General features: G+C 44.8%; 1 protein-coding gene across 1 annotated transcript; it reads left to right on the top strand.

The window, feature by feature from the left end:
- The first annotated feature begins 74,518 nt into the window (after positions 1 to 74,518).
- Positions 74,519 to 208,992, top strand: SLC44A1 (solute carrier family 44 member 1). The gene is made up of 16 exons (XM_073542684.1): positions 74,519 to 75,332; positions 91,950 to 92,039; positions 119,854 to 119,996; positions 121,821 to 121,957; positions 127,085 to 127,178; positions 144,066 to 144,235; positions 164,075 to 164,164; positions 171,790 to 171,929; positions 182,297 to 182,483; positions 184,544 to 184,709; positions 184,865 to 185,021; positions 187,288 to 187,371; positions 188,400 to 188,537; positions 196,759 to 196,995; positions 200,644 to 200,718; positions 207,540 to 208,992. Exons 1-16 carry the CDS (start codon positions 75,309 to 75,311, stop codon positions 207,561 to 207,563), a joined length of 1,956 nt encoding a protein of 651 aa, XP_073398785.1. The 5' UTR covers positions 74,519 to 75,308; the 3' UTR covers positions 207,564 to 208,992.
- The last annotated feature ends 79,366 nt before the right edge of the window (positions 208,993 to 288,358 follow it).

Genomic DNA, 288,358 nt, shown 5'->3' with positions numbered 1-288,358 from the left:
ACTAGTGTGTGCAGAAATTCAAAATCTCCCTTATCCTGTAGTCACTTTTTTCACACCTTTGCCATCGAGCCTGTGACATAGCGCTCTGATATTCAGTGGGCCTCACACAATCCAAAAGTGTCCAGTGTCCACTAGTGTGTGCAGAAATTCAAAATCTCTGTGATCCTGTAGTCACTTTTTTCACACCTGTGCCATCGAGCTTGTGACATAGCGCTCTGATATTCAGTGGGCCTCACACAATCCAAAAGTGTCCAGTGTCCACTAGTGTGTGCAGAAATTCATAATCTCCCTTATCCTGTAGTCACTTTTTTCACACCTGTGCCATCGAGCCTGTGACATAGCGCTCTGATATTCAGTGGGCCTCACACAATCCAAAAGTGTCCAGTGTCCACAAGTGTCTGCAGAAATTCAAAATCTCCCCTGTCCTATAGACACCTTGTACCTTGTTTTACATTACTATATAGTTTGTTGGATTTTGTCTACATTTCTACCAAAAATGAGGAAGGCTGGTGGAAGAGGCCGTGGAATTGGGCTGGGGTTGGCAGCTGGTAATGATGGTGTTGGTGGTGGATCTGATGGTAGTGGCAAAAGCAAAATAGGACCGAATGCAGGAGGTGTTGAGCCTGCATCATCGTCTGGCTCCACAAGGCCTCGAAGGCTTAGTTTTCTAGGAGTTGGCAAACCGCTTTTAAAGCCAGAGCTTCAGGAAAAAGTTTTGTCTTACATTGCTGACTCAGCCTCCAGCTCTATCGCCTCCTCTTCTGAAGTTGTAAAAAATAAAAGCACTGAGTCGTCATTGGAGGCTCATGTTCATGAACCACACCTTTCCTTGTGTCCTTCACCCCAACCAAGATTGAAGGATGACGCAGGCCATACTACTGATTACTCCATGGAGCTGTTTTCACATACCATGCCTGGATTATCAAGTGAAATGGTGAATTACCCAGGCCAAGATGAATCTGACATGGAGTGCACTGATGCACAGCCGCTGATGGATGATTCTGCTGGTACATTCATTCAGAGCACTACATTGTCCTCGCAGTGTACAGAGACAGATTCTGACCCTGATGAGACTCAGGTGCCCCTTCCCGCACACTATACCACCATACACGGTGACACAGAGGAAGGTGCACATGACATTGAAGAGGAGGTGATGGATGACCCAGTTGTTGACCCAGATTGGCATCCATTGGGGGAAGAGGGTGCTGCTTCCAATAGCTCAGATGAGGAGCATCCACAGCAGACATCGACATCGCAACAGCTGTTATCTGGCAGGCCCGGAGCACTCCAAAGACAGGTTCCAAAAATCAAAAGAGTTACTGGACAGCTTGTCCAGAGGGTCAAAATATCACGGCGTGCTAGGCCGCAAAATGTCTGCCAAAGTAGGAAGAGTGCAGTGTGGCACTTTTTTGAACAAAATCCTCATGATCAGGCCAAGGTTATCTGTAAGAAGTGCGCAAAGACCTTTAGCCGAGGGAAAAATCTGAAAAATTTGAATACCAGTTGCATGCTTAGACATTTAACCAGCATGCACTTGCAAGCGTGGACACAACACCAAACCTCAAGTGCCACATGTGCAACTGATCACAAAGAAGGTAGTCAGCAACGCTACACTGTTTTCCCCACTGTAAGCCCACCGGTTAGCACAGCAGCAAATGTTGAGGTGTCATTGCAAGGCCACAGCAGTCAGGGAATCCCACTGTTATATCAACGAAATACTGAATCTAGGCAATCAGAAAGAACACCAACTCCATCACCATCATCAACCCTCTCTCAGTCCGCCCTGTCCACCGCTACTTCCACCATATGCAGCTCTCAAGTCCAGCTCACCCTCCCAGACACTATGAGTAGGTCAAGAAAGTACTCAGTCTCTCATCCGCGTACACTGGGTTTGAACGCCCACATTGCCAAACTAATCTCGTTTGAGATGATGCCCTATCGGTTGGTGGAAAGCGCAGCTTTCCGCGAACTCATGGCCTATGCAGTACCACGCTATGACCTACCCAGTCGCCACTTCTTCTCTCGCAAAGCCATCCCAGCCCTCCACCATCATGTAAAAGACCGCATTGTCCATGCACTAAAGCAGTCAGTGAGTGGAAAGGTGCACCTCACAACTGATGCATGGTCCAGTCGGCATGGCCAGGGCCGTTACGTGTCCATCACTGCGCACCGGGTTAATGTGGTGGATGCAGGGTCCACAGGGGACAGCGGTGGTGGGACAGTGCTGCCTAGCCCACGGTATACGAAACAGTTGGCTGTAGGCGTTCGACCCTCCTCCTCCTCCTCCTCCAGAAGCGAAAGCTCGTCCACAGAGCGCAGTCGTACGAGCACTCCATCTGCAGCTGCCACTGTTACACACGAGGTGTCCCCCTATCGAGCAGCTAGTGGAAAGCGTCAGCAGGCTGTGTTGCAGATGATGTGTTTGGGTGACAGACACACCGCCGAGGTGCTGGCCGAGTACTTGAAGCGACAAACTGAGTCATGGCTGGGCAGTGTACATCTTGAGGCAGGCAAGGTAGTTAGTGATAACGGCCGTAATTTTGTGGCAGCCATAGCCCTTTCAAAACTCAGCCACATACCTTGCTTGGCTCACACCTTGAACCTGGTGGTGCAGTGCTTCCTCAAAAATTATCCGGAGTTAACAGCCCTGCTCCAGAAGGTGCAAAGACTGTGCGCGCACATCCGCCGGTCGCCTGTACACTCCGTTCGTATGCAGAAGCTGCAGCGATTGCTCCACCTTCCCAACCACCGCCTCATTATCGACATTGCAACAAGGTGGAACTCCACCCTGCACATGGTGGAGCGGCTGTGCGAGCAGAGGCAGGCCATAATGCATTTGTGGGAGGATACACGGCCAGGCACTTTGAGAGCAGACATGGAGTTGACAGGTGTGCAGTGGTCGAAGCTGAAAGACCTCTGTAAAGTCCTTCAGTGTTTTGAGGAATGCACACGGCTGGTAAGCGCAGACGACGCCATCCTAAGCATGAGCATCCCACTTATGCGTCTGCTCATGCAAACTTTGACGCACCTTAAGGATCAGGCGTCTGCAGCCAATGTTGATGAGGAGGAAGAGGAGGAGGGAATCCTTGATGACATTCAGCCATTGTCTGCTCAGGGACCTCTCCTGGACGAGGTGGAGGAAGAAGAGGAGGAGGAGGATGATGATGGGGATGATTACTTAGGGGAGGAGGATGCATCTCGTGGGGCAAGTGAAAATGTTGGCGTGGCAAGGTCTGGTACAGGGTTTGTGCGTGACTGGAGGGATGTGGATTTGCCAGAAAGTGCTCCTCCAACCAGCACTCGCAGTGCATCATTGACACCGGGAACATTGGCCCACATGTCAGATTATGCCTTGCAGATCCTAAAAAGGGACCCCCGCATTGCCAAAATGATGAACGATGACGACTACTGGTTGGCCAGCATCCTGGATCCACGCTATAAAGGCAAATTCCAAAACATCATGCCACAGGAGAACCTTGACCTAATATTGGCTAATAAACAAGCAACTCTGGTAAATCGGTTGCTTGAGGCATTCCCAGCACACAGCAGCGGTGATGGTTCTCACACGAGCCGTACGGGCCGGGGGCAGCTTGGCAGAGGTGTTCATGGTGCACACAGCAGAAGTGGCGTTGGAGACAGGGGTTTCATGACAATGTTGTGGACTGATTTTTCAAGTACCGCTCACACAACTGGTAATACTGCATCGATGGAAAGTGACAGGAGACAGCAGTTGTCAACTATGGTTACAAACTACTTTTCCTCCCATATCGATGTTCTCCCACACAGGTCATTCCCCTTTGACTATTGGGCCGTTAAACTGGACACCTGGCCTGAATTGGCCCAATATGCCTTACAGGAGCTCGCTTGCCCAGCTGCAAGTGTGCTATTGGAAAGAGTCTTCAGTGCAGCTGGATCAATCCTGACAGAAAAAAGGACCCGTCTGTCAACCCAAAATGTGGATGATCTAACCTTCATTAAAATGAACCATGCATGGGTTGCCAAGGATTTTGTCCCACCTTCCTCTGATGACACATAGGGTGACAGAAAAATGGCTTGCTTTGGTCCACCTCTTCCTGGGACTTGACCTATATCGCCTTTTGCATCAGCTGAATGTCCAACATCAACATATGCCACTTTCTAAAACTCCCTAACTGTGCTGCCTCCCCCCCCCATGGCCGGGGTCACCACCTAGCGCACGACACCGTGCGAGTGCCGTTGCCCTGGACAGGTCGGTAGGCCGACTCTTGGGCGCGGGCACTGGCACAGGGTCCCTCATAGTGCAATCAAGTGTCTCTGACGGTGGTGGTGCACACCCGCCGTCAGACACACCGCCGTACTTTGAGGGGCCCAGTGCCAGTACCGACGCCCACGAGTGGGCCCCCCTTGCTTGGGCAGGGCCTCAGCATTTGCAATCTTTACCTCTCCCTGCTCCTCCGCTGTGTAGTCTGGGCCATCAAATCCATACTGTGCCTGACACCGTCTGAGCCTGCCTCCTGATGTATAGACATATATTTTGAATGTGTACGCTATCCATACATGTTATCCGGGGATACGGTACCCTTTCTCACCTTTGTGCAATCACGTGCAATCCATACTGGGCCTAACACCGTCTGAGCCTGCCTCCTGATGTATAGACATATATTTTGAATGTGTACACTATCAATACATGTTATCCGGGGATACGGTACCCTTTCTCACCTTTGAGCAATCACGTGCAATCCATACTGGGCCTAACACCGTCTGAGCCTGCCTCCTGATGTATAGACATATATTTTGAATGTGTACGCTATCCATACATGTTATCCGGGGATACGGTACCCTTTCTCACCTTTGTGCAATCACGTGCAAGCCATACTGGGCCTAACACCGTCTGAGCCTGCCTCCTGATGTATAGACATATATTTTGAATGTGTACGCTATCCATACATGTTATCCGGGGATACGGTACCCTTTCTCACCTTTGTGCAATCACGTGCAAGCCATACTGGGCCTAACACCGTCTGAGCCTGCCTCCTGATGTATAGACATATATTTTGAATGTGTACGCTATCCATACATGTTATCCGGGGATACGGTACCCTTTCTCACCTTTGTGCAATCACGTGTAATCCATACTGGGCGTGAGAACGGCTGGCGAGTTGTTAAGCAAGCTACAGCACCTGTGGTTTGCACACGTAAGTTTTTCATTTTTTCAGGAATGACGGTTAGGCCTAATTCCGGAACTGCGTTTGACCTGCACTTACTGGGAAATCATCGTTCGCGTGTAATAATTGTAATCAGTGATCCCCATCACTAACGTTGTTCAGCGGGTTATCTGCACCTGTAAGCGACAAACGCTGGCCTTTTCAGTGTAGCGCACATGCAGCCACGGACATGTAAGGGCATGACACACCAGTTATTGGCCAATCTCATGTGCCAGAGCCTCACGTGTCCCTCTAGTAAGCCGGACTCGGACCGCGGGGCATGACGGAGTCTCGTTCGTTAACGGAATTAAGCTTGCAATGTGTGCATCTGTTCTGTAGCTGGCATGGTTGAGGTTTCCCAGGTGGAGTCGAATTTAACCATAGGCTCCACTCCTGGTGGTGCCCTTCTGGACATTCCTTTAAGGTTCAGCTTTGCAACCATACTGCCCACGTAAAACAAACAATTTGCCTTCATGAACGCTCTTTGGAGGGTCATGACTCATGGGAATAACGCCGCCCAATCAGTTAACCTGCTAGAGAGATCCTTCGTTGCTCCCAAGCATGACATCACACTCCCTAGGAGGAAGGTAATGCCTCTGTGGCGACCGTACTCCTGGGGGCGACACAAGTGCACTGATGCCCAGCCACTGCTCGATGAATCTGCTGGTACATTGACCCAGACCACTACATTCCCCTCGCACGCTACACGGCCTGAATCTGACCCTGATGAAACTCAGGTTACCCTTCCCATATACAGTTCCATCTTACACGGTGACAAAGAGGAAGCTGCAGATGAAAGTGCAGGTTCGGCCCACCCGCCATCAGACACACCACCGTACTATCAGGGGCCCTGTGCCAGTGCCGTCGCCAACGAGTGGGCCCCCCCTGCTTGCCCAGGATCACAGCACTTGCAAGGTTGAAATACTGTGCAGTGAGATGGAAGATGGGGACGACGAGGAGTCCAGACTAGTACAGGGATTCCCTAGCGAGGAGACTTATTTGATTGTTTTCAATGTTGGGACAGCAATTTTTGGGGAGCACTATACTCTGGAGAATGATAAATGGGGCCCACCATACACTGGAACATTCCAAAGGTGGACATCAGACACTGGAGCAGCATTTACAGGGCCCATTATACACTAGAGCATTAGAAATGGGGCCCATTATGTTTGGAGCATTATTTGGGCCATAAGACAGTGGAGCTTCATCCATGGGGACCAACATATACTGTAGCATTATGTGGAGCTCGTCATATACTGTTTCAAACATTATATGGGACCAATGATTCTGTATGGAGAAATAGATGGGCCTCGTCATGAGATGTAAAAAGTGAAGTATTTTTCATTGTACTATACCGCTATTTCTCTGCCGTATCGGAGCATGATGAGTTGTGGTATGTGTTAAAGGGGCGCTCTTTCGCCCAGGGCACATGAAAACCTGGAGACAGCCCTACCCTCCCACAACTTTAGCCAAATAACCCCCATTTTTCAGTGCGTAACTTGTATTATGAAGTTAATTAAGGTTGACAAACTTAAGTAAGAAGAATTGATGCTTTTGGCATTCAAATGGGCACTGTAGGTGTGTTTCCTGTCCTCCTCTCACTGCCGACTTTTATTCCCCATTGACTTACATTGGGTTTCGTGTTTCGGGATGACCCCGACTTTTCCCTATAATTGGCCGATCTTGCTCGACCCGACTTTTGGAAAAGTCGGGTTTCACGAAACGAAACTCGACCCTAAAAAACCAAAAGTCGCTCAACTCTAACAGTGACATTGTTAAAGGCTTCTATCAGAGTTGGGTCCCTATGTTGGGCTGTCCCAAAATTCTCACTAGTCATCCCTAACTCCAAAATGTCAGGCATAGATGACACTTCAATTATATGGGTACTACAGAATCTGATTGCATGGAATAATATGAAACTGAGACCAAAGTTGGTGCAAATAAGTATATTTAACAAGTGTGACAAAACTAACAGAACACTTCCTGCAATAGTAATGAAAACAGCACAATATAGAATGATGCAAGTAAAGCAAAACTAACAGAGAATTTCCTGCAATTGTAACAAAAACACAGCACAATATGAAATGATGCAAGTAAAGTAAAACTAACAGAGCACTTCCTGCACTAGTAACTAGTGATGAGCGAATGTGCTCGCCACTACTCTGTATTCGCCCGAGTATCACTGTACTCGGTGTACTCGGCGAGCACGGAGCATTTCCGGGATTACTCGGTGGGAACTCAGATCTCCACCCAGCATTTTTGGCGGACGTTATAGACCCAATCATGCTGCAGGGATTGTCTGCCAGGCAATGAAACGCCGCAGCCATCTTTGTTGTGGTCGTGCAGTGAGTGGCTGGCCGCACAGCATCATCAGGGGTATGAGACCGGACGCCGCCCTGCTCGACGCATTCAGCTCTGGATTAAGAGAGTGTAGGGAGAGCTGCTGCCGATATAGGGTCAGAATTGGGGATTTATTAGTTAATGTGGGGTCTACCATCCTAAATTTTCACATCCAGCTAAAGCAACAGTCCTTCTAAGGACTAATTCCAGAGTTTATAGGTTCCAGTGTTAGGTAGGCAGGGTAGTGTACATCGCGCTATACACATCAGTGCAAGGCCTGCAGGCACTGTATGTGTGTATATAGATCAATGCATATATCAAGAGGGTCCATTCCCTTCCTGTGTTCTGGTGCTGCTGCTACCTGTAGGATATATTAGCCGTATATAGCTAGCCCCAGGTGTAACTGGAATACAGGCCACACATTTTTTGGTGTGGTATCTCCGTGCCGGCTTATATCTGTGCGTGCTCAAAGTTTGTCCAGTTTACGGCAGTTTTCTTTTTTTGGCCTGGCTGTCACTGTAGTTAAATACAGCAGTATTTAGCTGAAAAAAATACAGGCCACACATTTGTCATAGTGGTATCTCCATGCAGCTCATATCTGTGTGTGCTCAAAGTTTATGGTGGTTTTCTTTTTTTGTCCTGGGTGAAACTGTACTTATGTACAGCACTATTTAGCAAAAAAAAAACACATTTGTCGTAGTGGTATCTCTGTGCCTGCTCATATCTGTGCGTGCTCAAAATTTGGCCAGTTTCCGGCACTTTTCTTTTTTCCCCTGTGTGTCACAGTACTTATATACAGCACTATGTTGCATTATTTCAAAAAACAGGCCACATTTTACAGTGGGGTCTATCTGTGACATGCCTCATACTTCTGTGTGCCAAAAATTGAGGCATTTAGGCCTAACTTCCCTTTTTTGGGCAGTCTGTCACTTTCGTTATATCCAGCAGTCTTTTTTATCCAAAAAATAACAAAAAATTAATACAGTCTGTTATCTCAGGCTGAGGCCTGGTGTATCTGTAGTGGAAAAATCTTTGCTTCCAGGCATACTGATCACATATAATTTTTCTCCAAATAAATCCATTTGTATTGAGCTTTTCAAATATTTCAGTAGTCCATGTAAAAGGGGCAATGGACGGGGAAGTGGACGTGATGCTGATGGTGCATGCAGAGGATGAGGCCGTGGCCAAGCTGAAAGTGGGCTGCAGCAAAGACCCACATCTTCACGCTCAACCTTCCTGTCCCAATTTCTAGGGGACGGCAGCACACCACTGTTGAAGCCAGAGCAGTGTGAAACGGTTGTTGGTTGGATAGCGGAAAATGCTTCCAGTCACTTAGCCACCACGTCTTTGACACGGTCAAGTCTGAGTAGCCATGAGTGTGGACCGGATATTACTCACCTACTTACTCACCTATTACATAAATGCCTGCATTTATGGGTAAGTAGGGACCTGCTATAATTAAAATCACCACCTCCTCTTGGTATGCACAAATTCACATTAGTTTGGATGTGCCAGTCAGTTTTTTTGTCTCTTGTATGTTAGCTTACTGACCGAGCACTCCGCCCTCCACCAGGTGGTGATTTTAATTATAGCAGGTCCCTACTTACCCATAAATGCAGGCATTGCTGGCAGAGGTGTCCACATTCAGACATCAGCCTTAGAGAGGTATTCACAGTGTAGGTACCCATCAGATTTGAGGCCGCCTTGATGTTGGCTGGTGGGCAGATAATATTTGGCCAAATTTTATGCTAAGAGTCTCATATATTTTTTCTATAATTCTAAAGCTGTATTGCAATTCTAATTACATATATTCCACATTGAAATGCCTTAGCATGATGGAGTGCAACCATTCTTTGTATATTGTATATGGGGGTAGCTCCTCTTGGTATGCACCTATTCACATTAGTTTGGATGTGCCAGTCAGTTTTTTTGTCTCTGGTGTGTGATGTCCCCATGCATTGGAACTCTACAATGCATATGTTGGAAAGGATTTGTGAGCAGAAAAGGGCAGTTGTTGACTACCAGCATCAATAAGGCCGTCGATATTCAGTTCACACTCTACACATAAGACCTCAGAAGTGGACATGGAAGTCAGACATATGTACCATCCTCCAGAACTTTGAGGACTGCACCAAGATGGTGAGCGGCGATGACGCCATAATTAGTGTCACCATCCCGCTTATCAGCATTCTGAAAATCTCTCTGCTCACAATTAAAGAGGATGCATTTCAGGCAGAGCACGAGGACATGGAGCAAAGAACCTTACAGGGTGATTACATTCAGCCCAGGCTCAAGTCGTCGCAACGTGGATTGGTAGACAATGAGGAGGAGGAGGAAGAACAGGAGCTGCTTTCATGTGCTATAGACGGTACTACAAGCACAGCTGTCATACATCTGTTCAGCGGGGATGGCCTGAGGACAGGGAGGAGAAGGATGAGGAGGACAGCATGGTCAGTTGTCCTGTTGGTGAGAACACGGAAGTCTTTCCTGTTAGCAGTCTTGCACCCATGGCTGACTGTCATGATCCATGCTGGATCAGGACTGATAAAAAGCACAGGTAACCCTTCTTTTTTCTTAAGCTGTGCTTAAGTTTGGTTTTTGCCCCCAGTGGTGGTGAGCGTCATTGCACTCTGGTTTCTTTAGTTAGTGCACATGATTATAATGCAGGTGTGATTGCTCTGGCTCTGCTATAAAACAGTCACAGGTGTTGCAATCAGTGTTGGTGATAGTGTTCATTTCAACCATCCTTGGTGGAGGAAGGAGCTGGAGAGCGTTCCTTGCAGCACTGTCTTAGCCCTGGTGTGGAAGGATTCAGAGGGGATTTCCTTGTCGCTCTGACAGAGCTTGGTGGCAGCTATTCAGGAGGAGAGCTGCAATCTGATGGTGGACTCTGTTGCCAGGAGCAAGTGCAACAGAGTAAAGCTAAGTGGTGTTTCCTTGTTTGTGTTTTTCCTTAGTGTGTATTAGTACAGCGGTGGGGCCAGTGCCTGCGCCACCCAGCTCCCTAGCAAGGGATAGGTGTAGGGTGTGCTAGGGCGACAGGTTCCTGATCGGCGCCCGGTGCGGAACCGGCATAGGGAACGTTAGGAGCGTTTGGGACACTGACTCAGGGGAGTGCAGGAGGTCTCCACGTCCCCTTTCCCTATCGCAGGGCCCACCATTGTAACTGTTTCCCCTTTTCCCGTGTCTTGTTGTTGTAGTACCAGCCGGCTGTCCATGTCACACAGGAAAGCATCACGTACCGCGTCTTGTAGTTTCAGTTACCGGCCTGCGGGTCGGTCACACAGGATGGGTCATCATGACACTGACTTTATGTTGCGCTGCGTTTCCCGTGACCCTCGCATTATAAAAATTTTCGGTGACACTTCTAGACCCACGTTACAAGGAGAACTTTCAATCTCTTCTTCCAGAGGCAGAGAGGTGTACAAAAATGTTGCTGTACCAGAGTGCCCTTGTAGCGGAATTACTGAAAAAATTCCCATGTGAGAATGCTGGCAGCAGACGTCAGAGTTTGTTGTACAACCAAGGAGTCCAATTCGAGAGACAGAAGTACAATCCAGCTCAGGCAGGGGAACAATGGCAAAGTTCTGGGACAGTTTTCTCACACCCTCCCAGCATGGATCGTGACAGTACCCTCCCTCAATGAGGGGCCTCTGGACCCTCAAGACCGCTCATCAGGGAATCACCTACAGAGGGGACGCCCAGATCCAGAGTTCACCCCAGACAGTACCTGAACTTCAGGTTTATGACAAACGAGTACCGCTGGTATTGGCAATGTATGTTCTGGAGGCACCACACATCTCCAAAGCGCCGACCTGGGGAACGAGTTGAGTATGTGCATGTTTGGGGGTAACTTGAGCTGACAAGACTCCGCAACACACTTCCACTGGATGTTTTTTGGTGGCCACCCATACATGCTCGTTCACACTCAGGTCCGACCTGAACGTTTATTGCCACACATTCGTTTGTCACAATTCGGTGAACTCTTACTGGAACTGACAACAGAGGCGTCCCCCTGTGTCACCACACTCACACTCCCGCAATTCACCAAGGGGTACACCACCCTCCAACCCCTTCCACCACCAGGTCTGCAACTCCCAGGGTTGGCTAAAGGCGAGGGTTGAGACTTGCCGCCACTCTCCTGCAGCACATCTGCTGCTTCCGCAGGAGAGGAAGGGGACGCTTGTAGAGAGAGAAGGCAGAGACAGTAGCCCCTAGGCAGCAGCCCTCACACAACTGCCCCCAGCTGACTACTTCCCTAGCCTGCCAATCTATTACCGGGTTGTGTTTTTTCAGCCAAGGGAGGCCTAAAACGATAGGTACTGGCATTCCCTCCAAGACGTAGCATGACAAGGACTCCTCATGATGTCCTATACGTAGATGGATATTTTCTACGACTTGGGTCAAGCTCCCCTGGCTCAGTGGAACAGAGTTTATGGCCTGGACGATTATAGGTTGGGCTAGCGTCCTACACCTCAGGCCATGAGTCTGGACAAAGCGAGCATCCACCAGACTGACTCCTGCTCCGCTGTCCACAAGCACCGGTATCACCTCCGGTACCCTGCCAGCCAACACCTCTGCTAACATAGTACCTTGGGAGGGCAAAATGGAGGAAATATACACTCCCTGGTCGCCTCCCTCCAAGCGACCAGGGGAATGTGGCTTCTGAGATGGCACAGATAATTTGGCGCGGGTTGGGCAAGCCTTCAGGACATGACCAGTCTGCCCACAGTAAAAACATGCCGACACCACTCCCCGAACCGTAGGCAGCTCCGTACACAAACTAGCTCCTCCTACTTGCATGGGTTCGTCTGGAGACTTGGCATGTACTGGGCAGGCTCCCATGAAATGGCCCGGCTTCCCACAGGAAAAGCATACCCCCCCACCACGGCGAGCCGCAGACACCCCCTATTTTGTACCAACAATACCGGGCGGTCTGGGTTCCTCCGTCCGCACTGGTGGGTCCTCATCCCTAGCGAGGACAAAAGGGGGCACATTTTGTGTTTGTTTTTTTGTTTTTTTCTCTCCCTAAGGCGTCTATCCACCCGGATGGCAAGGGACATGACGGCCTCCAGCGGCCTTGGGGCGGCGTACTGCACCAGAGTATCCTGCAATTTTGGAGACAGACCCTGCACAAATTGACTCCTAAGTGCAGGGTCATTCCACTGAGTGTCAGTGGCCCACCTCCTAAACTCTGAGCAGTACTCCTCAGCAACCCAGGCTCCCTGTTTACACCTACGGAGTCGGGATTCCGCCAGGGCGACGCCATCAGGATCCCCATACACTAGCTCCAAAGCCACAAAAAACTCGTCCATGGACTCTAACGATGCAGAATCGTCCGGTAGGGAGAAGGCCCAGGATTGGGGACCCCCCTTAAGAAGGGACATAATGATTCCCACCCATTGCTCTTCACTCCCTGATGAATGAGGGCGCAGCCTAAAATATAATTTGCAGGCTTGCTGAAATACCAAGAATTGATCTCTCCCTCCAGAAAACCTGTCAGGGAGGGATATCTTGGGTTCTGGCTGAGTCTGAGCCTGAACCAAACCCCCAAAGTCCACCAACAGCTGCAGCTGCTGCACCAACTCACTGCGCAGCACCCCAATTTCATCAGTAAAGATCTGCAGCATTTGGGCAAAGGTCTGCATTGGGTCCATGGCTCAGCAGAAAAAAAGTAGGGTTGGTGATAATGTGATGTCACGTGTGACTGGATACCCCGCCTCCAGCAGGGCGAATTTCTAAGACACTTGTGACCCTGGATACACCGCCTCCAGCAGGACGAATTTCAATAATTACACGCGTAGCTGGATACACCGCCTACAGCAGCAGGGCGAATTTACAGAGTAAAGGGGAACACCGGGGAAAACAGATACAACGTGGAGACCTCCTGCACTCCCTTGAGCCAGTGTTCCTGCACTCCTCACGTTCCCTATACAGGCTCCTCACCTGTCGCCGAGCAGGATACCTTTAAACCCTAGCTCACCCTGCACCTATCCCTTACTAGTGAGCTGGATGGTGCAGAGACTAATCCCACCACTGCACTAATACACACACAAGGAAAAATACACAAACAGTGAAAACACCACTTAGCTTTGCTCTGTTGCTATCGCTCCCAGCAACAGAGTCCAGCACCTGAGTACAGCTTTCCTCCTGAATAGCTGCTACTTCTCCAAGGCTTTGTCAGAGCTGCAAGGAACTCCACTCTGTAGCTCCTTCCACACCAGGACTCTGAGTAAGCTGCAAGGAACTCCTCTCAAGCTCCTTCCTTCACCAAGGATGGTTGGAAATGACCAATATTACCAACAGTGAGTGAGACCAGCTGATATAAAGATAGATAGAGATAGAGAGAGCGGTAGATAGAGAGATAGATATAGAGAGAGATAGATACAGAGATCGATAAATAGATAGAGAGATAGATATAGATATAGATAATAGATAGAGATAGATAGATAAAGATAGATAATAAATATAGAGATAACAGATAGATATAGAGATAGAGTAAGATAGAAAGATATAGAGATAGGTAGATATAGATAATAGAGATAGCTAGATAGATAGACATAATAGATAGATATAGATAGATATAGATAGATAGATATAGAGATAGATGTAGAGATAGAAAGATAGATATAGAGATAGAGCGATAGATAGAGATAATAGAGATAAATAGATAGATAGATAGATAGCTAGATAGAGAAAGATAGATAGATATAGAGATAGATATAGAGATAGATAGATAGATATACAGAGAGATAGATATAGAGATAGAGATAAATAGAAAGATAGATATAGAGAGAGATATAGAGAGAAATAGATATAGATATAGAGATAATAGATATATATATATATAGATAGATATAGATATAGAGAGAGAGATAGATACAGAGAAAAGATATAGAGATAAATAGATAAAGATAGATAGATATATAGATATAGAGATAGAAAGATAGAGATAGAGATAGAGCGATAGATAGATATACAGAGAGATAGATATAGAGATAGATAGAGATATAGAGATAGATATAGAGAGAAATAGAGATAGATATAGAGATAGATAGAGATAGATATATAGATATAGATATAAAGATAGATATAGAGATAGATATAGATATAGAGATAGAGCGATAGATAGGGAGAGATATAGAGATAGATAGATACAGAGAAAAGATATAGAGATAGATAACGGATAGATAAATAGATAGATAGGTATAGAGATAGATAGATATAGATATTAGATAGAGATATATATAGATAAAGATAGATAGATATAGATGGTAGCTAGATAGATAATTAATATAGAGATAATAGATATAGAGATAGATAGAGTAAGATAGATATAGAGATAGATAGACATAATAGATAGATAGATATAGAGATATATATATAGAAAGAGATAGATAGATAGATATAGAGATAGATGTAGAGATAGAAAGATAGATAGAAAGATAGAGCGATAGATAGAGATAGATATAGATAATAGATAGAGATAGATAGAGATAGATAGAGATAGATAGATATAGATAATAGAGATAGAGATAGATAGATATAGATAATAGATAGAGATAGAAAGATAGATAGATATAAGAGAGATAGAGAGAGAGAGATATATAGAGATAGATAGATAGATAGATAGAGACAGATAGAGAGAGCGAGAGAGATATAAAAAACAAACAAACAAACACAATACTCACCTCTCCTCCTCGCTCCCACGCTGATTCCGGCAGCCGGCTTCAGTGTCAGGAGCTGCCCCCTCTGCCAGACACACAGCGGGTGCGCGATGTAGTGACGTCATCGCGCACTGGCTGTGAGCCAGGAGCAGAGGGGACTGAGGGCGGCGCCGGCCCTGATTTACAGCTGTAGTCTGCAAAGCCGCTTACTGGGCTGGGGGCGGGGCCCCTGGGGGTGTGGAGACCTGAAATGATATTCACTGCTTCGCAGTGAATATTCATTTCTCTTTAGCAGCGGGGACAGGGCTCCTGCCTCCTGACACCCGCTGCTGCTCCGCTGGCAGGGGCCCCCATAGCAGCTGCATGGTGTGCGACACACCACTGGCTGGGGGCCCCTGGAGCAGCGGGGGCCCTAGGCAACTGCTGGCCCTGTATGCCTTCAGGTGCCAGGGCCCACCAGATGCCAGGGCCCACCGGAGAATCCACCGGTTCCCCGGTGGGCCAGTCCGACGCTAAGTCTAGGAGACCCGCTCCTTTACATTGGGCCTAGTTTTTAATGAGGCCTTCATCAATGTCTCCTCATTCTCCACCACTAGATCACCAGGGTTCACGTGTTCTGTGCTGCTACAGGCAGTCCAATTTTTGGAAAGGGTGTCTATGATGCCCATAGTATATTTTTTTTATAATGTACCCCCCATGAGGAAATGTTTGTCAGCCCATGCACTGCATGAATGGGCATTACAAGTCTAGGAGACCCGCTCCTTTACATTGGGCCTAGTTTTTAATGAGGCCTTCTTCAATGTCTCCTCCTCCGCCACTAAATCATCAGGGTTAATGTGTTCTGTGCTGCAACAGGCAGTCCAATTTTTGGCAAGGGTGTTTTTTTGATGCCCGTTAATAATTTGAAACCAACACAAATGTTACTCCCCCAGGGGGAAATCTCATAAAAATGAGATGTACGTATATTCTTCCCATTTTTTCTTATATTTTCCATTTTTCTTATCTGTGGAACATCCTCTTATGACCTAGTGTATACCTCTCCAATATAAAAATAGTGAAATACTATTACATTATATTTTTATTTATATCCCTGTCTCTGAGCTGTTGCTAGGGACAAACATATCTCGATGAACACATTCTGGCTTCATATCTATGAACCTGTGTTTGCCCCTCCCTTTTGTTATTTTCTTTCATAGTTGGATTCACATTTATTTGTTTGATTACAGTATGATTTATCATTTTGTCTCCTCATTCTCCACCACTAGATCACCAGGGTTAACATGTTCTGTGCTGCTACAGCCAGTCTAATTTTTGGAGAGCGTGCCTATGATCCTCATAAATTTTTTTTTAAAAATGTACCCCCCATGGGGAAATGTGTGTCAGCCCATACACTGTTATGATTGAGTCACCGTAGGAGGCAAAAACAAAAATGCTAGCTAAGTCCAGAAAACCAGAGAAGTTGGCAGCTATCGGATTGCAGACCCCTGAACCTATCAACACAACTAGCAGTAGCCGTGGGGGGTTCCTACCATGCCCTAGACCCCTCGATCACAGCCGGAGAATTAAATAGGCCTAAAGAAAGAAAGGGGAAATCTAAACTGCCCCAGAGCAGACCCCAAAGCAATAGGCAGCCCCCAACATATAATGACGGTGAAGCAAGATGAAAATACCAACACAGACAAAAAGATAGACTGAGCAAAGAGGGGCCCAAGCTAACTAGACAGAAAAGGACAGGAAGGCTGCTGTCTGCAATCCGTGAAAAACCCTATGAAAATAAGAGCCAACAGACTGACAGTGAAAAAGGCCCTGAAGACGCTAGGCTTCAAAAAAGCTATGTCAGCACTCAGGAATATACTGAAGAAAGAGCTACAGGCAAAAGGAGATTCAGCTCACCCCAGCAGGGAATGGCAGAATACTGAAAAGCAAGGAAAACAAAAAACAAAACAAAAAGCTAACAGGCAAAACAGAAAACTTAGCTTTAGAGGAGCAGGAATCAGACTGGTGTCCTAGAAGTCCACAGAGAAATCACCCGCAGGGCAGAAGGGCATCGGCAGCCTTATATCCAGTCCGTGACTCCACTCAGCCAGTCATCCTCATTAGACTCAGGTGCCTGATAATCAGGCTCATTACCTTTCTTTACCAGAATAGGGAGTTCACCAGACCCCAGTGACGAAGGGGAAAATGAACTCACAACAATACACTTAGTGAATGGGCATTACGAGTCTAGGAGACCCGCTCCTTTGTAATGGGACATTTTTTTTAGGAGGCCCTCCTCCATGTTTCTTCCAAGGGGGGATTGGGGTTCGTGCAAATTTGGGTCAAGGCAGCCCTTGCATTCAATGCATAAGGAAACTGTAAGCAGGACCAACTGAAGACTGTGAGATGGGTTTTCATATGGCCTTCCAGTATCTGGGTTCAAAGGTATATTGCGGTGCATATGGCTTGATAGCAGGGCAGGCCTTGCCTTGGATTCAATGCAATTTTTTCAGGAGGCCCTCTTGTACCTCTCGTGAAAGGGGTATTGGAGTGTGTTGTTATTCTTGGCAGCCCAGCCACTCACTGCATAGGCAATAACAGCATAGGAGACCCACTGTTTAATTATGGACCTTTAATATTAATGCCGCCTGATGCCCCTCTAAAAATAGGCTTTGTGACTTTAAGAGTCCCGTCTTCAGAAATTAAACAAGATGTGTCTCCTTATGTGTCACACACCACATGGCCAGCTAGGGTTATTAAATGTTACAGTATGATTGTGGCCTTGTCCTCTGCCTCCATATTGACCTCCTGAGCCTCCTCTCTGATTTCGCCATTTTCCTCTGAAAAAGTTACCTCCACCTCTCCCCCTGTCTCCACGTTGTGCCCACAAAACCTCTCTCAGTGTCTGATGTCTCTGCTTCAGAAGAAAATAACTCTGATCCTATATCCTTTGGAACCTCAAAGTTATATGCTTTATTGACCTTAAATTCGTTCGAGTTCCTTAAAAACAGTGTGTGCTTTCAATTTTTTTTCTCTGATTCTGATATCTCTCAATTGATACCTGCAGGGTGCTCTCTTTTCTATTAAAGTCAGGATCAGATTTGAATTTCAGAGTCTTTTCAATCAAATCATTGAATTTTTTTTAAATTGATTCAAGATTCTTCTTTTCTTCTTCCAAAATAGTTTTCATATATTGAACAGAAGAGGCAATAGACTCCTCTCTCCACAGCCTGAGGAGGTTAGGGCTACTGACCCTGGGGGAGGGGGAGATGTTAATATGTAACCCCCTTGGCACAATATTGTTTTTTATATAGTTCTCAAGTGCTTTGATCCCCCACCAGGATTTTAAATAGTTCTTGTAGCAAATAGTTAATTCATAGAATCATAGAATCGTAGAGTTGGAAGGGACCTCCTGGGCCATCTGGTCCAACCCCCTGCTCAAAGCAGGATTCGCTAAATCATCCCGGTCAGATGTCTGTCCAGCCTCTGTTTGAAGACTTCCATTGAAGGCAGCCTGTTCCACTCATTGATCACTCTAACTGTCAAAAAGTTTTTTCTAATATCTACTCTGTGTCTCCTCCCATTCAGTTTCATCCCATTGCTTCTAGTCTTTCCTTGTGAATACGGAATATACAGAGGAGGTAAGATCACTTCTCGTATAGTTAGTTTCAACCGAAAATACCAGATTAGCCTCACTAGCCCAGGACTCAACATTAATTGGTCCTGACAGAAAGCCAGCCATAGTATTGTAGATTAATCAAAAAAATATCCAAAAGTAAATTAGTTATGTGACGGCTCCCAAACCAAAAAACTAATTTTTAAAAATGTATATACTTTATTAATTATTATAAAACCATAGAACATCCGAAAAGAGCCAAGCAACTAAATGCTGATCAAACTCCAACCCAATACAACGTGTTGGAGAAAAAAGTCTAGGATAGGGGATAGATAGCCTATATATCCCTGATAAGCCCTATAATGCCCCCTGCCTGACAGCGAGGTTGACACCCTCTTGTGATGCAAATGGCGCCCCCGCTCCACGGTGGCTGTCCCTACTCAACCTGTTGAATACTGTTCTCAGGATGAATACCAACCAGAACCAATCAAAAAAACACTAGATAACTAGGCTACCTGGTCCTTTGAGTAGAAACAGTCCAAAAATATACAATTGTTCCAATGAACATCAATTATCACAGACCACCACAACTTATATAAAAAGGGGTACAACCAGTAACCGAAAAGAAAATTACTTTAGGGAAGAAACAGGCGGGAAATTCTCTAACTGGATTCCCTATTTAAACAGTCCCTGCCTACCAGCGGAGCTTTTTCACCCTGATTTATACTGGTGCCCCTGCTCCGCGTCAGCTGACCCTTAATGACACCCTTTTCAATAACAAAAAACAAAACAAAAAACAAACTCTATACCCACAGGGAGAAAGGACAGGGCCAATATAGTTTGTAGGGATAAATTTAATATGGAGTGTTGACCAGTACCCTCCTGATCTTATCAGGCAACTAAATGATGAAATCAGGGCTATCGTGTATGAAAGCTCTAAAGGGAAAGACACAAATGAAAAATCAATAATGCCAAAATAGAGACTCTCTCATAGAGAAAAAACATATAACACTAAATTTGCTTACGCAATAATATCCCTTAACTTTGATATATATTGATAATAAATAAAGGGATATTATCCAACAAACATTGGAGTATTTTGCAGGCTGATGAGGAATTGTTGAACTTGGTCTGTAGTAAACCAGAAATTACTTTTCGTAAAGGCCGGTCCATTAGAGATAGACTGGTACATAGCCATTATAAAAGAGCTAGACTAGAGGGTACGTGGCTAGATGGAAAGATCTGTGGTACCTTTAGATGTGGAAATTGCTAGAGACTTTGCCAATTGCAAAACTGTTGCAGTGGTATATATGGCAACCTGCTCTTGTCCCAAGAATTATATTGGAAAAACCAAAAGGGAGTTCAGGAGAATAAGTGAGCATTTGGGAAACATAAGAAATGAGAGAGATACTCCTGTGGCCCGTCACGTGTGGGAAGAACATGGGGGTAATGGAGATGTTCTTTCCTTTTGTGTTCTAGAGGTTGTAAAACAGAATGGAAGACAGGGTGATTGGGATAGACTAATCTTACAAAAGGAGACATGTTGGATCTTAAAAAATGGAATCCATGGCTCCTAGGGGCCTGAATGATCGTCTAACATATGGGTGTTTCATTTGAAGATAACCAGACATGATATGTGTATATATAGAGTATTGTGCCTCATCTTTACAAATACAGAGAAGCCTTTGGCCTTTCATAGATCTAGGAGATGATTTGTGGGAATTTATGGGTCCATTTATCTGGTCCCCAATGATTATCTTATATTTCATCTTATACCATTAATAAATCTGTAGGGGTGTGGATGTAACAACTTTTTCAGACATAACTGAAAAAAAGCAGGACACCAAACCATGACCTGTTGAAGCACAATGTAAGCGCGAAACGATCATTGTCTGTATTTGCTCCATGGTTTTATCTACCTGCTGTTGGTAACTTGATGCCACAATAAAGGATATTTTTTGCACGGGATGGATTGTGCCTATCTACTTTCTTCTCTATGGATATACAGAATATTTTCATAAATAGCATAACCCGCGATCAAATTAGTCTCACATGATTAGCTTACATAGATGAAATAAGCCGTGTGTCCTATTCCCCGACGCGCGTTTTGTCCTCTTCCTCAGGGGGCGTGTGCCAAAAACAGGAACACTGTGTCTTTTAAACCATCAAACACCAATCAAATATTAGGCTACAAAAGTCTAGTCAATCACAGATGATCATCCACTCAGCGGCGCACCACGTCATAAAGCCGCTGCCTTTGCAAATTGCTCATCATCCCCGGTCAAAGAAGTGGAAGCTACAAAAGACCCGCTTTTTCCTGTTTTTGACACACGCCCCCTGAGGAAGAGGACGAAACGCGCATCGGGGAATAGGACACGCGGCTTATTTCATCTATGTAAGCTAGTCATGTGAGACTAATTTGATCGCGGGTTATGCTATTTATGATTCACATATGCTTTTTAAGCAGTGTTAATAAATTTTGAATGTAGCTTAGCTCTTTTTTTATTCTTGAGCAATAAGAATAACCTGCGGTCTTCATTATAATGAAGATAGAGAATGAGCAGATGGTTAATTCCAGTTAATTCTTATGGGAGCTTAATTTATTTGGCCATTTTAAGCTATGAGTATTTCAAGCTATATGCCTATAATGAATTATTAGGTGTTTTCCCATAGTATATTAATAATTGTGCATATTTAATATTCATTTTATAAGGCACTAGTTGATCTTTCTTTCTTCATGTCATAATTTATTATAAGCCGTTTAGGTGTCTTTTCACAGAGGTTTCATCAGTTTTTTGTTTTAATGTGTTTTCAATTAATTATATGTTTTATTATGAATTTGTATACTGCTATTTCTGTTCCTGGATAATTCACACTATCAGTGGGACAGACGGGTTGTAGTAGGGGGCATTATAGGGCTTATCAGGTGTATATCTAGGCTATCTATCCCCCTATCCTAGACTTTTTTCTCCAACACGTTGTATTGGGTTGGAGTTTGATCAGCATTTAGTTGCTTGGTTCTTTTCGGATGTTCTATGGTTTTATAATAATTAATAAAGTATATACATTTTTAAAAATTATTTTTTTTGTTTAGGAGCCGTCACATAACTAATTTACTTTTGGATATTTTTTTGATTAATCTGCTCCTGTGAAACACCTGAAGGGTTAATAAACTTCTTGAATGTGGTTTTTATCAGCATGAGCGGTGCAGTTTTTAGAGTTGCGTCACTTTGGGGTATTTTCTGTCATATAGACCCCTCAAAGTGACTTGAAATGTGAGGTGGTCTCTAACAAAAAATGTTTTTGCAAATTTTGCTGTAAAAATGAGAAATCGCTGGTCAACTTTTAACCCTTATAACTTCCTAACCAAAAAAACTTTTGTTTCCAAAATTGTGCTGATGTAAAGTAGACATGTGGGAAATGTTATTTATTAACTATTTTGTGTGACATAATTCTCTGTTTTAAAAGCATAAAAATTCAAAGTTTGAAAATTGCAACATTTTCGCCATATTTCTGTTTTTTTCATAAATAGAAGTCATATCGAAGAAATTTTACCACTAACGTGAAGTACTATATGTAACCAAAAAACAATCTCAGAATCGCCAAGATCCGTTGAAGCGTTCAAGATAGCGATGTGTTGTTCGTGAACGATCCGAGTCAAAGAGCTGGCTTCCTGCTGTGAACGATGGGAGCCAGCACCCCAGTGAGAGCCACTAAATTCTCTGAATGGCTCTCACGGAATGGCTCTCACTGGGTGTAAAGTCCCTGTGTTCTGCAGACATAACTCCGCCCACCAGAACAAAACTCCATCCACTCAATTTAATTGGCTGATAGCGAGTGGGCGGAGATTCTGATGTAGGTGGGCGGGGTTGTGGATGCCTTACATCAGCATAAATATTTGCTCACATATTTACTAGGGATCCATTTAGGATCCAAAAAGAGACGGCTCTTTTTGGTGAGCGGAGCCATGAGAGCCAGATCACCAAAAAGAGTCGGACTGCCCATCGCTAGTTCCACAGTTATTGCCTCATAAAGGGACAGTGGTCAGAATTGTAAAATGTTGCCAGGTCATTAACATGCAAACCACGCTCGGGGGTAAAGGGATTAAACACATCTGCTGTCATTGTTACAGTAACTTTGCCACTTACAAAATATCTTCTAACTGATGTTTGATACCCTCTTTCCTCCTCCTTGCCTGGTGGGAAGTGCTGGGCTCTGTTTTTTTTGGTGCTGCTGTGATCTTTTTCAGTCACAGCTTTGTAAACTTCTGGATGGCAGCACTGTAAATGTCTGTTTAGACTGGAATCTCTTGAAGGAGCATTTTTATCTCTGCCTGTGTATGCAGTGATTTTGGCATTACAGCATTTGTTTTCATCTGGGTCACTTATACACTGACACACACAATGTTTTTTTACCTTGAGTCACTGTGAAATGCTCAAATACAGCTGACTTCATAAGATGCTTCTTAGACATTTTGTAATTATATAAATTTGCTCTCAAAATAATTTTGTTCTGTAAGGTATATTGAAATTCTTGCAAGAATAGGGAATCATGCACTGTATAATTTAGGATAGAAATAACACAATCTTTGCATAAATCAATAGGACCGGCAATAAGTATAAAGTTTGTAAAATATGTTAGATAGCTTTTCTCTGAATCTTCAATGTCAGGCTTGTCTCTGGGTATAGCTCACTAAATTCTTCACAGTATATGAAAAGAGGAGGGAGGGAGCATGTTTGTGTTGAATTATATTCCAGAACAAACACACACAAATATATATGTCCTCATCGATCCTGTTACTGTATTTCCAAATTTGAGATGTAAAGGCCCCGTTACACATACCGATGTCCCAGCGATCCCACCAACGATCCGACATGGATGGGATCGCTGGGACATCGTTAGGCTGATCGCTGGTGAGCTGTCACATGGACATCCCTCCAGCGATCAGGACCAGCGAGCAAGCTGGTATCTAAGGTAAACAGCGGGTTTCTAAGAGCCGCGCAGCTCTTGGATACTTGCTGTGTACCCTGGAAACCAGCGTGCACGCTGGTATCTAAGGTAAACAGCGGGTTTCCAAGAGCTGTTGAAATCCGTTGAAATCTGGTTTACAAGAGCTGTTGATGAATTTTTTCACTATGCCTGTCATTTCCATGCTCCGCCCCCTTTGTAAAAAACTGGATAAAAAGAGTAAATGCCGCAACATTTTGTGCCACTCAGCATTGCGCAAGTAATGTGGCTATTCAGTGTTTTATGCCAGTTTTCCAACACAAACACTTTGTATCGGACCCTGAGGGTTTTTTTTGCAGAGTTTTTGGAAAAGGAATTCCAAAAACCAGGAGTTTAGATTGGAAAGTATTTAATTTTATGGCAGAACAAGATTATTGCTCATATGTTCAGTCTTACGAAGTTTTTTTCTTTTCATGGTTTAAAGCGTTTTCTGGCAAAAAAGTGCCTCCTGAAGGAATCTGTGCCAGATTAAGCTACTCTCTGAAGCACCTCCTGAAGGAATCCGCATGAGACATATGCCTGTTTCACACTTACATTTTTCTTGTCAGTTGTAATCCACCAAAAAGGTGGAGAACGGATCCGTAGACGTCGAAATACCAACCGGAGCCACCGGACCGTTGGTGGGCCGGGATCCGCCGATCTGGGAAAGTTAAAGGAGCCGCGCTTAAAAAAATACCGCCGATGTAGCAGAGGAGAGCCGGGATATCGCGGGACGAGGAGAGCTGGGATATCGCGGGACGAGGAGAGCCGGGATATCGCGGGACGAGGAGAGAGAGAGAGAGAATTCTCCAGCGGCCAGATTGGATTTAGGGTTAAATATGTAGCAAGAGGCAAAAATGCAGATCCGGCTCCCAAAAAAACGTTGCATTGTCCGTTCGGTGATGTCAGCAGATGACAAAATTTTGGCGGATCCGCAGAAATATGGATGCAACGGACGACCATCAGTCAAAATCCACCGCTAATGCAAGTCAATGGGGAAAAAAACGGATCTGCCAAGAAAAATGGCGGATCTGGTTTTTTTTGCAAAACGGCGGATTTTGACTGATGGTGACAAACGGATGTGTGAAACAGGCCTAAGCTCCTTCCTGAGGCGGCTGTGCCGAAGAATCCGCACCAGACTAAGGCCAGATTCACATAGAATTAATGCAGTTCGTTCAACGCATGCGTTAAACAGACTGCGCTAACGCTTCTATACTATTCTGATTGCGTTAGCGCAGATGGATCTGCGCTAGCAGTGACAGACCCTCGAACGCTGCAGACTGTGTCCGAGGGTCCGTCACAGAATGACGGCACATCGCTAACGCATGCCGCTTTTGACATGTATTAACGATGCGCTCGGTAATAGCAGTGTATGGCAGCGTTAACAGATGCTTTATATTGCATTACTGCCACTTTGCAACGCAATCCTTTAAATGGACTGCCTAAACGCTTTGTGGACCTGGTCTAAGTTCCACCCTGAGGCTCCTCCTGAAGGAATCTGTGCCAAACTAAGCTCCTTCCAGAAGTGGGTGTGTCAGGGAATACATGCCAGATTAAGCTCTTCCCTGAGGCGTCTCCTGAAGGAATCCACACCAGACTAAGCTCCTCCCTGAGGCATCTCCTGAAGGAATCCACGCGACTAAGCTGGTCCCTGAGATGTCTCCTGAAGGAATCTGCGCCACACTAAGCTCCTCCCTGAGGCGCCTCCTGAAGGAATCTGCACCAGACTAAGCTCCTCCCTGAGGCGTCTCCTGAAGGAATCCGTGCCAGACTAAGCTCTTCCCTGAGGCGTCTCCTGAAGGAATCCACACCAGACTGAGCTCCTCCCTGAGGTGTCTCCTGAAGGAATCCGTGCCACACTAAGCTCCTCCCTGAGGCGTCTCCTGAAGGAATCCACACCAGACTGAACTCCTCCCTGAGGTGTCTCCTGAAAGAATCCGTGCCACACTAAGCTCCTCCCTGAGGCGCCTCCTGAAGGAATCCGCACCAGACTAAGCTCCTCCCTGAGGCGTCTCCTGAAGGAATCCGTGCCAGACTAAGCTCTTCCCTGAGGCGTCTCCTGAAGGAATCCACGCCAGACTGAGCTCCTCCCTGAGGCGTCCCCTGAAGGAATCCACACCAGACTAAGCTCCTCCCTGAGGTGTCTCCTGAAGGAATCCGCACCAGACTAAGCTCCTCCCTGAGGTGTCTCCTGAAGGAATCCGCGCCAGACTAAGCTCCTCTGTTGTGAATTCCCTGGCTCAGACTTCTGAGCCGAAGCTCCCCCGCTCCCTTCGGTGGTTACTGGAGGTAGTGGAGCTGGCCAGATTGGCAGAGGTCTGCCAACTGATGATGATGACGATTGGAGATCTGGGGTTACTGATTGGAGTATTTAAGTCTGCAGACTTCCTGCAATCCCTGCTTGTGACTGCTTTCCTGTGCATTCAGAGGTCTGATGTCTAATGCCCTGATCCTGCATTGTTCAGCTAAGTGGTTCATTTGATAATCCTTTGCATCTGATCTGGTTTTGTCTCTCTCTGCTTGTTGTGCGGGTTCAGCTTGCTCCTCTGGGGGCTGTGCTGGACCACCGCTCCATATGTTATGTTTGGGTCCCATGGTTTGCTCAGTCTATTTTTCTGCCTGCGTTTGTGTTTCATCTTGTCTCACCGACAGTATATGTTTGGGGGCTATCTATTCCTTTTGGGGTCTGCTCGGGGGCAGTTTAGATTTAATCTTTCTTGCTTTAGGCTTAGTTAGCTCTCCGGCTGTGCCGACGCGTCTAGGGCATCGTAGGTACGCTCCTCGGATACTGCTAGCTGTGTGGACAGGAGGTCTGCAATCCGCTTAGTTACCAACCTCTCTGGGTCTCTGGTGGCTTAGCCTGTTTCTGCCATCCTCCTCGGTGACCCATTCATAAGAGAATCACCAGCCATACTGTAGACTCTAGGGTACTCAAAGAAGGAAAGAATTGTAAAAAAAAAAAAAAAGTGTCAGAATGGTTTTTTTTTTTTTTTGTATATTTTTTCCTCTCTTTCTCTGGGGCCTTAGGAGGATTTTTTGTCTAAATGGAGACTAAGCAATTGTCCGATCGTGTTGAGCAGCTCGCTGCTGAAGTGCAGGGAATTTCTGCCTATCTCACTCAACCATCTGCTGTTGAACCAAAAATCCCTACTCCTGATGTGTTTTCTGGGGATCGGTCTTAATTTTTGAATTTTAAGAATAATTGCATTCTATTTTTTGCTTTGAAACCTAACTCATCGGGGAGCTCTGTGCAGCAGGTTAAAATTGTCATCTCCCTGCTGTGCGGTGATCCCCAGGATTGGGCTTTTTCTTTGGCACCCGGAGATGCTATTCTGGCTAATGTGGATGCGTTTTTTCAAGCCCTGGGGTTGTTGTATGATGAACCTAATGATATTGATCAAGCTGAGAAAACCTTATTGGCATTGAGCCAGGGTCAGGATTCTGCAGAGTTATATTGTCAAAAATTCTGAAAGTGGGCGGTCCTTACTAAATGGAATGATGATGCCCTTGCAGCTCTCTTTCGGAAGGGTCTGGTAGAAACCGTAAAAGATGTTATGGTGGGAATTCCTGTCCCCTCTGGTCTTGACGACTCTGTCATTGGCCATTCAAATTGATCAGCGTTTACGTGAACGTAAAACTACACGAGAGGCGGTGCCGCCTTTTGAACAAACGTCTGAACCCATGCAATGTGATGGGGTTTTGTCTAGGGCACAACGTCAGGAGTTTAGAAGGCTTATTAAGTTGTGTTTTTTTTGTGGGGACGCCTCTCATACTATTTCTGTCTGCCCTAAACGAGAAAAGCGTTTTGCTCATGCATTTGCGGTGGGTAGTGTACAGCCTAAGTTCCTTTTGGCGATTTACCTTGATCTGCTCCTTATCTACATTTTCCGCTAAGGCTTTTGTTGATTCAGGAGCAGCTCTGAATCTGATGGATTTTGACTTTGCCAAACGTTGTGGTTTTCCCATGATACCCCTGCGGACGCCTATCCCTTTGAGGGGTATTGATGCTACTCCTTTGGTGGAGAATAAACCCCAGTTTTGGACCCAGGTGATAATGCGGGTCGCCCCGCACCACCAAGAGAATTGTAAATTTTTGGTGTTGCACGATTTGCATGATACTATTGTTCTGGGTTTTCCTTGGTTGCAAACCCATAATCCTATTTTGGATTGGAAATCTGTGTCTGTGGTGAGTTGGTGTTGTCAATGTGTTCTTAGTGACACTCCTGTTTTCTCCACCTCTCCCCAGTCTCATGATATTCCTGACTATTTAGCTGATTTTTCTGATGTATTTAGTGAGAATAAGTCTGCTTCTTTGCCTCCTCATAGGAGTTATGACTGTGCAATTGAGTTAATGCCCGGGTGTAAATTTCCCAAGGGTCGGCTTTTCAACTTATCGGTACCTGAACATGATGCTATGCGATCTTATATCAAGGAGTCGTTGGAGAAGGATCATATCAGACCATCCTCTTCACCTTTAGGTGCTGTATTTTTTTGTGGCCAAGAAAGATGGCTCATTAAGGCCATGTATTGACTATCGTTCCCTTAACAAAATCACTGTTATTAAATATCAGTACCCGTTACCCCTGATTTCTAATTTATTTATCCAGAGTTAAAAGTGACTGTTGGTTTACCAAACTTGACCTCAGGGGGGCGTATAATCTTATTCGCATCAAGCATGGGGATGAATGGAAGATGGCGTTTTAATACCCTGGAGGGACATTTTGAGTACCTGGTGATGCCTTTTGGGCTCACTAATGCCCCTTCCGTCTTCCAATCTTTTATGAACGATATTTTCCGGGACTTTGTGGATGTTTTTTTTTTTATTTATCTGGATGATATTTTGATCTTTTTCAGTGATTGGGATTCTCATGTGGAACATGTCCGGACTGTGTTCCGGATTTTGAGGGAAAATACTCTGTATGTTAAGGGATGGAAGTGTCTCTTTGGTGTACAGAGGATTTCGTTTTTGGGATTCATATTGTCCCTGTCTGCTATTGAAATGGACCCGGCCAAGGTACAGGCCATTTATGATTGGGTTCAGCCCACTTTTTTGAAGGCTCTCCAGAAGTTTTTGGGTTTTGCTAATTTCTACTGTAAATTTATAAGTAATTTTTCTGGTATTGTTAAACCACTGACTGATTTGACCAAAAAGGGTGCCGATGTGGTGAATTGGTCTCTAGAGGCAGTCTCGGCATTTCAGGAGCTTAAGAGGAGATTCACTTCTGCCCTGGTTCTACGGCAACCTGATGTCTCACTCCCATTTCAGGTGGAGATAGATGCTTCTGAGATTGGTGCAGGAGCCGTTTTGTCCCAAAGAGATCCCGTAACTTCTAAGATGAATCCCTGTGCCTTCTTTTCTCAAAAATTTTCCCCAACTGAACGTAACTATGATGTGGGGAATCGGGAATTGTTGGCCATGAAATGAGCATTTGAAGAGTGGAGACATTGGTTGGAGCAGGGCCGAACATAGACTGTAGTGGGCCCCTGTGCAAGAAATTTTTCGCCCCCCCCGCCCTTCATGGGGCAACAAAATTATTTGTTATTTGCTGTTATCTAATATTGAGGCTAAGCTGGAGCTAGTATGGTGCGCACTCAGGGTCTATAAGGATAGGTGCTGGTGAATTGGACCAACGGGGGCCCTAAATATGCACATACAAAAGTATTTCACCGCACTCAACAAAAAGAGATGCTTTGCAAACAAATTGTGAATTTATTCAAAGAAATGTGCCAACACCAAAAATTTGTAGAAAATACCCGACGTTTCGATCCTCCCGGATCTTATTCATGGGGTACACTACAATAAAAGAAAACAATAAATATATACACAGTAAGGATCGACAATTGAAACTATGTACATAAAGATTCTGATATATGCCAATGTAGAAAAAGACAGAAATATGTAGAATCTGCAGGGTTTCATTACTTCATTTTTTGCCAGCTTAATACTGTACATAATAATGGCTACAGGAGATTCCAAGAAACAGGAGACTTGAATGTTTTACCTTTATACATAGAATAACGAACTTTCAGGCATGTTGGAAAGGATGACAGATCCCCCTACGGTGGTGCCAGGTACTATCGGTGGAAATATAAATGTTAGCTGGTATAGATAACCTCAACTTGTGGCCCAAAAGAAAAAAGTATACCTGGTATGCTTGTTTATAGTTGTATTATTTCTGTTGAATAGAAATACCCATGGATGGTCCTGGTTACAGGGAAATGGGGGTATTTTTATACTGATGTCCCCTTATATAAATTCTGAGATATAAGGATACAATAAAATGATAATGTACCTTATAAGTGGAGCATTTTGGCCACAGGCTGTAATGACTGTTGCATAGTGTAGCCCGCCTGTAAAAAAGATGGCAGGCCATAAAGCTGGTGTCCCTTATTATTCCGTTTAGGTGTTAGGTGTATCACTGTTTTATATATTACCTGTGGGATCCTCCGTATAGAGTATCAGACGTAAAGTTAGGGCGGCAATCGGATATTACTATCCACCTAAAAGTGAATGTTACACCATGAGAGAGGTGACCCACGACCCACACATCCTGGGTATGGTGCCTAAGAAATCAGTGTAACGCAGGTTACCTGTTTTATATATTACCTGTGGGATCCTCCCTATAGGGTATAGGAAGTAAAGTTAGGGTGGCAATCAGATATTGCTATCCACCTAAAAGTGAATATTGTACCATGAGAAAGGTGACCCATATAACGTAGGTATGATGCCCAAGAAATCAGTGTAGCGCAGGTTACCTGGGGGATTTAGAGGAGCCTGGCGATATAGAGGCGGCGCTCCCGCGCCCTGTCCCGGCTAGAGTGAGAGGATGTGCCGGTCTGTGGTGCGGCGGGGCGTTTTATGCGCCGCGCTGTGTACTGCCGGCCCATAAGTGCGTCATCCGGCCCGGAAGTGACACAGCGCCGTGGAGAAAATGAGACCGCGCTTGCGCGGTGGTAGGAGAGCTTGCCCTTCAGTATCTGTGTAGCTGCGCGTGCGCAGTTAGTGCATAGGCAGCAGTGTATAGGCAGAGCTGTCATGGAAGGGAGGGGGTGTTCCTAAAATACAGGCAGCTAGTTCAACTTGGTATATGCAGATGCTAGGGCTGCAATGTAATGGCAGCGTTGTTGCTGAATATGGGGGAGCATGGCTCAAAATCCATATTGCAAGCAAATGTAGAGAACAGAGTTTGATAACAGGGTTATTAAAGCAAAAGAATAAAAATAAATAAAAATAAGATGTTAAAGGGGGGCTCCTGATTAAGCTGAGACCTACTAGTAATAATGTGAAGCGGCAATATGGTAAGAAAAAATAAATAAAAAATAATAGATAATAAAAATAAAATAAAACAATAATAGAAAAATGGAAATAAAAAAATAAATATAAATAAAAACAAAAGGTTAAATGGAGTAAATGAAATGGAATGAATTGATATGAAAAAAAATGGGAAAATAATGAAAATAGAAAAAAATAAAAAAATTGAATAAAAGGAAAAATTATTGAAAAACTACAAAAATTGCAAAAAAACTTACCAATTTTATTTTCAGACACGGCTGTCAGCGTGTCTGAAAATAAAAAGTGAAAAGTTAATCATAGTGTTATGCCGCGCTCACCAGGATGCGGGGCTTCGCTCCCGACATCACTCCCACCGGTACAGCAGTCCCTCGGGGGCTCCCGTCGGGTGCGCACGCACAGCTCTCGTCCCCGGGGCTCCTCCTCCACGTCACGTTTGCACTTGCACGCTCCTGTCAGTGCTGTCTCCGGGTCGGTCTGCTCTATGGTAATGGAGGAACTGACCCGGAAGCTGTAGTGGTCATGTGCTTTCTGGCTAGGATCTGACCCAGAACCTGTCATGGTCATGTGCTATATCAGGCGACCTCCCCCTATGGGAGGTGCCTGATTATTGTTGTGCTTCCTGGCTGGGACATCTGTGTCTCCGCCAGGCTGTTCGCTGTACTCAGGTCCTCTGTTCCGCCTTGTGTTCTTGGTGCTCCAGGGCACCCTTTCTGAACTTCCATTCCGCTATGTCTTTGCTCAGTCATGCCCTCTGGCATCCACTCGGATCTTGTGCTCTGTCTCTTGCTCCGCTGTGCTTCCGGGCACTCTCTCTGTCCCTATACTCTAATACTCCTCCTGGCACGACTGCTGCTCCATTCTGTACTCTGTCGTGCTCCTTGCACGCGTCTTGCGTGGCTTACCTCCGGACGTATTACTCGCCACACGCCATACGTGCTCACGTGTATCTGTCTCGCACTACCCTGTAGTTAGCGCACTTCCAGGTACACACCTGGTGTTCCAAGTATCCAGTACCGTCCCTCTGTCATACCCACCTGTGTCTCCTGTGAGCCGTCCCTCTCGGTACCGGCTACCGTGGTACTCAAACCCCTGGGCCTGCTCCTAACGGTCCCTGTATAGGGGTCGGTTCCACCTGGCAGCTCGCCTGGGGCCTGTAATGTATAATAATTAGATCTGTCTCTTTAAGCAAGCCAGACTTATGGGACTTGGGGGGTGGAGACAAGAAGGATGAGAAGGGAACTTTCACTTTCACTTCTGTGTAGCATGGGAATGCAACTGTTATGCTGTGTGCTGGAGGACGAAGAATAAAACATATCTAAAATTTAATACCTTGAATTCTTCATAACGTGTGGATATTACAACTGGCGACGAGGATGGGATATAATCACCTACTGCTGTGAGTACGGACTATATTTTACCGCTTCACACGCCAGCACCACTGAGAGACTCTATCATGGCTGACTACTTGCACACATTTTGATATGACTGATGTCATTAATCTCTCCCATAACTGGAGAAAATGGCTAAACAGATTTGAGAATTTCCTAGAAGCCATGGACATAAAGGAGGAGAAAAGAAAGAGAGCTTTGCTCCTGCATTGTGCAGGCACAGGAGTCTATGACATATACAGTACGTTACCTGCAGCAGAAACAGACACATACAACAACTGCACTAAAGCTCTCACTGGCTACTTCAACCCCAAACAGAACATCAGATATGAAAGATATAAATTCAGGATTGCCAAGCAGCTTCCAGAAGAGTCCATAGACACTTATGTCACACGGCTGAAAGAGTTAGCACATGGATGTGCCTTTACAGATGTAGATGATGAAATCCTAACTCAAATAATTGTCACCTGCTCGTCTAACAACCTAAGGCGTAAGGCTCTGCAGCAGGATATCTCTCTACATGATTTACTCAAAATGGCCCGTGCTATAGAAATAGCAGATCATCAGGCTACCGTAATGGAGAATGGGGATAAATTACATGTGCATAATCTCAAACAGAAAAATTTACCAGACAAACAAGCCCAGAAACAGAAGAAATGTTATAGATGTGGACAGGATTTCCCTCACCACCAGAACAAATGTCCAGCTATGGGACAAACCTGCAGTAAATGTGGAAAAGGGAATCATTTTGCAGCTGTTAGCAAATCAGCACACTACAAGCCTCCGCTGCCTATGACAAAATCTGCAGAGGTAAAAGTGATAAATCAGGACACAGAAGAAATGTCTGCGACTGAGAACTATGTGTCCACTACCTCTGTCACTGGTTCAGTACAGTCTCCCTGTGTTACACTCTCAATCTGCAACACTGACATTACCTTTACAATAGATACAGGAGCTTCAGTGGATATCATAGATGGCACTACATATGAACAATTGAAAACAAGGCCAGTCTTACAACAAGTGCAGACTAAAATCTTTCCTTATGGATCTAATACACCTCTAGCTATAATGGGACAATTTGATGCTGAAATTAGATATAAAGAAAACAGGCAGAAAACCACTTTCCACACATTACAAGGATCGGGAGGCTGTCTTCTCAGCTATCACACTGCCTTGGAGCTAGGGCTCATCCAGGTTATTCATACCATAACTGACCCTGCGGATATGGATGTACAAACTATGGTGAACAGCTTTCCCTCCCTATTTAGTGGTTTGGGAAAACTAAAGGACTCTCAAGTACACCTTCATGTGGATGACAATGTTCGTCCAGTAGCCCAGCCTCAAAGGCGTATTTCATTTCACCTGAGACAGAAGGTAGAAAAAGAACTCCAATTGCTCATGGATGAGGACGTTATTGAAACTGTTACTGGTCCCACTCCGTGGGTCTCTCCACTTGTGGTAGTTCCAAAACCAAAGACTCCTGATCAAGTGAGACTGTGTGTTGACATGCGCCTGCCCAACACCGCTATACAGAGGGAAAGACATATCTCACCTACGATTGATGACATTATTCATTTATTAAATGGAGCCACCGTCTTCTCAAAGCTCGACCTCAATAAGGGATATCATCAATTAGAACTGAGTCCAGAGTCCCGATACTTGACCACATTTTCCACCCATGTGGGCCTCAGAAGATACAAAAGATTGACTTTTGGAGTCTGCTCAGCAGCAGAAATTTTTCAGGATGCAATAAGGAGTGTCATTCAACACATCCCAAATGCCTTTAATTACAGTGATGACATATTGGTTTTTGGTAAAACTCAAGCTGAGCATAATCGTGCTCTATATGCTATCTTCGAATGTCTGCTTTCTGCTGGACTCACTTTAAACAAAGAGAAGTGCGAGTTTGACAAGGGTTCATTAGAATTCTATGGTCACATCTTCTCGGCAAAAGGAGTACAACCAGACCCCAAGAAAGTGGAAGCTATCAGAACAGCCTCAATTCCACAGGATGCCAGTGAAGTGCGTTCTTTCCTTGGAATGGCAAGTTACTGTGCTAGATATATTCCGAATTTTTCAACAATCAGCAATCCACTACGGGAACTTACAAAACAAAGTTGTATTTTTCAATGGTCTCAAGACTGTCAGGCCTCTTTTGAAACAATTAAAAATGAACTCTGCTCGACAACCACTATGGCTTATTTTGATCCAGCTCTTCGAACTGAACTGATTGTGGACGCCAGTCCCGTGGGACTGGGTGCTATTCTAGCGCAGTACAAGGATAACAATCAAAATCCTCACATCATTTCTTATGCAAGTAAGAGCTTAACAAACACTGAAAGAAAATATTCTCAACCTGAAAAAGAAAGCTTGGCAGTTGCCTGGGGATGTGAACACTTTCACTTATTTCTCTATGCAGCTCCCTTCACCATTGTCACAGATCATCAAGCACTTCTTACAATTTTTGGAAATCCCAGAGCTAAAATGCCTGCACGAATTGAACGATGGGGCCTACGTCTACAGGACTACAACTATAAAATTGTTCACAAACCTGGAAAATACAGCAATCCGGCTGATTATCTTTCAAGACATCCTACTAATGATGATATACCTGTGCATTCCTCCATTGAAGAATACCTACGTTTTGTTACAGATCATGCCGTGCCAAAATCACTTTCTCTTGATCAATTTATAAATGAAACAACAAAAGACAAGACACTCTGTGCCCTAATACAAATCATCCAAAATCGAAGGTGGCATGAAATTCAAAAGGAAAAATTTCCTGATTCTGAGATTGATCTGAAAGAGTTAAAACTATTCTCAAACGTACGTGAGGAATTATCAGTCACTGAAGAACACCTCATTCTTCGAGGTACCAAACTAGTTGTACCTAAGACTTTGCGTAACTTAGTCATACAGATAGCACATGAAGGTCATTTAGGAATTGTTGGCACAAAGAAGTTACTCCGAGAAAAAGTGTGGTTCCCAAATATGGATCACTTGGTGGAAGAAAAGATTAGACGCTGTTCTACTTGTCAATTAATCACTCCATCATCAAACTTAGAGCCATTACAAATGTCTCCGTTACCCACTGCTGTCTGGGAGGAAGTGGCAGTCGATATATATGGACCATTGCCAAATGGCCAATACATTCTCGTAACAATTGATGAATATTCTCGATACCCTGTCATTTCATTTATCTCTTCAACATCTGCTAATAATGTCATACCAGAGCTGGACGACATTTTCTCGGCATATGGTATTCCAAGAGTGGTCAAAACAGACAATGGACCTCCATTCAATGGACATGTGTTTACACAATTTTCTGAATACTTGGGATTCAATCACAGGAAAATCACACCTTGCTGGCCGCAAGCCAATGGAATTGTGGAATGTTTTATGCGTACTCTGGGGAAACGTATCAAGGCAGCGAGTCTGGAGCACATCCCACTGAAACAGTCATTATACAAATTCATGCGTAATTACCGCAATACGCCACACTCCACTACTAATGCTGCTCCAGCTCATTTAATGTTCAGCAGAACCCTGCGTATACGTCTCCCTGATGTGACCAGCCATCCCCGACCGAGTGACTCCTCAGTGAGATCCACAGATTTCTCCAACAAACAAGCCATGAAACGTTATGCAGACAGAAGGCGAAGGACACAGTCAAGTGCCATCGAAAGAGGGGATGTCGTGGTGGTACGTCAAAGACCAACCAACAAGACCTCACCTGTATATGGTCCTGCAAAATATTATGTTACTAAAAGGAAAGGCAGCATGATCACAGCTGAACGAGATGGACACTCCATAACGCGAAATTCTTCATATTTTAAAGTCATACCGCAGAATGATGACAATGAACTCTCTTTGGTGGAAGATTTGGTATCCGATGGTGGAGAGGACCAACAAGAGGTAGCTGGTCCATCAATAATGAACCCTCTCAATGAGCCCAGACGTTATCCTACACGAGAGAGAAGAGCTCCATCGAGGCTTATTGAAGAAGTGTAACTACAGTTTTGTTTGTTTTGTTTGTTTTTTTTGTTTGTTTCTCTGGTTTTTGAATTGAACAAATAAGACAAAACGGACATATGATTTCTTTGGACGTTTTCATGTTGTTGCATTTATCAGTAATATGGGTTAGTATAGTAAAAAAAAAAAAAAAAAAAGAAAAAAAAGGGGGATGATGTAATGTATAATAATTAGATCTGTCTCTTTAAGCAAGCCAGACTTATGGGACTTGGGGGGTGGAGACAAGAAGGATGAGAAGGGAACTTTCACTTTCACTTCTGTGTAGCATGGGAATGCAACTGTTATGCTGTGTGCTGGAGGACGAAGAATAAAACATATCTAAAATTTAATACCTTGAATTCTTCATAACGTGTGGATATTACAGGGCCCTTCGGTGCCACGGTCCAGAGGGTCCACTCCTGGAGTTTCCAGCTCCAGACCATCCACTCTAACACATAGAAGCCAATCTATTTCCCTATTGAGGCCTTTTGGCGACAGTGTATCCAACTTATGGATTCAATAGGTTTCTCTACGTTTTAATAGTTTTATGTGATTGCCGCCCCTTCTGGGATTTCGTATCTGTTCGATCACCTGGTATTTTAGCTGCGCCACTGAGTGTTTATGCTTAATAAAATGGTCTGGAATAGGTAACCAGGTCTTGCCACATCTAATCGTAGCTTTGTGGCTAGCAATTCTGTCCTTGACATGCTGTGTCGTCTCACCCACGTACAGGAGGCCACATGGGCATTTTATGACATAAATTACAAAATTGGAATCACAGATGTAAAATCCTTTGATAGGAAATGATTTACCTGTGCATGGATGGGTGACAGTATCAGACTTGATGATATTGGAACATGAGGCACAATTCAAACAGGGAAAGGTGCCTTTACGGCGTGTGGCAAGTTGTCGTTGTGTAGATCCGGGATGTTTACTACCAATGTCTGAATGGACAAGTTTATCTTTGATATTGGGGGCTCTCCTACTACACATGAGGGCCGGTGTAGCAAACGCTCCTATATTAGGGTAAGCTCTTGACAGTAATGGCCAGTGTTTGCAAATAACCGAATGGATTTTTGACATAAGGGGATGGTAGGTATGGACAAACAGGACTCTTTCAGGTTTTGGGATGATTAGTTCAGTAGTTGGAGGATTGTGGATTCTTGTTCTCACCTGCTGGAGGAGCCGAGTGGGATAGTTTCTCTCTATGAATTTGGACGATATCTCATCCAGACGAGTAGAGAGTAACTCTGGGTCGGAAACTATTCTAGACACACGTGTGAACTGGGAACTCGGAAGGCTATTTTTAGTAGCTCTGGGATGACTACTTGAGTAGTGTAGCAGACTGTTACAGTCCATGGGTTTCGTGTAGAGGTCAGTGGTGAGATTACGAAAAGAGTCCTTTTGTACCATAGTGTCTAGAAATGGTATGAACTTCATGTCATAGTGAATGATGAACTGGAGGTCAGCATCTAATGAATTAATGTAGGTATGAAAGGATTCTAAAGACTTAGGAGAGCCTAGCCAGATAAACAAAATATAATCAATATAGCGATGATAACAAGAGATGAGATCCTTAAAGGCTGCAGTTGGGTAAATGAAGTTCTCCTCGAAGGTGTGCATGAAAGCATTGGCATAAGCCGGTTCTATGTTAGATCCCATCGCGGTCCCCCGTAGCTGAACATAATATGTATCTTCAAACAAGAAGAAATTTTCATGAAGGACCAACGTGAGAAGATCTAGGCAAAGTTGGATGGAATCTCTGGACATAGCGGAGGTTTCTAACAGTGATTTGGTAGCTTGTAATCCCTTGGTGTGAGAAATGGATGTATAGAGGCTATTGACATCCAGGGTAACCAGTAAATTATCGGGAGATGTGGTTTTAAGGTTTTGAATGACTCGCAGGAAGTGTCCTGTATCCAGTAAAAATGAGGGAGTAGTCTTAACCAGAGGTGTCAATATTTTTTCCAAGAAAACAGAGAGGGGTGAAAGTATGGAATCAGTTGATGCCACAATTGGCCTGCCAGGGGGATTTAGGAGGGATTTGTGTATTTTGGAAAGAACATAGAAGACGGGAGTGATAGGATGCGGATTTGTAAGAAATGTTGCTGTTTTGTTGTCTATGATATTGTTGTCCAAGTAAGTCCTAAGCAGAGATTGAATTTTGTTGTTAATTTCAAATGTGGGGACCCTAGGAATAGGTTTGTGTATCTGATAGCTGTGTACATTGTGCGCTCCAGGATGACAACAGCACCCCCTTGTCCGGCGGTTAAATAATGATATTTTTATTATTCTGTAAGGATGCAAGTGCTTGTTTTTTTAACCGTGTCAAGTTATTATGGCTAGGAAAGAAACCAAGGCATTGCTGGTGTGTCAAATCCTTGACTTCTCTGTCAACAAAAGAAATAAGTTTCTATAGCATGAAATGAATGTGGGGTTGCGTAGTCCCAGATTGGTGATAGAAAGCTCCGCAATATATCGGAGGTCTCTGATAAGGTCCCAAAATGAGTTTTTAGTCTTATGGCGCCGTAAAAGCGCTGCAGGTCCTTCTCCAGCTGGAAAGCGTCCCAGTTGGGGGTAGGACAGAAGGACAATCCTTTCTGAAGTGCTGACAATTCCGCAGAGGAGAGTGTGTGCTTGGAGATGTTGATCACCAGGTTGGATGGTGTCTTACCTGGGATCTGGTGGTCATTTTGTCGCCTCCTAGATCTGCTCGTCTGTCTGTGCGTTGGTACCCTCCCCTGCGGCCCTTCGGTAAAAATGGGGTCTTGCTGAGCCTGTAGAGGAATCGCTTTCGGTACTGAAGGAGCCGAACCTGCGGCTTGGTTGGTGCCGCCAAGAATTCATTCCAGTAGAATCGCTTCATCGATAAACTCTGTTGTTGTTGTAATCATCAATGTCCCGCTGGAACTTTTGGCGCTTTCTCTCTTGTAGGGACTTCTGTTGGTCCAATAGAATTTTTTCTGTTTTGTCTTTTAGATTTGACCAATCTGCGGAGGATAGAGTGGCGGATAGTTGGGTTTCAACGGCTTTGAAGCTTTCTTTCGTTTCGGCTATAGCCTTCTGCAAAATCTCAAGTCAAGATTATAATGTCAAGAGAACACTTATTCAGTATTTTTTTGTATTTATCACAAAATTCTACGTTATCACTGAAAAGAGTTGGGCGTAGGTTGCACCTGAGGCCCCTCGGTATTTTTCCCTGTTTATGGTACTCTGCTGAGGCTATGCAGGGCTGGATATAATATCTGTAGGGTGCTGCTGGGCTGTATTTATTATTTGCCAGTTGCAGCCTCCAAATTATATATACAGGCCAGCACAGCCTCCAAATAACATATATAGCCCACTAGCCCAGCATTGCCTCTAGTTGTTAATATATACAGCCCAGCACAGCCTCCAAATAAAATATGGTATACAGCCCTGCATAGCCTTCATTTAATATATATAGCCCAGCACAGCATCCAAATAACATATACAGCCCAGCATAGCCTCCAGTTAATATCTACAGTCCAGCAACAGCCTTCAGGTAATATATACAGCGCCGAGCACAGCCTCCAGTTAATATATACAGCCCATCACAGCCTCCAGTTAATATATACAGCCCAGCACAGCCTTCAGGCAATATATACTGTTAGGGACGGCGGAACACACTAAATATAAAATAACGTAAAGTGCGTTCGCCGCCCAGGGTCCACCGTGCAGAAGGTGTAAACACTGCTGCTAGATAATGGCGGACATACAATATGGCGGTATGACGCAGGTGGGTTGAACGTCACCCGGGTGCGCTGGGCGATCTCTGTTAATTCACAGAGACACCTATGTGTTAAACACAAAAGGCTGAGCCTGTTCACGCCACAGGTCTCAGAGAAGTGCACGCACGGTATCTGGTCACAGGAGCTAAACCCTAGGCAGAGGGTCAGCGTCCGTCTAGACCTACCGTGCGTGCGGCGTCGCTACCGCGGACGCCAAGGGGAGCTGCAGACTGCAGCGCGGCAGCAGACACTGCCGCTAATCGACAATGCCCAAGGGGGGGCGCATTGTCGGACGCTAGTACTGTGTAGATGCTTATTGTGGCTATAGCTTGCCACTGGCTGGCACTGACTCAAAAGCTAAGTCCCTATACACACTCGTAATATCAGAGGGAGGGGATCTTAATGAGTCATTCACAGGTTCATGCATCCATCATCATTCACACAGTAGCAACTAGAGACTATACTAGCGCATGGCCGAGCGGCCATGTGAACCTTTTATAGCCAGGACCTTCCGGAAGCTTCCAGATCCCTGAGATGGACCAATCAGATCTGGAGAAGGACCTGGACATGTGGCTCCCGATCTCCAATGGGAGATCGTCTCATGAGCATGCTCAGTAGAGCTATGGAGGGACTAAGGCCTCTTTCACTCATCAGGTTTTCGCCGTCAGGCGCGATCCGGCTCTTTTGACAAAAACCGGATCTGGCGAAATGCAATGCCGGATCCGGTTTCCCCCCCATTGACTTGCATTAGCGCCGGATCGCGCCGGATGGCCAGGCGTTTCGTCCGGTTTTCGCCGGATCCGGCAATGTGTCGCAATCTGGCGTCTGGAAAAAACAGCTACTGTAACTTTTTTGTCTCCGGCGAAAAAGCCGGACCCACCGGATCCGGCGCGTCCGGCTTTTTCACACAATGAAAGTCTATGAGCGCCGCAATGTTCCGGATCCGGCAAAAGCCGGATCCGTTTTTTTGGGTCTCAGCATGCTCAGTAGCTCTGGCCACAGCACACATATATATAACCATGACAGTGGGACCCTCAGCCACACCCAACATGCCACCCAAGACAGGAACCAGGCACAGGAGAAGGCAGGACCACTGCACCACCATCAGCACCACCACCACCCCAAATGGAGCAAAGCGACCATGCTGAACAACGGGAGGGGAGTCCACCAGCAGATAAGAGACGGTAATTATCAAATCCCCCATTCCTCAAAACTAGGGCCATGGAATATCAAGATATTCATTGGCCCTTTGTTTCTCTTTATTCAACAACCGCCCAAGAGATGCAGCAGCAGCACTGGCAGCAGCAGCACCACCCACAGGCATGGAGTCTGGCCAGCAGGAGGACACCACATCTTCTTCTGGGAGCCCTCCCTCGCATCGTCAGCGTTTGACGGTAAGTTTTTATTTCCAAAATCCATCATCTCTGTAATATACAGTATGTCTATTCATTGGCTTTTATTTCAAAACAGGAATCACAAGCTGAAGAGGAGCTCCCAGAAGAAGAAGGAAGGGGTGGACAGACACCTGGAGTGGGCTCACAATTGGTAAGTTTTTTTCATCAAATGCAGAAACACAACATCACACTACACACAACACATAGAAAACAATGTACCGCAGACATCACACAGCAAACAAATATGCCAACATCCAAACACATAAATTTTTTTCTTTTCTTCTCTAGTCTTCCCAATCTGGTGGTCGGCCAAGAGGTCCTCGCAGTGCCCCCCAGGGTCGTTGGTGACAGCAACGCGGTGGTCACCAGCGTGTAAGTATAATATTTAAGTTAATTTTTGGTACACTTTTTATTTCATGTCTTAAAGTGTGGTGCCTAATTTTGCTATTTTTCTCTTTTACTTTAACAGCCTTCACAGCGTGCTCCCGACTCTGACGGTGAGGATGGAGGAATTGATGTGGACAACCTCATCGATCTCGTCAGAGAAAGGGAGCCGCTATGGAATATGGCTGACCGCCACCATGCTGACCTGATAGTTACCCGACGGCTCTGGGAGGAAATCTATTCGCTCCTTGTGACCGCTGGGAGGACCTCGATGCTCGGGCCCAGATTAAAGAGCGTAAGTATATACTGTACAGTACCGGTTGCTTGATGTAAACCAGTGTTTCCCGAACTCCAGTCCTCGTGGTCCCCACGGATCATGTGTTCAGGATTTCTATTTACTATGGAAATCCTGAAAACATGACCCCTGGGGACCATGAGGACTGGAGTTTGGGAAACACTGATGTTGTATACTAACCACTTTGTCCTTTCTCGTTTCAGGGGACAGAATTGTGAAGCGGTGGCGGTCTGTGAGGGATCGTTTCAAGAAGGAGTTCAATAAAGAGATGCGGGCTCCGAGTGGATCTGGAGGACGCAGGAGCAAGTACAAGTACGCACGAGCCCTGTCGCTCCTCCGGGATACAATGGTCACCAGAAGGTAAATATTACACACCACATGTAAAAAAAAAATGTTTAGATGTAAAAAAAAATTTTCAGCCAGGGCCATGCCATGTCACTATTTTAATTGTTTTTTTTTCTCTTTATTCCACAGCACGGTGAGCAGCACTCGTGAGCCTGCACGGTTGGACCCTTCTGAGGCGATCCCTGAGGAGACCGGCACCGAGGGACACTTCGACCACCCCGGTACATCTGCACCTTCCCAGCCTTCCCACACATTACACCCATCTGTCCCATCCACCAGCGCAGGAGCATCGAGCCGACAACATTACATGGAGCTGCTGGTGAGGAGATCGCTTTCCCTTTACCCCACCCTTCTGCCCCTGCCACCTCTAGTACACCTGCGGGTACAGGGCGGCAGCGGCAGAGGGGTCAGGAAAAGACTTATGCGCCAGAGTTCTTGCATCTGAATGCATCTTTCCAGAACTGTCTAAAAGTCTTGTCAGAGCAAATCTCCGCTGGCTTTCAGCAGATCAACTCCAGCATTCTGGAGGTGAAGACACTTCTGCAAACCATGCATTCAGAAGATCTTTGCCAAACCACACCTTTTTCAGGTCTGTTGTGGAGCGCATGGAAACGCTCTCTCCTAGCCAGCAGATGCATGTAATGCATTCGTGCCACGGTGCTCTCCAGCACGTTACGTCCCAACCTCCTCCTCCCACCCCAGTAGTTTCTCCACCTGCACCCCCTCCAGCCTCTTTCCATCCTCCCCCTCCTATTACATACCAGCAACCTCCCCAGTACCAGCAACCTCCCCATTACCAGACATCTCCCCACTTCCAGCAACCTGCCCCGTACCAAACTCCTTCCCCGTACCAAACTCCTTCCCCATACCACTTTCCATCCACATCATCTGCTCCTACAGTCCCTGCCCAACCCTCCACTCCACCACCCACCATCTCTTCTGCCTCCCATATGTCCACCCATTCTCTAGCTTTTTCCACACCTTCACCTCTAACTGTTCCTTCCCCACCAATTTTGCAATTTTCCAACTTTGAATTTTTATGCCCTTAAATCACAGAGATATAGCACACAAAAAACTGAATAAGTAACATTTCCCACATGTTTACTTTACATCAGCACAATTTTGAAACCAAAATTTTTTTTTGTTAGGAAGTTATAAGGGTTAAAAGTTGACCAGCGATTTCTCATTTTTGCAACACCATTTTATTTTTACGGACCACATCACATTTGAAGCCACTTTGAGGGGTCTATATGATAGAAAATACCCAAAAGTGACACCATTCTAAAAACTGCACCCCTTAAGGTGCTCAAAACCACATTCAAGAAGTTTATCAACCCTTTAGGTGCGTCACAGGAATTTTTTGAATATTTAAAAAAAAAAATGAACATTTAACTTTTTTTCACTAAAAAAATATTTCAGGTTCAATTTTTTTTAATTTACCAAGGGTAACAGGAGAAATTGGACTGCAAAAGTTATTGTGCAATTTGTCCTTTGTACGCCGATACCTGATATGTGTGGGGGAACCACTGTTTCGGTGCATGGCAGACCTCAGCAGGGAAAGAGCGCCATTTGACTTTTTCAATGCAAAATTGGCTGGAATTCAGATCGGACGCCATGTCGTGTTTGGAGAGCCCCTGATGTACCTAAACAGTGGAAACCCCCCCAAGTGACCCCATTTTGGAAACTAGACACCCCAAGGAACTTATCTAGACATGTGGTGAGAACTTTGAACCCACAAGGGCTTCACAGAAGTTTATAACGTACAGCGGTACAATTAAAAAATCATATTTTTTCCACAAAAATGATCTTTTCACCCCCGATTTTTATTTTTCCAAGGGTAATAGGTCCCTAAAAGTTATTTTGCAATTTGTCCTGAGTACACTGATACCCCATATGTGGGTGTAAATGACTATTTGGGCGCATGGCAGAGCTCGGAAGGGAAGCAGCGCCATTTGATGTTTTTGGCTGGAATTGAGATCGGACACCATGCGTTTGGAAAGCCCCTGATGTACCAAAACAGTAGAAACCCCTCACAAATGACACCATTTTGGAAACTAGACCCCCCAAGGAACTTATCTAGATGTGTGGTGAGTACTTTGAACCCCCCAGTGCTTCACAGAAGTTTATAACGCCCATGCGTGAAAATACAAAAATCATATTTTTTCCACAAACATGATCTTTTAGTCACCAATTTTTTCATTTTCCCAAGGGTACAAGGAGAAATTGGACCCCAAAAGTTGTTGTCCAATTTGTTCTGAGTACGCTGATACCTCATATGTGGGAGAAAACTACTGTATGGACACACGTCGGCGCTCGGAAGGGAAGTAGTGACGTTTTGGAATGCAGACTTTGATGGAATGGTCTGCGGGTGTCATGTTGCTTTTGGAGAGCCCCTGATGTACCTAAATAGTGGAAACCCCCCACAAGTGACCCCATTTTGGAAACTAGACCCCCTAAGGAACTTATCTAGATGTGTGGTGAGCACTTTGAACCCCCCAGTGCTTCACAGAAGTTTATAATGACCGGGCGTGAAAATAAAAATATCGCATTTTTCCAACAAACATCTTTTAGTACCCATTTTTTTTATTTTCCCAAGGGTAACAGGATAAATTGGACCCCAAAAGTTGTGTCCAATTTCTCCTGAGTATGCTGACACCCCATATGTGGGAGAAAACTACTGTATGGGCACACGTCGGGGCTCGGAAGGGAAGTATTGACGTTTTTGGAATGCAGACTTTGATGGAATGGTCTGCGGGTGTCATGTTGCCTTTGGAGAGCCCCTAATGTACCTAAACAGTGGAAACCCCCCACAAATGACCCCATTTTGGAAACTAGACCCCCTAAGGAACTTATCTAGATGTGTGGTGAGATCTTTGAACCCCCAAGGGCTTCACAGAAGTATATAATGCCCAGGCATGAAAATAAAAAAATCTTATTTTTTCCACAAACATGATCAATTAGTCTCCAATTTTTTTATTTTCCCAAGGGTAACAGGAGAAATTGGACCCCAAAAGTTGTTGTCCAATTTGTCCTGAGTACGCTGATACCTCATATGTGGGAGAAAACTACTGTATGGGCACACGTCGGGGCTCGGAAGGGAAGTAGTGACGTTTTGGAATGCAGACTTTGATGGATTGGTCTGCGGGTGTCATGTGCGTTTGGAGAGCCCCTGATGTACCTAAACTATTGAAACTCCCCACAAGTGACCCAATTTTGGAAACTAGACCCCCCACGGAACTTATAAAGATGTGTGGTGAGCACTTTGAACCCCCAAGTGCTTCACAGAAGTTTATAACGCCTGGGCGTGAAAATAAAAAAATCATTTGATCGCTTTTTATTCCGATTTTTGGGACGCAGAATGAACAAAAACCAGCGTTTCATGAATTTCTTTTGGGGGGGTGCATTTACACCGTTCCGCGTGCGGTAAAATTGATAAAGCGCTTTTATTCTTTGCGTTGGTACGGTTACAGCGATACCTCATTTAGGTCTTTTTTTATGTTTTGTCGTTTTTTTGCAATGAAAACAATTTTATATAAAAAATAATTATTTTTGCATCGCTTTATTCTGCGAGCTATAACTTTTTAATTTTTTTGCGGATGATGCTGTATGGTGGCTCATTTTTTGCGGGACAAGATGACGTTTTCAGCGGTACCATGGATATTTATATGCGTCTTTTTGATCGCGTGTTATTGCACTTTTTGTTCGGTGGTATGATAATAAATCATTATTTTTTGCTTCGTTTTTTATTTTTATTTTTTAAGGGGTTCGCTAAAGGGGTTAACAAATGGGACAGTTTTATAGGGCGGGTCACTACAGATGCGGCCATACCAAATATATGTACTTTTATTGGGTTTTTTTTTATTTTCAAAAAATGAATTTATTGGGGAATATTTTTTTTTTTTTTTTTTACTAATTTATTTAGCGATTTTTTTAAAATTATTTTTACACTTTTTTTTTTTATTTTTTACTTTATTACATAGTCCCAGGTGGGACATCACTGTCCTGTAAAAGATCGCTGATCTGTCACATCACAGATCACTGTGACAGATCAGAAATCTGTCACAGGCAGTTCTGCAGACTTCCTCATGCCTGCGCTTTGCAAGCAGTGAGGAAGTCAGCTCCCTACAGGCCCCCGAAGGCCCCCGTCGCCATCTTGGATCCGGGAGCCTGTAGGGAAAGAGCCCCCCGCAGCAGCGCTGCACATTGCGCTGCCGTGGGGGGCTCAGGGAAGCACGGAGGGAGCCCCCTCCCTGCCGATGCTTCCCTTTAACTCCCGGTACACCGCGATCGTGTTTGATCGCGGTGTACAAGGGGTTAATGTGTCGGGGGCGGTCCGTGACCGACCCTGACACATTGTGCCGAGTGTCAGCTGTGATAATCAGCTGACACCCGGCCGCGATCAGCGGCGCTCACCATGTGGGCGCCGCTGATCGCATTAGACGTACTATCCCGTCCTTGGGAATTAAGTCCCAGGGCACATGGACGGGATAGTACGTCTAATGGCAGAAAGGGGTTAAAAGGTAAAAAGGTTCTCAAAACCAGGTACATAACTGTAGGTAAAAGGTAAATAAATTTTACCTTTTTGCCACAGTTGTGTTCCTGGTTGTGTTTGAAGCAAAGTATTTCACCAAAAAAGTTGTGTATCTTGTTGGTGATTTCCTAACAATGTACACAACTATTGTTAAAAGGTGAAATACTTTGCATAAAACACAACCAGGTACACACCTGTGGCCTAAAGGTAAAAATAGTTAAACCAGGACAAGATAGCCAACTTTGATTGGCAAAGGTATATACTGTTGGTACAGAAGGTACACAAGTTTGGTTAGGGCACAAATCTTTCACACTCTGTCATCCTGCCAGTCTATTCTGCCTTGAGGCGACATAAAGTATTGTGCAAATTTGTCCCTTATTACTGAAACCATCACAGAACTTCTAGTGGTAATGTTCTGGTAATCTTGCAAGGTGGTTTCTTCAGAGGTGTCAATGGAAATGGGTTCCTTGCAGATAACAAAATTGTGGAGTACCACGCAAGCTTTGATCACCTCGTCAACAGTTTCTGTCTTGAGGTTGATCGCAGTCAATAGGACCCGCCATTTGGCTGTCAGAATACCAAAGGTACATTCAACCATTCTTCTTGCTCTTGTGAGGCGGTAATTAAAAATGCGTTTTGTTCTTGACAATCCTCTGCTACCCCATACGGTTTCAAAAGGTGTTCTGACAGCTGGAAGGCTTCATCCCCTACACAGACAAATGGCATAGGTGGACCAGATGTCTGCGGCAGCGGTCTAGGGGATGGGAAGTGGAAGGTGTTTCCATACAGTTTACGCCCCATGGCAGACAGTTTGAAAACTTGAGAGTCATTTGAGCGGCCATAGGCCCCAATATCAACAGCAATAAATTTGTATTCTGCGTCAGCGATGGCCATGAGGACAATTGAAAAATATTTCTTGTAATTGAAATATTCCGATCCCGATCCTGCTGGCTTTATAATGCGGATATGTTTCCCGTCCACAGCGCCCAAGCAGTTCGGAAACTGACATATCTGTAGAAACTTTTCAGAAATTTCAATCCACCTCTCTGTTGTGGGCTCTGGTAAAAACTCTTCAGCTAAGGAGTCCCACAGTGCACGGCATGTGTGCTTCACTATTCCAGATATGGTGGAAATCCAGAGTCTGTACTGGAAATGCAGTGACGAAAGGGATTCTCCAGTTGCAAGAAATCTGTGGGGAATTAAAAAACAATCAATTAGTTTAAAATAACAGGATTACATACCAAAACTCAGCTATAGCACTTGGAGATACAAACTACCACCAACAAGATTGCAGTGAAAGTGTGCTCTGATATGAGCATATCCAATAAATGTGGCTTACCTTAAAGTCACCATCAGACGCTCTGCGGGTGAAACAGAAAAGCGGCAATAGGTGTCCGATTTTCTTATGAGGTGTGCAATGCGCTCCACCAAGTAATCAAAATTCTCCATTTTCATCCGAACATATCCAAAAAATTTCTCCGGGTTTCGTCTAAGGTCCATGCAGAGTGTAGAATAGACCCCACGCATCATTCTCTTGGCTGTGATGGGGTGGATCCACAAACGTCGTCTACGATGCCTGATGCGCTGCTGTCTTGCTCTCTCCTTCTCCAGAACAATCACCCTCAAACGATTCGCCTCTGCTGTAAAATCCGCCAAATTCTTCAAAATATTTCCAATCACAACATCCATCTTCGCCAGTCACTTGCTCTTTTCTCCAACCTGCACTTTCTCCTCTATAACCTGTCAAAGAAGGACTGTAGGAACACGGTATATATAGTTTTTCAGTAGCCAATCCCGTTCGGAAGGCCACAAGGGGCCTTTTCAAAAACCGGATCCGGCGTAATCCGTCGAAAAACGGATCGAAAACCGGATGAACCGGATGAGACGGATCCGGTTTTGGCTGTTATGCGCAAGACGGATCTGGCAGAAAACCGGATCCGTCACATCAGGTTTTACAAAACATTTGCCGGATCCGGCGGTCCGGAACGCGCCTGATGGCGAAAACCTGATGTGTGAAAGTAGCCTTAGCCTCTGGAGTGATTTGCTGCTGAGCAGCCTGCATTGCCATTGCTGACAAAAGGTGGCAGCAATAGCCAACCCCACAGAGCTGGTCTGGGCAGAGCGTCTGGGAAGCCGGGATTGCTGAACAATGTCCTCTGTGGTCGAAAGATAATGGGAGACTGCAGAAGGGGAGGCTCTGGATTCCTGTTGAACCGCTGCAGGAACCCGACGCCTAACATTACCCCCCCCAAGGCCCCCTCCCTCCTGAGCCATCCAATCCACCGAAAAAAAATTTTTGCCACGTACCACCTTGTGTCCCACAGAGGCATAGGCCTCAGGCTCGTCCGAAGACAAGTTTGATGTCCCGGCAGATGACTCGGAAAACTGGGACATGTGAACAGGTTTGAGAGGAGACACGTGGAAGGCGTCAGGGATGGCTAAGTCGCCAGGAGCAGAAGTTGGAGCTACACGCCGATGTGTGTCGGTGGGCGTCATCACTCTCACTTTAGAGGATAGAGTGACATGCGGGGTGCGACCCAGACTGTCGCGAACCTCCATTGCCTGGTCTGCCACCATCGAGGGATTCAGTAACCCTGCCGGCCTCAGTTTAGAGGAGCTGCTCTTAGCACAAGAGGCGCACGCCTGAATCTATTTTTTAGTGTCCCGAGCCCTGTGCGGCCACCCATATGACCTTGCCAGGAGTTTTGTGGTCTGCCTGTAGCCAAAGTGACCATCCACCCTGGACGCGTGTGCCCACGCGAGAACCTTGGACCGCTGGTGAGGTGGGACAAAGGTCTTGCCTGGCGGCACTGACTCGAGGACGACCGGAGCCACGGTCTTCAGATTCCCAGTAGGGGCGTGGAAAGATCCACAAGCACCTCCACAGAGTGTTGTGAGTTCATTTTCCCCTTCACTACTGAGGCCCGAGGAACTCCCTCTTCTGGTGAAGAAAGGTAGTGAGCCTGATTGTCAAACACCTGGGGCTGATGATGATGACTGGCTGAGTGGAGTTAATGACTGGATATAAGGCTGCCGACGCCCTTCTGGCCTGCGGGTGATTTCTCTGTGGACTTCTAGGAAACCAGTCTTATTCCTGCTCATCTAAAGCTAAGATTTCTGCTTTGCCTTTTTGCATTAGTGTTTTGTTTTCCTTGCTTTTCTGGATTCTGCCATTCCCTGCTGGGGTGAGCTGAATCTCCTTTTGCCTGTTGCTCTGTTTTCAGAATATTCCTGAGTACTGACATAGCTTTTTTGAAGCCTAGCGTCTTCAGGGCCTTTTTTACTGTCAGTTGTTGGCTCTTATTTTCATAAGGTTTTTCACAGATTGCAGACAGCAGCCTTCCTGTCCTTTCCTATCTAAGCTAGCGTGGGCCCCATCTTTGCTCAGTCTATCTTTCTGTCTGTGTTTTGTTCTTTCTTCTTGCTTCACCGTCATTATATGTTGGGGGCTGCCTTTTGCTTTGGGGTCTGCTCTGGGGCAGTTTAGATTTCCCTTTCTGTCTTTAGGCTATGTAGTCCTCCGGCTGTGATCGAGGGGCCTAGGGCATCGTAGGAACCCCCCACGGCTACTGCTAGTTGTGTTGATAGGTTCAGGGGTCTGCAATCCGATAGCTGCCAACTTCTCTGGTTTTCTGGACATAGCTAGCCTATTTTTGCCTATTTTTGCCTCCTACGGTGACTCAATCATAACAGAATCACCAGCCATACCGCAGATCCTAGGGTACTCAATTGCAGGAAAGAATTGTATAAAAAAAAAAAGGTGTGTATATTTTTTCCTCTATATCTCTGAGGCCGTAGGGGGAATTTTTTTCTCTCAATGGAGATAAAGCAATTGTCTGATCGTGTGGAGCAGCTCGCTGCGGAAGTGCGGGGAATTTCCGCCTACCTTGCTCATTCACATGCTGCTGAACCAAAGATTCCTACACCTGATGTATTTTTTGGGGATCTGTCTAAATTTTTGAATTTCAAAAATAATTTTAAATTATTTTTTGCCTTGAAGCCTAACTCGTCAGGGAGCTCCGCGCAGCAGGTTAAAATTGTCATCTCTTTGCTGCGTGGCGATCCCCAGGATTGGGCGTTTTCTTTGAAACCACATGATCCTATTCTGACTAATGTGAACGCATTTTTTCAGGCCTTGGGGTTGTTGTATGATGAACCTAATGCCATTGATCAGGCTGAAAAGACCCTGCTGGCATTGAACCAGGGTCGTGATTCTGCAGAATTGTACTGTCAAAAATTCCGAAAGTGGGCAGTACTTACTACCTGGAATGATAATGCCTTGGCTGCTCTCTTTCGGAAGGGGTTGTCAGAAGCCGTAAAAGATACTATGGTGGGATTTCCTGTTCCCTCTGGTCTTGACGATTCTATGTCTTTAGCCATTCAGGTTGATCGGCGTTTGCGCGAACGCAGAGCTGCACGAGAGGTGTTGCCACCTGTTGAACAGATGTCTGAACCTATGCAATGTGATAGAGTTTTTCCAGAGAGCAGCGTCAGGAGTTCAGAAGGCGTAATAAGTTGTGTTTTTTCTGTGGATATGCCTCGCATATTATTTCTGTCTGTCCTAAACGCGAGAAACGCCTTGCACACACGTTTTCTGTTGGTGGTGTTCAACCTAAGTTTTTTCTGGCTATTACTCTGATCTGCTCCCTGTCCACATTTTCCGCCAAGGCTTTTGTGGATTCGGGAGCAGCTCTAAACCTAATGGACTTGGATTTTGCTAAACGTTGTGGATTTCTGATGACACCTCTGCAGACGCCTATCCCTTTGAGGGGGATTGATGCTACTCCTTTGGCTAAAAATAAACCTCAGTTTTGGACCCAGGTGGTAATGCGGGTCGCCCCAGACCATCAAGAAAATTGCAGGTTTTTTTGTGTTACATAATCTGCATGATACTATTGTTCTGGGGTTTCCCTGGTTACAAATTCATAATCCAGTTTTGGATTGGAAATCTGTGTCTGTGGTGAGTTGGGGTTGTCGGTGTGCCTTTAGTGAGGCTCCGGTGTTTTCTACCTCTCCTCAGTCGCATGATGTTCCTGATTATTTGGCGGACTTTTATGATGTATTTAGTGAGAATGAGTCTGCGTCTCTGCCTCCTCATAGGAGTTATGACTGTGCAATTGAACTGAGCCCGGGGTGTAAATTTCCCAAGGGTCGGCTCTTCAATTTATCTGTACCCGAGCACGAGGCTATGCGATCCTATATTAAGGAGGCTTTGGAGAAGGGTCATATTAGACCATCCTCGTCACCCTTAGGTGCCGTTTTTTTTTTTTGTAGCCAAAAAGGATGGATCATTAAGACCTTGTATTGATTATCGTGCTCTCAACAAAATTACTGTTAAATATCAGTATCCGTTACCCCTGATTTCTGATCTATTCTCCAGAGTTAAAGGTGCTTGCTGGTTTACCAAGCTTGACCTCAGGGGGGTGTATAATCTTATTCGCATTAAGCATGGGGATGAATGGAAGACGGCGTTTAATACTCCGGAGGGACATTTTGAGTACCTGGTGATGCCTTTTGGGCTCACTAATGCCCCTTCTGTCTTCCAGTGCTTCATGAACGATATTTTCCGAGATTTTGTCGATAAATTTTTGATTATCTATCTGGATGATATTTTGATCTTCTCCAAGGATTGGGATTCTCATGTGGAACATATTCGGACTGTGTTCCGGATCTTGAGGGAGAATTCCCTGTATGTCAAAGGATCTAAATGCCTTTTTGGAGTACAGAGGATTTCTTTTTTGGGATTTATTTTGTCCCCGTCAACTATTGAAATGGACCCGGCCAAGGTACAGGCCATTTACGATTGGGTTCAGCCCACTTCTTTGAAGGCCCTCCAGAAGTTTTTGGGTTTTGCTAATTTTTATCGGAAATTTATAGCAAAATTTTCTAGTATTGCCAAGCCATTGACTGATTTGACTAAGAAGGGTGCTGATGTGTTAAATTGGTCTCCGGAGGCTGTTTCTTCCTTTCAGGAGCTGAAGCGAAGATTCACCTCCGCCCCGGTTTTGCAGCAACCTGATGTCTCACTTCCATTCCAGGTAGAGGTGGATGCTTCTGAGATTGGTGCAGGAGCTGTTTTGTCCCAAAAGGATCCTGTAACATCTAAAATTAATCCCTGTGCTTTCTTTTCCCGAAAGTTCTCTCCATCTGAACGTAACTATGATGTGGGGAATCGGGAACTGTTAACCATGAAATGGGCATTTGAGGAGTGGAGACATTGGTTGGAGGGAGCTAAGCATCAAGTCGTGGTCCTCACTGACCACAAGAATTTGATTTACCTAGAGTCGGCTAAGCGCTTGAACCCTAGACAGGATAGGTGGGCCTTGTTTTTTACACGTTTTGATTTTGTGGTTTCTTTTCTTCCTGGAACTAAGAATGTCAAGGCTGACGCCCTCTCTAGGAGCTTATTTGCTGATTCTCCTGTGGTGACCAAGCCTGCTACCATCTTAGGCGAAGGGGTAGTTCTTTCTGCCATCTCGCCCGATTTGAGACGTGCTCTGGAAGAGTTCCAGGACAAACCTGAGCGTTGTCCCAGTGGAAAGTTGTATGTTCCTGACCAGTGGAAGAAGAGAGTGATGTCTGAAGTTCATTGCTCTGCTTTGGCTGGTCATCCAGGTATTTTTGGTACTAGAGATCTGGTGAGTCGGTCTTTTTGGTGGCCCTCCTTGTCTCGTGATGTCAGGAATTTTGTGCAGTCCTGTGGGACGTGCTCCCGGTCTAAATCGTGTTCTCGCTCTAGTGGGATGTTAATGCCTTTGCCTGTCCCCAAGAGGCCATTGACCCATATTTCAATGGATTTCATCTCTGATATGCCTGTCTCTCAAAAGATGACTGTTATTTGGGTGATTTGTGATAGGTTCTCTAAGATGGTTCATCTTGTACCACTCCCTAAGTTGCCGTCTTCCTCTGAATTGGTGCCCCTGTTTTTACAACAGGTGGTTCGCTTGCACGGGATTCCTGAGAACATTGTATCTGACAGAGGAGTCCAGTTTGTGTCTAGATTTTGGAGAACTTTCTGTTCCAAGCTGGGAATTCAGTTGTCCTTCTCCTCTGCTTTTCACCCTCAGACCAATGGGCAGACAGAGAGAACAAACCAGACCTTGGAGTCATATTTGAGATGTTTTATTTCTGCTGATCAGGATGATTGGGTTTCATTTTTGCCCTTGGCCGAATTTGCTTTAAATAATAGAGCTAGTTCTGCCACTTTGATGTCACCTTTTTTTTGTAACTTTGGGTTTCATCCTCGATTTTCTTCAGGGCAGGTGGAGCCCTCTGCCTGCCCAGGTGTTGACACTGTAGTGGAGAGAATGCACCAGATCTGGGACTAAGTGGTGGATAAGTTACTCTCTCCCAGGAAAAGGCCCAGTGGTTTTCCAACCGACATAGGACCATTGGTCCCCAGTTTAAGGTTGGTGATATGGTGTGGTTATCATCAAAAAATATTGCTATGAAGGTGGCTTCTCCTAAGTTTAAACCTAGATTTATTGGACCTTACAAGATTTTGGAGATTATTAATCCGGTCTCTTTTCGTTTGGCTCTTCCTGTCACATTTAAAATCCATAATGTGTTCCATAAATCCTTGTTGAAGAGGTTTGCTGAACCTGTTGTTCCGGGGGTTGCACCTCCAGACCCTGTATTGGTTGAAGGTAACATGGAATATGAGGTAGAGAAAGTACTGGATTCCCGTCTGGCTAGACGGAGACTCCAGTATTTGGTTAAGTGGAAGGGTTATGGTCAAGAGGATAATTCCTGGGTCTCTGCCTCTGATATTCATGCCAAAAGATTGGTGCGTGCCTTTCATCGGGCTCACCCTGATCGCCCTGGTGGCGTGGTTGAGGGTTCGGTGACCCCTCCTCAAGGGGGAGGTACTGTTGTGAGTTCATTTTCCCCTTCACTACTGAGGCCCGAGGAACTCCCTCTTCTGGTGAAGAAAGGTAGTGAGCCTGATTGTCAAACACCTGGGGCTGATGATGATGACTGGCTGAGTGGAGTTAATGACTGGATATAAGGCTGCCGACGCCCTTCTGGCCTGCGGGTGATTTCTCTGTGGACTTCTAGGAAACCAGTCTTATTCCTGCTCATCTAAAGCTATTTCTGCTTTGCCTTTTTGCATTAGTGTTTTGTTTTCCTTGCTTTTCTGGATTCTGCCATTCCCTGCTGGGGTGAGCTGAATCTCCTTTTGCCTGTTGCTCTGTCTTCAGAATATTCCTGAGTACTGACATAGCTTTTTTGAAGCCTAGCGTCTTCAGGGCCTTTTTTACTGTCAGTTGTTGGCTCTTATTTTCATAGGGTTTTTCACGGATTGCAGACAGCAGCCTTCCTGTCCTTTCCTATCTAAGCTAGCGTTGGCCCCATCTTTGCTCAGTCTATCTTTCTGTCTGTGTTTTGTTCTTTCTTCTTGCTTCACCGTCATTATATGTTGGGGGCTGCCTTTTGCTTTGGGGTCTGCTCTGGGGCAGTTTAGATTTCCCTTTCTGTCTTTAGGCTATGTAGTCCTCCGGCTGTGATCGAGGGGCCTAGGGCATTGTAGGAGCCCCCCACGGCTACTGCTAGTTGTGTTGATAGGTTCAGGGGTCTGCAATCCGATAGCTGCCAACTTCTCTGGTTTTCTGGACATAGCTAGCATTTCTATTTTTGCCTCCTACGGTGACTCAATCATAACACAGAGGCTACCTGGACACTGCTCCCCATGCACTTTCCCACACAGTCCTTGCTCCATCCCAATATTTTCCCCGAGGACCACTCTATATGAGGGGAATGGCAACGGAGCCAGGAAACCCCGAGGAGCACCTGATCGATGCCCTCTGGCATAATGAGCAGGGACAGCATCTCCTGATGAGATGGTGGAATTGAGAGCCTAAGGGGTGCTGTTTGGTGGGTAATCTGGGATGACAAGGTCGACCCGTTTACCACCCTGATGGGCACTGGGTGAGGAAGTGGTACCAACGGAATAGCGTGCTGTTGGGCAAAGGACGAGGACATAAAGTTCTCTTCTGCCCCGGAATCCACTGTGACCTGTACCACCCAGGAGGAATCACCGCTATCTAACGTCCCTTGGAGCGCCGGTTTGGGGGAGGTCTCCATAGCGACTAGACCCCCACCAATTACCAGTGGATGCGTTCGTTCTTTCGGCCGCTGCGAGCACCTGTTAGCCACGTGACCAGACTGTCGACACTGGTAACAGCGTGTGGAGCATTGTGCTGGACGCGTCTTGAGACCGGCGCGGGACACCTCCATGGGCTCTGGAGGTAAACTCTCTGGCTTGAGAGGTTCTAGAGCTTCAAAGAGGTTGGGAGCCTAGTTAACCTTCCGTCTGGATTGAGCAAGCTCCAGCCCGCGCTCCGAAAAACGGAGATCGATGCAGGTGGAAATAGCAATCAGCTCTTCCAGACTTACGGGAACCTCCCTGGTAGATAGAGCATCCTTATCATGCTCCGCCAAACCTCTCCAGAACACAGGGATGAGGGTTTTATGAGGCCATTCCAGCTCGGAAGCCAGTGTCCGGAAACGGACGGCGTACTGGTTGACCGAGAGTGATCCCTGTGTTAATGCTAGTAACTGGAGAGAGGTGTCGTGAGTGACTCGTGGCCCCAAAAAGACCTGCTTCAGAGATGTTAGGAACTGAGCAGTGGTCCGATCCACAGGGTCACCACGCTCCCACAGTGGCGTGGCCCACTCCAACGCCCTGCCCGACAGAAGGGAAACGATAAACCCCACCTTAGCCCGTTCTTTAGGGAATCGCGCGGTCAGTAACTCAAGCTGGATAGAGCACTGGCTCACGAAACCCCTGCAGGAGGCGCTGTCACCAGAAAATTTATCGGGCAACGGAAGGCGGGAAACTGTTGGTGCAGGCGTGGACACACGATAGACAGGCTCTGCGACTGTCTGCGCAGCAGCCTCAATAACCTTCGCAGCTGAGGCGGAACTCTCGAGGGTCACCAACCTGCCCTCCAGCTGCCAAATGTACTGCAATAGCTGCTGCTCTGGTCCGCCATTACTAGCCAGACCCTGGCGCTAGTATAATGTTAGGGATGGTGGAACGCACTAAATATAAAATAACGTAAAGTGCGTTCGCCGCCCGGGGTCCACCGTGCAGAAGGTGTAAACATTGCTGCTAGATAATGGCGGACATACGATATGGCGGTATGATGCACGCGGGTTGAACGTCACCCGGGTACGCTGGGCGATCTCTGTTAATTCACAGAGATGCCTATGTGTTAAACACAAAAGGCTGAGCCTGTTCACGCCACAGGTCTCAGAAGTGCACGCACGGTATCTGGTCAGAGGAGCTGAACCCTAGGCAGAGGGTCAGCGTCCATCTAGACCTGCCGTGCGTGCGGTGTCGCTACCGCGGACGCCAAGGGGAGCTGCAGACTGCAGTGCGGCAACAGACACTGCCGCTAATTGACAATGCCCAAGAGGGGGCGCACTGTCGGATGCTAGTACTGTGTAGATGCTTATTGTGGCTATAGCTTGCCACTGGCTGGCACTGACTCAAAAGCTAAATCCCTATACACACTCATAATAGCAGAGGGAGGGGATCTTAATGAGTCATTCGCAGGTTCATGCATCCATCATCATTCACACAGTAGCAACTAGAGACTATACTAGCGCATGGCCGAGAGGCCCTGCGAACCTTTTATAGCCAGGACCTTCTGGAATCTTCCAGATCGCTGAGATGGACCAATCAGATCTGGAGAAGGACCTGGACATGTGGCTCCCGATCTCCAATGGGAGATCGCCTCGTGAGCATGCTCAGTAGAGCTACAGAGGGACTTAGCCTCTGGAGTGATTTGCTGCTGAGCAGCCTGCATTGCCATTGCTGACCCAAAGGTGGCAGCAATAGCCAACCCCACAGAGCAGGTCTGGGCAGAGCATCTGGGAAGCCGGGATTGCTGAGCAATGTCCTCTGCGGTTGAAAGATAACGGGAGACCGCAGAATGTGAGGCTCTGGATTCCTGTTGAACCGCTGCAGGAACCCAGAGCCTAACATATACAGCCCACCACAGCCTTCAGGTGATATATACAGCCCAGCATAGCCTCCACTCCAGGTAATATATACAGCCCAGCACAGCCACCAGATAATATATACAGCCCAGCATAGCCTCTAAATAACAAATACAGCCCAAGACAGCCTCTGGGTAATATATATAGGCACCCGTTTCCCTTTGTTTCATAATGTTCTCCCCCATATGCGGTCTACTTTTGGCATAGTGCTTCTCGCCCTATGTTGCCCCCCCCAGTTTATGCTGCTTCTCCCCATGTGGCCCCCGCAGTTTATGCTGCTTCTCCCCCTATGTGGGCCGACCTATTCATGTTTCTTCTCCCCCCATGAGCCGCCCCATTCATGAGCAGTCAAGCATCTCCCCCAGGGGCCCCCCATTCATGAGCAGCCATGCTTCTCCCCAGGGGCCCCCCCATTCATGAGCAGCCAAAGCCATGCTTCTCCCCAGGCCAGGGGCCCCCCAATTCAAGAGCAGCCAGGCCATGCTTCTCCCCAGGCCAGGGGCCCCCCCATTCATGAGCAGCCAGGCCATGCTTCAAGTTCTCCCCAGGCCGGGGGCCCCCCATTCATGAGCAGTCAGGCCATGCTTCTCCCCAGGCCGGGGGCCCCCATTCATGAGCAGCCAGGCCATGCTACAAGTTCTCCCCAGGACGGAGCCCCCCAAAAATCATGCCTGCCATGCTTCAATTCTCCCCCAGGAGCCCCCCAAAATCATGCCTGCCTCGGTCCCAGTCCCTCAGTTCTGCTCAGCTCTGGTACTCTTACCTGGAGCAGGCAGGGCAGGCCAGACCAAGAGGATCCATCCACTGTCCGCACATTGCTGAGCTGCAGTATTTAGTTATGGGGCATGGCACACAGTGACTTCACAGACACACAGACGCTGGCGCTGCGGCTACAGACATCGTCCGGCCGGCGCCACACACACAGTGAGTGACAGTCAGTCTGTCTCCTCCTCTCCTCCCCCACAGTGGCAGCGCAGCACAGCACTGACGCTGATCTCACCTCAGGGCTGGCTCCTCTGCACCGGCGCTCGCACTCTCAGGACCCGCTCCTGCGCACCTCCCGCAGCGCTGCTCTCCTCCTTGCGCCTTGGCTCTGCGGCGCTCCACATGGTAAATTTGAATAGGTAAATAATTAGCATACCTCCCAACTTTTGAAGAAGGGAAAGAGGGACAAAGGCTGCGGCGCCAGTTTTAGATCACACCACAACCACACCCATTTCACGACTTGTCACACCCATGTCCACGCCCAGCCGCACCCATTTAGCACTGCTGATCACACTGATTGCTATTAGGGGCATAGTGGCTGGCATTATGGGCACAGTGGCTGGTACTGTAGGCACACTGACTGGTACTAAGTAAAAGAAAGAAAGAAAACAGAGAGAAAAAAGAAAATAGAGAAAGAACTTAAGAACACAGAACTTAAGCACATGCTAAAAAGGAAGAAAAAAATGTTTATAAAATGGAAAGAGGGAGGCATATCGAAAGAAGAATATAATGCTGTCTGCAGAACCTGCAGGGCACAAATCAGATTACTAAAGCTGACAATGAATTGAGGCTTGCAAGAGATGTAAAAAGCAATAATAAAAGATTTTGGGGACATGTCAAAAGTAAAAGAAAAGTCAAAGATGCTATAGGATTTTTACAGGATGAAAATGATGAAATGGTAAGACAGGATGTTGAGAAGGCCGAACTTTTAAATTCCTAGTTTGCATCTGTTTTCTCTCAGAAAGGAAATGTAACATCAACTATTCTTCACTGTCCTATTAAGGGAATAGAAGAATCCAGGATATCTATAAACAGAAAGATAGTGAGGAAACACTTAGCTAACCTAAATGAATTCAAGTCTCCAGGTCTAGATGAATTACACCCCAGAGTACTGAAGGAGATAGCAGAAGAAATTTTTGAACCCCTCTCCATAATCTTTGAAAATTCTTGGAGAACAGGAGAAGTCCCAGAAGACTGGAGAAGAGCAAATGTTGTTCTTATCTTCAAAAAGGGGAAGAAGGTGGACCCAGGCAACTATAGGCCGGTGAGTCTGACTTCTATACCAGGAAAGATCTTTGAACAAATAATTAAACAACATGTATGTCAGTACCTGGATAAGAATGAAGTGATTAAACAGAGTCAACATGGGTTTGTAACTAATAGGTCATGTCAGACTAACTTAATTTCCTTCTATGATGGAATCACTGATTGGGTGGATCAAGGAAATGCTGTAGATATCGTATATCTTGACTTCAGCAAAGCATTTGACAAAGTATCTCATACAATCCTTATTGACAAAATGACTAGGTATGGAATGGACAAGGCAACTGTTAGGTGGATTCATAACTGGCTTAGTGATCGGACCCAAAGAGTGGTCGTAAATGGCTGCACATCCAGTTGGAAGAATGTCTCAAGTGGGGTACCACGGGGCTCTGTCCTGGGCCCTGTATTGTTCAACATCTTTATCAACGATTTAGATGAAGGAATTGAGGGTAAACTGATTAAATTTGCTGATGACACAAAGATAGGAGGGATAGCTAATACTAGAGAAGAGAGAGAGAGGATTCAAAAAGATATAAATAAACTGGAGAAGTGGGCAGCAACTAACAGAATGGTTTTTAACAGGGAAAAATGCAAAGTACTACATTTGGGCAATAAAAATGAAAAAAGCATATACAGAATGGGAGGAACAGGGCTAAGCAACAGCACATGTGAAAAAGACTTGGGTATACTAATAGACCACAGACTGAATATGAGTCAACAGTCTGATGCAGCAGCAAAAAAGGCAAATGCAATTCTAGGATGTATTAACAGAAGCATACAGTCTAGATCACGTGAAGTCATTATTTCCCTCTACTTCTCTTTGGTCAGGCCTCATCTGGAATATCGTGTCCAGTTTTGGGCACCACATTTTAAAAAAGACATCAACAAACTGGAGCAAGTTCAGAAAAGAGCGACCAGAATGGTGACCGGTCTGCAAACCCTGTCTTATGAGGAAAGGTTGCAGGATTTGGGAATGTTTAGTTTGCAAAAGAGAAGACTGAGAGGAGACTTAATAGCTGTCTACAAATATCTAAAGAGCTGTCACATTGTAGAAGGATCAACTTTATTCTCATTTGCATAAGGAAAGACTAGAAGCAATGGGATGAAACTGAATGGGAGGAGACACAGATTAGATATTAGAAAAAACTTTTTGACAGTTAGAGTGATCAATGAGTGGAACAAGCTGCCACGAGAAGAGGTGAGTACTCCTTCAATGGAAGTCTTCAAACAGAGGCTGGACAGACATCTGACTGGGATGATTTAGCGAATCCTGCTTTGAGCAGGGGGTTGGACCAGATGGCCCAGGAGGTCCCTTCCAACTCTACGATTCTATGATTCTATAAACAAACAAAGAAACAAAGAAAAAGAAAGGAGAGCAAGAGAGCAGGACAGAGAGAGAAAGAAGAAAGAACAGAGAGAAAGAAAGAGGGGAAAGAAAGAACAGAGAGCGAAAGAAAGAACAGAAAGCGAGAGAAAGAAAGAGGGGAAAGAACAGAGAGAGAGATAAAGAAAGGGGAAAGAAAGAACAGAGAAAAATAAAGAGGGGAAATAAAGAAAGAAAAGAGAAAAAGAAAGTGGGGACAGAAAAAAAGAACAGAGAGAGAGAAAGAAAGAAGAGAGAGAAAGAAAGAACAGAGAGAAAAAGAAAGAGGGGAAAGAACAGAGAGAGAAAGAAAGAGGGGACAGAAAAAAGAACAGAGGGAGAGCGAAAGAAAGAGGGGAAAGAAAGAATAGAGAGAAAAAGAGAAAAAAAAGAAAGGAAGAACAGAGAGAAAAAGAAAGAGGGGAAAGAAAGAACAGAGCAATAGAGAAAGAAAGAGGGGAAGAAAGAACAGAGAGAAAGAAAGAGGGGAAAGAAAGAACAGAAAGATAGAGAGAGGGGAAAGAAAGAACAGAGAGAGACAGAGAAAGAGCAGAGAGAGAAAAAAAGAAGTGAAGAAAGAACAGAGAGAAAGATAGAAAGAGAAAGAGAGGAAAGAAAGAAAAGAGAGAGAAAGAAAAAAGAAAGATTAGAGAGAGAAAGAACAGAGAGAAAGAAAAAGAGGGAAATACAGAACAGAGAATGAGAAAGAAACAGAGAGAAAGAAAGAACAGAGAAAGAAAGAAACAGAGAGAGAGAAAGAAAGATTCTATAAAGATACTATAGCAGCCCGGCTCGCATTGTAATGCCCACTTGACCCTCCCGGTGCAGGACATATCATGATCCGCTCACATGGCTGGCATCCCTGATTCCAAGGCGATCCTGCTGTCCGTGCCATCGGAGGAGGACATGGTGATGAATCTGAAGCATTCCTGGTTCCGTCACAATCTTCTCATGAAATTACCTCATTTCCGGTCAGCTTCCAGCACATCACTTCCCGAGGCTCTGCCGTGTACTCCTGTGTCCGTGGGAAAAGCCCACTTTGTATGCCTCGTACACACTTGGCTCCGCTCCGTACATCCAGTACACATATGGCTCCACTCCGTACACACATGGCTCCATACGCCCCATACACGTACTGCTCCGCTCTGTACACCTCATACACATGCGGCTCCACTCTGTACACCTTGTACACATGCGGCTCCACTCCATACACCTCGTACACATGCGATTCCGCTCCGCACACCTCATACACAGGTGGCTCCGCTCTGTACACCTCATACACACGGGGCTCCGCTCCGTACACCTCGTACACACACGGTTCCGCTCTGTACACAAAGTACACATGACTCCGCTCTGTACACCTCGTACATGCGCCGCTCCGTACACCTCGTACACGTGCGGCTCCGCTCCATACACGCGCTGCTCCGCTCTGTACACCTCGTACAAATGTGGCACTGCTCTGTACACCTTGTACACATGCGGCTCCACTCCGTACACCTCGTACACTCGCGATTCCGCTCCGTACACCTCATACACACAGGGCTCCGCTCCATACACCTCGTACACACGGTTCCGCTTCGTACACGCGTGGCTCCGCTCCGAACACCTCATATACACGTGGCTCTGCTCCGTACACCTCAAACACACACTGCTCTGCTATAGCCACACTGTAAAACCCTCCTGACCCCACACATAAATTTTACCTCATCCAGCCAGCACCATGACAACCAGCACAGCAGGGTCCTGCATGAGACCCCTGATCATGTGACCCCTGACTCCTCCCCTCTCACAGGTCCTCTGCGCACAGAACACACACAGCCCAGCCACATCATTGCAGGCTGCGGTGCATCTATCTGGGACGGCGAGCATGGCGTTGGTGGATGGGGGGGGCGTGGCGGCCCGGCTCAGTGCAATGCGGGAAAAAAGCATCCCGGGCCTGACGCGGGAGGGGGTGTCAAAAACGGGACTGTCCCGCGGGAATGGGGACGGTTGGAACTTGGGGGCCATGAATTAGCTATGCGGTGCTGGAGGCTGGAGGGGCCCCCTCTCCCCCGGGGCCCCTGTTCAATGAATGGGCTGCACGGGCAGTAGGTCCGCCCCTAGGTTGGAGGGAGCTAGACATCAAGTTGTGGTCCTCACCGACCACAAGAATTTGATTTATCTTGAATCAGCCAAACGCTTGAATCCTAAACAGGCTAGGTGGGCCTGTTCACACGTTTTAATTTTGTGGTCTCCTTTCTTCCGGGCACTAAGAATGGTAAGGAGGATGCCCTTTCCAGGAGTTTCTTTGCGGATTCTCTTGATATGACAGAGCTTACTACCATTCTAAATGAGGGTGTAGTTCTTCCCGCCATCTCTCCCTGATTTGAGACGTGCCCTGGAGGAATTTCAGGAGGATAAACCTGAACGATGACCTATGGGAAAATTGTATGTCCCTGACCAGTGGAGAAAAAGAGCAATGTCTGAAATTCATTGCTCCACATTGGCTGGTCATCCAGGTATCTTTGGTACCAGAGATTTAGTGAGTTGGTCTTTTTGGTGGCCTACCTTATCTCATGATGTCAGGAATTTTGTGCAGTCCTGTGGGACTTGTTCTCGGTTCAAGCCCTGTTCTTGTGCTAGTGGTTTGTTGATGCCCCTGCCAGTGCCCAGGAGGCCGTGGACCCATATCTCAATGGATTTTATCTCTGATCTCCCGGTCTCTCAGAGAATGACTGTTATTTGGGTGATCTGTGGTAGATTTTCTAAGATGGTCCATCTTGTACCACTCCCAAAGTTGCCATCTTCTTCTGAGTTGGTGCCCGTGTTTTCACAAAAAGTGGTTCGTCTGCACTCAGAACATTGTGTCGGACAGAGGAGTCCAGTTTGTTTCCAGATTTTGGAGAGCTTTTTGTTCCAAACTGGGAATTCAGTTGTCTTTCTCCTCTGCATTTCATCCTCAGACCAAAGAGCAGACTGAGAGAACAAACCAGACTTTGGAGTCCTATTTGAGATGTTTCATATCTGCTGATCAGGATGATTGGGTCTCATTTTTGCCATTGGCCGAATTCGCACTAAACAATAGGGCTAGTTCTGCCACTTTGATGTCTCCTTTCGTTTGTAACTTTGGGTTTCATCCTCGATTTTCTTCGGGGCAGGTGGAAGCTTCTGCCTGCCCAGGTGTGGATTCTATGGTAGAGAGAATGCAGCAGATTTGGAACCAAGTAGTGGATAAGTTGTCCCACTCTCAGGAAAAGGCCCCACGGTTTTCCAACCGGCATCGGACCATTGGTTCCCGGTTTAAAGTGGGTGATATGGTTTGGTTGTCCTCAAAAAATATTCCCATGAAGGTTGCATCTCCAAAATTCAAGCCAAGGTTTATTGGACCTTATAAGATTTTGGAAATCCTTAACCCCGTTTCTTTCCGTTTGGCTCTTCCAGTTACGTTTAAGATTCATAACGTTTTTCATAAATCTTTGTTGAAAAGGTTTGTGGAGCCAGTGGTTCCCATGGCGGCGCCCCCTGACCCTGTACTGGTTGAGGGTAATTTGGAATATGAGGTAGAGAAGATATTGGATTCTCATCAGGCTAGACGGAGACTTCAGTACTTGGTCAAGTGGAAGGGTTATGGCCAGGAGGATAATTCTTGGGTCTCTGCTGCTGACATAGAATCATAGAATCGTAGAGCTGGAAGGGACCTCCTGGGCCATCTGGTCCAACCCCCTGCTCAAAGCAGGATTCGCTAAATCATCCCAGACAGATGTCTGTCCAGCCTCTGTTTGAAGACTTCCATTGAAGGAGAACTCACCACTTCTCGTGGCAGCTTGTTCCACTCATTGATCACTCTGTCAAACAGTGTTTTCTAATATTTAATCTGTCTCCTCCCATTCAGTTTCATCCCATTGGTTCTAGTCTTTCCTTGTGCAAATGAGAATAAAGATGATCCTTCTACAATGTGACAGCCCTTTAGATATTTGTAGACAGCTATTAAGTCTCCTCTGAGTCTTCTCTTTTGCAAACTAAACAATCCCAAATCCTGCAACCTTTCCTCATAAGACAGGGTTTGCAGACCGGTCACCATTCTGGTCGCTCTTTTCTGAACTTGCTCCAGGTTGTTGATGTCTTTTTTAAAATGTGGTGCCCAAAACTGGACACAATATTCCAGATGAGGTCTGACCAAAGAGGAGTAGAGGGAAATAATGACTTCACGTGATCTAGACTGTATGCTTATGTTAATACATCCTAGAATTGCATTTGCCTTTTTTGCTGCTGCATCACACTGTTGACTCATATTCAGTCTGTGATCTATTAGTATACCCAAGTCTTTTTAACATGTGCTGTTGCTTAGCCCTATTCCTCCCATTCTGTATATGCTTTTTTCATTTTTATTGCCCAGATGTAGTACTTTGCATTTTTCCCTGTTAAAAACCATTCTGTTAGTTGCTGCCCACTTCTCCAGTTTATTTATATCTTTTTGAATCCTCTCTCTCTCTTCTCTAGTATTAGCTATCCCTCCTAGCTTTGTGTCATCAGCAAATGTAATCAGTTTACCCTCAATTCCTTCATCTAAATCGTTGATAAAGATGTTAAACAATACAGGGCCCAGGACAGAGCCCTGTGGTACCCCACTTGAGACATTCTTCCAACTGGATGTGCAGCCATTTACGACCACTCTTTGGGTCCGATCACTAAGCCAGTTATGAATCCACCTAACAGTTGCCTTGTCCATTCTGTAACAACCCTGCTGGCATCACTACATGGCCTCCCATCCCCCGCACACCAACTTACTTTCTGCTTCAAGCCATGCTGTGAATTCTGTCTGTTCCCAGCTCTGTGCCTCTGCTCTCCATGTTTCCAGACTGTGTGTATAGGGGGGCGGCGCCTGAACTCTCTGGTTCTTATGCAGTCAGGGTGCACCTGTGTAATCTCTCCCTGACCAATCACCTGGAGCCCTTGACTAGTTTCACCACTCCCACTGAAACATTGCCTGTGCAATGTCTAATCTCAGTTAGTATCTTGCTGCTGAGGAAGCCAGGCCCTGTTCTGTGTATCTCCTTCTCTGGAGGTCCTCCTAGTCTTGCTTTGTACCTTGTCTGCCTGCCAGGAGGCTGAATATCCTGGTCCTTGAGTCTTGTTCCCAGTACCTTGACTGTTTTCTGCCCGCCTGCCAGGAGGCTGAATATCCTGGTCCTTGTGTCTTTGTCCCTGCCTCTCTGTCTGAACTCAGTCTTACCTTTGTCTATCAGTCTCCCTTTCTCCTTGTCCGTGGCTCCCTTCCTTGCTGTCTTTCCTTGTGTCCTCCCTGTCTGTGCATCAGCACTCTCGCAGCTTTATCTGTGCATCTGCACTCTCGCAGCTTTATCTGTGCATCTGCACTTTCGCAGCTTTATCTGTGCATCTGCACTCTCGCAGCTTTATCTGTGCATCTGCACTCTCGCAGCTTTATCTGTGCATCTGCACTCTCGCAGCTTTATCTGTGCAACTGCACTCTCGCAGCTTTATCTGTGCATCTGCACTCTCGCCGCTTTATCTGTGCATCTGCACTCTTGCAACTTTATCTGTTATGATGAGTCACCGAAGGAGGAAAAAACAAAATACCAGCTAAGTCCAGATAAACCAGAGAGGTTGGCAGCTATCGGATTGCAGACTCCTGGACCTATCCACAACAACTAGCAGTAGCCGTGGGGGGTTCCTACGGTTCCCTAGACCCCTCGATCACAGCCGGAGAACTAGATAGCCTAAAGACAGAAAGGGGAAAACTAAACTGCCCCAGAGCAGACTCCAAAGCAATAGGCAGCCCCCAACATATAATGACGATGAAGCAAGATGAAAACACTAACACAGATAGAAAGATAGGTTGAGCAAATGATGGGGCCCAAGCTAACTACATAGGACAGGATAGGAAAGCTGCTGTCTGCCATCTGCAAAAACCCTATCAAAATGAGCCAACCGACTGATAGGAAAAACAGGCCCTGAAGTCGCTAGGCTTCAAAAGACTATATCAGCACTCAGGTATATTCTGAAGACAGAGCAAAAGATCAACAGATCAGAGACAAAAATGGAATTCAGCTCACCCCCGGCCGGGGATGGCAGAACTCCCAAAAAACAAGGCAAAACAAAAACAAAACTGAAGAGTACAAAGCAGAGCAGAAAAACTTAGCTTTGAGAAGCAGGAATCAGACTGGTCTCCAAGAATCCAGGAGGAAAATCACCAGCCAGGATGAAGGGCGTCGGCAGCCTTATATCCAGTCCTCAATTCCAGCCACCCAGTCATCATCTAGCTGCCCAGGTGTTTGATAATCAGCCTCACTACCTTCCTTCACCAGAGGAGGGAGTTCATCAGACCTCAATGGTGAAGGGAAAAATGAACTCACAACATTTATCTGTGCATCTGCACTCTCGCTGCTTTATCTGTGCATCTGCACTCTCGCCGCTCTGTCTGCCCGGCTCTCTAGCCACTGTCTGCCCGGCTCCTTAGCCGCTCTGCCTGCACGGCTCCTTCTGCCGCTGCAGTACCTCTTGCTGCAGCTTCTCTCCACAGACCTTGTGGTCCAGCTTTGCTCCACTCTTGCTGCCACTGCAGAACCTCTTTCTGCAGCTTCTCTCTGCACTTCTGCCTTCACCTGCGCCCCCTGTGTGAACAGGTCCAAACCTGTTCCTTCTTATTTCACTCCTGCCTGCCTGCATCCATACCTGCACCTCCTGTGTGAACAGGTCCAAACCTGTTCCTTCATATTCCACTCCTGCCTGCATCCATACCTGCACCTGCTGTGTGAACAGGTCCCTACCTGTTCCTTCTCAAGCCGTGCCCGCCTGTCCTGTGTCTCAAGCCGTGCCCGCCTGTCCTGTGTCTCAAGCCGTGCCCGCCTGTCCTGTGTCTCAAGCCGTGCCCGCCTGTCCTGTGTCTCAAGCCGTGCCCGCCTGTCCTGTGTCTCAAGCCGTGCCCGCCTGTCCTGTGTCTCAAGCCGTGCCCGCCTAAACCAGTGTCTCCAAGCCACGCCTGCTTGCCCTGTATCTGTTGTACCTTCTTGCCCTGTGTCTCAGTCTGCCTGTCAATCACATCTGTCCAAGTGACTTGTCTCCAAGTGGGATCAGCAGCCACAGCCAGGCACCACCCTGGAGTGGCACCCGACAGCTATCTGTCGCATAAGCCTGACCTCACCATCAGAGGCTCCAGTGAAGACCAAGGTAGCTGTCGCAGTCACGCCCCTTCCAAGGAAGTCTGGTCTGTGGCATAGTGGGACCACAACCCCCCGGCTCGCGCCATTCAGCCAAGGCGTGGGCGTGACACATTCCATACTTAGTCATTTTTTCAATAAAGATTGTATGAGATACTTTGTCAAATACTTTGCTGAAGTCAAGATAAACTATATCTACAGCATTTCCTTGATCCACCCAATCAGTGATTCCGTCATAGAAGGAAATTAAGTTAGTCTGACATGACTTATTAGTTACAAACCCATGCTGACTCTGTTTAATCACTTCATTCTTATCCAGGTACTGACATACATGTTGTTTAATAATTTGCTCAAAGATCTTTCCTGGTATAGAAGTCAGACTCACCGGCCTATAGTTGCCTGGATCCACCTTCTTCCCCTTTTTGAAGATAGGAACAACATTTGCTTTTCTCCAGTCTTCTGGGACTTCTCCTGTTCTCCAAGAATTTTCAAAGATTATGGAGAGGGGTTCAAAAATTTCTTCTGCTATCTCCTTCAGTACTCTGGGGTGTAATTCATCTGGACCTGGAGACTTGAATTCATTTAGGTTAGCTGTTTCCTCACTATCTTTCTGTTTATAGATATCCTGGATTCTTCTATTCCCTTAATAGGACAGTGAAGAACAGTTGATGTTACATTTCCTTTCTGAGAGAAAACAGATGCAAAATAGGAATTTAAAAGTTCAGCCTTCTCAACATCCTGTCTTACCATTTCATCATTTTCATCCTGTAAAAATCCTATAGCATCTTTGACTTTTCTTTTACTTTTGACATATCCCCAAAATCCTTTATTATTGCTTTTGACATCTCTTGCAAGCCTTAATTCATTGTCAGCTTTAGATAATCTGATTTGTGCCCTGCAGGTTCTGCAGACAGCATTATATTCTTATTTAGATATGCCTCCCTCTTTCCATTTTATAAACATTTTTTTCTTCCTTTTTAGCATGTGCTCAAGTTCTGTGTTAATCCATCCTGACTTCCTTAAATGCTTCCTATTCTTCCCTCTTTTCGGAATTGTTAACAATTGTGCTTTGAGAATTTCATTTCAAGATTTCCCATCCTTCCTGGACATTTTTGTCTTTAAGGATATCCAGCCATCGGATCCATGTCAAGAGATTGATTCGTGCCTTTCACCGGGCGCATCCTGATCGGCCTGGTGGCGTGGATTAGGGTTCGGTGATGCTTCCTCAAGGGGGGTACTGCTGTGAATTCCCTGGCTCAGACTTCTGAGCTGAAGATCCCCCTGCTCCCTCCAGTGGTTACACGAGGTAGTGGAGCTGGCCAGATTGACAGAGGTCTGCCAACTGATGATGATGATGACCTGGGGTTACTGATTGGAGTATTTAAGTCTGCAGACTTCCTGCAATCCCTGCTTGTGACTGCTTTCCTGTGCATTCAGAGGTCTGAAATCTCCTGCCCTGATCCTGCATTATTCAGCTAAGTGGTTCATTTGGTAATCCTTTGCATCTGATCTGGTTTTGTCTCTCTCTGCTTGTTGTGTAGGTTCAGCTTGCTCCTCTGGGGGCTGTGCTGGACCACGGCTCCATAATTTATGTTTGGGCCCCATCGTTTGCTCAGTCTATTTTTCTGCCTGCGTTTGTGTTTCATCTTGTCTCATCGACAATATATTTTCTCCTGAAGGAATCCGCACCAGGCTAAGCTCCTCCCTGAGGCGCCTCCTTAAGGAATCCACGCCAGGCTAAACTCCTCCCTGAGGCGCCTCCTTAAGAAATCTGCGCCAGACTAAGCTCCTCCCTGAGGCGCCTCCCTAAGGAATCCGCGCCAGACTAAGCTCCTCCCTGAGGCATCTCCTGAAGGAATCCGCACCAGACTAAGCTCCTCCCTGAGGCGTCTCCTGAAGGAATCCGCACCAGACTAAACTCCTCCCTGAGACGTCTCCTGAAGGAATCCGCACCAGGCTAAGCTCCTCCCTGAGGCGCCTACTTAAGGAATCCGCGCCAGACTAAGCTCCTCCCTGAGGCGTCTCCTGAAGGAATCTGCGCCAGATTAAGCTCCTCCCTGAGGCGTCTCCTGAAGGAATCCGCGCCAGATTAAGCTCCTCCCTGAGGCATCTCCTGAAGGAATCCGCGCCAGACTAAGCTCCTCCCTGAGGCGTCTCCTGAAGGAATCCGCGCCAGACTAAGCTCCTCCCTGAGGCGTCTCCTGAACGAATCCGCGCCAGACTAAGCTCCTCCCTGAGGCATCTCCTGAAGGAATCCGCGCCAGACTAAGCTCCTCCCTGAGGCGTCTCCTGAAGGAATCCGCGCCAGACTAAGCTCCTCCCTGAGGCGTCTCCTGAAGGAATCCGCGCCAGACTAAGCTCCTCCCTGAGGCGTCTCCTGAAGGAATCCGCGCCAGACTAAGCTCCTCCCTGAGACATCTCCTGAAGGAATCCGCGCCAGACTAAGCTCCTCCCTGAGACGTCTCCTGAAGGAATCCGCGCCAGACTAAGCTCCTCCCTGAGGCGTCTCCTGAAGGAATCCGCGCCAGACTAAGCTCCTCCCTGAGGTACCTCCTGAAGGAATCTGCGCCAGATTAAGCTCCTCCCTGAGGCGTCTCCTGAAGGAATCCGCGCCAGAGTAAGCTCCTCCCTGAGGCGTCTCCTGAAGGAATCCGCGCCAGACTAAGCTCCTCCCTGAGGTACCTCCTGAAGGAATCCGCGCCAGATTAAGTTCCTCCCTGAGACGTCTCCTGAAGGAATCCGCGCCAGACTAAGCTCCTCCCTGAGGCGCCTCCTTAAGGAATCCACGCCAGGCTAAACTCCTCCCTGAGGCGCCTCCTTAAGAAATCTGCGCCAGACTAAGCTCCTCCCTGAGGCGCCTCCCTAAGGAATCCGCGCCAGACTAAGCTCCTCCCTGAGGCGTCTCCTGAAGGAATCCGCACCAGACTAAGCTCCTCCCTGAGGCGTCTCCTGAAGGAATCCGCACCAGACTAAACTCCTCCCTGAGGCGTCTCCTGAAGGAATCCGCGCCAGACTAAGCTCCTCCCTGAGGCGTCTCCTGAACGAATCCGCGCCAGACTAAGCTCCTCCCTGAGGCATCTCCTGAAGGAATCCGCGCCAGACTAAGCTCCTCCCTGAGGCGCCTCCTTAAGGAATCCACGCCAGGCTAAACTCCTCCCTGAGGCATCTCCTGAAGGAATCCGCGCCAGACTAAGCTCCTCCCTGAGACATCTCCTGAAGGAATCCGCGCCAGACTAAGCTCCTCCCTGAGACGTCTCCTGAAGGAATCCGCGCCAGACTAAGCTCCTCCCTGAGGCGTCTCCTGAAGGAATCCGCGCCAGACTAAGCTCCTCCCTGAGGTACCTCCTGAAGGAATCTGCGCCAGATTAAGCTCCTCCCTGAGGCGTCTCCTGAAGGAATCCGCGCCAGAGTAAGCTCCTCCCTGAGGCGTCTCCTGAAGGAATCCGCGCCAGACTAAGCTCCTCCCTGAGGTACCTCCTGAAGGAATCCGCGCCAGATTAAGTTCCTCCCTGAGACGTCTCCTGAAGGAATCCGCGCCAGACTAAGCTCCTCCCTGAGGCGTCTCCTGAAGGAATCCGTGCCAGATTAAGCTCCTCCCTGAGGCGTCTCCTGAAGGAATCCGCGCCAGACTAAGCTCCTCCCTGAGGCGCTTCCTTAAGGAATCCGCGCTAGACTAAGCTCCTCCCTGAGGTACCTCCTGAAGGAATCCGCGCCAGACTAAGCTCCTCCCTGAGGCGTCTCCTTAAGGAATCCGCGCCAGATTAAGCTCCTCCCTGAGACATCTCCTGAAGGAATCCGCGCCAGACTAAGCTCCTCCCTGAGACGTCTCCTGAAGGAATCCGCGCCAGACTAAGCTCCTCCCTGAGGCGTCTCCTGAAGGAATCCGCGCCAGACTAAGCTCCTCCCTGAGGTACCTCCTGAAGGAATCCGCGCCAGATTAAGCTCCTCCCTGAGGCGTCTCCTGAAGGAATCCGCGCCAGAGTAAGCTCCTCCCTGAGGTGTCTCCTGAAGGAATCTGCGCCAGACTAAGCTCCTCCCTGAGGTACCTCCTGAAGGAATCCGCGCCAGATTAAGTTCCTCCCTGAGACGTCTCCTGAAGGAATCCGCGCCAGACTAAGCTCCTCCCTGAGGCGTCTCCTGAAGGAATCCGCGCCAGACTAAGCTCCTCCCTGAGGCGCTTCCTTAAGGAATCCGCGCTAGACTAAGCTCCTCCCTGAGGTACCTCCTGAAGGAATCCGCGCCAGACTAAGCTCCTCCCTGAGGCGTCTCCTTAAGGAATCCGCGCCAGATTAAGCTCCTCCCTGAGACATCTCCTGAAGGAATCCGCGCCAGACTAAGCTCCTCCCTGAGACGTCTCCTGAAGGAATCCGCGCCAGACTAAGCTCCTCCCTGAGGCGTCTCCTGAAGGAATCCGCGCCAGACTAAGCTCCTCCCTGAGGTACCTCCTGAAGGAATCCGCGCCAGATTAAGCTCCTCCCTGAGGCGTCTCCTGAAGGAATCCGCGCCAGACTAAGATCCTCCCTGAGGTACCTCCTGAAGGAATCCGCGCCAGACTAAGCTCCTCCCTGAGGCGTCTACTGAAGGAATCCGCGCCAGACTAAGCTCCTCCCTGAGGTACCTCCTGAAGGAATCCGCGCCAGATTAAGTTCCTCCCTGAGACGTCTCCTGAAGGAATCCGCGCCAGACTAAGCTCCTCCCTGAGGCGTCTCCTGAAGGAATCCGCGCCAGATTAAGCTCCTCCCTGAGACGTCTCCTGAAGGAATCCGCGCCAGACTAAGCTCCTCCCTGAGGCGTCTCCTGAAGGAATCCGCGCCAGACTAAGCTCCTCCCTGAGGTACTTCCTGAAGGAATCCGCGCCAGACTAAGCTCCTCCCTGAGGTACTTCCTGAAGGAATCCGCGCCAGACTAAGCTCCTCCCTGAGGTACTTCCTGAAGGAATCCGCGCCAGACTAAGCTCCTCCCTGAGGTACTTCCTGAAGGAATCCGCGCCAGACTAAGCTCCTCCCTGAGGCGTCTCCTGAAGGAATCCGCGCCAGATTAAGCTCCTCCCTGAGGTACCTCCTGAAGGAATCCGCGCCAGACTAAGCTCCTCCCTGAGGTACCTCCTGAAGGAATCCGCGCCAGATTAAGTTCCTCCCTGAGACGTCTCCTGAAGGAATCCGCGCCAGACTAAGCTCCTCCCTGAGGCGTCTCCTGAAGGAATCCGCGCCAGATTAAGCTCCTCCCTGAGGCGTCTCCTGAAGGAATCCGCGCCAGACTAAGCTCCTCCCTGAGGCGCTTCCTTAAGGAATCCGCGCTAGACTAAGCTCCTCCCTGAGGTACCTCCTGAAGGAATCCGCGCCAGACTAAGCTCCTCCCTGAGGCGTCTCCTGAAGGAATCCGCGCCAGACTAAGCTCCTCCCTGAGGTACCTCCTGAAGGAATCCGCGCCAGATTAAGCTCCTCCCTGAGGCGTCTCCTGAAGGAATCCGCGCCAGATTAAGCTCCTCCCTGAGGCGTCTCCTGAAGGAATACGCGCCAGACTAAGCTCCTCCCTGAGGCGTCTCCTGAAGGAATCCGCGCCAGACTAAGCTCCTCCCTGAGGCGTCTCCTGAAGGAATCCGCGCCAGACTAAGCTCCTCCCTGAGGTACCTCCTGAAGGAATCCGCGCCAGACTAAGCTCCTCCCTGAGGCGTCTCCTGAAGGAATCCGCGCCAGATTAAGCTCCTCCCTGAGGTGGCTGTGTCGGCTGGCGGTACTGCCAGTGTACATTCTATACTGTGATGTACAGAGAGCTGGCGGCCTCCTAACCCTGATGTGGTTACAAGAAGTGACATATGATGGGACAAGTGCAGAAATAATGGCGTGCTGTCATTGCTGAGCACAATGCTATTTTTGCTGTGGGGCTTTCTCAGGCCGAGCATCTCCTGAGGGGGTTTCCATTAGTAAACGTCACTTTTGAACCTCCCTGTGTGCACGTTCCCTACACCGTGGAGCGGCGCTTTATTAGGGCACCTCAGAGCCCGCGGACGGTGGGTGCCGCCAGTACAGAGAACTAGCCCCTTCTCCCGGAATCGGCACTCTCCTTCCCAGTTCCCACAAGTTCCTCGGCCAGTACAGCACATTAACCCCTCCGCCACCAGACCCCAGCACCAAGCCGTGCACTGAATAGGAAGACAGAGAAGTCACATGATCGGCCTTGCCGCACGTGACGCCTACGTCGGCATTCCTGCCAGTAGCAGCTCCATTCTAGACACAGCCGTTCTAGACACCGGGGAGACGGCAGGCAGCGCAGGAGAAGAGCGCCCTTCACCCCCGGCCTCTCTTGTGCCCAGCGTCCCCTGGCAGCAGCACCATGGCAGCCTGTGACAGGCGCAGCAGATGGGACTCGTCTTCCCCTTAGAAGGCACTGCCGTTGTGGTCAGACGCGGCTGTGTGCACTGCGGTCCTCGTCTCCGCCTCGGCTCTCTCACTTTTTATTATTTGCAGTGTGTTTTCCTTCTCCCCTCCGTTCCTTCTCTTCACCCCACACCGTGCCCTGTAGGAGCTCCTCATCTCTGCCACAGGAGGCCATCACAGAAGAGGTCCCCTGCGGGCGCACCACCATTGCCACACCATGGGCTGTTGTGGGAGCACGCAGGTGAGCCGCCCTCATCCCACCCATGCTGCCAGTCCTGTCCCTGTGCCCTCCTCCTGGCTACAGTGCTGGCCACAGGCACACAGATATGGCTACTGCCGAGCAAACTAATCCTGCATCCAGCCAGTTTCCCAGTACAGTCCTGATGTATACTGGTCCTGACTGGTGCCATTGGTAGTGTCTGGTGGTCCTGATTGTATACTGGTCCTGACTGGTGCCATTGGTAGGGTCTGGTGGTCCTGATTGTATACTGGTCCTGACTGGTGCCATTGGTAGGGTCCGGTGGTCCCAATTGTATACTGGTCCTGACTGGTGCCATTGGTAGTGTCTGGTGGTCCTGATTGTGTACTGGTCCTGACTGGTGCCATTGGTAGTGTCTGGTGGTCCTGATTGTATACTGGTCCTGACTGGTGCCATTGGTAGGGTCCGGTGGTCCCGATTGTATACTGGTCCTGACTGGTGCCATTGGTAGGGTCCGGTGGTCCCGATTGTATACTGGTCCTTACTGGTGCCATTGGTAGTGTCTGGTGGTCCTGATTGTATACTGGTCCTGACTGGTGCCATTGGTAGTGTCCAGTGGTCCTGATTGTATACTGGTCCTGACTGGTGCCATTGGTAGTGCCTGGTGGTCCTGATTGTATACTGGTCCTGACTGGTGCCATTGGTAGTGCCAGGTGGTCCTGATTGTATACAGGTCCTGACTGGTGCCATTGGTAGTGTCCGGTGGTCCTGATTGTATACTGGTCCTGACTGGTGCCATTGGTAGTGTCCGGTGGTCCTGATTGTATACTGGTCCTGACTGGTGCCATTGGTAGTGCCTGGTGGTCCTGATTGTATACTGGTCCTGACTGGTGCCATTGGTAGTGCCTGGTGGTCCTGATTGTGTACTGGTTATTGTCCAGTGTGCCTGTCCCCATTGATGATAATTGTATACTTGTCCTTACCAGTGCTATTGATGGTGTGCTATTGTATACTGGTTCTGACCCAGTCAGATGGTTCTGATTGTATACTGGTTCTGACCAGTGCTATTGGTGGTGTCAGATGGTTCTGATTGTATACTGGTTCTGACCAGTGCTATTGGTGGTGTCAGATGGTTCTGATTGTATACTGGTTCTGACCAGTGCTATTGGTGGTGTCAGATGGTTCTGATTGTATACTGGTTCTGACCAGTGCTATTGGTGGTGTCAGATGGTTCTGATTGTATACTGGTTCTGACCCGTTCCATTTGTGGTATCAGATGGTCCTGATTGTATACTGGTTCTGACCAGTGCTATTGGTGGTGTCAGATGGTTCTGATTGTATACTGGTTCTGACCAGTGCTATTGGTGGTGTCAGATGGTCCTGATTGTATACTGGTTCTGACCCGTTCCATTTGTGGTATCAGATGGTCCTGATTGTATACTGGTTCTGACCAGTGCCTTTGGTGTCTGGTGGTCCTGTTTTTATAGAGATGTGACAGGTGGATGATTTCTATTCAGACGTTTGTGTCTTTGCTCACGCTGAGCTGTGTATTAGTGCCATAAATAATTCCAGATCTTTCTATAGGGACCGAATCTATGAAAACCCATTCCTTTTAAACAATAAACTGTAACCGTTTATATGAGTGAAGCCTTATAAGATAGGGACAGATTGGTATTGTGCCACCCAGACAGCTCCAGCTGACTCACTGTGGGACACCTGGAAACATGCCACTTGTACTAGTGTGGCGGAAACTGCTTGTGCCATATTTATCATGTTTCTGTAAACATGCAGGTTATTTTTTGTTGGTGGGGTGGGGAGCGCTGTGCCTAATGTAACTGCACAATGTCATGTTTGTGGCACAGCTGCAGCAGTTTCTGTTACATGCACTTCTGGGTAGGGTGAGCTTGTGCCCTGGTTCTAGCAGAATGATGCCAGCCTTACACTCTGGCTGGATGTAAGTTGGTGTCATCAGGTTTCTTGATGTACTGGGTAGATAAAGGAATCTGTATCCTCTACATGCTAAGTCTTGCTGGCACATACCGATGACTCCTGCCCTACAGGAACTAATTGATGCTCTGTGAAAGTTTTAACAACTACAAAATTAAAGTTTCTGCCCTGTAATGGTTTACCAGATATGTAACCTTCATATTTCTGGTATCAGAATCTGCTGTACCCACGTTGGTGGCTGCAATGCCAGGCTGCATTGTGCCATGTAGAGATGTACTGCTGGCTGAGCACTGGGTTGCAGTTGCCGCTCTATCTGGCTAGTTTATACCTCTGTCTGGTGTGTGGATAGCGATCATCTACTGTATGTCAGGATCAGCTGACGCGCTTCTAGTGCTTCTGACTGTAAGGTCCGCCGCTCTGAAATCCAGGTCATGTAGGATTTATTGTAAGCCTGCTGAGCATTCCCATCCAGTGCTGTCAGACAGAATCCAGTGACACATCCCGTCTCCTGTGGGATTTACCTTGCACATAGTGCTGGTCTGGCTGTCTGGAGCTCCCAGGTAGAGGATTGCAGGGCATCTGTCAGTACCCACCTGTCACCAGGAGAGATGGATCACCACTCTAGATAGTGAAAATGCCACTTTAGCGCTGAGCTGCTGTCATCATTGTCTCAAATGTTTTTCATGGTGTCCTCCTTCTCTCTTGTGTCTCTTACATTGGGGCACTGTGTGTATGCCCTGTGATATTTGTGATGCAGTTTTGCTGTGGAGCCTTAAAAATGTTTTCATGTATAGAAATGTTTTCTCAGTGTCTCATCTGCTTATAATAACATCATAGTAGGGTCATTGCGCAAATATTAATGAATCCTGATGTTCTCACTGACTAATCTATTGTGTCTGACATGTTTCAACTGGGTTCCCGATTTTTTTACTAAAATATAAATGTGTGAGTTCTCAGTCGTTGATACGTTTTAATGACTGAGAAGATGGCAACAAATGACAGCTTTCAAGATTTCTCAGCTCAGTAGAGTCTGGAGTCACATTTATACACAACGGTACACTGGAATAATGCAGTAATAATATAAGTGACAAGGAGCAGAACTATCAATATGGGAAGGGGAGAAGCAGTTGTGGTAGTTAATATTGGTGCAGTTCATAGATTAGCACTGTGAAAGTTTTATTGTCCTCTTATTGAGGTCTGGTCCAGGGTTATGATGCACCTCCACAGGTCTGAGGAGCCTGTTTCTTGACTAGAAAGACATAAATCCATGTGACACATTCATTCTTTCTCTTAAGTGTGTCAGAGGTCATCCATCATAAGTTTGTACTCCCAGACTCTTCTGTCTCTATGGGATGTAAAGTTACCTTTCAATTTGTATAAAAAAAATTCAGGCAAACATGAAATCACTTCAGTTGGGAATTGGAATACATGTACGCTAAAATTTAGCAACTTGTTACAAAGTCACAATTGATGAATTAACTGAAAACAGCTGGAAATAGTAATATAGTCACACTTGTATCAGATGTATGAGTTACATTTTTTTCTACATTATCCATCAAAAACAGGTTACACTTTCCTTTACAGTTAAAAAGTCCTACACTTCTCAATACCACATTGGGAGGAGAGTAGAAAAGGTGACATCTAGTGTTGAGCATTCCGATACCGCAAGTATCGGGTATCGGCCGATACTTGCTGTATCGGAATTCCGATACCGACTTCCGATATTTTTTCAATATCGGAATTCGGCATCGGAATCGGAAGTTCAGTTGATTGACGGCCTGACGTCATCATGATGCGCGGTGTGTGCGCATCATGATGCGCCGTCATTTCGGGCCTTCCGGGGGTCTCTGCCGGCCTGCCGGGGGGCTGTGCCGGCCTGCCGGGGGGCTGTGTGGACTGCCCGGGGTCTGTACCGGCCTGCCGGGGGGCTGTGCCGGCCTGCCGGTGGTCTGTGCACCCTGTGGGGGTCTGTACCGGCCTGCCGGGGGGCTGTGCCGGCCTGCCGGGGGGCTGTGTGGACTGCCCGGGGTCTGTACCGGCCTGCCGGGGGGGGGGGGGCTGTGCCGGCCTGCCGGTGGTCTGTGCACCCTGTGGGGGTCTGTACCGGCCTGCCGGGGGGCTGTGCCGGCCTGCCGGGGGGCTGTGCTGATGTCCGGGGGTCTGTGCAAGCATCGTCCGATGGGACTACAAGTCCCATCGGGCGATGCCTGCTACCATGACAGTGATTGACACATTAGCCAATGATGGGACAGTAGTAGTCCCATCATCCGGCTAATGTGTTAAATGTTAAAAAAAAAAAAAAATACTACATACATACTACATGCATGCTACATACATACTACATGCATGCTACATACATACTACATGCATGCTACATACATACTACATATATACTACATACATACTACATACATACTGCATGCTACATACATACTACATACATACTACATGCATGCTACATACATACTACATATATACTACATACATACTACATACATGCTACATACATACTGCATGCTACATACATACTACATGCATGCTACATACATACTACATATATACTACATACATACTACATACATGCTACATACATACTGCATGCTACATACATACTACATGCATGCTACATACATACTACATATATACTACATGCATGCTACATACATACTACATGCTACATACATACTACATATATACTACATACATGCTACATACATGCTACATACATACTACATACATACTACATGCATGCTACATACATACTACATGCATGCTACATACATACTACATGCATGCTACATACTACATGCATGCTACATGCATGCTACATACATACTACATGCTACATACATACCACATATATACTACATACATACAATACATTCATACAATACATACATAGACATACAGTACATATAACATAGAGTAACATACTTACCAATACTTGTCACATTGTTCCCCGAAGCCATTGTCTTTTCCGGGATAAATATTAACATAACAAACCACAAAAATACTCACCCACGATCCGAAGCAGTCCACGAGTGTGTCCCACGACGATCTTGGGTAGAGAACTGCAGCATCAGATGATGCTGCCGTTCTCTACGGGCTGCAGGAATCCAATGACGGAAGGTAGGTATCCTTCCGCACTGTATTCCTCCGCCACTTAAAAAAAAAAAGTCCCTAGTCTCACTTTATGCCATTGCTGTGTGGGAAATTCCCACACAGCAATGGCATAAAGTGAGACTAGGGACTTTTTTTTTTTAAGTGGCGGAGGAATACAGTGCGGAAGGATACCTACCTTCCGTCATTGGATTCCTGCAGCCCGTAGAGAACGGCAGCATCATCTGATGCTGCAGTTCTCTACCCAAGATCGTCGTGGGACACACTCGTGGACTGCTTCGGATCGTGGGTGAGTATTTTTGTGGTTTGTTATGTTAATATTTATCCCGGAAAAGACAATGGCTTCGGGGAACAATGTGACAAGTATTGGTAAGTATGTTACTCTATGTTATATGTACTGTATGTCTATGTATGTATTGTATGAATGTATTGTATGTATGTAGTATATATGTGGTATGTATGTAGCATGTAGTATGTATGTAGCATGTAGTATGTATGTAGCATGCATGTAGTATGTATGTAGCATGCATGTAGTATATATGTAGTATGTAGCATGTAGTATGTATGTAGCATGCATGTAGCATGCATGTAGCATGCATGTAGTATGTATGTAGTATGTATGTAGTATGTAGCATGTATGTAGTATGTATGTGGTATGTATGTAGCATGTAGTATGTATGTAGTATGTATGTGGTATGTATGTGGTATGTATGTAGCATGTATGTAGCATGCATGTAGTATGTATGTAGCATGTATGTAGTATGTATGTAGTATATATGTAGTATGTATGTAGCATGCATGTAGTATGTATGTAGTATTTTTTTTTTTTTTTTACATTTAACACATTAGCCGGATGATGGGACTACTACTGTCCCATCATTGGCTAATGTGTCAATCACTGTCATGGTAGCAGGCATCGCCCGATGGGACTTGTAGTCCCATCGGACGATGCCTGCACAGACCCCCGGAGCCTGCACAGCCCCCCGGCAGGCCGGCACAGCCCCCCGGCAGGCCGGCACAGCCCCCCGGAGCCTGCACAGCCCCCCGGCAGGCCGGCACAGCCCCCCGGCAGGCCGGCACAGCCCCCCGGAGCCTGCACAGACCACCGGCAGGCCGGCACAGACCACCGGAGCCTGCACAGACCCCCTGGCAGGCCGGCACAGCCCCCCGAAAGGCCCGTACAGACCCCAGAGAGGCTGTACAAGGGCAGGAAAGGGTTTTTCTTATTCCGATACCGGAAGTCCCATAGACTTGAATGGGACTTCCGGTATCGGAATCGGAGATACCGATACTTTTTTTAAAGATCGGCCGATACCATCCGATACGATACTTTGAAGTATCGGACGGTATCGCTCAACTCTAGTGACATCTCATCTACTGATACTTGATGAGTTTGGTGTACTGATCTGCAGTTCTCAGGAGTAGAGATGAGAAAATTTGTTCAGATTTTGGCCCCGAATCTGATCTTGACATATTCGGGCCAAATGTTTCTCTTATGTTCGGTTTTGAACATATTCGGTAATTTATACTCCCATTGACTCTAATGATGTTCGGCTGTGTTCAACTGATATTGCAAAAACAGTATTCGAATCTGATCGTATTCAGAAGCAAATCCGGACAAATTCGCTCATCTCTATTCGGGAGCACTCAATGAATGGTGTGACGTAGAAGTGGTGTTCTGCTCAGTACACTGTTTACATCTGGCCGCTGTTGGCAGCTAATCGGTGAAGGGGTCTGATGTTGAAGATCTATCCTATGGCTAGCTTCATCGTCAATCTCATGGTAGAGGAGAACTTATTTAAGTCTCATTAGGGCAGTTTTATTAACACTAGTGCTTCTTATGAGTCTGGGATAAAAAAAAAAAGAAAGTCCACTGGAGGTAGATGAGCCAAGTTCAATAGGAGGCACATGCCTCATGGTGCACCTGAATCTGGAAACTGCTATAATAGACATCAATTTGATGACTATGTTAACAAGTTGGCCATGATCCTGCCATTAAGTGTGGCCAATTTTAGTATAGTCAAGGTGTGCGAGAAAAAAAGCCATGGACTGGGCGAGCGTTGCCAAGTAGATGACAAAGAGGGTCTAAGGTATGAATGTACTACACAGTCCCGACACCAGCGGGTCTGGGATTCAGCGGACGCAGCTACAGCCCACTGACATAGTGCACAATGCTGCTGCTTGTATGAGAGTAACTATCTACACAGCGTGAGTAGTAACGTATGAATGACAAAAGGTGCAAAATAACATAGCATTGTGAAACATTTATACCCCGGAAAACTGAAGTGAATTTATGCAACTCCTTCCCCAAATCTGTTAAAGTGAAGATGACCACTTCACAGGCTTCTAAAGAAAATCGTATTAGTGGGAAACCCTCTTTAAAAGGTCGTCTAGGCAAAAGGAGTTAGTTACCTTTTGGGGTTGGGTTCTGCAAGAATAAAATAAATCCTAAGTGCCTGCTGTCACCCTTCTGAGTCAGAGGAGGGCTGTGGGTTACCACCTGGCATGCGTTCGCACAGTAAGCAAGGACCTCTGTGACTTATGAAAGGCTGCAACAATGAGGTGGCTGGAATCGCGCATCAGAGAAAAACTGATCATCATCGGATCTAAGTCACCTGACTGCTGCCGCCATCCACTAGTCACTGAGGTCCTCCAGCTTGTTGTCTGGCCCTGTCATCGCTTCCTGTGTCGGCACATGCCATGTGGTGGCCTGCGCTGGATCAAGGAGGATAACCGCAGGCGAGTATGTACTAGGCTCTCGCAAGCTGCAGGAAGAATTTTATCATTTTCACTATGTAAGAAAACTGCTGATTTGTACGAGGGGAAAAACAGCTCAGACTGCCATAATGATGAAATGTTTAAGCGTGGGCTTTTGGTATTTTTTTTTTCTTCAGAGCTAAAACTTTGCAGCCTAAGGCCTCGTTCACACACTCAGTATTTGGACAGTATTTTAGATTAGTATCTGTAAGCCAAAACCAGGAGAGGAACAATCAGAGGAAGAGTATAATAGAAACCCGTCACCACTTCTGGATTTATCACCCACTTCTAGGCTTGGCTTACAGATACTGCGGTAAAAAACTGACCAAATACTGACCATGTGACTGTAGCCTAATGGTTTTTATCAACCTGCTACTTGCTATAAGCATGTATTATTTTTATAAGTGTCTTTCTTCATCAAATGGAGTGAACCGCTGGATTTTTCAAGCACTATTTATGCTAGTCTAATATTTAATGGAGAATCCATTGGTCTCTCCGTTTAAAGCCTGAAATGGGTCTTGCTTTTGTCACAGGTATTTGCTATGGGTGTTTTCCTGTAAGTACGTGTAAAAGGGTGGAGTGCTAGTGCCATGGGACAACAAACGTGATGTTGTAATCTATTTTTATCTCGACTCACAACTCTCAAAATAATAGTTCAGTAATATAGATCTGTAGTGGTCTGATTCCAGGCGTCTCCTCCGATCAGATATGATCACTCCTGGCAGCTAGATGTAAAAGTTGTACTGAGCGCAACACCACGCTGTTCAATGTACACTGCCTGGGCCCGGCAGAGCGCTGCTGAGGTGCTGGTTGAAGGGTAGTTCCCATTGTAGTATATTGTTCTCTAGCAATAGGGTCCATGATGAGGAGGATTATGTATTGATCTGTGGGTGTCTTGCCACTACGACCTACCCAGCAATGCTCAGAAATGGGCACTGATTCCTGGGTTCTAGAGCCTCATTTTAGGGATTGCTGGGAGTTCCAGCAGGCAGATCCCAAGTGATTAGTTGTCCCCCATTTTGTGAATAGAGGATAATATACTATTTTGGGAATAGCCCTTAAAGATACTCGATGAGTATCTAATTTCTGGAAATCCTTTTGTTGACATGCTGAAGAATGATTGCTGTTGCAGTGATAGGCTTACTTCTTCGCCTCCATTCTTATACGGCAGCAGGGTACGTGGGTGTGATAAGTGATCGTTTCTGGGACTTTATAGCAGGACCACAATACTATTCGCAACTGCAGTGGTTACAAAAAGTAATGGGACAGTACATAGGACAAGCAGTCAGTTTCTTACTGATGGGCCGTAACTTGGGTTATGGATTATATCTAAGCATTATATGAGCAATCACGAGGTTGCATCGTGAAGTCTCCAATAAGGCTGAAAAAAAATTAAATAAAATTTATTTTAAAAAATTAAAAATTTCACAACAAGAATAAAATGCATAAACACATTTTTCCAATAAAAAAATAGTTTTACAGTTGTGGCCAAAAGTATTGACACCCCCGCAATTCTGTCAGATAATACTCAGTTTCTTCCTGAAAATGATTGCAAACACAAATTCTTTGGTATTATTATCTTCATTTAATTTGTCTTAAATGAAAAAACACAAAAAGAATTGTCCTAAAGCCAAATTGGATATAATTCCACACCAAACATAAAAAAGAGGGTGGACAAAAGTATTGGCACTGTTCGAAAAATCATGTGATGCTTCTCTAATTTGTGTAATTAACAGCACCTGTAACTTACCTGTGGAACCTAACAGGTGTTGGCAATAACTAAATCACACTTGCAGCCAGTTGACATGGATTAAAGTTGACTCATCCTCTGTCCTGTGTCCTTGTGTGTACCACATTGAGCATGAGCATGGAGAAAAGAAAGAAGACCAAAGAACTGTCTGAGGACTTGAGAAACCAAATTGTGAGGAAGCATCAGCAATCTCAAGGCTACAAGTCCATCTCCAAACACCTGAATGTTCCTGTGTCTACCGTGCGCAGTGTCATCAAGAAGTTTAAAGCCCATGGCACTGTGGCTAACCTCCCTAGATGTGGACGGAAAAGAAAAATTGACAAGAGATTTCAACCCAAGATTGTGCGGATGTTGGATAAAGAACCTCGACTAACATCCAAACAAGTTCAAGCTGCCCTGCAGTCCGAGGGTACAACAGTGTCAACCCGTACTATCCGTCGGCATCTGAATGAAAAGGGACTGTATGGTAGGAGACCCAGGAAGACCCCACTTCTTACCCCGAGACATAAAAAAGCCAGGCTGGAGTTTGCCAAAACTTACCTGAAAAAGCCTAAAACGTTTTGGAAGAATGTTCTCTGGTCAGATGAGACAAAAGTAGAGCTTTTTGGGCAAAGGCATCAACATAGCGTTTACAGGAGAAAAAAAGAGGCATTCAAAGAAAAGAACACGGTCCCTACAGTCAAACATGGCGGAGGTTCCCTGATGTTTTGGGGTTGCTTTGCTGCCTCTGGCACTGGACTGCTTGACCGTGTGCATGGCAGTATGAAGTCTGAAGACTACCAACAAATTTTGCACCATAATGTGGGGCCCAGTGTGAGAAAGCTGGGTCTCCCTCAGAGGTCATGGGTCTTCCAGCAGTACAATAACCCAAAACACACTTCAAAAAGCACTAGAAAATGGTTTGAGAGAAAGCACTGGAGACTTCTAAGGTGGCCAGCAATGAGTCCAGACCTGAATCCCATAGAACACCTGTGGAGAGATCTAAAAATGGCAGTTTGGAGAAGGCACCCTTCAAATATCAGGGACCTGGAGCAGTTTGCAAAAGAAGAATGGTCTAAAATTCCAGGAGAGCATTGTAAGAAACTCATTGATGGTTACCAGAAGCGGTTGGTCGCAGTTATTTTGGCTAAAGGTTGTGCAACCAAGTATTAGGCTGAGGGTGCTAATACTTTTGTCTGGCCCATTTTTGGAGTTTTGTGTGAAATGATCAATGTTTTGCTTTTTGCTTCATTCTCTTTTGTGTTTTTTCATTTAAGACAAATTAAATGAAGATAATACCAAAGAATTTGTGTTTGCAATCATTTTCAGGAAGAAATTGAGTATTATCTGACAGAATTGCAGGGGTGTCAATACTTTTGGCCACAACTGTATTTTTCAAAACTTAACAAAACCCCTGCTATTGCTATATTTGTATTCTCTTGGCCCAATAGGTCCTTAAAAGGAGGTTTTGAAGGATTAATAATTATTGTATATTTTTTGTGGAAAAAGAGCAACTAACTTTACTTACTCCTGCCCTAGTTCTGTCTCTGGTGACATTATGTTACCGCTGGGTCATCCATTTCGTACTGTCTACATCACCACTAAGCCAGTTGATTGACTGGAGAAGTGCACTGGTCCTGCAGTAAGTAGCTGGATGCCCAGTGATCCAGGAGGAAGACTGACTTAATCTGTTTCACTGTTCTAACATGTATGGAAGGATGCCCCAGCTTGTGGGTGACATAGAAGACCTGTTGCAGGCAGTCAGTGTAAAAGCACGCGTTGTGCAGATGTGGTCTACCGAAGTGTAGCCAGCGGTGACATATGGTTGTCTTCAGAGCAGGCGCCGTATATGCACGCCGGTTCCCGAGTATTACTGCTCCTGGATAAATCTCATCATTCTGTCACTGGAAGCCGCCATGGCAGGTCATTATTTTCACAGTGGTTTAACATTTACAAGAGGACTGTGAATTTATTGAAGTTTATGCTTCTCATTGATTTCCGCTGTCTTAAGGAAATCTCTAAAGGAAATAAATGCTTCAGCGCGGCTTCTTGGCATATCGCTCTGCTTATTTTCTTGTAATTTTATCTGCCGTGAATGGAGAGCATGATACGGAGTTGCCTCATGTACCAGACGGCTAACAATATTTGGTATTAATAAATTCCGCATGAAGAAAATCAAAACCGGTTTTCTTTTCATGTTCTATAACTTGCTATTCACCATTTTGGATTACACAGTTTCTCCTAATCAACACTTTGCCAACACTATAGGTGCTGGAACGTTCCTTCTCTCACTTTCCGGTATGCATTGCTCTTGCCTAAAGGAGAATTTTTGGGGTAAGACAATATTTTAAGTGATTTACAGCTTGCTTGTTTCAGACATTATCAAGACATGAAGTGACGGCAGATATGCTGCGATCAGTTTAGAACATGGGAAATCTGCTTTACGTTTCAGTTCAATGTACACTAGTTCTCCACGAGTCCTACCTTACCGAACAGGTTTTTTTCACAGTTTGCTCCAAAGTTCTGATTCTGGCTCGGTGACAAGGTATTTGGCGGAGCTCAGCCATAGGCGAACCACGATCTCCTTATAAACGGTAATACTGTATTATACTCCAGTATATAGTACAGTGTAAGCAATCAAACGTATGCAGTTTCAAGTCCCTTAAGGGCTTAAGTGAAAAAAATTAAATATAAATGTTTAAATTATGCTAATTTTCCCTCTTGAAAGATAAATGTAAAAAAAAAAAAATTGCAATTGACGCATCCAATCTATAAAAATTCACAATTATTTAAACCCTACAATAAACATTGAAAAAAAAAATTGGAATGCCAGATCTGCCATTTGTTTGCACTTCTTTGCTCCAAAAAAATTGCAATCAAAATCTAATTTGTATACCTTATTAGTGTCAATATAAAATGTCAACTCACGGCACAATTGTTTTTTTTGTCCAAAAAAAATTTAAAAAATTGATAGCTGACATCATATATTGAACTGGAGAATCATGTTGCCGGGTAATTTTTAGAGCAGAAAGAACTCCATAAAAACAGAGCCCAAAAGAAAACGGTGGCGGGATTGTTTTTTTTTTTTTTTTTTTCTCCCCTCCCCACAATTTCACCACATTGGAATTTTTCTCTCTCCCCATTTTCCAATTCCTCCCTCAGAAGACATCCCTCGATTGATTTTTTTTTTTTTTATACCCATATTCACGCTTGACCCTAGCCTTAATAGATTTAGAAATGCTGAGAAAACTCTGGAAAGAGGCTAAAATGAGGCAGATCTTTTATTTTTTTTTCAGTCACTAGCCATAGATTATGCGGTACTCCCCCATGACTGCCTAAGACCTTGTTTAGACTAGTAATGGAGAATCAATGGTGCATTTTGTGTTCTGGTTATGCATATCACATAATGGGCTATGCTGTATGGTGTATAAAAGATGGGATCCACAGCTGACGCACATACAAGCAATGCAGCCTCGGTACGTTTCTTTGTCGTGATGACAGTAAACCTGCAACGTTTTTGCTGTGATTATCAAAATCAATTTATTTTTTTTTTGCCTCAATTGCAGCATAAAAGCTGCAGTGATTTAACTCTCAGCCTTATGGCAAGCTCACACCAGTATATGAGTCAGATGAGTGCTATCTGATTATTTATTTGCTTGCATGTGGACCAATATTATTCAATGGGGCAGTGCTGGTGACCAATTTTTTTTTCTTCACTTTAAAATTAGATGCCTCTCGCCCATTCAAGTCAATGGGTGCGTAGAACACATTGTACTGCACTCGGATGACAGCTGAATGCAGTCTGATTTCCACAGACTCACACAATGGAGAAGATGGAGAAATTTCGTTTTCCATCTTCTCACTGTGCTGACTCCTTTTCGAGAGAATTGGATCACACTTGGCTCAATCTCTGATCAGAGTGCCATTTGCATAGTAAGCACAATTCTCTCGGGCATGTGGAAAGTGGTCATGCTATATATTGTGTATGGCCAGCATTACAGCTGTGATGGCAGTCATCAGCCGTCACCCAGCATGTAAATAATCTCGGTATCAGTAGCTCCATAGTATCGGTCAGAGTGAAGCTCTGGATTTGTTCTTGATTGTGATCTGATCTAGATGTATCAGTAAAGCCCCTGTCACACACAGCGAGATCGCTAGCAAGATCACTGCTGAGTCACAAGTTTTGTGACGCAACAGCGATCTCACCAGCGATATCGCTGTGTGTGATACTTACCAGCGACCAGCCCCCCTGCCGGGTATTGCTGATCATGCTCGAATGCCCTGGACCTTTTTTTGATCGTTGGTCTCCCGCTGGCCAGCACGCATCGCTGTGTGTGTCAGGCGGGAGACCAGCGATCAGCGAGCTGGACACTGGTTTCCAATGTAAACCGCGGGTAACTAAGGGCGCACGTCACTTAGTTACCCGCTGTGTACCTTAGATACCAGCGTGCTGGTGCAGGGAGCTGGTAACCAAGGTAAACAGCGGGTTTCTAAGCGCGGTGCTTAGAAACCCGCTGTTTACCTTGGTTACCAGCTCCCTGCACCAGCGCGCTGGTAACTAAGGTACACAGTGGGTAACAAAGCGACGTGCGTCGCTTGTTACCCGCATCGTCGCTGTCCTGATCACTGCTGAGATCTGCCTGTTTGGCAGCTCACCAGCGATCATGTAGCCACACACCAGCGATCCTGACAAGGTCATATCGTCGGGATCGCTGGTGCGTTCGCTCTGTGTGATGGGGCCCTAAGAATAACAAAATGTCCAGGGGATTGGTGGCTACAGATGTTTGTTTTTTTGTAGTCCTGTACAAAGAAATATTGCTTGTTGTGTTCGAAAATATTCTCTTTGAGCCTCATTCAGAAAAGTTTTCAGAGTATGTGCCAGTAGAACCAACCAGATCACCTTTTCCAAAGTGCGCTGGGAAGGTAAAAAGTCTGTCACTCCGAGCATCACACATCCAGTTTCTGTTATTACTTTTCTGTATGATGCCCATTGCACCTCCACCATCGCCCACTACGTGCGTACTCGGAAGTATTTACTACTGTCGTCCTTGTCTGCCTTTGTAACTCAAAATGACCACCCTGAAACCTTTTCTTCCCCTGTGATAATAAAATCAGAGCCAATAAAGCAAATGGCTCCTTTTCCTTGATGGTTTGAGCTTAGAAGCCATAATTGAACCCAAATGAGTCCATTAGTAGCCTGATTATTGACTGTAGCCTTTATTTCATTCCGTGGTGTTGACAATGGTTATCTGTCAGTGGCATTGATGAGTTTTACAAGGTGCAATGTTCATACTTTTTAACAGGCTAAAAAAATTCAATAATCTGGTGTTCAGAAGATGTTTCACGTGATTAATATAGGTGCTTTACAAAACGTATAGCTTTCTAACGTGATCTGTTTGATATGATGACCCATTGATATATTTGTTTTACTTGGACTAGAAAATAGATGTACAGAGAAATATAAGTTTGACCAGTAGTAGTTTTAGGGTATGTGCACACGTTGCAGATTTGGCCCTGTGGATCCGCAGCAGTTTTCCATGCGGTGTACAGTACCATGTAATAATAAACTTTATTTTTATATAGCACTAACATTCCGCAGCGCTTTACAGTTTGCACACATTATCATCACTGTACCCGATGGGCTCACAATCTAAATTCCCTATTAGCAAAATCTGCGTGGAAAAATCCACAACGTGTGCACATACCCTTAAATCTTAAGGCCCCGTCACACTAAGCGAGATCGCTAGCGATATCGCTAAAGCGTCACCGATTTTGTGATGCAGCAGCGATATTGCTAGCGATATCGCTATGTCTGATACTTACCTCCGACCGGCTCCCCCGCTGGTTATCACTGATTGCGCGAGATCGTCCTGGGCCGTTTGTCGTCGGCCGCTTCCGGCGAGCGACACGTGGACGCGGGCGGGAGGACATCATCATCACCGCGTGTGACAGGTAAGTAACGACCCCCGACCGCTGCTGCATCGCTGGTGAGATCTGCCTGTTTGGCAGCTCACTAGCGACCATTTAGCGATGCACTAGTGATCCTGACCGGGTCGTATCGTGGTCGGGATCGCTGGTGCATCGCTAAATGTGACGGTACCCTTAGGCCATGTTTGCACATATTATGGTTGCAAATCCCTGACAGCTCACTGTTCTCTTAGGTTCTAAATAACTCTCCTGCCACTACTGCCTTGTGAGCAGCGTCTCCCTCGCTTACTGTCTCCTTTTAGTTAGATTACCCAAGCACGCAGGATCATCTATCCCAATATATTATTCTTGTTTCTTACTCAGCCATGTTTTTGTCCTTATGTATTAGTACAGAAGTATATACTGTAAAGCCTGTTTTCGCATGTACAGTGCCCATGAATATAGGGCACGTTAGAATAACTTATGGTTGAGTTATCCACCTTCTGAGGACAATTTTTTTTTTTTTCTTAACTGCATATATTTTTTTTACTAGAAATAATTTTTGAAATTGGGTTGCATGAAAAAATTTGCACAGTTCGCCTTCTTATAACCTCTGAAAAATGGGTTAACTGGTTATTCATCAGTGAACTCATTCTGACAATCCAATGAGAAAGATTCAATGTTTCTAACTCCTCACTTTAAGCTGATTTATGGACACAGATCAAAGTTGAATTCACAGGGAAACACCCTGTAAAAGCCAAAGGATGCGTGTTTTTTTTGTTTTGTTTTGTTTTGTTTTTTTTTTGCTGAAACTAAATTGTAAAAATAGTTTTTAGCCCCAAATCTCGAATATAAATATTTTGTGGGGCTCTGTGCCATGCATTTATTAATGCTACACGTTGAGAATGTGACACCTGTTCCCAGAGGGCAAACATTCTAGTAGCCGCATTAGGCTACATATTTAGCATCTCAGCGTCACGTCCACATTGCACTTACCGGTCGCAGGTCTCCCGAACTCAGCAGCCATCATAGGGATGTATTCGGCTGACAAGCTTGGGTCAGGAGATCTGCGGCCAGCCCGTGCACCAGACCACGAACCACAGATGTGTGAATCCAGCCTCGTAGCATTCTAGCAAGGTCCTCTGTATGTTTACAATGATTTTCTGAGAAAGTTCTGAAGATTGTGTTTTTTGTTCTAGAATTCTAAGCGGGACTGGAGGCCGCTGGAGGAGCACAGTTGTACTGACATTCCCTGGCTGCTGCTGTTTATCCTGTTCTGTATCGGGATGGTGAGTAGCTCACTGCCGATTCCTCTGTCTCGTCTGTTTTCCTCTATACATTCTTTATAATTGTCACTGGACATACTGCTGACACTTTTAGCATTTAGGTTTAACAGCTTCTACTAAACCTTCCTAAAATCAATTTATTTTTGTCCTGTTTCCTTCCCCGATTGTCCATTGCACGCAATTAGGTGACAAGGAAAGTCTGATGCATTGGGTACTTTAAATGAAACGCTTTGGGCAGATGGAAGAATGCTGAGCATGAATGATATTTGTACTTGTCCCCTTGTGCTTGCCCTTTGTGAACAAGGTGGCTTGGCAAATCTGAACTCTGAGAGATGCAAATTAATAAGACATAAAATGATCAATAGTAACTGACAGTACCTCTAGAAAATGACACAAGATTGGGTTTATGTGATTAAAAACCTCAACAAGTTAGTGGTGTACAAATGTTATCGAATTTCTCAATGCAATCTGTGTAGATTATTTCCTAGCATACCACATTTGCTTTGAACAGTTTCAATAGCAGCTCCTCAGTGTCCCTCCTCCCTGCTGAGACCTTGCACTGCTCAGTGCAAGCTGCAGATGTCAGGCAGGCTGTATGTTAGAGATTGAATAAATTTGGACTTCTCATTCCATAGCTGAACTTATAAAATGCTCATCAGTATTATACAGTCATTCTTACATGAATTTTCAAAGTAAGTGCAGCATCCTTGTGTCACGGTATATAAAGTGACTCCTACAGGGGGGTCGGTAAGCGGACAGCACAACACACCAACAACGGGATGGAAAAGGGGGAAGAAAGGCCATATCAAGAGGGAAATTAAGGAATGGTCAAATCCTGCTCAAATCTGAGCCTGTCCCTGCACTCCACTAACGCCCTAAGTGGGTCCTTCCCACCCCCACCACCGCCGTCAGGATACCTCGTCCCTGGCTAGTGCACTGGCCTGCAAGGGGCGCTAGCCTCACCACTGCAGATAATACACACAGGGGACAATGACAAACACAAAAGGGGACAAGGAAAAAACACCACACTTAGCTTCCAGACACCGCTGCCAAGATCCACACCGCAGATGACACAGAAGCCGGACTCCAAACTCCAGAAACAGCAGACACTAGAAAGCTGCCACTGCTAGGCTGGTCTCAATAGAGAAATTCTATCACCAACAGTCAGCTGATGCATCAGGTGGCCTTTTAAAGGATGGTGGGAGTGGTTACCACCCACATCAGCTGACCCAGCAGCACTGCAGTTACAGGAGATTGGGGAGAAACTGACATTAACCCCTGATGGACCGAAAGGAAAAAAACTACATTTAAACAAAGTGGAACCAGAGCTGCCACAAATCCAAAAATGAATCGTGACAGTACCCCCCCCCCCCTTTTCAATGAGGGGCCTCTGGACCCTCAACACCAGACTTCCCCGGAAACGACGTATGGCGAGGACGCCTCGATCCACTACCGTTCACCTATGCAGTTACCTGACCCTCAGGTTTACGGAAAATGGAGGAGATGACACTAATGTAGGCACCACAGATCTCCAGAGCACGACCTGTGGAATGTGTTGTGTACGTGCATTACTGGGGGTAACTCCAGCTGGAAAGTCTCTGGGCTGAGAATGGCTGACACCCGATACGGCCCGATCACCCTATAATTCCAGGTCCTAGTAGCACACTTCCACCTTTGGTGGACACCCACACGTATTCTTTCACACACAGGTCTGGACCTGCACGTTTATTTCGACACATGCATTTGCCATTGGATGGTGAACGCTTTGAGGAACTCGCAACAGAGACATCCCCCTGTGTCACCAAACTCATACCCTCACTACCTACAGAGGAAACCATAACCCTCCCCTGATCCCTCCTCCTGAGTGGATCTATGACCGGGTTGTGTTTCTTAAACCAAGGGAGGCCTAAGACGATGGGAGTTGGCATACCCTCCAAGACGTAGCACGACAGCGACTCTTCATGACTAGACCTTATAGGCAGATTAATATTATCTACTACTTGGGTCACCCTCCCCTGGCTGAGTTTGACAGTCAATTGCCTGCACACTTAGGGGGTCTCGCCAGCAACCTACCCCTCAGACCATTGGTCTGGACAAAGCGAGAATCCACCAAATTGACTTCGGCACCACTATCCACAAGCACCGGTAATGTCTGTTACCCCGCCAACAACCACTTCAGCAGGGATGGTGCACTGAGATGAAAAGATAGAGGAAATATACACACCCTGTTTGTCTCCCTCCACACGACCAGGGGGACGCGGCTTCTGAGATGGTAAATGTACTTTGACGCGAGCTGTACAGACACTGATAAAGTGACAAGTCTGACCACAGAAAAAACATGCCCCCATACCTCGGCGAACAGCAGGCAACCCCGTTTGAAAGGTGACTCCTCCACTTGCATGGGTTTGTCCGTCTGCACCAGTGTGTCCTTCTCCCCAGAAAGGACAACAGGGGATAGATTCGGTATATGTCTCTCCCTGAGGCATCTATCCACCCAGATAGCAAGGGTTATGGCAGCTTCCAATGATCCAGGAGTAGCGTACTGCACCAGTGTATCCTGCAGCCTAGGTGACAGACCCTGCAAAAATTACTCCTAAGAGCAGGGTCATTCCACTGCGTGTAAGTGGCCCACCTGCTAAACTCTGAGCAGTACTCCTCAGCTGGCCGGCCCCCTTGCTTGATTTTACAGAGTTTAGACTCATCCAGGGAGATGCCATCAGGATCCCCATACACAAGCGCCAATGCCGCAAAAAACTTGTCCACCGACCGCAAAGATGGCGAATCGGTTGGCAGGGAGAAAGACCCTGGATTGAGGATCACCCTTGAGAAGGGAAACGATAATCCCCACATGCTGTTTCTTACTCCCTGATGAATGAGGGCGGAGCCTGAAATATAATTTACAGGCCTCCTGAAAAATGAAAAATGTATCTCTCCCACCATAAAACCTGTCAGGGGGAGATATCTTGGGTTCTGGTTGAGCCTGCACCTGAGACGAGGCCCAGAACCCCGACAACTGCAGAAGCTGCTGCACCACTTGACACCGCAGCTCCTTAACCTCATCAGTGAGCATCTGGATCAGCTGGGCAAAAGCCTTCAATTGAGCCATGAGTTCACCGTAAAAAAAATTATAGGTTGGTGATAATGTCACGGTATATAAAGCGACCCCTATGGGGGGGGGGGGGGAGTTGGTAAGTGAACGGCACAACACACCGACAACAGGACGGAAATGGGGGAGGAATGGACACATCCTGTTCAAACCTGAACCTGTTACTGCACTCTCCTAATGCCCTAAGTGGGTCCCCCCCCCCCCCTCCGCCGTCAGGATACCTCGTCCCTCGCTGTCACCTCACACTGCCCTGGCTAGTGCACTGGCCCGCAATGGGTACTAGCCTCACCATTGTAGATAGTACACACAGGGGACAGTGACGAGCACGAAAGGGGATGAGGAAAAAACACCACACTTAGCTTCTAGACACCGCTGCCAAGCTCCACACCGCAGATGACACAGAAGCCGGACTCCAAACTCCAGAAACAGCAGACACTAGAAAGCTGCCACTGCTAGGCTGGTCTCAATAGAGAAATTATATTACCATCAGTCAGCTGATGCATCAGGTGGCCTTTTAAAGAATGGGGAGAGTGGTCACCACCCACCACTGCAGTTACACTAGATTGTCAGCGGGTGAAAAACTGACATTAAGCCCCGATGGACTGAAAGGAAAAAAGCTACATTTAAACAAAGTGGAACCAGAACTGCCAAAAATGGATTGTGACACCTTGTCAGGTCTAGGAGATCTATTTAATAACGTATGCGGTTTATATTAAGAACTTGTGCTTCTTATAGCTTTGTTTCTAGATTGCCAAGGTGGAACCATTAGCCCATGTGTATTTACATGTATTTCTGCCGTGAATATGAAGTCCTAATTAGTATGCCAATTACTGTAGGGCCGCATGCGGCGCTTTCAGATTCTGTTTGCGGCTCAGAAGACAAATAATTAGCTTTCTCTGGGATATTCCTTTCATTTGGAGGTTGGCATGTTAACATGTTTGACAATAACAAAAGGCTCATCTTGGATGGCTGCAACTCGTACAAGCTGAAAACTAAGCCTACGCTTGTGTCGCCAGACGTTTTACATACATTTACTCATAAAGCAAGCTTTGACGTTGTCAGCTATACTTAGTAAATGGTTAAGATGGTGGAGAGTAGGGAGTCCTATAGATATCAATTAGCATAATAAATGTGTAAATATAGTATCAAACATATCCACTGTAAGGCTATGTGCACACGGTACGGATTCTGCTGCGTTTCCGCAGCGGTTTTGGCCCTGTGGAAACGCAGCAGTTCCGCAGACCAAGTACAGTACAGTGAAACCCAATGGGTTTTCAAAAACGCTGTGCTGACGGTGCTTTTTTTTCTGCGCGGTTTACAAAACGCAGCATGTCAATTGTTTGGGCGGTTTCCGCAGCGGTTTCACACCTTTAACATAGTAGAGGTGTCAAACCGCAGACCAAACCGCAGGAAAACCGCAGGTCACTTTACCTACGGTTTTACCTGCGGTTCCGCGTGGAAAAAAACGCAGGTGAATCTGCAGCGTGTGCACATAGCCTTAGTGTTAGCAACCATCGGAGACCAGAGTGGGAATCTTGGGCAATGTGGTCCTGTCAACTTGCCATGTCTTGAGCGCTATTGGTGTGAAGAACTCTGGATGAAGCAATCTATGACTGGGGCATAGAGTATGGAAGCATACTAACTTTATGCTAACTAACCAATGAAAATATATATTTTTTAAAGTTGTTAAATTCTACCAGTAAACGGTAAGTTACAATAGGTCACACCACTTTTACTGATTTCTAGAAAGCCAAATGTATAGTTGACGTTTCCAACATAATTGTAAAATCATTTTGTCAATATTGTGGCTTCACATATATTAGAATTAACGGGACTAGTTGAAGAGGTGTGCGCTTAGTGTGGACCAGTTGAGCCCAGCCAATTGGTTGATATCACACCTAAGGAGGCATGATTGACATCTGCCTCTTGCCTGTTTACTAAAACTCATAAATGTGTGATTTAGACCTGTGACGTCAGACATGTAGAGTGAATTTCTGTCTAGAGTACATGCCACGATCTTGCCAGCATGTAAGCTCCCAGAGGGAAGCGTACAGTCTTCTGGGTGCATGTTCAATATGGTACAAAGGCAGCGCAACATAGGCAGAAGTTTATGCGCCTTTGGTCTGGACTGGTCCGCATTGAGCAGAAGCCTCTTGGATTAATCCAGTTATTTATAATACTTGGCAAGGCAATATTAAAAAAGCTGATTTTTACAATGATGGTAAGGCTAGAAATCCGTATTAAGTGACCAATGCAGCTCTGCCATTACTGTAGTTAATTGGGTTGTCCACTACTAGGACAATCCCTTCTTAAACTAAATGTTAAGCCCCGATAAAATAATAAAACCAATTCTCTCCTGTGCTGGCTCTGTTCCAGCGGTGTCGGCTCTCGTGGTCCCTGTGATGATTTGAACTTTTATATTTGTTTTATTTTTTAATATTTTTAAAATATTTTATTTTTACTTTTCACTTGATTCTACAATAGTCTCTATGGAAGACTAGAAGCTGCGAGCTTCTGATCATCACGCAGGTGATGATCAGATCGCCTGTGTGTAGCAGAAATGGGCGGCATAGCAATCTGGCACTGACAACCACAGGGGTCTGCTGCAGTCCCTGGGTTGTCATGCCAACCCATCGGTGACCTGCGGTCACGTGACACGGGCGCCAATGGGCAGGATAAAGTGGCGCACTTCCGGTGTGATCACTTTAAATGCCGCTGTCAGAGATTGACAGCAGTATTTAACAGGTTAACAGCCGTGCATGGATTGCGATTAGGGGCACGTGTCAGCTGTTCAAAACAGCTAACGTGCCAGGAAAGATGTGGGCTCAGCACTGGAGCCCACATCAAAAGGAGGGGCACGACCTGTGCAGTACATGTGCAGCGCATGTTGTGAATGGGTTAAACAAGCAGAGAAATGTCTTACTTCACTGAAAGCCGCAGCTGTGAAACCGGGCTGTAATATCTCTATACTCTCTTTTGCGTCCTACTCTGGCCAAGAGATGTGGTATGATCAGACCATGTCCCAGTACGGTCAGACACAGCCATTACACAGTACACAGCAGAGGCACATTTATAAGATTACCTGAGCACAGCAACATTTTATTTTGAACACATCCAGTTATGGACCATATTGATATTCCAAGGTTTATTGGTCAAAATCTACTTTGTTTACGGGAAAACCGCTTTTAAGGCTTTTTTTTTTTAATTTGATGGAGGACAATAGGTGAGGATTGGCCCGAACCTAGAAAACGACAAGAAATAAAGAAATAAGAATTATTTACCCCTCGGTTTCCTTGTGCCTGCAGCGCCACCTCCAAAACTAGTATGCAGCAGCCACCAGCCTGCTGGAGCCAATTACTAGGCTCAACGATTGGCAGCAGCAAGCAGGTGACTGACAAGATGTCATCACTTCTGGTCCCATTGGAGGCCACTGGAGTGACAGAGAATGTAAGGGGTATGTCACTTTTATATTTTCCCTACCTGAGGAATAATTTTGGATAATCCCAGAAGAACAGAAAAACTTTTAAAAACCCAACGGAGGTTCAAAGTGCAGTTACACATTACTGCTACATTACCAAAGTGTCCTGTCTATATGTGACCTTCTGTATTTCATGAATTGGTTATTTGTGACTGTAAAGTACACTAAGTAAATTTTTCTGACTTTCCCGAATGTTTGTTCCTTTTCTGACACAAGGCTTTTTTTCACTTTTTGATTTTTTTTTTTTTTCCCTTTCATAGTCAATTACTGAAATAAGCAATAGAAATCAAAAATAGAAAAACTGAAAAAAAATCATCTCCGTGTGAAAGCACTTTTAATAGAGGGCTAGCCTGCTTCTTGTTTGGGTTTTAATGGATGTGATTTTGAGAAGAGTAATGTGGATTGTGCCTATCTATTGCTATAAGATGGGATTTAGGCCATTCCCAGCAAACACCGTTGGCCTTCATTTGAAGACAAGATCTGCTAGTCATTGATGTTGCTTAGCGTCTGTATGGCTGGTTGTTCCTGAAAAGTTTTTACAGCAGAAAAGCGTTCTCCCTGCTGTTTTCATATAACCCCAACGGTTAATGAGGGAAATCACATTATAAGGATTTCAGAACCCTTATTTATTTCCCCAAGATGTTTTCATGTGCACGATATGCATTGGCAGCACAGCATCCCAGAGTCTCAGAAGAAGCAATACTCGTCACACGCATAATCCTATTAGACAAGAAACATTATACTTTTAGGGAAAATTAATATTTGCTTAAGCCCTCGTTGATTAAAATCTATTCAGGAATATCCATACTATTTCTTAGACCCGTGGTGGGTTGGGGCTGGTGATCCCATAGATACTAGTAGGCTCCTGATTCTGTGATCTGCAGTAGTGATAAGTGAGCGTGCTCGATACTTCATCGATCATCGGGGTGCTCGGGCACGCTTGTTACTCGATCGAATAACACTGGTGTTTGAGCGCCATATTTCAGTCACCGCCTCCAATTTTTCGCAGCTGTTAGAAAGCCAATAGGCATGCAGGGATTGCGTGCCATACATGGTAGCCATGTTGGTTACTGGCATTATTGTGACTGGCCGGCCGCATCGCGTCTTGTATGAGACCCATTGATGCGATGCTCGGCACACTTTCCTCTGGAAGCAGAGGATAATCCCACTCGCCTCTCGGCGCCTCTGAAGATTTTTACTATCATGAAAGCCGTGAGGCATGCGTAGGAAGCAATAAATATTTGTTTTGAATTGACATGTGCTTAACTAGCCAGTGGGCGACACTCACTACTTGGGTGCTGACAGCAAGAAAACCAGACACGTGAGCACATTTAGGTTAGTACAAAAAAAAAAATCACCTCACAGATTTTCACCCGAATTTGTAATAACCAGCCAAACTAAAGCAGATAGCTGAAAGCTGATATTATCAGGCTGGAAAGGTCTTGGTTATTGTTATTTACAATTTACCAAAAGGCAACAAATCCCTATCTAAAGACCATTAAAATATAACTTTTAAATAACTATTTTAAAGGAATATTATTAAAACCTTGCATAGGTAAATGTGTATTCAGGTACATATAGGGTATAGCCTTTACTCTCGCTAATATCAGTAGTGTTGTTGTGTTTATCTTCCTTATTCCATTGCTAGATGGAGGCCCGATGCTATCGCATCAGGAGTTGAGGATCCAAGAAAAGCACTTCTGAGCATCCGCGCTGCTTTAGTGATAAGTATTCTTCAGAAATCCATATAAATCTTTCAAGTTCTTTATTATATGTACTACAGAAACTACGCGTTTCGAGGTGACAAACCGCACCTCTTCTTCAGGTTACAGTACAGAGTAACTCTGTACTGTAACCTGAAGAAGAGATGCGGTTTGTCACCTCGAAACGCGTAGTTTCTGTAGTACATATAATAAAGAACTTGAAAGATTTATATGGATTTCTGAAGAATACTTATCACTAAAGCAGTGCGGATGCTCAGAAGTGCTTTTCTTGGATCCTCAACTTATGATACTTAGTGGACGCTGTCCACCTGCACGAGCTCTGCAGCAGCTAGATGACTGCAACAAACGTTGAGAGTGGTTGTGTCTGAACACAACCCATAAAGGGTGAGTACTCCAGAGTACTTTTATATTTTAATTGATTTATACCAGGTGAAGCCCTATGTCTGCGCCCCCGCCCTTGTTTTCTCTTATCGCATCAGGAGGGCGGTAATGTCATGATGGGGGCAGGCTTTGCAGCGTTGAGAATCTCGCCACCCCCCCCCATGTGCTCATTCACCTATCCACTCTCTTTCCCCATGTGCTGACTTTTCCTGTCTGTGCTCTCTTCTTTGACCTGTCTGCCCCATGTGCTATCCCCCTTGTCTGCTGTCTCTCTCCTTCCTGTGCTTTTTTCTCCCATCATGTGCTGTCCCATTTGAGCTGTCTCATCCCTGTGTGCTTTTTCTCTCCCACATCTGCTGTCTTCTCCTCTCCTGTCATCTCTTGTTTGACCTGTGTACCCCATTACTAAACAGTCAGTGCACAGCATGTCACGAGGAATTTCTATTTAAAGGGGTTTTCCCATGATCGAAAGTTCATTTTAAAAATTGTCTGTGTCTGACCGTGTACCGAACATACCACATCTCCTGGGCAGGGGAGGAAGCAAAAGACAATACTGACATTACAGGAGGAGATCGCAGAGGATACATTTTGTGAGGTAAAATATTGTTTAAAAACAGATATTTTACCTCACAAAATGAATCCTCTGTGATTCCCTGCTGTAATGTCAGTATTGTCTTTTGCTTCCTCCCCTGCCCAGGAGATGTGGTATGCTCTGTACACGGTCAGACACAGACAATTTTTAAAATAAACTTTCATTTGTGGGAAAACCCCTTTAACCCCTTCCCGACCTTTGACGCCACGTAGGCGTCATGAAAAGTCGTGCCAATACGACCCATGACGCCTATGTGGCGTCATGAATTAATTGCCCTCCTGTGGGTCGGGTGACCGGGGTCACTAAAAGGTCACCCGACCCGCGCACACACACAGGACACTTGATAGTTAACCGCACGGTGCTTAGAAACCCTGCGTTTACCTTAGTTACCAGCTGATCGCTGGTCTCCCGCCTGTCACACGCAGTGATGCATGAGGGCCAGCGGGAGACCAGCGATGAAAAAAATGTCCAGGGCTTTCCAAGAGCGATCGTTACCGGCAGGGGGCCCGGTCGCTGATCTCTGTCACACACAGTGATCTCGCTGGTGAGATCGCTGTTGTGTCACAAAACTTGTGACGGGGCCCTTAGGCGCACAGGGACTCTCCAAACGCGACATGGCAACCGCTAAATATTCAAGCACATTTTCCATTCAAAAAGTCAAATGGCGCTCCTTCCCTTCTGAGCACTGCCGTGCGCCCAAACAGTGGTTTATGACCACATGTGAGGTATTGTTGTACTCAGGAGAAATTGCCCAACAAATTTTAGGATCCATTTTATCCTGTTACCCATGTGAAAATGAAGAAAACTGATGCTAAAACAACATTTTTGTTGGAAAAATTAAAATGTCCATTTTTTTCCTTCCATGTTGCTTCAGTTCCTGTGAAGCACCTGAAGGGTTAATAATCTTCTTGAATGTAGTTTTGAGTAGCTTCAGGGGTGCAGTTTTTAGAATGGTGTCACTTTTGGGTATTTTCTGCCATATAGACCCGTCAAAGTGACTTCAAATGTGAGGTGGTCCCTAAAAAAAGGTTTTGTAAATGTTGTTGTAAAAATGAGAAATCGCTGGTCAACTTGTAACCCTTATAACGTCCTAACAAAAAAAAAAATTTTGTTTCCAAAATTGTGCTGATGTAAAGTAGACATGTGGGAAATGTTAATAATTAACTATTTTGTGTCATATAACTCTCTGGTTTAACAGAATAAAAATTTCACAAACGCAAAAATTATCGGCCTAAATTTACCACTAACATGAAGCCCAATATGTCACGAAAAAAACATTCTCGGAATGGCTAGGATGCGTTGAAGCTTTCCTGAGTTATTACCTCATAAAAGGACACTGGTCAGAATTGCAAAAAGTGGCCAGGTCATTAAGGTCAAAATAGGCTGGGTCATGAAGGGGTTAATGTGACCGGCTTCCTCTGCCTGTAGACACGTCGCGCATCTGCTGCCGGGATCAGCTGAATGATTCACTGTGCCTGCTCAGTGCCACGATGTTCTGCTGGTGGTACTGCCCGAGAGGCTGAGTGAGTTGCGTACGGCGTGTAAAGTTTGTCTTTGTGTGTGGTGTGACGGTGTTCCGCTGATGGTACCGCGCAATAGGTTGGTACCATCAGCAGTTTCCATATTGAGACACCCATTACTTGGGAGTCCCAATGTGGCGGTAGGTGGGTAGGTGAACTTCCTCCGCTTGGAATTCTGGGATACGGTGACATCTGGACCGAACAGGAAATGAAAACATTACAAGGCAATTATATAAATAGATTGTCAAACTCTGTAATGGTTTACATGAAAACCAAAAAAGGGAGATGGGACACCAGACTTTATATAAAATTTATAACAACTTTTATTATAGAATGTAATCACAAAAGTCTGTGTAGATTCAATGTAAATGCACTTAAAAATACAAAAGGAAGCGCCACCTAAGTGCCACGCCAGAGCAGGAAGCTAATAAAAAGGAGGTTTTTCTTCCAACGTCTGCTGCAGGTCTATCTTTTTTGTCTGTCTATGCCTTATCACCTGATATCTACTTGGTTTACTTAATGTAGTGTTTATGGTCAGGATTTTTTCGTATACTAACATTTATATTGGTGACTTATGTTATTGTCTTAGGCTGTGTGCACACGCTGCGGATTAGGTGCGGATTCATCCGCGCGGATTTTGTTAAATCCGCAGGTGAAACCGCAGGTCAAAAGACCTGCGGTTTTACATGCGGATTGCTCTGCGGTTTTGCCCTGCGGTTTTTCATCTCCTCAAAGGAGGAGATGGCAAACCGCAGGAGAATCCGCAGAAAGAATTGACATGTCAATTCTTTCTGCGGATTGAAAACCGCAGATAATCCGCGCGGAAAATTCCGCACCGTCTGCATTGCGGTTTTTGATTCCCATAGGGAATCATGGTACTGTACACCGCAGCAAAAACTGCTGCGGGTCCGCGGCGGCCAAAACCGCTCCGGAACCGCAGCAAAATCCGCAGCGTGTGCACACAGCATTACAGTATTGGACTTCAGTCTTATAACATTGTATATCACTCTTTCTTATGTTATATATTATGAAATTCTAACACAATGTTATGAAGTTTAAGCACTATTCACTTTATGTAAAACTCTCCTTTTTATAGCACTTAGGACTAATTTCAGCCTGACCCTATCATTATTTACTACCTTTACACCTATTTTAAATCACTACCAGTATACCACTTAAGATTTTTTAGGCGTGTCTATAGACCTTTTTATTACCTTCCTGCTCTGGCGTGGCACTTAGGTGTTGCTTTTTTTTGTATTTTTAACTGCGTTTATATTGAATCTACACTGATTTTTGTGATTAAATTTTCTGAACAAAGCTCCATAGATTTTGGTCAACAAGAGCATGGGATCGTCGTACACGTGGACTACGTTGGACAGGTGGGTTTTTTGATATTAACAAATTGGTGAACAAGAGAAATGGGAAGTATTTTGTCTGTGTTTTATTTCTTTTTTTTACTACTGGCTTAGTAATAGGGGTGTCTGACACACTTCACCATTACTAAGGCTACTTTCACACTTGCGTTTTTTTGCTGCGTGCTTTTTGCGCACACAATCGCATGAAAAAAAACGCATCATGCGTTTGTGTGCTTTTTTTGCGGGTTTTGGTGCATTTTTAAAAAAAAAAACAGCATTTTTTTTTTGCGCATACATGCGCATTACAATGCGCACGTATGCGCACCCATAGACTTTAATGGGTGTTTTTCTGTAAAAAAAAAAAACGCATTGCGTGCGCATGCGTTTTTTTTGGGCAAGTCGGACGCATAAAAAATGCAAGCGCACACTGCAAAAAAACGCATGCGCATACAAACGCGTACGTGCGCATATGTATGCACACATATGCACACCCATGTTAAAGTATAGGGGAAAAAACGCATGCATTTTTTTTTACGCAAAAAAACGCAAGTGTGAAACCAGCCTAACACCATGGCTTGATGCTAGCCAGCTTCTGACATCAACCTCAAAAAACATTACCCCGATTGCCACCGCACCAGGGCAGTCGGAAAGAGTAGAAACAAAGTGCTAGAATTGGCGCATCTAGTATGATGCGTCACCTCTGGGGGGTGGTTGCGGGCTTGTATTTTTAGGCTGGGAAGGGCCAAATAACCATGGACCTTCCCTGCGTGATAATTGGCCCACAGCTCACTGCTTTACCCTAACTGTTACATAAAAATGGGGAAGTGGGGGGGAACCCCACGTCATTTTTCTTAAAGGGAATCTGTCAGGTTATTTATTTATTTTTTGTACTAAACTAACTGCATTCTGAAATAGGGTTTGGGCAGCCCTCTCAGGATATATAACGTTTGTTGCTTTCACTTCTCCGGTTTTCTTGCTGTCAGCACCGGAGAAGTGAAAGCATGCCCACCTCTAGGCACCGGTATCAGTGATAGTAAAAATCTTCACAGGCGGCGAGAGGCGGATGGGATTATGGGCATGGGGAACAGAGAATATTCACTTTGAATTTGCATCTTTTCCTCACTTGCCAGTGCACGGCTGAGTGCCGTTTCCATACGTTTTTTTTTTTTTTGTTTTTTTTTTTAATTTTTAGAGATTAAGGATTTAGGGCTCATACACAATAGATAGCTTTCAGCCAGTTGTTTGTTTGGCTGCCAGCTATTGCTCCTGAGCCCTACCTTTACAGGAGCTCTCTAAAGACTCGGCCTTTGGCACCTTAGCTTTGCGAAAATAAAAGGAACAGTAGTCTTCCAAAAATGGAAAAACTGGTTCTTTATCTTCACTAACATCTCTCGGGGAAAAAAATCTGGAGGTTTACATACATAGCAGACGTCAACACAAGTCTGATTATATTGGTGGCCTGGCTGATGTTAGCCTAATGTTTATAGGCTCCCCAAGTGTAGCGATTTCCTTGTTTGCTGGAGTACAGAGCCATTCTTTATGATGCCATCAAATACATTTTAGTTGGAATGGCGCTAAGCAAAGTTTTATCTTACTAAACCTCTGTTCAGTTGGAACACACCTCAAATTTATTTTGGGTTAATTATTTATGACTTGCACTACTAAATGGATGATTACAGACCCCTAATTGTACATGCAGTGCGATGAGCCCATTTTAACCCCTTCCCGACCTGTGACACAGCGTATGTGTCATGAAAGTCGGTGCCAATCCGACCCATGACGCATACCTGTGTCATGACTTCAAAGCCCTCCTACGGGTCGGGTGACCGGGATCACTGAAAGGTCACCTGACCCGCAGATACAGGGGGCTTTGTACTTAACCACAGGGGGCGTGGCTTCGCCCCCACGTGGCTACAATCGCTCTGATTGGCTGTTAAACGTGAAACAGCCAATCAGAGCAATAGTAATATTTCATCAATGAAAATTGATGAAATATTACAATCCAGCCATGGCCGATGCTGCAGTAGCATCAGACATAGCTGGAGACCCAGTTCCGACCCCCCCCCCCACACACACACACGACTCACGGGGCCGATACCGCCACCTTCATCATCTGCTCCCCTCCCCCTTTTCTCTGCACCCCCCCCCCCCCCCCCCCCCCGGTACCTCCGATGTCCCGCTCCGGCTCCCGGAAAATGGCGGGTGCATGCGCAGTGCGCCCGCCTGATTCTGCAAATGCTGCAGATTCATTCATTCATTTTGATCACTGATATTCTTTCACAGTGATCAAAATGAAAAAAATAGTAAATAAACCCCCTGTTTATCACCTCCATAGGCAGGCACATATAATAAAATAAAGAAATTATTTTTATTTTTCCATTAGGGTTAGGGTTGGAAATAGGGTTAGGGTTGGAATTAGGGTTAGAATTAGGGTTATGGTTGGAATTAAGGGTTAGGGTTGGAGTAAGGGTTGGGATTAGGGTTAGGGTTGGAACTATGGTTAGGGTTGGAACTATGGTTAGGGTTGGAACTATGGTTAGGGTTGGAACTAGGGTTAAGATTAGTGTTACGGGTGGATTGGTGTTGGGATTACGGTTAGGCTTGTGGCTTGAGGTAGAGTTGGGATTAGGGTTAGGGGTGTGTTGGGGTTAGGGTTGTGGTTAGGGTTATGATTATGGTTGGGATTAGGGTTAGGGGTGTGTTGGGGATAGGGTTGGAGTTAGAATTGAGGGGTTTCCACTGTTTAGGCACATCACGGGGGTCTCCAAACGCGACATGGAGCCACCATTTATTCCAGCCAGTTTTGCGTTCAAAAAGTCAAACTGCCCCCTCGATTTCGAGCCCCGATGTGTGCCCAAACAGTGGTTAACCCCACATATGGGGTATCAGCGTACTCAGTAAAAATTGCACAAGTAGTTTGGGGGTCTAATTTCTCCTGTTACCCTTGGGAAAATAAAAAAATGGGGGCTAAAAAATTATTTTTGTGAAAAAAAAAAAAAATTTAATTTTTACGGCTCTGCATTATAAACTTCTGTGAAGCACTTGGGAGTTCAAAGTGCTCACCACACATCTAGATAAGTTCCTTGGGTGGTTTAGTTTCCAAAATGGGGTCACTTGTGGGGGGTTTCCACTGTTTAGGAACATCAGGGGCTCTGCAAACATGATGCCCGCAGACCATTCCATCATGCCGGCATTTCAAAACGTTACTGCTTCCCTTCCGAGCCCCGACGTGTGTTCAAACAGTGGTCCCCCCACATATGGGGTACCAGCATACTCAGGACAAACTGGACAACAGCTTTTGGGGTTCAATTTATCCTGTTACCCTTGTGAAAATAAAAAATTGTGGGCTAAAAATCATTTTTTGAGTGAGAAAAAATGATTTTTTATTTTCACGGCTCTGCGTTATAAACTTCTGTGAAGCACTTGGGGGTTCAAAGTGCTCACCACACATCTAGATAAGTTCCTTGGGGGGCTCTAGTTTCCAAACTGGGATTATTTGTGGGGGGTTTCCACTATTTAGGAGCATAAGGGCTCTGCAAACATAACATGACGCCCGCAGACCATTCCATCAAGTCGGCCTTTTAAAATGTCACTACTTCCCTTCCGAGCCCCGACATGTGCCCAAACAGTGGTTCCCCCCCCCCCCACATATGGGGTACCAGCGTACTCAGGACAAACTGGACAACAATTTTTGGGGTCAAATTTCTCCTGTTACCATTGTAAAAATAAAAAATAGTGGGCTAAAAAATCATTTTTTGAGGAAAAAAAATATTTTTATTTTCACGGCTGAGTTACAAACTTCTGGGAAGTGTCTGGGGGTTCAAAGTGCTCACTATGCATCTAGATAAGTTGTTTTTGCTGCTATCAAAATGCATTCTGACTAAAATAATACATTTCATAGATTTGAGATGTGCCGCAGATCGATAACAAATTATCATAATTGCAAATATATACAACACTTCATTTTACAGCAGCACCATCAGAATATTAAAGAGTCATCAAAGGACACTTCAAAGGGTTAAGTTTGGGTTGAAAACTGCAAATTGTCAGGAGCCAATGGAGCAGACAATTCCTTTGAAATAGGATATGTGCAGGCACAGCAGCTTGGGGAAAACTTTTCTGCTGTGGTTGTAAAGTTATTCAAGGACTGCTTTATGTCCCTTCTCAAGCAGAGTTGGGATTTCCCATCTCAATATATTGATCTAATTTGGAGTATTTGAAGGTGAGTACATAAGAAATCATCTGCATGAGTATTGTTCTCACTACCACAGAGGAATCGGTTTCCAATACGCTGTGGAAAAGGTGTATTTTGACCCGATGTAGACAATACGATTTTTGTCTAGCTCTCTGAACTCCAGTAATAACAAATAGTGACTTCACAAAGATTTGGACATGAAATGATTACTCACATTAGGTGCATACAACTCTACATGCTCTAGATTTCTACTCTACAGCATAGGCGTCAAATTTAGTGTGTCCCCTGGATGCTATTATCGGCATCATCTATATCCACCAATGGACTGTGAGCTGGCAAAGAAAATTTCTACAGTACACACCTACAGGTGCTTTTCACAAAATTAGAATATCATAAAAAAGTTAGTTTATTTCAGTTCTTCAATAAAAACCGAGAAACTCCTATATTATATAGAGTCATTACAAACAGATCTATTTCAAGTGTTTAATTCTGTTAATGTTGATAATTATGGCTTACAGCCAATGCAAATTCAAAATTCAATATCTCAGTAAATTAGAATAATTCACAAAAAACAACTGCAAAGGATTCCTAAGCTTTTAAAAAGGTCCCTTAGTCTGTTTCAGTAGACTCCACAATCATGGGGAAGACTGCTGACTTGACAGATATCCAGAAGGCATTGACACACTCCACAAGGAGGGTAAGCTACAAAAGGCCATTACTAAAGAAGCTGACTATTCACAGAGTGTTGTATTCAAGCATATTAATGGAAAGTTGAGTGGAAGGAAAAAGTGTGGTAGAAAAAGGTGCACAAGCAGCCGGGATAACCGCAGTCTTGAAAGGATTAAGAAAAGGCCATTCAAAAATTTGGGGGAGATTCACAAGGAGTAGACTGCTGCTGGAGCCATTGCTTCAAGAGCCACCACACACAGACATCTCCAGGACATGGGCTACAAGTGTTGCATTCCTTGTGTCAAGCCACTCATGACCAATAGACAACGCCAGAAGCGTCTTTACCTGAGACAAGGAGAAAAAGACCTGGACTGTTGCTAAATGGTACAAGGTGTTGTTTTCAGATGAAAGTAAATTTTGCATTTGATTTGGAATTCAAGGTCCCAGAGTCTGGAGGAAGAGTGGAGAGGCACACAATCCAAGCTGCTGTAGGTCTAGGGTGAAGTTTCACCGCAGCCGTCTGCCAGGAAATTTTAGAGCACTTCACGTTTCCCTCTGCCGATAAGCTTTTTAGAGATGGAAATTTAATTCTCCAGCAGGACTTGGCACCTGTTCACACTGCCAAAAGTACCAATACCTGGTTTAAAAAAACCAAACAGTATCACTGTGCTTGATTGGCCAGCAAACTCGCCTGACCTTAACCCCATAGAGAATCTATGAGGTATTGTTAAGAGGAAGATGAGACACCAGACCCAAAGATGCAGACCAGATGAAGGCAGCTATCAGAGCAACCTGGTTTTCCATAACACCTCATCCGTGCCACAGGCTGATTGCCTCCATGCCACTCTGCATTGATGCAGTATTTGATGCAAAAGGAGCTCTGACCAAGCATTGAGTGCATTTAGTGAACATACATTTCAGTAGGCCAACATTTTGGATTTTAAAATCATTTTTCTAGCTGGTTTTATAAAGTATTCTAATTTACTGAGATAATGAATTTTGGGTTTTTATTGGCTGTAAGCCATAATCATCAACATTAACAGAAATAAACACTTGAAATAGATCACTGTTTGTAATGACTTTGTATAATCCATGATTTTCACTTTTTGTATTGAAGAGCTGAAATTTATTTTTTTGATGAAATTCTAATTTTGTGAGAAGCACCTGTAGGTGGCGCATATAAGTTCAACATACACATTAGCAGTCATTAGTCTACAGTCCAGGTTTTTATTACTTTTTACAGGGTATGACACAACTTTTAACTTTAAAAGGATTTGCCGAGCAGGTTGAACATGAAATGACCTCTAAAAGGCCACAACTGCGCGCTCTACCCGCGCATGCGGCTGTACCCTAAGCATACAGAGATGTTAATTTCACCACACGCCGATGCAATAGCATCGGGCCTGTTTCTAGTGTATGTGTGTGTGTATATATGTATGTATGTATGTATATATGTTTTGTCTAAATTGTCATATTTTTTTTTTTTTTTTTTTCATTTTAAAAATTACAAGAAGGAAAATGGGCCAATGCAAAAGTTTATGGGCACCCTTGGAGGTTTGTGTGCTCAAATAACTTTGACCTTATTTAGCCTGTTAAGGCTATGACTTGTGCACTATCATTGTTGGGAAAATCCGGGTAATGCAAATTACCCAGCTTTATAAAAACCAGCCTCTTCTTATTCGAACAAACTTTATTATCGTTTTCAAATATTTAACACACGGACTGCATAGGGAAGGGGAAGAAGATTGGTTAGTTTCCTACTTTGCTTTATTACGGCACAACACAAAGGAAGTAATGCTGAAGGAACTAGGGAAAGGGTAAAAAAATAGCAAGATAACGATTGAATGGCAATCGGGCCTGTCACACTAAGCAATATCTCTATAACGTCACTGGTTTTTGTGACGTTATAGCGATATTGCTAGCGATATCGCTATGTCTGATACTTACCTCCGACCGGCTCCCCTGCTGGTCGCGCGAGAACGTCCTGGACCGTTTCTCGTCGTCAGCTTCCTGCTGGGATTCCTGCTGTGGAGACAAGCGATACGTGGACGCGGGCGGGAGGACGTCTTCATCGCCTCGTCTGACAGGTAAATAGCGACCCCCGACCCCTGCGATGTCGCTGGTGAGATCTGCCTGTGTGGCAGCTCACTAGCGACCACTTAGCGATGCACCAGCGATCCTGACCGCGTCATATCGCTGGTCGGGATCGCTGGTGCATCACTAAGTGTGACAGTACCTTTAACAGTACAGTTTGTATCAACCAAAACAATGGTGGTTTAACAGTTTTACAATTTAAATGGTTAATCAAAGTCAGAGAGGATCAATAAAAAAAGATTAAATGTTCAAGAAGTAAGACGGATCCAAGATTTCTATCTCTTGTAATATGTTTTGTAGTAATTATTCTAGACTTCTTTCCTATGAGTTATGGAAAGTAATCTTATTGATTAATGTCATTAATAACAGCTATGGACTTTTCTTTCCAAAGTGCTGCTACACTTTTTCAGCAGCCAAAAAAATATGAATAATTATTGGCTTATGAATCGGATTAATACTATCCAGATCTAAAGAGAGCAAAACCATTTGAGGTAATAGATTTATATTTTCTTGGGTAATCTTATTGTCTAAAATAGAGGTTTCTTTCCAGAAAGGCTGCAGTTTAGGACATCAACCCAGCCTCTTCTAACCTTGTGCCATAAAACAGCAGCCATGGGTTCTTCTAAGCAATAGTAAAGCCTTTTTTAAGATGTTCAGTTCAAAATGTAATTAAGCAATGGCAGTTAACGGGAACATTGGAGGTCAAGATAAGGTTTGGAAGACCAAATTTCAGTGTAGGATTGCTAGAGAGGCAAATTGGTACCATCGCTTGACTGCAAAAGACCTTCAGAAAGATTTAGCAGACTATCGAGTTGTTGTACATTGTTATACTGTTCAGAGGCACCTACAAAAATATGGCCTTCATGGAAAAGTCATCAGAAGAAAAACTTTGTTAGAAGTTTGTAAAATAACACCTAAACAAGCCTGATGCATTTTGGAAACAAGAACTGCGAACCAATTAGGTTAAACTAGATTTCTTTTGGACACTGATCAAAAATATGTGTGGAGAAAGACGAGCACAGAATTTCAGGAAAAGAACATCACGCTAACCATTAGGCTGTGTGCCCACGTTGCGTTTTTTATGTGTTTCCGCCGCGTTTTATTTTGAATTCCCTTGCTCGAAGTTCTGAGCCGAAGCTCCCTCTGGTGGTTACTGAGAGTAGTGGAGCTGGCCAGGTGGATGGAAGTTCTTCACCTGACGACAATAATTGGGAGCCTGGGATTACTGGCTGGGAGCATATAATTGAGCTGACTGCTCTTGGAGGTTGCTGGTGATTTCCTCTGTGTGCATTTGGAGTTCTTTTGTCCCCTGCCTGATCTGCATGGTTCAGCGAAGTGATTCTTTTGCTAATCCTTTGCATCTAATCTGGTTGTCTTTTTTTGCTTTCTGTTTTGCTGCTAGCGTTCAGCGTGCTCCCTGCTGGGGGCAGTGCTGGGCCCTGCTTCGTATGTTGCATCTTGTTCAGTCCCCTGTTATGTTAGTATCTTTTTGTTTGCTGCCAGTTTATAACAGAGTGCTGATCTAGCGAGGGTGAGGTCGTGTGACCTCAGGTTTTTTGTATATCAGAAGTGTTGGACTTTTTCAGGGTTTTGTGCATGATTGCAGACAGTATCTTTTCTGTCCAGTCGTGTCTAGACAGCTTGGGCCCCACCGTTTGCTCAGTCTGTTCTCTGCCTGTGTTTGTGTCTCATCGACAATATATGTTTGGGGGCTGTCTATTCCTTTAGGGATCTGGGGGCAGTTTATATTTCATCTTTCTGTCTTTAGGCTTTGTTAGTCCTCCGGCTATGACGAAGCATCTAGGGCATCGTAGGAACGCTCCACGGCTACTGCTAGTTGTGTGGATAGGATCAGGGGTTTGCAATCCGCTTAGTTACCAACCTCTCTGGTCTTCTGGTGGCTTAACCTGTTCCTGCCATCCTCCTCGGTGACCCATTCATAAGTGTTTACATTGGCCCTCGCACTCTCCTGATCTGAACATTTCTAGAATTCGACCTTTTCTTAATTTCGACTCTGCAAAAACTCTTACTGTTGCTCTTATTCACTTTCGTCTGGACTTTTGTAACCCTATTAATCTGTCTCCCTCTTGCCAAACTCTCCCCTCTCCAACTTGTCTTGAATGCTGCAGCCAGGATCATATTCCTCAACCGCTGTTAAACCAATGCCTCTACTTTGTGCCAGTTATTGCACTGGTTACCCAACCGCTCCAGAGTTCAATATAAACTTATCACTTTCGCCCACAAAGCTCTCCACAGTTCAGCACCCCCCTACATCTCCTCCATCATCTCAGTCTTCCAACCACCCTGCCCTCCGTTCTGCTAATGACCTAAAGTTAACATCCTCAATAATCAGAACTTCCCTCTCCCATCTCGAAGACTTCTCACGTGCTGCGCCAATTCTTTGGAATGCACAACTCAGGAAAATTTGATTAATACCCAAAACATATTTCTTCAGACTGGCCTACTGCCTCAGCACATTTATCTAGCTATCCCTGTGCTGCCCATTCAAAATTTTCTTTATAGCCAGGATCCTTGTATCATCTGTTCTCACACCCGTTATGCATTTAACCCCTTCAAGACCCTGCCCTTCATTTTTGCATTTGTTTTTGCTCCCCTTCTTCCCAGAGCCATAGGTTTTTTATTTTTCCATCAATGTAGCCGTGTGAGGGCTTGTTTTTTTGTGGGACAAGTTGTACTCTTGAACAACATCATTGGTTTTACCATATCGAGTACTCAAAAATAGGAAAAAATTCTAAGTGCGATGAAATTGCAAAAAAAAATTGCGCTATTTTCCGAGACCTGTAGTGTCTCCATTTTTCGTGATTTTGGGTTGAGTGAGGGCTCATTTTTTGCGTGCTGAGCTGTCGTTTTTATTGATATCATTTTGGTGCAGATACAATCTTTTGATCGCCTGTTATTGCATTTTAATGCAGTGTCGTGGCAACCAAAAAAAAAGTAATTCTGGCGTTTTTACTTTTTTTTTCTCGCTACGCCGTTTAGCGATCAGGTTAATCCTTTTTTTATTGATAGATCGGGTGATTCTGAACTCGGCGATACCAAGTATGTTCATGTTTCATTTTTTTTTTTATTATTGTTTTATTTTGAATGGGGCGAAAGGGGGATGATTTGAACTTTTTATATTTTTTTATAATTTTTTTATTTTTATATTTTAAACTTTTTTTTTTTTTTTTTTTTTTTACTTTTGATATCCTTCAATAGTCTCCATGTGAGACTAGAAGCTGTTGTAGCCCGATCGGCTCTGCTACATACAGGCGATGATCACATTGCCTATATGTAGTAGAATTACTCACTTGCTATGAGCGCCTACCACTGGGGTCACCAGTGGGAGGATTTCCGGCCCGATGGCCAGAAGCGCACGTTAAATGGCGCTGTCAGAGTTTGACAACGACATTTAACTAGTTAATAGTTGTGGGTGCATTGCGATTCCACCCGCGGCTATTACGGGCACATGTCAGCTGTTCAAAACAGCTGACATGTCCCGGGAAAGATGTGGGCTCAGCGCCGGAGCCCACATCAAAGGGAGGGAAGCGACCTCCGCTGTACTAGTACGGCGGAGGTCGTAAAGGGGTTAATAGCCCTCTGTGTCTGTACTTTTACACATTCTGGCTGGTAACCGGTTCATGCAGCATTACATGAACACCCGATTTCTTACATTATGGCTCGTCAGAACAATGAAAGCAATTGTTAGCACCCACCTTTCGTGTCTCCCCTATTTCCTCATAGATTGTAAACTTGCGAGCAGGGCCCTCATTCCTCTTGGTATCTGTTGTTTTTGTGTGTTATTGTTATGCTGTAATGTCTATCGTCTGTACAAGTCCCCTCTAACATGTAAAGGTCTGCAGAATATGTTGGCGCTACAGAAATAAAATTATTATTATTAACATCATTGAAAATATGTGGCTAGGAAATAGTGCATGAAAGATGACCCAGGAATCTCACAGAACTGGAAGAATTTTCCAAGGAAGAATGGATGATCCCTCAAACAAGAATTGAAAGACTTTTGTCTGGCTACAAAAAGCGTTTACAAGCTGTGATACTCTCAAAAGGGGATTCTACTAGGTACTAATCGGGTGCCCAATCATTTGCAGATACCCAATTTCCTTTTTGTAATTACTAAAATGTAAAAGATTAGAAAATATATTTTTTATGCGTTAAATACAAAGGAAATTATTTTTTTAACTTTAGGCTTTTTAGAGATCCTTTAATTTTCAAAACTGTTCAAAATAACAGTAATTTTGACCAGCGGTGCCCAAATTTTACATGCCACTGTATACCTCAGTGTAGGTAAGAACATTTATCATTTGGACTACAGCAGCTAAAATGAGGTGACACCTGTAAACAACCATTCCTTTTACATTTTTCTTTCTTCAGAATTTTTTTTTTTTTTTTGCTTGTAATAGTCCTCATCATGTAGTTGTACAGCATAAAATGTTGGTAGCTTTGGAAATACACTGAGGCACATTTATCAAACAATGTTCTCCTGAAAAGGTAGTGTAGTGTGCAGGAGCACAAATGATGCACATGATGGGCTCCATATTTATGGGTTTTGTGTGCTAACTTGTGTTCCCATATGACTTATTTAACTCTTACTATCAAAGTATTTGGTTTGTACAATACCTTTTTGATTTCCTTACCTAAATGCACACTTTTTGTTTGTGTTTTTAATGAATTTAGGGCTTGGGAGCAGATCTCTGCACAGTTTGAGTTGGATCTGTGCAGTGATCAGCAGTCAAGCTCAACAGATTAGAAGTTTGACTTACAATATGCCTGTATGCTATAACATCTGCACACAGTTGGGCCTAGACATGTTTGGAAGGACAGAATTTTCATAATTTAACTTCTGTATTCCACATTTAAATGGATTTTGTACAATACCTTGAAGATTTGCTTGAAGTATACAGTGGGTACGGAAAACATTCAGACCCCTTTAAATTTTTTTTCTCATTAATGTACACTCTGCACCCCATCTTGACTGAAAAAAAAACCAGAAATGTAGAAATTTTTGCAAATTTATTAAACAGGAAAAAACGAAAAATATCACATGGTCATAAGTATTTAGACCCTTTGACCAGACACTCATATTTAAGTCGCCTGCTGTCCATTTCCTTGTGATCCTCCTTGAGATGGTTCTACTCCTTCATTAGAGTCCAGGTGTTTAATTAAACTGATAGAACTAGATTTGGAAAGGCACACACCTGTCTATATAAGACCTCACAGAGCATGTCAGACCAAAAGAGAATCTTGAGGTCAAATGAACTGGCCAAGGAGCTCAGAAACAGAATTGTGGCCAGGCACAGATCTGGCCAAGGTTACAAAAGAACTTCTGCAGTACTCAGGGTTCCTAAGAGCACAGTGGCCTCTGTAATCCTTAAATGGAAGAAGTCTGGGACCATCAGAAGTCTTCCTAGACCTGGCCGTCCAGCCAAACTGAGCAATCATGGGAGAAGAACCTTGGTGAGAGAGGTAAAGAAGAACCCCAAGATCACTGTGGCTGAGCTCCACAGATGCAGTAGAGAGATGGGAGAAAGTTCCACAAAGTCCACTGCCCAGTCGGGCCTTTATGGCAGAGTGGCCCAACGGAAGCCTCTCTCCAGTGCAAGACATATGAAAGCCCTCATAGAGTTTGCTAAAAACACTTGAAGGGCTCCCAAACTATGAGAAATACGGTTCTCTGGTCTGATGAGACGAAGAAAGACCTCTTGGGTGATTAATTCTAAGCAGTATGTGTGGAGAAAACCAGGCATTGCTCGTTACCTGCCTAATCCCATCCCAACAGTTGAAAATGGTGGCGGCAGCATCATGCTATGGGGGTGTTTTTCAGCTGCAGGGACAGGACGACTGGTTGCCGTTGAAGGAAACATGAATGCGGCCAAGTACAGAGGTATCTTGGATGAAAATCTCTTCCAGAGTGCTCTGGACCTCAGACTTGGCCGAAGGTTCACCTTCCAACAAGACAATGACCCTAAGTACTCAGCTAAAATAACAAAGGCGTGGCTTCAGAACAACGGTGACCATTCTTGACTGGCCCAGCCAGAGCCCTGACCTAAACCCAATTGAGCATCTTTAGAGAGACCTAAAAATGGCTGTCCACCAACGTTCACCATCCAACTGGAGAGGATCTGCAAAGAAGAATGAAAGCGGATCCCCAAATCCAGGTGTCAAAAACTTGTGACATCATTCCCAAGAAGACTCATGATTGTACTAGCTCAAGAGGGCGTTTCTACTCAATACTGAACAAAGGGTCTGGATAATTGTGATCATGTGATATTTCAGTTTTTCTTTTTTAATAAATTTGCAAAAATGTCTACATTTGTTTTGGGGGTTTTTTTCAGTCAAAATGGGGTGCAGAGTGTACATTAATGAGAAAAAGATGGAACTTTTTTGAATTTACCAAATGGCTGCAATGAAACAGAGTGAAAAGTTTAAGGGGGTCTGAATACTTTCCGTGCCAACTGTATAGTTCAGATTTTAATCTAGGGGTTTTACAAACATATTGTGTAAGCCATTTTGGAAATACAGCTATTTTCGTATACTCTCTCGATTTTTCCACAGGCTCAAATGTAATTGAAAAAACTAACAATGATACATTTCAAAAGTATTTTCAATACTAAAATGCAAATAATTTTTAAAGACTGCCTGGAGACAAATGCAAGGGCATCACTAAATGTTGGATTTCTTTCTGTGAGCTAATTTGCCAGTCCATGGCATCTATAGTTGTCTGGATTTTTTATATACTGTATCACTCATTGATTTTTACACTGGAGTTGTTTTGCTGAGCATACATGGCATTGATTTTACAATTGCATTTATTTACTTAGGAGAAAGGTTAGACATTTACAACCCTGATCTATTACAAAGTCAAATAAAGCACAGATAACTAATATCACTATCAACTCTTATCAGTAGACTACTGGTTGTATGTTGCAATTCTGAAATCAAAGACAAGGGCAGCTAGGAGCTTAGGTGCCCTTTTTAAAAGGAATAAAATGAAAAATTATTTTTTTTTTAAAGTCAGATATTTACTATCGTTATATTAAAAAAAAAGTTTTAAAAGTTGCTATCCATAAATAACTGTGCTGTCTCACATGGGTAATTAGAGCAGCTAACACTCCTTTTTAATGGTCAGCTTTACTGTATAGACTGGGATATTATGAGTAGAGTAATCTCTCTATCATTAGAGGACAAGGGCATTAAGGCCTCTGTACACATTGAAAACAGTCTACTGAACCCATTGATATCAGCTGGATTGGCTGAGGGGCTCCAGAGAAGAAGATAGGGCAGATGAGGTGTGCATTCAAATGCGGAAACCTTCTTTTTTTTGTCTTTCTTTCCAGATCACCCCCCTGCTAGAGATATGTTATCAGCTTTGCCTCTCTCCCCTTAAATACGTTATCACACAACCTAGAATGTTCGGTCAACAGATATTGCATGTGTATGACCAGCAGGGCTGTGGAGTCGGAGTCGTGGAGTCGGAGTCAGAGTCGGTGCTCATTTTGGTGGAGTTGGAGTTGGTATAAAATGGACCGACTCCGACTCCTAAAATATATAATAAATTGGGTACAGTAGTTCAATGCAGGATGTGCTGAATATTTTTTCATAGGAGTTTGGGAAAGTTATGAAATGTCCTATAAATGGCTGTTATATTCCTGATCTAAGGCTACATTCACACACAGCATTTTTCCTGTGTTTTTTGAGGATACGTTTTTCAGCTGCAAAAGCTGATCATCTTTTTAAAAAAACTGCATCACCTGAAAGGTTTTTGAGCTCATAGATAATGTTTTCAATAGCAAAAGCAGATTAGAAATCTGCTCTATCTATATATCCATTTATCCATATCTGTCTATCCATATCGTATCTGTACCAAAAAGAATGAAAACCGGGTAGTACACCAATATATATTCTGTTCTATCTAAATATCTTGATTATTGGATCATAAAAATGATTAAATGTCTGAGGTTCACATTGTACTACAATAAATTTTTCACTTAAATATAAGCAATATGTGTGGGAGTCGGAGTCGTGGAGTCGGAGTCGTGGAGTCGGAGTTGGAGTCGGAGTCGGTGTAAGGGAAATTGAGGAGTCGGAGTCGCAGGTTTGGCTTACCGACTCCACAGCCCTGATGACCAGCCTTATAAGGCTGGCATTACACTTGCTGTGTTTTTTGCGGCCCGTTTTTAATGGCCGTATTGCCGTGATAAACGGACCGCAAAAAACCCTTTGGATGGCCCTTTTTCCCTATTATAACAAATAGCAGGGGAAAAAACGGTGATCCGCAAATACGGTGTACCGCAAAAACAAGCTACCATTGTTTTTGCGGTACCATTGAGAAATGTATTGCAGCCGTGTCCGTAAGCCGTGAAAAATATCGAGCAAGCTCGATATTTTTTCAAGGCCACAAATACGGCCATACAGAGTACGGCGTTCCTACTAATTTTTGCAGCCCCATAGAAATACATTGGGGCCAAAAAAAACGGCCAGCAAAAACACGGCAAATGTAAAACCAGCCTTATGCAACTAGAAAACTAAAGTGGGTATATTAAATGTTTGAAATCTGTTTTTCAGAACATATCAGAATGTTTGTTTTCTGAACTTCATGCTGCACAATGTAAAGTACAAGTTGTTTTTTTTTTTTTTATAAAGATGAGCAATAATATGATTTTTCTTCTTTTTTTCTTAACATAGGGCTTTATTTGTGGATTTTCTATTGCAACAGGAGCTGCCTCCCGTTTAGTTTCTGGTTATGACAGCTATGGAAATGTGTGTGGACAGAAGAACGCTAAGGTTGAAGGCTTTGAAAATAGTGGCCTTGACCACACGAACCGCAAGTAGGTGAAATATTGTAAATGTATGTCGCTACTTTCGAGCAGTGCTTACTCAATCATATGCTTTATTGCTTACTCTGCTGGGCTTTTAGGACATGGCAAGAATCATTAGATGCAGCTTTAAGTTAAGCCTACACATAGTTGGCCATCATGACTCTCAGACCTAAATGTGCACTCTTCATTATTCAGCATTGGTGTCTTTAATGGGGTCCATAAGTAAGATTTGGTCTCTGCATGACAATAATAATAATAATAATAATCTTTATTTTTATATAGCGCTAACATATTCCGCAGCGCTTTACAGTTTTTGCACACACATCATCACTGTCCCCGATGGGGCTCACAATCTAAATTCCCTATTAGTATGTCTTTAGAATGTGGGAGGAAACCGGAGTACCCGGAGGAAACCCACACAAACACGGGGAGAACATACAAACTCCTTGCAGATGTTGTCCTTGGTGGGATTCGAACCCAGGACCCCAGCGCTGCAAGGCTGCAGCGCTAACCACTGAGCCACCATGCCGCCCAATGTATCACAAGAGTTAAAGATCCGGTATGGAATAGCCTAGTTTACTACCCTAATACTATAATAAAATAATGTATTTACCTATTGGTGACAGATGCCATACATTCGTCACAGGCACAACGTTGAATGGATAAGTAGTTGATGAACTTTTCAATATTTTTTTAATTGGCTACTTCATAAAGACTTTCTTTGTCGCCTATGAGTAAAGCATGCATTAAATGGATGTGTAACATTGGCATCCATCACTTATAAGCTTAAATGCCATCCATTTCATCAGATACGTCATGAAAAGCTTTTGAAAAAAAAACAATGTTTTTTTTATGTTATGGGTAACTGATGTGAGGCATCCGTCGCAGACTCTGTAGAGTTTTCCTAGCGTATGCACTAAATGGAGGTCACAAGCACAATGTGAACTTTGCCTTAAATTTTGAACGTCATTTTAGCCTGGGTTCAAATCCCACCAAGGACAACATCTGCAAGGAGTTTGTATGTTCTCCCCGTGTTTGCGTGGGTTTCCTCCGGGTTCTCCGGTTTCCTCGCACACTGCAAAGACATACTGATAGGGATTTTAGATTGTGAACCCCATCGGGACAGTGCCAATAATGCCTGTAATATGTTGTGGAATTAATGGCGCTATATAGAAGAGTAAAATAAATAGTGAAAGAAGTTGAACATCTTGCAAAATGTCAAAAAACTCAACTTTTTAACTAGTGTATGTAAAATCACTCCGGTTTTGACAAACTTTGCACTTTTTTTTTTAAAGTTGTACTTCATGAATGTGTCTAAAACATCGGGAGAAGTGAAATTAATGTAAAAAGCACAGCACTAACTAAACAAAAGAAAATTTGAATAAAGGCGCAAATCATTTTGATGAATTAGTTGCAAATCAAAGTGTCACAAATTGAGAGAGATTCATGCAAAAAAAGACAAAACAATGTTGTTAAATGGTTATTATCAAGAAAAAAATGGTAGTCAGTGAGAAATTAGCAAGATTTCAAATTTGCCTATTTTTATATGCTGTCCTCCATCGCTTCTTTTTGTTTTATTTTATACACACACACACCCCCTCTTGTTTAGGACCAAGAGTGGTGGCTGAACAGGTGCAGTTTATATACATCAGAGTTGCATGGATCTCAGTAGTGCACATGGGCGCTAGCGCCTAACCCTTCCTACCGGCAACCAGAAAGTCACTGGCTTTTCATTGCTGTATTATAGCGTTGGTTATTGTATACGGTCATTGGTTCCTATGCCCTACAGTATATAAGGGTAACAGGCTTTTTTTCTAATTCTGTGACTGTTAGGTATGTTTTCTTCTTGGACCCTTGCAAGTTGGATTTAGTGAACCGAAAAATAAAGTCCATGGCTTTATGTGTTTCTGAGTGCCCACATCAGGAGCTGAAAACGCCAAACGATGTAAAAAAATTTGCTGAAACAAATGGTGAGTGTAGAAATGAAATGTACTTGAAATTGACTGCTTGAATTTACCTAAGAACAATCAAGATGAAAAATGTGATTTTATGTTGGGGCTACCCGTTTTAAGTCCCATCTACATTAGGCCGGGGTCACACTTAAGTGTGCAATGCGACAAACTCGCTCATCTATACCTGACACTGCCGCCGGCACTCTGGACAGGAGCTTTCAGTTGCATTAAAATACATTCAGCCACACACTCCTGTCCCGAGTGCCGGCGGCAGTGCCGGGTATTGATGCGAGTTTCTCGCATTGCACACACAAGTGTGACCCCAGCGTAAGTATGACAAAGTACCAACCTCCTGGCTGTTTTCCTTTCTTCATCTGGGACACCTGTGTTTCTGTCGCACATGAATGTAGGCAGAAGTGCCAGTCCAGGACTTTCTACCACATGACAGCCCCAGACATATTGAACACTACATTTCCTAGGTGCATCCCTTTTACTCTTGTGCATTTATTATTGTTTATTTTTTAGCACCATTGATTTCTAGCTATGTGCCTCACGTAGTACATTCTTATTGATAGTTTGTGATGTATGAATCCTTGTGCATGCTTGACCCGTATCTAACGCACCTGGTTGAAACAGACAAGAATAGTCAAGTTTCAGTTAGAAGAACCATGCCAAGCATGCACGCGGTCATTGCAGAGAGAAAAGGGTTGGCATACTTCCATACTGATTTTAAAACTTCTGCACTAGCTTGGCATGTCAGCCAAAGAAGCCCATGGGGGCACATGCCTGGGTCTACCAGATAACTGGCTTCAGATATGGGTTACTCGCAGAAAGTTCATGTACAATTTATGATGAATATACTTAATACTATTTCCATGTTCACAACACTATACTATCCGCAACTTAAAGGAGACCCATCAAACCTCAGTATGAAACGCAGCCTGACTGCATGATTGAAGCCAGGTACAGTGGGGCAAAAAAGTATTTAGTCAGTCAGCAATAGTGCAGGTTCCACCACTTAAAAAGATGAGAGGCGTCTGTAATTTACATCATAGGTAGACCTCAACTATGGGAGACAAACTGAGAAAAAAAAATCCAGAAAATCACATTGTCTGTTTTTTTTTCATTTTATTTGCATATTATGGTGGAAAATAAGTATTTGGTCAGAAACAAGCAATCAAGATTTCTGGCTCTCACAGACCTGTAACTTCTTCTTTAAGAGTCTCCTCTTTCCTCCACTCATTACCTGTAGTAATGGCACCTGTTTAAACTTGTTATCAGTATAAAAAGACACCTGTGCACACCCTCAAACAGTATGACTCCAAACTCCACTATGGTGAAGACCAAAGAGCTGTCAAAGGACACCAGAAACAAAATTGTAGCCCTGCACCAGGCTGGGAAGACTGAATCTGCAATAGCCAACCAGCTTGGAGTGAAGAAATCAACTGTGGGAGCAATAATTAGAAAATGGAAGACATACAAGACCACTGATAATCTCCCTCGATCTGGTGCTCCACGCAAAATCCCACCCCGTGGGGTCAGAATGATCACAAGAACGGTGAGCAAAAATCCCAGAACCACGCAGGGGGACCTAGTGAATGAACTGCAGAGAGCTGGGACCAATGTAACAAGGCCTACCATAAGTAACACCCTTAAATTCCCAATTTATATAGTGACACTTATTTATATATTTATTATGTGTGTGTGTGTGCTCAAAAGTATAAAGGACTCTAAAATACCACATCCTAGATATCACTGAATGATATATTCCAGTTGCAAATCTTTATTCATTACATAGTGAAATGCGCTGAAACCAATAAAACCCAAATTATCAATGTAAATCAAAATTAATATCCCATGGAGGTCTCGATTTGGAATAATACTCAAAAACAAAGTGAAAAATCAAATTACAGGCTGATCCAAGTTCAGTGGAAATGCCTCAACACAAGGAAATGATGCTCAGTATTGTGTGTGGCCCTCACATGCCTGTATGACCTCCTTAGGACACCTGGTCATGCTCTTGATGAGGGAGCCTATGTTCTCCTGAGGGATTTCCTCCCAGACCTGGATAAAGCATCAGTCAACTCCTGGACAGTCTTTGGTGCAACGTGAAGTTGTTGGATGGAACGAGACATGATTTCACACGTGTTCGATTGGATTTAGGTCTAGGGAACAGGCAGGCCAGTCCATAGCATCAATTGCCTTCATCATCATGGTGTTCAGCTGTAAGCACAACTCCCAATTGTGGACTTTAGGCCCTCATACTACCCTCATGGAGTCTATTTTTGACCGTTTGAGCAGACACATGGATGTTAGTGGCTTGTTGGAGGTCATTTTCCAGGCCTCTGGCACTGCTCCTCCTGTTCCTCCTTGCACAAAGGAGGAGGTAGCGTTCCTGCCTCTCTGTTGTTGCCCTCCTATTGCCCCCATTCATGTCTCCTGGTGTACTGGCCTGTCTCCTGGTATCTGCACCATGCTCTGGACACTGCTTATAGACACAGCTACCCTTCTTGCCATAGCTCGCATTGATGTGCCATCCTGCATGAGCTGCACTAAATGAGCAACATCTTTGGGTTGTACAGTTGACATTGCCTCATGCTACTGTACCTATAGTTGTGAGAGCAGTGATAAAAACAAAAACGAATAAAACAGCCAAAAAGGATGAGAACAGAGAAATGGTCCGTGGTCACCCCCTGCAGAACCATTCCTTAATAGGGGTTGTTTCGCTAATTGCCTATCATTACTACCTGTTGTCTGTTCCATTTGCACAAGAGCAGGAGAAATTGATTCACAATCGATGTTGCTTCAAAACTGGACAGGTTGATTTCACAAAAGTGTGATAGACTTGGAGTTAAGGGCCTGTCACACTAAGCGATATCGCTAGCAATATCGCTATAACGTCACTAGTTTTGTGACGTTATAGCGATATTGCTAGCAATATCGCTATGTGTGATACTTACCTCCGACCGGCTCCCCCGTTGGTTATCGCTGATCGCGCGAGAACGTCCTGGGCCGTGTCTCGTCGTCAGCTTCCTGTGGCGCCGACGAGCGACGCATGGACGCGGGCGGGAGGACGTCAGGATCGCCGCCTCTGACAGGTAAGTAGCGACCCCCGACCGCTGCTATGTCGCTGGTGAGATCTGCCTGTGTGGCAGCTCACTAGCGACCACTTAGCGATGCACCAGCGATCCTGACTCCGTCATATCGCTGTTCGGGATCGCTGGTGCATCGCTAAGTGTGACCGTACCTTAACATTGGGTTGTTTAAGTGTTCCCTTTATTTTTTTGAGGTGTGTGTTTGTAATATATAATATATATTACTGTAGATCATATAAGAGTAATAAATCTCATATTAGCTCCATTTGAAGGCATTATCTTACAATAGTCCACTCTATAATCTATTTTCTTAATCAGCTTCTTGATTTTGTTAATTTGCTTTCTTCATTGAATAAACCACTTCCCCTTAGTTTGATATATCCGTTGAAGAACATAAGAGATGTAATATTTTTTGTAGCTGGGAAAATAGAAATGCTCATTTTTTTTTCTGTTAAAGTAACATCTTCAAGAAAGTAGTAGCATTACTTGGGGACACAAGTTTGTCTAGAGGTCAATGGTTCTCCTGAGGGTTTGCCTTATCTTCACAAGTGAAGATTTACATTTACAGCAGCAATATAAAGATTTATGTATTAATCTCTAACCAGAGGATAATAAAAGAGAACGTTCTGCCTTTGACATGTCTATAAAGTTTCTTGAGTGCTTTGTGATCTTAAATGAAGGCACAATGAATGAGAAGGAAAATAAGTCCAATAGAAAATGGAGCATTTTATCATGTTTTCTCATTGAAAATCTGTATGCAATTCTTCTAGGCATGAAAAAGATTGGACATGAAAAGAAGGGAAATCTTAAATTAGATATGTGTAATTGTATGTGAATGTTTAGATTTGAAATACTGCCTTCATTACTATCCATTCTTTAGTTACTATACAAACAAAACACAAAAGTGTAACGAATAAGAACAGTGAACATTATTGGGAAAAATACAATGTTTAAGCTTCAATGCAAAACACTAAAACAGCACAAATACTAAAAAACTTTGAAAAAGCGCCATTGAGTTGCACACGAAAATCAAAACTGGTTGACAAACGGTGGCCAGAATATCCATACCTCCTGTATACAAAGAGCGCAAAAGCATAAAGTGTCATTAAATAGTGTACCAAAATATATGAAAATATTAACGCTCATCTACCAAAACCAAGATCCTTTGGGGAGCCACATGTGATGTGTCAATAGTGCACTTGGGGACATGCAGACCCCCTACTTCCTCTAGGGTCTCTGTAATCTTATACAGTGTTTGTTTATTTTTGGCAGTAGCACAATTTTATTGCTTAATAATAAAAGGCAAAGGTCATTCACTGCCAGGAAGAGATTAAGTAATATCTTCTTGAGGAATAAAACCTTTATTTACTTAAAACAAATTTGTAATTTCTCATGCTGTATTTTACGTTATTCCTGATTTTGGTAGCTCAGCTTTAATAGATGTATATGCTGTGTTACACTATGTAATTGCACTTTTGTATAGCACAGTGGTGCTCTTTTAAATGGTTTTTAACCATTTTTGTTGTTTCCTTGTGCTTTCCATTGAAACTTTAGTAAAACTATTTTGAAAACCACTATTGTGATCAGCTATTATTTATACAGCTTAGCTCTTGTATTTGTTTTTTTTTTTTTTTTTGAGTAGGGGAGGGGCAAAGGGGAGGACAACGATTTTGGTATGTGAGCATGTAGTCACTAGAGATTATAACTTCATTGTGGCTGTTGATTCGCTATATTTTTTTTAGTAGCTATGCCCCCTAGTCCTGCTGTGTGCCTACGCTATAGCTAGTGCCACCATTGCAGTCCAAGGTAAAGCAAAGTGACATTCTTCTATGTGCCACTGAATGCAGAACTAGGGACATAGTTACTAAAACTACAATGGTGGCACCATCTACAGTGTCCTGATTGAAAATTATGTCATAGGAGGTGGTGCCCGAACACTACAATGATGAAAACATTGGACAGGAAGCACAGCAGATGGGGGGGCTTCAGTGGTGGCATGGTTATTGAAGGAAATGCAACCATAAATATCTTGTATTACTTTTTCCAACAGGATCACATTTGTGTGATTATGCACTATCCCCCAACCAGTACACTACCGATAGCAAAGCAGTGTCTTTGTGCCCAAAGCTTCCAGTGCCAGAAAGGTAAGTAATGGGAAGAGTCTCTTCTAAACCATGTATACTTCTCCATTCTACTGTAAGGTACCGTTAAAAGGAGTCTGTCAGTAGGATCAAACAAACCTCCTAAGCCGTCTATATGGGCATGTAGACAATCGCACGCTGAATAAAATGATACCTTTATATCTGCAACAATATCTTATTACAGAGAAATACAATTTTTTCTTATATGTAAATGAGCTGCTAAGATTTTTGGGCCGGACCCAGGTCTCCTTGAAAATCTGCCTCCAGAGCTTATTTTACATGAAAGGAGGCATTACCAGTAGGTGATGAGTAATGGCTGCTCTCTGCTTTCTTGATCTCGCTGCAGAACTGTGTTGGAATACATCAGAGCTGTGAGAGCTGCAGCAAATGTAGTTGTAAGGAGACAAAGTTGACTTATAGTGTTCTGTTAGTTTACACATCTTACACTGGTAATGCCCACTTTTTATTTAAAATTATCTCTGGAGGCAGATTCTCATGCAAATCAGTGTCCAGCCCATAGACCTTAACAGCTTACTTACATGTAAGAAAAAAAACATCTCTGGAATAAGTCATTAGATTGCAGGTATCAAGGTATCATTGTATTCAGCTTCCTATGAACGACATGCCCATATAGACTGTTTAGGAAGGTTGGTCCTACTGGCAGAATCCTTTATTGAGATGTAGTAATATCTGGGAATGTCTTTTGTGGAATTAATTCCTGAGGTCACCTCCACCAGTTCTGCTTCTCTGTATGGTTGGTAATGATGCTTTTGGAAATCTACAGTGTCTTTGGATAACTTTGGACAACTATCATCATGCAATAGACAAAAGGTGGGTTGATTGACCTCTAATTTGTGTTATAAAGAAGGAATTGGATGTTTATTCCAATGGAGCAGGGCACATTACTCGTTACTTCATCAGAAAATTAATAATGTATAAAGGAATAGCACTCCCAAGAAAAGGCACAAAAAGGAATACTTTTTAAAATGGTTTTAATTTTTTACCCTCCTATCCAAAAAAAAAGTTATTACACTACATGCTGAAGTATAGCAACATTTTGGGTTAGGCTCCCTTCTTCAGGCTTTAAATAGGGTATGTGTGGAATGTCTTTGCTGGGAGAAAAAATTGCAAAAACTCCACTGGAGCCTAGGAACCAGAAATAGTGTCATGGGGATACCGCGATAGAGAGGAGCCAGAAGATCACGGCGTTTGGTTTCCTGAACTCCTGCACTGGTTAGAAGTGCCTCACCGTCTTATTAAACAGTGACTGTTTTTTCCTTGCTAGCCGTGCAAGAGTGAATCTGTTCAGTTGAAGCTCCTGGAGCTTTCTTACTTGGATGATCTCAGCTGTTTAGTGTTGGCCATCCTTGCCTCTGGCACTTAGGGATTGCCAGTGTGGGTTCTTACTGCCTGATTTGGAGTTGGAGGTGTAGTTTGTGGTTGGATGTCATGTTAGAAGATTGTTGCCTGGAGTCTCGTCTGTGTACACTTCCTCGTCCTCTCCTCTTTGGTTTTTCATTCCTTAAACTCCCTTGTATCCCACTCTGTTGTTTGATGTGTGTATTTTGTATGGTTACCACCCATAGTCCCAACACCAGTGTGACATAGAGTTTGGAGCTGACTATTGCCCATCATAGAAGGAAACCTGTTGTGAGTTCATTATCCCCTTCGTCACTGAGGTCTGGTGAACTCCCTATTCTGGTAAAGGAAGTTAATGAGCCTGATTATCAGGCACCTGAAACTAATGAGGATGACTGGCTGAGTGGAGTCACTGACTGGATATAAGGCTGCCGACGCCCTTCTGCCCTGCGGGTGATTTCTCTGTGGACTTCTAGGACACCAGTCTTGATTCCTGCTTCCCTAAAGCTAAGTTTCTGCTTTGCCTGTTTGCATTTATGTTTTGTTTTTGTTTTCCTTGCTTTTCTGGATTCTGCCATTCCCTGCTGGGGTGAGCTGAATCTCCTTTTGCCTGTTGCTATGTCTTCTTCAGAATATTTCTGAGTACTGACATAGCTTTTTTGAAGCCTAGCGTCTTCAGGGCCTTTTTCACTGTCAGTCTGTTGACTCTTATTTTCATAGGGTTTTTCACGGATTGCAGACAGCAGCCTTCCTGTCCTTTCCTATCTAGGTAGTTTGGGCCCCGTCTTTGCTCAGTCTATCTTTCTGTCTGTGTTAGTGTTTTCATCTTGCTTCACCGTCATTATATGTTGGGGGCTGCCTATTGCTTTGGGGTCTGCTCTGGGGCAGTTTAGATTTCCCCTTTCTTTCTGTAGGCCTATTTAATTCTCCGGCTGTGATCGAGGGGTCTAGGGCATCGTAGGAACCCCCCACGGCTACTGTTAGTTGTTGTGATAGGATCAGGGGTCTGCAATCCGATAGCTGCCAACTGCTCTGGTTTTCTGGACTTAGCTAGCATTTCTGTTTTTGCCTCCTACGGTGACTCAATCATAACAGAAACCAGTGGTGCAACATGCAGTGGATATAAAGGAATGTAGTTAAAACATTCATTGTTGTGCCTATTCTTGATGTATTTATTCCATTAAACAATATTAACGATCATCATACGTCCTCATTTCTTGTAATCTATAAGTTTTGTAATATCTTTTCCTCATGTGCAGATTGCAAAGCTGTCATAGCAAGGATCAGTGTGATTGCAGTTAACACTATATTCTATCACATTTCTTTACAATGAATGACATACAGGTGCTTCTCACAAAATTGGAATATCATCAAAAAGTTAATTTATTTCAGTTCTTATATGCAAAAAAGTGAAACTCGTATATTATATAGAGTCATTGCAAACAGAGTGATCTATTTCAAGTATTTATTTCTGTTAATGTTGATGATTATGGCTTACAGCCAATGAAAACCCAAAACTCATTATCTCAGTAAATTAGAATACTTCATAAAACCAGGTTGAAAAATGATTTTGAAATCCGAAATGTTGGCCTACTGAAATGTATGTTCAGTAAATGCACTCAATACTTAGTCCGGGCTCCTTTTGCATAAATTACTGCATGAATGCGGTGTGGCATATGCGGTGTGGCATGGAGGTGATCAGCCTGTGGCACTGCTGAGGTGTTATGGAAGCCCAGGTTGCTTTGATAGCAGCCTTCAGCTTGTCTGCATTGTTGTGTCTGCTGTCTCTCATCTTCTTCTTGACAATACCCCATAGATTCTCTATAGGGTTAAGGTCAGGCGAGTTTACTGGCCAATCAAGCACAGTGATACTGTTAATAAACCAGGTATTGGTACTTTTGGCAATGTGGACAGGTGCTAAGTTCTGCTGGAGAATTAAATTCCCATCTCCAAAAAGCTTGTCTGCAGATGGAAGCATGAAGTGCTCTAAAATTTCCTTGTAGACGGCTGCACTGACTTTGGTCTTGATAAAACACAGTGGACCTATACCAGCAGATGACATGGCTCCCCAAACCATCACTGATTGTGGAAACTTCACACTAGACCTCAAGCAGCTTGGATTGTGTGCCTCTCCACTCTGCCTCCAGACTCTGGGACCTTGATTTCCAAATTAAATGCAGAATTTACTTTCATCTGAAAACAATACCTTGGACCACTGAGCAACAGTCCAGTTCTTTTTCTCCTTGGCCCAGGTAAGACACTTCTGGCGTTGTCTATTGGTCATGAGTGGCTTGACACAAGTAATGTGACACTTGTAGCCCATGTCCTGGATACGTCTGTGTGTGGTGGCTTTTGAAGCAAAGATTCCAGCAGCAGGCCACTCCTTGTGAATCTCCCCCAATTTTTGAATGGCCTTTTCTTAACAATCTTTTCAAGGCTGTGGTTATTCCAGTTGCTTGTGCACCTTTTTCTACCACACTTTGTCCTTCCATTCAATTTTCTATTAATTTGCTTGGATACAGCACTCTGTGAACAGCCAGCTTCTTTAGCAATGACCTTTTGTGGCTTGTGGACTGTGTCAGTGACTGCCTCTGGACATCTATCAAGTCTGCAGTCTTCCCGATGATTGTGGCGCCTACTGAAACAGACTAAGGTAACTTTTTAAACGCTTAGGAAGCCTTTGCAGGTGTTTTTTACTGAGATAATGGCTTTTGGGTTTTCATTGGCTGTAAGCCATAATCATCAACATTAACAGAAATAAACACGTGAAATAGATCACTGTTTGTAATGACTCTATATAATATATGAGGTTCACTTTTTGTATTGAAGAACTGAAATAAATCAACTTTTTGAGGATATTCTAATTTTGTGAGAAGCACCTGTATGTGAGCACAAGAATAGTTATCCGATTGCATCACGGAAATGGTTTCCTTGGCATTTTGAGTAAAGATCCCGATTAAGTGTGTACAAAGTAGCAGCTGGATTAGCAGAGTAATAAGTCAAGGTTTGCATTCTTACTTTTTGTAGAAGTACTCATGGTTTTTGAGAAGCTTACATTTCGTGGGAATGGAAATAATAAAAGGTGTGACCAACTTTGCGTTTTTATTGCTCCAATGCAGATCGCAATTTTGCAAATGTTCTTTATTTTTTTTAATTAAATATTGGACGCTTTTGTAGCTTCTTTGTCCCCATGGTGGATACAAAAACCCTGCATGGTGTTTCTTTCAGTTTATGTCCACACAACCAAGCTTTCACGTTCCATTAGTCTCATAGAAGTGAATGGAGCAGTGATTTAGTATCTGCACAAATGTTACATTCACACAGGGATATTTAGGATCACTGGTGATTCCAGAGAGCAGACCCCCACCCCCCGGCGATCATATATTTATCACCTACCATTTTGGTATGTTCTTTAGTAAAGGTTAGGCTGGTTTCACACTTGCGTTTTTTTGCGCTGTTTTTTAGCACAAAACATGCGTTTTTTTCCCCCTATCTTTTACGTGGGTGCGCATAGGTGCGCATACACATGCGTTTGTATGCGCATGTGTTTTTTTGTAGTGTGCGCTCGGGCGCACAAAATGCATCCTATTGCATTTTTTGTGCGTCCGACTTGCCCCCAAAAAACGCATGCGCACGCAATGCGTTTTTTTTTTTACAGCAAAACACCCATTATAGTCTATGGGTGCGTGCATACATGCGCATTGTAATGCGCACATATGCACAAAAAAAGCACCAAAAAACGCACACAAACGCATGATGCGTTTTTTTTCATGCGTTTGTGTGTGCAAAAATCGCACAGCAAGAAAACGCAAGTGTGAAAGTAGCCTTAGAACAATCTTTGATTTTAAGAGAAGGGGGCACATTTTTGAAACCTTATCATCTAGCCTCTGGAGAAAATACCGCCATGTACTCCATAGCCTGAAACAATACTTTATTATTCGTCTATTCGAAAATGGAATCTGTTTTTATCCTGCAACGTTTGCCACAAATCCTTCTTTTCAATATGAGAAGGCACAACCATAGCGGACATAATAGAATAGTTCAGCTGACAAACGTAACCCCAACTGTCTTCAAGCACTAACTAAAATAAGAACCGGCACAAAACCTCAGCTAGTCATGTATTCTGCCAAAAAGCTTTAGAAGACTAAACTGATTTTTGATACGGATATAAAAAGACTATTTTTCCTCTGTGCGTTGCTTCTTTGTAATTCATTTATACTGAGCATGATGTAATAAGAGTAATCTTCTACTAGCTCTAGCCTTTGACATGTTGCGTGACCTCACTTACCATTTGTGCCAGTTACAGTTAAGTCAAAGGTAGACTTTGTCCTCAATTTACTTAGTAAAGGGGGTTTTCCCATCAACATGTTATGGAATATCATAGTGATATTCTATAACTTACTGATCAGTCAACGTCTGACAGTCTTCCTGTTCTAGGGCTGTTTTGTTCTTGACTTTTAAGGCTTCAGAGAAATGCAGCTTGGATCTTAATAAAATAAATGGTCTAAATACCAAAATTGTTTTAAGATGAATATTGATCTGTGCAGGGATAAAACAGCCTGTTCGTCTCTGGTCTTAAGTTTTTCTTTTTTGTATTTTGTTTTTTTTAAATGCGTATGAGGACCTTCCCTGTATTGGCATGTGCTAGTGCTTTGTGTAAAGGGCGGTCTGACTTTCTACTCATTTAAAAAGCTTTGCTAGCCACCTTATGTCCAATACATAGAGAGTCGGAATTCACCGCACACTCTAATAGATTACTTGCAAAAATAGTGAAAGTTTATTGCACAAAAAATATTCCAGGGAGCAAAATAATGCCAATGAAAATAAGGGTACAAAGCGACTGAAACACTCGACGTTTCGAACCTCGCGGGTCTTAGTCATAAAGTTGCTAAAAGACAAGAAAATAACATAGCAGATAAAAGATACACCATATGTCATATCAAAGAGAATTGCATGAAAAGGCAGAAATTTATACAAAATTAATAATGGCAAAAGTCCAAAGTATTGCATGGGTACTCATTGGCTCAGAATATTGCAACTAATCAACTTATAAGCGCAAGCACATTAGTGATGATATTTTCTGAAAAACTGATTGAAAAATAATCAAACACATATTTACTCTCCTCCCCCCTTACTTTTATACTAGGATTTAATGAACCACACTAATATATTACAGGTCCCCAGCAACCCTGACGGCCACCTATCCTAGGTACCTTATGACACTTATAAGGTATACCAGTTTTATTAATATGACTATCTATAACATTCCTATTGTTCCCTACAGCCTCTTTGGACTTTCCCAGGGATCCCACTATTCTATATTTGCCTTGCATACTTTCCATACATCAAACCAAGGTAACATGATAGAATAGATGCCTCGTTCCCTTTCTTTCTACTTCCCCTTCCTCCTCTCCAAATATGTGAATTCTGACACTCTAGTTAAGGGACTTATATAGTCCGTTCCACCAGCACCTCGCCTTTAAGACGTGAGTTCCCACCACCCTTTTTCTCTTTACGTCCAATACATAGTCAAAGAGGGGGCTGGGTTAGTTATTGCAATGAGCCAGTCAGTCATCCCCTTCCCACCAATGACATCCCCACCCAGGAAATGGTTTCCTTTGTCCAGCACAGGGCAAGAAGTTACCCTGCCTAACCCAGGACAGGAGGGGATAGCTTAAGATTAGGGCAACTGTGTTAATAGAGGCATTTGGTAAGTGGTATACATGTAAGTATATTCATTTCTTTACTATACAGCCCTATGGATTTAGCTGCCATTGCAGGATCAACTCATGGGATACCAATAAGAAATCTTGTATTTTCAGAGTTATTGTAGCTTTGGAGGAAGCAAGGTGCTTATTTGTGATTAGCATGATAAAAAAATTACCCTCAATGTGGCCCTGATTCTTCAAGATAGGTGTTTTGAACCCTAGTTTTGATAAACGTTGTCTTGCGCCTCTGCTGGAAAAGTATTCCAGTCAAGCATTAGAGTACATTTCTGTCATGCCTTACACCACTTTTCGCCCTCCAACAAATCTCTGGCCGTTAAAAAAACAAAACAAAAAAAAACTTGATGGAGTTAGCTGGGACTAGCATAAATAGGCAAAAAGACTCAAAATGTTCATGCAACTACTAATTGCTGAAATAATTTGTGAAATTTCAAATAGTTTTGCGCAAGAATTTTGGCAAAAAAAATGCTCTTTTTTATTTTATACACACGTGGTCAAAATTGATGGCACCCCTTGTTTAATGGCATTGCTTTTCAACCATGCTTCCACAGAATTAAAAAAAAAAAAAAAAAACTCCTGAAATAGGCCTGGACAGAAATGAAGGTACCCTTAACTTGGTATTTTGTTGTTGTTGCATAAGCTTTTGAGGCATTCACTGCAATCAAACGATTCCTGTAACTGTCAATGAGACTTCTGCACCTCAACACAGGTATTTTGGCCCACTCCTCAAGAGCAAATTGCTCAAATTGTCTCATGTTTGAAGGTTGCCTTTTCCAGATGTCATGTTTCAGCTCTTTCCAAAGATGTTCAGTAGGATTTAGGTCAGGTCTCATAGAAGGCCACTTCAGAATAATCCAATGTTTTCCTCTTAGCCATTCTTGGGTGTTTTTAGCTGTGTGTTTTGGGTCATTATCCTGTTGCAAGGCCCATGACCTGCGACTGAGACCAAGCTTTCTGACACTGGGCAGCACATTTCTCTCTAGACTCCCTAGATAGTCTTGAGATTTCATTGTACCCATGCACAGATTCTAGACTTCCTATGCCAGATGCAGCAAAGCAGCTCCAGAATATAACAGAACCTCCTGCTTCATTTTTCCATCTGTGAACATAGAGTTGATGTGCCTTGCCAAAGAGTTCCATTTTTGTCTCATCTGTCCATAGGACATTCTCCCAAAAGCTTTGTGGCTTGTCAACATGTAGTTTGGCAAATTCCAGTCTGGCTTTTTTATGATTTTTTTCCACAATGGTGTCCTCCTTGGTTGTCTCCCTTGAAGTCCACTTTGGCTCATACAACAACGGATGGAGCTATCTGACACTGATATTCGTAGAGCTTGAGGTTCACCTTTAACCCCTTTTCTACAATGGACGTACTATTCCGTCCATGTGACCTGGGACCTAAGTCCCAAGGACGGAATAGTACGTCTAGTGCGATCAGCGGCGCCCACTTGGTGAGCGCCGCTGATCGCGGCCGGGTGTCAGCTGATTATCACAGCTGACACCCGGCACAATGTGTCAGGGGCGGTCACGGACCGTCCCCGACACGTTAACCCCTTGCACACCGTGATCAAACACGATCGCGGTGTACCAGGGGTTAAGGGGAAGCATCGGCAGGGAGGGGGCTCCCTCCGTGCTTCCCTGAGCCCCCCCACGGCAGCGCAATGTGCAGCGCTGCTGCGGGGGGCTCCTTTCCTGCAGGTCCCCAGATCCAATATGGCGGCGGGGACCTCTGGGGGCCTGCAGGAAGCTGGCTTCCTCACTGCCCGCAGAGCGCAGGCATGAGGAAGCCTGCAGCAGTGCCTGTGACAGATCGCTGATCTGTCACAGCGATCTGTGATGTGACAGATCAGCGATCTGTCACATGACAGTTATGTCCCCCCTGGGACATTGTAATAAAGAAAAAAAAAAGGGTAAAAATAATTTTTAAAAAATCGCTAAATAAATGAAAAAAAAAATTCCCCAATAAATTCATTTTTTGGAAATAAAAAACAAAACAAAACAAAAGTACACATATTTGGTATCGCCGCGTCAGTAACAACCCGCCCTATAAAACTGTCCCATTAGTTAACCCCTTAAGCGAACCCCTTAAATCATTTTTTGCTTCGTTTTTTTTTTTTTTTTCATACCGCCGAACAAAAAGTGCAATGACGCGCGATCAAAAAGACGCATATAAATATCCATGGTACCGCTGAAAACGTCATCTTGTCCCGCAAAAAACGAGCCATCATACAGCATCATCAGCGAAAAAATAAAAAAGTTATAGCTCGCAGAATAAAGCGATGCAAAAATAATTATTTTTTATTTAAAATTGTTTTCATTGCATAAAAGCGCCAAAACATAAAAAAAGACATAAATGAGGTATTGCTGTAACCGTACTGACCTGAAGAAGAAAACCGCTTTATCAATTTTATCGCACACGGAACGGCGTAAACGCACCATCCAAAAGAAATTCATGAAACGCTGGTTTTTGTAAATTCTGCATCCCAAAAAACGAAATAAAAAGCGATCAAAAAATGTCACATGCCCGAACATGGTACCAATAAAAACGTCAACTCGTCCCGCAAAAAATAAGACCTCACATGACTCGGTGGGTCAAAATATGGAAAAATTATAGCTCTCAATATGTGGTGATGCAAAAACTATTTTTACAATAAAAAGCGTCTCTTAGCGTGTGACAGCTGCCAAATATAAAACCGCCATAAATAGTAAATCAAACCCCCCATTATCACCCCTTTAGTTAGGGAAAAATAATAAAATTAAAAAAATGTATTTTTTTCCATTTTCCCATTAGGGTTAAGGATAGGGGTTAGGGTTGGTGTTAGAATTGGGGGTTTCCACTATTTGCGCACATCAGGGGCTTTCCAAACGCAACATGGCGTCTGATCTCAATTCCAGCCAATTCTGCGTTGAAAAAGTCAAATGGTGCTCCTTCCCTTCCAAGCTCTGCAATGCACCCAAACAGTGTTTTACTCCCTCATATGGGGTATCAGCCTACTCAGGACAATTTGCAAAACAACTTTTGGGGTCCTTTTTCTCCTGTTGCCCTTAGGAAAATAAAAAATTGGGGGCAAAAATATCATTTTTGTGGAAAAAAATGATTTTTTTATTTTCACGCCCGGGCGTTATAAACTACTGTGAAGCACTTGGGGGTTCAAAGTTCTCACCACACATCTAGATTGGGGGGTCTAGTTTCCAAAATGAGGTCATTTGTGGGGGGATTCCACTGTTTTGGTACATCAGGGGCTTTGCAAACGCGACATGGTGTCCGATCTCAATTCCAGCCAAAAAAGTCAAATGGCGCTGCTTATCTTCCGGGCTCTTCCATGCGCCCAAATAGTGGTTTACCCCCACATGTGGAATATCAGCGTACTCAGGACAAATTGCACAATAACTTTTAGGGTCCTGTTACCCTTGGGAAAATAAAAATTGGGGGTGAAAAGATCATTTTGTGGAAAAAATATGATTTTTTAATTGTACCGCTGTACGTTATAAACTTCTAGGAAGCCCTTGTGGGTTCAAAGTTCTCACCACATATCTAGATAAGTTCCTTGGGGGGTCTAGTTTCCAAAATGGGGTCACGTGGGGGGTTTCCACTGTTTAGGTACATCAGGGGCTCTCCAAACGTGACATGGCGTCCGATCTGAATTCCAGCCAATTTTGCATTGTAAAAGTCAAACGGCGCTCCTTCCCTTCGGAGCTCCGCCATGTGCCGAAACAGTGGTTCCCTCCCACATATCAGGTATCGGCGTACTCAGGACAAATTGCACAATAATTTTTGCAGTCCAATTTCTCCTGTTACCCTTGGTAAAATAAAAAAAAAATTGAACCTGAAGTATTTTTTTTGTGAAAAAAAGTTAAATGTTCATTTTTTTTTTTTTTAAATATTCAAAAAATTCCTGCAAAGCACCTGAAGGGTTAATAAACTCCTTGAATGTGGTTTTGAGCACCTTAAGGGGTGCAGTTTTTAGAATGGTGTCACTTTTGGGTATTTTCTATCATATAGACCCCTCAAAGTGACTTCAAATGTGATGTGGTCCGTAAAAATAAAATGGTGTTGCAAAAATGAGAAACCGCTGGTCAACTTTTAACCCTTATAACTTCCTAACAAAAAAAATTTTGGTTCCAAAATTGTGCTGATGTAAAGTAAACATGTGGGAAATGTTACTTATTAAGTTTTTTGTGTGCCATATCTCTGTGATTTAGGGGCATAAAAATTCAAAGTTGGAAAATTGCAAAATTTTCAACATTTTCGCCAAATTTCCGTTTTTTTCACAAATAAACGCAAGTTATATGAATGAAATTTTACCATTAACATGAAGTACAATATGTCACGAGAAAACATTGTCAGAATCACCGGGATCCATGGAAGCGTTCCAGAGTTATGGCCTTATAAAAGGACAGTGGTCAGAATTGTAAAAATTGGCTCGGGAGTTAATTTGCAAACCACCCTTGGTAGTGAAGGGGTTAATCTGTGTAAAAGTTTTTCTGGGCTCTTGTGTTACCTTTCGTATTATCTCTCTCTTTGATTTGTCATCAATTTTCCTCCTGTGGCCACGTCCAGGGAGGTTGGCTACAGTCAAATGGAGCTTAAATTTCTGAATAATAAGTGCAACTGTATTCACAGGAACATCAAGCTGCTTGGAGATAGTCTTATAACTTTTAATTTTAACATGTTTGTCTATAATTTTCTTTCTAATCTCCTAAGACAACTCTTTCCTTTGCTTCCTCGGGTCCATGTTGAGTGTGTTACAAACCATGTCACCAAACAGCACAGTTATATGTCACCAAACAGCACAGTTATGGTACTGTCACACTTAGCGATGCACCAGCGATCCCGACAACGATATGACGCGGTCAGGATCGCTGGTGCATCGCTAAGTGGTCGCTAGTGAGCTGCCAAACAGGCAGATCTCACCAGCGACATCGCTGGGGACGGGGATCGCTACTTACCTGTCAGACGCAGTGATGAAGACGTCCTCCCGCCCGCATCCACGCGTCGCTCGTCTCCACAGCAGGAAGCCCAGCAGGAAGCTGACGACGAGAAACGGCCAAGGCCGTTCTCACGCGATCAGCAATAATCAGCGGGGGAGCCGGTCGGAGGTAAGTATCACACATAGCGATATCGCTGCTGCGTCACAAAACCAGTGACGTTATAGCGATATTGCTAGCGATATCGCTTAGTGTGACAGGGCCTTTAGTATCTGTAGCCCTCTATACAGGCCCACTCACTGATTCCAAGATTGTAGACACCTGTGATGCTAATTTGTGGACACACCTTGATTTACCTTGTCCATTTTGTACCATAATTTCTGTCCAGGCCTATTTCATGAGTCTTATTTTTTTTTAATTTTATGAAAGCATGGTGGAAAAGCAATGTCTGACTTTCATTTGTTCATTTTCATATAGTTTTGATTTATTACTTTTGTGAAATTCAAGTTATTTCTGTGACCATTGTGGGTTTTCTGTCATTAAACGAGGGGTACCAACAATTTTGACCGTGTGTATGTTATAGAATTCTAGAATGTTAGTTGGAAGGGACCTCCACGGTCATCGTGTCCAACCCACTGCTCAATGTAGGGCAGGATTCACTAAACTATCTCAGACAGATGTCAGTCCAGCCTCTGTTTGAAGACTTCAATTGAGGTAAAAGAGAACATGTCCATACTGATGTGTGTCTGACATACATGATGCCAAACCTTCAGTCACTCTGTACTCTTGACATCTGACAATTTGATGTAACCTGACAAAAATCCCTGTCCAATTTTCCAGGTAATTGTATAATTTGTTAGTAGTAAGCTATGCAATGCTAGATACACTGAATTCTTTGTTATTTATGTGTGCATAGAATCCATGTCTTGCTTATTATTCTTAAATGGATATTCCCACAATTATTTTTAACAAAGCACATCAGTTGCATACTTATCATTCATATACAAACTAAGTCCAACATAAAGATTTTTTTTTTTACCCTTGTGCAGGGGCGGACACTGACAGCTGGGGGCCCCTGTGCAAGAAACAGCAGAGGAAGCTATAACAGAGGAAGCTATATAATAAGGGACGGCACCATATATAACTAGAGAGGATGGTACGAAGTAAGGGATGGTGTTATACATAATAAAAGAGCAAACTATATAATTAAGGATGGTGTTATACATAATAAGTTAGTACACTACAGTTGTGGCCAAAAGTATTGACACCCCTGCAATTATGTCAGATAATACTCAGTTTCTTCCTGAAAATGATTGCAAACAAAAATTCTTTGGTATTATTATCTTCATTTAATTTGTCTTAAATGAAAAAAACACAAAAAGAATTGTCCTAAAGCCAAATTGGATATAATTCCACACCAAACATAAAAAAGAGGGTGGACAAAAGTATTGGCACTGTTCGAAAAATCATGTGATGCTTCTCTAATTTGTGTAATTAACAGCACCTGTAACTTACCTGTGGCACCTAACAGGTGTTGGCAATAACTAAATCACACTTGCAGCCAGGTGACATCGATTAAAGTTGACTCAACATCTGTCCTGTGTCCTTGTGTGTACCACATTGAGCATGGAGAAAAGAAAGAATACCAAAGAACTGTCTGAGGACTTGAGAAACCAAATTGTTAGGAAGCATGAGCAATCTCAAGGCTACAAGTCCATCTCCAAAGACCTGAATGTTCCTGTGTCTACCGTGCGCAGTGTCATCAAGAAGTTTAAAGCCCATGGCACTGTGGCTAACCTCCCTAGATGTGGACGGAAAAGAAAAATTGACAAGCGATTTCAACGCAAGATTGTGCGGATGTTGGATAAAGAACCTCGACTAACATCCAAACAAGTTCAAGCTGCCCTGCAGTCCGAGGGTACAACAGTGTCAACCCGTACTATCCGTCGGCGTCTGAATGAAAAGGGACTGTATGGTAGGAGACCCAGGAAGACCCCACTTCTTACCCCGAGACATAAAAAAGCCAGGCTGGAGTTTGCCAAAACTTACCTGAAAAAGCCTAAAACGTTTTGGAAGAATGTTGTCTGGTCAGATGAGACAAAAGTAGAGCTTTTTGGGCAAAGGCATCAACATAGAGTTTACAGGAGAAAAAAAAGGCATTCAAAGAAAAGAACACGGTCCCTACAGTCAAACATGGCGGAGGTTCCCTGATGTTTTGGGGTTGCTTTGCTGCCTCTGGCACTGGACTGCTTGACCGTGTGCATGGCATTATGAAGTCTGAAGACTACCAACAAATTTTGCAGCATAATGTAGGGCCCAGTGTGAGAAAGCTGGGTCTCCCTCAGAGGTCATGGGTCTTCCAGCAGGACAATGACCCAAAACACACTTCAAAAAGCACTAGAAAATGGTTTGAGAGAAAGCACTGGAGACTTCTAAGGTGGCCAGCAATGAGTCCAGACCTGAATCCCATAGAACACCTGTGGAGAGATCTAAAAATGGCAGTTTGGAGAAGGCACCCTTCAAATATCAGGGACCTGGAGCAGTTTGTCAAAGAAGAATGGTCTAAAATTCTAGCAGAGAATTGTAAGAAACTCATTGATGGTTACCGGAAGTGGTTGGTCGCAGTTATTTTGTTTAAAGGTTGTGCAACCAAGTATTAGGCTGAGGGTGCCAATACTTTTGTCTTGCCCATTTTTGGAGTTTTGTGTGAAATGATCAATGTTTTGCTTTTTGCTTCATTCTCTTGTGTTTTTTCATTTAAGACAAATTAAATGAAGATAATAATACCAAAGAATTATCGCTGCGTGTGGCAGGCGGGAGACCAGCGATCAGCGAGCTGGACGCTGGTAACCAAGGTAAACATTGGGTTTCTAAGCGGCGCTTAGAAACCCGATGTTTACCTTGGTTACCAGCTCCCTGCACCAGCACGCTGGTATCTTAATGTACACTGCAGGTAACTAAGCGACATGCGAGCGACTCACCAGCGATCCCGACAACTATATGAACTTGTCAGTATCGCTGGTGTGTCGCTACATGATCGCTGGTGAGCTGCCAAACAGGCAGCTTCACGAGCAATCATGACGGGGTCCTTACTCTAAAGCTAAATATATCCGTTTCACTTGCTTCTTCTCAGTGCTGCAGACCTTTCCCTTTATGCCTTTGACAAGCACTACTTCTCTGAGCCCACATCAAACTAATCGTAGAATTCACCTCATTCTTCTGTGCACTGTCTGCTTCTGCATAGTAACCCTACCTGACTTATTTTGTATTTATTTTGCCATCTACATCCATATATCTGCAGTGTGGTTTTAAATCGTTCGCTGATTATAGCAGAGCTCAACTCTGCCACCACAGCAGTACATAGCTGTGTTTGAAGTTGCTGTTGATAAGTTTTGTGAAACTGCAAATGCTGCTCTATTGATGCATATGACAGAAGATAATCCTCTGCAACATGCATCAATAGAGTGGTATTTACCGTTTCACGTCTCTAGTCTCTCAGCAACAAGCAACAAACACAGCTCAACTAATTTCCGACCTTGTGTATAGCCTAATTCTGCAGTATGTCTGTCTTCACAGCCACCCTATGCAGAATCCCATCCTGCAAGTATATAGCTCCCTTAAGCCCCCTCCTGAAGTATTTTTCTTCTCTGTCCTCTCTATAGAGCCCCATCCTTCAGCATATCCTCTCAGCCTCCTGTATACAGCCCAGAGTCTCTGCTCTGCACATGATCAACCATGACCTGGAACTACTAAAGGACGGTTCCAAATGGCAACTAGAGGGTGATCTTTAGGAAGGGGAGGTGATATATGTACAATGGGGCAGACTTAAAAATGTGGTGTATTGGCAAAAATGAATAAATATGTGTAATTATTATAAGAACACATTGTGTTTTTGGTAATAACCATTTAAACTGCTTTTCCATACAAGGTAAGTCTCTAACACTGAGGAAGACCCTCAAACATGTTTTCAATATTTTGTGCTTTTCTATAAATAATTGTAAATACTGTTACATATTTTATTAAAATGTAGCTTAATACATTGTAAATTGGTAGTCACGGCTCTATTATACTCATTGTTCTGTTTTTCTCTCCTGATCTCTGGCCACAGTAAAGAAACTATTGCTTACATTACTGCTTGCACTGGGGATGCCATGGTTTTATCAGACTATTGGTGTCATTCACAAGGCTTATTGAACGGTCTATGTGAATTTTTACATGAAAATGTTATTTGATAAAAAGGGTATTGGCAATCTGCTGGACAGGGAGGGTTTCCCTGCACGCCGCTAATCCCATTTTTGGATAAATTATACAGTATTTGCATAAAAAGAGCTGAATGAATGAAGCCTCTATAAATCTTTTTATGCTATCTAAACTTAGAAGAACGCAATACAGGATATCTGTTCAGAGCTAGGCTGTCCTTGCTTCCTCGACAACCCCAGAGCAAGCAGTAAGATATTTGGCATTTACATTACTAAAGTGTCATTATTGAGCTACACCTTTTAAAAATCCTACTCTCCCCCTTTAAATGCTATAGCAAGATGAGAGAACTTTTATGCATGTAAGATACTGGCAAGCAAGTCTCATTTCTCATCAATAATTTTATTTCTATGGGTCATGCCACTTTTTTATTGGTCCACATTAATTTTTTTTATTGTGCTCCTCCTCTTTCTGACAGAGTGTCCTTGCTATCACATTCATTCATTGTCAACCTCCGCCCACCACGTTTCTTCCGAAACCCTTTACAAAAAATATATATATATAACGCTCCATTCACCTTTCCATTTCTGTGTTGATGTGACATTTTTTTTTTTTTCATTTTATATTTCGGTAGGAGTAATTTTTTTTTCTATTTTGTTTTTTTTTCTCCTTGTGTCACCAGTGCACCTATTCCATTCTTCCATCGCTGTGCTCCTGTGAACATTTCCTGCTATGCCAAGTTTGCAGAAGCTCTGATCACTTTTGTCAGTGACAATAGTGTCCTACACAGGCTGATTAGTGGAGTAATGACCAGCAAAGAAATTATAATTGGACTTTGCTTTTTGTCACTAGGTAATGGTTTTACTAATTATTAGACTTAATGTATTAGTATTGTTATAGGCATCTTTTTTTTCTACAAATCAACCTCCTGGGCTATAATAAAGAAGGTTTTATTAAAAAAAAAAAAAAAATGTATTGGTCATATGCTTGTAAATTATTACATGATCATAGTGGGTTGCCAATATTAAATGCTTTACTTACATTTTAGTCAATACATCTTGGAATAATAATAAGCTCCAGAATTGGAAGTGTTTAAATAAAATGTTCCTGTGCTGAGATAATCTTATACATGTGCCTCTGCTGTGTACTATGTAATGGCTGTGTCTGACCGTACAGGGACATGGTCTGATCATACCACAGCTCCTGGGCAGGGGAGGAAGCAAAAGAGAGTATACTGACATTGCAGCCGGGGATCACAGCTAATTCATTTTGTGAGAATACAACATTTCCAGACGTGTTTGTAAACAATGTTTTACTTCAAACAACGAATCAGCTGTGATCCCCTGCTGTCCTGCCTGTGTACTCTTTTGCTTCCTCCGCTGCCCAGGAGCTGTGGTGTGATCAGACCATGTCTCTGAACGGTTAGACACAGCCATTACACAGTACACAGCAGAGGCGCATTTATAAGATTATCTCAACACAGGGACATTTAATTTAAACACATCCAATTGTGGAATTTATTATCATTCCAAGAGCTTTTGATTAAAATTAACTTTTGTTTGTGGGACAACCCCTGTACATTTGGGTTGATTTTTAGGCTTCGTTATTTGAATACTCAGAAGCAATTCTGAAATGCTTAAATTAAATGACTGTGTTTGTACTGCATTCTGATTGTATGCCTAAACTTGTATGGTGTGTGTGTATGTGCTAGACTCTAGAGCCATTTATTACTAGAAGAACAAGTATTTTTTTGGCTGTTGGTATTGAATGATCATCCTCATCACTAAAGGGAATTTGTCATGTTGTACATGCAGTCCCTTCTGTGTTCATTTTGTTAGACCCCAGGAGGAGCTGAACAGACTGATATATAGATTTGTGGGAATACATCTGGGTTTAGGTATCAAGTTGGCAGTCTTATTAATGATTGACAGCTTTGTAAAAATGTTCACATGGTGAGAGCTGTCAATCAGTGAGTAGAACTGCGCATTAGATTTCTCAACCTATAATTTTGTGAGAAAATAATATATCGATACGGTCAGCTCCTTCTGCTCTATTACCTGCTACTCACTGATCGACATGTGTTCAGTGTGGTAGGTTTCCATTTAAAGAGAATCTGTCAGTAGGACTAACCTTCCTAAGCCGTATATATGGGCATTCAGGTCATGAAGCTGAATAAAATGATTACTTGATATCTGCAATCTGATGTCTTATTCCAGAGAAATCTATGTCTTTCTTCTATATAAATTAGCTGTTCTGGACTATATGTGTGAGAATCCTCCTCCAGAGATCGTTTTTAATAAAATGGAGAGATACCAGTGTGATGCAAGTAAAGGTACTGTCACACTAAGCAATATCACTAGCAATATTGCTATAACTTGTGACGTTATAGCGATATTGCTAGCGACATCGCTGTGTCAGATACTTACGACCCGCTCCCCCGCTGGTTAACGCTGATCGCGCGAGAACGTCCAGGACTGTTTCTCGTAGGCTGCTTCCTGCGGCGCTTCCTGTGGAGAGATGAGCGTGGAGCCGGGCGGGAGGACGCAGGATCACCTAGTGTGACAGGTAAGTAGCGACCCCCGTCCCCAGCGATGTCGCTGGTGAGATCTGCCTGTGTGGCAGCTCACTAGCGACCACTTAGCGATGCACCAGCGATCCTGACCGCGTCATATCGCTGGACGGGATCGCTGGTACATCGCTAAGTGTGACAGTACCTTAAGACTTACATCGCTGGGGACGGGGGTCGCTACTTACCTGTCACACTAGGCGATCCTGCGTCCTCCCGCCCAGCTCCACGCTCGTCTCTCCGCAGGAAGCTGACGACGAGAAACAGTCCTGGAGGTTCTCGCGTGATCAGCGATAACCAGCGGGGGAGCGGGTCATAGGTAAGTATCAGACACAGCGATATCGCTAGCAATATCGCTATAACGTCACAAGTTATAGTGATATTGCTAGCGATATCGCTTAGTGTGACAGTACCTTTAGGAAGGATGATCCTACTGACAGATTCCAAAGATTAAGATAAGACATATTATGCAGGATGTTTTTTTTTTGCTTTGGCTTACTACCTTTCCATACCTGAGAATGCATCTATCTTGCCGAAAGAAAATGTAAATGTGTTCCTGAAATGTAGTTATAAAATCCCTGCTGCAGGACTTAGTCAATTCTATACAGGAATTGCATCGTCTTAATATGCCTTCTATTTCTTCATGTGTTAAAAGAGAAATAAATACCTGTGCGATTTTAAATATCACATAACCTGTCTGATGGAAATATCTGCTGAGCTGGAAAGTATGTTTTGGCTTCACTTTTCCAGAATCAATTAAAGAAGTTGTCCACTACTTGGACAACTCTGCATAACGACCACACAAGATCCCTGGGGAGAGCAAGTGGGAATGACGACAGCATGGGACACGGGAACTGACTATAGGCTTTTTTATTTTATCGGGCCAAGTGTGGGGTATGAGAAGGAGTTGTCCTAGTAGTGGACAACCCCTTTTAAAAATGAACCTATCACTAATCTGGGGCTTCCCTTTTTATTCAACAAATTAGTCATGACTTTTCTAAATACAATCCAGTGACTAAACCTTGCAGAAATTTCCTTAATGTCTCCCTGAAACGTTCAAGCAAAGCTTTGCCTGAACTTCCGGGTTATAGAATCCTGGCATTTTGGGTGTGATCCCACAAACCTCCATGGCCGCTCATGCAGTGAGTGAGATCTTGCTCCTCCCACTAGTTCTCCCAAGCTTCTGTGAACCTTAAGGGGGCTTTACACATAGCGATATCGCTAGCAATATCGCTAAAGCGTCACCGATTTTGTGACACAGCAGCGATATTGCTAGCGATATCGCTATGTGTGATACTTACCTCCGACCGGCTCCCCCGCTGGCTATCGCTGATTGCGCGACATTGTCCACGTCCATTTCTCGTCGGCCACTTCCTGCTGGTGCCGACGAGCGACGTGTGGACGCGGGCGGGAGGACGTCATCATCACCGCTTCTGAAAGGTAAGTAATGACTGCTGCTGCATCGCTACGTCGCTGCGAGATCTGCCTGTTTGGCAGCTGACTAACGACCATTTAGCGATGCACCAGCGATCCTGACCGGGTCGTATCGTTTTAGGGATCGCTGATGCATCTCTAAATGTAACGGGACCTTTAGTCTTTACTGAGTTGTTTAGTTGTCTGTTTAGACAGACCAACCACTCTTCAAATGCACACTGAATGAATGGTAATGGATTGTTAAGGGTGCACAGGCTGCCATTGTTCTCTGCAGCTCAGGTCTTGTTTACACGGTGACAGTGTGCTGCTCAGAACAAAAGACTTTTTTGCAGTCTAAAGGCCCCGTCACACACAGTGAGATCGCTGATTTTGTGATGCAACAGCGATCTCGCTGTGTGTGACACGCATCAGCGACCGGCCCCCACCGCCAGGTATCGCTGATCGTGCAGGATCGTCCTGGGCCATTTTTTATCGTTGGTCTCCCGCTGGCCAGCACCCATCTCTGCGTGTGGCAGCATGAGAGCAACAATCAGCGAGCTCCCAGCGCTGTAAGCAGACGCTGGGAGCAGGTATCCAAGGTAAGTATCGGGTAACTAAGCATGTGCGTCGCTTAGTTACCCGCTGTGTACCTTGGATACCAGCGTGCTCGCGCTTGAAGCTGGTATCCAAGGTACACAGTGGGTAACTAAGTGACGCGCGCTTAGTTACCCAATATTTACCTTGGATACCAGCTCTCAGCGCGAGCACGCAGGTATCCAAGGTACACAGCGGGTAACTAAGTGACGTGCTCGCTTAGTTACCCGATATTTACCTTGGATACCAGCGTCCTCGCTGGTCCCGATCGCTGGTGAAATCTGCATGTTTGACAGCTCACTAGCGATCATGTAGCGAGGCACCAGTGATCCTGACAAGGTCTTATCATTGTCGGGATCGCTGGTGCATCGTTTAGTGTGACGGGACCCTAACCGCAGCCTGCTTAGGCCAGGTTCACATTGCGTTAACACAGCCCGTTCAACGCATAGCGTTGACTGGTTGCGTTAGCGCTATAGCATAACGCGATATGCGTTATGCTATACCGCTAGCGCTGATGGAGTCTCAGACGCTGCAGCCCGCATCCGAGGCTCCGTCAGTGAATGACAGCACATCACGAAAGCGTGCCGCTTTACGGCATGCGTCGCGATGCGCCACATGATGGGGGTCAATGGCAGCGTTAAACGGACTGCCATAACGCAGTGTGGCCCCAGCCTTAGACTGCATGATTATCATGCTTTTATAGGAATGGACCTGTTCGTGGTTAATGCATAATGTCTAATGTAGTGGCATATCTGTAGTGGATGTTCAGGTAATGGTTACTCCCTTGGCACTGGTGCCTGAGAAGACCCGTAGAGGCCCTCTGCCACATATACCGTAAATAAACAAGAATTACCAGATGGTAGGTTTCATAGACCCATGGGGAGTTCAAGCTACTGCTCTGTAGCAATCAGGGTTGTAGAGTCGGTAAGTCAAACCTCCCCTACTCCTCAATTTCTCTGACTTCACAGCACTTGATTTCTACTGAGCATGTACATAAAGTGCAGCACAGATTCATCTCAACTAAAATCCGAGATCCTTAGATCAGGAACAGAACAGACATTTATAGGACATTTCAAAACTATCCCAAAGTTTAATGAAAACATTTACAGTACATCCTGCACTGTACTACTGTACCAATATATATTTTTAGGAGTCTTGAGTCTCTCCATTTTATACCGACTCTACCAAAATGGACAGACTCCATGACTCCGACTCCACAGCCCTGGTAACAATTATATCAGGACTTTGGATATACAGTAAGTGCTATTTAAAAAAAAAAAAAAAAAAAAGCCACATTCAATAGATTGAAAGTTACTTTCTACAGAGCAAATTGAAGAACCCTAACTTTTCATTAGAATACTGAATTCGAAAAATTAATCCTGCAGTATACCTGCTATGTTTGCTCACATTGCTGCATGGAGTGTGCCTGGGTGATCTTAGTATCTGCTAAATGTTATTGTATTATAATTGCTCTGTATTTTGGAGCTGTTGCAAAGAATGAAAAAAGTACATTTATCAAATTTATTAAAAACAGCCCATTGTTAAGATCCTTTATCTCTGCCCCAATCACTACTATGTGTAGCAGTTTAGCATCTGAATGTTCTTTTTGTAACTGTGTGCACGATTGCCTAACAACATGGGAACTTGTTTGGTTGTCTCCGTGAAAGCCTTAGGCCTGTTTCACATTTCCGTTTGTTGCTATCAGTCAAAATCCATCATTTTGCAAAAAAAAACGGATCCGCCTTTTTTTTTTTTTTTTGACAGATCCGTTTTTTTTTCCCATTGACTTGCATTAGCGGCGGATTTTGACGGATGGTCATCTGTTGGATCCGTTTTTTGACGGATCCACCATAATTTTGGCGTCCGCTGTCTTGAGTGGACTGATACTGAAACGTTTTTTGTCAGCGTCAAAACAGCAGATAGCAACAGATCCGCTGCTATCAGCCATTCGTTATAATGGTCGTCTATGGGCGGCGGATCCGTTGATTGATGGAATCCGGCAACGGATCCGCTTTTTTTACGCTGAGCATGCCCGGAAGAATTTCCTTGCCAGAAATTTAACCCCAAATTCCGTTCTGGCGGCGGAAAATTCTCTCTCTCTCTCCCCTTCCCCAGACTCATGTTCTTTTAAATTTCAGTCACTAACTGCTAAAGCGGATCCGTAAAAAAAAAATGGATCTGGTGCCATCCGCTTGTGCCACAACGGAAATGTATCCGTTTTTTCACAACCTGGCGGATTTTGACTAACGTCAAATAACTGAAATGTGAAACAGGCCTTAGTGTTGTTCATCACAAGTGATCTGAATTGACTATGAAAACTGGAGATTCTGTACTGATGTCCTAGAATGACCCATGGTCTCCTGAGGTCATCCATTCATAATTGATAGCCAAACACACCAGTGCCAATTTGATTGATTGGGACTGTGCCTGGTACTACTATGTAATCCATATAAATAAATCCCGTGAGTACAACAGTCCCCTTGTTTTTCTTATTGAGGGGTCTAGGTTGGGATCGCTGCTAATCATACATTCTTGGCTCATCATAAGACCATTAGCATAAAATCCTGCATGTCCTTTAAAGGCCTTGTTTGATGAAGAAAGACAAAAAGACAGGTACTGGTATCGCTATAAGAAACAACAACTAGGTGCACATTTTCCCTGCTTGCCAGCTCAATGAGTGTACTGTGCGTACGGAAAGTATTCAAACCCCTTTAAAATGTTCACTCTTTGTTTCATTGCAGCCTTTGGTAAATTCAAAAAAGTTCATTTTTTTTTCTCATTAATGTACACTCTGCACCCCATCTTCACTGAAAAAAAAAATTGTAGAAATTTTTGCAAATGTATTAAAAAAGAAAAACTGAAATATCACATGGTCATAAGTATTCAGACCCTTGGCTCAGACACTCATATTTAAGTCACATGCAGTCCATTTCCTTGTGATCCTAGTTGAGATAGTTGTACTTCTTCATTGGAGTTCAGCTGTGTTTAATTAAACTGATAGGACCTGATTTGTAAAGGCACACACCCGTCTAAATAAGGGTCCTGTTACATTTAGCGATGCACCAGCAATCCCAACAAGAATACGACCCGGTCAGGATCGCTGGTGCATCACTAAATTGTTGCTAGTGAGCTGTCAAATGGACAGATCTCTCCAGTGACGCAGCAGCCGTCCAGCTATCCGCCGGGGGTCGCTGTTACCTGTCACACCGCAGCGATTCTGACGACTTCCGCCTGCGTCCATGTGTTCTGCGACATCGCTAGTCGGCGCCGAACACAGCGATGCATGCCGGCCAGCGGGACGCCAACGATCAGAAAATGGCCTGGGACATTCGAGCACGATCAGCAGTATCCAGCGGGGGGCCAGTCGCAGGTACATGTCACACAAAGCGAGATCACTGGCGATATCGCTGTTGCGTTACAAAATCGGTAACGCTGTAGCTATATCGCTAGCGATCTCCCTATGTGAGAAAGGCCCTTAAGACCGCACAGCTCACAGTGCATGTCAGACCAAATGAGAATCATGAGGTCAAAGGAACTGGCCAAGGAGCTCAGAGACAGAATTGTTGCAAGGCACAGATCTGGTCAAGGTTACAAATTAATTTCTGTAGTACTCAAGGTTCTTAAGTGCACAGTGGCCTCCATAATCCTTAAATGGAAGAAGTTTAGCACCACCAGAAGTCTTCCTAGACCAGAATGTCCAGCCAAACTAAACAATCGTGGGAGAAGAGCCTTGGTGAGAGAGGTAAAGAAGAACCCCAAGATCACTGTGGCTGAGCTCCACAGATGCAGTAGGGAAATGGGAGAAAGTTCCACAAAGTCAACTATTACTGCAACCCTCCACCAGTCGGTCCTTTATGGCAGAGTGACCTGACGGAAGCCTCTCCTCAGTGAAAGACATATGAAAGCCCGCATAGAGTTTGTTAAAAAACACATGAAGGACTCCCAGACTATGTGAAATAAGATTCTATGGTCAGATGAGACAAAGATAAAACTTCTTGGTGATAATTCAAAGTGATATGTGTGAAGAAAACCAGGCACTGCTCATCACCTGCCTAATACAATCCCAACAGTGAAACATGGTGGTGGCAGCATCATGCTATGGGGTTGTTTATCGGCTGTAGGGACAGGACGACTGGTTGTAATTGAAAGAAACATGAATGCGGCCAAGTACAGAGATATCCTGGATGAATACCTCTTTCAGTTCAGTGCTCTGGACCTCAGACTTGGCCGAAGGTTCACCTTCCAACAAGCCAATGACCCTAAGCACACAGCTAAAATAACAAAGAAGTGGTGTCAGAAAAACTGTAACCATTCTTGACTGGCCCAACCAGAGCCCTGACCTAAACCCAACTGAGCATCTCTGGAGAGACCTGAAAATGGCTGTTCACAACGTTCACCATCCAACCTGATGGAACTTGAGAGAATCTGCAAGGAAGAATGGCAGAGGATCCCCAAATCCATGTGTGAAAAACTTGTTGGATCATTCCCAAGAATACTCATGGTTGTACTAGCTCAAAAGGGTGCGTCTACTCAATACTGAGCAAAGGGTCTGAATACTTAGGACCATGTGATATTTCAGTTTTTCTTTTTTAATAAATTTTCAAAAATGTCTACATTTGTTTTTTTTTGTTTTTTCAGTCAAGATGGGGTGCAGAGTGTACGATAATGAGAAAAAAAATTAACTTTTTTGAATTTACCGAATGGCTGCACTGAAACGAGTGAAAAATTTAAAAGGGTCTGAATACTTTCTGTGCCAACTGTAATAAATACATCAGGTCCTTTGGAGTAGGAATTGCCCTGACAAAACTTTTTTGTTCTAATGCATGGGAGGTCATGAGCAGGAGACCCCCTTTCTTTGGTGTCCATATACCCAAGTAGGACTTATATACCAAGGATGTCATCATGAGACTGTGTTTTAACCCCTTCATGACCTTGAAATTTTCCTTTTGTGCTTTCATTTTTTCCTCCCCTTATTACAAGAACTGTAACTTTTCTATTTTTCTGACCACATAGCTATTTGAGGGCTTGTTTTCTGCTGGACAAGATAGTTTCATTTTTCTGGATATGAGGCTGTGTGAGGGCTTATGTTTTGCACCCTGAGCTGACATTTTTATTGATACCATTTTGAGGTAGATACAGTGTTTTGATTGCCTTTTATTGCAATGTAAAAAAACCACCTAGACGTAAACGTAGGCCAAATAAACGTAATTCTGGTGTTTTTAATTCTTTTCTCATTACTCTGTTTACCAATCGGATTAATTTATTTTATATTTTCATAGATTGGAATTTTACGACCACAGTGTTATGTGCACCAGATATGCGTTTTTTTGATATGCGGGTTTTTTTTTTAAATATATTTTATTAATTACAATAGTGTTCAGCAATGAGAGAAAAGACATTTCCAGACAAATTCAGAAAAATACAATTCTCCTGAGCATACAAAACATTTTTTTTCCTTTTTTTAAACTATACATTCCCCAGATACTCCACCTTACACCTTCCCTCCCTCCCTATCCCCCCCCCCCACACACACACTCACTATCTTCTGCATTCTATTTAACCAGAATATGTTTATGGTATAGGAGTGTGACCACCAATTCTTTTAAGAAGGTACCATTGAGTGTTCTCAAATTGGGATCTGAGTTGGTCCCTGGTGACCTGTGGTAGTCGGGATATATATGGACCATGTGGTTAGGAAACTACCTACTAATCTCTCTTTACATGTTAAGGCATCCAGCCAAGCCATGCAGAAAAGAAACATTATCTTAGATTGTATGAATGTCTTAGGTGGCGGTACTGGGCTCAATGTTGCAGTATGCCTTTCCTAGTCGCAGAAGCCCATAATATTAGTGTGGCTCTTATATGTTTTGGGAACTTAGTTGAAGCCTGATCAAGTATGTTAGAGTGCCCATTGAGGAGTGAGCTCGAATGTTATTCCGCATTTATATTGGAGCTCTGTATGAATATCCTTCCAGAGTTTGCGAATCTTTAACATATGGTGCAGGATGTCTGTATTTTTCATGCCACATTTGGTACAGGCAAATATACCTGAGGGCGACATTTTGGACTTGGTATACGGGGTAATATAGGCTCTATGTAGTAGTAGTAGTAGGGCCATATCCGTATAACAACTAGATGAGATGACTCGTCTGAGTGTTGGTGGCTATCAAAATGTCACTAACCGTAATATCACATATGTCCCTTGCCCATCTCACTGGGCCTGTATTGCCAATTTCCCATGACCAGCTGCTACGTATCAGAGTTGACGCTATTTGTGATCTAGTGTTTCTTAGAAAGTTATTCATTGTATTTGTCCCCTCCCTCTGCTGACCATCCCTCAGACTCCTTTGGGCCAGGCTTTTGGCCTGAAGGAAGAGGAAAGGCCTATTAGCGAATATAGGGAAGCGATATGCTGCAACACTGAATGTGAGAATAGAAAACTTATCATCTAGTAAGTCAAATGCCATTTTGCACCCCTGTTCGGCCAAAGCTACATAAAATGGGGATGGTTTACCATGCATGAACACGGGATTACCCAAAAATGGCATGAAGGGTGAAAAACCAGAGTGCATGTGGCAAATTTTCCTGCACTTTCGCCACACCCGTATGGTTTGCCATAGGGTAGGGTGTTGATCCACATCACCGGGAAGGTTTTCGTGTAGTAAAGCAGGGAGCGCAATGTGGGGGTAATATTGCTTATCTAAGTCTACATTGGCAAAATGGGAAGTTCCCCGCAACCATCAATAGCATATCTCAAATTTGCAGCCAGATTATATCGCCCAATGTCTGGAAGGTTAACCCCTCCTGCCTCCCTTGGGGCTTGTAATTTTGGCAGGCCAATTCTAGTCCTCTTCCCTGTTCCCCAAATAAAAGAATGGAATGCTTTGTTTAGAAGCTGTATGTCCGTTTTAGATAATAGCAGGGGAAGAGTCTGAAATACATAAGTTTTGGAAAAATGACCATTTTGATCAGATGGCATCGTCTGGAGAAGGGCAGGGAATAATGTTTCCAAGAGTTTAAAAGGCGAAGTATCGAGGCAATCAGTGGCTTTATATTAATCTGATATAAGTCAGTTAGATCTGCCGGAAGGTGAATGCCCAGATATTTTATAGAGGAATTGCACCATCTGAAGGGGAATGATGGGATCGCTCTTCCCTGTTTTGAATAAGGCTAATGCTTCAGACTTAGCAAAATTTATTTTGAAACCAGAACAATGGCCAAAGTTATTTAGTGTATCCATAATTACGGGGAGAGCCTTGGTTGGGTTAGATATGAATAATAAGATGTCATTGGCGAACGCCGCAATTTTGAGTGTAGTACTCCCAACGGTTATTCCTTTATACTCTGACATATTTTGTAAAGTCCTGATTAGTGGATCTAGGGCTATATTGAAAAGTAGGGGTGATAAGGGGCAGTCTTGACGGGTGCTCCTCTGAATTTTGAAAGCCGATGATAGTGCCACATTTATGGCCAGCCTGGACACCGGTTCATAGTAATGGCTTTACAAAACCACGATCCAAAACCTCTGAGTGCTAGGACATCATGAAGATAGTCCCAAGCGACCCTGTCAAATGCTTTGTCGGCGTCCAAACTGAGCACAATAGCCCCCAAATCTCCACTCGCCCTCCCATGGGAAATATCTCCCAGAGCTGTGCGGATGTTATACGTTATTTATTTCCCATGAATGTTGGTGTGAGATTAATTGAGGGATTAGTTTTTGGACTCTGTTTGCCGATATGCGGGTTTTTTTTTTCATTGTTTAATTTTTAATGGGGAAAAAGATGAGTGATTTAAACTTTTTTTTAGTATTTTTAAAACTTTTTTTTTCCTTTTTACTGACCTCAATAGTCCCTTTAGGAGTCTTGAAGCTGCGATCGTCTGATCTCATGTGCTATTTATAGCAGTGCTCCAACACTACTATGTATGGCAGAAATCTTGATCAGAAGGATTGTAATGACAGGCATGGGAGTGATTAACAGACCCTGCCGAATGTCATGACTACCCATCGGTGCTCCCTGATCACGGCGATTGTTAAATCCAGCTATCAGTGCTTGAACTGAATTTAACGAGACTTAACTAACAGCCGCAGTCATTCACTGCTGTTACAGGCACATGATGGCTGATTAAATCAGTCATCATGTGTGGGGAAAAATGTTGGCTTGGCGTGTGAGCCCACATCAAAGGTCGTGAAGGAGTTAAACAGTCTCTGATCACGATACTATGATATAAAGTAAAGACATGGCTGTAATGGCACTGTGATACTGATTACAGTTGATACCTGTAACGCTGCTGCATGCATCTCTGCATGGCTCCCCTGCAGGGGTCTGATTTTGTGGCCGGGGCCCCTCAGGGTCTGATTTTGTGGGTGGGGGCCCCCTGGGTCTGATTTGGTGGGCGGAGCCACTCTGGGTCCAATTTGGTGGGGAGCCCCTTTGGGGTCCGATTTGGTGGGGGCCCCTCAGGATCCGACTTGGTGGGTGGGGCTCCTCTGTCCGATTTAGTGGGCGGTGCCCCTCAGGGTCCGATTTGGTGGGCGGGTCCCCTCAGGGTCCGATTTGGTGGGCGGGTCCCCTCAGGGTCCGATTTTGTGGGCGGGTCCCCTCAGGGTCCGATTTGGTGGGCGGGGCCCCTCAGGGTCCGATTTGGTGGGCGGGGCCCCTCAGGGTCCGATTTGGTGGACGGGGCCCCTCAGGGTCCGATTTGGTGGACGGGGCCCCTCAGGGTCCGATTTGGTGGACGGGGCCCCTCAGGGTCCGATTTGGTGGACGGGGCCCCTCAGGGTCCGATTTGGTGGACGGGGCCCCTCAGGGTCCGATTTGGTGGGCGGGGCCCTTCAGGGTCCGATTTGGTGGGCGGGGCCCTTCAGGGTCCGACTTTGTGGTTGGGGCCCCTCAGGGTCCGATTTGGTGGGTGGGGCCCCTCAGGGTCCGACTTGGTGGGTGGGGCCCCTCAGGGTCCGACTTGGTGGGTGGGGCCCCTCAGGGTCCGACTTGGTGGGTGGTGCCCCTCAGGGTCCGATTTGGTGGGTGGTGCCCCTCAGGGTCCGATTTGGTGGGCGTGGCCCCTCAGGATCCGATTTGGTGGGCGGGGCTCCTCGGTCCGATTTGGTGGGCGGGACCACTCGGTCCGATTTAGTGGGCGGTGCCCCTCAGGGTTCGATTTGGTGGGCGGAGCCCCTCAGGGTTCGATTTGGTGGGCGGAGCCCCTCAGGGTTCGATTTGGTGGGCGGGGCCCCTCAGGGTCCGATTTGGTGGGCGGGGCCCCTCAGGGTCCGATTTGGTGGGCGGGGCCCCTCAGGGTCTGAATTGGTGGGCGGGGCCCCTCAGGGTCTGAATTGGTGGGCGGGGCCCCTCAGGGTCTGAATTGGTGGGCGGGGCCCCTCAGGGTCTGAATTGGTGGGCGGGGCCCCTCAGGGTCTGAATTGGTGGGCGGGGCCCCTCAGGGTCCGATTTGGTGGGCGGGGCCCCTCAGGGTCTGACTTTGTGGGTAAGGCCCCTCAGGGTCTGATTTGGTGGGCGGAGCCCCTCGGGGTCCGATTTGGTGGGCGGAGCCCCTCAGGGTCCGATTTGGTGGGCGGGGCTCCTCAGGGTCCGACTTTGTGGTTGGGGACCCTCAGTGTCTTATTTTGTGGTTCGCGCCTTTCAGAATCCGATTTGGTGGGCGGGGCCCCTCGGGGTCCAATTTGGTGGGCGGGGCCCTCACAGTCTGATTTGGTGGGTGGGGCCCCTCAGGGTCCGATTTGGTGGGTGGGGCCCCTCAGGGTCCGATTTTGTGGTTGGGGCCCCTCACAGTCCGATTTTGTGAGTGGAGCCCCTCAGGGTCCGATTTGGTGGTTGGGGCCTTTCAGAATCCGATTTTGTGTCCTGGGCCCCTCAGAGTCCAATTTGGTGAGCGGGGCCCCTCAGGGTCCGATTTGGTGAGCGGGGCTCCCTCAGGGTCCGATTTGGTGAGCGGGGCCCCTCAGGGTCCGATTTGGTGAGCGGAGCCCCTCAGTGTCCGATTTGGTGGGCGGGGCCCCTCAGGGTCCGATTTGGTGGGCGGGGGCCACTCAGGGTCCGATTTGGTGGTTGGGGCCTTTCAGAATCCGATTTGATGGGCGGGGCCCCTCAGGGTCTGATTTGGTGGGCGGAGCCCCTCAGGGTCCAATTTGGTGGGCGGGGCCCCTCAGGGTCCGATTTGGTGAGCGGGGCCCCTCAGAGTTCAATTTGGTGAGCAGGGCCCCTCGGGGTCCAATTTGGTGGGCGGGGTCGCACTTTGGCGCACATTCTCAGGGGCATGCGTCATGTGTTGAAGCTAGATTTGCATTTGTGCTGTGGGTTTCGCTTTAAGAGCTGATATTATGTTGCAGAAGCTCTGTCCTGGGGGCGTTATGTGACGTTCGTAGGCGTTGGCATAGTAACTGGGTGTGCCTGCGCATATCAATGAGCTTTACTGCCATTTCAATCTCCTCAGGGCACGTTTTAAGTTTCCCATTGAAAAGCATTGAGACAGTGCATTCCAATGACGGGAAAAAAATTTCAAACGCAAATTGCGCAAAAACTACAAATCCGCTTGACACGAAAAATACTTAGCACACCTCTCATGGACGCTGGCTTCGAAACGACACCTCAAAGGAGTCTGTGTGTAGCGGTTCGGGCCGCATTAATTGCGGAAATCAACTTAATAATAATAAGAAAAAGAACTAGATGTGTATTTCCTGAAGGAAGTACAGATAGTGGTTTGAAATGGTGCCCGGGCTGCCCCTTTGAGAGACTTGCCTGCTGCCCCTGAAAGACTTTCAACTCAGGATCCGTTTTAACTGTGGGTGCCTCTCAGGGGCCACTTTGGCCTCAGGGCCCGATTTTGTGGGTGGGGCCCCTCAGGGTCCGATTTTGTGGCCGGGGCCCCTCAGGGTCCGATTTGGTGTTCGGGGCCACTTGGGGGCCAATTTGTTGGGCGGGGCCACTCGGGGGGCCGATTTGTTGGGCGGGGCCACTCGGGGGGCCGATTTGTTGGGCGGGGCCACTCGGGGGCCGATTTGTTGGGCGGGGCCACTCGGGGGCCGATTTGTTGGGCGGGGCCACTCGGGGGTCGATTTGGTGGGCGGGGCCACTCGGGGGTCGATTTGGTGGGCGGGGCCACTCGGGGGCCGATTTGGTGGGCCGGGATCGATGAGCCTCCGATTTGGAGGCCGGGGTGGCTCAGCCTCCGATTTGGAGGCCGGTGTCGATCAGCCTCCGATTTGGAGGCCGGGATCGGATTTGGCGCACATTCTCTCGGGCAAACTAGATTTGCATTTGTGCTGTGGGTTTCGGTTTAAGAGCTGATGTTATCTGGCAGAATCTGTGTCCTGTGTCATGTGAAGTTCGTAGGCGTTGGTATAGTAACTGGGTGTGCCTGCGCATATCAATGAGCTTAACTGCCATTTCAATCGCCTCAGGGCATGTTTTGTCTGTGGCAAAATTTCCCCATTGAAAAGCATTGAGACAATTCATTCCAATGACAGGAAAATGTTTTTTCAAATGCAAATTGTGCAAAAACTACAAATCCGATCAACACGAAAAATGCTTAGCACACCACTCGTGGACGCTGGCTTCGAAACGACACCTCAACGGAGTCTGTGCGTGTAGCGGTTCGGGCCGCATTAATTGCGGAAATCAACTGAATAATAATAACTAGATGTGTATTTCCAGAAGGAAGTACAGCTAGTGCTTTGAAATGGTGCCTGGGCTGCCCCTTTAAGAGAGACTTGACTGCTGCCCCTGCAAGACTTTCAACTCAGGATCCATTTTAACTGTGGGTGCCTCTCAGGGGTCACTTTGGCCTGTGGGCCCCCCCGGGTCTGATTTGGTGGGTGGGGCCCCTCAGGATCCGATTCGGTGGCCTGGGCTCCTCAGGGCTTGAATTGGTGGGCGGGGCCCCTCAGGCTACGATTTGGTGGGCGGGGCCCTCAGGGTCCAATTTTGTGGGTGAGGCTGCTCAGGGTACGATTTTGTGGCCGGGGCCCCTCAGGGTCCGATTTTGTGAGTGGGGCCCCTCAGGGTCCGATTTTGTGGCCGGGGCCCCTCAGGGTCCGATTTTGTGGTTGGGGCCCCTCGGTCTGATTTTGTGGCCGGGGCCCCTCAGGGTCCGAATTTGTGGGTGGGGCCCCTTAAGGTCTGATTTTGTGGGCGGAGCCCCTCTGGGTCTGATTTGGTGGGCGGGGCCACTCTGGGTCTGATTTGGTGGGTGGGGTCCCTCGGTCCGATTTGGTGGGTGGGGCCACTCTGGGTCTGATTTGGTGGGCGGGACCCCTCAGGGTCCGATTTGGTGGGTGGGACCACTCTGGGTCCGATTTTGTGGTTGGGGCCCCTCAGGGTCCGATTTTGTGGGTGGGGCCCCTTAGGGTCTGATTTTGTGGGTGGGGCCCCTTAGGGTCTGATTTGTTGGGTGGGGCCCCTCGGTCCGATTTGGTGGGCGGGGTCCCTCTGGGTCCGATTTGTTGGGCGGAGCCCCTCAGGGTCCGATTTGGTGGGCGGGGCCCCTCAGGGTCCGATTTGGTGGGCGGGGCCACTCGGGGTCCGATTTGGTGGGCGGGGCCACTCTGGGTCCGATTTGTAGGCCAGGGTTGATCAGCCTCCGATTTGGAGGTCGGGGTGGCTCAGCCTCCGATTTGGAGCCTGGGGTCACTCAGGTTTCGATTTGGCGTACTGGCCCTTTAAGACTCATTTTGGTGCGCCGGCCCTTTAAGAATCACTTAGGCGCGTCGGCCGTTTAAGAGCTAGTTTGTATCACTGGGCTTCTAAATCCACTTTGGCGCACATTCTCTCTCAGGGGCGTGCATCGTGATGAAGCTAGATTTGCATTTGTGCTGTGGGTTTCGCTTTAAGAGGTGATATTATCTGCCAGAAACTGTCCTGGAGAGGTCATGTGACGTTCGTAGGCGTTGGCATAGTAACTGGGTGTGCCTGCGCATATCAATGAGCTTAACTGCCATTTCAATCGCCTCAGGGCACATTTTGTCTGTGGCAACATTTCCCCATTGAAAAGCATTGAGACAATGCATTCCAATGACGGGAAAAAGAAAATTCTAACACAAATTGCGCAAAAACTACAAATCCGTTCGACACGAAAAATACTTAGCACACCTCTCATGGACGCTGGCTTCGAAACGACACCTCAACGGAGTCTGTGCGTGTAGTGATTCGGGCCGCATTAATTGCGGAAATCAACTGAATAATAAGAATAAGTTAGCAGCGTTCGGATTACAAGATAGTGCTTTCTTCAAAGCACTATAAATATAAGAAATCGGATTACAATATGTTGCTTGAACCTAGAGGTTCAAGCACCATAATAATCGGCCGCTAATATAGAATATTGAAGGGTTTGTCCAGAAAAGAAATACTAAAGGCCCCGTCACACTAAGCGAGATCGCTAGTGATATTGCTTAAGCGTCACCGATTTTGTGACGTAGCAGCGATATTGCTAGCGATATCGCTGTGTGTGATACTTACCTCTGACCGGCTCCCCCGCTGGCTATTGCTGATCGCGCGAGAACGTCCTGGGACATTTCTCGTCGTCAGCTTCCTGCTGGGCTTCCTGCTGGTGCCAACGAGCGACGCGTGGACGCGGGCGGGTGGACGTCTTCATCGCCACATCTGACAGGTAATTAGCGACCCCCAACCGCTGCTGCATCGCTGCTGAGATCTGCCTGTTTGGCAGCTCACTAGAGACCATTTAGCGATGCACCAGCGATCCTGACCAGGTCGTATCGTGGTCGGGATCGCTGGTGCATCGCTAAATGTGACGGTACCCTAAGACAACAAGTGTGTTTAAAATACTAAGTAAGCAATGCTCACCTTCTCAGACCCCTGCCATTCCACCACTGCTTCTTTGCAGCAGTGATATCCATCATTCAAGTGTTTGCTGTAGCCACTTATGTGTTTCTGGTCATCTGCCATATATGAAAGGGTCACTGCTGAAGCCCTTGATAGGCTGCATTGGTCACCTGAATGATGGACGTGATGTCATCACTGCAGGATTTGCAGGGACCATCAGAGTGATGGCAGTGAGACTATGGCATTGACAAGGTTAGGTTTTTTTTTATCATTTTCTCACTATAGCCATTTTTATTTTTTAACAAACCCCAATGACCCCTTTAAGTTAATTTATCACATTATGTTCTCAACTAATTGTTCCACTAAGGCAAAGTTGCTTGATGTAATGACACGTTGTACATTTTCTCAATTTCTGGGCCGTTCGTTGTAGGTTGCCATGTATCAGCTTTTCTTTTCACTTCTGTTTACCCTCGGCCATGAGCATTTCAGATTATTCTCAAGGTAAAATCAATACTGTCATTTAGCAGAAGGTAGCAATGCCTCCTGCAGGAGGCCACCCATAACTCTGCTGACATCTGTAACACTGATGAGCATTCATTTGTGGTACCGCACATCACTAGATCAAGGCAGCCAAGCCTGCCTCTGCAATTTGCAGCAAAGTAGCATTGCTGATAGCATGAGATTTTGGAAAGGCAGCATCAGCAGTGATGGCAGAGGTCTCCGAAATACTCTATATTAAGTTTTCTTTTAGATTCAATACATAGCACTAAAGGCTGTGTGCTGTAATATATGTTTAATTTGTGATGCTATTGTAATAATGTAATGCATTAAGGCTGGGTTCACATTGCGTTGCGGGCAATGCACTGACGGCATCCGTTACATAGCGGCACTAACGCTATGTAACAGATGCGTTAACACCACCATTGCACGCAATAATAGTAGCGATCCTAACGCATGCCAAAATCGGCATGCCTTAAATTAGCAAGAATTTGTTACTTCATGACACACCCTCGAACGCGGTCTGCAGGGTCCGAGGGTGCGTCGGGTCTAGTGCACAGCGAATGGAGGCGTTCGCTGTGCATAGACCTGTATGGGCTAACGCATGGTAGCGCATGGTAACAAACTGCTACCATGCGTTAGCCGCACATACGTTAGCGCTATGGTCACAAATGATGTCAAAAGTGACATCTGCGTTAGAGCATCCGTTTAACGGATCCGTTAAACTGATGCCCCTAATGCAATGTGAACCTAGCCTGAGGCATGTTAGATAATGTATAAAGGTCTGCTACTTTCTGAAGTTTTCCTTTACTTTGAAGAGAATCATCCGTCAGCCCTGGACTGCTACATTAAAGTTTGTGTTAGATCGATGACCTATCCTTGAGATAGGACGAGATTATCAGGGTCCAAGATCAAGTGCCCCACCAATCAGCCGGTCAGTGTCAATGGCGCCTGGATGTTATCCCTTGCAGAGCTGAATAGCACAGCTCCAACTGTGTAGTGGCCGTTGCAGGGTGCTGCAGATCCACTGCTATTCGTTCAAATAGGGCCCATGTTCTGAATTGTTACCATCTCCTGGACTCGCTTTGACAAACGGTACACCAGAACTCCGACATGCCTCATCACCATACAGATCAAGGGCCTTTTGCAGGCTTAGGCCAGCCATACACATTAGATGGCTGTCAGCTGAACATTGCTTTGACTGATCGTTCGGCTGACAGACAACTCGACCTGCTTTCTCTCATCACTAGAAGCGATAGTTTACCCGAGCTCTCCTATGTTCTGTATGAAAGAGTCGTCAGTCATCTCTGGCAACTGCTTATCTCCAATAGAACAAAGCAACAGTCTTTGTCCAGGACCCCCATAGACGTTAGACTGTTGGCCAAACCTGTTGATGTGTGCTGATTTGGCCAACATTAGTTTCTCTACTGTTTGTCGAGCTTAGAAGTTTAGGACATAAAAATTACATCCTTGCTGTTTTCTATCCGTACATTTTTGTAGCTTCAGACTGTTTTGTAGCAATACTAACCTTGGAAGTCGTACATTGTTGGCAAGCATTAAATATCTTAAGCTTAGATGAGCAGAATGATGGAAGTGGTAAAAACAGTCAAAATGATCTTCTGATATGTCATATATAGTGACAAGAATATCTAGGTGAAGTCTCTAATCTCCAGAATGAAGGGGCTTTATAGGGCACTCGTACATTATGCCAGTCCTTCTGTAACTGGAAATCTGGAACAGCATACCGTACATAGAATTGTGCAATGTAATAAAATGAGGAAATTTCAGAAAATATTTAATGCAATTTTTCCATTTTCATTTCAGTGCTTTCAATGATTTTGATGGTTGTCATCAGGTACATCTCTAGAGTGCTTGTGTGGATTTTAACCATCTTGGTCACATTAGGATCACTCGGTAAGTTTTGCTCTAGTTTTTATTTTATTTTTTTAGGTCACTGAAAATATACGGAACTAGAATAAGAATATATTATTAGAAACTGCGTGCCATACAAGATTTGTGGTGCATCACATTTATTCTATTAGGAAATAGTTTCTCACAAGTTTGCCTCATCTATAAAGAGTCATTAGAGCGAGTGATGTATACAATATACGGCAATGGACCTTCTCCAAGCTCAACTCTATCTTGGTCCACCATTTCACCAAGCATATATATTTAAGTGAGATATATATATATACTAGATTATGGCCCGATGCTATCGCATCGGGAGGATGCGATAGCATCACACCTCTTGCCATGTTAACCCTCAACACAAACTCCTCTCACCTTTCACCATCTCCACTCACTCTTTCACTCCACATACGACCCCTTCTCTCACTCCATCTCTCATACTCACGCCGTCATCGCCGCTGCTCCACGATCCCCGACATCTTCCGCCGGCGCCATCCTGGATCCAGACTTTGTCCACGCCGGCGACATGTTCCTGCGGCGACGCCATCTTGAGTATCGTGAAATCCAGCGATACTCAAGATGGCGTCGCCGGAAGAACATGTCGCCGGCGTGGACGACGTCGGCGAAATCTCGCGAGTTTTCGCCGACGCCATTTTGGATCCCGACGTTGTCCTCGCCGGCGACATGTTCTTCCGGCGACGCCATCTTGAGTATCGCGGGATTTCGCCGATCCAAAATAGCGTCGCCGCAGGAACCTGTCGCCGGCGTGGATGCCGTCGGGATCCAAAATGGCGTCGGCGAAATCTCGCGAGATTTCGCCGACGCCATTTTGGATCCCGACGTCCTCCACGCCGGCGACATGTTCTTGCGGCGACGCCATCTTGATTATCGCGGGATTTTGCCGATCCAAAATGGCGTCGCCGCAAGAACATGTCGCCAGCGTGGAGGACGTCTGGATCCACGATGGCGCCGGCGGAAGAAGATGTCGGGGATCGTGGAGCAGCGGCGATGACGGCGTGAGTATGAGAGACGGAGTGAGAGAAAGGGTCGTATGTGGAGTGAAAGAGTGAGTGGACGTGAGTGGAGATGGTGAAAGGTGAGAGGAGTGTGTGTGTTGAGGGTTAACATGGAAAGAGGTGTGCGGTGACGGTTACAACTGGACGGAAGTTGTTACAACAGGAAGCTGCTTAGGGCATTTATTATATTATATATATATATATATATATATATATATATATATAATACAGTTTGTATGTAATATTATATATAACTTAAATTTATTTTATTTTTTGGGCTCTTGTCTTAAAGCTGAAAGGAGTCTGGTAAATTGAATGAAAATATGAATTCTAGATAAAAGAACAGTGGCAATTACTACCTATGAAAAAATGATTACGGTACATTCATTATTGACCTTATAACTAGTGTTGAGCGATACCTTCCGATATCGTGAAATATCGGATTGGATCGGACCGATACCCAAAAAGTATCGGATGTCGCCGATTCCGATACAGGAAACCAATGCAAGTTAATGGGACACACATATCGGAATTAAAATAAACCCTTTCTTATAGGTTAATTCTACATGAAGAAAAGCAACTAAGAATAATGTAGAATGTATTGGGGGAGGTGGAGGAGACATTAAAGGCATAGAGGTTTAGCCCAATCAAATGGAATAGCAGGAATATTTTTTTTTTTAAGACATTGGGCATTACAAAGATATTGACTATGTTAACCTTTGTGATATTTTGTCAGATATGTATGTTTCACTACTTCCATGCTGTTCACCTTCTTTTTTTACTCTCCCACACTTTCTCCTTCATGAGCCGCAGCAGCATCGTTTTCATCAACTTCTTCTTCACCTTATTCTTCTTCTTCTTCACCTTCTTCCTATTATTATTTTTTTTTTACATTCTTCATATTCTTCTTTTTCAACTATTATTCTTCTTCATATTCTACGTCTTCATCTTCTTTCTATTCTTCTTCATCATATTCTTATTCGTAACAGGCATTCCTGTAGTTATCTATAAAAGTTTGAAGATTACACCTTCCGTTCTGCCTGTCACAAAAGATGTACAACAGGATTTGTCTGCATTCAGTTTGGCCTGCAGCAGCAGGCATTTTCCAGGGGCACCACGAGGAGGAACGGACTCACCCCCATACACTGCTTAGTCGTCTTCTGCTTATAATTTAGATAATATCTTTTGCTCTCATTTTTAGTCTTATGCTTAATGTTCTTCTGTTTTTTGTTGTTCTGCTTTTTGGTCTTCTGTCTCTTGTTGTTCTGTATCTTGGTGGTTGTCTTCATGTTCTTTGTCCTCTTGGTCATCTTCAGGGTCATCTTTTTGGTCTTCTTTGGGGTGGTCTTCAGGGTCGTCGTCAGGGAGATCCAGAGTGATTACCAAAAACCATTTCAAAAAGCTTGAACTTGGAAATGTAGCAGAAGGTACAAGAAGGCTGAGGAACTGCCGAGAACCAGCTGACGGTACTGGAACCCGGATGGGTAGCAGAAGGAACAAGAGCCAATGGCACTACCGAGGACCAGCTGACGGTACTGGAACACGGTTACTAAGCAGGAGGTACCTGTGCTAGAAAGCACTACCAAGGACCAGCAGACGTTGCTGGAACTCTGATACCGAGATGGAGGCACCTAAGCCAAAGGCACTGCCGAGAACCAGCTGACGGTGCTGGAACCCGGAGGGGCAGCAGAAAGAACAAGAGCCAATGGAACTACCGAGGACCAACTGACGGTGCTAGAACCCGGAGGGGCAGCAGAAGGAACAAGAGCCAATGGCACTACCGAGGACCAGCTGACGGTACTGAAACCCGGTTACTAAGCAGGAGGTACCTGTGCTAGAAAGCACTACCAAGGACCAGCAGACGTTGCTGGAACTCGGATACCGAGATGGCGGCACCTAAGCCAAAGGCACTGCCGAGAACCAGCTGACGGTGCTGGAACCCGAAGGGGCAGCAGAAGGAACAAGAGCCAATGGAACTACCGAGGACCAGCTGACGGTGCTGGAACCCGGAGGGGCAGCAGAAGGAACAAGAGCCAGTGGCACTACCGAGGACCAGCTGACGGTACTGGAACCCGGTTACTAAGCAGGAGGTACCTGTGATAGAAAGCACTACCAAGGACCAGCAGACGTTGCTGGAACTCGGATACCGAGATGGAGGCACCTAAGCCAAAGGCACTGCCGAGAACCAGCTGACGGTGCTGGAACCCGGAGGGGCAGCAGAAGGACCACTGAAAAACAACGTTGCAAGGCCGCGAGCCGGCCGCAGTTACCGAAACCCACAGTCCTACAGGGGGTGCTTGTCCTATTGGCACTACGGAACCAGCCTTTATTGCCAGATCCCGCAGCCCACATAGGAAGCACCTAAACTGCAGGCACCATAGAGTCGGCTATCCCGACCGCAACACGACAGGACAATGTATTGGTGCCAAAGTGACGTTAACACTACCTGGAAACAGCTGGCATGCTGGAACCAGGCTGGGCAGGAGGGAGTACCTGTGCCAAAGACACTTCTGAGCAGCAACTAGCGGTGTTGGAGCCCAGGGATTACAGTAGAAACCGTGTAGCCAGAGGCCTAATTGGAGCAAGTTTTAAAATCAGTTGTAGTGTGAATGTGGAGGGAGCAGGAGATATTGCCGGACACACAGCAGGGGAGCAGCTGACGTTACTGAACCCCACTAACACAGGAGCTATTGTTTTTCTCTGTGCAGACGGCACTTCTGAGCAGCAACTGGCGGTGTTGGAGCACAAGGTCAATCATGGTGTAGGCTGAGGCCTAATTGGAGCAAGTTTAAAATCAGTTGTAGTGTGAATGTGGAGGGAACAGGAGATATTGCCGGACACACAGCAGGGGAGCAGCTGACGTTACTGAACCCCACTAACACAGGAGCTAGTGTTTTTCTCTGTGCAGACGGCACTTCTGAGCAACAACTGGCGGTGTTGGAGCACAGGGTCAATCATGGAGTAGGCTAAGGCCTAATTGGAGCAAGTTTAATATCTGATGTTAGGATGAATTTGGAGGGAGCAGGAGATATTGCCGGACACACAGCAGGGGAGCAGCTGGCGTTACTGAACCCCACTAACACAGGAGCTAGTGTTTTTCTTTGTGCAGACGGCACTTCTGAGCAGCAACTGGCGGTGTTGGAGCACAGGGTCAGTCATGGTGTAGGCTGAGTTCAACGGTGTTATGAGGCTTTGTAAGTTGTCCCGGTAGCGAGGATCTAGGAGGGTGTACACCCAATAATCAGCCGTGTTGAGAATGTGGGCGATGCGGCGGTCATTTCTCAGGCACTGCAGCGGTCATTTCTCAGGCACTGCAGCATGAAATCAACCATGTGCTGCAGACTCCCAACTGCCCAAGAAACTCTGTCCCCTGCTTGAGGCGTCATCTCTGCCTGCTCTGCATCACCTCACCCTCGCTCTACATACTGACTACTAGAGCTTTGTGTACCTCCCTCCTCTGGAGAGATGTCTTCCTCCTCCATTGACTCCTCCTCATCCTCCTCACAAAGTGTCCCCTGCCTAGGCCTTTGTGAGGAACCACGTTGCGCAGACTGTCCAGAAGCAGATGGCATTTGTGACTCCTCATCCTCCACCTCTTCCAAAACCTCCTCCCTTAGTGCTTGCAGTGTTTTTTGAAGCCGGCAGATAAGGGGGACAGTCATGCTGACTAGTGCATCATCTGCACTCGTCATCCACGTGGAATCATCGAAGGCACGCAAAACGTGGCAGATGTCCTTCATAGAGGCCCACTCAGTGGTGGTGAAGAAGTGTGAACGGCGCGCAGTGCGACTTGTTTGCGCCTGATGCAGCTGGTACTCCATTACTGCGGCCTGCTGCTCACACAACCGCTCCAACATATGTAATGATGAATTCCACCTGGTGGGTAGGTCACATATGATGCGATGTTCTGGAAGGCAGAATCGGCGCTGCAGAGCTGCAATGCGCGATCTTGCTATGCTGGAACGCCGCAAGTGAGCGCACTCTATGCGGACCTTGTGCAACAGTGCATCAGGATCCGGATAGTCCCTCAAAAAACTCTGCATGACCAAGTTGAGCACATGTGCCAGACATGGGATGTGAGTGAGGTTGCCTAGGCCCAGAGCTGCCACCAGATTTTGACCATTGTCACACATTACCAAGCCTGGCTGGAGATTCGCTGGCACAAACCACACGTCTCTCTCCTGCTTGATGGCATTCCAGAGCTCCTGCGCTGTGTGGCTTCGATTCCCCAAAGAAATTAATTTCAGTACGGCCTGTTGACGTTTGGCCACGGCTGTGCTCATATCGGTCGTAACAGGTAAGCGTTCACGGGTCCATGTGGAGGTAGACCGTGACGGCTCCTGCAGCGCTGATTCTGAGGAACTGGAGTATGAGGAGGAGTCAGTATGTACAGACTGGATTCCTGCAATCCTTGGAGTTGGCAGATCACGTACAGCACCACTCTCAAGATCTATACCCGGCTCCACAACATTTACCCAATGGGCAGTGAGGGAAAGGTATCGTCCCTGTCCATGGTTACTGGTCCACGCATCAGTGGTCAGGTGGACCTTGCTACTGACGGCGTTTAGTAGCGCATGTTTAATTTTTCCCTCCACATGCTTTTGCAGGGCAGGGACGGCTTGCCTACTGAAATAAAAGCTGCTGGGCACATTGTATTGTGGGACTGCCAATGCCATGAAGTTACGGAAGGTGTCAGTCTCCACCAGCCTGAATGAGAGCATTTCAAGGGCCAATAGTTTTGCAATGCCAGCAGTCAGAGCCTGTGCTCGGGGATGGTTTGCCGAGTATGGCCGCCTTTTCTCCCATGCCTGTGCTATGTCTTCAGTGTGTCTTTGTATCTCCATCACGTGCTTGGTCCGCACATGTTTCCACATATTTGTGGTATTGAGGTTGCTGACACTTTTCCCTCTTTTGACTTTCTGATTACACAGCTTGCAAATGTCATCTGCAACTGTGTCAAAAAAGGACTACGCACTGCAAGTTCTGGGAGCTCCCGTTTTGGGTTTTGGAAGTGGAATGCTCGTAATGGGTGCCGAAGTGGAGGCTACAGGCACCCAAGTCTGCCCCCTCCCTCTCCCTCCTGTCTTGACTGTTCGGGGAATCTCTTCCTCAGAGCTGCTCCCACCACCTTCCTGTTCCTCACGCCATGATTGGTCAAGGACCTCATCATCTACACTACCCTCTTCAAACACCTGCTTCTCCTGGATAGTCTCGCCAGCACAGTACGCACCAGAAAGTGGCACCTGAGTCTCATCATCAGATGCGTACTGAGGTGTGCTGACCATAGGCACTGGCCCACCCGCCTCTTCAGATTCAGAGAGACAAAGCTGTTGTGCATCACTGCATACTCCCTCTTCTTCACATTCTAGAATGCTGCTTGGCTGGCCCCCTCTTTCCAAGCCAAGTGATTAAGAGAACAGAAGTAGAGAATGAGATGGCTCCTGTCCAGGGCTCACTGACTGCCTGGGCAATTTGGCAGGTGGTGAAGAGACAGATGGTTGCTCTTCAGTGCTCTGGACCTGAGAAGATGTGGAAGTAATTGAAGTCGATGCATTAGCTGCCATCCATCCGACAAAGGCTTCAATTTGTTCCTCCCGCAGCAGTGGGGTACGGCGAGCGCCTACAAAGCTGCGCATAAAGGACTGTTGCCTGGTAAAACTGGGGGATGCTGAGTCACTGGTGCCCGCAGCAGTCACAGAATCCCCACGTCCTCTCCCTGCTGAAACTCCACGACCACGTGCCTTACTCCCTGCCTTCTTCATCTTGGTAGACTGATAAAGATAGGCAGAAAAGTACTAAGGGCTTAGTGTGCTTATTCTTGAACAGCTGCTAACAGGTATAAGAAACACTAATTTTATAAAGTGTGTGGACTACACTTTAATATGAGCTAATGTGGCCTACACAACTGTAAAGTGGAGTGTTTGGTGAACTTTATTTACGTGTTTTTTGTTTTTTTTTCAAAAAAACAAAAAGGATGTGACCAAAGATGTAAAAGCGATAGTATCACAATCTTTTTGGAGCTATTACAATGCAGGAAGGTAACCTACAATGCAATAGATGAGGCTCCAAAAAATAGGCTAATACTAATCTGGCTGGGGCTGCAGGGCACAAGCCAGCAAAAAGGCTCCTCTATCTACTCCTATATAGTGTTTCCAACCAATCCAGCTGGATACAGATGGAAGCACACTAATAGGAAAAATTCAGGAAAAATATGCAGGACTACAGCAAAAAAGGACAATGTATGAGGCAGTGACGCACGCTGAGCGGCCTACAACCAGAGGTGGCTGCAGAACACATTACACCGTGAGCTGCACTCACACACAGACCTTGCAGACAGCTGTGAACAGCGCTGCAAGGCAAAAGAAAACTTGACACAGGGTTTGCTAAAGTAGCCTGGGTAAAGCACAATATAGCAAATCGCTATAAAGATAACTGTCCCTCAGAGTCAGAAGAACAGCGTCCTGTCCCTAACTGAATTCACAGCAGAGTGAACCCAAAATGGTGGCTGAGCGCTTACAGTCAGACTTCAAGGGTGTATGTTCTTCGTGCTATTGTACCTTCTAGCTGACAGACTCTCTATATTAAAACTAAAGGTTTTCTTTCTATTCTCTGCAGGAGGGACTGGTGTTCTTTGGTGGTTGTATGCTGAACACCGGAAATCTTATAATGAAAATCTCCCACCAGATCAGCTTCAGGTTTCCAAAGACAACCAACAAGCCTTGCTTATCTATGCCATTGCTGCAACCGTTTTCACGGTAAGACTGTAGCTTTGTATTTGTGACTGTGTGAATCTGGGTCATGTCTTTCTCACTTCTCCACTTTATTATTAGCAACACAATGGCAGCTTACAGATGACTAGTGAATGTGATAATACACTGGCAACATATTCTTTAACCAACCCCTCTGGAAAGCGTTCTACATTCATTAAAACGTGCCTCCAGTGATCTACTTAGAAAGCTCATCAAATGCTCTTTAGCGTGTAACTTCATGTTTCTCATGTAGATTTATGCTCTGTGCGGTAGATAATCATCATTCACTTGCAGGCTGCAGACTTCATTTCAGTATAGGGCATAGTAGGAGGATACTTGAATGACTGAAGCCTTTTATTTCCTCCCTGCTGATATCAGTTGCAAGCACAGAGAGAACCTAGATACTTTGAAAATGTTATCCAAACATGAAAAGAATGACAAGTAACCTCTGTGCATGTGCAGTATAAGGCCTACTTCACACGTCCTGGTTATTCCTGTACTGGAAAAAACAGTACTGGTTAGAACAGTGGTCCGTGTCTGTGTGCCCATCCGTATGTACGTATGTGACGTGTACCATCCGTTTGCTGTCTGCTTGGCATCCGTGTGCCATCTTTGTGCCTGTGTGACATGTACCGGCGCCTGGGAAAAGCGCTGTTTCCAGGCGGCTGTGATCAATGCGACCAGGCTACAATGATTGTTGTATTCAGCACTCGCTGTGTACATTGCGTGTAAAATAAAGAATGAATTTTTAAAAAAAAAACGTGGGCGCCCGCCTAGTTTTGATAACCAGCAGAGAAAAAGCCCATAGCTGGGGGCTGATGTTACAAATCTGGGAAAAGTGACAGTGTCCCAAAAGGTTCCAAGGCTATTAATAACTGCTCACAGCGGTTTGCTTAGTCTTTACTGGTTAGTTAATGGGGGACCCCAGAATAAAAATAACATCGAGTCCCCCTCTAAATTCAAACCAGCAAAGGCTAAACAGACAGCTATGGGTTATTATTAATAGCTTGGGAAGGGGACAGGGATACTGTCCCCCCTTCCAGGCATAAGATGCACCAAATCTGGTGCTTTGCCTTGCTCTTCCCACTTGCCCAAGTGGGCTAATAGGGGTGGGATTGATGTCAGCTTTCCATTGTCAGCTGACATCAATCGCAGGAGTTAGTATTAGGCAGGGATCACACATGCGAGAAACTCGGGACTGCCGCCAGCACTCAGGAGCAGAGCATGCGACCACATAGCAATACACGCAGCTGAACGCTCTGCTCCCTAGTGCCGGCGGCAGTGCCCGGTATTAAGATGCGAGACTCCTCAGAGTTTCTCGCATGTGTAATCCCGGCCTTAGAGAGGTGTCTGTAAGAAGCCCCCATTACTAACCCCATAGTCAAATTGTGAAAAAAAAAGCCTGAATTAGCCTGAATAAAATATTTATTTGCAATAAACTCTTTTGCCCATTTATTTTGAAAAAAAAAAGAAAAATTACAAAGCAAACTTATACTCGTCCGACGAGCAGATAATCCATTGATGCCCATGTTACCTGTAAAAGACAAGAAATAATAAACCATATTCCTCACCTGTCTGACGAGAAGATAATTAATTTGTCCCTTGACGAGTCTAGCTCTGCTACATCTAGATGTCCTGATGAACATTGTCATGATGCGAGCGTTCAGCCTGGCATCCAGCAGAGACGCTGAGCTGTATGTGATAGTGCAGCATCAGTGTCTTCCAATGGCGTGAATAAGCAGAGCAAGCATGCACAGCTCAGTGTCTCTGCTGGATGGTAGGCTGTATAGTCGCATCATGCAATACTGCAGCCTGCCATCTAGATGTAGCAGGGTTAGTCGCATTTTGGGACAAATGGATTATCTTCTCAGCGGACAGGTGAGGAAAATGGTTATTTTAATTCTTTTACAGGAGACATTGGCTTTAGTGGGATGGGCGTTGAAATGAGTATAGCTGGTTTGGTTTAATTTGAATTCATTGAAGGAGTTTGTCATTATTTCAATGAACCCCCGGAGGTATTTTCGTTTTTGTGTTTTTGCTTCCCTTTTTCTCAGAGCCATAACTTTTTTATTTTAAGGTCAATATGGCCATGTCAGGGCTTGTTTTTTGCGGGGGGAGTTGTACTTTTGAACGACACCATTGGTTTTAACATATCGTGTACTGGAAAACGGGGGAAAAAAATTCAAGTGCGGTGAAATTGCAAAAAAAATGCAATCCACAGTTTGTTAGTTTTTTATGTTCACGAAGTGCTAAAACCGACTTGACATTATGATTGTCCAGGTCATTACAAGTTCATAGACACCAAACATATCTAGGTGAGATGGTTGTGGATTTTAGGAAAGATCAACATGAGATACTTCCAATCTACATCCATGACGAAGTGGTTCTTAGGGTCACAGAGACCAAATTCCTTGGTGTTATCATCTCTCATGATCTTAAATGGGGGAAAAACGTGGATGCTGTTATAAGAAAAGCACAACAGAGGATGTTCTTCCTGCGTCAGCTGAAAAGATATGGTTTGTCTAAGAATCTGCTGATCTTATTCTTTAATGCTGTCATCAGATCTGTGATTTGTTCCTCTCTGATAGTCTGGTATGGGGGAGCCACTGCGCATGACAAACTCCGCTTACAAAGGACTTTCAGAACAGCAGAGAGAATTATAGGCTCCCCCCTGCTTAAAATCCAGGATCTTTATGATAAGAGTATTCAATCCCACGCATTGAAAATTTCATCCGATCCCTCTCACCCGGGACACTCCTCATTCCAACTACTCGCTTCAGAGTCCCCAAATGCAGTACCAACCGCCATATGAACAGCTTCTATCCACTCTCTGTTCAACAATTAAATCGTCATGTGTAGACTATATACTGTATCTGTCTTGTTAGATGTTACTTGTTGTATCTGTTGTTATATATTATGTTGCCTCTTTGCCACAAAGAATTCCTTGTATATATGTAATATGTACTTGGCGATAATAAATTTGATTGATTGATTGAGGTTCTTTTTATCGAAGTGGTGAAAAAAAATTCCAAAGTTTGTTAAAAAAAATTGTGCCATTTTCCGATACCCATAGCGTCTTAATTTTTCATGATCTCGGGTTGGGTGTGGGGTTATTTTTTGCACGCCAATCTGCTGTTTTTAATGATACCATTTTGGTACAGATGCGATCTTTTGATCGCCCGTTATTGCATTTTAATGCAATGGTGCGGCGACCAAAAAAATGTAATTCTGGTCTTTTGACTTTTTTTTTCTCGCTGTTTAGCAAACGGGTTAATTCTTTTTTTTATATTGATAGATCGGGCAATTCTGAACGCGTCAATACGAAATATGTGTGTTTTTTTATTGTTTTATTTTGAATGGTGCGAAAGGCCAGTGATTTGAACTTTTATGTTTTTTTAATGTTTTTAAGGCTGGTTTCACACTTGCGTTTTTTTGCGCTGTATTTTAGCGCTAAAAAACGCATGCGCTTTTTTTCCCTATATTTTGCATGGGATGCGCTTATGTGCGCATACACATGCGTTTGTATGCGTTTTTTTGTGGTGTGCGCTCGGGCGCACAAAATGCATCCTGTTGCATTTTTTGGGCGTCCGACTTGCCTCAAAAAAACGCATGCGCGCGCAATGCGTTTTTTTACAGCAAGACACCCATTATAAGTCTATGGGTGCGCATATGTGCGCATTGGCATGCTCATGTGTGCGTTTTTTTGCGCATGCGTTTTTTTGTTGACCATTGGTTAGACAATGGAAATTGGGGTTTGGGTTAGAGTTAGGGTTAGTTAAGGGGGTTAGGGTTTGGGTTAGGGTTAGTATGGTTTGGTTAAGGGTTAGGGTTCAGGGTTAGTAGGGTTTGGTTAAGGGTTAGTATGGTTTGGTTAAGGGTTAGGGTATGGTTTGGTTAAGGGTTAGGGTTAGTAAAGTCATGGTTTGGGTTAGTGTGAGGGGCCAACTAAAGTTGGAAAAAAAACGCAAACGTGGTAAAAACGCACTAAAAACGCATAAAAACGCTGCGTTTTTTTCATGCATGCTCATAAAAATGCTTGAAAAAAACGCAGCATTTGTATGCGTTTTTTCCATGCGTTTTTTTGCAGGAAAAACGCACTGCAAAACAAAGCAAGTGTGAAAGTAGCCTAAAAACTTTTTTTTTACTTTTCGCATGCTTCAATAGTCTCCATGTGAGACTAGTAGCTGCCTTAATCCGATAAGCTCTGCTACATACAGGTGATGATCAGAGCACCTGTATGTAGCAGAATTGCTCACTTGCTGTAAGCGCCGAACACCGGGTATAGATCTTTAAGTTTACTGGGTACAGCCGTTCTGACTCAAAGTTTTTAGATTTAGAGTGTGTGCACACGTAAGCGTTTTTTTCTCGTTTTTTCCGGCAAAAACGCTTTCAAGAAGCATCCCATTCATTTTAATGAATTCTGCACTTTTAGTACATATTAATGCGTTTTTTCCGTGAAAAAAACGTGTCGCGGTAAAAAACGCAGCATGCTCATTAATTTCGTGGAAAAATCCGCATTTCTAACTATATTCTGTGAGACTGGGGATGCTCCGGAAAAAAACGTGCATTTCCTGGGAAGGAGTCCGGTTTTTAGTCAGGAATTTTCTGCATACGTGAGTACATAGCCTTAACATTGCAGCAGAGCTGAGAGAGCTATCCCCGCCCACATCAGGCTCTCTGTGTACATACTCTATAGACAGTGAACTGCCTATGTCAAAGGAGGTGGAGTCGGACTAGGAAACTTGTGCCAGCTAGTCACAGCAATGGTAATCGCCAGGTGATTAATCCTTCAGTCTAACTAAACACCACACAGGCAGACATGTGACACATAGTTGAGTTCAGTGTTTTAACCCTTACCTAATGCTGTCCTCATTACATAGCAAAAACTTTCTGACACATTCCCTTTAAGTCTGACTACACTACAGTTATGTCAGTGGCGTAGCAACTGTTTGTGGCGCCCGGGGCGGTCGAAAAATTTGCCGCCCCTTTGGTCGTTGATAATTCGGAAGCATCCGAAGAGCCCACACTACACTCAAAGATCTAATTTTTAGTCTGCTACTAACTCTGCTATTATTTCTAAATTTCTAGACTTTCAACTTCTTGCAGTTCTCTATATATATGTATGTATTAGCTTGATGATGCTGGATGAAGACCTAATGGCTTTTTTTAATAATAATTTTTAATAATGTGACAGAAAAAAAAACAAAGTACAAATTATTTTGGCGGACAGGGGGCGGACACTGACAGCTTGGGGTCCCTGTGCAAGAAATGTGTCCGGGCCCCCCTCCTTTTATGGCGTCAAAGCTACGTGTGTGTGTATATATATATATATATAGATAGATAGATAGATTATTGATATTATATAGCCACACACACATATACAGGTATATATTACATAGTCTCCTTTATTATGTATATTGCTGTCCCATACACAGTGCCTTCTCTTGTTATGTACAGTTCCGTCCCTTACATATTGGATTATATAGAGCCCTGTTTTTTATTACATACCGTCCTGTCTTGTTAGCTGTATAATGCAATGATGGCTGATGGAGCATGGGAAAGCTTCCTTTCTAATGGAGGAGCTGATGGACTGGTCGTCTGGTCACCGGCTCCTCGATCAGCAGTCATTTTATATCTAACAAGAGAGGGGACCATGCAATAAAAGAGGGCGCTGTGAATAACAAAAATAACAAAAATACACTATGTAAGAGACAGCACTATACATAACAGCAGAGGAAGCTATATAATAAGGGATGGCACCATATATAACTAGAGAGGATGGTAGGTAATAAGGGGCGGTGTTATACATAATAAAAGAGGAAACTATGTAACTAAGGATGGTGTTATACAGAATTAGTGAGTACACTATATACTAAGGGACTGTGTTAGACATAATAAACGATAATGTCTTCCTCCACCTCCCCGTGTTCCTAAGGCCATTATAAGTCCCCCTTCCTCCCATCCCAATCCCCCACACCCCTCATTGTCCTCCTCCCCTCGCATCCCATTATTGTCCTCTCCCCCACCTCCATCATTTTCTTCTCCACCACTATCTTTGCTTTCTCCCCCACCACTCCCATTATTGCCCATTCCACCACCTCCATCATTTCCTCCTCCACCACCACCCCCATTTATTGCCCTTTCCACCACCACTATCATTGCATTCTCACCCACCACCCCATCATTGCCCTCTCGACCATCACCCCATCATTGTCTTCTCCCCATCACTGCCTTCTCCATCACCCCATCACTGTGCCTTCTCCCCATCACTCCCATCATTGCCTGCTCCATCACCCCATCACTCCCATCATTGCCTGCTCCATCACCCCCATCATTGCCTGCTCCATCACCCTATCACTGCCTTCTCCATCACCCCATCACTGCCTGCTCCATCACCCCCATCACTCCCTTCATTGCCTGCTCCATCACCCCATCATTGCCTGCTCCATCACCCCCATCATTGCCTGCTCCATCACCCCTATCACTCCCCTCATTGCCTGCTTCATCACCCCATAATTGCCTGCTCCATCACCCCATCACTGCCTGCTCCATCACCCCCATCACTCCCCTCATTGCCTGCTCCATCACCCCATCACTGCCTGCTCCATCACCCCCATCATTGCCTGCTCCATCACCCCATCATTGCCTGCTCCATCACCCCATCATTGCCTGCTCCATCACCCCATCATTGCCTGCTCCATCACCCCATCATTGCCTGCTCCATCACCCCATCATTGCCTGCTCCATCACCCCATCATTGCCTGCTCCATCACCCCATCATTGCCTGCTCCATCACCCCCATCATTGCCTGCTCCATCACCCCATCATTGTCTGCTCCATCACCCCATCATTGCCTTCTAGACCATCACTCCCATCATTGCCTGCTCCATCATACACACAGACACACACACACAGACATACATACATACATACACACAAGACACCACCTCTCTCCTCTCACCTGTCCGCAGCATCGCCCGCGCTTCCTCCCTCACACAGCAGCGGCCGCTGAATGATGACGTCATTCAGCGGCGCTCCTCTGTGTGAAACAGGAAGCGCGGCCTCCGGGCAGGAAGCAGGACGGACCCTTGCCGCTCCGCTCCTGCTATTCACTCTTGCAGGCAGCGGAGCTGCCGTGATCGCATCGCTCCCTGCCCGCCGCTGCACTGCACTGCAGGGTGGAATTGCTGCTGCCGCGCCGCCCCCACACACATGCCGCCTGGGGCGGACCGCCCCCCCCACGCTACGCCAGTGAGTTATGTCCATATATATTTGGACAGAGACAACATTTTTCTAATTTTGGTTCTAGACATTACCACAATGAATTTTAACCCCTTAATCCCATGTGACGTACTATCCCGTCCATGTGCCCTGGGACTTAATTCCCAGGGACGGGATAGTACGTCATAGCGATCAGCGGCGCCCACGTGGTGAGCGCCGCTGATCGCGGCCGGGTGTCAGCTAATTATCACAGCTGACACCCGGCACAATGTGTCAGGGGCGGTCACGGACCGACCCCGACATGTTAACCCCTTGCACACCGCGATCAAACACGATCGCGGTGTACCGGGGGGTTAAAGGGAAGCATCGGCAGGGAGGGAGCTCCCTCCGTGCTTCCCTGAGCCCCCCACAGCAGCGCAATGTGCAGCGCTGCTGCGGGGGTCTCTTTCCCTACAGGCCCCCGGATCCAAGATGGCGACGGGGGCCTGTAGGGAGCTGACTTCCTCAGTGTCTGCGTCTATTCCTGTGACAGATCGCTGATCTGTCACAGTGATCTGTGATGTGACAGATCAGCGATCTGTCACAGGACAGTGATGTACTCCCTGGGACAACCTAATAAAGTTAAAAAAAAAAAAAGTGTAAATAATTTTAAAAAAATCGCTAAATAAATTAGAAAAAAAAAATGTTCCCCAATAAATTCATTTTTTGGAAATAAAAGAAGAAAAAAAACAATAGAAGTACACATATTTGGTATCGCCGCGTCTGTAACGACCTGCCCTATAAAACTGTCCATTAGTTAACCCCTTTAGCGAATCCCTTAAAAAATAAAAAACGAAGCAAAAAATAATGATTTATTATCATACCGCCGAACAAAAAGTGCAATAACGCGCGATCAAAAAGACGCATATAAATATCCATGGTACCGCTGAAAACGTCATCTTGTCCCGCAAAAAACGAGCCGCCATACAGCGTCATAAGCGAAAAAATAAGCGATGCAAAAATAATTATTTTTTATATAAAATAGTTTTTATTGCATAAAACCGCCAAAACATAAAAAAACGACCTAAATGAGGTATCGCTGTAACCGCACTGACCCGAAGAATAAAACCGCTTTATCAATTTTACCGCAGGCGGAACGGTGTAAACGCACCCCCCAAAAGAAATTCATGAAATGCTGTTTTTTGTTCATTCTGCGTCCCAAAAATCGGAATAAAAAGCGATCAAAAAATGTCACGTGCCCGAAAATGGTGCCAATAAAAACGTCAACTCGTCCCGCAAGAAATAAGACCTCACATGACTCGGTGGGTCAAAATATGTAAAAATTATAGCTCTCAATATGTGGTGATGCAAAAACTATTTTTACAATAAAAAGCGTCTTTTAGCGTATGACAGCTGCCAAACATAAAAACTACCATAAATAGTAACTCAAACCCCCCGTTATCACCCCTTTAGTTAGGGAAAAATGATAAAATTAAAAGAAAATGTATTTATTTCCATTTTCCCATTAGGGTTAGGGCTGGGGTTAGGGTTGGCGTTAGAATTGGGGGGTTTCCACTGTTTGGGCACATCAGGTGCTCTCCAAATGCAACATGGCGTCAGATCTCAATTCCAGCCAATTCTGCGTTGACAAAGTCAAATGGTGCTCCTTCCCTTCCAAGCTCTGCCGTGCACCCAAACAGTGTTTTACCCCCACATATAGGGTATCAGCCTACTCAGGACAAATTGGAAAACAACTTTTGGGGTCCAATTTCTCCTGTTACCCTTAGGAAAATAAGGTCCAGCCAAATGCAGCCAAACTGATTGGTCGTCGTTTCATACTACAGATGGACAATGACCCAAAACATAAAGCCAAAGCAACCCAGGAGTTTATTAAAGCAAAGAAGCGGAATATTCTTGAATGGCCAAGTCAGTCACCTGATCTCAACCCAATTGAGCATGCATTTCACTTGTTAAAGACTAAACTTCAGACAGAAAGGCCCACAAGCAAACAGCAACTGAAAACCACCGCAGTGAAGTCCTGGCAGAACATCAAAAAGGAGGAAACACAGCGTCTGGTAATGTCCATGAGTTCAAGACTTCAGGCAGTCATTGCCAACAAAGGGTTTTCAACCAAGTACTAGAAATGAACATTTTATTTACAATTATTTAATCTGTCCAATTACTTTTGGTCCCTTTAAAGACAGGGTGGCACATGTTAAGGATCTGAAACTCCTAAACCCTTCATCCAATTTTAATGTGGATACCCTCAAATGAAAGGTGAAAGTCTGAATTTCAACTGCATCTGAATTGTTTTGTTTAAAATTCATTGTGGTTATGTCTAGAACCAAAATTAGAAAAATGTTGTCTCTGTCCAAATATATATGGACCTAACTATATATGATACAAAGTCTCTAAAGAGGTTGTGCACACTTTTCTCTTAGTCTTTATTTTGGAGCAATTATGTGAATGTATTCTGCTCAGATAACCATTTTTTTTGTGTTGGATGCTTAAAGCGAACTTGTCAGCTGTTATAACATGCAGCCACTGCCTTTCAGGGCTTATCTACAGCATTCTATAATGCTGTAGATAAGCGCCCCCCCCCCCCCCCCCCCCCCCCCCCGATCCGAACTGCAAGTGAAGAAAAAAAAGATTTATTATACTCACCCAGGGGGAGGGGGGGCGGGGCGGTCCGATGCGGTCTGGTCCGATGGGTGTCGCATGTCCGGCGCCTCCCATCTTCTTGTGATGCCGCCCTCCTGCTTGCTTTATGGCTCCCTGGCATCGCGCTCCTGCGCAGGTGTTCTTCTCTGCCCTGTTGAGGGTAGAGCAAAGTACTGCAGTGCCCAGGCGTCGGGTAAGGTCAGAGAGGCTCAGCGCCTGCTCACTGCAGGGCAGATAAGCACGCCTGCGCAGGAGGACAGTGTCGCAAGAAGATGGCCAAACACTAGAAGAAGATGGGAGGCTGAATGCTGTAGATAAGCCCTGAAAGGCGGTGGCCGCATTATATAGTGGCCAAAACAGGAGACAGGTTCCCTTTAAATAACCTGTTAGGTGGAGTTTTTTGATTAATTTACAGTTTTTCATGAATAAATCATCTTTAATTTTCCCAATCATTTCCAGCACTTGGTTTTCCATTATGACTGAACTTAGTTTTTTCTTTTCTGCTATTGCAGGTGATCCTGTTGCTCATCATGCTGATTATGAGGAAACGAGTCGGCCTAACCATTGCCTTGTTTAATGTGGCTGGGAAGGTTTTCATCCATCTACCACTGTTGGTCTTCCAGCCATTCTGGACTTTCTTTGCTCTTCTTCTCTTTTGGGTCTACTGGGTCATGGTCCTGCTTTTTCTGGGAACTGCAGGTAATGGCTCATGTGAAGCTACACTGTATATGACAATGCAAAATGAGTTTATCTTTTGTTAAACTTCACACACATGGCAGAGCTTAAATGGAGGCATAGATAGGCACTTGGTATCTTGCTGTATTATAAAACTATTGTCCTCCACAAGCAGGGCTTCTTGGTGATATAGCTTTGCAATATGGCATCTGATGGAGCATGCCACAATTTTTATTCTAATCAACAGATTTTAATTGGCACTTGAAAGCCTTGAGGTGCTCTCACTTAAGGATGTCATCCCTCCTCATAGGAAACAGTCTTCAAGAAGTAATAAAAGAGTGAATAAATACACTAGCGCCCCAGATACTAATAGATGTGCGTAGGAATGAAAAAAGGAAACTGTGAAGATAGAAACAACTAAATGTGTAGATAAAGAAGTCTGTCGCGCTGATTCCTATACCAAATTGCTCCTTGATCTGAGTCCAGATATATTCACCTATAGAAAGCAATAAGTAAACACATAACGATGTCCCAGCGATCCCACCAACCATCCGACATGGATGGGATCGCTGGGACATTGTTAGGCTGATCGCTGGTGAGCTGTCACATAGACAGCCCCAGCGATTAGGACCAGCGGCGCTGGACGCTGGTTTCTAATGTAAACGTCGGGTATCCAGGAGCCGCGGCTCCTGGATACCCACTATTTTGTGACGGGACCCTAAGGGAAAAAATGCTGCTATCAGTATTTGCAGCATTTCTGTTAAAAAAAACAAAAAAAAACTAAGGTACAGCAGTATGTGAATCCAATTTATTTTTGTGATTTCCCACCCCAACCCCAAGTTTACATTTTACCATAATTTCTTAATATCCTCACATGAGTATAGATGTTAGTATTAGTACAGTTTAAATTATTAGTGTGTTAATGTAAACAATGCCCTATTAACTAAAGGGGGTTTTACACTAAGCGATATCGCTAAAACGTCACTGATTTTGTGACGTTCTAGCGATATCGCTATGTGTGATACTTACCTCCGACTTGCTCCCCCGCTGTCCATCGCTGATCGCGCGGCTCCATTTCTCGTCGTCAGCTTCCTGCTGTGTGAGACGAGCGACGCGTGGAGGCGAGCGGGAGGACGCCAGGATCGCTGTGTGTGAAAGGTGAGTATCGTGCGCTGCGTCGCTGCTGCATCGCTGTGAGGTCTGCCTGTGTGACAGCTCACTAGCGATCATTTAGCGATGCACCAGCGATCCTGACCGGATCGGATTGCTGGTGCATCGCTAAATGTAAAAGGGCCTTAAATGCCCAACCAATGTGTTAAGTAAACAATATCCTACCAATTCAATGTCTCCCACTGGTTTTACATTTGCAATTGAGTATTTTTTCATAAACTCATGTAGCCTTATTTCAGGAGTACAATAATCCAGTTTTTTAGTACAAAATAGTCAATATTTTTAAGACATAAAAAAACTTTTCCCCCGAAATAATTTGAGGAAATTGCCCTTACTTCAAAAAATTGTTTTATGGTTTCACATACGTCTTGCATTGGTGGCCTAACATCATGCAGCACGGTGGCTCAGTGGATAGCACTGCAGTCTTGCTTCTCTGGGGTACTGGGTTCAAATCCCACCAAGGACAACATCTGCAAGGATTGTATGTTCTCCCCGTGTTTGCGTGGGTTTCCTACGGATTCTCTGGTTTGCTTCCACACTCCAAAGACTGATGGGGAACTTATATTGTGAGCCCCATCGGGGACAGTGCCAGTAATGTCTGTAAAGCGCTGTGGAATTAATGGCGCTATATAAATGAGTAAAATAAAAAGCATTGCTCATGCTTGTATGGTGGGAGCAAAGCTGATCTTTAGGAGCCTGAAAAACAGCAAAAAGCAAAACGGGAATCAAAACCTGGATTTTGGCTGCATCTTTTTTTTACTGCCAAGAAATCCAGTTTTGGCTGCAGAAAAAATTAGCAAAAAAAGCAACGTGTGAACATTGTACATGTATCCTCTGACTTCTGCAGAACGTGTTATATAAATACAATTATTATTATTTATGATATAACCACTTAATCTAACTTCTCCTTTCAGGTGATCCTTCCACGAATGAGCAAGGATTTGTTGAATTCAAGATTACTGGTCCATTACAGTACATGTGGTGGTATCATTTAGTTGGGTTGATATGGATCAGTGAATTTATTTTAGCCTGCCAGCAGATGACCATTGCGGGAGCTGTAGTCACCTATTATTTCACCAGGTAATGTGGTATTATAGACTTTCTCCTTCTGTGAAACTTGGTAAATTAGAGTAGACCCGACCTCACCCTCAGCATACTTGTGGAGTCAGTGTCTCTGACGGTGTATCTCTGTCCTTGGCATCTCTCACATCTCTATACTTGTATTCTATCTGCAGAAACAAGAAAGACCTCCCTTTTATGCCTATTCTGGCTTCATTAAATCGACTGATTCGATACCACCTTGGGACAGTGGCAAAGGGAGCCTTTATTATCACTCTTGTGAAAGTCCCACGAATGATCCTCATGTACATTCATAGCCAGCTCAAGGGGAAGGTAAATGGAAGAGGTGATGTCTGTGTGCACGTGGATTTCATCGGCGCTGCTGTTCCTGTTTGCCATCTTCTCTGTAAAAAAAAAAGCAAAAAACCATTGCCCAAAGATCTAAAAGTATAAAAAATGCCATAAATTGCTAATTGCACGGCCCAGGATGCAAGAGAGATCTACGCAAGCAATCACAGCTTTTTCTTTATGCTTGCGAAGCTGTCCAGTTCCAGGATCATATTTTAATGTGCAAGTTTGTCTCCTACAAACCTGACCAGGGCATCTGATTTCTAATAAATTGCTGTGACTGGTGACAAATGCTCTATAAAATGAGAAATTTTTGTAAAATAATTATTTTTTCTATACAACTTGAATAGTTGACAGAGAAGTTGTAGACTTTTGGCTACAGTATGAGCGAATTCACTGTAGGATGTCATGTCGACATACAGCACTAGCGCTTTTCTTTTTTTAGTTACCACTTTCTTAGAAATTGTAAAGTTTCAGCTTCTATATAACTCCATAGAGTAATTTAAAAACTGCTTGAGAAATGCTCATTGTTGTTGTTGTGTTTTTTTTTGTTTTTTTTTCCACACGGGGGAAAAAAAAATAGATCTTGATACAGTACATCGACAGCATGGCAGGCAGTTGTTGAACTCTTCGTCTCTGCCAGGGTAGACACTGAGTTCACTGATTTAATGCCAAGCTGTTGATTTGATGTAAGCTCCACAACCTGTATCAGACCTCCAGAGCAGCGGCGGAGACTTGCAGGGGGCCCTGGGGATGGGGCTAATTTAACAGACTGTAGCTGGAGCCGAATATTATCTGAAATGGGATAGCTTCCCTTTCATTAACACTTAGGTGGCTTAATGGATGGCTTGTCAAGAATCAAAGAGACAGTCAGCTGGCACTTTAACAGAAGGTGATACATTAATTTGTCAAAACTGTACTATCTAGTTACTGTTCCATTACCACGCTGGGGCAGATTTATCTAAACTGTCTAAGGGCCCCCGTCACAAATAGCGACTCAGCAGCGATCCCGACAACGATATGAACTTGTCAGGATCGCTGGTGTGTCGCTACATGATCGCTGGTGAGCTGCCAAACAGGCAGCTTCACCAGCGATCAGGACAGCGACGACAAGCGCGCACATCGCTGTGTACCTTAGATACCAGCACGCTGGTGCAGGGAGCTGGTAACCAAGGTAAACATTGGGTTTCTAAGCGCCGCGCGGCACTTAGAAACCCGCTGTTTACCTTGGTTACCAGCGCGCTGTATCTAAGGTACACAGAGGGTTTCTAAGCGCCGCACGGCGCTTAGAAACCCGCTATTTACCTTGGATACGAGCTGGGAGATCGCTGCTCTCCCACCTGCCACTTGCAGCGATTCGTGCTGGCCAGCGGGAGACCAACGATCAAAAAAAAGTCCAAGGCATCGCTGTTGCGTCTCAAAACCTGTGACTCAGCAGCGACCGCGCTAGCGAGATCACTGTGCGTGACGGGGGCTTAAGTTTTGCAGAGCAAACTTAGGTTAAACATTCTTAAAATGTGGTATATTTGTCAGTGGTTTGTGATGTTTGCTAATCTGTCTCATTTGAAGACCCTATGGTCTAACTTCACATGAGCTATTATTTGGCTTTGTGTCAGAAATGTGTGTTGCCATTTTGGTGCATTTTCTTGCTGGTTAAACCTCGCCTCTTCTCCTATTTGGACATGCCATAAAAAGTATCTAAAATACATCATAAATATATGCATGAAATAAATTTTTAGCTCATTTTCTGCCATATTTTGAACACATTTAACTTGAAATCTCTTCCATTGTTGGGATCTAAGGGGTAACTTTTTCTCCTTGTGGAGAGTGGCATGCCAGTGTGATGAGGCTTATAAGCCATACAAGAGGGAGAGGAAGAGGACTAAAACTCTAGTGCCACCTATTGGACCTAGTAACCATAAAAGTCAATATCGACCCTTCAATGAGCCTTGACCTATATATAACTTAGGGTTGTTTTTTTTATCCTAAGTCATGTGGCAAGGCTCCATAAAGGGTCAATAGTGACTTTTAGGATTGCTACTTCCGATAGGTGACACTAGAGTTTCTTGCATTGATGTAATGCTGCTTTTTGTTTTCTCTATTTATTAAAAATGGTGAATTAGGGCATCTGATATAGATGTCTTTGTCAGCAATGTATTACATACTGTACCACAGTGCATGAAAACTACAAATGCAGATCTCACCATAGAGCTGTATGTAAGTGACTGTATATATCTTGCTCATGTTCCAGGAGAATGCATGTGCCCGCTGTATGTTGAAATCCTGTATCTGCTGCCTCTGGTGTCTAGAAAAGTGCCTAACATATTTAAATCAGGTGAGAGCCATATTTGTTCACATACTGTACTTTTAGTATTCACAAAAAGCGTATGTTCACACAGGGCAGATTAACAACAGACTGACTTTGTCAAAATCAGAATGTAAAGCGTGCAGATTTTGATGCTGATTTGGAGCACAGATTTTTGCCATTTGAAATCAGCTGCGAAAATCTGCAACATAATGTTGCATGTTGTGCACATACAAAAATAATGGAACCCAAGATGCTTTTGATTGAGTCACTGCCGTCCCGTATTTCAACCCTACAAAGCTTCACACTCCCACTTAATTTTTGGGATCCTTTTAGAAAATACTTCCACTGTCTAAGGAGGTTTTCACACATCTATGTTTCAGAGAACGGCCTGTGATGCATGACTGCGGGGCTTCTGACCCAAACACGGCAGCCTCATAAATGCCTATGAGGTTGTTGAATTTGAGTGAAGAGACCCGCGGGTGGTCCATGCATCATGGTTCATATGCCACTCTTTCCAGCTATTTGGCTACAGTTTGCACAAGTCTGCTTTAGAACAAAAGCGCAGAAAAACTTCAGCTTGAGATCTGGCCAACAACCAGGTGGAAGATTAACTATGACAAAATGTAGACGAACATAAAGCTAATTTTTCGATTGTCCGGAGGAACACTCTAAAGTAATGTTTAATCTGTTTGTTTTTTTCTGGCTAATAGTGGGGCATTTTGAATGGGGGACATCTGGCCAGGACATCTGTTTTCCTTAATGAGGGATGTGGACAGGGCTCCTCTACATGAGAGACACCTTTTAAGGCATTTTTCTTTGATGATGGAGTCTGGCCATATCTGCCCAGAATAATCCGCTTCTTTACAAGACCATAGACATGACAAAACAGTCTGGACAAGACATTAAGCAGACTTCGATATAGTGAAAATGATAAAATCCTGCCATATATTCACTATTCTGCCATACATGGTGCAATTAATTTCTCGATACGCTTCCCATGTTATATCACTCTTTGTGCATGATGAACATATGTATGAAATATCCTCTTCCTTTAGAATGCATATACAGCCACCGCGATCAACAGCACAAATTTCTGCACATCTGCAAAAGACGCCCTTGTTATCCTTGTGGAAAATGCTCTGAGAGTTGCTACCATCAACACAGTGGGAGATTTTGTGCTCTTCCTTGGGAAGGTAACTGCACAGCAGCCTTAGAAACTAGATGACGTTTTTCTTCTGAAATCCATGTTTTGTCTATATGTAGATGGGTACGTGTGTAAACTACTGCATAGTATTACATATATTAAAAAAGATGCAAAATTGAAGACATTACGTCAAACATTGAACATTTAAAGGGTTTGTCCACTACTCAGGCTACCACTTCTCAATTGCAGTAGTCTTCATATAAAATAAAAACAGCCTATACACTGATGCCTTGGCTCACATTAGGAGCCCTGCAAGCAATCAGCAGCCCCTTCGTTCTCTTTGGACAAAACTGATACCCAGATGGAAGTGAGATCTGCTGCTCTCTGACTTCCACCGGTTATCAGTTATGTCCAAAGGAAGTGAGAATGAAGCAGCTGCTGATTGGGTGCAAGTCTCACAAGGGAAACATAACCTAAAACGAGCCCCAGGAGACCAGGCGCCAACGTTGGAGGAACGGAACTGGCACTGAAGGTGAGTGCACAGTGTTTTTATTTTATACTAGCTGAAGAGCCCGGCGCTGCCCGGGCACAGTAACTGTGGTTACTTATAACAAATTATAATTAGCCTCCATCCCATAGTCGAGTGCCCATATACCCATCATACATATCCTCCATCCCATAGTCGAGTGCCCATATACCCATCACGCATCCTCCATCCCATAGTCCCATGCCCATATACCCATCATACATATTCTCCGTCCCATGCCCAAATACCCATCATACATATTCGCCATCCCATAGTCGAGTGCCCATATACCCATCACACATCCTTCATCTTAGTCCAATGCCCATATACCCATCATACATATCCTCCATCCCATAGTCGAGTGCCCATATACCCATCATACATATCCACGATCCCATAGGCCCGTGCCCATATACCCATCATACATATCCTCCATCCCATAGTCGAGTGCCCATATACCCATCACGCATCCTCCATCCCATAGTCCCATGCCCATATACGCATCATACATATTCTCCGTCCCATAGTCGAGTGCCCATATACCCATCACACATCCTTCATCTCATAGTCCAATGCCCATATACCCATCATACATATCCTCCATCCCATAGTCCCGTGCCCATATACCATTCATACATATCCTCCATCCCATAGTCCCATGCCCATATACTCGTCATACATATCCTCCATCCCATAGTCCCGTGCCCATATACCCATCACACATCCTCCATCCCATAGTCCCGTGCCCATATACCCATCATACATATCCGCCATCCCATAGTCCCATGCTCATATACCCATCATACACTCCATCCCATAGTCCCGTGCCCATATACCCATCACACATCCTCCATCCCATAGTCCCGTGCCCATATACCCGTCATACATATCCTCCATCCCATTGTCCCGTGCCCATATACCCATCATACATATTCGCCATCCCATAGTCCCGTGCCCATATACCCATCACACATCCTCCATCCCATAGTCCCATGCCCATATACCCATCATACATATCCTCCATCCCATAGTCCCGTGCCCATATACCCATCATACATATCCGCCATCCCATAATCCCGTGCCCATATACCCATCATACATAGCCTCCATCCCATTGTCCCGTGCCCATATACCCATCATACATATTCGCCATCCCATAGTCCCGTGCCCATATACCCATCACACATCCTCCATCCCATAGTCCCATGCCCATATACCCATCATACATATCCTCCATCCCATAGTCCCGTGCCCATATACCCATCATACATATCCGCCATCCCATAATCCCGTGCCCATATACCCATCATACATAGCCTCCATCCCATAGTCCAGTGCCCATATACCCATCACACATCCTCCATCCCATAGCCAACCATTGTGACATCATAATGAGGGGCGGGGCTTGACGCGCACACACTTTTTCCCCATTATGTAGATAGGGGCAATATTGTTTGGTGAATTGGAACGCGCGGTGTTAAAATTTCGCCTCACAACATAGCTTAGGACGCTCTCGGGGTCCAGACGTGTGACTGTGCCAAATTTTGTGGCTGTTTCTGCGACGTTGCGGATGCCAATCCCAGACATGCACACATACACACACATACACACACACACACACACACACATACATACATACATACATACATACATACATACATACACACTTTGAGCTTTATATATTAGATAGATGAAATTGAGAAGTGGTTGTCCAATTAGTGTACAACACTTTTAGAGTGGTTTTCCACCTTTGTGGACAATTTTTAATATATTTAAGTGCATATTTTAGGGGCTAAAAATAATTTTTGCAATTGGGTTTAATTACAAATTTTGCACCGTTTGACTTTTACAGACTCTGTTTCCATACAAATTCAACTGTAATGAGGTCTGTGGTCATAAATAAGCTGCAAAGTGCTCAAGAAGAAGGAACCTAAGCGTTAACAAACTCCCTTTCAGACAGAGAGAGCTCATTGATGGATTCTTCATTTGTTATTCGGCAGCTTTCAATAAATAGACTGTTGTAACAAGGGTAAAGAATACAAATGGTGCAAAATTTTAATATTTAGCCCCAAATACATGTATTTAAGTAGAATAAATTGATCCAAAAGGTGGACAACCCCTTTAAATAATTTTACACTGCATTGTGGCCAAATTTGGTATATACCATTTAATGTGACTTTTAGTATAGGATACTGGAGACTCCCATGGCACCAGGCCTGTGTGTATCAGTCACACATTAAATGTAGACATAAAAGATGACCACAGTTGGTTTTTATGCGACTGATGTGATTCTACCCTTTCTATTACTCATCTTTTTTATGTCCATGAATTATACTTGTGGTGAATCATTTTCTACAAAATGATTGTAATAACATTGCATATGGGGTACAAAATGCCAACATAGCCTCTAAAGTATTTTTCAGACTATTAAGTCGTACCGGTCCATAAGACACACACACACAGGTTTTGAAGCAAAAAAAAAGTGGTAAAATATTTAATAACATGCCTGCTGACACTGTTATGGGGGATATCTGCTACTGGAGGGCCTCAGGTTGTGCAACACTCTTGGGGACAGTAGTTCTGCACAACCTGTGTGGCTTTGCAGCTGTTGCCAAATTATAGCTCCCATCATCCCAGCCTATCCAAGCATGATGGGAGTTGTAGTTTTGCAACATCTGCAGAGCCACATTGACATCTGGCCCTGCAGTGGAATTTAAAAAAGGAGGCTCATACAAATCGTGATGACAGAACCTGTCATCATCACGATTTGTATGAGCCGCTTCTTTTAAATTTTGCACTAGCGCTGCCCTTGTCATGTGCGACGTTTCATATCCTGGCGTTCTCCAGCAAAATGGCGCTGGAGTGGTGGATGCTGAATTAACTTCCAGCGGTCTCCAGCAAAATGGAGCCGTTGGGTGCACATGCCCAGATTGGGATCTCAAAGATGAGCCAAGATCTCGATTTACGCGTGCGACACCATTTTGCTGGACACCGCCGCCGGCTTCCTGCAGCAGCGAGCCAGCTACATTCGGACTATAACACACACCCCAATTTTCCTCCCAAAGTTTTCAGGAAAAAGTGTGTCATAAGCTGACATGAATGCGTTATATACAAGAATTATTGCTTGTAATGAGAATGAGATGACTGCTGTACTTTTTATTTTCTGTAATACAGATTAGATTGACGAAATCTGATTTGTGCTGCTTTAATCATTATTTGAAGTTTTCGGATTGGATTTTGGAGCACAGGGGCCGGACTGTGCACTGGGGTCTTCTACCGGTCTATGATTCCTCGGCGCCTCCTCCTGCCTCCAGTCTGTGAATGACAGGTCACTGCTGAGATTTCACACAGAGGAGGCAGGTCATTCACAGACCAGAGGTAGGCGGAGAGTCCAGGAGATTACAGACAGTGAGAAGACCCAGTGAGTGTACAGTCCATCCCCTGTGCACCAAAATCTATTTGACAGAAAATTTCAAATGGTGATTAAAGAAGAACCAAAAAGTGGATTTCTTCACCAAACATATCAATGTAATCTTTATTGCAGTGTCATTAAGGCCCCATCACACTAAGCGACTCACCAGCGATCCCGACACCAATATCAAGGTGTCAGGATCGCTAGTAAGTCGCTATGTGATCGCTGGTGAGCTGTCACACAGACAGCTTCACCAGCGATCAGCACAGCGATGCCGAGCGCCCGGCATCGCTGTAGAAAATAGTATCAAAATAAAAAATATAGTTATTCTCACCTTCCGACGTCCCGTTTAGCCATCCTGCCTCTCTCCACGCTCCGGTCCCAGTGATCCTTTGCGAGAATGACCACGAGATGTCACGGTCTCGAGGGATAACAAAGTCTCGCGGTCATTCGTGCAAAGGATCACTGGGACCGTTGCGTGGAGAGAGGCAGGATGGCTGAACAGGACGTCGGAAGGTGAGAATAAACTATATTTTTTATTTTTTTTTTATTATTTTTTACACCTGATCGCTGGTCTCCCGCCTGTCACACACAGCGATGCGTGCTGGCCAGCGGGAGACCAGCGACCAAAGAAATGTCCAGAGATTTCTTCCAGCGATCAGCGATACCGGCAGGGGGGCCGCTCGCTGATCGCTGTCACACACAGCGATCTCGCTGGTGAGATCGCTGTTACGTCACAAAAGTTGTGACTCAGCAGCGATCTTGCTACCGAGATCGCTTAATGTGACGGGGCCTTTACAGCCATGTCTTTACTTTACCTTACTAAATCTTGCTGACAGGTTCTCTTTATTAGCCTTTGTGTCCAGAGAGAAAATTTCAGGAAAGTTTATTAATACAAGGGCTATTGTTTTTTACAAAAAAATAAACCTTGATTGAGGTAATTTTAGGATAAAATATTCCCTTTTTATGTTTGTGTTTTGCAAGCAAGTTATCGTGTTTCCAGTACGAAGTTCAGTGTCTGGAAAGGCTTTCTATCTGATAGACTTAATTCCAGCTGTGAACGTGTGAAATCTCCATCTAAGCTTCCCGCTGAGCGGTGATGCCATCAGCAGCAGTACGTACATCCAAGGACTGATAATTCCGTATACTTATGCTCAGTGCAGGAATGACCTCTAGATCTGTTCACCCATCCTGCAGCGTTTGTCACTTGTCTCCTAGTATTTAATCTTTCATAGTTCCATAATATGCCCAAATAAGAGACCGGTAAATTGTGAAACTATACATTTTTACATACATGGTCATCCATAAAGTAGAATACACCATATAGTCATCCATAAAGTAGAATGCTCCCCCAGTTATCCATAGAATGCACCCCCCAGTCATCCAGAAAATAGAATACACCGCCACTGTCATCCAGAAAATAGAATGCATCCCCACAGTCATCCATGTACTAGTATGGCCACTGGTTTTTAAAACATAAATACTCACCTTTCCTTCGGTCCCCTGCCACTTGTGTCCTTTTGTGAAGCTGGCAGCTGGCTTCAGCGTGCGACAGGAGTGTGTGACATTACTGCCATGCACCCTGTCACATGCACGCTGACAACAGCTACTGGCTTCTGATTAGTCGGCAGCATGTATTGTGGCGTACGGACTAGATATGCCTGTGCTCTGCAATACACTTCAGCTGGATGTGCATCCGAGGACGCATGTCAAGTTTAAGTTTCTGTTGGCATCAACGGAGCCCCTGACCCACGGGAGACGATCGCAGCAGTCGATAGCGGAACAGACTACGAACTTCTTCTTGTGTCCAGATATTACCGTTTCCTACTTCTTATACTCCCTCACAGCTGGTAGTTATTTCCTCTTAGAACATTCACCAAGTTGCAGCTTTCAGTAGAATCATTTCCTCTTAAAGGAATCCTGTCAGCAGGATTGTGCTCAGAAAGCTACAGTGTCAGGTCGGCGCCGTCATACTGATTAAAGTGATACTTTAGTTGTTGAAATCCGTCTTGTGGTTGTTGATCTTTATTTTCAGTTTTGAGTTAATGATATGCTTGTGCTCCGGGGCGGCCTGTGGGGGGGACTTCATGTGGTGCTCTGCTTAGCTATTCATAATGAAGACTGCTGACAGGTCACTGATCCCTCAGTGACCGGCCCCCTAGTTTACATACTGTATATGTTATTGTTTGAAAAAATAAATTACATTCATCATGCATGTGCCGGCGGTGTAGAATGATCGGATCCATAACAGCCATATTTTCATTTTAATTAGTAACTAGCTGAAGAGCCCGGCGCTGCCCGGGCATAGTAACTAACTACGGTTAGTTCTAACAAATCATAATGACTATATATATATATATCTATATGTGTATGTGTGTGTGTGTGTGTGTGTGTGTGTGTATATATATATATATATATATATATATATATATATATATAAAGCTGAGTGTATAGCCCCGCCCACGCCGCATAGCCACATTTACTATAATATCCTACATCATCCCATCAGCCATAGCCACCGGACTACTACCCCTAATATCCCATATCATCCCATCAGCCTGGGGTCAGAACCAGAGTTCTGAATGGAATGGCCCTAACTTCCATACCAGGGATCCCTTTAATAGAAGCCTGGGGTGAGAATCAGAGCACTGAGGGATTTACCCTAACTTCCATACCGGAGATCCCTTTAAGAGAGGCCTGGGGTCTGTACCAAAGCTCAGAGTGGATTTGCCCTCACTTCCATACAGGAGATCCCTTTAAGAGAGCCTGGGGTCAGTACCAGAGCATTTGAAGGCAATTGCCCTGACTTCCATACCGGGGATCCCTTTAAGAGAGCCTGGTGTCAGAACCAGAACGCTGAATGGAATTACCCTAACTTTCATACCGGGGATCCCTTTAAGAGAGGCCTGGGGTTAGAACCAAAGCGCTGAATGGATTTGCCCTGACTTTCATACCAATGATCCCTTTAAGAGGGAAGATGTGCCTATTGGATGGAGGATGTGTGATGTGTATATGGGCACAGAAGGGGGCGGATTCATTTCTGTCGTGCTCTCTGCTCCTTTCTGGGGGCAGGCAATGGCTGGGAGCTTATGTTCCCAGGGATGCTAGATTTCTCTCACCATGTCAGTCTCTGCTGAGGTGTTTTCTGGAGTGGGAAAACTGTTGCTCATAGCAACCAATCAGAGTTCAGCTTCTTTTAAACAGCTCTGGTGAAATGAAAGATGCTTCGTGATTGGTTGGTGATACACACACACACACACACACACACACACACACACACACACACATTCATTTTTATATAGAGAGATAATATATACATTTGCTGAGAAAATAAAGTTGTTCCTCAAAATGGCGCCTGCGCAGTAGTGTAATTCTGAATGCGATAGATGCTACTGCGCAGGTGCCACCTCGTTAGCGGGAGGAAAAAAAATTGTCTTCGTCAAGATGGCGCAGTAGCACTTATCGGTCATCAGTCTCTCAGAAAAAGGCGTCTTGTGCATATAAGGAGGTGCCGCACGTTTCTAGACTACCACAATCACAGGAAATATTCCAGTTGTCACGTTCTGGCTCATCCACCAATAACTGTGTCTGAGCTGTATATTTGGATGTCATCTGCTGAAAAAGGCATTGTGACAAAAGCTCCTTCTCTGATAAATGATGTTGTCCTCTTCGAAGACTGAAACCAAGGAAAGGCATTTTCTGTTTTTCTTTGCACGGTGCATGAATCACAAATGATCAGTAAACCAGTCTGCCATGAACTGACACTGACATTTGTCAAATGGTCCACTGTTCCCTTTTAAAGAAGCGAGTTGACAAATGCGATAGCCTCAGTAGTAAATCAATGTGATATTGGCCAAGTGTGTATGTATTTCCATATTCCCAACGCTCACATTCAGAACCCAGCGGCGGTAAAATGCATTAATTGAAGCAAATATGTCATTTGTTGCTGCAGATTTCATTATGTTTGTGCCCTTTGCTGGTGACTTTTAACGCACCTCTATGTATTTTAAAGGTCACAAAACCTCATTCTGCGCAGTTATATTCTAAGCGGAATAAAAAAACATTTTTATATTTGACCTTTTTTTGCCTTCAAGTTTTGGTTCCAAGACGGATATATGCAGTGAAACAGTCAGGTGACACAACACAGTATTGCCAACGGTGCACTATTTGTTCCATGTCTTGGTCTCGTGGTTGTATCAGAATATTTAAGACTACTTATTCAGAACTATGCCAAGTGGTGCACATGAATGAATAATGGAAGGTTATTTCCGGAATGACCCGCCATGTGGTTTATCTGCCTGATAACCTTTTTCTTCTTTCTTCTGGCTGTAGATATTGATTGTGAGCGCCACTGGCCTGGCGGGTATTCTGCTGCTCAACTACCAGAGAGACTACACAGTATGGGTATTGCCGCTCATTATTGTCTGCCTGTTCGCCTTTCTGGTCGCACACTGCTTTCTCTCCATCTATGAAATGGTGGTAGACGTCTTGTTCTTGTGTTTTGCTATTGACACAAAATACAATGATGGCAGTCCAGGGAAAGAATTCTTCATGGACAAGGTTCTAATGGTAAGTTTTTACTTCTTTGCAGTACTTATGGCATTAAAAATGGTCATATAATAATTAAGGTCCTTTCATAATATTTTATACAGGTTGAAACTCATGGTTGCCGCTCAGATGTTGGATCTGTATATGATTTGTATAGTGGTAAATTCTAGCAATATATGCGGAGGAACCTGAGATAAATGTTACTAGCGGTAGGGAACTTAGATTTGTGATATCACTCCAGCTTTAAAGGGAATCTGTCACCTTTTTATGCCCTATCAGCTGCCGGCATCGACATCAGGGGCTTATCTACAGCATTCTGTAATGCTGTAGATAAGCCCCCGATGTAACCTGAAAGATAAGGAAAACCCGTTAGATTATACTCAACGGAGGAGGCGGTCCGGCCGATGGGTGTCACGGTCCGGCTCTTCCCATCTTCATACGATGCCGTCCTCTTCCTTTCTTCCTGTAGTTGCTCCGGTGCATGCACACTGCCCTGTTGAGGGCAAAGCAGAATACTGCAGTGTGCAGGCGCCAGACCTCTCCCAGCGCCTGCGCACTGCAGGACTCTGCTCTGCCCTCAACAGGGTAGAGCAGTGCGCCTGCGCTGAAGCTACTACAGGAAGGGGAAGAAGAGGATGGCATTGTATGAAGATGGGAGGAGCCAGACCGCGACACGCATCAGACCGAACCGCCCCCTCCGGTAAGTATAATCTAACGTGTTTTTCTTATCTTTCAGGTTACATCGAGGGCTTATCTACAGCATTACAGAATGTCGGTGCCGGCAACTGACAGGGCATAAAAAGGGTGACAGATTCCCTTTAAGAATCAAGTTTTTTAATATTCAAATAAGGGCACTTCTGTACACTGTCACACCCTCCTATTTCCATAATAAAGCCATCACTTTCCGATGATGGACATGTCACTGATACTGAAAGCGAATACTGTAATAGTAATTTACGTGTCTGTGCACTCTGTATGGCTTCGGGCGCGCATTGACACTTGGCTCCTACCTGTCTGCGGCTGCTGTCGGGAATGTAGTAAGCGGCCTCAGTGATGAGGAGATGGCATTCTTACATGGAGCTGCTATCTGCTTGCATAAACCAGCAGATTGCGCCTGCAGCCATATTGTTTGCATGCTCAGACTGACATGGTGAGTGCATCAACTACGTTCATACAGTGTCAGTGCATAGACACGTGAAATGATTTGACAGAGTTCGCTGTCAATCTCTATAATATACTAGCTTTATTATATCAATAGGAGGGTGTGACTGTGCTGTAAGACAATAGCCACGCCAAGGGTGCACCAAAGCGCCCTCATTTGCATAACATTTAATTTTTAATTATAAATGCCTAGTATGATTTAAATAGAGGCAAAATCCCATATATAAATATTTAATTAGTTTAATTGCCATTTTGAGGGTGACAGATTCCTTTTTAAAGGAAATGTATTTTCTGCACATGATTATAGGGGTGGCTGTCTTCTGTAAGCCACATTTAGAGCTATGCTTTACATCAACCACATGGATAGATCACAATAGTCAGAAACTTATGTGGGAGATTTGAACTTATTGTACACTGCTCAAAAAATTAAAGGGAACACTTAAACAACACAATGTATCTCCAAGTTAATCATACTTCTGTAAAATCAACCTGTCCAGTTATGGAGCAACAAATATTGTGAATCAATTTCTCCTGCTGTTGTGCAAATGGAACAGACAACAGGTAGAAATGATAAAGGAGTGGTTCTGCAGGGGGAGGCCACAGACCATTTCTCTGTTCTCATCATTTTTGGATGCTGTTTTGATCACTTTTGCACTTTTTTTTATTGGTCTCATCCCTAGAGGTACAGTAACATGAGGCGGTGTCTGCAACCCACAGAAGTTGCTCAGGTAGTGCAGCTTATCCAGTATGGCACATCAATGCGAGCTGTGGCAAGAAAGGTAGCTCTGTCTGTCTGCACAGTGACGATAGCATGAAGCAGATACCAGGAGATGTGAAAGGGGCTGTAGGAGGGCATCAACAGAGTAGAAGGACCGCTACCTCCTCCTTTGTACAAGGAAGAACAGGAGGCGCAGTGCCAGAGCCCTGCAAAATTTACCTCCATCAGGCCACTAACATCCATGTGTCTGCTCAAAATGTCTAAACCGATTCCATGAGGGTGGTATGAGGGCCCAATGTCCACAAGTTGGTCCTGGGTCAACAGCCCAACACCATGCAGGGCGATTGGTATTTTCCAGAGAACCCCAATATTGGCAGATTTGACATTGGTGCCCTGTGCTCTTCTCGGATGTGAGCAAATTCACACTGAGCACATGTGACAGACGTGACAAGAGTTAAGCCCCTTTTACACACTGCGATATCGCTAGCAATATCGCTGTAAAGTCAATGTTTTTTTGACGTTGCAGCGATATTGCTAGCGATATCGCTGCATGTGATACTTACCTCCGACCGGCTCCCGCCGCTGGTTATCGCTGATCGCGCGAGAAGCTCCTGGACCATTCCTCGTCGGTCACTTCCTGTGGCGTGGAGCCGGGCGGGAGGACGCAGGATCGCCTCGTCTGACAGGTAAGTAGCAATCCCTGTCCCCAGCGATGTCGCTGGTGAGATCTGCCTGTGTGGCAGCTCACTAGCGACCACCTAGCGATGCACCAGCGATCCTGACCGCGTCATATCGCTGGTCGGGATCGCTGGTGCATCGCTAGGTGTAACGGTACCCTTAAGATAATCCTTTAATCGTCCCACCATGGGGATATTCAGAGCATTACAGCAGCAAGGCAGGAACAAGTACAGATACAGATGCATAAAGGCATTACATTGACAGTAGGTAGGTACATATACGAAGACACCATGGAGAACGTTCAGTAATGGTGAGGGGAGGCATTTCTTTGGAGGGCTGCACAGCCCTCCATGTGCTAGACAGAGGAGGTACCTTGACTGCCATTAGGTACCAGGTTGAGATCCTTAGACCCATTATGAGACCATATGCAGATGTACTGGGCCTTGGGTTTCTTCTGATGCATGACAATGCTAGGCCTTATGTGGCTGAAGTGTGTCAGCAGTTGCTCCATGATGAAGGTATTGATGCTATGGACAGACTTTCCCGTTCCCCAGACTTGAATCCAATCGAGCACATCTGGGACATCATGTCTCGTTCCGTCTACCAATGACACGTTACACCTCAGACCGCAGACTGTCCAGGAGTTGACTTATGCTTTAATCCAGTTGTGGGAGGAGATCCCTCAGAAGAACATCCGCCGCCTCATCAGGTGCATGCCTAGTCGTTGTAGGGAGGTCGTGGAGGCAACACACACTACTAAGCCTCATTTCCTTGTCTTGAGTCGGAATTTCCACTGAAGTTGGATCAGCGTGTAATTTGATTTTCCTCTTAGATTTTGAGTATCATTCCAAATCTAGACCTCCATGGGATTTAATTTTGATTTACATTGATCATTTTTATGTTTTATTGTTCTCAACGCATTCCACTATGTAATAAAGATTTGCAACTGGATTATTTCTTTCAGTGATATCTAGCATGTGGTATTTTAGTATTCCTTTTATTTTTCTGAGCAGTGTATATAATTTAGCATTTATTCCGATTTGCCTAGCTCCGTCTTGTTGTTTCTGATATTCTTTTGCACTGTAATGGGAATGAGCAATGTGTCTTTACAGGAATTCGTGGAAAACAGTAGAAGAGCAATGAAAGAATCAGGTGGTGGAGCAGAGGGCAGGGAACTTAAACCGATGGTAGGTGCAGGCAAGGAGATGACCATGCTCCAAGAGTTTCACTTTTCCTTCCTGCCACTGTCTCTCTTCACTGACTGGGCTTCATCTGGTGACTTATTTGTTGTCTGTGTCACACAAGATGTTCTTCTTTTCCTGCTCATCTGCCTGCCCATCAGCTGGCTGGCAGAGTGTATATCGCAGCTGAGACCATCCCCTGTAAAGGCAAGCTGAAAGAAATTGTTATGGCCTCTTCTCTGTGAGAGGACTTATAGGTGAATAGTGTGTACATCCTCTTATAGCGGTAACATTTCCATTACGATAATGGGTATGGCCATGTATATGAAACAATGAAGGACTCGTTTGTCCTGATGTTTCTTAAGATTGGCTTATGCATTGCAAATTCTTTGGCCAGAAAATGGGAGACATGCTGGCTATTAAATGATACTGGGCAGGTCCTGATTCCCTTGCACCTGCAAATTGGGAGGGTGACGGAATTGGGCATGTAGGACTTCCACAAAACGTGTGATAATTTTTTTCCCTGTGGAAGATAAGACGTGTCTTCACACTTAAAAGACATGAATGCTTTACGTCTAAAGTTTGTAGTTACCTTTTGTTGTTTGTTTTATATAATGCCATTAATACCACAGCGCTTTACAGACTTTATCAGCACTGTCCCCATCGGGGCTCACAATCTAAATTCCCTATCAGTATGTCTTTGGATTGTGGGAGGAAACCGGAGTGCCTGAAACAAACCCACACAAATATGGGAAAACATACAAAGTCCTTGCAGAAGTTGTCCTTGATGGGACCAGTATTTTAGTAAGCTAACCTATTTTATTCTTGCATGATTTCTGCAAAACTGTGCTTTTTCTTTCAGCTTGTCAAATCCATAACATCATGTACACTGGCTTGCTTCTGTGTTTTGTATGTAACCAATTTTAATATATTTTGCAAAAGCTTTACTAACATCAATTCTGGCTAGACATTTATTTCTGTTCACCTGAAAGGCTGTGTTCATGTTAAAGGGCTTCACACCATTAGGCTAAATTCACATGAGCTTATAAATAATCTGGATGAAACTCAGATGATTTTTTTTCTTCCATTTGTCATCCACATGCAATCCAGTTATTAAAAAATATACCAGACTGAATACAGTTTTCTATATTAAAGAATTGCAATGTATTCATAAAAATTTAATGACCTATTTTGGCTCAATAAGGCTAGTTTCACACTAGCGCTTTGGAGCGCAGCGACGGCCTGCGCACGGCCGCCGCTAAGCCCCACCCCCTGCCGCACCTCCGCCGGTAGCTCCGCCTACTGGCACATGGCGCTGCATGCGTCCTGCGTCCCCTATCTTTATCACTGGGGGCGCAGGCCGTGCACAGTATGAGCCTTTTTGACGGTGCGCCGAGCGCAGCCAAACTGCAGCAGGTTATCCAGTGATAAAGATAAAGGACGCAGGATGCATGCAGCGTCATGCGCCGGTAGGCGGAGCTACCGGCGGAGGCGCGGCAGGGGGTGGGGCTTAGCGGCGGCCGTGCGCAGGCCGTCGCTGCGCTCAAAAGCGCTAGTGTGAAACTAGCCTAAAGAATCAGATTTTTATTTTCTGCACAGAACATAGACTTGAATGGGCAATCTTCCTCCAACACATAAACTAGTGTGTGCTGCCATATTTTTTTGTTTTTTTTCACAACTTTTTGGTTCGTAGCAGTAATGTTACACTCTTCTACCCTGCAAAAAAAAAAAAATCAAAATCCTTCATTGTTTTTAAAATTGTCCTAGTAATTCAATGAAAACAAAAGTCAAACATTCGTGTGAACTGAGCCTAAACTTTAGTGGTGCTCGTCTGTATACTGCACTAATGCCAAATAAAAGGTCAGTGTCTGTATGCTATTTGTCAGGATCTGGGATATCTGAATTGCTTATGACTTTGTTAAAACGAGCAGCTTTTCTTATGTTAACATGCTACATTCCCAAAGAGAAGTGATTCCAATATTCAGCTGCCTGTCTTATGTTGTGACCATCAATGTCTTCTTGGCTTCCACTTTGTGAGTTCTTCTTTGTGCGCTATAGCAATATGTGTAATATGCCGCTTTCAACAGGAGTGAATGTAAAGCATTTACCTACAATGCGAAAGTCAAGCTAGTGTTTCTACAAACATTTTATGGGAAGTTCCACTTAGAAGTGCATGAACGATTATTATCTTGGATAGTGATGGGTGAACCCCTTGTTCGCGTCCGGCGGGTTCAACCGAACAGTTAAAAAAAAAAAAAGTTTGGTTCTGTTGCCTGAACAGTACCTGAACCCCCATTCATATGAACGGGGGACTCGAACATCCAGCGTTTCACATGCTATCATGTGCATGACAGCGCATCAAACACTGCCTCTAATCGGCGGTAAGATCATTACCGCTGGTCAGATAGCTGCGGCTCCCACGATGTCTGATGACAGCGTGAGCCCGCAGCTGTGACCGAAGGTAAAATGTTTACACACTGTCACAGGCATCGGCTGATGGGACTACTACTCTCATCATCCTACGCCTGATGCCGCTAATAACAGCCAGAGCAGGTGATGGGAGTATTCATAAACCAGCATCTGCGCTATAAATAATTTATTATTTTTGATAACCAGCCAGGCAAAACTGATAGCTGCCGGCTGCAACCCTCTGCTGTCAGCTTTAGCAAGGCTGGTTATCAAGAATAGATCAATATTTGATCAGAGTTTCAACATTTGTAAAACAAAATGAAAAAATACATTCTAAAGATGTTTTTCACCTAAAAATTTTTAGTTAATGACTATCGGTCAGAAGCTCAGCCAATCCAATTTTAGACCATTAATAAAATTTTACTTTTGGCCTTAAACGTTTGTACTCTTCTTTAGTTTTCAGCGGCACACTGCTCCTGTGCCTCCCAGCTTCCTGCTTGTCTGGGGACACTGCACTTCTGTAGATTAACAGTTCAGCCTGGCGGCACCAAAGATTTGCTGACCTGAACTGAGCACTCTCTGATGCTTTGCCTCTGTAGAATCAGTGACACTGAATCTGACCGGTTCTAGCCAGATTTAGAGAAGCCCTTTCAAGCATATGCTCCTTGCCTCGAAAACGGCCACTGTCGATAGACTGCATACATGGCCAGTAACCTAGTCAGCAAGCAGTAAAGAATTAAATATAAAGTCCAACAAAGTGCAAAGTGATGAGCACTGCCATTAAGCATCCCATGACAATACGCACTAATGGTATCCACATACGCTGCAGGCAAACATACCCTGATCTTCAGGTGCCCACCTTCAATACAACAGCACTAAACGTCCATGCAAGAGAAGAAAGGGTGGCACTCACCAGAATTAAAATTCAACCTTTATTGGTCACCTTTAAAACATCTTCAGCAGGGAGTGGAATAGCGGTGTGTGATGTCAGTAACCTAGTCAACAAGCAGTAAGGAATTAAATATTCCTCCTATTCTTGAGAAAAGAGAGAATTTTTAATAATGGGTAAATTGCAAAGTTGCTTGTTTTTACAAGCACACTGAAATGTTATCCATTTAAGAGTATGAAATAACCCCTGTAATCACTGAAGTCTAATTGCCCTCAAACTTTCTCTGATCTGGAGTTCCCTGCTAGTTTTATACTAGTGCACAACGGAATTATGTTCTGAGGTAAAACTACTGAGAAGTGCCGATTAATGGAGAACATAGGGTTTTTGGTACAAACATATGCAGCTTGTTGGGAGAGCGATACTAATACACACAAATTGAATCAGACTGCACTGCAGTATCAGACGTGGCCCATAGACAAGACTGGCCATTTCTAGAAGACCTTTTTCCAAACTCCATCTATCTCTTTGGTCTATGAATCTGTGTCATTAGCACATTATTAGCAGTTGGTGCATGGAATACTCTACATGCCGTTAATCTCAACCACACCTTTTTTTCAGTTTACACTGAAACCTAGCAAGAACTTAGACATGGGCCCCAATTCATCAAGACCGGCAATTTTCTTGCCAGTCTGGATGAGATGGCGTGTTTGAATCAGACGCCTGAAAACCTCTGCGTGCCTTGCTACAAATCTTACTCCAGGCTCTGATTTCTGACATAAGGAACACCGCAGTTCATCATAATATGAGCTGTGATATTGCACCCCCATCCCTCCTCAGTTCCGCCCATTTTGGTGCGGTGGGTAGAAAGCACCGTAATGTGAAAGTGCCCAAAACCTCAACATTTTTAAATCAACGTATGCCAGAATTCTGCCAAAATTGCTTTGATGGGTTGGGGCCTAAGTCTTTAGCACTTGAGCAGGGTGAGGCATCAGAACACAGAAGTTGGGGACTTTTTTTGTTTTACTCAAATCAGTTGTACATGTGAATACATGAAACGTATATCATATTATGGAAAATATCTAGTCCCATTTTCCTAATAGAAGGCTCTCAACCTATTTTCACAAAAAAATCCATCATCGGTACTATAGTAAATCAAGAGAAAAAGAGGGGGAGGTCACTGCTGCAGTTTCTTTAGTTGTATGCAAATGTCCATTCTGTAAGAGTGGAGGACTAGCAGCAGGGGGGTGACGTGACTGGTCAGTGCACACTTCTGCCACTACAATGTGAAGAGCCTGGCAACTACAGTTGTGACCAAAAGTATTGACACCCCCTGCAATCCTGTCAGATAATACTCAGTTTCTTCCTGAAAATGATTGCAAACACAAATTCTTTGGTATTATTATCTTCATTTAATTTGTCTTCAATGAAAAAACACAAAAAGAATTGTCCTAAAGCCAAATTGGATATAATTCCACACCAAACATAAAAAAGAGGGTGGACAAAAGTATTGACACTGCTCGAAAAATCATGTGATGCTTCTCTAATTTGTGTAATTAACAGCACCTGTAACTTACCTGTGGCACCTAACAGGTGTTGCCAATAACTAAATCACACTTGCAGCCAGTTGACATGGATTAAAGTTGACTCAACCTGTGTCCTTGTGTGTACCACATTGAGCATGGAGAAAAGAAAGAAGACCAAAGAACTGTCTGAGGACTTGAGAAACCAAATTGTGAGGAAGCATGAGCAATCTCAAGGCTACAAGTCCATCTCCAAAGACCTGAGTGTTCCTGTGTACCGTGCGCAGTGTCATCAAGAAGTTTAAAGCCCATGGCACTGTGGCTAACCTCCCTAGATGTGAATAGAAAAGAAAAATTGACACGAGATTTCAACGCAAGATTGTGCAGATGTTGGATAAAGAACCTCGACTAACATCCAAACAAGTTCAAGCTGCCCTGCAGTCCGTGGGTACAACAGTGTCAACCCGTACTATCCGTCGGCGTCTGAATGTAAAGGGTCTGTATGGTAGAAAACCCCACTTCTTACCCCGAGACATAAAAAAGTCAGGCTGGAGTTTGCCAAAACTTACCTGAAAAAGCCTAAAATGTTTTGGAAGAATGTTCTCTGGTCAGATGAGACAAAAGTAGAGCTTTTTGGGCAAAGGCATCAACATAGAGTTTACAGGAGAAAAAAAGAGGCATTCAAAGAAAAGAACACGGTCCCTACAGTCAAACATGGCTGAGGTTCCCTGATGTTTTGGGGTTGCTTTGCTGCCTCTGGCACTGGACTGCTTGACCGTGTGCATGGCATTATGAAGTCTGAAGACTACCAACAAATTTTGCAGCATAATGTAGAGCCCAGTGTGAGAAAGCTGGGTCTCCCTCAGAAGTCATGGGTCTTCCAGCAGGACAATGACCCAAAACACACTTCAAAAAGCACTAGAAAATGGTTTGAGAGAAAGCACTGGAGACTTCTAAGGTGGCCAGCAATGAGTCCAGACCTGAATCTCATAGAACACCTGTGAGAGATCTAAAAATGGCAGTTTGGAGAAGGCACCCTTCAAATATCAGGGACCTGGAGCAGTTTGCCAAAGAAGAATGGTCTAAAATTCCAGCAGAGCATTGTAAGAAACTCATTGATGGTTGCCAGAAGCGGTTGGTCGCAGTTATTTTGGCTAAAGGTTGTGCAACCAAGTATTAGGCCGAGGGTGCCAATACTTTTGTCTGGCCCATTTTTTGGAGTTTTGTGTGAAATTATCAATGTTTTGTTCATTCTCTCTTGTGTTTTTTCATTTAAGACAAATTAAATGAAGATAATACCAAAGAATGTGTTTGCAATCTTTTTCAGGAAGAAACTGAGTATTATCTGACAGAATTGCAGGGGTGTCAATACTTTTGGCCACAACTGTATTCTACTTATATCGGTATTTTCCCTTATTTACTTTTTACTGGAGTTTACAGTGTCTCATGGTTGATAATGTATAAATCCATTTCCAATATCCAAAAATAAATCTGAAGTCCCCCTAGCCCCATTTCATCTTTACTTGTAAAGATGACATTTTTCCATTCGTTCATAGGTTTTAGTAACTGGTTGTCAGCATTCCAAGCTTACCAATGTGTCTGGATTTTACATGTCAAGCATGCCCAGATGAGGAGAGTTTTAAGTTGTAATGCTCCTCTGGGAAATAATTATTTCTCAGAGTAGCTTTGCTGCTTAAAAGATATGACACTCTCCGCAAGGATCCCGGCAAGATGCGTCTCCCACAGCCAAACCAGATCTCATACTTTGCACTGATGAGGGGCAGTACCCCGAAACACAGTGCCTGCAAATTGAGATTCTGGTTTTGGCTTTTAGAATTGTAGACCTCTTCCTCTCTGAAGAGACTATTTGGATTTTGCATGTCTTGTATGTGACAGTTTCTATATTTTCTACTTGCTAGACATGTTCTCATTGTATCTGTGGATTGCTGTGTGTTGTGTCCTCCGCTGATTTGCATCTAAGATCACCCTTATATGACTTTGTTTTCTAGGCTTCGGGAACAAGTTCAGCTTGAATCTAGCCAAGCAATATCGGACCCCATTGACATTCCAAAACTAACACAAGCAGCCAAAATAGAAGCAGGGTTAATAGCTCTCCTGTTTACATGTATCATTTGCTTCATGTACCTTATGAGTTGCTGCCAGCAGCGTCATCGCCATACATTCCTATTGTGTTCCTAGTGCAGCATATGATAAAGGCCAATCTACTAAACTTGAAAGGAGACCATATTTCCAAACAAAAGTAGATCTTTCCCCTCTTTATTTTGAGTCAGGTTTCATGCTTTAATGTACAAGAGGCAAACTTTACATCGGCGCCCATGCTTCTATAATACAATATCAATGTAATACAGGAAAACATAGGGTTCCTATTCTTTTTTCCGTTTTTATACCATTGTTTTAACATATTGTGACACTTCTTGGACCTGATGAGGGAATAAATGCAGATATATATTTTTCATGTTTTTCGTTGCTTCAACGATTTCCATCCCTTGCTCTGACATTTCTGTACACTTCTGCAATTTGCACTAAATGTAACCTTAGTCTTGATAACTATGGTACAGGTTGACATATGCTGGGCGTCTGTAAAAAGTGTAGACTCAGCAGTCTAAGAGGTTAGAGGCTTTGCAGCAAGAATTATGCTCTGCTTGTTTCTTCTATGTACAAAAGACAGATCTACTTCAAGGTCTCCAATTTTGAAAGTGAGTTGCCTGCTGTTTTTGCCGTTTACTTCCTGCTCTTACAATTACTGTACATGTTCTGGTTTATTGATTTCATTCTAGTACTGCTATTCACAGCAGAGCTCAGGTTATTTCATTGCGGTTGTCACCTTACCAGACAACTGGTTTGCTGGTGAGTGTCTATGCAGAAACAGTTATGCCATCACAAGAGGTGTAAAACAACTTGCGTACACGGTTTTGTGGCATCTGTAATAATGTTCTTGCTCCAGAAGAACGGACAGCAGCTCCATAACATGGCGTCATCAAGGGGATACATTCTCACACCGAACAGGGCTCATTTAGCAATACTTCTTGGTGGCAGTTTCTCTACTGTAAACTGAATTTGGGACTATATCGCCAATCAATGGCATTTTTTTTTTTATTAATGGTCAATGGCCTGTTTCTTTTGAGTGGTCTGTAAAAGCTTTAAAAGAAATGGCCTTTAATTGTTTCTATATTTATAATGTTGGAAGAGTCTGTAAGTCTTATTTTTGCTGGATTTCTGTAGTTCTCTCAAAAAAGGGGGAAGTATCACTGCTGAAAATGATGAATCAATCCGGAGCCCAAGGGGTGTGATGTTTATTTTCTGTTCAGGATACTTCATCTTTGACAGTGGCATTTATTTTGGAAAATATACATTGGAATATGTCTTTTCTTTAAGATGTCTTGTTTTTAATGACTTTTGTAGGAAAACAACAAAAAAATAAATAAAAATGCTTTAACTGTCTTCATTTTTCTGCTGGTACTAAGCATTAATTTATTAAATATTCTGTGTTTTTAGGTGTTCATGAATAAGGTGAAAAAGTAACACTGGTTTGGTTAAATTTTGAATTGAGGCCAACCAAATACACACAGGTTTTGTCCTCCCTAGCTCACTCTGTTTCCCAGGTTCTGATGGTGAAGATGCCGGGGCCACGTACCTTGCCTTAGCTCCTGAATCCACCCTCAGTCTGTACCCTTCCCCTACCCAGGGAAGAGGGGAGTAGTAGTGTAACGTAATAGACCAACCAGACTAGCAAGGTAATATGAACAAGGATAATGAAAAATACCAAACATACAAATATACACACACATATAACCGTGGTATGCATCGAGGGAGTGGAGGATGGGGTTAAACTAAAGTAGAAGAAAAAGTGAATTATTACACACTGAAAACCTAGCAACAGTGACATATAAATTTACCGACCGCCTATTCAAATAACCACCAACAACCTCCTCCAGCCATGCAGCAAAAGCTACTTTGACAATGAGTGCTAGCAAGGGTCTAGTTTGTGTAGGAGATGGGAGTGGCCAACAGTGCACAGCTGACCCTTAGCTCCAGGAGCTCTCAACAGAGCAGATTAACCCCTGCACTGCCCAAAGAAATATACACCATTTAATACGAAGACGAAGTGCTTCTAACCAGTGCAGGAGTAGGAGAAATCAGACGCTGCGGTCTTCTGGCTCCTCTGTCGCAGTAAACCTGTGGCACATTCTCTCAAATTGATGTTAAAGTATCACTCCTGGAAGTGTAATGGAGTGGCCGCAGGAGAGAGTGCTGTGTGCCCATACAATTCTCTTTAGAACAGAGGAAGATGGCAACATGCAAAAATCCAGTGGGTGGAAAGGTGCATTGGGCTGATGCACTGAACATCCTAATTTCCGTATTTGATTGTTTTCTGCACAACTGAAGCAACAGTTATATAGTTGACTCAAATTTATTAAAGTTTAAAAGTGTGGATTTTATGGGGGCTGAGTTGAGTTGCCTTTATGGCTCTTTGATTTGTAGAAAAGGCATATTGGAGTATGACAAGACTCCCTTTTAATTATTGAAATCAGATTTTTCATTTAGCTGCAAAGCCACAGGTATATTAAGTAAAGCATACACAGTCAGCATTTACTAACATTTGTAGAAGAATGGGTCGTTCTAAAGAGCTCACTTCATTTGAGCGTGGTCCTGTAATGCAGGGTTCCCCAACTCCAGTCCTCAAGGCCCACCAACAGGTCATGTTTTCAGGATTTCCTTAGTATTGTACAGGTGATGCAATTATCACCTGTGCAATACTAAGGAAATCCTGAAAACATGACCCGTTGGTGGGCCTTGAGGACTGGAGTTGGGGAACCCTGCTGTAATGGGATGCCACCACTGCAACAAGTCAGTTCGTAAAATTTCTTCCCTCCTAAATACTCCCATGATCAATACTGAGTGGAGGTTTTAAAGGAGTTTCTCAATTTTTATTTTTTTTTATTATCCAGAGAGGTGTTGCATAACAAATTGAGCAGATACTCCTCCGTGTGTCCAGCGCTTTCTCATCGCACACAGGTGATTGTTAACACGCAGCAGTGATGATGTCACAACAACACTTCGGCAGCCAATCACTGGGCTCAGTGACTCATGCTGTCTAATTACAGAGCCACTGAGCACCATGATTGGTGTAGCCATCAGTGCTGTGGAGTCAGTCTGTCCATTTTGATCGGAGTCGGTATAAAATGGTATAAAATAGACAGACTCCTAAAATATACTATTAATTGGGTACAGCAGTACAATGCAGGATGTACTGTAAATGTTTTCAGAAGAATTTGGGAAAGTTATGAAATGTCCTATAAATGTCTGTTCTGTTCCTGACCTAAGGATCTTGGCTTTTAGTTGAGATTAATCTGTGCTGCACTTTATGTACATGCTCAGTAGTGAGGCCGTGCTGGACCATCATGCCCTATGGGTGCTGTGTGAAGACCATCATATTCTATAGGGGGCTGTGGTAGACATCAATCTAAATTGTAAGCTTTGTTGGATTTCAAGCTGTGTGGGTATGGGGTGCTGTGGGGCATTGGGGTTTGTGGTGCAATCATAAGTTGTAATAATATGTGGACACCATACCGTGTGTGGGCATTTTAGGTGCACCGTACTCTATGGGGTCCATGGAAGGGATTTCTGAAGCGGCAAAATAACTAAGTGCCTTAATACATATCCCTCTCCGAGTCTTGAAAAGTTGGGACGTATGTCCTTTTGTGACTGCACCGTTATGGAATTTTTGCTATGGGGTCCTGTGACTTATATTTACCCCCACCCCACTCAGGGGCATTTTTACACTAAAGAGGCACTGAAGGTCACTACTAGTCCTCATTCAGAAGTCTTTGTTGCACGCAGGGCTGTGGAGTCAGAGTTGATGTCCATTGTGGTGGAATTGGTATAAAATGGACCGACTCCTGATGTGCTGTAAATGTTTTTGTAAGAATTTGGGAAAGTTATGAAATGTCCTATAAATGTCTGTTCCTGATCTAATGATCTGGGCATTTAGTTGAGATGAAACTGTGCTGCCCTTTCTGACATGCTCAGTAGTGAGGCGGTGCTGTACTTTCTGTACATGCTCAGTAGTGAGGCGGTGCTGCCATTTATGTACATGCTCTGTAGTGAGGCAGTGCTGCCCTTTCTGTACAGTCATGGCCAAAAGTTTAGAGAATGACACAAATTTTAATTTTTACAAAGTCTACTGCTTCATTTTTTCTAATGGCAATTTGCATGTACTCCAGAATGTTATAAAGAGTGATCAGCTTAACAGCAATTACTTGCAAAGTCAATATTTGCCTAGAAAATGAACTTTATCCCCCAAAACACATTTCAACATCATTGCAGCCCTGCCTTAAAAGGACCAGCTAACATCGTTTCAGTGATTGCTTCATTAACACAGGTGTGGGTGTTGATGAGGACAGGGCTGGAGATCAATCTGTCATGATTAAGTAAGAATGACACCACTGGACACTTTAAAAGGAGGCTGGTGCTTGGCATCATTGTTTCTCTTCTGTTAACCATGGTTACCGCTAAAGAAACACGTGCAGTCATCATTGCACTGCACAAAAATGGCCTAACAGGGAAGAGTATCGCAGCTAGAAAAATTGCACCTCAGTCAACAATCTATCGCATCATCAAGAACTTCAAGGAGAGAGGTTCCCTTGTTGCCAAAAAGGCTCCAGGGCGCCCAAGAAAGACCAGCAAGCGCCAGGACCGTCTCTTAAAAGTGTTTCAGCTGCGGGATCGGGCTACCAGCAGTGCAGAGCTTGCTCAGGAATGGCAGCAGGCAGGTGTGAGTGCATCTGCACGCACTGTGAGGCGGAGACTCTTGGAGCAAGGCCTGGTCTCGAGGGCAGCAAAGAAGCCACTTCTCTCCAGAAAAAAACATCATGGACAGACTGATATTCTGCAAGAGGTACAGGGAGTGGACTGCTGAGGACTGGGGTAAAGTCATTTTCTCTGATGATGTTTGGGACATCTGGAAAGCGGCTTATTCGGAGAAGACCAGGTGAGCGCTACCACCAGTCTTGTCTCATGCCAACTGTCAAGCATCCTGAAACCATTCATGTGTGGGGTTGCTTCTCAGCCAAGGGAATGGGCTCTCTCTCAGTCTTGCCTAAAAACACAGCCATGAATAAAGAATGGTACCAGAATGTCCTCCAAAAGCAACTTCTCCCAACCGTCCAAGAGCAGTTTGGTGATCAACAATGCCTTTTTCAACATGATGGAGCACCTTGCCATAAAGCAAAGGTGATAACTAAATGGCTCAGGGAACAAAACAGAGATTTTGGGACCATGGCCTGGAAACTCCCCAGATCTTAATCCCATTGAGAACTTGTGGTCAATCATCAAGAGACGGGTGGACAAACAAAAACCTTCAAATTCAGACAAAATAAAAGCATTGATTTTGCAAGAATGGACTGCTATCAGTCAGGATTTGATCCAGAAGTTGATTGAGAGCATGCCAGGGAGAAATGCTGAGGTCCTGAAGAAGAAGGGTCTACACTGCAAATATTGACTTGCTGCATTAACTCATTCTAACTGTCAATATAACCTTTTGTTACTCATAATATGATTGCAATTATATTTCTGTATGTGATAAAAACATCTGACAAACACACATGAAAACCAGAGGCCAGCAGATCATGTGAAAATATAATATTTGTGTCATTCTCTAAACTTTTGGCCATGACTGTACATGCTCAGTAGTGAGGCAGCGCTGCACTTTCTGTATATGCTCAGTAGTGAGACAGTGCTGCACTTTCTGAACATGCTCAGTAGTGAGGCAGCGCTGCACTTTCTGTACATGCTCAGTAGTGAGGCGGCGCTGCACTTTCTGTACATGCTCAGTAGTGAGGCGGCGCTGCACTTTCTGAACATGCTCAGTAGTGAGGCGGCGCTGCACCTTCTGTACATGCTCAGTAGTGAGGCGGCGCTGCACCTTCTGTACATGCTCAGTAGTGAGGCGGCGCTGCACCTTCTGTACATGCTCAGTAGTTAGGCGGCGCTGCCCTTTCTGTACATGGTCAGTAGTGAGGCGGCGCTGCACTTTCTGTACATGCTCAGTAGTGAGGCGGCGCTGCCCTTTCTGTACATGCTCAGTAGTGAGGCGGCGCTGCACCTTCTGTACATGCTCAGTAGTGAGGCGGCGCTGCCCTTTCTGTACATGCTCAGTAGTGAGGCGGCGCTGCCCTTTCTGTACATGCTCAGTAGAGAAGCAGTGTTGTGGGGTCGGAGTCAGGGAAGTTCAGAAGCCAGAGGTGTGGCTTACCGACTCCACAGCCCTTGTAGTCATTATGTCCTCAGCAGTCTGAAAACAATCACCACAGCAACCATGGAGAGACGGCGCTGGACCCAAGAGGGTGAGTATCAGCTCAGTTTCTTCTATTCCTCTGCTAACCTACAGCCAACATTTTTAAACTGTAACTCATTTAGCAATCGCCACCAAAAAATGGGAGCTTCTTGACTTGGATTTTCATGGCTGAGCAGCTGCATGCAAGCCTTACATCACAAAGTGCAATGCATAGCATTGGATGGAGTGGTGGAAATCACGCTACTGCTGGAGGAGAAATAACAAAGAATACAAGATTCATGATTTCATAAATTGCCGCAGTACCTAGCATTTGTGATGTCATTATTTGTGAAAAAATGTAAGGTAGAATATGTTGGGTGAACCACTAGAACATTACATAGTAACATAGTTATTAAGGTTGAAGGGAGACTTTAAGTCCATCTAGTTCAACCCATATCCTATCCTAATTACGCAAACAGATCTTAGAACATGTGTATGATGCACAAAGTAAGACAACACACATCCTATCAGGAGTTTCCCAACATTTTTTTCCAACAACATAAAGGCGATGTCAGTTACCTTAGGGTTAATGCTGTTGAAAAAATTCCTCCCAAGAGAAGCAGCGACAGATCTCATAGTTTAAAATATAAGGAGGCTTCATCCGTATCGGACTGGGGTGCCTAGTACTGCTCCTATAAGAGGATGATGGCCCACTCCTGCCCAGGGGTCCACCAGAGGATTCTACTGTAGGCCAGTCCAAGCCTGGGCTCCTTGCATTTTCAAATTAAATAGTAGGGTACCAAATGGCATGAATATTATAACTGATTTCATGTACATTTATTAAGTGTTTGAGAACTAAAGCCCTATATGTAAAAAACTGATGACTTGTCCATGTTACATCCCATCAGTTCATTATTTAAACAACGCTCAGTGCAAGAAACGCATCAGTCGATTATGCCTCTGATAAGTGCTTTTTTAAAAAAAAAAAAAGTAACAATTTTTCAATAAATGTTTTAAAGATTATTTTTCTCTTGGTCCTGTGCTGGATATCCCTTTTCAGTTTCTACTCTGCAATGCCGCACAAGCTAGCTATCAGTCGGCACTGCCGGAGGAAATTCACGCACACGCAATTGTTGAGCTGGATCTCAAATTCTTTTCTTTTTTGTTCAAGCATGACACTGCTCCTGTGCACAAAGCAAGATTCATAAAGACAGTATTGGGTAAGTTTGATGTTGAAGAACTTGACTGGTCTACATGGAGCCCTGAACTCTACCCATAAAATACCTCTGTGATGAACTAGAATGGACATGGCAAGCCAAGCCTCTCTTCTAACATCAGTATCACAAATGCTCTTCTTCTAGACTAAATATTTTAAAGTGTTTTTTCCCTTGTAATTCATCGCTGTTAAAAAAAAAAAAAAAAAAAGAAAAATACTTCTCCAAAATAAACAATTTTGTCAAAGAAAACAAATCAAAAAACAAAAATCCTGCCTAAAAAGTAATATATGTGTCCCAGAAACCTCTAATCAGAGGGCTGCACATAATAGTTTTGTGGGTCACATATGGTCTAGGGCAGACCTAGGAAAAATGTGGTCCATATGCCACATCCGGCCCTCTGGCTGTTCCAATCTAGCTCACTGGCTGAGACAGCCGAAGGGCTGAAACACTGGCCCACGGGCCGCACAGTGCTCTGTCCCGCCCAGCTGCTGTCTCTTGTCACTGCTATCTGCATCTTCAGTATGGAGGCAGTTGAATACATTAGTGGAGGGGCCGCGGCCCCCATTTCCACCAATAAGCGTGTGAGACAGCTGACACGATGTCATTTTGTGTCAGCTGTGCACTGCAGCACCCGGTTAACAGAAGCAAGGTTAGTATGTGGTGGTTTTTTTCCCATGTATATGGGATGTTTGTATGTATGTGGTGGGCTCACGCTGTATAAAGGGAAGGCTAGTCAGCATTCTCAATGTTTAGTGATACAATTAATGTTAATTTTATATTAATATGAATATTGAGCAGAATTAATTTCAGCCTATTGGTTCAGTCCTCCACAACAGTCATGTTCTCATGTGGCCCTGTGGGAAAATTAATTGTCCACCCCTGTTCTAGGGTGTTGATGCTTCGAGACAAGTTATAGCATACAAACAAAAAACTCTGAGGTACATGCAGACAACCCTTTCACGACATGCGCTGTACATGTACGTCGCTGCGGGAACTGTGTTCCTGCAAACCGCAGCACATGTATGGTGCCGCTATCATGGGGGCTCACGCGGAGTGCCACCCCGATTGGGTACAGGTGTTGGCTCTCGGTGATGGCTAACACCCTGCTGCAACACCCAAGATCTGTGATAGCATCGATCACGGCGAACGTTTAACCCTCCCCTCTGATGTCTCTGTTAATAGTGACCGTGAGATCATAGAGCATCACAGGGAGGGAGCTCCCTGCCTGCTCCCTTCAGCACAATGCGATCACGTTGTGATGATTGTCTCCATTTTGACCCTACGGTCCCGTAGTCCTTCAGGGTCGTGCAGGGAAGGTGGCTTGTGAGCTTCCTGTGGAGAGACGAGCGTGGAGGCGGGAGGACGCAGGATCGCCTAGTGTGACAGGTAAGTAGCGACCCCCGTCCCCAGCGATGTCGCTGGTGAGATCTGCCTGTGTGGATCGCTGGTGCATCGCTAAATGGTCGCTAGTGAGCTGTCACACAGGCAGATCTCACAGCGACGCAGCAACGGTCGTTGCCTTTCAGATGTGGCGATCCTGACGTCCTCCTGCCCGCGTCCACGCATTGCTCGTCAGCGCCAGCAGGAAGTGCCCGACGAGAAATGGAGCTGCGCGATCAGCGACAGCGGGGGAGCCGGTCGGAGATGAGTATCACACATAGCAATATCGCTGCTGCGTCACAAAATCGTTGATGCTTTAGCGCTATTGCTAGCGCTATCACTATGTGTAAAACCCCCTTAAGGCTCAGCACTTATTTAACCTACGCTCTGCGTTGAACACTTACACCTGGATTACCGTGTAAATCTTTGAAATACATGATTCAGAAGGAACCCCCGGTGGAAGATTCCCTATAATGAGGCAGACGGAGGCACTGTGGACGCTATAGGACCTGTGATCTGTTGGTGTCCGTCTTTTTAGGCAAGTATAAAAGCACGTTTGTCCAGTTTTCTGCACTTCTGAAAATAAGGACACCACTGAACAGAGGCCAAATGGAGTCCAGGGTAACTCGGCTGCCTCACTATAGTGAATGGATCCCTCGAGGGTTTCATCTAAATCACGTCACTCAGAGATTTAGATGGAAATCCCAATGTATGTACTCAGCGTAGAGCTACGGATAAATGTGATCCTAAATGTTATGTAAAATCTTCCCAATAAAAGCTTCAACAAAAGCCAAAGAAAAAGCAAGTGCCCACTCAGTTTCATCATCTCTTAACAGAAATATAGGGGGCTTCCACATTACTGATAGCACAAAGGCTTTGAAAAGGCAAAATAGCTCCTCGCCTCTCAAAAGAAATTCAGCAAATTCTGTTCTCTTAAATTCCCACCCTCTCTTCTGAGCCCCACAGTGTGTCTAAACCACATTTAGTGCCCACATATTTGGCATTTTTGTAGTGATGAGAGCCTGCCAAATCTACTGGTGCATGTGTAAGGGGGACAACCAGACCGCAGGTACCTGCATGCCGGGTCCGGCATTGATAAGGCTGCATCCCCTGTTCCCTGGGAGAAGCAATAGCGAGCCGGACCAATCTCTTGGCTGTGGGGGGGCGGGGGCATATAAAGAAAAAAACATGCGCAGCAGAGGAGAGCTTGGCGCCAACTAGGGACAGCAGTGCTCCCCGTCCTCCCCAGAGAGTACCTACGCCGCGACAGGCCGCATTGAGAGGTTCCCCCGCCGTCTGCAGAGGGACTGCTGTGCTGAAGGGAGCCGTGCATCCAGCCGCAGCCAGGCAGAGGAATGTTCCGTTCTGGGAGCATCAGCAGCGTGCATGCCAGTGTTCGTCGTCTCCCTCCACCAACAGCGGGGACCAGTGAGAGAGGAACGTGTAGTGTGTGACCGGTGACTACCAGAGAGCGAGATGCTGTAAGCTCCATGTCCGTGAGTACAGTGCACGGTCCACATAAGAGTGACCAGGTACGGGACAGACACTTGCGCCCTGACTTTGCCAGTGTTTATTTGCCGAGCCACGTTGAGCTCATACAGGACTGTGGCCCGCACCCCTATCAGCCTCTGCAGCATATGGACTAGGACAGCGGAAGGTTCCGGAGCCCTACCGCTGCCGCCAGAAGACGAGGTATTGTCTACAGGAGCCCACTAGAAAAGACACCGCACCTGCCGTTGTCGGCGCTATTGACTTCATAGTCTGAGGGATTACCGACTTGTTAATCATATTCACCGGAACAGCCGATACCTGATCCTTTATTTTTGAACTCTGCATATCCTTTTGCAATTAGACTGTTTATAACCCTGTTTAACCCATTACCTCCCTGCTTGGAGTATCCCCTGTTTATTAAAAAGTGGTAACCCTTGCTCTTTCTCCTGTCCGTTACTGCATCCCGCAACCTGCTCACACATGTCTCCAGAAGCACAAGCTGGGCACAATGTAGCGGTCACTTCAACATACTGGTCACAATGACAGTTTGCAATTTTCACTTAGCCGCATCCACTATTGCTTGTTTCTGCAAAATACCCATGGAGTAAAAATCATCACTACACCTGTAGAAAATTCCCAAAGGGGTATAATTTCCAAAATGGGGTCATTTGAGAGGAGATTCTGCTTTTCTAGCACTTAGGGCCTCCGTATATGGAGGTCTGCAATCAATTCTTGGAAAATCTGCACTCCAGGTGGCAAATAGTGCTCCGTCCCACGAAAGTCTCGCTATGTGGCTAAGCATTACTGTACGGCCACATATTCAACAGAAATTGTGGGACAAATTTTGGTGCCATTTTTACCCATTTCCCAGTATGAAAATGTAAAATTTGGGGCTAAAACACAATCTTTGTGGTAAAAATGTAAATTATTTTTTCTTCACTGCCCAATGGTATAAAATTCTTTGACACACCTGTTGTGTCAATATGATCACTGCACCCCTAGGTCGATTCATTGAAAGGTTTAGTTTGTAAAATGGGGTCACTGATGGGGGGTTCTGCTGTTCTGACACTTCAGGGGCTCTGTCAATGTGACATGGCACCCTCAAACCAGTACAACAAAAACTGCACTATCCCTCAAAGTAGTTTTCCGCCACACATGGGGCACAACAAGTTTTGGGGTCCATTTTCTCCTGTTATCTTGCAAAAGTGCAAAATTTGGAGCTAAAAAACATTTTTATGATTTTTTTTTCTCATCACAGCTCAAACTTATAAACTTCTATTGAAGCAGCTGGGGGTTTGAGCTGCTTAATACACATCTAGATAAGTTCCCTGAGGGGTCTAGTTTTCAAAATGGAGTCACTTGTTGGGGGTTTCCACTGTTTAGGCACATCAGGGGCTCTGCAAATGCGACATGGCATCCACTAATTTTCCAGAAAATTTTCCATTCAAAAAGTCAAATGGTGCTCCTTCCCTTCTTCCCTTCTGTGATCCCTAAAAAGAAAAAATGATTTTGTTGTAAAAATGAGAAATCGCTGGTCAACATTTAACCTTTATAACTTCAAAAAGTTATGTTTCAAAAATTGTGCTGATATAAAGTAGACGTGGAAAACGTTATTTATTAACTATTTTGAGTGACCTGAATCTCTGATTTAAGGGCATAAAAATTAAAAGTTTGAACATTTTCAAACTTTGCCAAATTTCCAATTTTTTTCACAAATAAACGTAAGTCGTAGCAAATAAATTTACCACTATCATGAAGTACAGTATGTCCCGAAAAACAATCTCAGAATCCGATCCATTAAAGCGTTCCAGAGTTATGAATTCATAAAGTGACAGTGGTTAGAATTGAAAAAATTGGCCTGGTCAGGAAGGTAAAATCGCTTCGGGGTGAAGTTGTTAAAGGGTTTCTCTTTCAGTTTATGTTGGTTACAGGTTATTATAGATAAACAAACAACATTCGACTCAATGTCCCTGGATCTTCTGGAGATTCTCCAGCCCATGCCAGACACATACAGTGTAAATTTTTGCCAGAGCTGTACTTTATATAAAGAGAGCACTGCAAATTTTCAGTTTGTCTGATTTTTCTCTTTATAGGTATATTTTTGAGTAAAATGTAAATCACTCTTTTATTCTATAAACTACTGACATCATGACTTCGAATTTCCAAGTACTAAATTTTGTATTTATTTTCAGAAAATGAGAAATGGTCAAAAGAACAAAAAAAATGCAGTGCTTGCAGACCTCAAATAATGCTAAGAAAACAAGTTCATAATAATAATAATCTTTATATAGTGCCAACATATTCCGCAGCGCTTTACAGTTTAACAGTTTCAAAACACAAGTCATAAGTAACAACGTTAACAATACAGTAATTAAAGCAAAATAAGACGACCCTGCTCGTGAGAGCTTATAATCTACAATGAGGTGGGGGAGATACAAAGTACAGGTGTGTATTTACAATGATGGTCCAGCCATCTTGAGGGAGTGAGGGATTGATGGAGATAGTGAATGGGCTACACATGCACACTTACACATAGAATGACTGAATAATGAACGTGATAGGCCACTCTGAACAAATGTGTTTTGAGGGAGCGCCTGAAACTATGCAAATTTCTTGCGGTAGAGCATTCCAGAGGATTGGCGCAGTGCGGGAGAAGTCTTGGAGTCGGGAGTGGGAGGTGCGGATTAGTGCAGAGGTTAGTCGAAAGTCGTTTGCAGAGCGCAACGGTGGGTTAGGCCGATAGACAGAAATAAGGGAGGAGATGTAGGGGGGTGCTGCACTGTGGAGAGCTTTGTGCGTGAGAACAAGTACTTTGAATTGGATCCTATAATGAATGGGCAGCCAATGTAAGGACTGGCGAAGAGCGGACTTGTCCGAGTACCGATTAGCCAGATAGATGACCCTGGCTGCTGCATTAAGTATGGACTGGAAAGGGGATAGTCGAGTAACGGGGAGGCCAATTAATAGAGCGTTGCAGTAATCCAGGCAGGAGTGGATCAATGCTACAGTGAGGGTTTTTGTTGTTTTCATGGTGAGAAAAGGGCGGATTTTAGAGATGTTCTTTAGATGTAAGTGGCAAGAGTGGGCAAGAGATTGTATATGGGATGTGAAGGAGAGATTGGTGTCAAACATAACACCCAGACTATTCCTCACTCAGACCTTTCTTTTCAACTCCTTTGGCATGGTTAAAAGTTATTTTTTCTTTCCTATTACTTTTGGGATATTACTTCCACTTGTTTTGCCATCCAGCTTGTCCTATTGCAAGAGGATTGTGAACACCACAGCAGGGTTTTTATACTTTCCTTCATTAAATAAGAAGTCTGACTCCGGCCTTATTTAAGGTCTGCAAGCACAGGGTTTTTTTTTTATTTTGATCATTTCTCATTTTCTGAAGATAAATACAAAATTTAGTGCTTGGAAATTCGAAGACATGATGTCAGTAGTTGATAAAATAAAAAAGCAATTTACAGTTTACTCAAAAAAAAAAAAATATATATATATATACAGTATATATATAAAAATTAGAGTATGTGTGCATATCAGCCATGCCCACTCCTCATAGCAACCAATCACTAGGCATCTTTCGTTTCACTAGAGCTATTTAAAAGAAGCTGAGCTGTGATTGGTTGCTATGAGCAACAATTTTCCTTGTAGACAGATGTGGTAACTGAGGCCTATTATTCTTATCATTTCTATTGTGTTATCGTCCTGTAAAGCTGGAAATAACACAATTCATTACCGTGCTAACACAGACCACTCTCTGACACAGACTGCAGGGGGGAGCCCAGTATCACACAGGATAGGATTAAATACACAGCCCAGTATAACACAGGATAGGATTAGATACATGGCTCAGCAGTCAGTAACACACAGGACAGGATTAGATACACAGATCAGCAGTCAGTGACAGGATAGGATTAGATACACGGCTCAGCAGACAGTATCACACATGATAGGATTCAATACACGGTTCAGCAGTCAGTATCACGCAGGATAGGATTAGATACACGGCTCAGCACACACTAACACAGAATAGGATTAGATACATGGCTCAGCAGACAGTATCACACAGGACAGGATTAGGTACACAGCTCAGGAGACAGTATCACGCAGGATAGGATTAGGTACACAGCTCAGGAGACAGTATCACACAGGATCGGTTTAGGTACACAGCTCAGGAGACAGTATCACACAGGATAGGATTAGGTACACAGCTCAGGAGACAGTATCACGTAGGATAGGATTAGGTACACAACTCAGGAGACAGTATCCCACAGGATAGGGTTAGGCTGGGGTCACACTGCGTTATGGCACTCTGTTAGAGTCTATGGGGCGAGAAAAATACAGATTACACACGGACCACACGTGTGACTGGCGAGAAATATGCACCGGTGTCTTTAACATACCTCTCCGCTGGTCAGTCAGGTCCCCCACTGCAATCCATCAGAAGGAGTTAACTGGTTTAAAATGGGACTGGTGCTAATGCGACTAGCCCGCTGTAAACCACTGCCAGAATGAATTCTGGGACTCCATGCAGCCTCACTGACGTCCCTGGCTTATCTGAGATGAACTGATGAGTGTGGGAAAAACTTCAGAAACTTTCCCACGCTCATTAGTACATCTCTGGTCAGCTGGGGAGGCTGGGCAGAGATGAACTAATTCATACTGGCAGTGGTTTACTGCAGAATGCAACATGTTCGTGAGATGCTGAATTAGAGAAAGCAGAAAAAACTAAATTTAAAGAGGAGTGCACCGTCTGTAACTATAAATACACCCGTGGCACAAGCTTCTTCATCTTCACCCATACATATTAACAATAATATCCAAATGTCACAGTCGAAAATTATTTGTTCTAGTGTAACGAACACTGTTAAAGCAATGCCATTAAATGTAGATAACCACAACCCTGGGAAACACCAGATTTCCTCTTTACAAGATATGGACGATGATGGTATTTATGACGACTTGGAAATTTACCACATCCACACCAAGAAGATGAAGACCATAGCTACAAAAAATGTGCAAAAAAGCCCATGAATGTCTGGAAAATCATTTTCTCTTGGGCAAACTTTCCCTCTTACTAAAGTGTTACTGAATGATGCATACACAGCTCTCATGTCTACTCAGCGTGAGATGGTTCAAAGATGATGTATTCTGTTTTGTCCATGTCCACTTTTTGAAAGCGAGCAGAAAAGAAGGATGAAATAGCGGGAAGACTTGTGATTTTGGTCAGTAAGGAGGTGACGTCAGGTACAGATAGGTAGATCTGCGTGTCATCGGCGTAGTGATGATATTGCTAACCGTGCCATTACATCAGCTGTCCCAGGCCAAAGGTGTAGATGGAGTAGAGTAGGGGTCCTAGAACTGAGCCTTGGGGAACACTGAAAGACAGGGGTCGAGGTGAGGAGGTGAGGAGGTGGTTTGGGAGAGGGAGACACTGAATGTCCCTCTAACAGTCTGGTTGTTTTTTAAAGACTCTGCCAATAACCCCAAAAAGGCCATTTGCACCACCGGCCATGCCCGCATCAGCAGGGGTACCAAAACTACCAGCCTAACCACCACCAGCATGATCAGGCACATGGCAGCAAAGCACCCAATTTTGGTTGAACACCTGGCTCCATGAATAGTGTCTGCGGGTGATACCACTGCTTCTTCCAATGTTATGCCTGCAAGCCAATCCCCTGTCCATAGTGCATGCAAAGATGACTCGTGCACTGCATCTGTAGTTGCACACAAACTCAACTAGCACCATTAACAAGCACGTCCACATCCTTGTCCCAGCGCAGCATTCAGTTATCCATACCCCAGTCCTTGGAATGCAAGCGGAAATACACAGCCAACGCCACAGTTCTAAATTCACACATTTCTTGTCTACTTGCGCTCGAAATGTTGCATTTTAGGCTCATGGGAGACGGAAGCTTTCCGCAACCTGATGGTGGTGACCGTCACAAGGTACTCAGTCCCCAGTAGCCACAATTCTCCCGATCTGCCGTCACGACATTACACAAGCAAGCACGTGTCCCACAACATTACCCGGATCCTCAACAATGCTGTTACAGGGAAAGTGCACCTAACCACGGACACATGGACAAATGCTTGTGGGCAGGGATTTTACATCATGCTGACGGCACACTGGGTTAGCGTAGAGGAAGCCATGACCAAGTCGGACATTGGGAGACCAGGTCACAGATGTAAGGATGAGACAGGTTGTGGAAGGCTTTGTATGTCATAGTTAGGGTTTTGAACTGTAGCCTCTGGGCAATAGGAATGCAGTGAAGGGCCTAGCAGAGAGGAGAGGCTAGGGAATAACAGAGGGACAGTTGGATTACTCAGGCATCAGAGTTTAGGATAGATTGGAGTGGTGCAAGAGTGCTAGAGGGGAGGCCAGAGAGTAGAAGGTTGCAATATTCGAGGAGGGAGATCATGAGGGTATTCACAAACATTTTTGCAGTTTCTTGAAATGTAAGGATCCTGGCAATGTGTTTGAGTTGTAGTGGGCAGGAGGAGGCAAGGGCTTGGATATGTAGCTTGAAAGAGAGGGCAGAGTCGAGGATCACCTCGAGGCCCCAAACATGTGGGACCATTTGTCCTGGTGTGCCGTCCTGGCATTACACAGGCACGTGTCCCACAACATTACCCGTGCCCTCCACAATGCTGTTACTGGGAAAGTCTAGCTAACTACAGACACGTGGACAAGTGCTTGTGGTCAGGGATGGTACATCTCACTGACGGCACACTGGGTTAACAGTGGAAGCCGGGACCCAGTTCTCCCAACCCCAAGTATTGTGGGCCCTAGTTCATCAACCTGGGTTGCCCCCACAGTCTACAGCTCCTGCACCGCCTCCTCCTTCGCCTCCTCTCCAGCCACCATCTCCAAAAGTAGCACATCAGTCACAAGCTGGAATCACTGCAGCACTGCCTCATCCAAGCGGCCACAGGCTGTGCTGAAGCTAATATGCTTAGGTGACAAACCGCACAATGCTGAAGATTTGTGGACAGCTCTGAAAGAGCAGGAAGATCTGTGGCTGACACTGCTGAACCTACAACCAGGCGTGGTCATGTGTGACAATGGCTGGAACCTGATGGCTGCTCTTTGGCAAGGCGAGTTCATACACATGTAATGCCTGGCCCATGTGCTTAACCTCATTGTTCAATCCATTTTAGAAAGTCAGCTACAGCTTCATCTGCCCTTGCCGTGCTTCAGCAGTGTTTGCAGCTTCTGGCTCACCGACTGGTGTGTGATGTCCCCACGCGTTGGAACTCTACACTGCAGATGTTGGAAAGGATTTGTGAGCAGAAGAGGGCAGTTTTTGACTACCAGCATTAACAAGGCCGTCAGTATTTAATTCTGACTTCACAGATAAGATCTCAGGATTGGACATGGATGTCAGAGATATGTACCATCCTCCAAAACTTTGAAGAATCCACCAAGATGGTGAGCGGCTATGACGCCATAATTAACGCCTCCATCCTGCTTCCCTGTGTTCTAATATTAATATTTATAGTTATTTATATAGCGCCAACATATTTACAGTTAAACAGTTTCAAACAGTCCTAAGTAACGATAACAATAATACAATAATTAAACCAAAATAAAACGACCCTGCTTGTGACAGCTTACAATCTACACTAACAACGATAGCAATAATACATTAATTAAATAGAAATAAAACTACCCTGCTGATGACAGCTTACAATCTACACTAAGTAACAATGATAACAATAATTACACTCCAAAAAATGATCCTGCTCGTGACAACTTACAATCTACAATGAGGTGGGGGAGATAAAAATGACAGGGGTGTATTTACAATAATGTACAGTATTTACAATGGTGTATTTACAATGATATTACTGAGGTTAGTCAAAAGTCGTGGAGGCCTGAGGACAAGGAGGAGTAAGGCTACTTTCACACATCAGGTTTTCGGCGTCAGGCGCGATCCGGCGTCGTGCCGGAGCGCCGGATCTGGCAAATATTTCGTAAAACCGGATGTGACGGATCCGTTTTTCTGCCGGATCCGTCTTGTTCTTGACAGACAAAACCGGATCCGTCTCATCCGGTTAATCCGGTTTTTGTTCCATTTTTTGACGGATTACGCCGGATCCGGTTTTTAAAATTGACCCTTGTGGCCTTCCGAACGGGATTGGCTACTGAAAAACTATATATAGCGTGTTCCTTCAGCCCTTCTTTGACAGGTTGTAGAGGAGAAAGTGCAGGTTGGAGAGAAGAGCAAGTTACTGGCGAAGATGGATGTTGTGATTGGAAATATTTTGAAGAATTTGGCGGATTTTACAGCGGAGGTGAATCGTTTGAGGGTGATTGTTCTGGAGAAGGAGAGAGCGAGACAGCAGCGCATCAGGCATCGTAGACGACGTTTGTGGATCCACCCCATCACAGCCAAGAGAATGACGCGTGGGGTCTATTCTACACTCTGCATGGACCTTAGACGAAACCCGGATAAATTTTTTGGATATGTTCGGATGAAAATGGAGAATTTTGATTACTTGGTGGAGCGCATTGCACACCTCATAAGAAAAGCAGACACCTATTGCCGCTTCTCTGTTTCACCCGCAGAGCGTCTGATGGTGACTTTAAGGTAAGCCACATTTATTGGATATGCTCGCATCAGAGCACACTTTCACTGCAATCTTGTTGGTGGTAGTTTGTATCTACAAGTGTTATAGCTGACTTTTGGTATGTAATGCTGTGATTTTAAACTAATTGATTGTTTTTTAATTCCCCACAGATTTCTTGCAACTGGAGAATCCCCTTCGTCACTGCATTTCCAGTACAGACTCGGGATTTCCACCATATCTGGAATAGTGAAGTACACATGCCGTGCACTGTGGGACTCCTTAGCTGAAGAGTTTTTACCAGAGCCCACAACAGAGAGGTGGATTGAAATTTCAGAAAAGTTTCAACAGATATGTCAGTTTCCGAACTGCTTGGGCGCTGTGGACGGGAAACATATCCGCATTGTAAAGCCAGCCGGATCGGGATCGGAATATTTCAATTGCAAGAAATATTTTTCCATTGTCCTCATGGCCATCGCTGACGCAGAATACAAATTTATTGCTGTTGATATTGGGGCCTATGGCCGCTCCAATGACTCTCAAGTTTTCAAACTGTCTGCCATGGGGCGTAAACTGTATGGAAACACCTTCCAGTTCCCACCCCCTAGACCGCTGCCGCAAACATCTGGTCCACCTATGCCATTTGTCTGTGTAGGGGATGAAGCCTTCCAGCTGTCAGAACACCTTTTGAAACTGTACTCTAGCAGAGGATTGACAAGAACAAAACGCATTTTTAATTACCGCCTCACAAGAGCAAGAAGAATGGTTGAATGTACCTTTGGTATTCTGACAGCCAAATGGCGGGTCCTATTGACTGCGATCAACCTCAAGACAGAAACTGTGGATGAGGTGATCAAAGCTTGCATGGTACTCCACAATTTTGTTATCTGCAAGGAACCCATTTCCATTGAGGACACCTCTGAAGAAACCACCTTGCAAGATTACCATGACATTACCACTAGAAGTTCTGTGACGGTTTCAGTAATGAGGGACAATTTTGTATTATACTTTATGTCACCTCAAGGCAGAGTACACTGGCAGGATGACAGAGTGTGAAAGATTTGTGCCCTTAACCAAACTTGTGTACCTTCTGTACCAACAGTATATACCTTTGCCAACCAAAGTTGGCTATCTTGTCATGGTCTTACTATTTTTACCTTTAGGCCACAGGTGTGTACCTGGTTGTGTTTTATGCAAAGTATTTCACCTTGTAACAAAAGTTGTGTACATTGTTAGGAAATCACCAACAATAAACACAACTTTTTAGGTGAAATACTTTGCTTCAAACACAACCAGGAACACAACTGTGGCAAAAAGGTAAAATGTACCCACAGTTATATAACTGGTTTTGAATACCTTTTTACCTTTGAAATACCCTGTATTTAACCTTTTGTTTAAACATAGTTCGCCGCAGAAAGAAATGACAGACAACCATTGTGAAACGATAATTTAACTTTTATTTAAAATATTTTTTTTTTGTAAAATGTTTTTAATGTGCAAAAAACTTTTTTAATAAAGGTTTTAAAAACAATAGCCATTTTTATTAAAAAACACATTACAAATCTGTGTAGTGTGGGGTGGAAATACTGCTGGAGGGGCTGCGGGACACTTCGACACTGGGAGTGTGGAGAGAGGACTGGGATCGTGGTGGGGAAGGAACAGTTAGAGGTGAAGGTGTGGAAAAAGCTACAGAATGGGTGGACATGTGGGAGGCAGAAGAGGTGGTGGGCGGTGGAGTGGAGGGTTGGGCAGGGACTGTAGGAGCAGATGATGTTGATGGCAAGTTGTATGGGGAAGGAGTTTGGTAGGGGGAAGGAGTTTGGTACGGGGCAGGTTGCTGGAAGTGGGGAGATGTCTGGTACTGGGGAGCTTGCTGGTACTGGGGAGGTTGCTGGTACTGGGGAGGTGGCTGGTGCTGGGGAGGTGGATGGTATGTAATAGGAGGGAGAGGATGGAAAGTGGCTGGAGGGGGTGCAGGTGGAGGAACTACTGTGGTGGGAGGAGGAGGTTGGGAGGTAACGTGCTGGAGAGCACCGTGGCATCAATGCATTACATGCATCTGCTGGGTAGGAGAGAGCGTTTCCATGCGTTCCACAACAGACCTGAAAAAGGTGTGGTTTGGCGAAGATCTTGCTTCTGAATGCATGGTTTGCAGAAGTGTCTTCACCTCCAGAATGCTGGAGTTGATCTGCTGAAAGCCTGCGGAGATTTGCTCGGACAAGACTTTTAGACAGTTCTGGAAAGATGCATTCAGATGCAAGAACTCTGGCGCATAAGTCTTTTCCTGACCCCTCTGCCGCTGCCGCCCAGTACCCGCAGGTGTACTAGAGGTGGCAGGGGCAGAAGGGTGGGGTAAAGGGAAAGCGATCTCCTCACCAGCAGCTTCATGTAATGTAGGCGGCCACGATGCTCCTGTGCTGGTGGATGGGACAGATGGGTCGAATGTGTGGGAAGGCTGGGAAGGTGCAGATGTACCGGGGCGGTCGAAGTGTCCCTCGGTGCCGGTCTCCTCAGGGATCGCCTCAGAAGGGTCCAATCGTGCAGGCTCCCGAGTGCTGCTCACCGTGCTGTGGAATAAAGAGAAAAAAAATCAATTAAAATAGTGACATGGTATGGCCCTGGCTGAAAAAAAAAAGTTACATAGAAACATTTTTTTTCACATGTGGTGTGTAATATTTACCTTCTGGTGACCATTGTTTCCCGGAGGAACGACAGGGCTTGTGCGTACTTGTACTTGCTCCTGCGTCCTCCAGATCCACTCGGGGCCCGCATCTCTTTATTGAACTCCTTCTTGAAACGATCCCTCACAGACCGCCACCGCTTCACAATTCTGTCCCCTGAAACGAGAAAGGAGTGGTTAGTATACAACATCAATGTTTCCCAAACTCCAGTCCTCATGGTCCCCAGGGGTCATGTTTTCAGGATTTCCATAGTAAATGGAAATCCTGAACACATGATCCGTGGGGACCACGAGGACTGGAGTTCGGGAAACACTGCTTTACATCAAGCAACCGGTACTGTATATACTTACGCTCTTTAATCTGGGCCCGAGCATCGAGGTCCTCCCAGCGGTCCACAAGGAGCGAACAGATTTCCTCCCAGAGTCGTCGGGTAACGATCAGGTCAGCATGGCGGCGGTCAGCCTTATTCCATAGCGGCTCCCTTTCTCTGACGAGATCGATGAGGTGGTCCACGTCAATCCCTCCATCCTCACCGTCAGAGTCGGGAGCACGCTGTGAAGGCTGTTAAAGAAAAAGACAAAAATAACATAATTAGCCTCCACAAAAAAAATGAAATAAGAAGTGCAAAAAAAAAAAGGAAAAATATTTATACTTACACGCTGGTGACCGCTGCGTTGCTGTCGCCGACGACCCTGGGAGGCACTGCGAGGACCTCTTGGCCGAGCACCAGATTGGGAAGACTAGAGAAGAAAACAAAAAATGTTATGTCTTTGGATGTAGGCATTTGTTTGCTGTGTGTGGTCTGCAGAACATTGTTTTCTATGTGTTGTGTGTAGTGTGATTTTCTGTTTCTGCGTTTGATGCAAAAAACTTACCAATTGTGAGCCCACTCCAGGTGTCTGTCCACCCCCTTCTTCTTCTGGGAGCTCCTCTTCATCTTGTGATTCCTGTTTTGAAAGAAAAAGGCAATGAATAGACATATATTACAGAGATGATGGATTTTGGAAATAAAAACTTACCGTCAAACGCTAACGATGCGAGGGAGGGCTCCCAGAAGATGATGTGCTGTCTTCCTGCTGGCCACACTCCATGCCTGTGGGTGGTGTTACTGCTGCTGCCAGTGCTGCCACTGTTGCTGCTGCTGCATCTCTTGGGCGGCTGTTGAATAAAGAGAAACAAAGGGCCAATGAATATCTTGATATTCCATGGCCCTAGTTTGGAGGAATGGGGGATTTGATAATTACCATCTCTCATCTGCTGCTGGACTCCCCTCCTGTTGTTCAGCATGCTGCTCCATTTGGGGTGGTGGTGGTGCTGATGGTGCTGCTGCAGTGGTCTCCTGCCTTCTCCTGCGCCTGGTTCCTGTCTTGGGTGGCATGTTGGGTGTGGCTGAGGGTCCCACTGTCATGCTTTTATATATGTGTCTTGTGGGCAGAGCTACTGAGCATGCTCAGACCAGAAAAACCGGATCCGGCGCATTGCGGCGCTTATAGGCTTTCATTGTGTGAAAAAGCCGGACGTGCCGGATCCGGCACGTCCGGCTTTTCGCCGGAGACAAAAAACGTTACAGTAGCCGTTTTTTCCAGCCGCCGGATTGCGACACATTGCCGGATCCGGCGAAAACCGGATGAAACGCATGGCCATCCGGCGCAAATGCAAGTCAATGGGGGGGATCCGTTTTTTGTCAAAAGCGCCGGATCGCGCCTGACGGCGAAAACCTGATGTGTGAAAGAGGCCTAAGAGGAGAGCATGGTCATTCGTCCTCTCGGTGAGGACACGGAAGTATTGACTGTTAGCAGTCTTACACGTATGGCTGAGTTTATGTTACGCTGCCGTTCCCGTCACCCTCACGTTCTCAAAATTTTGTGTGACAGGCAATACAGATTGGTGACACTTCTAGACACATGCTACAAGGAGAACTTTATATCTCTTATTCCAGAGGCAGACAGGTGTACTAAAATGTTGGGGGTCCAGAGGGCCCTTCTTGCGGAATTATTAAAAAAATTCTCTTCTGAAAATGCTGGCAGCAGAGGTCACAGTTCGTTGGCCAAGCAAGGAGTACAGGTGAGAGACACAACTCCAATCCAGCAGAGGCAGTGGAACACTGGCAAAGTTCGGCGAGACTTTTCTCAGACCCTCCCATCGCCCTGGCCCTGAGGCTCGGGGGACTCTTACAAGGAGTGCAAAGTTTTGGGAAAATGCTGAGGGAGTACCTTGCTGACCGTACCAACGTCCTCTGTGCCTTATAATTATTGGTTATCCACGCTGAACACGTGTCATGAACTGGCTCTCTCTACTGCGCACGTGCGCTGTACAGTCATGGAGCGCATGGCGCCTCGCTCTCTGATGGTCACTGGGCACACGGCACCTCGCTCTCTGGCAGTCACTGGGCACACGATGCCTTGCTCTCTGGCAGTACCGCTTTTAGCGGCGGGAGCCAATGGAAATAGTGTTGAGCAATACCATCCGATACCCTAAAATATCGGATCGGATGGTATCGGACCGATACGAAAAAAGTATCGGGTATCGCCGATTCCGATACCGGAAGTCCCATTCAAGTCTATTGGACTTCCGGTATCGGAATAAGAAAAACCTTTTTCTGTCCTTGTACAGCCTCTCGGGGGGGTGTATGGACCTTCCGGGGTCTGTGCCGGCCTGCCGGGGTCTGTGCCGACTGCCCGGGGGTCTGTGCGGACTGCTGGGGGGGTATGCCGGCCTGCCGGTGGTCTGTACCGACTGTCCGGGGGTCTGTGCAGGCTGCGGGGGTCTGTACCAGCCTGCCGGGGGGCTGTGCCGGCCTGCCGGTGGTCTGTACCGACTGTCCGGGGGTCTGTGCAGGCTGCGGGGGTCTGTGCCGGCCTGACGGGGGGCTGTGCAGGCCTGCCAGTGGTCTGTACCGACTGTCCGGGGGTCTGTGCAGGCTGCGTGGGTCTGTGCAGGATCGTCCGATGGGACTAAAAGTCCCATCGGGCGATGCCTGCTACCATGACGGTGATTGACACATTAGCCAATGATGGCACAGTAGTAGTCCCATCATCCGGCTAATGTGTTGAATGTAAAAAAAAAAATACATACTACATACATACATACTACATACATGCAACATACATAATACATACATACTACATACATGCTATATGCTACATACATACTACATATATACTACATGCATGCAACATGCATACTACATATATACTACATGCATGCAACATGCATACCACATATATACTACATATATACTACATACATGCTACATACATACATATATAGTACATGCAACATGCATACTACATATATACTACATGCAACATACATACTACATATATACTATATATGTACCACATGCATGCAACATGCATGCTACAGATATACCACATATATACTACATACATGCTACATACATACTACATATATAGTACATGCAACATGCATACTACATATATACTACATGCATGCAACATACATATATACTACATGCAACATGCATACTACATATATACTACATGCATGCAACATACTACATATATACTAAATGTATACCACATGCATGCAACATACATATATACTACATGCATGCAACATGCATACTACATATATACCACATATATACTACATGCATGCAACATACATATATACTACATATATACTACATGCATGCAACATACATATATACTACATATATACTACATGCAACATGCATACTACATATATACTACATATATACCACATGCATGCAACATACATATATACAACATATATACTACATGCATGCAACATGCATACTACATATATACTACATATATACTACATGCATGCAACATACATATATACTACATACAATACATTCATATAATACATACATACAGACATACAGTACATATAACATAGAGTACATACTCACCATCACTTGTCACTTTGATCCCCGAAGCCATTGTCATCTATGGAATAAATATTAAAATAACAAACCACCAATATATTTACCTCTGATCCGCAGAAGTCCACGAGTGTCCCACGACGATCTTGCGTGGAGAACAGCAGCATCAGCTGATGCTACCATTCTCTACGGGCTCCAAGAAAACAAATAACGGGAGGTAGGTATCCTTCCGCACTGTATTCCTCCGCCACTGTAAAAAAAATGTCCCTAGTCTCATTTTATGGCATTGCTGTGTGAGAAATTTCCCACGCAGCTTTTGCCATAAAGTGAGACTAGGGACTTTTTTTTTACAGTGGCGGAGGAATACAGTGCGGAAGGATACCTACCTCCCATCATTGGATTCCTGGAGCCTGTAGAGAATGGTAGCATCAGCTGATGCTGCTGTTCTCCACGCAAGATCGTCGTGGGACACTCGTGGACTTCTGCGGATAAGGGGTAAGTATATAGGTGGTTTGTTATTTTAATATTTATTCCACAGATGACAATGGCTTCAGGGATCAAAGTGACAAGTGATGGTGAGTATGTACTCTATGTTATATGTACTGTATGTCTATATGTATGTATTGTATGAATGTATTGTATGCAGCATATATGTATATTGTATACATGTAGTATATATGTAGTATGCATGTTGCATGCATGTGGTATATATGTAGTATGTATGTAGTATGTATGTTGCATGTAGTATATATATATGTTGCATGCATGTAGTATATATGTTGTATATGTAGTATGCATGTTGCATGCATGTAGTATATATGTTGTATGTATGTTGCATGCATGTAGTATATATGTGGTATATATGTAGTATGCATGTTGCATGCATGTAGTATATATGTTGTATGTATGTATGTTGCATGCATGTAGTATATATGTGGTATATATGTAGTATGCATGTTGCATGCATGTGGTATATATGTAGTATGCATGTAGTATATATGTAGTATGTATGTTGCATGCATGTAGTATATATGTAGTATGTATGTTGCATGTAGTATATATGTAGTATATATGTATGTTTCATGCATGTAGTATGTATGTTGCATGTAGTATATATGTTGTATATATGTATGTTGCATGCATGTGGTATATATGTGGTATATATGTATGCATGTTGCATGCATGTGGTATATATGTAGTATGCATGTTGCATGTAGTATATATGTATGTTGCATGCATGTAGTATATATGTGGTATATATGTAGTATGCATGTTGCATGCATGTGGTATATATGTGGTATATATGTAGTATGCATGTGGTATATATGTAGTATGTATGTATGTTGCATGCATGTAGTATATATGTAGTATGTATGTTGCATGCATGTAGTATATATGTAGTATGCATGTTGCATGCATGTAGTATATATGTAGCATGTAGCATGTATGTAGTATGTATGTAGCATGCAGTATATATGTATGTTGCATGCATGTAGTATATATGTGGTATATATGTAGTATGCATGTTGCATGCATGTGGTATATATGTAGTATGTATGTATGTTGCATGCATGTAGTATATGTAGTATGCATGTTGCATGCATGTAGTATATATGTAGTATGCATGTTGCATGCATGTAGTATATATGTAGTATGTATGTAGCATGCATGTAGTATATATGTGGTATATATGTAGTATGCATGTAGTATATATGTGGTATATATGTAGTATGAGTGTTGCATGCATGTGGTATATATGTAGTATGCATGTTGCATGCATGTGGTATATATGTAGTATGTATGTTGCATGCATGTAGTATATATGTAGTATGCATGTTGCATGCATGTGGTATATATGTAGTATGTATGTAGCATGTATGTAGTATGTATGTAGCATGTAATATGTGTGTATGTTGCATGCATGTAGTATATATGTAGTATGTATGTAGCATGTAGCATGTATGTAGTATGTATGTAGCATGTAGTATATATGTATGTTGCATGCATGTAGTATATATGTAGTATGCATGTTGCATGCATGTGGTATATATGTAATATGTATGTAGCATGTATGTAGTATGTATGTAGCATGTAGTATGTATGTATGTTGCATGCATGAAGTATATATGTGGTATATATGTAGTATGCATGTTGCATGCATGTAGTATATATGTAGTATGCATATTGCATGCATGTAGTATATATGTAGTATGTATGTAGCATGTATGTAGTATATATGTAGTATGCATGTTGCATGTAGTATATATGTAGTATGTATGTAGCATGTATGTAGTATATATGTGGTATATATGTAGTATGCATGTTGCATGCATGTGGTATATATGTAGTATGTATATATGTTGCATGCATGTAGTATATATGTAGTATGCATGTTGCATGCATGTGGTATATATGTAGTATGTATGTAGTATGTTTTTTTTACATTCAACACATTAGCCGGATGATGGGACTACTACTGTCCCATCATTGGCTAATGTGTCGATCACCGTCATGGTAGCAGGCATCGCCCGATGGGACTTGTAGTCCCATCGGACGATGCCTGCACAGACCCCCGCAGCCTGCACAGACCCCTGGACAGTCGGCACAGACCACCGGCAGACCGGCACAGACCACCGGCAGACTGGTACAGACCCCCGGCAGTCCGCACAGACCCCCGGCAGGCCGGCACAGCCCCCCAGCAGGCCGGTACAGACCCCCGGCAGTCTGCACAGACCCCTGGCAGGCCGGTACAGACCCCCGGGCAGGCCGGTACAGACCCCCGGGCAGTCGGCACAGACCCCCGGAAGGCCCAAACTGACGGCACATCATGATGCGCACAGACCGCGCATCATGATGACGTCATTTCGGCAGCCAATCATGTAGTGCTACATACATGTAGCATGTATGTAGTATGTATGTAGCATGCAGTATATATGTATGTTGCATGCATGTAGTATATATGTGGTATATATGTAGTATGCATGTTGCATGCATGTGGTATATATGTAGTATGTATGTATGTTGCATGCATGTAGTATATGTAGTATGCATGTTGCATGCATGTAGTATATATGTAGTATGCATGTTGCATGCATGTAGTATATATGTAGTATGTATGTAGCATGCATGTAGTATATATGTGGTATATATGTAGTATGCATGTAGTATATATGTGGTATATATGTAGTATGCGTGTTGCATGCATGTGGTATATATGTAGTATGCATGTTGCATGCATGTGGTATATATGTAGTATGTATGTTGCATGCATGTAGTATATATGTAGTATGCATGTTGCATGCATGTGGTATATATGTAGTATGTATGTAGCATGTATGTAGTATGTATGTAGCATGTAATATGTGTGTATGTTGCATGCATGTAGTATATATGTAGTATGTATGTAGCATGTAGCATGTATGTAGTATGTATGTAGCATGTAGTATATATGTAGTATGCATGTTGCATGCATGTGGTATATATGTAGTATGTATGTATGTTGCATGCATGTAGTATATATGTAGTATGCATGTTGCATGCATGTGGTATATATGTAATATGTATGTAGCATGTATGTAGTATGTATGTAGCATGTATGTATGTTGCATGCATGAAGTATATATGTGGTATATATGTAGTATGCATGTTGCATGCATGTAGTATATATGTAGTATGCATATTGCATGCATGTAGTATATATGTAGTATGTATGTAGCATGTATGTAGTATATATGTAGTATGCATGTTGCATGTAGTATATATGTAGTATGTATGTAGCATGTATGTAGTATATATGTGGTATATATGTAGTATGCATGTTGCATGCATGTGGTATATATGTAGTATGTATATATGTTGCATGCATGTAGTATATATGTAGTATGCATGTTGCATGCATGTGGTATATATGTAGTTTGTATGTAGTATGTATTTTTTTTTTTACATTCAACACATTAGCCGGATGATGGGACTACTACTGTCCCATCATTGGCTAATGTGTCGATCACCGTCATGGTAGCAGGCATCGCCCAATGGGACTTGTAGTCCCATCGGACGATGCCTGCACAGACCCCCGCAGCCTGCACAGACCCCTGGACAGTCGGCACAGACCACCGGCAGACCGGCACAGACCACCGGCAGACTGGTACAGACCCCCGGCAGTCCGCACAGACCCCCGGCAGGCCGGCACAGCCCCCCAGCAGGCCGGTACAGACCCCCGGCAGTCTGCACAGACCCCTGGCAGGCCGGTACAGACCCCCGGGCAGGCCGGTACAGACCCCCGGGCAGTCGGCACAGACCCCCGGAAGGCCCGAACTGACGGCACATCATGATGCGCACAGACCGCGCATCATGATGACGTCATTTCGGCAGCCAATCAGAGCCACAATAGTGGCTCATTGCATTATGGGAACTTCCGATTCCGATATCCGATATTGAAAAAAATATCGGTACTCGGTATCGGAATTCCGATACAGCGAATATCGGCCGATACCCGATATTTGCAGTATCGGAATGCTCAACACTAAACGGAAACAATCCTTTGCGGCGCCGGTGCTCTGAGGACGGAGCACGCTGCTCAGCCTACTATGCGCTGCTTGTCAACACCAAAAATCTCTACTGTCATGCCCGCTTTCTCTTAAGCTGGCCCCCCTGCCTCTAGGTCACCAGGTCTGTCTACTGCAGTTCGTCGCAGCGCCAGCAATTCAGGTGCGTAGTGCACTGCCCCCCTTGCTGACAGCTGGAGACTCACTCCTGGTTTGCGTTTTTTCCCCTCAGCTTACGGCCAGGTTCCCTGTCTAAACACACCCCCTCTTCCTAGGTAATGGGGCATGTCCGTTCCCCTGTTCCTTCCCCCTGGAAACTGGGGACGCAGCATTGACAGTTCCAGACCTGGCACAGCACAGGTACCTGCAGCCCGGTCATCCCGAGTCTGTACATATCTGGCCAATCAGTTCTTTACTGCAAGCATCATAGAAGGCATTTTCTTCTAATTTTCAAGAGAAAATTGTACATTATATCGAGAACAGTTTCACTTTTAAGGACTTTGTGGCTCATATCAATCCTCAAGATGACACTAGTCTCATACTTCAAAATTTCAGTGGTAAACCATTTCCCCACAGGTAGGTTGTGTATGTTCTGACTTATGTAGCATCATTTGGGTAATAATTATTCATTCCTATTTGCTTCACAATATATTCATCTTTTTCTTCAAGGCTTCAGAATATAATGTTGTAAAAGTGAAAGCAAGTTGGTGAAGTGTGTTTTAGCGCAAATGTGAAAGTAATTATCATCTTTACTATTTCTCTATTCCGTGTGCGGCTAACCACCTCATTGATCTTATTGAGTTTCTTTGCAAGAAAACAACAGCCCTATCAATACCATGTGCTTTTCATATTAATCCATCATGCTGGTAAAGTAGAGGTGAGATTAGGGATCTAGATAACATCTGTGGACTGAAATTAACATGACCCTGTGCCAAGACCCACTGGGGTCTAGCTACCAATTTGACGTAGTTTGTGCACAGCTGAACAAAGTTGTCAGAAAAAAAAGATTTTGATTCAATAACATGTTGGATGGATTGTCTAGTGGAAACACGCATATAGTATTATTATTTATTTATATAGCACCATTAATTCCATGGTGCTGTACATGAGAAGGGGTTACATACAAAGTAATAGATATCGTTTACAGCAAACAAATTTTCAATGACAGACAGGTACAGAGGGGAGATGACCCTGTCTTTGCGGACTTACATTCTACGGGATAATGGGGAAGAGACAGAAGAGTGGGGGGTGCGGCAGCTCAGGTGGTGGTGAGGCGGCAGCTTGGGTCGTGGTGTAGAAGTCACATCTACCACCACCACGCTCCCCAATTGACACCTCTTGAAATACAGCCGAAATGTCAAAACCTCCAGCTTCTGTTGTAGAAAATGCAGTGGCTCCTTTTCGATGTGCTCGCCCAACCAGTTCAGTATTAGTAGGTGATGGATTGTCAGAATCTGGCCCAGGAACACCAGGCTTGAGTAGTTGCGACTCCTGGCCCCGTGCTCTTGCTCTGGCTCTTCCAGTCATGATTTAATCTAGAAGACTTCGCCTTCGTAATCCAGAGACAGAGTACAACACCGCACAAGCGTTCACCCTCTGCTCCTCAGACTTTCTATCTGCGCAGTGACTGCCTCTAGGCAGAAGATGATGATGGTGGTAGTAGTTGGAGCATTTAAGACAGTCATGAAGCAGCCATAACAACTTGAAACAGAAGTATTTTTACCGAGAAACCAAACTGTTCAATATGTGGCCTGTATTTTACCCCTAAGCCCTAATTAGAGTAGAGAACTACGGTAACACACAGCAGCAAAAGGTGAATGGAAGACTCAAAAGTACACTTTGTAGCCCACAGCTAAATGAGGCGTCTGATAGAGATACCAGACTGTTCAATATGTGGCCTGTATTTTTTAATTTTTTACCCCAAAATAGTGTACAGACCTAGGGTAACAGACAGCAAATGCAGTGGAATGTAGGCCTGAATTGCCACAATTTAGAATCATAGAATCATAGAATGGTAGAGTTGGAAGGGACCTCCTGGGCCATCTGGTCCAACCCCCTGCTCAAAGCAGGATTCGCTAAATCATCCCAGTTAGATGTCTGTCCAGCCTCTGTTTGAAGACTTCCATTGAAGGAGAACTCACCACTTCTCGTGGCAGCCTGTTCCACTCATTGATCACTCTAACTGTCAAAAAGTTTTTTCTAATATCTAATCTGTGTCTCCTCCCATTCAGCTTCATCCCATTGCTTCTAGTCTTTCCTTGTGCAAATGAGAATAAAGTTGATCCTTCTACAATGTGACAGCCCTTTAGATATTTGTAGACAGCTATTAAGTCTCCTCTCAGTCTTCTCTTTTGCAAACTAAACATTCCCAAATCCTGCAACCTTTCCTCATAAGACAGGGTTTGCAGACCGGTCACCATTCTGGTCGCTCTTTTCTGAACTTGCTCCAGTTTGTTGATGTCTTTTTTAAAATGTGGTGCCCAAAATTGGACACAATATTCCAGATGAGGTCTGACCAAAGAGGAGTAGAGGGAAATAATTACTTCACGTGATCTAGACTGTATGCTTCTGTTAATACATCCTAGAATTGCATTTGCCTTTTTTGCTGCTGCATCACACTGTTGACTCATATTCAGTCTGTGATCTATTAGTATACCCAAGTCTTTTTCACATGTGCTGTCACTTAGCCCTATTCCTCCCATTCTATATATGCTTTTTTCATTTTTATTGCCCAGATGTAGTACCTTGCATTTCTCCCTGTTAAAAACCATTCTGTTAGTTGCTGCCCACTTCTCCAGTTTATTTAAATCTTTATGAATCCTCTCTCTCTCTTCTCTAGTATTAGCTATCCCTCCTAGCTTTGTGTCATCAGCAAATTTAATCAGTTTACCCTCAATTCCTTCATCTAAATCGTTGATAAAGATGTTGAACAATACAGGGCCCAGGACAGAGCCCTGTGGTACCCCACTTGAGACATTCTTCCAACTGGATGTGCAGCCATTTACGACCACTCTTTGGGTCCGATCACTAAGCCAGTTATGAATCCACCTAACAGTTGCCTTGTCCATTCCATACTTAGTCATTTTTTCAATAAGGATTGTATGAGAGACTTTGTCAAATGCTTTGCTGAAGTCAAGATATACTATATCTACAGCATTTCCTTGATCCACCCAATCAGTAATACCGTCATAGAAGGAAATTAAATTAGTCTGACATGACTTATTAGTTACAAACCCATGCTGACTCTGTTTAATCACTTCATTCTTATCCAGGTATTGACATACATGTTGTTTAATAATTTGTTCAAAGATCTTTCCTGGTATAGAAGTCAGACTCACCGGCCTATAGTTGCCTGGGTCCACCTTCTTCCCCTTTTTGAAGATAGGAACAACATTTGCTCTTCTCCAGTCTTCTGGCACTTCTCCTGTTCTCCAAGAATTTTCAAAGATTATGGAGAGGGGTTCAAAAATTTCTTCTGCTATCTCCTTCAGTACTCTGGGGTGTAATTCATCTGGACCTGGAGACTTGAATTCATTTAGGTTAGCTAAGTGTTTCCTCACTATCTTTCTGTTTATAGATATCCTGGATTCTTCTATTCCCTTAATAGGACAGTGAATAACAGTTGATGTTACATTTCCTTTCTGAGAGAAAACAGATGCAAAATAGGAATTTAAAAGTTCAGCCTTCTCAACATCCTGTCTTACCATTTCATCATTTTCATCCTGTAAAAATCCTATAGCATCTTTGACTTTTCTTTTACTTTTGACATATCCCCAAAATCCTTTATTATTGCTTTTGACATCTCTTGCAAGCCTCAATTCATTTTCAGCTTTAGCTAATCTGATTTGTGCCCTGCAGGTTCTGCAGACAGCATTATATTCTTCTTTAGATATGCCTCCCTCTTTCCATTTTATAAACATTTTTTTCTTCCTTTTTAGCATGTGCTTAAGTTCTGTGTTCATCCATCCTGGTTTCCTTAAATGCTTCCTATTCTTCCCTCTTTTCGGAATTGTTAACAACTGTGCTTTGAGAATTTCATTTTTCAAGATTTCCCATCCTTCCTGGACATTTTTGTCTTTAAGGATATCCAGCCATTGGATCCCTCCAATTCTCTTTCTGAATCCCTTAAAATCTGCCTTTCTGAAATCTAACCTTGACGTCTGAGTCTTCACAGGTCTTCCGCCTCTAGTTATCCAAAATTCTAAAATAGCATGGTCGCTACCTCCTAGGGTCCCAGCCACTTTTACCTCCTCAACCATTTCCTCCCTGTTTATAAGGATTAGATCCAAGGTAGCAGTTCCCCTTGTTTTCTCCTTTACCTTTTGGAAGATAAAGTTGTCAGCAAGAGAGGATAAGAATTTCCTTGACCTGTTAGTTTTGCCTGAGAGAGATTCCCAACAAATGTCTGGATAGTTGAAATCTCCCATGACAACTATGTCATATTTTTTGGAGAACTTGGCCATTTGATGCATAAAGAGTTCATCCATATCTTCAGCTTGCACAGGCGGCCTGTAGTAAATGCCTACAATGGTGTCCTTTCCATTGTTCTGTCCTTGTATTCTTACCCAAACAGTTTCCACAGAACTCCCAGTCTCTGAAGCTTCAATCTCTGTGCAGATATACGCATTTCTAACATACAATGCGACACCCCCTCCTCGTTTATCAAGTCTGTTTCTTGCAAATAAGTTGTATCCTTCTAGTCTTGTATTCCAATCATGTGTATTGTCCCACCAAGTTTCAGTGATTCCAATGACATCATATTTCTTTTCCTGTGTTAGTAGTTCCAATTCTCCTTGTTTGTTGCCCATGCTTTGTGCATTAGTATAGAAACATTTTAGTTTGTGATTGGTTTCTCTTTCTCCAATATTTTTATTAATTAGATTCTTTCGTCTTTGTTCTTCCTTTCCACTTCTAATAGCAGAGTTCTCAATAGCATTTGTCAGGTGTATGGCTTTTTCTGGTCTTTTGCTTCCCTTCCCATGTTGTTCTAGTTTAAAGCTCTCCTTACAAGTGTAGCAAGGCGACTTCCAAATACCTGCTTTCCAGTCTTCGTAAGGTGCACCCCATCTCTAGCAAGTAGTCCATCGTATAAGTAGTTCACTCCGTGATCCAGAAATCCAAATCGTTGCTGACGGCACCATCGACGTAGCCAGTTGTTCACCTGCAGAATCTTATTCCACCTTCTTGTTCCATGGCCATCCACTGGGAGGATGGAAGAGAAGACCACCTGCGCTCCCAGTTCTTTCACTTTCTTGCCTAAGTCTTCAAAGTCTCTGCAGATGGTTTCCAGGTCGTTTCTTGCGGTGTCATTTGTCCCCACATGTAGTAGCAGGAATGGGTAGTCATCTGTAGGTCTGAAGAGTCCTGATATCCTGTCAGACACATCTTTAATTTTTGCACCTGGAAGACAGCACATTTCTCTTGAAGTTATATCCGGTCTGCAGATAGCGGCCTCTGTTCCTCTCAACAGGGAATCCCCCATGACCACCACTCTCCGTTTCTTCTTCACAACATTTTTCTTTCTCCATCCAGGAGGACTCTGAAGGCGTACAAGGTTGCTGTTTGTTGGCAAAGTCTTATCCTGATGTATTTCTTCATCGTTTTCCTGCGTGAGAGCCTGGTACTGGTTTCTGAGCAGTATGGGTGCTGACTGCCTCCTGATCCTCCTGCTTCTCTGGGTCACATGTCTCCATTCCTCTGTTTCTTCAGGTGCACTTCGAATTTCTTCTCTTTCTGTATCATGAAGAGATAATTCTGCTCTGTCCAAGAACTCTTCACCTTCCTTAATGATCTTCAACGTAGCTAACCTCTCTTCGAGATTTTGCAACTTTTCCTCCAACAGGGTCACAAGCTTGCATTTGTGGCATGTGAAGTTTGGCTTTTCCACTGGTAAATCTGTGAACATGTAGCAAGAAATGCAGCTCACCAAATGGCTCCTGGCCTCTTCCATCTTGAGATTTCTTAAAAACGATGAAAGATGAGCCAAAATTCGTGCGCCGATAGGCGCGCGGTTTTTCCGATTTCCTCTTTTCAGCTGCAACGGCCAAAACCCAGTGATCGTTGAGCTCGCGGAGACTCTTCACTTATCCCAGAAGGCACTGGGAATATGCAAATGATCTCCTCAAGACTCTTCCCCTGGTTTTCCGATTTCCTCTTTTCAGCTGCAACGGCCAAAACCCAGTGATCGTTGAGCTCGCGGAGACTCTTCACTTATCCCAGAAGGCACTGGGAATATGCAAATGATCTCCTCAAGACTCTTCCCCTGGTTTTCCGATTTCCTCTTTTCAGCTGCAACGGCCAAAACCCAGTGATCGTTGAGCTCGCGGAGACTCTTCACTTATCCCAGAAGGCACTGGGAATATGCAAATGATCTCCTCAAGACTCTTCCCCTGGTTTTGAAGGCCACAAATAGAGTTGAGCGACTTTTGGTTTTTTAGGGTCGCGTTTCGTTTCGTGAAACCCGACTTTTCCAAAAGTCGGGTCGAGCAAGATCGTCCGATTATAGGGAAAAGTCGGGGTCGTCCCGAAACACGAAACCCAATGTAAGTCAATGGGGAATAAAAGTCGGCAGTGAGAGGAGGACAGGAAACACACCTACAGTGCCCATTTGAATGCCAAAAGCATCAATTCTTCTTTCTTAAGCTTGTCAACCTTAATTAACTTCATAATACAAGTTACGCACTGAAAAATGGGGGTTATTTGGCTACAAACTGTGGGGGGGGAGGGCTGGCTCCAGGTTTTCATGTGCCCTGGGCGAAAGAGTGCCCCTTTAACACATACCACAACTCATCATGCTCCGATACGGCAGAGAAATAGCGGTATAGTCCAATGAAAAATACCTCACTTTTTACATCTCATGACGAGGCCCATCTATTTCTCCATACAGAATCATTGGTCCCATATAATGTTTGAAACAGTATATGATGAGCTCCACATAATGCTACAGTATATGTTGGTCCCCATGGATGAAGCTCCACTGTCTTATGGGCCCAAATAATGCTCCAAACATAATGGGCCCCATTTCTAATGCTCTAGTGTATAATGGGCCCTGTAAATGCTGCTCCAGTGTCTGATGTCCACCTTTGGAATGTTCCAGTGTATGGTGGGCCCCATCTATCATTCTCCAGAGTATAGTGCTCCCCAAAAATTGCTGTCCCAACATTGAAAACAATCAAATAAGTCTCCTCGCTAGGGAATCCCTGTACTTGTCTGGACAGGTGCTGTAGCTTGCTTAACAGCTCGCCAGCCGTTCTCACACCCAGTATGGATTACACGTGATTGCACAAAGGTGAGAAAGGGTACCGTATCCCCAGATAACATGTATGGATAGCGTACACATTCAAAATATATGTCTCAGGAGGCAGGCTCAGACGGTGTTAGGCCCAGTATGGATTGCACGTGATTGCACAAAGGTTAGAAAGGGTACCGTATCACCGGATAACATGTATGGATAGCGTACACATTCAAAATATATGTCTATACAGCATGAGGCAGGCTCAGACGGTGTTAGGCCCAGTATGGATTGCACGTGATTGCACAAAGGTTAGAAAGGGTACCGTATCACCGGATAACATGTATGGATAGCGTACACATTCAAAATATATGTCTATACAGCATGAGGCAGGCTCAGACGGTCTTAGGCCCAGTATGGATTGCACGTGATTGCACAAAGGTTAGAAAGGGTACCGTATCCCTGGATAACATGTATGGATAGCGTACACATTCAAAATATATGTCTCAGGAGGCAGGCTCAGACGGTGTTAGGCCCAGTATGGATTGCACGTGATTGCACAAAGGTTAGAAAGGGTACCGTATCCCCGGATAACATGTATGGATAGCGTACACATTCAAAATATATGTCTATACAGCATGAGGCAGGCTCAGACGGTGTTAGGCCCAGTATGGATTGCACGTGATTGCACAAAGGTTAGAAAGGGTACCGTATCCCTGGATAACATGTATGGATAGCGTACACATTCAAAATATATGTCTCAGGAGGCAGGCTCAGACGGTGTTAGGCCCAGTATGGATTGCACGTGATTGCACAAAGGTTAGAAAGGGTACCGTATCACCGGATAACATGTATGGATAGCGTACACATTCAAAATATATGTCTATACAGCATGAGGCAGGCTCAGACGGTGTTAGGCCCAGTATGGATTGCACGTGATTGCACAAAGGTTAGAAAGGGTACCGTATCACCGGATAACATGTATGGATAGCGTACACATTCAAAATATATGTCTCAGGAGGCAGGCTCAGACGGTGTTAGGCCCAGTATGGATTGCACGTGATTGCACAAAGGTTAGAAAGGGTACCGTATCCCCGGATAACATGTATGGATAGCGTACACATTCAAAATATATGTCTATACAGCATGAGGCAGGCTCAGACGGTGTTAGGCCCAGTATGGATTGCACGTGATTGCACAAAGGTTAGAAAGGGTACCGTATCCCTGGATAACATGTATGGATAGCGTACACATTCAAAATATATGTCTCAGGAGGCAGGCTCAGACGGTGTTAGGCCCAGTATGGATTGCACGTGATTGCACAAAGGTTAGAAAGGGTACCGTATCCCCGGATAACATGTATGGATAGCGTACACATTCAAAATATATGTCTATACAGCATGAGGCAGGCTCAGACGGTGTTAGGCCCAGTATGGATTGCACGTGATTGCACAAAGGTTAGAAAGGGTACCGTATCCCTGGATAACATGTATGGATAGCGTACACATTCAAAATATATGTCTCAGGAGGCAGGCTCAGACGGTGTTAGGCCCAGTATGGATTGCACGTGATTGCACAAAGGTTAGAAAGGGTACCGTATCACCGGATAACATGTATGGATAGCGTACACATTCAAAATATATGTCTATCCAGCATGAGGCAGGCTCAGACGGTGTTAGGCCCAGTATGGATTGCACGTGATTGCACAAAGGTTAGAAAGGGTACCGTATCCCCAGATAACATGTATGGATAGCGTACACATTCAAAATATATGTCTCAGGAGGCAGGCTCAGACGGTGTTAGGCCCAGTATGGATTGCACGTGATTGCACAAAGGTTAGAAAGGGTACCGTATCACCGGATAACATGTATGGATAGCGTACACATTCAAAATATATGTCTATACATCAGGAGGCAGGCTCAGACGGTGTCAGGCACAGTATGGATTTGGCGGCCCAGATTACACAGCGGAGGAGCAGGGAGAGGTAAAGATTGCAAATTCTGGGGCCCTGCCCAAGCAAGGGGGGCCCACTCGTGGGCGTCGGTACTGGCACTGGGCCCCTCATAGTACAGCGGTGTGTCTGACGGCGGGTGTGCACCACCACCGTCAGAGACACTTGATTGCACTATGAGGGACCCTGTGCCAGTGCCCGCGCCCAAGAGTCGGCCTACCCACCTGTCCAGGGCAACGGCACTCGCACGGTGTCATGCGCTAGGTGGTGACCCCGGCCATGGGGGGGGGAGGCAGCACAGTTAGGGAGTTTTAGAAAGTGGCATATGTTGATGTTGGACATTCAGCTGATGCAAAAGGCGAAATAGGTGAAGTACCAGGAAGAGGTGGACCAAAGCAAGCCATTTTTCTGTCACCCTATGTGTCATCAGGGGAAGGTGGGACAAAATCCTTGGAAACCCATGCGTGGTTCATTTTAATGAAGGTTAGATCATCCACATTTTGGGTTGACAGACGGGTCCTTTTTTCTGTCACGATTGATCCAGCTGCACTGAAGACTCTTTCCGATAGCACACTTGCAGCTGGGCAAGCGAGCTCCTGTAAGGCATATTGGGCCAATTCAGGCCAGGTGTCCAGTTTAGCGGCCCAATAGTCAAAGGGGAATGACCTGTGTGGGAGAACATTGATATGGGAGGAAAAGTAGTTTGTAACCATAGTTGACAACTGCTGTCTCCTGTCACTTTCCATCGATGCAGTATTACCAGTTGTGTGAGCGGTATTTGAAAAATCAGTCCACAACATTGTCATGAAACCCCTGTCTCCAACGCCACTCCAGTCACGCACAAACCCTGTACCAGACCTTGCCACGCCAACATTTTCACTTGCCCCACGAGATGCATCCTCCTCCCCTAAGTAATCATCCCCATCATCATCCTCCTCCTCCTCTTCTTCCTCCACCTCGTCCAGGAGAGGTCCCTGAGCAGACAATGGCTGAATGTCATCAAGGATTCCCTCCTCCTCTTCCTCCTCATCAACATTGGCTGCAGACGCCTGCTCCTTAAGGTGCGTCAAAGTTTGCATGAGCAGACGCATAAGTGGGATGCTCATGCTTAGGATGGCGTCGTCTGCGCTTACCAGCCGTGTGCATTCCTCAAAACACTGAAGGACTTTACAAAGGTCTTTCAGCTTCGACCACTGCACACCTGTCAACTCCATGTCTGCTCTCAAAGTGCCTGGCCGTGTATCCTCCCACAAATGCATTATGGCCTGCCTCTGCTCGCACAGCCGCTCCACCATGTGCAGGGTGGAGTTCCACCTTGTTGCAATGTCGATAATGAGGCGGTGATTGGGAAGGTGGAGCAATCGCTGCAGCTTCTGCATACGAACGGAGTGTACAGGCGACCGGCGGATGCGCGCGCACAGTCTTCGCACCTTATGGAGCAGGGCTGTTAACTCCGGATAATTTTTGAGGAAGCACTGCACCACCAGGTTCAAGGTGTGAGCCAAGCAAGGTATGTGGCTGAGTTTTGAAAGGGCTATGGCTGCCACAAAATTACGGCCGTTATCACTAGCTACCTTGCCTGCCTCAAGATGTACACTGCCCAGCCATGACTCAGTTTGTCGCTTCAAGTACTCGGCCAGCACCTCGGCGGTGTGTCTGTCGCCCAAACACATCATCTGCAACACAGCCTGCTGACGCTTTCCACTAGCTGCTCGATAGGGGGACACATCGTGTGCAACAGTGGCAGCTGCAGATGGAGTGCTCGTACGACTGCGCTCTGTGGACGAGCTTTCGCTTCTGGAGGAGAAGGAGGAGGAGGAGGGTCGAACGCCTACAGCCAACTGTTTCCTATACCGTGGGCTAGGCAGCACTGTCCCACCACCGCTGTCCCCTGTGGACCCTGCATCCACCACATTAACCCAGTGCGCAGTGATGGACACGTAACGGCCCTGGCCATGCCGACTGGACCATGCATCAGTTGTGAGGTGCACCTTTCCGCTCACTGACTGCTTGAGTGCATGGACAATGCGGTCTTTCACATGATGGTGGAGGGCTGGGATGGCTTTGCGAGAGAAGAAGTGGCGACTGGGTAGGTCATAGCGTGGTACTGCATAGGCCATGAGTTCGCAGAAAGCTGTGCTTTCCACCAACCGAAAGGGCATCATCTCAAACGAGATTAGTTTGGCAATGTGGGTGTTCAAACCCAGTGTACGCGGATGAGAGACTGAGTACTTTCTTGACCTACTCATAGTGTCTGGGAGGGTGAGCTGGACTTGAGAGCTGCATATGGTGGAAGTAGCGGTGGACAGGGCGGACTGAGAGAGGGTTGATGATGGTGATGGAGTTGGTGTTCTTTCTGATGGCCTAGAATCAGTCTTTCGTTGATATAACAGTGGGATTCCCTGACTGCTGTGGTCTTGCAACGACACCTCAACATTTGCTGCTGTGGTAACCGGTGGGCTTACAGTGGGGGAAACAATATAGCGTTGCTGACTACCTTCGTTGTGATCAGTTGCACATGTGGCACTTGAGGTTTGGTGTTGTGTCCACGCTTGCAAGTGCATGCTGGTTAAATGTCTAAGCATGCAACTGGTATTCAAATTTTTCAGATTTTTCCCTCGGCTAAAGGTCTTTGCGCACTTCTTACAGATAACCTTGGCCTGATCATGAGGATTTTGTTCAAAAAAGTGCCACACTGCACTCTTCCTACTTTGGCAGACATTTTGCGGCCTAGCACGCTGTGATCTTTTGACCCTCTGGACAAGCTGTCCAGCAACTCTTTTGATGTTTGGAACCTGTCTTTGGAGTGCTCCGGGCCTGCCAGATAACAGCTGTTGCGATGTCGATGTCTGCTGTGGATGCTCCTCATCTGAGCTATTGGAAGCAGCACCCTCTTCCCCCAATGGATGCCAATCTGGGTCAACAACTGGGTCATCCATCACCTCCTCTTCTATGTCATGTGCACCTTCCTCTGTGTCACCGTGTATGGTGGTATAGTGTGCGGGAAGGGGCACCTGAGTCTCATCAGGGTCAGAATCTGGCTCTGTACACTGCGAGGACAATGTAGTGCTCTGAGTGAATGTACCAGCAGAATCATCCATCAGCGGCTGTGCATCAGTGCACTCCATGTCAGATTCATCTTGGCCTGGGTAATTCACCATTTGACTTGATAATCCAGGCATGGTATGTGAAAACAGCTCCATGGATAATCAGTAGTATGGCCTGCGTCATCCTTCAATCTTGGTTGGGGTGAAGGACACAAGGAAAGGTGTGGTTCATGAACATGAGCCTCCAATGACGACTCAGTGCTTTTACTTTTTACAACTGAAGAAGAGGAGGCGATAGAGCTGGAGGCTGAGTCAGCAATGTAAGACAAAACTTTTTCCTGATGCTCTGGCTTTAAAAGCGGTTTGCCAACTCCTAGAAAACTAAGCGTTCGAGGCCTTATGTAGCCAGACGATGACGCAGGGTCAGCACCTCCTGCATTCGGTCCTATTTTGCTCTTGCCACTACCATCAGATCCACCACCAACACCATCATTACCAGCTGCCAACCCCCGCCCAATTCCACGGCCTCTTCCACCAGCCTTCCTCATTTTTGGTAGAAATGTAGACAAAATCCAACAAACTATATAGTAATGTAAAACAAGGTACAAGGTGTCTATAGGACAGGGGAGATTTTGAATATCTGCACACACTTTTGGACACTGGACACTTTTGGATTGTGTGAGTCCCACTGATATCTGAGCGCTATGTGACAGGCTCGATGGCACTGCTGTGACAAAAGTGACTAGAGGATAAGGGAGATTTTGAATATCTGCACACACTTTTGGACAGTGGACACTTTTGGATTGTGTGAGGCCCACTGTTATCTCAGCGCTATGTGACAGGCTCGATGGCACTGCTGTGACAAAAGTGACTAGAGGATAAGGGAGATTTTGAATATCTGCACACACTTTTGGACACTGGACACTTTTGGATTGTGTGAGGCCCACTGATATCTCAGCGCTATGTGACAGGCTCGATGGCACTGCTGTGACAAAAGTGACTAGAGGATAAGGGAGATTTTGAATATCTGCACACACTTTTGGACACTGGACACTTTTGGATTGTGTGAGGCCCACTGATATCTCAGCGCTATGTGACAGGCTCGATGGCACTGCTGTGACAAAAGTGACTAGAGGATAAGGGAGATTTTGAATCTCTGCACACACTTTTGGACACTGGACACTTTTGGATTGTGTGAGGCCCACTGTTATCTCAGCGCTATGTGACAGGCTCGATGGCACTGCTGTGACCTAAGTGACTAGAGGATAAGGGAGATTTTGAATATCTGCACACACTTTTGGACACTGGACACTTTTGGATTGTGTGAGGCCCACTGATATCTCAGCGCTATGTGACAGGCTCGATGGCACTGCTGTGACAAAAGTGACTAGAGGATAAGGGAGATTTTGAATATCTGCACACACTTTTGGACACTGGACACTTTTGGATTATGTGAGGCCCACTGATATCTGAGCGCTATGTGACAGGCTCGATGGCACTGCTGTGACAAAAGTGACTAGAGGATAAGGGAGATTTTGAATATCTGCACACACTTTTGGACACTGGACACTTTTGGATTGTGTGAGGCCCACTGATATCTCAGCGCTATGTGACAGGCTCGATGGTACTGCTGTGACAAAAGTGACTAGAGGATAAGGGAGATTTTGAATATCTGCACACACTTTTGGACAGTGGACACTTTTGGATTGTGTGAGGCCCACTGTTATCTCAGCGCTATGTGACAGGCTCGATGGCACTGCTGTGACCTAAGTGACTAGAGGATAAGGGAGATTTTGAATATCTGCACACACTTTTGGACACTGGACACTTTTGGATTGTGTGAGGCCCACTGATATCTCAGCGCTATGTGACAGGCTCGATGGCACTGCTGTGACAAAAGTGACTAGAGGATAAGGGAGATTTTGAATATCTGCACACACTTTTGGACAGTGGACACTTTTGGATTGTGTGAGGCCCACTGTTATCTCAGCGCTATGTGACAGGCTCGATGGCACTGCTGTGACAAAAGTGACTAGAGGATAAGGGAGATTTTGAATATCTGCACACACTTTTGGACACTGGACACTTTTGGATTGTGTGAGGCCCACTGATATCTCAGCGCTATGTGACAGGCTCGATGGCACTGCTGTGACAAAAGTGACTAGAGGATAAGGGAGATTTTGAATATCTGCACACACTTTTGGACACTGGACACTTTTGGATTGTGTGAGGCCCAATGAATATCTGAGCGCTATATGGTGGAAAATAAGTATTTGGTCAGAAACAAAATTTCATCTCAATACTTTGTGATATATCCTTTGTTGGCAATGACAGAGGTCAAACGTTTTCTGTAAGTCTTCACAAGCTTGCTACACACTGTTGTTGGTATGTTGGCCCATTCCTCCATGCAGATCTCCTCTAGAGCAGTGATGTTTTTGGCTTTTCGCTTGGCAACACGGACTTTCAACTCCCTCCAAAGGTTTTCTATAGGGTTGAGATCTGGAGACTGGCTAGGCCACTCCAGGACCTTGAAATGCTTCTTACGAAGCCACTCCTTCGTTGCCCTGGCGGTGTGCTTTGGATCATTGTCATGTTGAAAGACCCAGCCACGTTTCATCTTCAATGCCCTTGCTGATGGAAGGAGGTTTGCACTCAAAATCTCACGATACATGGCCCCATTCATTCTTTCATGTACCCGGATCAGTCGTCCTGGCCCCTTTGCAGATAAACAGCCCCAAAGCATGATGTTTCCACCACCATGCTTTACAGTAGGTATGGTGTTTGATGGATGCAACTCAGTATTCTTTTTCCTCCAAACACGACAAGTTGTGTTTCTACCAAACAGTTCCAGTTTGGTTTCATCAGACCATAGGACATTCTCCCAAAACTCCTCTGGATCATCCAAATGCTCTCTAGCAAACTTCAGATGGGCCCGGACATGTACAGGCTTAAGCAGTGGGACACATCTGGCACTGCAGGATCTGAGTCCATGGTGGCGTAGTGTGTTACTTATGGTAGGCCTTGTTACATTGGTCCCAGCTCTCTGCAGTTCATTCACTAGGTCCCCCCGCGTGGTTCTGGGATTTTTGCTCACCGTTCTTGTGATCATTCTGACCCCACGGGGTGGGATTTTGCGTGGAGCACCAGATCGAGGGAGATTATCAGTGGTCTTGTATGTCTTCCAATTTCTAATTATTGCTCCCACAGTTGATTTCTTCACTCCAAGCTGGTTGGCTATTGCAGATTCAGTCTTCCCAGCCTGGTGCAGGGCAACAATTTTGTTTCTGGTGTCCTTTGACAGCTCTTTGGTCTTCACCATAGTAGAGTTTGGAGTCAGACTGTTTGAGGGTGTGCACAGGTGTCTTTTTATACTGATAACAAGTTTAAACAGGTGCCATTACTACAGGTAATGAGTGGAGGAAAGAGGAGACTCTTAAAGAAGAAGTTACAGGTCTGTGAGAGCCAGAAATCTTGATTGCTTGTTTCTGACCAAATACTTATTTTCCACCATAATATGCAAATAAAATGAAAAAAAAACAGACAATGTGATTTTCTGGATTTTTTTTTCTAAGTTTGTCTCCAATAGTTGAGGTCTACCTATAATGTAAATTACAGACGCCTCTCATCTTTTTAAGTGGTGGAACATGCACTATTGCTGACTGACTAAATACTTTTTTTCCCCACTGTATATGCTATTGGTAGCAGCAGCAGCAGAAGACACTAAAGGAATGGACCCTGTTGATGTATGCAATGATATCTATATACATACATACAGTGCATGCAGGCCTTGCACTGATATATATAGAGCGACATACACTCCCCTGCCTATCTAACACTGCAACCTATATACTCCAGAATTAGTCCTTAGAAGGACAGTTGGTTTAGCTGAATTTAAGTAGTTTAGGATGGTAGACCCCACACTGACTAAGAAATCCCCAAATCTGACCCTATCTCGGCAGCAGCTCTCCCTACACTACCTGAATCCGGAGCTCAATGCGCCGATCAGGGCGGCGTCCAGTCTCTTATACCCCTGATGATGCGTATGCACCCGCCATTTTCTTTCTGGAAGATGACTGCAGGGCTGGGGGACGGTGCAGGAGGATCCAGGAATGGCAGAGGTACCAGAAGGGCTCGGGGGACCCAACTTATCTCTCCTCTGGAATGCTAGATCATATCAGAGGAGAGAGAACTTAATGGAAAATCTGACTTTTTTGTGATCACTGTTATTCAGTGAACAATGGCGATTATGTGACAGATGATGGTAAAAACCGAATCGAATCATGTTCGCCGGGGTCGCAACTACCTACCCTGGAGATTTTCCAACGCTGGGGGGCATTCTACCCTTATTTCTCAGCGCCAATAAAAAGCAGCGATCAGGAATAAGTACCCTTAACTGCCACCATTAAAAGGCATATCGGCCGTCGTTAAGGGGTTAATTGCTGGTTTTTGTTAATTCTGCCAAAAAGCGGAATAGAATGTGATCAAAAAATGTCATGTGCCCACAAATGGTATCAATAAAAACGTCAACTGGTCCTGCAAAAAACAAGCTCTCACATGACTATCAGCTAAAATATGTAAAAATTATAGTTCTCAAAATATGGCGATGCAAAAACTAGTTTTTGGAAAACATAAAGTGCTTTTTAGTGTGTGACTACAGCCAAACATAAAAAACAATAAAAATCTGGTATCTCTGTAATCGCACCGACCCGAAGAATAAAGTCTTCTAATCACTTATAGTGCACCAAGAATGGGGTAAAAAATAAATAAAAGCAATTCTTCACCTGCTGTTGATTTGTTTCATTCTTCCTCCCAAAGATCACAGTAAGACCCAGCTAACATTTATCCTGCACTCTGCGCTGAGTGCTTACAACGGGGTTTCCATGTAGATCTCTGAAATACGTGATTCAGACACAACTCATGGTGGAAGATTCCCTATAACGGGATCCCCTGATGGAGGCACTTTGAACACCGTTTGACCTTTGATCCAGCAGTGTCTGTCTTTTTAGGTGTACATAAAAGTGCGGTCCACAACAATTTTGTGCACTTCTGAAAAGAAGAAGACCACTGAATAGAGGCCAGATGAAGTCCAGAGTAACTCTGCTGCCTCATTACAGTGAGTGGATCCCTTGGGGTTTCAAGTGAATCACATCACTCAGAGATTTAAATGGAAACCTCAATGAAAGTTCTTAGTGTAGAGCGCAGGATAAATGTGATCCCAAGTGTTATGTAAACTGTTCCAAGTAAAAGCTTCAACTCAATCCACAAAAAAAGCAGGTCCCCACTCAGGGCCATCATCTGTAAATGGAAATACAGGGTCTTCCACAGTACTGGTAGTACAAAGACTCTGGAAATGCGAAATGGCCCTCTCCCTCCTAAAAAATAAAATAAAATTCAGTGAAATCTCCACTCTCTAATCCAAATGGCCCCCTTCCTTCTGCGCCTCAGTGTGCCTAATCCACGTTTAGCGTCCACATGTCTGGCATTTCTATAGGGATGACAATCAGTCTAATTTACAGGTGCATGTCTCCAGGAGCATGAGCTGGGCACTACAACGTTCTGGTGACTGCAATGGCCATTTGAAATTTTCACTCATCAATAGGGATGAGGGAATAGATTCGAATAAGTCCTTATCTGAATAGCTATAGCGCTTACTGAATAGCTGCATCAGGAACCCAGATTGCTGGAGCGATCCCGATAACCAGCTGTTCAACGCAGCAGCTGCATGTGTCTCGGCTGTGCGACAGTTTCAACACATGCATGGAGAGCCTGTTTGTTGGGCTCTCCATGCATATGTTGTGATTGTCACACAGCCGTGACACATGCAGCTGCGGTGCCAAACAGATGATTATCGGGAGCGCTCCAGGTATGCGGGTTCCCAATGCAGCTATTTGCTAAGCACTATAGCTATTCGGAGAAGGACTTACCTTTAAACTATTCACTCATCCCTACTCAGCAACATCCACTACTGCTTGTTTTTGGAAAACACCAAAGGAGTCAAAATCGCAACTACACCTGTAGATAAATTCCCAATGGGGTATGATTTCCAAAATCGGATCACTTCAGGGGGAATTCTGCTCTTCTAGCACTTAAGGGCTCCGTATATTGAGTCCGCAATCTATTTTAGGAAAATCTGCATACCAGGAGGTAAATTTCTCTCAGTCCCTCCTGAGTCTCATCCTGTTGCTAAGCTGTACTGTACAGCCACATATGGGATATTTCTACATTCAGCAGAAATTGTTGGACAAATTTTGGTGCCATTTTTACCCATTTCCCAATATAAAAATGTAAAATCTGGAGGTAAAACAAAATTTTTGTGGTAAAAATGTAATTATTTTTTTCTTCACAGTCCAATTGTATAAAATTCTGTGATGCCCCTGTGGTGTCAATGTGATCACTGCACCCCTAGATAAATTCATTGAGAGGGGTAGTTTGTAAAATGGGGTAACTTATGGGGGGAGGGGTTTCTGCTGTTCTGGCACCTCAGGGGCTCTAACAATGTGTGACATGGCACCCTCAAACCAGTCAAGCAAAATCTGAACTCCAATATGGCGCTTCTTCCCTTCTGAGCTTTGCACTGTGCCTCAAAAGTAGTTTTTGACTACATATGGAGTATTGGCACACGCTGGAGAAATTGCACAACAAATTTGGGAGTCTATTTTCTCATGTTATCTTTGTGAAAATGAAACCATTTGGGGCTAAAACAACATTTTCACAGATCAAAGTTGTAAAATTCTGAGAAGCAACTGTGGGTTCTTTGTGCTCACCAGACATCTAGATAAATTCTCTGAGGGATCTAGTTTCCAAAATGGGGTCACTTATGGGAGTTTTCCACTGTTTGGGCACTACAAGTGCTCTCCAAATGTGACATGACACATCAGACCCTTCCATCAAAGTCTGCCTTCCAAAACATCATTCCTTTTCTTAGCCCTATTGTGCGCCCAAACAGTAGTTTGCCATCACATATGGGGTATCTGAGTACTCAGAAGAAATTGCACAACAAATTTTGTGTTCCATTTTCTCCTGTTACCTTGTGAAAATAAAAAATGGGGGCTAAAATACCATTTTTGTGGGAATGTGTGATTTTTTTTTTAAATTTTCATGGCCTAATGTTTTAAACTTCTGGGAAACACTTAACGGTTCAAGGTGCTCACCACACATCTAGATACAGTGCCTTGTGAAAGTATTCGCCCCCCTGGAACTTTTCAAACTTTTCCCACATATCATACTTCAAACATAAAGATACCAAATGTAAATTTTTGGTGAAGAATCAACAACAAGTGGAACACAATTGTGAAGTTGAACGAAATTTATTGGTTATTTTAAATTTTTGTGGAAATTCAAAAATTAAAAAGTGGGGCGTGCAATATTATTCGGCCCCTTTAATTTTAGTGCAGCAAACTCACTTCAGAAGTTCATTGTGGATCTCTGAATCATCTAATGTTGTCCTAAATGACTAATGATGATAAATATAATCCACCTGTGTGTATCTAAGTCTCCGTCTAAATGCACCTGCTCTGTGATAGTCTCAGGGTTCTGTTTGAAGCACAGAGAGCATCATGAAGATCAAGGAACATAACAGGCAGGTCCGTGATACTGTTGTGGAGAAGTTTAAAGCCGGATTTGGATACAAAATGATTTCCAAAACTTTAAACATCCCAAGGAGCACTGTGCAAGTGATCATATTGAAATGGAAGGAGTATCATACCACTGCAAATCTACCAAGACCCGGCGGTCCTTCTAAACTTTCATCTCCAACAAGGAGAAGACTGATCAGAGATGCAGCCAAGAGGCCCATGATCACTCTGGATGAACTGCAGAGATCTACAGCTGAGGTGGGACAGTCTGTCCATAGGACAACAAAGAGTCGTACACTGCACAAATCTGGCCTTTATGGAAGAGTGGCAAGAAGAAAGCCATTTCTCAAAGATATCCATAAAAAGTGTAATTTAAAGTTTGCAACAAGTCAACTGGGAGACACACCAAACATGTGGAAGAAGGTGCACTGGTCAGATGAAACCAAAATCGAACTTTTTGGCAACAATGCCAAACGATATGTTTGGCGTAAGGGCAACACAGCTCATCACCCTGAACACACCATCCCCACTGTCAAACATGGTGGTGGCAGCATCATGGTTTGGGCCTGCTTTTCTTCAGCAGGGACATGGAAGATGGTTAAAATTGATGGGAAGATGGATGGAGCCAAATACAGGACCATTCTTGAAGAAAACCTGTTGTAGTCTGCAAAAGACCTGAGACTGGGATGGAGATTTGTCTTCCAACAAGACAATGATCCCAAACATAAAGCAAAATCTACAATGGAATGGTTCACAAATAAACATATCCAGGTGTTAGAATGGCCAAGTCAAAGTCCAGACCTGAATCCAATCGAGAATCTGTGGAAAGAGCTGAAAACTGCTGTTCATAAACGATCTCCATCAAACCTCACTGAGCTCGAGCTGTTTGCCAAGGAAGAATGGGCAAGAATTTCAGTCTCTCGATGTACAAAACTGATAGAGACATACCCCAAGCGACTTGCAGCTGTAATCGCAGCAAAAGGTGGCGCAACAAAGTATTAAGTTAAAGGGGCCGAATACTATTGCACGCCCAACTTTTCTGTTTTTGAATTTCCACAAAAATTTAAAATAACCAATAAATTTCGTTCAACTTCACAATTGTGTCCTGCTTGTTGTTGATTCTTCACCAAAAATTAACATTTGGTATCTTTATGTTTGAAGCATAATACGTGGGAAAAGGTTGAAAAGTTCCAGGGGGCCGAATACTTTCACAAGGCACTGTAAATTTCCTTAGGGTATGTTTCCATTGGCCGGAATCCCTGCACTTTGGATGCAGCGGATACCCCGCTTCTCCCAAAGTGCCTCCCCCTGTTGTACGTGTGGTGATTCCAGATGTGTTCCTTGAACACTTGCGGAATCACTTCATCCTATTCATAGATTGGTATTTATCTTACAAAGATTGAGCATCTCAGCAAGATAAATAAACATGCTGCGGTCTATAAAGACATCATAGAATCATAGAATCATAGAATCGTAGAGTTGGAAGGGACCTCCTGGGCCATCTGGTCCAACCCCCTGCTCAAAGCAGGATTCGCTAAATCATCCCAGTCAGATGTCTGTCCAGCCTCTGTTTGAAGACTTCCATTGAAGGAGAACTCACCACTTCTCGTAGCAGCCTGTTCCACTCATTGATCACTCTAACTGTCAAAAAGTTTTTTCTAATATCTAATCTGTGTCTCCTCCCATTCAGTTTCATCCCATTGCTTCTAGTCTTTCCTTGTGCAAATGAGAATAAAGTTAATCCTTCTACAATGTGACAGCCCTTTAGATATTTGTAGACAGCTATTAAGTCTCCTCTCAGTCTTCTCTTTTGCAAACTAAACATTCCCAAATCCTGCAACCTTTCCTCATAAGACAGGGTTTGCAGACCGGTCACCATTCTGGTCGCTCTTTTCTGAACTTGCTCCAGTTTGTTGATGTCTTTTTTAAAATGTGGTGCCCAAAACTGGACACAATATTCCAGATGAGGTCTGACCAAAGAGGAGTAGAGGGAAATAATGACTTCACGTGATCTAGACTGTATGCTTCTGTTAATACATCCTAGAATTGCATTTGCCTTTTTTGCTGCTGCATCACACTGTTGACTAGAGTTGAGCGAAACGGGTCGAAAAATTTCAAAAGTCGGGTTTCATGAAACGAAACCCGACCCTAGGATGAGGTCGGCCACGAGGTCGGCGACTTACGCGCCAAAGTCGCGTTTCAAAAGTTTGTTTTGCGCTCTTTTTCAGCCAATCAGGATCCACGGACACTGTGGGCAACGTGATGACATAGGCAAGGGTCACCACCATCTTTCAGAAGGGCATGCAAGTGATTGGCTTGCTTTGGTGGGCGTCACAGGGGGTATAAAAGGGCGTGCACGCCGACCGCCATCTTACTTCTGCCGATCTCAGTATAGGGAGAGGTTGCTGCTGATTCTGTAGGGAGAGCGTTAGGCAGGGAAGAAGACAAAAAACTGCTTCTGCTGCTAGCGATTTGGCCTGCACAACACACCAGTCACTGTGTGTGCAGTGCAAGGGGAGGCTATATAGTGGTGTATCAGTGGTGTTGGTTGTTGGGCTGCCTTCTAAGGCTTCCTGACATTCCTGCATTGCTGTTTACCCACTGCTCCGCAAACTGCTTTTTTAAAAGCAATCCCAATTTTTTTTGTTTTGTCCTGCTGAGAAGAAAAAAAAACTGCTTCTGCTGCTAGCAATTTGGCCTGCACAACACACCAGTCACTGTGTGTGCAGTGCAAGGGGAGGCTATATTGTGGTGTATCAGTGGTGTTGGTTGTTGGGCTGCCTTTTAAGGCTTCCTGACAGGCTGGCATTGCTGTTTACCCACTGCTCTGCAAACTGCTTTTTTAAAAGCAATCCTATCTCCCTTATCCTCTAGTCACTTTTGTCACAGCTGTGCCATCGAGCCTGTCACATAGCGCTCAGATATTCATTGGGCCTCACACAATCCAAAAGTGTCCAGTGTCCAAAAGAGTGTGCAGAGATTCAAAATCTCCCTTATCCTCTAGTCACTTTTGTCACAGCTGTGCCATCGAGCCTGTCACATAGCGCTCAGATATTCATTGGGCCTCACACAATCCAAAAGTGTCCAGTGTCCAAAAGTGTGTGCAGAGATTCAAAATCTCCCTTATCCTCTAGTCACTTTTGTCACAGCTGTGCCATCGAGCCTGTTACATAGCGCTCAGATATTCATTGGGCCTCACACAATCCAAAAGTGTCCAGTGTCCAAAAGTGTGTGCAGAGATTCAAAATCTCCCTTATCCTCTAGTCACTTTTGTCACAGCTGTGCCATCGAGCCTGTTACATAGCACTCAGATATTCATTGGGCTTCACACAATCCAAAAGTGTCCAGTGTCCAAAAGTGTGTGCAGAGATTCAAAATCTCCCTTATCCTCTAGTCACTTTTGTCACAGCTGTGCCATCGAGCCTGTCACATAGCGCTCAGATATTCATTGGGCCTCACACAATCCAAAAGTGTCCAGTGTCCAAAAGTGTGTGCAGAGATTCAAAATCTCCCTTATCCTCTAGTCACTTTTGTCACAGCTGTGCCATCGAGCCTGTCACATAGCGCTCAGATATTCATTGGGCCTCACACAATCCAAAAGTGTCCAGTGTCCAAAAGTGTGTGCAGAGATTCAAAATCTCCCTTATCCTCTAGTCACTTTTGTCACAGCTGTGCCATCGAACCTGTCACATAGCGCTCAGATATTCATTGGGCCTCACACAATCCAAAAGTGTCCAGTGTCCAAAAGTGTGTGCAGAGATTCAAAATCTCCCTTATCCTCTAGTGACTTTTGTCACAGCTGTGCCATCGAGCCTGTCACATAGCGCTCAGATATTCATTGGGCCTCACACAATCCAAAAGTGTCCAGTGTCCAAAAGTGTGTGCAGAGATTCAAAATCTCCCTTATCCTCTAGTGACTTTTGTCACAGCTGTGTCATCGAGCCTGTCACATAGCGCTCAGATATTCATTGGGCCTCACACAATCCAAAAGTGTCCAGTGTCCAAAAGTGTGTGCAGAGATTCAAAATCTCCCTTATCCTCTAGTGACTTTTGTCACAGCTGTGCCATCGAGCCTGTCACATAGCGCTCAGATATTCATTGGGCCTCACACAATCCAAAAGTGTCCAGTGTCCAAAAGTGTGTGCAGAGATTCAAAATCTCCCTTATCCTCTAGTGACTTTTGTCACAGCTGTGCCATCGAGCCTGTCACATAGCGCTCAGATATTCATTGGGCCTCACACAATCCAAAAGTGTCCAGTGTCCAAAAGTGTGTGCAGAGATTCAAAATCTCCCTTATCCTCTAGTGACTTTTGTCACAGCTGTGCCATCGAGCCTGTCACATAGCGCTCAGATATTCATTGGGCCTCACACAATCCAAAAGTGTCCAGTGTCCAAAAGTGTGTGCAGAGATTCAAAATCTCCCTTATCCTCTAGTGACTTTTGTCGCAGCTGTGCCATCGAGCCTGTCACATAGCACTCAGATATTCATTGGGCCTCACACAATCCAAAAGTGTCCAGTGTCCAAAAGTGTGTGCAGAGATTCAAAATCTCCCTTATCCTCTAGTGACTTTTGTCACAGCTGTGCCATCGAGCCTGTTACATAGCGCTCAGATATTCATTGGGCCTCACATAATCCAAAAGTGTCCAGTGTCCAAAAGTGTGTGCAGAGATTCAAAATCTCCCTTATCCTCTAGTCACTTTTGTCACAGCTGTGCCATCGAGCCTGTCACATAGCGCTCAGATATTCATTGGGCCTCACACAATCCAAAAGTGTCCAGTGTCCAAAAGTGTGTGCAGAGATTCAAAATCTCCCTTTTCCTCTAGTGACTTTTGTCAAAGCTGTGCCATCGAGCCTGTCACATAGCGCTCAGATATTCATTGGGCCTCACACAATCCAAAAGTGTCCAGTGTCCAAAAGTGTGTACAGAGATTCAAAATCTCCCTTATCCTCTAATGACTTTTGTCACAGCTGTGCCATCGAGCCTGTCACATAGCGCTCAGATATTCATTGGGCCTCACACAATCCAAAAGTGTCCAGTGTCCAAAAGTGTGTGCAGAGATTCAAAATCTCCCTTATCCTCTAGTGACTTTTGTCACAGCTGTGCCATCGAGCCTGTCACATAGCGCTCAGATATTCATTGGGCCTCACACAATCCAAAAGTGTCCAGTGTCCAAAAGTGTGTGCAGAGATTCAAAATCTCCCTTATCCTCTAGTGACTTTTGTCACAGCTGTGCCATCGAGCCTGTCACATAGCGCTCAGATATTCATTGGGCCTCACACAATCCAATAGTGTCCAGTGTCCAAAAGTGTGTGCAGAGATTCAAAATCTCCCTTATCCTCCAGTCACTTTTGTCACAGCTGTGCCATCGAGCCTGACACATAGCGCTCAGATATTCATTGGGCCTCACACAATCCAAAAGTGTCCAGTGTCCAAAAGTGTGTGCAGAGATTCAAAATCTCCCTTATCCTCTAGTGACTTTTGTCACAGCTGTGCCATCGAGCCTGTCACATAGCGCTCAGATATTCATTGGGCCTCACACAATCCAAAAGTGTCCAGTGTCCAAAAGTGTGTGCAGAGATTCAAAATCTCTCTTATCCTCTAGTCACTTTTGTCACAGCTGTGCCATCGAGCCTGTCACATAGCGCTCAGATATTCATTGGGCCTCACACAATCCAAAAGTGTCCAGTGTCCACAAGTGTCTGCAGAAATTCAAAATCTCCCCTGTCCTATAGACACCTTGTACCTTGTTTTACATTACTATATAGTTTGTTGGATTTTGTCTACATTTCTACCAAAAATGAGGAAGGCTGGTGGAAGAGGCCGTGGAATTGAGCGGGGGTTGGCAGCTGGTAATGATGGTGTTGGTGGTGGATCTGATGGTAGTGGCAAGAGCAAAATAGGACCGAATGCAGGAGGTGTTGAGCCTGCGTCATCGTCTGGCTACATAAGGCCTCGAACGCTTAGTTTTCTAGGAGTTGGCAAACCGCTTTTAAAGCCAGAGCATCAGGAAAAAGTTTTGTCTTACATTGCTGACTCAGCCTCCAGCTCTATCGCCTCCTCTTCTTCAGTTGTAAAAAGTAAAAGCACTGAGTCGTCATTGGAGGCTCATGTTCATGAACCACACCTTTCCTTGTGTCCTTCACCCCAACCAAGATTGAAGGATGACGCAGGCCATACTACTGATTACTCCATGGAGCTGTTTTCACATACCATGCCTGGATTATCAAGTCAAATGGTGAATTACCCAGGCCAAGATGAATCTGACATGGAGTGCACTGATGCACAGCCGCTGATGGATGATTCTGCTGGTACATTCACTCAGAGCACTACATTGTCCTCGCAGTGTACAGAGCCAGATTCTGACCCTGATGAGACTCAGGTGCCCCCCTTCCCGCACACTATACCACCATACACGGTGACACAGAGGAAGGTGCACATGACATAGAAGAGGAGGTGATGGATGACCCAGTTGTTGACTCAGATTGGCATCCATTGGGGGAAGAGGGTGCTGCTTCCAATAGCTCAGATGAGGAGCATCCACAGCAGACATCGACATCGCAACAGCTGTTATCTGGCAGGCCCGGAGCACTCCAAAGACAGGTTCCAAACATCAAAAGAGTTGCTGGACAGCTTGTCCAGAGGGTCAAAAGATCACAGCTTGCTAGGCCGCAAAATGTCTGCCAAAGTAGGAAGAGTGCAGTGTGGCACTTTTTTGAACAAAATCCTCATGATCAGGCCAAGGTTATCTGTAAGAAGTGCGCAAAGACCTTTAGCCGAGGGAAAAATCTGAAAAATTTGAATACCAGTTGCATGCTTAGACATTTAACCAGCATGCACTTGCAAGCGTGGACACAACACCAAACCTCAAGTGCCACATGTGCAACTGATCACAACGAAGGTAGTCAGCAACGCTACATTGTTTCCCCCACTGTAAGCCCACCGGTTAGCACAGCAGCAAATGTTGAGGTGTCGTTGCAAGGCCACAGCAGTCAGGGAATCCCACTGTTATATCAACGAAAGACTGATTCTATGCCATCAGAAAGAACACCAACTCCATCACCATCATCAACCCTCTCTCAGTCCGCCCTGTCCACCGCTACTTCCACCATATGCAGCTCTCAAGTCCAGCTCACCCTCCCAGACACTATGAGTAGGTCAAGAAAGTACTCAGTCTCTCATCCGCGTACACTGGGTTTGAACGCCCACATTGCCAAACTAATCTCGTTTGAGATGATGCCCTTTCGGTTGGTGGAAAGCACAGCTTTCCGCGAACTCATGGCCTATGCAGTGCCACGCTATGACCTACCCAGTCGCCACTTCTTCTCTCGCAAAGCCATCCCAGCCCTCCACCATCATGTGAAAGACCGCATTGTCCATGCACTCAAGCAGTCAGTGAGCGGAAAGGTGCACCTCACAACTGATGCATGGTCCAGTCGGCATGGCCAGGGCCGTTACGTGTCCTTCACTGCACACTGGGTTAATGTGGTGGATGCAGGGTCCACAGGGGACAGCGGTGGTGGGACAGTGCTGCCTAGCCCACGGTATAGGAAACAGTTGGCTGTAGGCGTTCGACCCTCCTCCTCCAGAAGCGAAAGCTCGTCCACAGAGCGCAGTCGTACGAGCACTCCATCTGCAGCTGCCACTGTTGCACACGATGTGTCCTCCTATCGAGCAGCTAGTGGAAAGCGTCAGCAGGCTGTGTTGCAGATGATGTGTTTGGGCAACAGACACACCACCGAGGTGCTGGCCGAGTACTTGAAGCGACAAACTGAGTCATGGCTGGGCAGTGTACATCTTGAGGCAGGCAAGGTAGTTAGTGATAACGGCCGTAATTTTGTGGCAGCCATAGCCCTTTCAAAACTCAGCCACATACCTTGCTTGGCTCACACCTTGAACCTGGTGGTGCAGTGCTTCCTCAAAAATTATCCGGAGTTAACAGCCCTGCTCCAGAAGGTGCGAAGACTGTGCGCGCACATCCGCCGGTCGCCTGTACACTCCGTTCGTATGCAGAAGCTGCAGCGATTGCTCCACCTTCCCAACCACTGCCTCATTATCGACATTGCAACAAGGTGGAACTCCACCCTGCACATGGTGGAGCGGCTGTGCGAGCAGAGGCAGGCCATAATGCATTTGTGGGAGGATACACGGCCAGGCACTTTGAGAGCAGACATGGAGTTGACAGGTGTGCAGTGGTCGAAGCTGAAAGACCTCTGTAAAGTCCTTCAGTGTTTTGAGGAATGCACACGGCTGGTAAGCGCAGACGACGCCATCCTAAGCATGAGCATCCCACTTATGCGTCTGCTCATGCAAACTTTGACGCACCTTAAGGAGCAGGCGTCTGCAGCCAATGTTGATGAGGAGGAAGAGGAGGAGGGAATCCTTGATGACATTCAGCCATTGTCTGCTCAGGGACCTCTCCTGGACGAGGTGGAGGAAGAAGAGGAGGAGGAGGAGGATGATGGGGATGATTACTTAGGGGAGGAGGATGCATCTCGTGGGGCAAGTGAAAATGTTGGCGTGGCAAGGTCTGGTACAGGGTTTGTGCGTGACTGGAGGGATGTGGATTTGCCAGAAAGTGCTCCTCCACCCAGCACTCGCAGTGCATCATTGACACCGGGAACATTGGCCCACATGTCAGATTATGCCTTGCAGATCCTAAAAAGGGACCCACGCATTGCCAAAATGATGAACGATGACGACTACTGGTTGGCCAGCATCCTGGATCCACGCTATAAAGGCAAATTACAAAACATCATGCCACAGGAGAACCTTGACCTAATATTGGCTAATAAACAAGCAACTCTGGTAAATCGGTTGCTTGAGGCATTCCCAGCACACAGCAGCGGTGATGGTTCTCACACGAGCCGTACGGGCCGGGGGCAGCTTGGCAGAGGTGTTCGTGGTGCACACAGCAGAAGTGGCGTTGGAGACAGGGGTTTCATGACAATGTTGTGGACTGATTTTTCAAATACCGCTCACACAACTGGTAATTCTGCATCGATGGAAAGTGACAGGAGACAGCAGTTGTCAACTATGGTTACAAACTACTTTTCCTCCCATATCGATGTTCTCCCACACAGGTCATTCCCCTTTGACTATTGGGCCGCTAAACTGGACACCTGGCCTGAATTGGCCCAATATGCCTTACAGGAGCTCGCTTGCCCAGCTGCAAGTGTGCTATCGGAAAGAGTCTTCAGTGCAGCTGGATCAATCCTGACAGAAAAAAGGACCCGTCTGTCAACCCAAAATGTGGATGATCTAACCTTCATTAAAATGAACCATGCATGGGTTTCCAAGGATTTTGTCCCACCTTCCCCTGATGACACATAGGGTGACAGAAAAATGGCTTGCTTTGGTCCACCTCTTCCTGGGACTTCACCTATTTCGCCTTTTGCATCAGCTGAATGTCCAACATCAACATATGCCACTTTCTAAAACTCCCTAACTGTGCTGCCTCCCCCCCCCATGGCCGGGGTCACCACCTAGCGCACGACACCGTGCGAGTGCCGTTGCCCTGGACAGGTGGGTAGGCTGACTCTTGGGCGCGGGCACTGGCACAGGGTCACTCATAGTGCAATCAAGTGTCTCTGACGGTGCTGGTGCACACCCGCCGTCAGACACACCGCTGTACTATGAGGGGCCCAGTGCCAGTACCGACGCCCACGAGTGGGACCCCCTTGCTTGGGCAGGGCCCCAGCATTTGCAATCTTTACCTCTCCCTGCTCCTCCGCTGTGTAATCTGGGCCGTCAAATCCATACTGTGCCTGACACCGTCTGAGCCTGCCTCCTGATGTATAGACATATATTTTGAATGTGTACGCTATCCATACATGTTATCCGGGGATACGGTACCCTTTCTAACCTTTGTGCAATCAAGTGCAATCCATACTGGGCCTAACACCGTCTGAGCCTGCCTCCTGAGACATATATTTTGAATGTGTACGCTATCCATACATGTTATCCGGGGAAACGGTACCCTTTCTAACCTTTGTGCAATCACGTGCAATCCATACTGGGCCTAACACCGTCTGAGCCTGCCTCCTGAGACATATATTTTGAATGTGTACGCTATCCATACATGTTATCCGGGGAAATGGTACCCTTTCTAACCTTTGTGCAATCACGTGCAATCCATACTGGGCCTAACACCGTCTGAGCCTGCCTCCTGAGACATATATTTTGAATGTGTACGCTATCCATACATGTTATCCGGGGAAACGGTACCCTTTCTAACCTTTGTACAATCACGTGCAATCCATACTGGGCCTAACACCGTCTGAGCCTGCCTCCTGAGACATATATTTTGAATGTGTACGCTATCCATACATGTTATCCGGGGAAACGGTACCCTTTCTAACCTTTGTGCAATCACGTGCAATCCATACTGGGCCTAACACCATCTGAGCCTGCCTCCTGAGACATATATTTTGAATGTGTACGCTATCCATACATGTTATCCGGGGAAACGGTACCCTTTCTAACCTTTGTGCAATCACGTGCAATCCATACTGGGCCTAACACCGTCTGAGCCTGCCTCCTGAGACATATATTTTGAATGTGTACGCTATCCATACATGTTATCCGGGGAAACGGTACCCTTTCTAACCTTTGTGCAATCACGTGCAATCCATACTGGGCCTAACACCGTCTGAGCCTGCCTCCTGAGACATATATTTTGAATGTGTACGCTATCCATACAGTACATGTTATCCGGGGAAACGGTACCCTTTCTATCCTTTGTGCAATCACGTGCAATCCATGCTGGGCCTAAAACCGTCTGAGCCTGCCTCCTGAGACATATATTTTGAATGTGTACGCTATCCATACATGTTATCTGGGGATACGGTACCCTTTCTCACCTTTGTGCAATCACGTGTAATCCATACTGGGCGTGAGAACGGCTGGCGAGCTGTTAAGCAAGCTACAGCACCTGCGGTTTGCACACGTAAGTTTTTCATTTTTTCAGGAATGACGGTTAGGCCTAATTCCGGAACTGCGGTTGACCTGCACTTACTGGGAAATCATTGTTCGCGGGTAATAATTGTAATCAGTGATCCCCATCACTAACGTTGTTCAGCGGGTTATCTGCACCTGTAAGCGACAGACGCTGGCCTTTTCAGTGTAGCGCACATGCAGCCACGGACATGTAAGGGCATGACACACCAGTTATTGGCCAATCTCATGTGCCAGAGCCTCACGTGTCCCTCTAGTAAGCCAGACTCGGACCGAGGGGCATGACGGAGTCTCGTTCGTTAACGGAATTAAGCTTGCAATGTGTGCATCTGTTCTGTAGCTTGCATGGTTGAGGTTTCCCAGGTGGAGTCGAATTAAACCGTAGGCTCCACTCCTGGTGGTGCCCTTCTGGACATTCCTTTAAGGTTCAGCTTTGCAACCATACTGCCCACGTAAAACAAACACTTTGCCTTCATGAACGCTGTTTGGAGGGTCATGACTCGTGGGAATAACGCCGCCCAATCAGTTAACCTGCTAGAGAGATCCTTCGTTGCTCCCAAGCATGACATCACACTCCCTAGGAAGAAGGTAATGCCACTGTGGCGACCGTACTCTTGGGGGCGACACAAGTGCACTGATGCCCAGCCACTGCTCGATGAATCTGCTGGTACATTGACCCAGACCACTACATTACCCTCGCACGCTACCCGGCCTGAATCTGACCCTGATGAAACTCAGGTTACCCTTCCCATATACAGTTCCATCTTACACGGTGACAAAGAGGAAGCTGCAGATGAAAGTGCAGGTTCGGCCCACCCGCCATCAGACACACCACCGTACTATCAGGGGCCCTGTGCCAGTGCCGTCGCCAACGAGTGGGCCCCCCCTGCTTGCCCAGGATCACAGCACTTGCAAAGTTGAAATACTGTGCAGTGAGATGGAAGATGGGGACGACGAGGAGTCTAGACTAGTGCAGGGATTCCCTAGCGAGGAGACTTATTTGATTGTTTTCAATGTTGGGACAGCAATTTTTGGGGAGCACTATACTCTGGAGAATGATAGATGGGGCCCACCATACACTGGAACATTCCAAAGGTGGACATCAGACACTGGAGCAGCATTTCCAGGGCCCATTATACACTAGAGCATTAGAAATGGGGCCCATTATGTTTGGAGCATTATTTGGGCCCATAAGACAGTGGAGCTTCATCCATGGGGACCAACATATACTGTAGCATTATGTGGAGCTCATCATATACTGTTTCAAACATTATATGGGACCAATGATTCTGTATGGAGAAATAGATGGGCCTCGTCATGAGATGTAAAAAGTGAAGTATTTTTCATTGTACTATACCGCTATTTCTCTGCCGTATCGGAGCATGATGAGTTGTGGTATGTGTTAAAGGGGCGCTCTTTCGCCCAGGGCACATGAAAACCTGGAGCCAGCCCTACCCCCCCACAACTTTAGCCAAATAACCCCCATTTTTCAGTGCGTAACTTGTATTATGAAGTTAATTAAGGTTGACAAGCTTAAGTAAGAAGAATTGATGATTTTGGCATTCAAATTGGCACTGTAGGTGTGTTTCCTGTCCTCCTCTCACTGCCGACTTTTATTCCCCATTGACTTACATTGGGTTTCGTGTTTCGGGACGACCCCGACTTTTCGCTATAATCGGATGATCTTGCTCGACCCGGCTTTTGGAAAAGTCGGGTTTCACGAAACGAAACGCGACCCTAAAAAACCAAAAGTCGCTCAACTCTACTGTTGACTCATATTCAGTCTGTGATCTATTAGTATACCCAAGTCTTTTTCACATGTGCTGTCACTTAGCCCTATTCCTCCCATTCTATATATGCTTTTTTCATTTTTATTGCCCAGATGTAGTACTTTGCATTTCTCCCTGTTAAAAACCATTCTGTTAGTTGCTGCCCACTTCTCCAGTTTATTTAAATCTTTTTGAATCCTCTCTCTCTTCTCTAGTATTAGCTATCCCTCCTAGCTTTGTGTCATCAGCAAATTTAATCAGTTTACCCTCAATTCCTTCATCTAAATCGTTGATAAAGATGTTGAACAATACAGGGCCCAGGACAGAGCCCTGTGGTACCCCACTTGAGACATTCTTCCAACTGGATGTGCAGCCATTTACGACCACTCTTTGGGTCCGATCACTAAGCCAGTTATGAATCCACCTAACAGTTGCCTTGTCCATTCCATACTTAGCCATTTTTTCAATAAGGATTGTATGAGAGACTTTGTCAAATGCTTTGCTGAAGTCAAGATATACTATATCTACAGCATTTCCTTGATCCACCCAATCGGTGATACCGTCATAGAAGGAAATTAAGTTAGTCTGACATGACTTATTAGTTACAAACCCATGTTGACTCTGTTTAATCACTTCATTCTTATCCAGGTATTGACATACATGTTGTTTAATAATTTGTTCAAAGATCTTTCCTGGTATAGAAGTCAGACTCACCGGCCTATAGTTCCCTGGGTCCACCTTCTTCCCCTTTTTGAAGATAGGAACAGCATTTGCTCTTCTCCAGTCTTCTGGCACTTCTGTTCTCCAAGAATTTTCAAAGATTATGGAGAGGGGTTCAAAAATTTCTTCTGCTATCTCCTTCAGTACTCTGGGGTGTAATTCATCTGGACCTGGAGACTTGAATTCATTTAGGTTAGCTAAGTGTTTCCTCACTATCTTTCTGTTTATAGATATCCTGGATTCTTCTATTCCCTTAATAGGACAGTGAATAACAGTTGATGTTACATTTCCTTTCTGAGAGAAAACAGATGCAAAATAGGAATTTAAAAGTTCAGCCTTCTCAACATCCTGTCTTACCATTTCATCATTTTCATCCTGTAAAAATCCTATAGCATCTTTGACTTTTCTTTTACTTTTGACATATCCCCAAAATCCTTTATTATTGTTTTTGACATCTCTTGCAAGCCTCAATTCATTTTCAGCTTTAGCTAATCTGATTTGTGCCCTGCAGGTTCTGCAGACAGCATTATATTCTTCTTTAGATATGCCTCCCTCTTTCCATTTTATAAACATTTTTTTCTTCCTTTTTAGCATGTGCTTAAGTTCTGTGTTCATCCATCCTGGTTTCCTTAAATGCTTCCTATTCTTCCCTCTTTTCGGAATTGCTAACAACTGTGCTTTGAGAATTTCATTTTTCAAGATTTCCCATCCCTCCTGGACATTTTTGTCTTTTAGGATATCCAGCCATTGGATCCCTCCAATTCTCTTTCTGAATCCCTTAAAATCTGCCTTTCTGAAATCTAACCTTGACGTCTGAGTCTTCACAGGTCTTCCGCCTCTAGTTATCCAAAATTCTAAAATGGTCACTACCTCCTAGGGTCCCAGCCACTTTTACCTCCTCAACCATTTCCTCCCTGTTTATAAGGATTAGATCCAAGGTAGCAGTTCCCCTTGTTTTCTCCCTTACCTTTTGGAAGATAAAGTTGTCAGCAAGAGAGGATAAGAATTTCCTTGACCTGTTAGTTTTGCCTGAGAGAGATTCCCAACAAATGTCTGGATAGTTGAAATCTCCCATGACAACTATGTCATATTTTTTGGAGAACTTGGCCATTTGATGCATAAAGAGTTCATCCATATCTTCAGCTTGCACAGGCGGCCTGTAGTAAATGCCTACAATGGTGTCCTTTCCATTGTTCTGTCCTTGTATTCTTACCCAAACAGTTTCCACAGAACTCCCAGTCTCTGAAGCTTCAATCTCTGTGCAGATATACGTGTTTCTAACATACAATGCGACACCCCCTCCTCGTTTATCAAGTCTGTTTCTTGCAAATAAGTTGTATCCTTCTAGTCTTGTATTCCAATCATGTGTATTGTCCCACCAAGTTTCAGTGATTCCAATGACATCATATTTCTTTTCCTGTGTTAGTAGTTCCAATTCTCCTTGTTTGTTGCCCATGCTTTGTGCATTAGTATAGAAGCATTTTAGTTTGTGATTGGTTGCTCTTTCTCCAATATTTTTATTAATTAGATTCTTTCGTCTTTGTTCTTCCTTTTCACTTCTAATAGCAGAGTTCTCAATAGCATTTGTCAGGTGTATGGCTTTTTCTGGTCTTTTGCTTCCCTTCCCATGTTGTTCTAGTTTAAAGCTCTCCTTACAAGTGTAGCAAGGCGACTTCCAAATACATGCTTTCCAGTCTTCGTAAGGTGCACCCCATCTCTAGCAAGTAGTCCATCGTATAAGTAGTTCACTCCGTGATCCAGAAATCCAAATCGTTGCTGACGGCACCATCGACGTAGCCAGTTGTTCACCTGCAGAATCTTATTCCACCTCCTTGTTCCATGGCCATCCACTGGGAGGATGGAAGAGAAGACCACCTGCGCTCCCAGTTCTTTCACTTTCTTGCCTAAGTCTTCAAAGTCTCTGCAGATGGTTTCCAGGTCGTTTCTTGCGGTGTCATTTGTCCCCACATGTAGTAGCAGGAATGGGTAGTCATCTGTAGGTCTGAAGAGTCCTGATATCCTGTCAGACACATCTTTAATTTTTGCACCTGGAAGACAGCACATTTCTCTTGAAGTTATATCCGGTCTGCAGATAGCGGCCTCTGTTCCTCTCAACAGGGAATCCCCCATGACCACCACTCTCCGTTTCTTCTTCACAACATTTTTCTTTCTCCATCCAGGAGGACTCTGAAGGCGTACAAGGTTGCTGTTTGTGGGCAAAGTCTTATCCTGATGTATTTCTTCATCGTTTTCCTGCGTGAGAGCCTGGTACTGGTTTCTGAGCAGTATGGGTGCTGACTGCCTCCTGATCCTCCTGCTTCTCTGGGTCACATGTCTCCATTCCTCTGTTTCTTCAGGTGCACTTCGAATTTCTTCTCTTTCTGTAACATGAAGAGATAATTCTGCTCTGTCCAAGAACTCTTCACCTTCCTTAATGATCTTCAACGTAGCTAACCTCTCTTCGAGATTTTGCAACTTTTCCTCCAACAGGGACACAAGCTTGCATTTGTGGCATGTGAAGTTTGGCTTTTCCACTGGTAAATCTGTGAACATGTAGCAAGAAATGCATCTCACCAAATGGCTCCTGGCCTCTTCCATCTTGAGATTTCTTAAAAACGATGAAAGATGAGCCAAAATTTGCGCGCGCGGTTTTTCTGATTTCCTCTTTTCAGCTGCAACGGCCAAAACCCAGTGATCGTTGAGCTCGCGGAGACTCTTCACTTATCCCAGAAGGCACTGGGAATATGAAAATGATCTCCTCAAGACTCTTCATCTGGTTAAAATATGCAGCAAAATGGTAAAGCAGCAGAAGTATGGAGTTGTACCATTTGGATATATAGCAGCAGAGAATAGAGGCAGCAGAGGTGGGAAGTTGTATCATTCAGGCTGCTTGCTAGCAGTGAATGGAGTAAATACATGCAGGGTGGCTCAGTTGATTACCTGTGTGAAGAGAGAAGATGAATGTTAATTCCATGCCATGTATAACTGCCATTTTGCTGGATGCTTAGCTTCTGTGATGCTTTGCTTATGGGATGCTTGCATGCTGTACCCCACACTGCGTGCTTCCCCTTAGCAACTACTACATATATAGGCCACACTACAGGGTCAGGAGAGAGGGATTGTGGGAGCTGGTTGGGTATAATTTGGCAGCTAGGGCCAGCACACCAGGGGATGGTTAGATGATCAAAGGCACTAGACCAAGATGTGTCAATATGCTATAGCACCTTCCACCTGATAAGATCTAGAAAGGCCCCAGTCACGGATCTAAAGCAGTAAGTATTACATACAGTGCAACAAATGAATTATACCGAAGATTTAGCAAGCACATTAAAATATGCAGCAAAATGGTAAAGCAGCAGAAGTATGGAGTTGTACCATTTGGATATATAGCAGCAGAGAATAGAGGCAGCAGAGGTGGGAAGTTGTATCATTCAGGCTGCTAGCTAGCAGTGAATGGAGTAAATACATGCAGGGTGGCTCAGTTGATTACCTGTGTGAAGAGAGAAGATGAATGTTAATTCCATGCCATGTATAACTGCCATTTTGCTGGATGCTTAGCTTCTGTGATGCTTTGCTTATGGGATGCTTGCGTGCTGTACCCCACACTGCGTGCTTCCCCTTAGCAACTACTACATATATAGGCCACACTACAGGGTCAGGAGAGAGGGATTGTGGGAGCTGGTTGGGTATAATTTGGCAGCTAGGGCCAGCACACCAGGGGATGGTTAGATGATCAAAGGCACTAGACCAAGATGTGTCAATATGCTATAGCACCTTCCACCTGATAAGATCTAGAAAGGACCCAGTCACGGATCTAAAGCAGTAAGTATTATATACAGTGCAACAAATGAATTATACCGAAGATTTAGCAAGCACATTAAAATATGCAGCAAAATGGTAAAGCAGCAGAAGTATGGAGTTGTACCATTTGGATATATAGCAGCAGAGAAGAGAGGCAGCAGAGGTGGGAAGTTGTATCATTCAGGCTTCTTGCTAGCAGTGAATGGAGTAAATACATGCAGGGTGGCTCAGTTGATTACCTGTGTGAAGAGAGAAGATGAATGTTAATTCCATGCCATGTATAACTGCCATTTTGCTGGATGCTTAGCTTCTGTGATGCTTTGCTTATGGGATGCTTGCGTGCTGTACCCCACACTGCGTGCTTCCCCTTAGCAACTACTACATATATAGGCCACACTACAGGCTCAGGAGAGAGGGATTGTGGGAGCTGGTTGGGTATAATTTGGCAGCTAGGGCCAGCACACCAGGGGATGGTTAGATGATCAAAGGCACTAGACCAAGATGTGTCAATATGCTATAGCACCTTCCACCTGATAAGATCTAGAAAGGCCCCAGTCACGGATCTAAAGCAGTAAGTATTACATACAGTGCAACAAATGAATTATACCGAAGATTTAGCAAGCACATTAAAATATGCAGCAAAATGGTAAAGCAGCAGAAGTATGGAGTTGTACCATTTGGATATATAGCAGCAGAGAATAGAGGCAGCAGAGGTGGGAAGTTGTATCATTCAGGCTGCTTGCTAGCAGTGAATGGAGTAAATACATGCAGGGTGGCTCAGTTGATTACCTGTGTGAAGAGAGAAGATGAATGTTAATTCCATGCCATGTATAACTGCCATTTTGCTGGATGCTTAGCTTCTGTGATGCTTTGCTTATGGGATGCTTGCGTGCTGTACCCCACACTGCGTGCTTCCCCTTAGCAACTACTACATATATAGGCCACACTACAGGGTCAGGAGAGAGGGATTGTGGGAGCTGGTTGGGTATAATTTGGCAGCTAGGGCCAGCACACCAGGGGATGGTTAGATGATCAAAGGCACTAGACCAAGATGTGTCAATATGCTATAGCACCTTCCACCTGATAAGATCTAGAAAGGACCCAGTCACGGATCTAAAGCAGTAAGTATTATATACAGTGCAACAAATGAATTATACCGAAGATTTAGCAAGCACATTAAAATATGCAGCAAAATGGTAAAGCAGCAGAAGTATGGAGTTGTACCATTTGGATATATAGCAGCAGAGAAGAGAGGCAGCAGAGGTGGGAAGTTGTATCATTCAGGCTTCTTGCTAGCAGTGAATGGAGTAAATACATGCAGGGTGGCTCAGTTGATTACCTGTGTGAAGAGAGAAGATGAATGTTAATTCCATGCCATGTATAACTGCCATTTTGCTGGATGCTTAGCTTCTGTGATGCTTTGCTTATGGGATGCTTGCGTGCTGTACCCCACACTGCGTGCTTCCCCTTAGCAACTACTACATATATAGGCCACACTACAGGCTCAGGAGAGAGGGATTGTGGGAGCTGGTTGGGTATAATTTGGCAGCTAGGGCCAGCACACCAGGGGATGGTTAGATGATCAAAGGCACTAGACCAAGATGTGTCAATATGCTATAGCACCTTCCACCTGATAAGATCTAGAAAGGCCCCAGTCACGGATCTAAAGCAGTAAGTATTACATACAGTGCAACAAATGAATTATACCGAAGATTTAGCAAGCACATTAAAATATGCAGCAAAATGGTAAAGCAGCAGAAGTATGGAGTTGTACCATTTGGATATATAGCAGCAGAGAATAGAGGCAGCAGAGGTGGGAAGTTGTATCATTCAGGCTGCTTGCTAGCAGTGAATGGAGTAAATACATGCAGGGTGGCTCAGTTGATTACCTGTGTGAAGAGAGAAGATGAATGTTAATTCCATGCCATGTATAACTGCCATTTTGCTGGATGCTTAGCTTCTGTGATGCTTTGCTTATGGGATGCTTGCGTGCTGTACCCCACACTTCGTGCTTCCCCTTAGCAACTACTACATATATAGGCCACACTACAGGGTCAGGAGAGAGGGATTGTGGGAGCTGGTTGGGTATAATTTGGCAGCTAGGGCCAGCACACCAGGGGATGGTTAGATGATCAAAGGCACTAGACCAAGATGTGTCAATATGCTATAGCACCTTCCACCTGATAAGATCTAGAAAGGCCCCAGTCACGGATCTAAAGCAGTAAGTATTACATACAGTGCAACAAATGAATTATCCCGAAGATTTAGCAAGCACATTAAAATATGCAGCAAAATGGTAAAGCAGCAGAAGTATGGAGTTGTACCATTTGGATATATAGCAGCAGAGAATAGAGGCAGCAGAGGTGGGAAGTTGTATCATTCAGGCTGCTTGCTAGCAGTGAATGGAGTAAATACATGCAGGGTGGCTCAGTTGATTACCTGTGTGAAGAGAGAAGATGAATGTTAATTCCATGCCATGTATAACTGCCATTTTGCTGGATGCTTAGCTTCTGTGATGCTTTGCTTATGGGATGCTTGCGTGCTGTACCCCACACTTCATGCTTCCCCTTAGCAACTACTACATATATAGGCCACACTACAGGGTCAGGAGAGAGGGATTGTGGGAGCTGGTTGGGTATAATTTGGCAGCTAGGGCCAGCACACCAGGGGATGGTTAGATGATCAAAGGCACTAGACCAAGATGTGTCAATATGCTATAGCACCTTCCACCTGATAAGATCTAGAAAGGCCCCAGTCACGGATCTAAAGCAGTAAGTATTACATACAGTGCAACAAATGAATTATACCGAAGATTTAGCAAGCACATTAAAATATGCAGCAAAATGGTAAAGCAGCAGAAGTATGGAGTTGTACCATTTGGATATATAGCAGCAGAGAAGAGAGGCAGCAGAGGTGGGAAGTTGTATCATTCAGGCTGCTTGCTAGCAGTGAATGGAGTAAATACATGCAGGGTGGCTCAGTTGATTACCTGTGTGAAGAGAGAAGATGAATGTTAATTCCATGCCATGTATAACTGCCATTTTGCTGGATGCTTAGCTTCTGTGATGCTTTGCTGATGGGATGCTTGCGTGCTGTACCCCACACTGCGTGCTTCCCCTTAGCAACTACTACATATATAGGCCACACTACAGGGTCAGGAGAGAGGGATTGTGGGAGCTGGTTGGGTATAATTTGGCAGCTAGGGCCAGCACACCAGGGGATGGTTAGATGATCAAAGGCACTAGACCAAGATGTGTCAATATGCTATAGCACCTTCCACCTGATAAGATCTAGAAAGGCCCCAGTCACGGATCTAAAGCAGTAAGTATTACATACAGTGCAACAAATGAATTATACTGAAGATTTAGCAAGCACATTAAAATATGCAGCAAAATGGTAAAGCAGCAGAAGTATGGAGTTGTACCATTTGGATATATAGCAGCAGAGAATAGAGGCAGCAGAGGTGGGAAGTTGTATCATTCAGGCTGCTTGCTAGCAGTGAATGGAGTAAATACATGCAGGGTGGCTCAGTTGATTACCTGTGTGAAGAGAGAAGATGAATGTTAATTCCATGCCATGTATAACTGCCATTTTGCTGGATGCTTAGCTTCTGTGATGCTTTGCTTATGGGATGCTTGCGTGCTGTACCCCACACTGCGTGCTTCCCCTTAGCAACTACTACATATATAGGCCACACTACAGGGTCAGGAGAGAGGGATTGTGGGAGCTGGTTGGGTATAATTTGGCAGCTAGGGCCAGCACACCAGGGGATGGTTAGATGATCAAAGGCACTAGACCAAGATGTGTCAATATGCTATAGCACCTTCCACCTGATAAGATCTAGAAAGGCCCCAGTCACGGATCTAAAGCAGTAAGTATTACATACAGTGCAACAAATGAATTAGGCCTCTTTCACACATCAGGTTTTCACCGTCAGGCGTGATCCGGCGCTTTTGACAGAAACCAGATCCGGCGAAATGCAATGCTGGATCCGGTTTCCCCCCCATTGACTTGCATTTGCTCCGGATCGCGCCGGATGGCCATGCGTTTCATCCGGTTTTCGCCGGATCCGGCAATGTGTCGCGATCGGTGTCTGGAAAAAACGGCTACTGTAACGTTTTTTGTCTCCGGCGAAAAAGCCGGACCCGCAGGATCCGGCGCGTCCGGCTTTTTCACACAATGAAAGCCTATGAGCGCCGCAATGCGCCTGATCCGGCGAAAGCCAGATCCGGTGGCCGGATCCGGTTTTTTTGGTCTGAGCATGCTCAGTAGCTCTTCCCACAAGACATATATAAAAGCAAGACAGTGGGACCCACAGCCACACCCAACATGCCACCCAAGAAAGCAACCAAGCGCAGCAGGAGAAGGCAGGAGACCACTGCAGCACCATCAGCAGCACCACCACCCCAAATGGAGCAGCAAATGGAACAGCAAATGGAACATGCTGAGGAGGGGAGTCCAGCAGCAGATGAGAGACGGTAATTATCAAATCCCCCATTCCTCCAAACTAGGGCCATGGAATATCAAGATATTCATTGGCCCTTTGTTTCTCTTTATTCAACAGCCGCCCAAGAGATGCAGCAGCAGCAGCAGCAGAAATGGCATCACTGGCAGCAGCAACAGCAGCAGCAATACCCACAGCCATGGAGTCTGGCCATCAACAGGACAGCACATCTTCTTCTGGGAGCCCTCCCTCGCATCGTCAGCGTTTGACGGTAAGTTTTTATTTCCAAAATCCATCATCTCTGTAATATATGTCTATTCATTGCCTTTTATTTCAAAACAGGAATCACAAGATGAAGAGGAGCTCCCAGAAGAAGAAGGAAGGGGTGGACAGACACCTGGAGTGGGCTCACAATTGGTAAGTTTTTTGCATCAAACGCAGAAACACAACATCACACTACACACAACACATAGAAAACAATGTTCTGCAGACCACACACAGCAAACAAATGCCTACATCCAAAGACATAACATTTTTTGTTTTCTTCTCTAGTCTTCCCAATCTGGTGCTCGGCCAAGAGGTCCTCGCAGTGCCTCCCAGGGTCGTCGGCGACAGCAACGCGGCGGTCACCAGCGTGTAAGTATAAATATTTTTGCTTTGTTTTTTTGCACTTTTTATTTCATTTCTTTTGTGGAGGCTAATTATGTTATTTTTGTCTTTTTCTTTAACAGCCTTCACAGCGTGCTCCCGACTCTGACGGTGAGGATGGAGGACTCGATGTGGACCACCTCATCGATCTCGTCAGAGAAAGGGAGCCGCTCTGGAATATGGCTGACCGCCGCCACGCTGACCTTATCGTTACCCGACGACTCTGGGAGGAAATCTGTTCGCTCCTTGTGGGCCGCTGGGAGGACCTCGATGTTCGGGCCCAGATTAAAGAGCGTAAGTATATACAGTACCGGTTGCTTGATGTAAACCAGTGTTTCCCGAACTCCAGTCCTCGTGGTCCCCACGGATCATTTGTCCAGGATTTCTATTTACTATGGAAATCCTGAAAACATGACCCCTGGGGACCATGAGGACTGGAGTTTGTGAAACACTGATGTTGTATACTAACCACTCCTTTCTCGTTTCAGGGAACAGAATTGTGAATCGGTGGCGGTCTGTGAGGGATCGTTTCAAGAAGGAGTTCAATAAAGAGATGCGGGCCCCGAGTGGATCTGGAGGACGCAGGAGCAAGTACAAGTACGCACAAGCCCTGTCGTTCCTCCGGGAAACAATGCTCACCAGAAGGTAAATATTACACACCACATGTGAAAAAAAATGTTAGATGTAACTTTTTTTTTTCAGCCAGGGCCATACCATGTCAGTATTTTAATTGTTTTTTTTTCTCTTTATTCCACAGCACGGTGAGCAGCACTCGGGAGCCTGCACGATTGGACCCTTCTGAGGCGATCCCTGAGGAGACCGGCACCGAGGGACACTTCGACCGCCCCGGTACATCTGCACCTTCCCAGCCTTCCCACACATTCGACCCATCTGTCCCATCCACCAGCACAGGAGCATCGTGGCCGCCTACATTACATGAAGCTGCTGGTGAGGAGATCGCTTTCCCTTTACCCCACCCTTCTGCCCCTGCCACCTCTAGTACACCTGCGGGTACTGGGCGGCAGCGGCAGAGGGGTCAGGAAAAGAGTTATGCGCAAGAGTTCTTGCATCTGAATGCATCTTTCCAGAACTGTCTAAAAGTCTTGTCAGAGCAAATCTCCGCAGGCTTTCAGCAGATCAACTCCAGCATTCTGGAGGTGAAGACACTTCTGCAAACCATGCATTCAGAAGCAAGATCTTCGCCAAACCACACCTTTTTCAGGTCTGTTGTGGAGCGCATGGCAACACTATCTCCTACCCAGCAGATGCATGTAATGCATTCGTGCCACGGTGCTCTACAGCAGGTTACGTCCCAACCTCCACCTCCCACCACTGTAGTTCCTCCACCTGCACCCCCTCCAGCCACTTTCCATCCTCCCCCTCCTATTACATCTGCACCCCCTCCAGCCACTTTCCATCCTCCCCCTCCTATTACATCTGCACCCCCTCCAGCCACTTTCCATCCTCCCCCTCCTATTACATACCAGCAACCTCACCAGTACCAGCAACCTCCCCAGTACCAGACATCTCCCCACTTCCAGCAACCTGCCCCGTACCAAACTCCTTCCCCGTACCAAACTCCTTCACCGTACCAAACTCCTTCCCCATACAACTTTCCATCAACATCATCTGCTCCTACAGTCCCTGCCCAACCCTCCACTCCACCGCCCACCACCTCTTCTGCCTCCCACATGTCCACCCATTCTGTAGCTTTTTCCACACCTTCACCTCTAACTGTTCCTTCCCCACCACGATCCCAGTCCTCTCTCCACACACCCAGTGTCGAAGTGTCCCGCAGCCCCTCCAGCAGTATTTCCACCCCACACTACACAGATTTGTAATGTGTGTTTTTTAATAAAAATGCCCATTGGGTTTAAAACCTTTATTAAAAAAGTTTTTTGCACTTTAAAAACATTTTACAAAAAAAAAAGTTAAATAAAAGTTAAATTATCGTTTCACAATGGTTGTCTGTCATTTCTTTCTGCGGCGAACTATGTTTAAAAAAAAGGTTAAATACAGGGTATTTCAAAGGTAAAAAGTAGTGTTGAGCATTCCGATACCGCAAGTATCGGGTATCGGCCGATACTTGCTGTATCGGAATTCCGATACCGACTTCCGATATTTTTTCAATATCGGAATTCGGCATCGGAATCGGAAGTTCAGTTGATTGACGGCCTGACGTCATCATGATGCGCGGTGTGTGCGCATCATGATGCGCCGTCATTTCGGGCCTTCCGGGGGTCTCTGCCGGCCTGCCGGGGGGCTGTGCCGGCCTGCCGGGGGGCTGTGTGGACTGCCCGGGGTCTGTACCGGCCTGCCGGGGGGCTGTGCCGGCCTGCCGGTGGTCTGTGCACCCTGTGGGGGTCTGTACCGGCCTGCCGGGGGGCTGTGCCGGCCTGCCGGGGGGCTGTGCTGATGTCCGGGGGTCTGTGCAAGCATCGTCCGATGGGACTACAAGTCCCATCGGGCGATGCCTGCTACCATGACAGTGATTGACACATTAGCCAATGATGGGACAGTAGTAGTCCCATCATCCGGCTAATGTGTTAAATGTTAAAAAAAAATAAAAAAAAAAAAAATACTACATACATACTACATGCATGCTACATACATACTACATGCATGCTACATACATACTACATATATACTACATACATACTACATACATGCTACATACATACTGCATGCTACATACATACTACATACATACTACATGCATGCTACATACATACTACATGCTACATACATACTACATACATACTACATACATACTACATGCATGCTACATACATACTACATATATACTACATACATGCTACATACATACTGCATGCTACATACATACTACATACATACTACATGCATGCTACATACATACTACATATATACTACATACATACTACATACATGCTACATACATACTGCATGCTACATACATACTACATACATACTACATACATACTACATATATACTACATGCATGCTACATACATACTACATGCTACATACATACTACATATATACTACATACATACTACATACATGCTACATACATACTGCATGCTACATACATACTACATACATACTACATACATACTACATGCATGCTACATACATACTACATGCATGCTACATACATACTACATGCATGCTACATGCATGCTACATACATACTACATGCTACATACATACCACATATATACTACATACATACAATACATTCATACAATACATACATAGACATACAGTACATATAACATAGAGTAACATACTTACCAATACTTGTCACATTGTTCCCCGAAGCCATTGTCTTTTCCGGGATAAATATTAACATAACAAACCACAAAAATACTCACCCACGATCCGAAGCAGTCCACGAGTGTGTCCCACGACGATCTTGGGTAGAGAACTGCAGCATCAGATGATGCTGCCGTTCTCTACGGGCTGCAGGAATCCAATGACGGAAGGTAGGTATCCTTCCGCACTGTATTCCTCCGCCACTTAAAAAAAAAAAGTCCCTAGTCTCACTTTATGCCATTGCTGTGTGGGAATTTCCCACACAGCAATGGCATAAAGTGAGACTAGGGACTTTTTTTTTTTTAAGTGGCGGAGGAATACAGTGCGGAAGGATACCTACCTTCCGTCATTGGATTCCTGCAGCCCGTAGAGAACGGCAGCATCATCTGATGCTGCAGTTCTCTACCCAAGATCGTCGTGGGACACACTCGTGGACTGCTTCGGATCGTGGGTGAGTATTTTTGTGGTTTGTTATGTTAATATTTATCCCAGAAAAGACAATGGCTTCGGGGAACAATGTGACAAGTATTGGTAAGTATGTTACTCTATGTTATATGTACTGTATGTCTATGCATGTATTGTATGAATGTATTGTATGTATGTAGTATATATGTGGTATGTATGTAGCATGTAGTATGTATGTAGCATGCATGTAGTATATATGTAGTATGTATGTAGCATGTAGTATGTATGTAGCATGCATGTAGTATATATGTAGTATGTATGTAGCATGTAGTATGTATGTAGCATGCATGTAGTATATATGTAGTATGTATGTAGCATGTAGTATGTATGTAGCATGTAGTATGTATGTAGCATGCATGTAGTATATATGTGGTATGTATGTAGCATGCATGTAGCATGCATGTAGTATGTATGTAGTATGTATGTAGCATGTAGTATGTATGCAGCATGTATGTAGTATGTATGTAGCATGCATGTAGCATGCAGTATGTATGTAGCATGCATGTAGTATATATGTAGTATGTATGTAGCATGTAGTATGTAGCATGCATGTAGTATATATGTAGTATGTAGCATGTAGTATGTATGTAGCATGCATGTAGTATATATGTGTTATGTATGTAGCATGTAGCATGCATGTAGCATGCATCTAGTATGTATGTAGTATATATGTGGTATGTATGTAGCATGCAGTATGTATGTAGCATGCATGTAGTATATATGTAGTATGTATGTTGCATGTAGTATTTATGTAGTATGAATGTAGCATGTATGTAGTATGTAGTATGAATGTAGCATGTATGTAGTATGCATGTTGTATGTATGTAGCATGTAATTTTTTTATTTTTTTTTTATTTTTTTTTTTACATTTAACACATTAGCCGGATGATGGGACTACTACTGTCCCATCATTGGCTAATGTGTCAATCACTGTCATGGTAGCAGGCATCGCCCGATGGGACTTGTAGTCCCATCGGACGATGCCTGCACAGACCCCCGGAGCCTGCACAGACCACCGGCAGGCCGGCACAGCCCCCCGGCAGGCCGGCACAGCCCCCCGGCAGGCCGGCACAGCCCCCCGGAGCCTGCACAGCCCCCCGGCAGGCCGGCACAGCCCCCCGGCAGGCCGGCACAGCCCCCCGGAGCCTGCACAGACCACCGGCAGGCCGGCACAGACCACCGGAGCCTGCACAGACCCCCTGGCAGGCCGGCACAGCCCCCCGAAAGGCCCGTACAGACCCCAGAGAGGCTGTACAAGGGCAGGAAAGGGTTTTTCTTATTCCGATACCGGAAGTCCCATAGACTTGAATGGGACTTCCGGTATCGGAATCGGCGATACCGATACTTTTTTTAAAGATCGGCCGATACCATCCGATACGATACTTTGAAGTATCGGACGGTATCGCTCAACTCTAGTAAAAAGGTATTCAAAACCAGGTATATAACTGTGGGTAAATTTTAGCTTTTTGCCACAGTTGTGTTCCTGGTTGTGTTTGAAGCAAAGTATTTCACCTAAAAAGTTGTGTTTATTGTTGGTGATTTCCTAACAATGTACACAACTTTTGTTAAAAGGTGAAATACTTTGCATAAAACACAACCAGGTACACACCTGTGGCCTAAAGCTAAAAATAGTAAGACCATGACAAGATAGCCAACTTTGGTTGGCAAAGGTATATACTGTTGGTCCAGAAGGTACACAAGTTTGGTTAGGGCACAAATCTTTCACACTCTGTCATCCTGCCAGTGTACTCTGCCTTGAGGTGAAATAAAGTATAGTGCAAAATTGTCCCTCATTACTGAAACCGTCACAGAACTTCTAGTGGTAATATTTCCAATGACAACATCCATCTTCGCTAGTAACTTGCTCTTCTCTCCAACCTGCACTTTCTTCTCTACAACCTGTCAAAGAAGGGCTGTAGGAACATGCTATATATAGTTTTCCAGTAGCCAATCCCATTCGGAAGGCCACAAGGGTCAATTTTAAAAACCGGATCCGGCGTAATCCGTCGAAAAACGGATAGAAAAACGGATGAACCGGATGAGACGGATCCGGTTTTGTCTGTCAAGAACAAGATGGATCCGGCAGAAAACCGGATCCGGCACATCAGGTTTTACAAAACATTTGCCGGATCCGGCATTCCGGCACGACTTCGGATCGCGCCTGACGCCGAAAACCTGATGTGTGAAAGTAGCCTTATACCGAAGATTTAGCAAGCACATTAAAATATGCAGCAAAATAGTAAAGCAGCAGAAGTATGGAGTTGTACCATTTGGATATATAGCAGCAGAGAATAGAGGCAGCAGAGGTGGGAAGTTGTATCATTCAGGCTGCTTGCTAGCAGTGAATGGAGTAAATACATGCAGGGTGGCTCAGTTGATTACCTGTGTGAAGAGAGAAGATGAATATTAATTCCATGCCATGTATAACTGCCATTTTGCTGGATGCTTAGCTTCTGTGATGCTTTGCTTATGGGATGCTTGCGTGCTGTACCCCACACTGCGTGCTTCCCCTTAGCAACTACTACATATATAGGCCACACTACAGGGTCAGGAGAGAGGGATTGTGGGAGCTGGTTGGGTATAATTTGGCAGCTAGGGCCAGCACACCAGGGGATGGTTAGATGATCAAAGGCACTAGACCAAGATGTGTCAATATGCTATAGCACCTTCCACCTGATAAGATCTAGAAAGGCCCCAGTCACGGATCTAAAGCAGTAAGTATTACATACAGTGCAACAAATGAATTATACCGAAGATTTAGCAAGCACATTAAAATATGCAGCAAAATGGTAAAGCAGCAGAAGTATGGAGTTGTACCATTTGGATATAAAGCAGCAGAGAATAGAGGCAGCAGAGGTGGGAAGTTGTATCATTCAGGCTGCTTGCTAGCAGTGAATGGAGTAAATACATGCAGGGTGGCTCAGTTGATTACCTGTGTGAAGAGAGAAGATGAATGTTAATTCCATGCCATGTATAACTGCCATTTTGCTGGATGCTTAGCTTCTGTGATGCTTTGCTTATGGGATGCTTGCGTGCTGTACCCCACACTGCGTGCTTCCCCTTAGCAACTACTACATATATAGGCCACACTACAGGGTCAGGAGAGAGGGATTGTGGGAGCTGGTTGGGTATAATTTGGCAGCTAGGGCCAACACACCAGGGGATGGTTAGATGATCAAAGGCACTAGACCAAGATGTGTCAATATGCTATAGCACCTTCCACCTGATAAGATCTAGAAAGGCCCCAGTCACGGATCTAAAGCAGTAAGTATTACATACAGTGCAACAAATGAATTATACCGAAGATTTAGCAAGCACATTAAAATATGCAGCAAAATGGTAAAGCAGCAGAAGTAGGGAGTTGTACGATTTGGATATATAGCAGCAGAGAATAGAGGCAGCAGAGGTGGGAAGTTGTATCATTCAGGCTGCTTGCTAGCAGTGAATGGAGTAAATACATGCAGGGTGGCTCAGTTGATTACCTGTGTGAAGAGAGAAGATGAATGTTAATTCCATGCCATGTATAACTGCCATTTTGCTGGATGCTTAGCTTCTGTGATGCTTTGCTTATGGGATGCTTGCGTGCTGTACCCCACACTGCGTGCTTCCCCTTAGCAACTACTACATATATAGGCCACACTACAGGGTCAGGAGAGAGGGATTGTGGGAGCTGGTTGGGTATAATTTGGCAGCTAGGGCCAGCACACCAGGGGATGGTTAGATGATCAAAGGCACTAGACCAAGATGTGTCAATATGCTATAGCACCTTCCACCTGATAAGATCTAGAAAGGCCCCAGTCACGGATCTAAAGCAGTAAGTATTACATACAGTGCAACAAATGAATTATACCGAAGATTTAGCAAGCACATTAAAATATGCAGCAAAATAGTAAAGCAGCAGAAGTATGGAGTTGTACCATTTGGATATATAGCAGCAGAGAATAGAGGCAGCAGAGGTGGGAAGTTGTATCATTCAGGCTGCTTGCTAGCAGTGAATGGAGTAAATACATGCAGGGTGGCTCAGTTGATTACCTGTGTGAAGAGAGAAGATGAATATTAATTCCATGCCATGTATAACTGCCATTTTGCTGGATGCTTAGCTTCTGTGATGCTTTGCTTATGGGATGCTTGCGTGCTGTACCCCACACTGCGTGCTTCCCCTTAGCAACTACTACATATATAGGCCACACTACAGGGTCAGGAGAGAGGGATTGTGGGAGCTGGTTGGGTATAATTTGGCAGCTAGGGCCAGCACACCAGGGGATGGTTAGATGATCAAAGGCACTAGACCAAGATGTGTCAATATGCTATAGCACCTTCCACCTGATAAGATCTAGAAAGGCCCCAGTCACGGATCTAAAGCAGTAAGTATTACATACAGTGCAACAAATGAATTATACCGAAGATTTAGCAAGCACATTAAAATATGCAGCAAAATGGTAAAGCAGCAGAAGTATGGAGTTGTACCATTTGGATATAAAGCAGCAGAGAATAGAGGCAGCAGAGGTGGGAAGTTGTATCATTCAGGCTGCTTGCTAGCAGTGAATGGAGTAAATACATGCAGGGTGGCTCAGTTGATTACCTGTGTGAAGAGAGAAGATGAATGTTAATTCCATGCCATGTATAACTGCCATTTTGCTGGATGCTTAGCTTCTGTGATGCTTTGCTTATGGGATGCTTGCGTGCTGTACCCCACACTGCGTGCTTCCCCTTAGCAACTACTACATATATAGGCCACACTACAGGGTCAGGAGAGAGGGATTGTGGGAGCTGGTTGGGTATAATTTGGCAGCTAGGGCCAACACACCAGGGGATGGTTAGATGATCAAAGGCACTAGACCAAGATGTGTCAATATGCTATAGCACCTT

The sequence above is a fragment of the Dendrobates tinctorius genome, unplaced genomic scaffold (assembly GCF_039654945.1).
Source record: "Dendrobates tinctorius isolate UK_male_01 unplaced genomic scaffold, ASM3965494v1 ptg000128l, whole genome shotgun sequence".
NCBI lineage: Eukaryota > Metazoa > Chordata > Amphibia > Anura > Dendrobatidae > Dendrobates > Dendrobates tinctorius.
The sequence above is the reverse complement of the archived record's forward strand: the minus strand, read 5'-3'. Positions and strand labels throughout refer to the sequence as shown.

Coding starts and splice junctions, on each gene's coding strand:
- SLC44A1 (XM_073542684.1), top strand. CDS start 75,309: ATGGGCTGTTGTGGGAGCACGCAG. Junction 75,333..91,949: donor GCTGTTGTGGGAGCACGCAG/GTGAGCCGCCCT, acceptor TTTTTGTTCTAG/AATTCTAAGCGGGACTGGAG. Junction 121,958..127,084: donor AAAATTTGCTGAAACAAATG/GTGAGTGTAGAA, acceptor TTTTTCCAACAG/GATCACATTTGTGTGATTAT.